Source organism: Alligator mississippiensis, chromosome 5 (genome assembly GCF_030867095.1).
Source record: "Alligator mississippiensis isolate rAllMis1 chromosome 5, rAllMis1, whole genome shotgun sequence".
NCBI classification, from domain to species: Eukaryota; Metazoa; Chordata; order Crocodylia; family Alligatoridae; genus Alligator; species Alligator mississippiensis.
The window spans coordinates 22,230,135-22,485,941 of NC_081828.1; the positions used below are offsets into that span (position 1 = coordinate 22,230,135).

General features: G+C 44.1%; 1 protein-coding gene across 6 annotated transcripts; it reads right to left on the bottom strand.

The window, feature by feature from the left end:
- Nucleotides 1-8,048: 8,048 nt before the first annotated feature.
- Nucleotides 8,049-228,603, bottom strand: SLC44A5 (solute carrier family 44 member 5). Of its 6 annotated transcripts, XM_019489100.2 has the most exons (23): nt 228,427-228,603; nt 198,550-198,636; nt 106,211-106,259; nt 78,697-78,770; nt 67,462-67,546; nt 58,224-58,308; nt 54,525-54,653; nt 53,457-53,517; nt 48,690-48,813; nt 47,577-47,660; nt 44,075-44,187; nt 43,535-43,666; nt 40,136-40,235; nt 34,413-34,505; nt 33,417-33,504; nt 31,606-31,868; nt 30,307-30,401; nt 29,531-29,634; nt 27,759-27,832; nt 23,590-23,660; nt 21,091-21,179; nt 19,927-20,011; nt 10,519-13,928 (listed from the first exon to the last, which is right to left on the bottom strand). In XM_019489100.2, the coding sequence occupies exons 2-23, from the start codon at nt 198,560-198,562 to the stop codon at nt 13,816-13,818; spliced, it is 2,124 nt and encodes a 707-aa protein (XP_019344645.1). In that variant the 5' UTR covers nt 198,563-198,636; nt 228,427-228,603; the 3' UTR covers nt 10,519-13,815. The 6 variants fall into 6 exon arrangements, with proteins under 6 accessions (XP_006269016.1, XP_019344645.1, XP_006269015.1 ...); XM_006268954.4 differs by lacking the exons at nt 10,519-13,928; nt 198,550-198,636 and adding an exon at nt 8,049-9,757 and having other exon boundaries at nt 228,427-228,598; XM_006268953.4 differs by lacking the exon at nt 198,550-198,636.
- Nucleotides 228,604-255,807: the final 27,204 nt, after the last annotated feature.

The following is a 255,807-nucleotide window of genomic DNA, read 5'->3' on the forward strand; positions in this document are numbered from 1 at the left end:
GGGGTCGCTGAGTTAACTTTTTCTTCAGTGAAGAATTAAAATTGACTTCGTTATCAAATAATTCTGTGGGGGAGAACAAAAGGAAAAATATGCTTAGTATTCTAAACTAAGTTTGAGTCAGAAACATCATTCCATGTGCAATGGAGCATTTTAAAAAATTAATGTAAAAATTGACCGTCTCCAAAGAAGAAACACTTAGAGGTCTCCTTTATCCTCCTTCCCAATTTGTTGCTGCTAGAAGATGATGACAGACGGAGGTAAGCATTCACAGCTATCAGCACTCCAATCACTGGAGCCTTAATCCAGTTTGCACTAACATCCTGAATCAAAGGTGTAACCTTCTGTTATTCCCTTACAAATTATGAGTCACTCTAGTCCATTTATGTATCTCAGGACTGCTTTGGAAATTGTCCCTTTCTCTACTAAAGAACGTGCTTTCACCAATGGTTACTGCGATCAGCAGATCCTACAACAGGGCTTATTCTCGTGAGGCTCTAAGCGCCTCAAACTCCTCTGTGGGTGCTGAATGCAGCACTGAGACACCTCTGAGAAAGACTTGAGCGAGGCAAGCACAGTGTTTTTTATTTCCATTATGAATTACATACTTAGCTCAAGTACAGAACAAAAAATCCCCTTTGTAGTCTTTTACTTTGTTTCCATAAACATCAGGTTTTGTTTCAGTGAGGTTTCCACCAACAATGGCTTTGGTTAGTACATCTGTTCTTCTTCTTTATATCTTTGTTCCTGAAAATATTCTTTTCAAATGCTCAAGATATGACTTCACAGACATAACATGTTAGTATAAAAATTATGTACCCTTGTGCCTTTTATGGTGTTTAATTATGATTTGGAAGAAAACTTGGAGCTTTCAGTATCAAAGTTACTGTAAAATACTGCAGCATTATTAATAAACTCAGTTGTGTTGCAAGATGAGATTCCCATAGATTTACAACACATCTTGCTTTTGACTTGTTGAGCAGGAGTCTGTGTAGGTAATCTTTGTATGACATGGGAATGCCCAAAACTACAGTTTACCAAATGAATCTTTGTTTACCCATGAATTTATCAGAGCTGATCTAGGTCACAAAAAGCAACTGAAGAATGCAGTCTGTACTCGATAGTACTATGACATTAAGGCTTGCAAAAAATGACATCTACCTTATAAACTCAAGTGCCGAAAGAACCATTATAATAGTAGCATACTAGTTCAGACGTTGCGGCTACCATGGAAAAGGGTTTTCAGAAAACAGAGCAGTTGTAAGTGCAATCATCACAATTCTGTACAGTGTTAGCATGTTTACACAAAAGTGTTCTTGGGAGCTGTATAAAATAAATGAATACAATCAACAAGCAAAAAGGGGGGTAGAAGCATTTTTGATGTTTTAATGTGGAGCAAATTAAACATGTGACCTTCTCCTGAGACTGCTTAGATTCTTTTCCAAATGGCAAAAGCTTGGGCTCTTTCAGACAGCAAAATTAAAATAGATCACTCACAAGCCCAGCCAAAGCAGCAGAAATAAGAACTTGGGATTCGATTAAATGAAAATTGATTCAAGGCAGGAAATTGACTTGGTCAGATGTGTAGAAAATGATGGCAACCAGAAACTGCATTATGAAGCTCTGCATAAAACAATCCCTTCCCCTCTCTCCCCAAGCCATCTGCAGATACTTTCTGTGAGAAGCAGCATGCCAATTTTGGGAGCAAAAGGCACCTACAGCAATGTGTATCTGTAAAACCAAGCTGGGAGGAAAGCACAGGTGCTGCACACAGAAGACCAAGTCAAAACAAAGGCAGATGCTGTGCAGAGACCCTTCAAACCCAAATATAAGACTCACTTCCGCCACCCTTAATTTACCAGGAATCTCTCAACAGGACTGCTTCCAAAGTGAAGGGCCTGCTCATCAGGGACAACTATCAGAATCAAGATCTTCCACAATTTTTTTTCTAGTAAGTGGACGTAGTATCCACCTCCACAATTAGTAAAGAGAACCAAGCAAAAGCCCTTAGAAAGGCTCAAAGTGCTTAGCTCCAACATGGCCAGGCAGGGCAGCAAGGATTTTTCCCCTCCTTCAACAACCCGCTTGAGAACTAGCCTGATCCAGATGCTTGGGGAGCACCAGGCTTGTGTACAGCAGGTAGGAAGTAAACAGAAACATACCCATGCCCTTGCTACCGACCACCAGCGAGAACAGTCTTGCCACGTAGAGTGAAAGATGCTGCATCCCATAAAGCAATGCCACAATTTACTGACTTTCCCCACCTTTCCTAGAACTATGAGGCAACCTCAGGAGGCTTGATGCTCCTCCTGGGCAGACAGTAAGAGAGAACTTGTTCGGCTGCAGAAATATGATCTCCAGACTTTCCTTGGTGATCAGATCATTGGTAATCTAGAGAAAATGAGACTCGGTTTTGAAATTCATCTGGACGTGGATTAAAGTTTCTATGGCTTGCAGCCAACGAAAGATTTAAATGCAATATGAATGGTAAGAAAACTATGCAAAACATAAAACTCATCGGCCCAAGAGTCTGTTTATAAGTGTGCTTTAAAAGGAAGAATGGCAGTTTTGCAGTAAGATTGAAGGTTTCTGAAGAAGAAATAAAATAGCCATAGTTGTTTCTGACAGACCATACGTGGTAAAGAGAGGTAGGGATGTAATTAAAAATAAATACATAAAAAAAATCAGATTTAATTAAAAATAATTTTGTATGTACAAGCACATAAGGACGTAGCAAGGGTCTGGTATTCCCTGAAATCCCCTCATGATAACTTCCCTGTTACAAATGCACTCTTTTAATGCCCGAGTCACTGATGATTGATTATACAGGGCTATACTTCACCATCTGAACTCAGAGATGATGGATTACACTGTTTTAAGTGTACATAATGCTTTATTATTAATTAGTATTATTGTAGTGCTCATAATAGTCTAGATGTCTTGCACTGAAAACTAAGATGGGGTCCCTGTTGCCTCAAAACTGACTCTAATTACAAATCAGACAATGCCTTCAAAAGGAACTGTTATGTACTATTTGTCTCTGCTGGGTATCAGGGAGCCCCCAGTCCATCCCCTCAATCCTCAAAAGGCACCCGATGTCCAGCTCTCCTCCCTCCATATGAAAGGATGTGGCAGAAGCCACCATAGCAATGGTCCTGCTGCCCTTCTAGGACTCCATGTAAGAGTGAGCAAAGCAACAACTTCTAGTCTTCATGGGGGAGATCTCTGGGGCAAGAAAAGCCTTGGTTGAGCAACTTGAAGGCAGAACTGCCCTCGCCCTACACGGACAGGGGAGGACAAGCCTGCAATGCTTTCTCTTGGGCTGTGTAACACACGCATCCATCCTTTATTGCACTTTTCTAGTTTAACAGTTTCAAACTTCCTTTCCACCAATGTCTGTGCACTTTGCTATGTTGCCTCTGCTGGATTCTTTGCCCACGTCTCTACTTACACGCTGACCTATACATGTGCTTGGGGTGGGGGGGGGGGTGGGGGGACAGGAAGGCTTTAATTAGAGTAGTTCCCAGAGAGCTGCTCCAATGAAAAGGCCTCACTGCCATGTGTATTAAGCCCCTGCACATTTAGATAAAGCAACCTGTGGCTATTTTTAAACCTTATTACAAGAGGTTTAGATAAAGCGACCTCATTTTTAAACACACAGGGACTTATACGTGTGACGGTGAGGCGACACTGGAGCGTTCCAGTTAGAACAGGGGGCAGACTAGACATCTAGCCTGATGCCTTCCCATTACAACATGAACCAGCCTCTGCCTATACTTTAGCATTTAAACTGTGCAAAGCTCAGAAACATGCCTCTCATGGTAAAGATCATGAAAGCCAGAAGAGAGGGAATTTTTTCCACTCTAAGATTTAATTTAGTTATAAAAACGTGTTGGATGCACAGCACCAGAGACCAAGAGTCGGAAGTTCAGCTGGCATAAATCAATGCAACTCCATTGCCTCCAGTGGAGAGATGCTGATTTACACTAGCTAGAGTTCAGCCTGCATATTCCTGTTAGGTCAGAAAAACATAGCACAGGCAGTGGTATGGCTTTGTTCTTCCTACTAGTATCAAGGACTTAAAGCAACTAATACCAGTGTGAAACCAGTAAAATGGTTAGTCTCCTTGCCTATTTAGTCCTTTGCCTCCCAGTTGAGATGGCTAGGAAATATGTGCTAATAAGTTTTTGTTGTGCTCATGGATGGTATAGGGTGGAATAATGATACCCAAGCATGAAAGCCTAACTGCTAACTACTCCTATCCATTAATGACTCTTCTCAAGCCAAAAAGAGCTTTCTAGTTACTTATTAGTGAAAAGGGCTGGTTAATAGCTACTCCTTATCCATTACCAATTCTCTTCCCTATACATGCATTTGAGAGGCAATAATCACAAGTAGCCAGAAGACCCATTTCCAAACTTAAAAAAAAAAAAAAAAATTGTGATTCATGCTAAGTCACATTAACAAGTCTAATTTTTCTGAAAAAGTTATTACAGCACTGAGTAATCTGTGATTATAACTGTTTGCATCTCCAGCCAACAAACTCTGATTTATAAAGACTGGCCTCAGCTTCAAAACCAAATAGCTTGTAATATTAACTCTTCCTGCTTACAGTTTTAAAAGCAATTTCCTGAGAGAGCTGTAAAAGAACATACATGGCAACTAATACCCTTCCAGGCCCCACTCCTGCAAATTCTCACTAGCAGATATAGTAATTACCACCAGGGACCACCAGTGTCATGAGGACTACTCAGCTGCAAGCACTACACCTGGTAGGCAGCATTTGTGAGATCCAGCTCCAAAGGCAACACATAAGAGATAACAGTTTACTATAAACCCACCAGTTATACTTAGCAATTTGATACCACCATCATTACACCACCTTTTCTCCCCGCAATCCATAGTTTCTCCTAGGTAAAACCATTCATCTTAACAACACAGGGCCTTTCCAAACTGCTTTGCTATAATTCCTACTAGTTTATCTCTTCTCCTGACACCAGAAAGTGGTGCTCCCTACCTACATCCCCCCAGACCCCACATCCCCTTTCATCTTCCCTCACCATTGCACTATCATATCTCTTCCTTTCCCCACAGCCAAAGGCTCCTACCTCTGAGATCCAGCACTCCCTTTCGCTCAGCCTCCACTGTCCCTTCCTTGGGGTCCTGGGGTGGAAGAGCCACTCTGCACTGAGACTGCTCAGACTGAAGGAAGTCTTCATCCCAGAGGAGTCCAAAGGCAGCCTGGGAGGATGTGCAGCTGTCAGCTCAGCTCTATTTCCAGTGGTGGGAGGTGCTCTCTTAGGGGCTAGGGGATTGGAAGGAGCCAGACAAACTTGAAGGATATTTATAAAATAGCTCTAAAGCAGTAAATTAGACTTAAAAGGAAGCATCTTTGTCATTAGAAATGAGCTTGCTAATTGCAACCTATACAAAAGGCAAATTCAAACAGCAAGTTTTTAGAAGTGTCTGGTTGCTGCCACTGAAGGAGTGATTTTGTTTTTTATTGTAAGCTACCCTGAGGCTTTTTTGGGAGGGGCAGCACATAGATCTAATAATTAAAAACATTTGTAAACACGCAAAGTGTACTTTATAGTTACACCCTATGGCAAATCTGCTTACTTGCTTCCCTCTCCCTTTCTTTGTTTTAATTACTAATTGATAGGGTCCACATCCCATCTGTGGTGAGAGAGTGTGTGAAGGAGAGGGAGAAACGTAACTCCCAGAGTAGGGAGTACAGAGCAGAGACAAGAACTAGAATAGAGACTCCCTGATCTGGAGAGACACGTGCACCTGGTGAGGGCTAGAGCTGGAGACAGACTGACTTGGGGATATTCACAGAGCCTGAACATGGCTGGGATATTTGAGGTGACTGAGAAGAATTGTCTGGGGAAGAAAAGAGAAAGTGTGTTGGTGGCAAGGAAATGAATTAGAGCATCTCTTTACTATGGTGGTCCCAAGGCTTCATTTTGTCTCCCTTGAGGTAAGTGGGTTACCCGATAGTAGTAGCTCCTGGGAAGCCTCCTCAGTACAGAGCCAGGGACTACAGTCGCCAAGGACTCACTTGAGCCAAAAAGGAGTACAGTCAGATTCACAGCACAGTGTGATGATGATCCTTCTTATCCATTTTAAACTCAACATACCTGGTCTCAGGAGTGTGCCAAGGACAACATTTCAGGACTGTTCAATTTGCATTAAATTTGATTGGATAAATGGGCTTACGTAATAAGACTGTCCCTGGAACAAGTAAGGGGCTTTAACACCCTGGGAGGTCAGAAGTGCCTGGAGAGGGGACTACATGTAAACAGCTGGCCAGAGACATCCATTGTATATTCAGCATGTCACTGTTGAAACCTGGCCATTCCTCCATATCACACTTTTCATACCAAGACAAAATATTCTTTTGATTTTAAATTCAATGAGGGATTGTCTAAATAAGGAGTTCAGATGGAATCTGAATCATGAAATGTAATGCATCATTATACCAGTATTATAGTTCAGAAATTGCACCCTCTGCTAGTCCTAGACCAAACAGTGCAAGCTCAAAGTAGCACTAAATATTACCTTTGCACTCCCTTGATCCCAGGACTATCAGGTCAGCACTGCAGCATAAGTTAGAGCAGCCTTTAGGGGAGTTATCAGGGCTCCAGGGGAGTTGATACCACAGCTCAGAGTAGTAAAGCCTTTTTGCTCCAGCTGTGCCTCATGCTTCTGATGGAGTCTGTATATTGACCGTCAGCCCGTGGAGCATCTCATTTGTATTCATGTAGAGAATCTCCTTCAGGGCCAGTGTGTACATTCACAAATAATGCAATGCAAAGTGGCTTCATCTCTAAAAGGATCTGCCCAGATGTTTTTAAATGTTCTCCGATGGACTCTTCACTGGCCATTCGAACCAGTTTCTTAAAAATGAACAGCAAAATTTTAAACAGATGTGTAAGAACATACAGGAAATGATACTGGTATCTCCTGCCTTAGTCTCAGTAAAGCTTCAATATACCTGCAATTAGCATTGGTGTTTTCATACTAGCAATCATACTGTCTACTAGCTAAGTACTGAAATAGTCCCTTAGATTAGCATGCTCAATACTAGACTTCATAGTGGATTCTTTTTCTTGTGCCTACCAGATTCCAGGAACTCTTCAAGTAGTCTCCTGTGATAACAGCAAAGCCTCAGTGTGGGTGGGTCTTGCTGCCTGGAGATGTTACTTTCTCCTTGCCTGTAGCTCATTCTAAAGCCAGAAGCCCTTATAAGTAAAGATGCTTTCTTCTGATCTCCAAGCAGGTGTAGGGATACACTCATGTCAAAGCATGGAAATACTAGGGCTTATATCCACAACTCAGAAGTATTTATTTTTTCAAAAAAATTTCTCACATTTCCCCCCATGTCTACCTTCATTAAAGGAAAGAACCATTTTCGGAAACAGCTTTTTAAGGTCTTCAGTTAGATGGGAAGGTCTGTAGGGTAGGGACCACCTTTTTGTTATATATCTATACAGCACTCAACAGAACAGGGCTTAATCCCCTGACTGAAAGCCCTATGCACTAGTGCAATCTAACAATAATAAGAAATATCCCTATCACCTCTGGGTTTTTAGTGCAACGCTCCTTTTACTTTAGTGTCAAATTTAATGTTATGAATATTGGTCCCTTTAAGTGTGTATATTTTTTAAGTTATACAAAGTGCTAAAAGGCTTCCAGAAGTACATTCTAAACCAAACGTTACCATATTAAATAGAGATATTAAGAATCAGTCCTGAGCAGAATATTCCTCGTCACCGTGTTGTAGAGATGCATCACTCCTGGAATGATTCTGTTGGTGAGGTTTATTATACTCATGTTCCTGCTAAGGTTGTGTTATTTGAAGGTAATTGCTGGAGTCGGTTTCTTTAATGGGATGTATTAACAGTATCAGTTGTGCTCAGAGCTGGAGACAGATGCTCTTTTGTGTAGCATGGTATACATTTGAATAAAAAACATATTTTTACAGTGAGTTTTCATGAAGGTATTTATTTACAGTTCCCCACCAAAATAAATGTAACAACACAAATATATTCTTCTTTTATATCTAAATCTTTATTAGAACAGACCCCAAGAGCTGTAAAACAATAAGTAACAACAAAGTTCATTAAATAGTAAACATTTTAGTTATCAAAGATATTTAAACAATACGTTACTAATATTTCTGCACAGCAGAAGCAAACATATTTTAGAGCTCAGACTGTCATGTGCTCATGTTAATTTGGTTTTGCATGAAAATAATAGTCTCCAAAATTAAATTAAATCAAATTAAGGACATAAATGAAATTGACAGGAACTTATATTTTTATTTGTCAAATTTTGAGTTGTCTTTTTGTGATTTAACAAATAACTATTTGGGACAAATACTTATGGACCCTTTCTGTAACATAAAGTAACAGAGTGAATTAGTTTTTATATTAGTAGCACTAGTAGTATTACTTAAAGATGAAGAAGCAGTTATATTCCTAGTTTCACCATAGTGCAGTACAAATTACCAATATATTACAAGGAAACTGATCATCTGTATCAAAAGTTAGAAAATTAAAGGTCATTTATAAAACACTTCCAGAAGAGTAAATAATCTGTCTTAAAATGAAGTATCTACTTTACATTTATGAACATACAAATATATATTACACTAGTGTAATATATACCTATTGGATTCCCTTTTCATTCTTCTATTTTAAATCACAAGAGCCCAAATTCTACTCTCCTTTCCACCTGTACAAGGAGAGTTATCTTTGTAGCTGAAGACAGAATAGGGCTCCCATTAAAGAGTTCAGTATGTCAAAAATTAGATTTATAAAAAGTGTACTACAGGAACCAAACATTCTTACATGATTTTCTTGTAACAGAACCACTGTCTTATGCTTTCTCTTGAAGCATAGGGTGCACTTTCAATAATCTGATGACAGCAACCAGAGACACGTGCGTGATGCAGTAATTAGTAAAAATGTCAAATTTATTTAAATTGCAGCTTATTTTGTACCAATTCATTTCAAGTAAACTGAAAGAGTCTTGTACTTCCTATTGAGCAATTTCTGTGTTGTGGTTGAAAAGATGTGTGTAAACTTCAAAATATGAACTGGGTAATAATAATAGCCAGTAAGGCACTTTGTCATAGAGGACACAGTAGTACAGGCTGGGTGACTGGAAACTGTTTAAAGAGAGACTTCTACACTACAACAGCAATACAATCTGTCATACCACATTTTTCTGTAACCATTGACTTTAGTAGCATGTTGAAAGTGAGTCTCTTTCTTGACTGAACATTGTGGCAGCTGAAATCTTTTTACTGTTTTATAGTAAAATATATAACAGTAAAACATTTCAAAACTTTAAATGCTATTAATTAAAACTCTAATCAGCTTCTTCAAAACACCCATACTGCTAGAATCAAAAGCTAAATACAACTCAGATTAGAAAAGAAAAAAATCTCAGTATAAAAATGTTCCCATCTTGTTTGTTTCTTTGTTTTGTTTAACAATTCGGCTACAAATGCTGATGGCTTCACATATAAACTTTGGTATAAAACATGCAAATAAAAACCAACAATGAATATCTTGCTGGGGAAAGAATGACTCAAACCAGGACTAAATCAAACATGATTGTATGGTTATGGCAGTGGGTATATTTTACTGTCTCTTGGTTTCTACATTCTGCTTGTTCAAAATCTTCAAGAGGGATTTATTCATGTAATAGCGTCTTTCTGGAGAGCCATCATGTCTTTCTAAATCTTCCACTAGGAGGAAGAACGGCACAGAGTAAATGATCAAATCAGTACAATAAGAAAAGTAATAACGCCACCTGCTGAACTTTTAAAGCACGACAGCACTCTAAGGTTTCTCAAAATATTTCTATACAGGACATTTTGGCATTTAAATATACTGTAAACAAAGTTGGGATAATAATCACCCCTTTGTCACTATAAGGGCTTGCCTCTGCTTCACTAGAATCAATGGGAATTTTGCCATTAACTTCAGTAGGTAAAGAAACAAAACCTCTATTATATTTGATCTTACTGAATCATACTTAGGCCATTATTTCACTTCCCTGATGTGAGGAAGTATGGAAGTTTTATCTTTTTATTAAAGCAAATACCAAAGTAAAGGGCCAAATCCAATGACTTAACTGGGATTGCTTGGAGTATAAATCAGCAGGATCCAGTCCAAAGTTAGCAGTCATTTGCATCAAATTAGTCTTTGATGTTATAACAAATAAATAAATATGATTTATTCTGTTTTGAATACCTGTAGTAATTTCTGCTTAATTCATTCCAAAATATTCAGTTTCCTCATTTACCAATTTTCATCTTAAACCATTTAAAACAGCGTGCAGCTGACTTATTAACTGTAGAATTTAGGTGATATTGCTTTGTAGTGTCACAGTTCTCTTAACTATTTCACTAAGAAAATGGCTTTTAAATTTTCTTCTCAGGAACACTGATCCCTTATAGTCTAAATAATTCTCACAAAATAGTAATGAATGGAGGAAAATTACGTATATATTTATATATAATTTACTGTATATAAACACTGAATAATACAGTTTAAAACTTTTGCCCTTAGAAATTTTTCTAGCAAATGCATAGTTCATTACAAAAGTCTTCCAGTCAAATGACTGTATTACTGCTACTTTTACTATGTCACATTCCTATTAAGTTCTATGGTTACATTCATAGGATGAAAAGTATACTGCACTCAGAAATATGCTCGTTAACTTGAGCACCCGGTAAAACTCTCCCAACCATTGCAGAACTATACCTCTCTTAATTCAGGTTCTCTATGTGCAAAATAATAAACTCATTACAATGATATTCCACGTTACAGAAGGGCTTGATCCTTCTTAAGCCTTTTAAGTCATGGAAGGGTCATGGTTGTACAAAGGCCAAACAGTTCACTGAGCCCTACATTTTCAAAAAAGAGTAGCATGTTTGGTGTTTCAGCTTTTCTTTCTCAACATGAGACTCCTGCCTTATGCACCTGATAGCATGGGAAGAACAACAGGGATGATCAGAAGCTTGAGACCTGTTGTAAAAAAGGCTGGATCTTTAGGAGGTGGGTACTCAGCCTTTTAAGTACCCATTTAAGGTGTCCCAGGATGGGCTCTCAAAAATGAAAGCCTCCCCAAATTGCTAATTACTTTTGAAAATGTAGACCAGGAGTATTAAAGACATGGCTCACGGACTGGATCCAGCCAGCAGAGCCCCATGATCCAGTCCAAGGTACTGCCTGTGGGTCTTCAACCAGCCATGTGTGCCACGTTCAGCCCTGGCCCCACACGCTGCGAGTGGCACTCAGGAGTCTGTTTGGTGCACACTGCATGTAGGCTGGATCTGGTATGCACGCTATGCAGAGTGTATAGGGCTGGTCCGGGGCACACCCCACGTGGTACCTGCGTCAGATGGCTTTGCCTGCTGGCTCTAGTGTGTGGGGCTGGTCTGTGGGCCTGATCCTGCCCATGAATTGGCCTCACCTCCCTCAACTGGCCTGCAGGGCTGAGTCTGATACTCTGATGTAGGCCTTTAATTCTTTTAAGTTCTAAATTTCACTCCTCACCTTGTTCCATAGCAAAGAACTGATGTAGGTACCACTGTAAAGTGAGCTGGGGGAATGAGAGCACCTGCCAACAACACCTCTGATGCTCCTGCCCTTCCACAGGAGTTTTATTTCAAATAAATAACTCACTGATCATCAATTGGTTCCTGGATTCAGGCTCTGGGCTAAAATCAATAACCAAACTTTCCTCTACATTCACAAGTGTAGCCTGTCAGTGTATTCCCCTTCCACCTGTTGTGTTCCTCTCACCTAGAGCTGTTCATATGGCAGCCATACCGCATGTCCTGCAAGTGGCCCACAGGGATTGTTGCCATGGCTGTCAGAGCTGCTGAGTTGGCGCGGCTGCAGAACCCAGGGGGTGAACGCCATTGCTGCATACTTCCCACTTTGACTGCTGCCAAATTTGGGGTCTTCGGTCATCCTTGGCAACTACAGTCAGCAGCTGGGGAAAAGTGGGTGCAAGGGGCACCCCTTGGGTTCTGGAGCCACACCAATGCAGCAGCCATAGCAGCTGCACTGAACAGCCACCACCCTGATTCTGTCCAGCCTGCAAGAAGTACCATGGTTTGGATCCAGCCTGTGGAGCCAAATGAGCTGGATGCCCCTGCTCTAACTTTTGATTCCTGGTTTACTTTGGGAGTGGAGCGAAAAATAACTTTGGGGCATGGACTCCTAGAAAGCCTTCCTCAGGCACTACTATGAACTGTTCAACTGAAATAGAACATTTTTTCTAGTTTAGCATTTGAATAGGTTGAAGTATTTTTGGCCCAGTAACACAGCCTTTAAAATCATCTTTCCCCATGCCTGTATTAATAATATAGTCTTTGTACTACTCTTCATGTGTAATGATGTAATGAAAGGGTTCATCCTGGGAGCCCTGAATAGATGGAGCTATTGTTGACCTCAGTGGTAGTTCCATGCAAGAAAGCTTTGTAGAGCTGGGGTCTTAGTGTAACGATAACATGTATGACACCAGTACTGCAGAGCTACCTCTAGTCCTTGCATTAATAATTATGCAATTTGGATGATTTTCCCCACACACAAAACTTCACGTGTCTGGCTCCTTGCTTTAAATCCTGAGTGCTCTTTACCATGTAGGAGGATCAGGTTTGATTTTTAGTCCTGGCCTATTACTCTGTGGCTAGCCGGAGCTGACCACAGTGCAGAGATAGTGTACACAGCCCTTGGGGGCAAGGTGAACCTTGCATTATTCAAGAGAAAGCCCTTCTGGGGTAGACACGGGAAATGGGAAGTCCTTGAAGCTTATTCAGGACTGTGAAGATCTGCCTCTAAGGAATACAACTGCATTGAGCTTTTCCTTTCTGTACTTCAGCTGGAGCTTAGCCTCAAAAGCAGAGAGCCATTATGAGAAGGGGACACACCAAGACAAGGACCTGTCCCATCCACATCAGCTGACAATACATTTTTCATCTTGCTTTAGCTAGAAAGTTTGCATCAATCACAAACTATGTTCTTCAAGTACAGTGGAACCCTCTGTCAATGAGGTCATTTTTTAAACATAACTTCCATTTCTAAAGGAGTTTCTTTATAGCAGATCTCACTATAAGCAGCTGCAAGTGTTGCCAACTTTGGCTACCCTCAATGAGACTGAACCTGTATGGTACCTCCCTTTTCTTAATATATGCAGTTTGTAATGGAAGTGATAAAAATATCAATGTGTTTTTCTATGCAGGGAATCACTAATGCATGTAGAATCACAGTTTAAACAGCTGTGAACCAGCTTGTACAGTAAAAATACAACCATAGCACCATATTTACAAATTTAGTCCCATCTGCTGGTTAGCTCTCAGATCTCAATCTATCTTTTTATGGCTGATTAGATTACACTGTAGTGCTTTCAAAAATTGCCTGAATATCCTTTACAAATATACAGTTATAAAAAGAAATGTTATCAAAACTGTTGTCATTTGAGACAGCAACCTGTGTTATAAAAGTTAATAAAACACTATTGAGCTACAGATAAAAAATGCTTCAAATTTACACTTTCCTTTTTCATAGGCACTCTATAAACTAGAATGTGGCCTTGTTTCACAGCTATTAGTTTAAGCATTTCCTTATCTAGTTGGATGTTAGCAAATTGCAGATATTTTTAAGATACAAGCAAAAAAGAAAAAGAATTTCCCATTGACCAGAAGCATCATTTACAGTTTTCACTTTTGCCTACTTTATACACATTCTGTTTAAAAGTCATATTGTTCTGATATCAGGAATTTTTTTAACGTTATCCCAGTGCCTTCTTGGGGCTTAGCTCCTTCTTCCCCAGAATTCGGTGCAGGCTAGCTGACATGAAGTAGGGTTTTGCTGTGGATCCATCATTTCTTTCCAGATCTTCACCTGAATTTGCATGAGCAATAGCAGCCAAAGCAGCAAGCAGCAACACAATCAAACACGCACACACAAATAAAATTAAAACAAAAAAGAAAGATGGACAATTGAACAGGAGAGAAAGCAGAAGAACCAGTATTAGAAAATCTGATACAAGACGATTTAGCTGCATTGTTAAGTGGCTGGGGAACATTAAGAAAGTCCCATTTTCTCCAAGTCAGAAGAGGTTTTACACAAAACAGACAAAAACCAACGAAAGGCTATGCTGACATTTTGAAATCATGCCTGTTTATTGCCAGTTCTCTTCTTAGGCCAGAAGTCTGCAATTTTTAGAAAGGTCCAAGCACTCACAACGATGGCCAGATTTTGGGTGCTTTGCTCTAGAACAGGGGTGTCAAACTCACTTAGAGACCTGGGCTGGATCCAGACTGCAGGGTTCTTCACAGGCCGGATCTAGTCTGGGGCACAGTGGTGGTCACAGTGGCTGCTGCAGCTGGTTAGCCTATGGTATATCCAGCTGTAGCACGGGGTCTGGAGATGGGGGTCTGGCAGTGTGGACAGCATTGCCAGCAGGGCCAAAGGGTCCTACATTCTGCATCAGCCCATGCTCCCCCAACTTCCAGTAGTCTGCTCTCAGCCTTTAGATAGAGAGGCTCCATGGGCCAGATCTGGGCCATGGGTGGCAAGTCTGACACCCCTGCTCTAGAAAATCTAGCTAGGAAGGGTCACAAAGGAAACTGTTGGTTTTTGAACACTTGAAAATCTAGCTCTTATTTAGGTCCCTAAATAGAAGCAAGGCTCTTTCAAAAGTACAGTCCTGGAGGTGATCAAGGTTTTACTATAATATACCATGTTATGATGTCCTGTAGTATGCAGTTGTACACTGGATGAAAGGTAAAGTGGGAATATATGTTTTGGCAACATGCAAACATAGTCCAGAGAACAAGAGCCACACTGATGGTAAGAGCACTTAGAGAAAGGATAGAGTGGGGACTGGCCACTTCAGCTCTGCTCCATTGAGGGGATGACAGCTAAGTCAGCAAAGCTAAAAAATGAGTAGCAATGACAGAGGGGAAATGGCCCCAGCTACTGATGCATCCTTCTGATAGAAGGATATGGAGGGAGCTCCAAAGAGGTTGCATGGCCTGTTACAGAGTAAATGTCCTCTCAAAGGCTAGAGGGTATGAACAAGGTATGGGACATATGCTATGGCAAACTTCCACAAAGGAAAAACCTCAAAACCTCTTCTCTTGTTTGGATCCAGTTCTCAGGTTGTAGTAGGAAAGCCAAATTATGGCTATAATGGGTTTTACATGAAGATGACAGCGCAGGGAAGAAGTCACATGCCACCACCCCTTCCATTATACAACCAGTTTCCCCATAAGGGTCATGCATGTTACTGAAAATTACACACTTTGGTTAAATGTCTCCTCTTACTTCAAAGGAAATTAAACCCACTGATATCAAGAAACAGGACTGGACTCTGGCAGCTACACTGACCTTTAGGTTCTACTGTGTGTAAGGGGTGGCACAGATACATGTCACCCCAAAGGAGTGCCATGATCCTGAGGGCTTGTCTTCACAAGGAGTTGGTCCAGCTGAAATGTAAAGGCTCCCCTTGTGCTACTTTCTGTTGTATATTCAATAGCTAGTGTAGCTGAGCATAGCCTTTTCCCACTTCAGTTCATTTCTTGCAATACTATTAGTCTTCTGTCTGGCAGTGCTTTATCTTTCTTAAATAGTACAAGTTAAGATAAATCAGATGCAGCCTTACTCGAGACTTGAATTTTCATTTCTAATATATCATGCATGTTGACATAATTCTTACCAAGAAAAAGCAGGACCTTTTACTTTTGATTATGTATTAATTCCTCCTTTAAAAATACCATAGATTCAAATTTTAAAATATCCTCTCAAGCTGGCTCCCATAGCAATCTATGTATGCAAAAACCAACCCAATGTCAAGGTCAAAATAGGAGAGTCAAAGAAGATGAAGGACAACATAAAATCACCACCAATTTTGAAACAAGGAAATCTACTGGGCAAATAATTAAAATTCTTCAGCTGAACTGAACAGGTGTCCATACGATGTTTTAAATAACAGCCATATTGCCTTACCTCAGTCTTGCAGAATCCCACTCATCCAGCAAGAGCGGGGAGATTTACTGGGTGAGCTTAACCAGTGCCAACAGCTACTACATAACACAATCTTGCCTTTAAAAAGGGTTCTTAGCCTTCTTAGCCTTTATGCCTGTGTAAAAACCCTGTCAAACAAACTGATGCTATAGCTGCTGAGTTGTATGACAGGAGTAGCTCATCTTATATTGTCAGATCGTATAGGGGGTCCTGCACTAACTGTCTCTAAAATAAGCCCCAGAGCAAGTAGAGGGGAAAAACACTGACTTTGGTAGAAGCAAAGAATTGGTGAGTGTAAGGCAGATGATGACTGAATGGTGGGATAGTTGTGGGGCAGTGAGTTTCTGGCAAGGTTAGGCTAATAATAGATATTTTTTATTGGGACTGGGAACTCTCTTCAGAATTTTTCATGGTTGCTTCAAGTAAATTCTGATTTCTCTATCCTAATACTTCAGAATTCATCTGCTTCCACTGCTTACTCCTACCTGAAGTCATCATAAGCCTCCACTTGTGACACACAAGCATTTCCACTATGTCCAGCTGCAGTGCCATAAATAGGATTAGGCCTTCAGGTAAAGAATCAGGAGATAAGCCAAGGGAATGTTAAAACTACAAACATGTTTTTTATGTAACTATGTTACTGTCTTAGTTATAAAGGATAAGGGAAGTTAAATAAAGAAACCAGAGCACTTCACTGTAATATAGGCAAAATCATTTCAAAATGCAGGCTTATAATAAAGCATAAGGGAAAGGAAATGCATTGAGTATGCTGGGTGTGTTTTCCAAAAGTGCAGTTATTAGCTTTGCTCTGCTCCTACTGGTGTTGCCTTCAGTACAGTGAAAACTGGATTTCAATGGGAAGAGTCAGCTCAACCCTGGGTGTTTCTGAAAAACCCACTCTCCAAGTTTTGCTTCCTTTATTCCCAACTACTAGGAACCAACCTGTTCCTATCCGTGGCATAGTGATGAATAAAAGCTGAGGGCCTAAATTTCAAAGATGCTCAGAACCTCAGAAAAATCAGGTTCTTTGAGTGTATGGCCACTAACAAGAATCCCATAGCTTTGTGAAGAGTCAAGGGAAAATAAATCCCAGTTTTTAGATGCGACCTAAGCTGGCCTATAACTTGACTAACTTGACAGAGGAGATGTTCAGAAAAAGTTTGATATTTATTTGATGTCCCTCCTTGGCATCCCACTGTGATTGTACAGAGCCACTGGTGTTCTGGCCTCTTCCAAGGGACAGGGGGCACCAGGGATAGGGACAGAAGTTATGCATAAACTGGTTTAAGTAATCAGAAACTGGTTTAAACCTATAACAGAACAGAAGCTCAGTACACACAAACCATTTTCAAAATGGCTGAAATGAGTTTAAGATAAACTTGGTTGAATGTAGTATTAGACTTAACTGATTTGGGTCAAACCAGTTTATGAAACTTCAGTCCCAGACCCCTACCAGGTAAAGTTATTCAAGTTAAATCAGTCCCCCAGCATCCCAGCATGTTTTGTACCCCGGGGTTAGGCTGTGCTGTCTGCTCCAACAGACAAGGAGTGGGGGTGGGGGGGAGGAGAGGCAGGGCCACCCTTCCCCCCACCAGGCAAACTATGGCTGTGGTCTGAGACCAGGGAGGAGGGTTAAACCCACCTTCTCCCAAGCACAGAGCTGCCCTCCTGCTAGATGTACTGAAACTTACTGCTGGTTGTGACTGTAGACTACAAATCCCAGAGGTACGTGGAAGCAGGAAAAGGAAGTGATGAGCAGCACTGCAGAGTCCTGCTGCTGTGATTCTGGACTGCAGATACCTTGAGATACCTTGTGGGGAGCAGGAAGAGGAAGCAAACACACAGCCCATGCTGGCTATGTGCCAGACAGGCATGCTTTAACATGCCCAGTTGTTTCCAAGTTTAATCTCTGCAGCTTAAACTAACCTGCAAAGACTGAATTAATTCAGCCTTGGGCTTTCTGACTGTCTGTACTTAGCCCAGGAGACATAGTCTGCACATGGGACCTGATTTGCTTTCTAAAAATGGGAGGACTCCAATAACTTTAGAGTAGTTACAGAAAATGTTCCTAGTGCCAGGGGGAATCAGGCTCAGACTGCTCAGCTGGCCTTAGCCTAGCCTGTATATTTCAGCGCACTGTGCAGCCTTTACTAATAGGACTAGTAGTTTAATTAGCATAGTCAGATGATGCAGCCAGATGCACTGATGACCAAGTGTTGCAGGGCACTAAGGTGCCTGCTCCTTTAAGGGCAGAAATTGCCTAGAGAGGGTCCTGGGAACCAGGCAGAACCCCCATAAGTACAGACTGCTGTGGCAGCAAGCTAATGAGGGAATTAGCCTGCACTTGCACCTGGTTAGCTGAGCAGAAGGCAGCAGGGCTCTGGGTACATATAAGCCACAAGGCTGGGACTGGAGGTACATAGTGCTCTGGCAGCAGCCAGGGGGGAAGGAGTTTGTGCAGAAAAGCTCTGCGGAGTTGATGGGTTGCCTATTCTGCTGCTCAAGTAAGACTAATGGGCTCTAGGAGCAACTAAAGTGCCTGGGGATAGAAGACACACATTGCTGAGGTAGAAACTGGCCCTCTTAAAGGCCCAGAGTGTGGCCTCCAGTGTCGTTGTTATTGTTATTATTAGGTTGTAGCCCAGGGGCTCATATTTATGTTTGTTTAATCTGGTGGACCGGACTAAGGTTATTGGGGAGGAGGAAGCCTCATTGGGGCACACAGCAGTGCGGAGAGAGCTCAGTGCCAGAGGGGGGTATGCAGACGGGCCAAGGGCCCAGTGATGGCAGGAGGCCAAGCTAACCTAAGGCCTCAGAGACACAAAATTTGAATACCATCTGCAAGGCATGGGGCATGGTAAAGGCGCAGTTTGGGAGCCACGTATATAGCCCATAAGGTTTGGGGTGTCCCGCGAGGCACTTACTTAGAGCGGGACCCAGCAAGGGGTCTAAGAACCCACAGCATTTAGTGGGGTCCACCAGGACTATGACTACATAGCAACTTGAGGGCAGCCTCCCTATCTACTATTTATTATCTTGACCACCAAGATGTGGCAGGTGAGACATGAAGGCACCCGCAGGGTGAACCTGGCATGGTCACAGGGCTTTAGGGAGATCACAGCTGTCTCTAGGGACCCCACCCCATCATACCAAGGTCATATCCATCTGCCTTGACCTGCCAGGACCACTTTCATTACAGTAGAATCAAACCTTCACTTTTTAAATTTCATTAAGGCTGGCGAATGGAATGAGTTCCCTGCAACAAGCATGTCTTGTTATAATCAGAGTCTCAATTGAGACCAGTTGATTTCTCTTGTGATTTGAGCATTCTCTGAATGGAAAAACATCAAATATGCCCTTTAGTCCCAATTTATTATTGGCAGTGACAGCTTGTTATGGGGTGCAAGGGATCGATCATTTTTTAAATGGTGTTTAAATTAACATGAAGTCAGCATGAAGCTTTTGTCTTGGTTTTTAGTATGAAACCAGAAGGACAGCAAAATTATCAGTAACATAAAGCATCTGCTAGAGAACACCTGAGTACAAAGCCTGTTGTTATTAGTAAGATGTCTGTCTGAATGGTCACTGGAAAGGTCTTGTTAAAAAGGATCCAGAAGCAACCAGTTAGTATGAATTAGGACATATTTTGAAAACAAAAAGCCAGATATCTTGATGAACCACAGTCAGTAGCTGGGCTAAGGAAAGCATCTCTCTTTAAGGAACTTTGCTCTCTTCTCTATGAAGAGCAACAACAATATTTTATTCACACCATATGCTATCACATCATCTCAGTTCTGGAAGAAACTGGCAAAGTTATTCTTTACCTGCAGATCATCAAAAAAGGAACAAAGAAAGAGGACTCAATACTTACAAAAGCAGAGGAAAAGTGTATCAACACACATTGCATAGACGCTGAAGAACCCATGCGCAACTAGGTAAGAACCAATAATGACAGTCTGAAAGAAAAAAAAAGAAAAAAATCAAACACATTCACTTCATGCCATAGTGGCCGTAACCTGTTCAACATATGGGAACAATTTTACTTGCAGTTCTATGAGTAAAGAGGTAGTTAGCCATGTTAGACTTCATAGTTTGAAGTCAGGCAGAAGGTAGGGCAGGACACATAAGGGCACGTATACCTGAGTATAGCGGCTACTCCAACGTGCTGGAATTCCAGCAATTATTGTGCTCCAGCAACCTCCTGTGTATCAGCATCCCCATGCTTCAAAGTGGTGGTGGGGCACTTGAACTAAAGCTCATTGAACTTCAGTTCAAGTGCCCCTGCTGCTATTTTGAAGTTCAGGGACGTTTATACATGAGACACAGTGGTGCTTTAATTAGAGCGGCTCTTGAAGCCACTCTAATTAATGTGCTGCCCTCCCAGAGCATGTGTAAAAGTGCCCTAAGAGACTATTTAGTCTCCTGTTCCCCTCTAAGGTAGTGTCCTACTTTCTGTTTGACTTGAAATTGTATAATTCTATAGCAGTCTTTCTTCTATGAAAAAGCATCACAAGTTCAAGTTATTGCATGCTGACATATAGCTGACACTAGTTTTTAAGCTGGTCATATTGACCTCAATGTTTGAAAAACCACAGATGGACTAGGAAATTTAGTTTCAGTTCATTGAGTTCTTTCACTTTGTCCCTTCAGGAAAGATGGCCCACTAAGCTTCAAGATATCCAAGAAACTATGAGGGGGAGCATTTATGCAAAATCCAGCTGCTCTCTTATTACTCCATAGGGCTCTTCCATAAGGAGATATGCTATCACTGGCTGCCTACCCCAGATGCTGGCTATGGAGGCTTATGAAGATCTGACATAGAAGCTAACTTTTTTTGTGGTATCCCTCCAGACACACTGTACCATTTCAGTACAAACTTCCTGAAAGGATGGAGCATAGCCAATCTGTCCCGTCATAGGAATGGATACCATTCCCAAGAAAACAGTGGTGGAGCTACTGCTCCTCAGGAACTCTACCTGTCTCAGATGTACCCCTCATTTCCTGAGTGTTCAAAGAATAAAAACATTATCCTTACCAACAAGGGAACCCAGTAGTAATTTAAAGTTGGTGCTTCTTGTGTGAATACTTGTATTCTGTGTGTGAAGAAAAAGAAGGCTAGAACACCTGCAAGAAATAAAGAAATAGTTATTCACAAAGTAGTTAGTCACAACTCATAAAGAGCTGATAGCACACGTAAGTTTAGTTTATGGAGAAGTTTCTGAGCAATAAATCTCTAGATACTAATTATTTCCCATATCTGTATTCTGACAAGAACAGAAATGCAAATTAATTATTATAAAGATATCCATGAGGCCAGAAAGACATGAATTAATTGCTTTGTTTCATGATTTAGACTGGGCTTTATATTAAACCTAATAAACAAGACTATACAAGACAATAAACTGTGAAGTAATAAAAAAATTGCTGGATTGATCATTCAAAAAAGCTAAGCTAGCAAAAGTCTGCTGCTTTAGTTTTCATCTCTTGGAGAAATATTCAACCATTGTGGATTAAAAATAGAAATGGCATGGTTAGTGATAAACACACTTAATGATAAATCTAGAGCTAGAGATATTAATTCATGATTATATCTATGCTAAGCAGAACAGGAAAGGCATGTTAATGAATTGGCCTAAAGAATTTATCCTTAAGGAGGAAGACATGAATCAATTTCAGTATTTCATGCTTCGCATTTCAGAGACAGCTTCCAATCACATCTGCCTTCCCAGCTTGAAAGTCATTCTATAGTAATAATAAAATATTAAAGATTTGGTCTCAGTTCTAATTTCTATCTTATAGCAAAACTTACAATAAGAATACATATATAATTTTTTTTAATACAAAAAGTATAAAAGATGGGGATCAGCGAAATGATGTTTTGAAACTACTGTGACAGTTTTAAAAAAGCCTTCAGGGGACACTGTTGGCTTGAATTTTTTAAAAGGACTTCCTTTAAAAAAATTCAATTTTCTGCTGTAACAAAATATAAATAGGACATCCTGACTTTAATTGTAAAGGAAAAGAATTTTTAGAAAAGTTAGAAATGTTTTGTCTTCTCCTGCAATTGTGGATAGCAGGGTCTTTGGGACAGGCTTGAGTGTAACATCACAAAAGTGACTCATGCCGCCTTTCCTCTCTCCCTATTTCCCCTTGTCTCGGTGCACACACCTACAGTTCAGTCTCAGTTATAGATCTGCTGCTGTTGCCATTGACGTACACCACCTTACAGGGCCTGGGAAATGTTGGCATAAAGTTGGCATTTAAAGGTTTGGGTTTTTTGGGAATTGGCTTGTAGGTATAGATATATGTATTATAAGGGGTCAAGAGGGACAGCAGAGGTAAAATGATCTCTAAATAGCTTGTGTCTCAAAGTCACACAGGGTTCCCAGCCTCCAGAAGCAGACAGAGTGTTTAACCCAGGCACGAAAACAGCAAGCCACACATCCTGGGTAACTGGAAACATCCAAACTTTATTTTCATAATAGATAGGCCTGGCTTCAGGGCAGTAGTGCCTGCTTGCAAAAAGCTTTAAGCTTTCCAGTTTTGGTGGAAGAAACCAAATTAGGAGAACACTGGTAAAGCTCCAATTTAGGAGGTGGGCATGTGATAGGTTTGTGAAAATGGGGTTTTGGCTGACAACATGGGAGGTGTCGCTGTGTGACCAACCAGTGACAACCACAGATCAAGAGTCATCAGAAGTCACCAGGAGAAGAAAGAATACAAAAGAAGAAGTTTTAGAAACAGAAGGAGAAGCAGTTCGCATCAGGCCCCAACCTCCAAGGCTGCTGACAGTGGACACTTAAGCAAAGGACCTCAAGGTGGCATTTACGTACCGGACGGACAGACCACTCACTACAAATTCCCTTGTGTATATTCTGGGACTGGGGAATTTGGGTAATGTATACTGTAATTGCTTTGCCTACATTGCTTTCATTTCCTATAACTATATATCAATAAACTCGCTTATTATCAACTGCCAAGTGTTATGGTCGATCTGAGGGTTGCACTTGCCCAGAACAAAAGGTATAGGGGCTGGGTCAAGGAAAAGGAAAGCACCTGTAGCCTAGTAAGTGATGCAGATTCTCTTTCTGTGTTCAACCATCAAAGACAGTCAGTTGCAGACTGAGAGCTTTATTTCATGCTTTAGGAACTCATCCTTTTTTTGGTGGAAATCCCTGTTTCAAGCCTTGTGTGCCATCAGAACAGATGGTTGCCATCAGAAGATGGTACCACCAACAAGATGGTGGCCATCAGAAGAGATGGTTGTTATCACGCACTCCATACAGGACAGTGAAAGTGACCCTACCGATAGTGCTGTCAAATGCACAAAGAACCATGTAAAAGGAGGGGAAATATGTCCCTTGGACCAAATCCAGCAATTCGTTACTCATGTATGTAGGTCCTGTAAGTAAGTAATAGCAAAGTGTGTGAGATCAGGATGTTGTAGTGCTGTCTGGACATACACAAGTTTGGCACGTATTAGGATACCTGAGAACAAGAACCAACACGACACTGAAATAACCAAGTGGCTTACCTACACCACCAGCAACGAGAATTTTCCCCAGGAACAATAAGAAGTCTGTAACTTTGTCCAGCACGGCAACTCTGTTTAAAAGAGGACAAATGGCATTTAAGCACCTCAAAATGGAATAGTTCCGTTCTATTGTATGAAATCCACTGAATGTTGGGAAACTGGCTCGGGAAGTTCATTGTCTTGCACTGCTTCTTTGACCAACAAAAAGAACAGTCAACATGGAGACGATACATGCAGGAGGGTCACTAGTAGAATGTTATTACTAAGCGATCAACCAGGACAAGGAATACAATAGAAGGCAAAGGTATTCAGCACCTTGCTGAAATAAGTCCCACTCTGACAAAGCTGCTGACAACCTGTGAAAGCTTCTTATTAGATGCAACTCCTGCTGCTAATGAAACCTTCCTGTATTTATTTATTTAAGCCTTTTCTTCATATCATGGGAAGATCCAGGCCAGCTCTAGCTGGAGGTAAACTGGAACCCAAAATTCAGAATACCCATTAGTTGCAGAATATTAGGAGACTGTCTTTCTCCTTCACTAACCATATTCTCTGTGGTCCCAGAGTGCACTGAAACTACAAAGATACATTGAGCTGTCTCAGCACAGCTGAGGGGGAACAGATGGGGGAACCTCAAAGCAGAGAGATAGCCCCAGAAGAATAAATGCAACTGAACAGAAAAAACTGACAGTTAAGGCTCTGTTTCCACTACAGAGATGCTCCTGCAATAGCTGTGCCAGCATTGCTCTGTCAGCAGAGTCTGCTAGTGAAGACACAATGTAAGACACAGCTGGTGCATCTATACATGCTATTAATATGTAGCAATAAACTCCAGCGCATGCTGCACCAGAGTTTATTGTTGCTGGGCACCACATTTGAACTTGTACCTGGGACTTCAGCATGTTGAGCCAGGTTGGAGCAGCCCCAGCTGGCAGGGGCCCCGGAGGTGCTGTGGAGCGGCTGGCTGGGGCATGAAGGTGCTACGGTGTAGGGCTAGCCAGCAGGCAGCCCCCATACTGAAGCACCCTCATGACCCAGCCTGCCCCTTCAGTATCTACATGTGAGGTGCATGTCAAAAAATCTGCTGCAAAATAGTACTTGTATTTACAAGTACTAACTTGCAGCAGACTTAATTAGTTTCCTGAGGCCTAATAGCACTGCATGTGTAGACACTGAGACATTTACCGTGGAACTAATTAGTCAGCTCATCAGTGAACATGTCATGTAGATGTGCCCAGTGCCTATGGCTGGCATAGTCTGGGAACAGATCTGACCTTTCTGCCACCATAAAAATATTTAAGCAGCACAAAGGCCAAGCGAACAGTTTGTCCATGGCATTTGTTGTGCCACAAATGGTCAAAATTGGGGCCATGACAAGGGTGGTGCCCCCTTTTTGCAGCAGACATCTATTTACTTTATGGCAGGAGAGTGTGGGTAGCCCAGAGCTGCCCATGCTGTCCAGCTGCCCCAGGAGTCATTCCAGGGGCTTTAGAGGCCTGATCCCCAATTTGCAGAGGTGTGCCCCAACCCGGGACATGGCAGCACAAAATGTGTGCCTAGGGAATCCCCCACCTTGGGATTCCTGGAGTACACATCTGGAAGCAGGGAACACAGCGTTCCCCCATCTGCAGTTGTCTTGCAGGATTGGGTCCCTGAAGCTGCAGGAACAGCAGGGCCCAACCCTGCAGGACAACAGACACATTCTAGCACAGCTGATGCTGCAAACATTGTCTGTTTTTACCCAGTAGTGGGGGTGAAGCCAGCAAAATCTTGTAATGTCAGCCTGACTTTAACTGGTCCTTGCTCCACAGATGGCTGTCCTGCCCCTAGAGCACCCTTTAGTCCTCGGCTTCACCACCTCTCAGGTAAAACTCCCCTTCCCTTACCTGCCACACCTTGTTAGTAATAATCTCTAGAAAATGGGAGGCTGCCCCAGGGCTTCCCAAGCTTGATCCTGCCTTAAGGGTTAATTGTGTGTCTCTGTCCACCCCTACACCCCACCATATTGCTTGCAGATGTTATCGCTTCCTGATGTTCACTCTCCTGGGCTATTGGCTCCCAGCCTCAGTCCATGCCCCTCTTGGGATACAGGCTCCTTGGCCCTCTCATGTCTCTGGCTGTGCCCCCAAGACTTTGACCTCTCTCTGGGCCCTGGCCCCACTCCTAAGCCAGATAAGATTCCTGGGCTCTCCTGGCTCTGTTCACACTTACCCCTCCTGGGCTACAGACCTCTAGGCTCCCTGGCTCTGCAAATGCTAACCCCCTTGGAGCTATAAACCTCTGGTCCCTCTAGCATCCTGGCCCCTCTCTTCCTTCTGGGCCAACTGGAACCTTCTGGTCCCATCTCAGCCCCTCTCTAGGCTCCCAGACCCCTTACTGGGCCCCTAGGGACCTCTTCCACCACATTGTCCCTTTCCAAACCTCCAGACTGCTGCAGGCTGTCCTCTGCACGCTGGCACTCAGGAGCTGCGGCCATTCTGCTTAGGAGACGTTCCTTCAGCAGCCTCCAGGTCCTTACTGTCTGCCTCAGCTCAGGGCCTGGGCTTGTGTCCTTCCTAGCCCCTCCTGAGCCCAGCCCCTCCTGAGTCATGTGGCTCCTGATTGCTTTCCTGCCATACCTGCATCCTGCCACAGCTATAGCCTGCCTGCTGTTAACATAGCAGGAGCACCAAGCTTTCTGCTACAGTGTCCTATATCTGCATTGCCTAGCCCTCAGTGTGATTAGACTGTAGCAACAGGAAGAAAAGCAAAGCAGGGCAGAGGCTTATTGCAGGCAGCCTCTGACTCCAACCTTGGCAGACTCTCTTCTCACAAATTGCCATAAATAATGGCATGGAAATGAGATTTGCCTGGTGAGAATCTTGGTGATGCCGGGGGCTCTGTATATGGTAACGTATTGTACCAACTACCATGAAAGAGAAATAGTCAACAACCAAATTAAAGAAAACAAACCATCATTAGCTGTCAGAGGTAGGGATAAGAGCTGAAAGTAGAAAATTCCAGTTTAAAACATTAAAGAGATTTTCCTGGCTCCTAGCTATTGCCCTTGGTGATTAAGAACCAGAGCAAGTAGAACAGAAAAGTGAAACTTCTTAAAGGAAACAAAGACCATTGTATCAAGGCTACAAGGTAGGGATGGCCCTGTCCTGTGTTTAATCCTTGATAACAGAAATGGATGCTCTTCCACTTTTGTCTGGGTGTTATTAGCAATGGGCATGGCTACTAACAGATTGGCTAAACCCAGCAGGACATCCTGAAGCCTTTATGTGACAGCTCAATCCTCCCATGCCATCTCTGTCTAGAACCCTTTGATCCTGCCTGCCCCATTCTCCAAGTCTCTCTGCTCTCTTTCACTGTTCCTCTCTCTTCCCCCTCTTCCCTGTCCATGGCCTTTTCTCCATCCTCCCTTCCCCAGAACTAAATAATTTAAACTCCTTAAGCTTCCTCAGTGTGCTTCTTGCTAGTAATTAGGCCACCTCCTATTGCTCCAGCACGGCCTGCTACTAAGGGCTTGTTCTAATCAGCACCCTGTTCCCATTCTTTTTGATCTTCCTGTATTACAGGAAAAGCCAGGAGCAATGAGAAGTGCTGATTGGAAAAAGAAGCTGAGCAGCAGCCCTGGCAATGGAGTAGGGAGCACGGGGGAGGCTTCCAGCATGAGAAGAGATGCCCTATTAAATATTAAAGACTTTGGTTTTAAAAGCAAAACCCTTCGTCCTCCCTGTCACCCTCTAAACCATATCAGGATTTTTAGGCTTAGGTCCAGCTGTTCTTCCTCTTAGAAAATATGAATAGACACACATTGGCGCCATCCATGCTGGGTCCAGATGCTATGCTGATGGACACCCTATAGATAGATACATGTGTAATAAATCACTACAGATTCTCTCAGTTGGCTCCACTGCTTTCTTGTTAGCCCTTTTACAAGGGCCAGGGATACCTAAGCTTCTACAGTGTCAATCATTTAACCCATACAAAATTGTGCGTCAGATTAAATCACTCTAGCTTGGACTACGGGATAGCACCAGCAAGCCATACAGCTAGGTAACAGGGACAACAGCGTGTAAGCATTGGACCAGTTGGAATTAATCTTCTAGGGGAAAAAGTAACTTTTCAAAACAGTAGCAGGGAAGGTGTCAGTCCCAAGGACAAGAGACATAGCTCCTTACCTCACCACATTGCGCATCAGCAGAAAGAATGCTTCCTTTGCCGAAGCACAGAAGTTCTTACCATATATTGCAATCTGCAAAACAGTAACAGTTGTCTGATAAGTTTTTAGCTAATCAAAGACCATTCTCATGGCTTCTGGGGCTCTATGCATGTACAGCCTTGTATAATACCCTTATATCTGTGATCAAACTCCCAACCAAGCCCCATGTTACTCTACTTCCCCTCAGTCTCCTGTAGGCAGTGTTATATCTCTCCCTGGGCATGTCTATACATGCTATTTGCACTGGAGTTTACTGCTCCCAGGCATGTCATTTGAACACGTGCCTGTGACTGCAGCATGTTAAACCAGAGCACCCTCATGCCCCAGCCAGCCTGTACGCCATCTACATGTACATGGTGTCGCTAATTAGTCTACTGCACAGTAAACATCTCATGTAGACATGCCCCCTTCTCTCCAGCTTCTCTCTTTGTGAGGCTCTGCAGCCCTGGGTGATCTTTTGGCAGGCAGGAGGTAGACACAAAACCTAACTTTCTAAGTGGAACAGTTCAGGAATCTAGTCTTTGCCCCACTTCACTGGTGCGTGACCCAGATGGGATCACAGATGGGGAAGTGATGATGACAGGTTAAGGGGAGTATAGCAGGAAGGGAGGGTCCTTTTCAGTTGCATGTATCAAATAGGTGTAAAGCCATTACTGTGATTTATGCAGGAAGTAGGCACAATAAACTCTAAAGGTTTCTTTAAACTAAGAATAAGGCTCAAGATGAGCCTGAACCACACCTAGCTCCAAACATGTCTGACCTTTGGAAAAAATTCAGTCCAGTACTAAACTCTGCAGCTCAGGCCTGTCCTTTCCTCTTTATCATTGTTGTTCTTACTGCACAGCTGGGATGCACTGGACCCAATTCTTATCTCATGTAGGGATAAATCAAGTACCAGAATACTAAGGTCACAGCAATTACATTCACATACAATTACTCCACAAGGCAAAGCTCTTAATCTGAAATAAAATCACATTTATTTTGGAAGGGATTGAGGGAGTATATATAAGAACAGTTACTCTGGAGTATTATTACTGTCAATTTTTTCAGTATAGACAAGGCCTAGAACAGGAAAATTCACTTCTTTCAAGATTGCAACTATTTCTGAAATTCCTTTCTTTAGTGAATGTGGTGTTAACAGCATCATTACATTCATTTCTTCTGAGATAACAGGTCTGTGATTGTAAGACACTTAAAACTGTTTCAGGTCAAAACAGCTTGGGCTAAATCCTGCTTGTTTCTAGAAGTGTAAATCTGGAAACTTTCTTCCAAGTCAGTTGGGGTTGTTGTGCAATCAGCTGCTGTAATTGAGAGAATTTGTCCTGACAGCTTTGAGGGTAAATACAGATACTAATTGTTTTCAAACGTCCTTCTTAGCAGAACGTTTTAACAAAAATACTACATCAGCAAGGCATGCAGCATGCCTTGGATGTGGTAAAATGGATGTTAAAATCTGTTTGAATTGCAGGTGTGAAGGGAAATTATTATGCCATTTCTAGAGGGGGACAGAGAAGAAATTACCACCTTTGAGGGGCAGGGGCATGTGAATTCCCATCATTAGTATCCAATTCTTTAACTTCTCAATTCAAACAATAAGTGATGATAGCCAAATTTTATCCTAGGGAAATGAAAATTAGTATTAAAGCACAGATGCAAGGGATTTTTATTTGAGGCCCCGAGTGCTGTGCTGCAGTGATGGGGCTATAACATGCAGAAAGGCAAGCTACGCACCATGATATAAGCATTTCTGTTGATGAACTTCAAGAATTTTTCCAAACACCAGAAGCAGCATTTGAGGCAGCAGAGCAGAAATCTTGTGAAGGAATTTTGTGTACCTGCAGAATGAGGAGAGACAGTTTAGGATTTGTCTTGAAAACATGGAAAACTGTGCCCCCAAGGTCCGTCAGAGGTGGAAAAACTCCCCATGTTCTCCCTCCGGCAAGTCCAACCCATCACTGGGGTGAGATGTGATGCTCTTTTTCCTTCCAGAATGAATCTAGCCCATCAGCTCTAAATACCATCAGATCCACGTTCTGCATGAGTATAGGCGACCCTCGCCATTCGCGGGGAAAACGTTCTTGTATCCCCCACGAATGGCGAAATCTGTTAACAGGGCACTGCCTTCATGAACACAGTGCCCCCGGAGGCTGGGGGGAGTAAGGGGGTGGGGCTTGGCTCCAGTGGCGGTGGCGGGAGCGCAGAGGCAGGAGCCCAGCAGCAGCAAGTGCAGCGCTCCCAAGGAGCTCCTGTTAAGTGTATAAAGTGTATTTAAAATGCGGATTTGGCATTCACAGATATTTGAAACTGTGGATGTTGAACCCGTGAATAGCAAGGGTTTCCTGTATTATTATTCAACTTTCCATGGCAAAGCAGCTTAGACTTTACTTGAAGCTACAAGAACAGCAGCCCAGGACCTGAGCCTTACATATTTCATATCTGAAGTCTGGGGGAAGGAAGCAAACATTTACCAGAGAACTTAATATTCTGGAGCAGACTATAAATCTCACCTTTCAGTTTGTGGTCCAGGTACTCCAAGATTATTCTAATCAGCTGGACTATTGCAAGAATTAAAGACCCAAATGCCAGTGAACCTGTGTGGTATCTAATACAAAACAATGTAAGGTTACACGGTGTTACAAGAGACAATAGCACTGATGTAACTAAGTCTACCTTATTCACAGATTTCACATTCACGAATCTTTTGAGAAAGATGAAACACAATGAAAAATTTGCTGAGGATTTGGATGCTGCTGAAAAACTGTAATGTGTTGCCTCTACTAATGCTATACAATAACCTCAGGCTAGCTGAACATTTTGCTGCTATATGCTGCTGCCCCTAACCTGAAACCTGTCTATACACAAAACCTCTTAACTGAAGTGTGGTAGTACTTTTCACATAAGTAGTTTGGATTATCAGGGGCTCTAGGTAAAAAATGACCCTCTGTAACTGGATACTTCTAATACAACCACTCTAGCCAATTTTGGCAGGGGAGCAATTATTATAGAAAGTAGTTATTTTGATTTTGGAATAATGTATCTACATGGGACAGTTATGCCAGCATAGCTATTCCTTCTAGGTAGCATCAGTTAATTGTCTCCTCTCTGCTGAAGAAGGAAATAAGAGATCAAATTATTATTAGAATTATAAAAGGTTATCCATATGTAAATGAATACAAAGTTTACGTATATACCTGTGCATCTAAGCACTCTGTACATGCACAGAACACACACACACACACACAGAGTACACAGTATAAGGGCATATACATTTTTGTGCATGGACCTGGGCCTTCAGTTTCATGAAAACCAGGATCATATCTACACTTATGTGAATATACACCTCTCATCTTCTATTTATGTATGTGTAGCTACATGTTTTTACATATAAATATAGTGTCAAACTTATGTTCAGTAATGTGAAAGCCAACATTTCTGCACAAAAATCTGTATTCCCATATGCCACTACTGGGCACAAAACAAAATAACTATTATTTCTTAGGTGCCCAATGGGTCATTTGTGAGTTGCAATAACAAACTTGCATGCACAGTTGCAGGACCTGCATGAGTAAATTAGGCAGATAATTTTCTAGGGCTTCTCTTCTTTTGAAATTCATACACCCAAGATAATTGGAAAATGCAGGTCCTTTAATGACTAGAAAAGCTGAGTCCTTAATAATACCACTCTTTTATACCATAATTCTCATTTGATACTTTAAGCATAATTATATTATTTCTCTATGAGTTATAAGATTTCTATGAGTTATGTATTTAGAAAATACATAAAGGGTACAAATTCTTAACTTTACCGTATTGCTCGTCCGAAGGAAGAAAAGAGTGGCCATGGGGGAATATCAGCAGGTTTTCTAAAAGCCCAGTAGTAGGAGGCAAAGGCACCAGCAAGGGTACACTGACCCAGTGCAATTGCAAAGTTCACCAGCCAAAGAAAGACAAAAGCATTGGCAAGTTGAAAGATGAAGATGTATCTGTGGTACAGGCTTTCTCCCCCATAGAAAGCAAAAGTACACTGAGCACCAGAACACAATTTGGTCACATTGGTTGTGTTAAAAGTCTGTAGAGAAAGAAAATAAATAAAATATTCATAAGTAGTGAACCTTAAATGGCTTAGCACAAATCTCATGTATTCTACCAGAGGTTTCAGTTCTACGTTCAGCATTGCTCACCAAGTGAAATCTGACTGCACTGAAATGTTTTAAATTAATTTACATAACTAAGAGGGCAATATTTTAAAAAGATAAAAACCCATGCAGGTGCTAAATCTCTGGGTTTGTCAATAGGGCAAACTATTTAAATATGTATATGTTTTTGTATGACTGGGGCCTAGGTAGTCTGAATTTGAATTTCAAAAGATACAGAAACTATTTTGTTTCCTTGCAGGAAAGCTGGCTAGGCCAAAAGACATTTTCTTAACACTTGGAGGCCAGACCTCAGTTTGCATAAATCTTCGTAGCTCTATGGAGATCAATGGAGCTACGACATTTTATACCAGCTAACCATCTGGTCACAGATTATTACCTGTCTCAGATTATTAAAACAGTAATAATGTTTAAAACTGAAATGGTTTTTCTTCATTTATGACATTCACTCACTTCTTTTGTTCAATCTGAACAATGAAGGCAAAATAATCATTTTCTAATCATTTTCTTTTTTGGGTTCTCAGACATCAGCAGAATGTTGTAGTGCTTGGGATATGTGCAATATATACATTATTTTAAAACAGGTTCCATTCAATATTAAAGACCTGGAAATTTTCCTCCTGAGGTTAGATTTTATTAGTACTGATTTTTATTAGAAAAATCAAAAGTTAGAGCCCAATTTCACTTGTCCTGTGTGTCCTTAGAAGCTGAAAAATGTTATGAGTATTTTTTAAATCATCATTGTTGCTAGCCCGTGTGATAGGAAACATGATACAGTAGTTAGAATATGTGACTGTAAATTGAGAGATTTGGTATCTATGATAATCAGGTCTTTTCCATTAACATGCTATGAATCTTGGGCAAGTCTCTAAGGCCCAAATTTTCAAAACTGGCCATTGATTTGCGGTGCCCATGGTATACAAAAACAGAACCACCAAGAATTACTGGATGGTTTTCAGAAGCTAAGTCCTTGGCTTTGTGTGTCACTTCCCCAACCTGTAAAACAGGGCTACTAATACTCATTTACTTCACAGTGGTGTTGCGGGGATTAATTAGCCTATATTTATAAATTGCTTTGAACACAGGGGCTGTACACGAGAGGCTGATTGCACAGTTGTTACTGCACACTCATTTAGTACTTGTATAAACAAGTTACTGTGCAGTAACATCACTAAACAGCTTTCAGGTCACACTGACTGCACAGTACCTTGTTACTAGAACACAATAACTTTGCATCATGCTTCGTGCCATGTGACATTACTGCTCAGTAGTAAAGACCTACTGTACAGTCAGTGTCTCGTGTAGACATGGCTAGGGACTGCTATCTGACAGCAAATATCCTGCAAGTTGAACACAAGCAATGAGTAAAAATAATTTAAAAAAATACCCGTTTCTTAACTAGTATTGCACATGAACTGAATGGTGATTAATACACGTAAGAGTACCCCCTTTATAACACTTACCTCTGGGTCGCAGGTCAGGTTTGCATACTTGCACAGTGTTTGATTAGCCATTACTTTATACACGGGTTCTCCTGATGTAGCCAGGAAACTGAATAAATTGCATTAAGGAGGAAACACAAGGCCTCTTCAGTAAAACAAACACACAGAAATAGGGGACCACTACCTTTAAAATTCACATGGACTGCAGAGAGATTTAGTTTTAATGCAGCATCCTATCTGATGCATGAGGCCACCATATAAGCCAGGGTTCCTAGGGCAAAGGTATATGCAAATCTACCCTCAACCTACAGACCACTGAAGAGACTTAAGGAGGGGAGTTGCTACCATTCTTCTCTTAACCCACACTACACACATAGCTCAGCAGAGTAGATTAGTTCAGTAGGGGCCAACTTTTTGGCAGGCCCTGCACCCTTCCCAAATGCCACTCTGATCCCCTTCCCCCGCCTGATCTGCTACTCTGCTTTCTGCTTCCAGTCCTGTGCTCCTTGCCTGATCTTCTCTACTTCCTTCCCTGTGCTTCCTGCTGGATCTGCTACTTTGCTTCTGCTCTCTGCCCTGTCCACTGCTGTGCTTCCTGCTCCCTCCTCAATCTGCTGCATGTCACACACAGAGGCTGCAATGCCACTTGTGCCGCACATTGGCCACCCCTGGATTAGTTCATAACTATACCTACAATGGCTTCTGGCCAGCTTCTCTGCTGGTGTTACCTGCAGGGGAGTGGACATAGAGTACAGGGAATGGGAAACATTGTTCTGAACAACAACAATTGAGTCTCTTTTTTGAACCAGTGAAAGTCCCACTTTAAGGGAAAATAAACAGCAGAGAGCAGCTATTTATTAGTCTTAGTGGAAACAATTATGTGAGGATTTTGTCTCCAGCTTGAATGTATGGGTCACTTCAAGAGAAGACTGATGTGATCATTTACATACAGTTTTTCATGGAGCTGTTCAGGTACCACACTGATACCATGGAGCAAATACTTATACAGAAGGATACACAGCTGTCACTGCCCAATAGGAAATGCAGATTGCAATTAGAATGAAGGTGATAATTGGGTAGAATAATGCAGATGTTATGTAGCCAACAGCCCTATAAAGAAAACAAAATAGGTTTGAAAACTAAAACAATAAAACAAAATCACGTTTTTATTAGCAATTGCTTGTTTACGTATCCCCCTACTGATATCTGTAGTTTTACCTTGGGCTGAAATCCCTGAATGCTGGCAACAGCACTTTCTTACTGCCTGCCTCCTTTCTCCTTCTCCATTTTTGCTTTCTTTTCATTGGCAGAAGCATAATATTATTTTTCCATCATTTAATTCCCTATCTCAATCCTACAGCTGTTGCTGCTCCTAGCCCTTAACTTCCCCCTGCTACTTCCCTCCTTCATCTTTCCTCTGTTCCTCCTGTTGCCCCAGGGGAGAACAAGAAATAATGGGCACAAACTGATTGAAGATCACTTCAGACTAGACATAAGGAAAAACTTCTTTACAAGTCGAGTACCGAGGGTTTGGTCAGGCTTCCAGCACAGGTGGTGTAAGGTCACTTCCAGCCCCTAGCATCTATGAAACTATGAACAAGGCTCTGGCAAATGGGCTAAGTTGTCATGTGACACAAAAAGGTAAATAGCAAACTTCCAATAGCTTTCTCACACTGCCAACTATAGGTAGGTCTAAAGACACAGTATGTGCACTATGGGACACACAGAAGTGCATGACCTTATGCTATTTATCAAATAATCATCACAAATCAATATTTTTCAATACTCTGTGATTAGCCTTCTAGCTAATACTGATGTCACAGATGCTTTACTTTAAGAAATGGATTGTTAATTGTCCCAAGAACGGATTCTAAGTAGATTATCATTATTATAAATTGCAATTTTATTGAAAGAATAGTTCAACTCTACTGAAAAATATCACTTGATTCCCTGTCATTAGCAACCTATTTTCCATCATCCTGCATACAGGGCATGGTCTGTTAAGTTTATAGTAATTACTTACACTGTTTCGCCTCATGCATTATGCATGAGTGTAAAAATATCACCCTCAAGTGACCTTTCAATGTAGCTGAAAACCTAGAAAATATTATTACCTCCCAGCAGGAAGTTTATGAAATTTCTGAAGTGTTTCTATCTGTCATTTTTTTTGAATAAAAGTGTTTTAGTGTATAAAGTGTTCCTGAATGATAATGAACAGGAACCAAAGGGCAGAGTCTAGTGCTTCCAGAATCAACTGCAATTTCCTGTGTGCTTTCCTGTATAGAAAGGAAGATGAGGACTTGCTTGATTATGAAACTTCAGTGTTTCTTAAATCCATTAAAAACATTCCTAATCCTGACACCTGGGCAGCTATGATGCCAAGGAAAGTAAAAGAAAAATGAGGGCAGGAAGGAAAGGCACAGACTCCCATTTGTGTGTGATGAATTTGGTAGCAACTATCTACTAACTCTCCATACTGAATTCTGTTCTTGGTTAATTCATCACATAGGGAAGATCAAAGAAAATCCCACACAGCAATCATGTGTTACTATTAGAGCAGGCATCAAACTATGCTAGGGTGCACACTGGTTCCCGCTCTGTGGGTGCATCTACACATGCAATTAGCATGTAGCAATAAACTCCAGTGTCGTTTGCACCAGAGTTTATTGTTCCCAGGTGCTGAATTTACATGTGCACCTGGGCACAGCATGTTGAGTCAGGGCAGTGCTACCCCAGCTAGCAGGAAGCCCAGGGGGTCAGCCTGCCAGCACGGAGCTTCTGTGGCCTGTGGAAAGGCTGGCTGGGGCACAAGGGTGCTACAGTGCAGGGCTAGCCAGCAGGCAGCTCCCACACTATAGCATCCTCATGCCCCAGCCAGGGTGTTCACCACACTGGTCACCATCTACACATGCATTTCAGCACACTAAATAACTCCGCTGTAGTTGTCCCAGACATGTTAATTTACTGTAGGGTGCATAGTAAATTTACTATGCCCTAATTAATTTACTGTGCCCTAATAGGGGTGCACATGTAGACAGTGATACTTTACTGTGGAGCTAATTAGTCGACTCGGTAGTAAAGCACACATGTAGATGCATCCTGTTCCTACCAAATGCTGAAAATGTGCCAGCTAGCTGTTTTATTGTGTTCCCCCATGGTGCTCCTTGCACTGTGTTAAGGTGACTAGATGATAGGTTTTTTTTTTTCCTTTTTTGATCTGCACAGAGTAGGAGCTAATGTGGGGTAAATTCAGAGCTGTGCTTGCTAGCAGGGTCTGACATAGTATAGACATGAGCAGGTAGAAGTTTTGATCTCTGTACTGCTGAACATAGAGTAACAGACCAAGGAGCTCTGCTCTTACTTTATCCACATAATAAATATAATCAATGGGGATTGCACACCTGGTATGAGGGTAAAATTTGATATTTTACTAGCTACTGAGTTTACCTGGGTCAGTCAGAGTGAATCTATGCCTCCCACATGAATCCTAGCAGTGCTATCTTGGCTCAAAGATGTGCTCAAACCTCACAGTAGCCATCCTCACTTTTAAAAGGAGCCATTTAAAAATGTTAACTACTATTTCCTTTGCATAATCAGATTTTCTAGAGTGGGGTTTTAAAAAATGCATAACTTAGATACTATTGAAACTTAGATACTATCCCTTTGGTAGCTGTCATTAAGAATGAATCCTTTTTATAATGGCCTTGATCATTCAAGTTCTTGTGCAGTATGTACATCAAATCTATTGTTCCCTTGGCAATTATGAAAGGAAGATAAAGGCTGGTACAAGCAAGGTTGAGGACTAAATTCAGCCTTCTGTGATCAATGAGAGTATGTTTCAAAACTCTCAAGCATCTTCTGCCTTATAGATAGAAAGCAGAAAACAGGACATGTGGATCCAAGTGCACTCCAAGTCATACAATAATGTTCCTCATTCTCCATTCCCTTGTTTAGCCCATACTCCTGCTGAAAGGAAGGATTGCTTGCCTGCCTCAAAGCCATGCTCACAGTTGTGGTGCATACTACACTGTTTTGCCAACAGAGAGAGCTTTTGTTTTCTCTTTTCACAGATGTCCATGTGTCCATTTACAAATTCTTTATCAGCCAGCAAAATCCAGCCCTTCTACTGCCTAAAGCTATTTCACCTACAAGGCATGCCCCCGTAACCCAGCAGTAGGCAAAATATGGCCTGGGGGTCAAATATGGCCCACCAGGACAGTCTATCCGGCTCGCAGAACCCCTAAAAATTGTAGAAAATTAATATTTATCTGCTCCTGGCTGCCTGTCAAAGATGACAGGAACCAGGAAGTAGGACCAAGGAGAAGCCGGCAGCAGGACCCAGCAGCAAGGCATGCCTGCCCCCACCCCCAGCCCCCACCAGTACCCCCCTCCCCCAACTGGAAGGCCCTGCCTAGCAGAGGCTTGTGGCCTGGGGCCATGGGACTGTTCCTGGCTCCCTGCTTATGAGAGGGAAATTCAAGTAAGAATGCAGGGGGCTGGGAGGGGGAAGGTAGGGGAGCACCATGGATGATTGCTCCAGTCCTTGGGGCTAGGCTGGCTCCTGCTGAGTCCTGCAGTTGTGGCCATGCAGCTGGGAACCATGTGGTGCTGGAGCACTGCAGCAACAGGTAGGAAAGTGGGAAAAGTGGTGGTGGGGGGAAGGGGAATGGGAGTGAGCGGGCATGTGGGAGCGCAGCAACAGCTGGGTGGGAGCATGGGGCTGCACTGGTGTCCTGGGCCCTGCACTGGCAGGGCCCAGAGTGGGGCAGCAGAATTGCAAGGCATGGGCTGGTAGGGGTCTATGGAGCCAGGCTGGGCTGTGCCAGCAGGGGAAGAGGGTATCCAGCCCAGCTCCACAGAGCCCCTGGCAGCTGGGACCCCACACTGCTTACACATCGCTCGCGGCCCCACTGGCGCTTACCCCGGGACACCGGCATGGACCCCGTGTTCCTGCCCAGCTATCACTGCTCTCCCACATGCCTGCTTGCTCCCACTCCCCCCCTGCATGCTGCCACTTTCAGCACTTCCCTGCCCGCCTGCCAGCAGCTCCTGCACCATGTGGCTCCTGGCTGCATGCACGCACACCCCCCTCACACTGCCATTTACACAGCCCCATACTCACACCCACACACCAGCCACCCTCCCCCCACACACAGCCCCATACCCACCCACACCCACATATCCACACACACTCCTACATACTCCCTCACCCCACACCTATCTACTGCCCCACAACCCCCCCAAACCTCATACCCACCCACACTTCACATATCCACACACACACCCACATGCTCCTTTACCCCATTCCCACACCTATTCACCTCCACAAACCCCCCCCACACACACACCCTCCCTCACACCCCCAAACACCCAGTCCCCCACAAACCTATACTCATCCCCCACAATATACAAGAGTAAGACTTCATTTTAAGCTATTGTGCAATCACCTCTATGTACACTACACATGTAAATCAGGGCAAAAATATTTTTTTAAATCAAATTAATGGATGTTGTAGATGTTTGATTTTTAGAATATAATTTGGTATTTTTCTGGTTCTGAGGTGGCAAAACCCCTTGCTGAAAGGAGTACTTCCGGGGGCAAGGGGAGGAGCTTCTGGTAGCAAAGGTTGGGGGCTAGGGGGCAAGAAAGGGTGGGGCACACAATGGCAACCAGGGGGCAGGGCACCTGTCAAGGAGTGGAGCTACCTATGCGGCCCTCAACAGCTTGCCAAAACTCGGTAAGCGGCCCTCTGCCCAAAAAATTGCCCATCCCTGCCCCTGCCCTAAGCTGACAGACAGCCATTTCTAAAGTGCTAGTGTGAATCAGCTCCAGCAATACAGCAATCTGGACAAGTGTAGGTTATGAGCTCTTACCATGGGGCATCATGTCCAGTCATTTTGCCAACACTACCTCCTCAGTGAGGAGGCACAGAACTAGCAAAATCATCTGACTGTACACACTCAAGACACAGCACTGTTGACAGCTGAGCAGCGTAGCTGGGGGGATGGGGGCAAGTGGGGTACCAGCCCTGGGCACTAACTATGGAGAGGGCTTCTGGAATCCCCTCCCAGGAGTTTTTACCATGGTAGAGGCATCCCTGTGCTGCCTAGCTATAGGAACCAGGCACCAGAGCTGTGCAGCCAGCAGTGCATCTGAGAGATGGGGAGATAAGTAGAAAGGGCTTCTCTCTCTCTTCTCTGGGGAGTTTTTTTTTCTCACAGCATGTGCAGCCCTGCACCCACTAATGTATCTGGTGTGGGGGATAGGAGGGGAAGCAAACAGGACCCCTGAGGTGGCTTCCAGGGAGTTGGTGCTACAGGGCTGCTGGACTCTCTGCCACTGCTACCCTGGCTCTCTGCACAAGGAACGTGGCTACTACTACTGCTGCTGCTGCTGTAGCAGTGTTGGCTGACCAGCAGCAACTTCCTTCTCTGTGCAGAGAGCCCAGGTAGGTAAGACTTCCCTCTTTGCCCCCCACACCTTCTTAACCACCCTGGGCACTGAATGAGCTTTCTGTGTCTCTGAACATCTGCAAGCAAAGAAAAGTTCTGGCAGTGACGATTTTTAACGTAGATATGGCCTCATTAATGGATGACTGGCTTCCCCTGTCCTTATCATCACTTTTTCTCTCATGCTTTTATCGTACCACTGTACCCCAGCTGTGCTCGAGTCAGCTCCAAAGTAGTGCATCAAGGTGGGTATTTATAATTTATTTTAAGAAAACATCCGTGAAACATACCGACTGCCTTCCTTCAAGAGCGCAATAGCAATCCGGATCCGATTTCTTAAGAAGATCAGCATCAGTATGATGATGACTTCCACAATGCAAAGTATTATCACTGCAAGCAAGAAAATTAAACTGATCAAAAATCAAATCAGCACTTTATTTCCACACTGTTGGTTTCAGCTTCCTGCTTTATAGTCCTTCTCATAAATCCCAAGGAACTCAGCAAGACCGCTCCGGCTCCTTCTCACTGCAAAATTCCAACCTTCAATCCCCATTATATAAGTGCTTGTGAAATCCCACACTCCAGCTGCCAGCCAGAATGTGTAGGGCCTTGGCAGATGACATTAGCATTTGTAATTTAAAAAGAAAATTGGAGCACTGCAAAGTAAAATATTTTGCAAAGAAAATCATTGATTAAAAACCATATGAATGGAACATTTGGCAAGAATATTATTTTCCTTAATATATTTAATGTAAAAACACTTCTCTTTAGTTATATACAGGCATTTTCAATGGTTATGTTGTACTGCTTATAATTTGTAGCATTTAAAATGGAAATAGAAATCAATTTTTTCACTAAGAAGGCTTGATTCTGGTTTTCATTACTCTGATTTCACATAGAGGTAATTCCATTGAAGTCAACAGGGTTACATGTGTATAACACTGGTATGAGAGTAGAATCCAGCCCTTATTTAACTGGAATGGAGAGAGTTGGAAGAGGACAGTCTGGAGGTGGCCGTATTCCACAGATGTTACACGCACATTCTAACTCTGCTCCTGAAGTCCCAGTCTCAGAATCCCAGTTCCACCAGTTTACCACATACCAGCTAATACCTGAGAATGGAAAGAGCTGCACTGCAGATCTTTCCCTCACAAGTAATAGTAGGATCTTCAAAAATCAAATCTGAGTGTCCAAATGGGCAAACAGACATTGTGGTACCTTGATCCAAAGCCCCCTTAAAAAGTATGATGCCTTACTGTATAGACTTAAGGATCCTCAGAGATGCTGAGTGCCCTCAGCTTTCCATGAAATAGCTCTGCCCCGCCAAGGATCAGGTCTTCTCACAGTTATTCTCAGTTTTCTTGTGGTGACAATACATTTCTTAAATTTATTCCAATTCAGTTTTGTTAAATTACGGAAATGTGTATAAAGCATCTAAGAGAGGCAGCACGACCTATAGGATGAGCTTTGGTAATTATTCTATTCCTGACTCTTCTGCTACCCAGCTGGGGGACCTTCATCTAGTCCCATACCTTGGTTTCTTCATCTGCAAAATGTGTATAGTGTGCCTCCTTTGTGAACTGTTCTGTGATAAAATAGTTCAACCCATATGAAATATGCTTACTGAATCAATGCCTGCTGAGTAAGCAGGAGGCTAGCATCTCAGGGTGTTACAGGCATGGAACGGGTGTGCAATAAAACTGGAATATTCTCTAGGTACAAAACTTTAGAGAAATTTGCCTTAGCAATATGTGGCAATATATGCCTTATTAGCATATTGGCCCAGGCTTCCAGGTAAATAAAGACCCAACAAAGAGAAGATGAGTTTTAGTAGAGGACTGCAGCTTTAATTATTAAACTAGGTAATGAAGGGGGTTCTAGCTAATCTAGGCAGCTCATAAATGCTGCGATGCTGGGGTGCATAGAGTGTCCCACAGAACTGCGGGGGGCTCCCCAACAGACCCAGAAGTGGACGAGAAGCACTTCCAGTCCGCTTCCAGGTCTGCCAGGGAGCATGCTAGGGGCCCCCCCCGCACCTCCCCAGCTTCCTGACTGGTGCCTCCTAGGTCTGGAGGGGCACCTGGAGTCCCCCCATGGCCAATTGCCGAGCCGGGTGGGGATACTGGGTGGAGGGGCCTGCGCACTCCCTGGCGGACCTGGAAGTGGACTGGAAGTACTTCCAGTCCACTTCTGGGCTCACTGCCTAACACATAGAGGGCCCCCCATGCTCTGGTGGAGCACTCCATTCACCCCAGAATCGCAGTGCTCACAAGCCATGCTGGTACCTCGAGGTATGTAGAAGAAACATTTAAAGCTGTGTCTATGTCCAAATCACTGATTCTCTGAATCAGCATTGAATCTTCAGATTCGGATTCAGCCGAATCGAATAAGGAACAGCGATCCAAATCAACAAATCAAATCATTGTCCCTGATTCAGGCTGAATCCGAATTGAATAGGGCCCCCTTTGCACACCCCTACTACGTACCTTCCAGTATTGCTTTAAGAAATATGTGTCACGTGATTGTTCTCCCATTTTCTTTCCAGTGGAAGATGTGCGTGCAGGGTAGTGTCTGGTTTGGGTAAGAATTTTTTTTTAATCTGTTGGGTTTTTGCATTGGAGAAGGCAGATGGTTGCACTTGGTGTGGAAGGTGGTGAGGTTTGTGATTGCTCTTAGTTCCTGGGGGACTTCATTCTTTAAACCCTGCCAAGAGGGACTTTAGTCTTGCTGCTAAAAACTCCCTTGTACAAGAACTCTCATTTAGGAGTTTCAGGCAACCTTTTGGATACTGGCTATGGAGAGCCTTGAAGATAAGAACTGAGGGCTTGAACTTGACTTGAACTTCTATGTGAAGCCAGTAGAGTGACTGCAGGTTAGGTTTAATGTGGCCTGAGTTGCTGAGATGTGTTGCAGTGTTCTCCACTAGTTAGTTTCCTGTGGTCTGAAAGTTTTATGCTCAGTGCTGTAAGTTCAGTAAGACATGAAAAGTCACTCAAGCTGGGTCATCAGAGGCCTTCCCTAAACCAGCGAGGCCAAACTTCAGCCAGCACCCTCTTAAGTTAGATTTACTCCCAGACTTTTCCCTTATTGGACACTGGTTGGAACACTGTAACAATACCTATACTGTACTTACCTCATGCAGGATGCTTCTTCTGCTACACTCGTGTCCCCAACACTCCCCCAAAGTGTTCCTGGGTCTCGTGGCAGGATCTAATCAATCATGGTCAGTGATCCTGCCCAAATGGGCCAACCATGTGGACAATGGTCCACTTAGTACCTCTTATCTCTCTTCTTCCTGTGCTGCACATAGTTCCCCCTCAGAAAGAACTGGATGGGGACAAAAAATGCACTTCTTATATGCAGCCTTGCCAGAGTCCCAGGAATTGTCTTGTTTTCTCCCTTACCATCCCCAATAACAAGAGGAGGGACACACAGTATGTGAAGTGTTCCCTAGATGGTGCATTTCTTCCATGTTTGTTATAAATATGATTAAAGTAGGTCAGATAAAATAGGAATCATGGAAAGTTTAAAAACTGCATAATATAATAAAACATCTCCACTGACTGCACATGTCACAGTGTGGTAACCAAAGGAGGAGTTTTGTCTGCAGGTGTAACAAGAATCACTTGATGTGTGATGATTCATTCCCCTGGTTATGCATAAATAGAGACTATTTTTAAAGCACTTACTAAATGCTAACCATGTTTGCCTCAGTTGCAGGTACACTCTGAAGTCAGTCTGGAACCCAATATCATAGATGGTGAGGTCAGATCCAGGTATTCCCCGAAGATGATCATACTCCCAGTAACAATGCCAGATGCCTTGGGGGGGGAAAAAAAATGAGTCAAAGCAGCCTGAGTGCTTCTGAAGAGTTGTAGACACAAACGAGCCTTTTGTAACATTTTACAAAGAAAGTGATTTGCCTTTAACGTGTCTTGCTGGGGGGAAGGACTGGAAGCTTATAAACCCACTTGATGAGAGAAGAAATACAAACGTACAAAACCTACTGCTTCACAAACTAACCACTGAGTGAGTAGTTCCATGGTACTGCAACTGATCCATAGTAAAAGCTTCATTAAAGAAAAACAAAAAAACCCTTCCGATCTGCAATATTATCCAGATTAAAAAACATTAAATTCATTGTAATTGCAGATTTTCCTAGTACAAATTTAAGCAATAAAAGAAATACATATCCTGCTCCACCTTGGCATCAAGGAGCTAACACCTACCATAGCCTATCATTCCAATCACACCAAAGATGAAAATCCAGAAGAGAACCCCCGCTGTGAACCTCAGCAGCACGAGGAAGAGCAGGCTCACAACCATTGCAATGAACAGGCCACTGAAGAGATGGAAGAAAGAAACATAAGGAAACAGGCACGAGCCCTCCTTGGCCCCTCACTCACTCCCAAAATAAGGGTCAGTCATTCTCACAACATATTTTTTCCACAAAACCTCTTTTACCAAAAATATCCTTTAATGTGCAGGATTAAAGTTTTGATATAAAAATATTGGAAAACTCTCTGTGATGTAATAAGGTTATGAATGTAACCAGAATGCCTATATGGCCTGGATTATCAGTTGGTATGAACTGGCATAGCTCAACTGAAATGACTATGATGTTTACACCAGTTGAAAATCTTGCTCTATGACTTGCTTGCTAATGGTATGGGGAGGAGCAGAGAAAATCAAACTGGAAGGATATGTACGTGCAAGTGCGTGGGGAAACCTACAGGCTTAAGTTGTGTTCCTACGTTAAGAACATGGAAAAAAATAATTAATGAGCTAACCTCTCCAAAGGCCTGGAAATAGACAGGGACTTTGAATTAGGGAATAAAAAAATTCTCCTTCAAAACATAGGTGTGCATGGTGCATTGCAGAGCATACACAGAAAGCGATAAGAACTGACCTTGGCAGTGACCTAGTAGCAAGGCAATTGGGAAAAGACAGCTATACAATGAAGTTTTTCTTTTAGCTTACTCAAATCAGTGATAAGGAAATGTTAATTCAGATTTTATTCCCATTAAACAAGTCACAAAGAAAAATATAATAGCTGTGTAAACTGTTTACTTCCACAATGGGATTTGGCTATAAAGCTGTATGAGATAAGAGCTATGCTCCTCTCATGTATAACCCCAGCAAATATTTAGGTTAGATGCTCAAGTAAAATATTACATTCCTTAATGGTTTTAGAAGACACCAAATCAAAACAAGCATGCTGCTATAGGTCCCCGACTTTGAAGATGAACCCACTAAACACACAATTTGTAGCCATTAATTGAAAGTTTGTTTAGTGATCACTCTCACATATTTCCCACACATCGAGCAGGTTAGAAATGATGCAAGATTGGTCAGGCTCTGGCCCACCACAGGCACTGAGATGGGTAAACCATTTCTTTGGCCCTGCAGACCTACCTAATTCACGGGAGCTGCCCCCTGATTTTGCGGGCAAAATGCGGGCCTGGGTAGGCATGTCACTGATTGGCTGAGAGGCCCATGTTGCCTCACCCTTTCACTACTGATTGGATGCAGGGGCTGCCTGTCATGTAGCCCCACCCCTCGTCTCCGATTGGCTGTGAGGACTGTCCATCATGTTGCCCTGCTCCTCGCTGCTGATTGGTGAAGTGGGGCAAGCTCTGGCAGTCAATCAGCAGCAAGGGGTGGGGGCAGCAGCCATCTTGCTGGCAGCCCTCCCCCCCCCAGGTAATTTTTTTCCCCCACGGATTTTGTGGATTCCAGGTCACTGCCAATATTTTTTGGGAAATGCCAGATTTTGTGGAATCCACAGAACTGCAAATTCAATAGGTCCCTACTTATAGGTGAACAGCAAGTTAAGAACAAGAGTAAACCTCAAGTTTTTTTGGAAGATTTCTTCACCCTAACATTCAAGAGATAGTCTTAAATCTCCTCACTATCCAGCTTGATCTCTTGCTCTGAGCTCTACAGCAGGGTAACTCCTTCCATTCACTGATTTGATCATAATTCAGAGGAATTTGGTCCCCAAAGATAGCTGCACTGTTTGAGAGCTGGGGAGATTCAGGAACCATTTACACACTTGCTTACAAGTCTCATTGCCATCAGTGGAGCCCACGCAGGCACCTACAGTTGAGGAGCTGTCCTCCATAGATCTACTTTCTTGAAAAGGGCCTGAGAACTTAAAGCTGCAGATCTTTCCAAGTACTCTGGAAAAGCAGGGGCCTAGTTGCTACCTACCTGCTTTTGTTATTAAGCTCAGAACTATTACCCCTTTCACTCCAGCTTGGAAATGATATTTGGCCTGAAAACTGACCAATTTACTCTGAAATCAGAATAAAGAGGAAAATTCTTCCAACAGTTTTTGAAGCATAGAGTATTTTTTTAAAATGGTAATATCTAAAACTTTGATATCCGTATATAATTTTTCTCTCTGGCTCAGAAGTTCCTAATCCTTTCCTGGCACATGATCTTGCTTCCAAGTGTGTGACCCCACTCGTGCTCCTTTTCAGCATCAGCTCATCTTTTCCAATAGAATTCCTGTAGACTTGTAACCTCACATGTCATGGGGGTGGGGGGGAGGTTATGACCCCTTGTTGAGAAGTACCACACATCTAGTTCAAAAGTGGCCAGTAACCTTTTCAAACAAGTCTCCCTGTGGACAATGCTGGACACAGTCCTGTTCTCATCTATTTTAACAGGAATTATGAAAACAACCTTCTTGCTGCTGAATGTCAGTCAAGGTTTTTTTTCCATTGACTTAATTGGAAGCAGAATTAAGCACCACTATGTGCTTGTGAGCAAGTTGCCTTGGAAAGTTGACAACTTACCAATAGATGTATCAAGTTACTGTAAAAAGTGTTAACTGCTATTTCTTAAGACTAATCTCATATATGTTATTATCCCAAGTGCATTTCACTATTGATTTATGAAAAGTCATATCTGTCTATGGATTTGCATTTGGACTGATCAATATGTAATGAATGTGTGCATTTTACAAGCACTAGTCTTGCAAAGCTTTATGCATGTGTTCAACTTTTCCCACACTGAGAAGTCCCTTTGACTTGTGTGTTAACTAGTTAAAAGCAAAATGTGTGCTTAAGTCTTTCCAGGTTCATGGCCAGGTCTTCACTGGTTAGTGCTGAATTTGTTCTCTGGGATTTATGAGATTGCTAGTGCAAAAACAGTATTCATTTCAGGACACATTTAAGGCTATTAAAAATGTGGGTTTTTTTTAACTGGCCAAGTGCATTGGTTGTCTCCAATTTATGATGGTCTTAACTATTCGTTGCCTGCCTGATGTTATAAATGACAGAGCAATTAAATTCTCAAATATCCCTTAGCAAACATAACCAGCTTTATATATATACAAAACAAACCGTGTGTGTGTGTGTGTGTGTGTGTGTGTGTGTGTGTGTGTGTGTGTATACATGCACGCACGCACGGTTTGTTTTGGAATAACAATACAAGTGGGTAATACAAAGAAGAAGCCTCATCATTTTTGTTGAAATAAAACTGCTTAAACCAGCTGTAGGGTTTTTTATGGAAGATACAATGGGATATTGGACTATTTTCACTATATGTGTACAGAAACATGAAAAGTGCCATGACACACATATTCAAAAAAAGGAGATTCCAGTCACTCTTGGAATTTAGGAGTAGGAGTTTGGAAAACCACACAAAATTATTAATTTTTCCAAACTGTGTACCCTCTGAGACCCAAATGGAGGAGGTAGGACTATTTGTGCATAAACTTACATTAAAATCCAATGCCACGAACTGGCATAGTCTTCAAATATTTTCATTCCAATTGATCTTGCATCAAGAACATTATTGATGCCACTTTGGGGAAAAAAAAAAAACATAAGAAGTTTGGTTTATTTGGGAGAGCATAGACCTGATTTAAACAGCAAATAGGCATTTTATGTAACAGAACATGAGCCGCGAAGTGATGTTCCATTTTAGAACATGTCTTTATTTCTAATATTTATTTCAGCAAAGGAGAATTTAAAATATCCCCATGAGTAATAAGATTATAGTAATATACTGTGGCTTTGGTTTTATACACAAACATTGGTTACTGTAACAGCAAGCAAGGGATGTTGAGCTGAAAGTCCTCAAAACCAGGGAATAGTTATACAGCACTTGAAAAAAAACTATTTTCAAAAACTCTCTGAGTGCTAATTAATATGATGATCACCAGACATAATTACTTATTATATCACAAAAATATAGTCAAATGATATTAGGTCTACTGTAAAGTTGAGCGAGCCATACACTTATGGCTCCAATGTCACCAGTACCAAAAATGGAAGAAACTGCTTGGGAAGCAGACAAGCAATAAGCTCTCAGTACTGGAAATAATTTCCTAACCCCGCAAAAATGACATTAAATATTTTCCTGGGACAACAGTAGGAAGAAATGTGGGCTCTGGTGACAACAGGATAGTGTGATAGGGGGTACCTAATGTTTGTGGTAGGGGTTTTACATGCTTCATAGTTTTGGTAAGGTAGTAGACGGAGGAATGGGCTGAAGAAGGTTCTCAGTTCTGTATTTACCAATGTACAGCCAAGTTTTGGAAGTGTGTATGTGTGTTTGGGGCATATACCATATATTATTTCTGTGTGTGTGTGTGTGTGTGTGTGTGTGTGTGTACGTACACATAAATCCTTTGGTGGTTTCCTGGCCTCATATTTTAAAAAGGCACTCAAGTAGAAATTTACTGCTTCAGTACAATGTTTCACTTGGTTAATTTCAGCTCTTTGCTACAACTTACTTTGATTTCTTTTCTATTTATACATTAATTCACAGACTTGAAACATGAGCAAAAGGGATCGCAAAATAAAAGGGCAGTAGGGAGGTGAAACCTACTTTGCAGCTTCCCTGAGATCAGTCACATTTCTTGTTTTTCCCCTTCCATCCTTGAATGTGGTCTGATTCGCTACAGTCAGAATGCCATTCTTTGTGGAGAAGTCAGGAAAGCATCTCTTCAGAACTGTCAGAAACAAGGACAATTTGTTACTGATCTATATTGATTTAATATTGCATTCCATTTTAGTCTTACATTCAAATTCTGGCTTAACTGTACAGATCTTATCAGAGAGATAGTGAGCTGCCTACCACTTGATCATTTACAGTCCTGATTCTGCATGACAATCTATTCAGGATGATACTGTGTAAGACGTCTGGGGCAGGAGCCTTGTTGATGTGTGCACATGCAATATGGAGCACAGTGGAGGTCTAGCCGATGACTGGGGCCCCAAGGTGCTATTGAAATACAAATGAATTATAATAACCATACTCCATCGTCATTCCACAGGTTTCAAATAATGCTACTACCTCTTCCTAAATCTGGCACTTAGGTGCTAGTGCCCAAAGCAGAACTTAGGGTCTGCAGGGTTAGATTTAGGAAGCATCGGTCATCAAGAACCAGTGAAGCTAAATCCCTGCCATGACATTCAGCTGCTAAGTCTCTACAATGATGTACAGGTTCACTGTGTAGCACACCAGTATTGCATGCCCTCCCCCACCCCTGGCTGCTGCTCTGCACTGCATTGCATGGGCACCCTCACTGCCCACTGCAGCACTACACCTTGTAGGCATCCCAGCCCTGGCACCACACCACGTGGCCACATGCCTTGCCTCCCCACTCACAGGCAGCCCCTCTAGCACTGTACTGTACCACATCACACTACCGCGTGCCCTGGGATGGTGCAAGAAGTGGAAGGTGGAGAGGCGGGGGGGGGGGGGAGGGGGGGGCAGGATGGAGAGCCCAGAGACCTCAACTGCTGCTGCTAACAGCCAGAGCAGTGTGGAGGGAGCAGTGGCTGGGTGAGGGCCACATGCTAAACCTTTGTGGGCTCCAGATGGCCTATGGGCTGCCAGCTGCACAGCCCTGGGTTTGTTCTTGAAGAGGATTTTTTGCCTTCCACCTCTCTCTTCCCTGGACACCCCATTTCTTCTGCTACACTCTAAATAAATGACTATTTACAAACCAAATTCTCTCACATGCAACAGTAAGCCAGCTGTAATCAAAATCAAATTTAAAAATAATATATATTTTTAAAAGTTCTCTGATCTGTTTTTCTGACAGGTCTCTGCTGTTTAGCAGCGTAGATATAACATGACTGATTTCTCTTCTTACCTGGAAACTGTGCCTCAGTGTTTCAACTCTAGCATAAGGCAGCACTGTCTTACTTTACCACTGCTCTCTGGACAGAGAACAGGATTCTAGAACTAGATTCCTGGAACCTAGAACCAGCATTTGGACCTCTGGGTCTGTATTAGAGGACATCTGACTTTAGTGACAAAAACATTTCTTGCCCCTTTTTGTGAGTCATGCAGGGCCAGCACAGCTATAGAAAACAGGTCAGATCCTAAGTGGCTTTAAGTATCATCTGAACCCCAAAGACATGCCCTTACCCATGGTTGCCAGCTGCCCATAAATTTATGGATGTTCCATAAACAAGGCAAAATGCCTGTCCATAAAGTTCATGCAAAAATGAGTTGTCCGAAAAAACATTAGGAGCCTTGTTTGAAGCTCCCTGTGATCCATGTGAAGCTTCATGAACAAAGCTGGATGTTGAAGCAACACTACCTAGTGTCTGAATGAAAGTGTAACATCCTGTATGAAGCTCTTTCAGGTCTTTGTTGCCAATGTGAGTCTCTGTAGCCCTCTCTTTCCCATCTGTAACAACCTGGAGCTTCCTAGTAACACCCTCCAAATCATCCCCCACTACAACATTTCATAGATTTCATAGACATTAGGGCTGGAAGGGACCTCAGAAGATCATCAAGTCCAGCCCCCTGTCCAAAGGGCAGGAAGTCAGCTGGGGTCATAGGATCCCAGCAAGATAAGCATCCAGTTTGCTCATGAAGGTGTTCAATGAAGGCACTTGAACCACCTCTGGTGGCAGGCTGTTCCAGACCTTGGGGGCTCGGACAGTAAAGAAATTCTTCCTTATGTCCAGCCTGAAACGGTCTTGTAGTAATTTATTACCATTCGACCTAGTCATCATCCCTTGGGGCGCTCTGGTGAACAAACGTTCTCCCAGGTACTGGTGGTCACCCCTGATAAACTTATAGGTGGCCATCAGATCACCCCTGAGCCTGCGCTTTTCCAGGCTAAAGAGCCCCAGGGCTCTCAGCCTGTCATCGTAGGGTCTGTTTCCCTGACCTCTGATCATGCGCGTGGGCTCTTCTCTGGACTCTCTCAAGCTTCTCCACATCCTTTTTGAATTGTGGAGCCCAAAACTGGACGCAGTACTCCAGCTGTGGCCTCACTAAGGTCGAGTACAAGGGGAGAATGACGTCCCGGGATTTGCTTGAGAAGCATCTATGGATGCAAGCCAGCGTTTTGGTCACTTTACTAGCCGCAGCATCACACTGCAGGCTCATGTTCATCTTGTGGTCGATGATGACCCCCAAGTCTCTTTCTTGCATAGTGTTGGCCAACATAGCACTGCCGAGCCTATAAGGATGCTGCGGGTTTTTCTTCCCAAGGTGGAGAACCCTGCATTTATCGGTGTTGAACACCATCAGATTCTCATCCGCCCACTTGGTGAGCCTGTCCAGGTCAGCCTGGATCACCGGCCTGTCTTCTGGTGTGGATGCTTTGCCCCAAAGTTTGGTGTCATCAGCGAACTTGGCCAGTCCGCTTCTGACTCCAGTGTCCACATCATTAATGAAGATGTTGAACAGTATGGGTCCAAGGACAGAGCCTTGGGGGACCCCACTGGTCACAGGACACCACAATGAGTGATTTCCATCAATTACTACCCTCTGGGTCCGACCACGGAGCCAATTTTCCAGCCAGTGGATCGTGGAGGACCCAAGACGACAATTGGCCAGTTTCTCCAAGAGGCGATCATGGGACACCAGATCGAAGGCTTTTTTGAAGTCAAGATATATGACGTCAATCTCTTCTCCCTTGTCCAGGTGATAGGTCACCTGGTCGTAGAAGGAAATGAGATTGGTCAAGCAAGACCTACCCGCAACAAACCCGTGCTGGCTATCCCTTAAGATGTTGGCGTCGGCCAGTCCATTAAGGATGGCCTCTTTAATAAACTTTTCTAAGATCTTCCCTGGGATAGAAGTCAGGCTGATGGGCCTATAGTTAGCCGGATCCACTTTCCTCCCTTTCTTGAAGATAGGTGCCACATTGGCCTTCTTCCAGTCTTCGGGCACTACACCAGAGCGCCAAGAGTTTTCAAAGATCCGCGCTAGAAGCTGGGCTATGATGCTCTCCAGCTCCTTGAGTACCCTGGGGTGAAGATTGTCAGGGCCGGCTGACTTGAAGGTATCCAGCTTCTCAAGATGTTCCTTCACAAAGTCAGCATTAATGGAGGGCAGGGGATCACCCTCACCCGGACTTCCCTGTCCCGTAGCAGGCATGGGCGTCCCATGGGACTGATGAAAGACCGACGCAAAGTACCTATTTAATAGGTTGGCTTTTTCCTGGGCGCCAGTTGTCAGTTGCCCCATCTGGTTCAGCAGGGGTCCAATGTTACCCCTGCTTTTCCTCCGGCTCCCCACATATCTGAAAAAGGACTTTTTATTGTCCTTGATGCTTGAAGCTAGTTGGAGTTCAGTTGCAGCCTTGTCTTTCCTGGTATGCTCCCTACAGGACCGGACCAGTGCAGAATAATCCTCCTTGGAGGTGACTCCCATCCTCCATCCTTTGTAGGTCTTTCTTTTTAGCCTCATGAGGTCTGCTAGGTCCCTGGAGAGCCAGGGGGGCTGCTGCACCCTCTTGCTGCCCTTCCTCTGAGATGGAATAGACTTAGTTTGTTCTAACCTGCAGAGAACCTGAAGGTTGTTACACCATGCTACATCTGGTCCCTGCTTGTAATACTGCTGGGTTGCAGGTAGGTAGGGGTGCATTGTCCAGGCAGGATGGGGAGGGGTTATGCAGCTCAGACATCCTGTGGGGTGGTGGGTGGGGGTTCATGCCGGGATGGGGAGAGTAGGCTGGCAGGGCTAAGTCTAGGGGGGAGGGGAACCATGGTGCAGGGTGCACCTGGGAGTATCAGGATGTAGGAGTGAGTAAAAAGCCCCTGGGGTAGAGACAGCATTGTGTAAAATCTGCAATCTGCAAACTTTTTACTGACAACCAAACATTTTTCTATGGTTGGTGTTAAACCCATAAATTTGAATCTGGCCCTTGTACAGGGCCTGGCAAAAGGGTTACACTTACATTAGGAAAAATGTATATCAGTACAAATATGTCAGTAAAAAAGTTTGGTTATCAGTAGAAAGATTGCAGATTGTCAATAAAAAACAACTGAGAGGCTGGCAATCCTAGTATGGCCTTACCACCCTCCTGCCAGTCAATGAAGATAAGGGGGTTGCTTAGTCACTTGTTTCAGAAGGCATGATTTGGTCTGCAGAGTCCGCATTATTGGCAATGATTAATAAACCAGGAACAGCTGGTTTGACCTGATCCCAGGCTGAATGTTCATGGCTGGCAGCTAGAAACCATCTATATGCATTTAGACAGTCAAAAAATGATCTAGAAGTCTCTGACAGACAACACAGGGTCCTGTTCATGATACCATCAGAGTCACTTCCAGAGCAGAACTGTGCTTGCATGTGAATGCCAACACTGCTGAAATGAACTTGAGAAGTATAACCACTCACAAGGTCTGCTTGGAATGATCATCGAAGGACAGTCTTCATCACGTATAACTTGGACAACAGACTAGACAAAGGGAAAAACAGAAAGGGGTTGATGAAAACACTAAATGCTACTCAGTCTTGGGACTATTAAAGACTAAAAGCTTTGGGACTATTAAAATCAAGAAAATATCCCAAATTGCTTCTTGACCTCTTGGCATGATTTGATTAGCACATCTGCCAGACACCCACATGATGACAGCAAAGTCCCAGGCATCCCTGCAGGATTGTAAATTAGGAATAGACTATTCTCCTGCCTTTTCTAATGACACTAACAGAAAAAAACCCTATAGCATCAAACCTACATCTGAACCAGGGGTGTTTGGGCAGGTGTTTTTGCCCGTTTCTTTCTCAAAGAAGAAAATTATCTTTAGACCAATTAACTTGAGGCTTATGTCAGACTTGCAAGGTGTTCTTAATGTGGGAAGAACATTAACATATGTTTGAATGCAAAACAGCCACTTTACCCAACAGATGCAGTCATGTTCCTGGATAAAATATTAAATAAGCTGCAAAAGACTTACTCATATGCCTGCTGATTTAGAGAGAAATGCTCCCTCCCCAGGTAAAAAAAAAAGCTAATTAGTAGAACTCTAAGGTCTCCTGATCTCATGTGCACCGCTGCAAATTAAACCTACCTAATGGATAAACTCGGCTTCCATATCACCAACATCCATAGTATGGGAAGCTGCAGATATTTCTCATTAATCTGAGCCTTTTGCAAACACTGAAAGATTTGACAATGTTATGTGTTTGACTGCTGACAAATCCCTGAGCCACATAGAGAACCATTCCCAACTGGTGAAAATTGGCCTATTTCACTGATTTGATGGAGCAATGCTGACACCTACTAAGGATAATTCCTATTATATATATTGAAAAGGTATGGATAGCTATTTGTTTGGGATGGTTTAGGATTAGCATACTCTTCTGCTGTGCAAGAAGTTGGTCCTTTAGGTCCCTTTTGATCCTGTGATTCTACAATCCTGTGATTCAAAGAAGAATCCATCCTGTTTATATTTATATACATACCTTCCAAGGATTATTAAAACCAGGTTTGCAGAACTGTCTGTAGTAATTCCACTGATCTGGTTTATATCTGTAGGAAGCCTGCATGTCTATGTAGGTTGCAAACCTATCTGGGCACTTTGAGACACAAAGCTGTAAGGGAAGAAAAAAAAATGCCCTGTGATACATTGGAAGAAAAAGAAGATTCATGCAATCAAAACAGAAAGACAAAAAATGCCCATCTATAAAAGTGCTCCATTTGATCAGACTGCTTGGAGAAATGCTTACTGTAGCATTTAGAAAGGGACATGGTCATTTTTTTTTCTTTAGAAACTCTAGATAAATACTTTTTAAACCTTTTGATAAAAGACAATTTCAAATGACTCCCCATGTACTGTATCTCTCAACTGCTCCATATGTCTTGTTAGGTTCCACACATTCTAGTGGACATATAAAATTTAAAGAAGTTTTTTGTTTGCTTGGTTTTTGGCTTCATTTTTCTTTTTAACTTTAAGTGAAAATATGTGAAAAAATATCGTCTGCTTTAGATTCACTCTGCACAAGCAACCCTGTATGGGATCACATTGGGGCAGTAGCTGGTTTCACAAAACGTGGCATTTTTCTCTACTGCAATTGTATAACTCTGATCAATAAAATCTGATGCAGCTAAAACTACTTCACTCTCCTCCTATAAAATATCTTCAATCAAGTCCGCTTTCCACGATGCTGTCCAGGTCAAGTTAGGCTTATATCACTCTATAGTTAGGTGAACCAGATTAAGGTCATTATATTGCCATTTATCCATTACAGAACTCCCACTGGTTTCAAAGTAAACTGGGTGGGTGTACATGTCAGCAGTAAAATTCACACCTCCCCAGATCAAACCAGAATAAGCAAGATCAGCATAAGAAACTAAGTGAGGATTGGGAATGACTGAATATATCCACAAGTAGGCTGCCTTTGAAAACACTTAGTACAAGGTCTTGTTCACTGAATCAATATAACCATTAATCCCCTCCACCACCTCTGTACTCCTGAGTTCTGGCCTGGTCTGATTCAGCTTGAAGCGCAACTCTTTGGCACCAAAAAAGCTGAGAAACTCTGTATGCCATGCCAAGCTATACAATCCAGACCCCTCCTTTTAGAGGGATGCTATACAAATGAGTGAAACGTTACCTCCAAGGTAGGCTGCACAAGAGTTCTCAGTAATTCTTTCACATTATTAACACTTGAAGGAATGTCCAGACTGGGATATCATGCTAATCTACAAGAGAGGCTGAATGCCACAGAATAATTTACTGGTGTCAGTGCCACTCTCTGGTGGATTAGCCATTAGGCTGGGACTCAAGACAATTTAATTTTACCCTAGTTCAGAAAAATCAGCTACTCTGAGCACATTTGTCATTGTAACCACCAGCATCTTCAACTGTAAATTGGGCAGTGAAATGTGCTACACCTGTTTATAAAGCCATAGTTTTATTAATGTAGACTAGATCTTTGGCTCTTCTAACTCACAACCCTCTGCAGAGACCATGGAAAGGGAAAGGAGCGTAAAGAAAAAACAGCTTCCTCTTTCATTTAAAGAGCAAGCCATAAAAGAACAGATGGTTCCTTATCATTATCCTATACAGCCAGAGAGTTAACAACCTGCAGGACAAGACAGCGTCCAAATCAATCCTGTCAAATTTTTGAATGGAGAGAAGATGTTCCTCCAGGTTGAGGGAGATATTTTATACCTAAAAATATATATCACTAAGAACAACCTACTGTTTGTGCCTATTTCACTTTGCTTGATTTACAGTGGGCACATCTACACAAGATGCTTTACTCTGCAGTAGACTAATCTACTGCATAGTAAAGTGTCACTGTCTACACGTGCACAGCATTTACTACGAAGTAGATTAATTGGTCCCAGTCAGCTCAGGAAGCAGGGGGTGGGGGAACTGGCCCTCAAGGGCCAAGCAAGCCCTGAGCTGTGGGGAGCCCCTCCCTCTGCAGCAGCAGTGCCCCCTGGGGCCACCCAGGCAGGCTGCTAGAGGGCTGGGTCCTGCCCCAGCTAGGAGGCAGCACCCAGCCCAACCCAACTCTTCTCTGACCCCAAGCTGGGGCAGGACCTGGCCCGCTAGCAGCCTGCCCAGGGGGACCTGCTGCCATGGAGGGAAGGACCAGAGACCCCTGCAGCTCAGGAGCTGCAGACCCCGCCGACAGCTCACTCCCTGGCCATGGGAGAGGTGGGCAGGATCTGCCAAAAAAAAAAAAGGATCCAGCTCCTCACTGCTTCTGCTTTCAGAGTTCCAGGAGCACCAGCTGTTTCCCAGCCCCAAACAGCCATTTCCCAGCCATACACTCCAATCAGTAGATCAGGGAGCAGGGCTGAGAAACTGTCCTCTAGCAGAACAGCTGGGAAAACAGCTGGGAAACAGCTGCTGCGGGCAAGTACAGTTTCCCAGTTCTGTGCCCCAATCTGCTGATTGGTGCAGGGGCTGGGAAACAATTGCTCAGGAAGGGGACAGTTTCCCAGCCTGCACCCCAATCCCGATCACATCTGGTAGGTAGAAGGGGAGGTACATCTCAACTCAACTGCAAGGAGAAACCAAGAAAAACTGGTCTGTAATAGAGGATGGAGATTCAGCATTTGATTCAGACTGCAGCAGCAAAGGAGAAGAGAAAGAGAACTGTCCTCTTCCATATCCCCTGCTGGAAATGTCATTGTTTCTCAGGTCTGCGCCCCTGATCAGCCTAAGTTTTCCATGTAGATGTGGCCATAGAGCATAATTTAAGACACCAGCAAATTCAAAGTCAGTACTGTATTATTCTCTATCTGGATAGCACAACACAACCTCCACACTAAAGTGGAGACTGATTATCCAACAATCAACAAGTGATTAGCCAATCTAAAAGGTCACCCAAAATTAAGCAACTCTATTGATGACTTGCAGCCCCTCAGAACAGAATGCACGTGATGTGCCTGGACCAACAAGTATTACTGCTGGTTGAAAGCAAGGGAATGTGTTCTGGTTAAAAAGGGATGAGTTTAGAAAAATCCAGTTGCTTGTCAAAACTGTTTTCTACAAAAACTATATGGCTGCACAGTTCTTTGTACAGTAAAAGCTCTGTTATCCGGCATCGCCCGGGAATGGGGGATGCTGAATAACAAAATATGGCAGTTAATTGAGTGGCCCCAGCCACTGCTTCTCCCACTGCATCTGGGGCGTCCCTCCGCCCCTCCCACGGCATTGCTGCCCCTCCTGCGGGCCGTGCGGGACAGGGAGGCAGGCCCCACACAGCCTGTTATGCCCCCGGGCCATGGGGGCTCGGCAGCACAGGCTGCTTTGCCCCGAGCCATGGGGCCTCAGAGAAACCAGAAGTGCCATGGTGGGCACTTCTGGTTTCACTTTATCTTACAAGCCGGCATGCCGGTTAGTGGAGCACGCCGGCTTGTAAGAAGCCAGATAACAGAACTTTTACTGTACTAGATTATGACTGATAATTAGGTAGACCTGACCTAGCTTATCTTGGGAATTTCTTCCACTCTACATCCAAAACACACAATCCTATTCCTTCCTGTATTTTCTCCTGGTCATCGTGAATTGTGTACACTGTGATATACCTAGACTATAGGATTATTTTACATTCTACAAAATGCAAATAGTAAATCAACACATTTCTACAAACTATCCATACCAAATGGCAGGGAGAACATTTTCTCTGTACGTCACTTACCTGTGTTGTAGGGCACTGTAGGTTAATTAGAACTATTGGGCTGGCACATTTCAGAATATTAAAGTAAAACAAAATGGTCCTGTTCCTAGAGAGAAGTAGATATAAAATAATTATGTTAATATCTCCAGATGTTTGTACACTATATTTATAACAAAAACACCCACATGACATGCAGACTTACAATATACACTAACAATTAGTTGACACTTTTACTGTAATTCTTTCTAAAAAGACCTCTGCCAAATTCAGATAAGTGAAAACCAAACAAAAACTGGAGTTTCTTACTATATTATGTCAAAATGATGTGCTTGAAGTATAGGTATTTTGTGGAGCATTTCCCTCAGCAGTATCATAAGATGAAACCCGTTACTTTACTGTTAGTGAAGTCTCAATCCTAGACATCTCCTAAAAGTGGATGGCTAGTGGTTTAGGTGGCAGACCATCTCTTCATACACTCTAGTTTTTCAGTACATCTTTCTCTGCTGAACGTGCCCAGTACATATTGCATATGAACTTACAATCAGCACACACTACCCAGTATTCCCTGATTATTTTGTTAATCAGGAGGTGGCACTAAAATCAATCCAGAGTTGTTTGTTGCTAGAAAACCAAAGCTGCTGCCTGGGAAAACAGGATCATGTAGTAACTGATGAGGAATTTCACATAAGCTGAGTACTTATTGCTCCTAAGTAAGGGCTAAGCCAGGCTGTGGCTGGTCCTTGTAGGAATGTGTGAGGGAAGTAGAAGAAACCACACACTGCACCCTGGCACCAAAGCGGGCGCATATACACAAGATGCTTAGCAGTGAATTAGCATAGTTTACTGAGTAAACATGTGGGTCTACATGTGCACATGCTTACTTCACAGTAAATCTCTCTAATCGTAAATAAATTTGCTACCTGCAAATGCAAGTAGCAAATTTACTTGGCATTAGTGCTCATGTAGATGCCTGGCTGGGAGCCAAATCTGCTCCCAGTCACCTGTCCACCAGGGGACGGGAGATAGCTCCCTGCCCCTAGGAGCCGCCTGCTGGTGGGGCAGGCTCTGCTATAGGAGCCTGGGTGGGGACTATGTGCCCCTTCCCCAGCAGTAGGGAGCTCCTACAGGGGCTGGGAAATCCTTATACTCCAGTCCCCACTCTGCCATCATGATTGGGGGGGGGGGAGGGGGTGTTACCTGTCAGCTCTGTCTTCCTGAGGGAGGCCTGGCACCCAGCTTGCTGGACTTGCAACGGACTTTTTCTATTTCTCCCCCCCACGCACACACACCTCATCTAGCCAGAACTAAGCAGAAGAAAAGTTTACTAGGGATCTCGGGCCATACATTCCCCGGTCCCACTATGGGAGGCCTATTTAAACTTGACTGACTAAAACTCGGTTTTAGGGAATGCTGAGGCAAGAAACCGAGTCAGAGGGGGTATGGGCAACATTTGAACAATGGTTAAGAGTTCATCACAGCATCCAGCCTGTTGGAGCCCTGACCACAAATACTATCATACTTTTCCTGGGATGACTGGTGGAAGTCCTCCCCACAAAGTTTATGAACACTCATGCTAAACTGCGAGTTATTCACAACAGGTAAAATACAAAACCCTGACGCTGCAAGCCATCTGAGAAGAAACAATGAGGTATCCCATCCAGTATATCTGCTATCCATAAGAATTTCAAGTTGGCTCCTAGGTGTCTGGTTACTCCTTAAAAACTTATGTTTTCCCTGGTTGTTAATCAGTTTCTTGAGATGTACCAAACCAGATAACCCCTTGTCAATAGAAAAGATAATTATTTATACAATTAAAAGAGTGCTTTGAAGAAGCTGAACTGAGGGTATAAAAATCTGTAAAAGCAGCAAACAGCGTGCTTCAAGAGGAAGAAATCTCTCTGACATCATCCACTGTTGTTCTCGAGAAGCTGGGAGGAACAGATCATCTCCCTTCAAGGATCATGCTGAGAACTTTGCTTGTCAACAAATCACCCGAGTGCCTTGGAGCAGTGAGATCCCAGCTCTCACTCTCTCTCTCTTTCTTTTTCTCTCTAGGCATAGCTTTCTGAACCTGAATTGTATTAGTTAACAGTGATCGGCCAGTGCTTGCTCCCAGAAGCAATCACAGCCACTCCTGGAGGGGCTGCAGTGAGCCCAGTGATTGGCTGCAGTAATTGGCCATCGCGGGACCCTCCCCCCCGGAACTGAAGGATTGCCTGTGCGGGGACCTCAGGTCCTGCTGTGCAGGACTGCAGGATCACCCATGGGGGGACCTCCCCACTAGAATTGCAGGATCTCTCACAGGGGACCCCCCCACTCTGCTCAGTGGGATTGGTCACAGGGGGGGCACGTGCCCACCCTGACTAAGGTGGAACCAGTCACCCATGGTCCCCAGCCAGCTCCAGGCTGCACACGCAGACTTCTCTGTGCAGCTTGGGGCTGGCTGGAAAATGTCACAATCAGGGGCAGGTCCCAACCCTGTGCCCTGATTGGGTGATTGATGCACAAGGCTTAGAACAGAGCTGCAGGGGTGGGGCAGGTTGCAGCCCCCTGCCCTGATCCACCAGTGGGGCAGCAAGTTAGCTGCTAGCTGCCCCACTGGCAGATCAGGACAGGAGGCTGGGACCTGCCCCTCCCTGCAGCTTTTTCCAAGCTCTGTGTGCCTGATCAGGGAGCCAAGGCCAGCAGCTCCCTGCTGCCAAGACAGGGGGACATTGTCCCTGCCCCAGCAGCAGGCAGCCTCCCAGAGCCAGAAGACAGTTATCTCCTGGCCCGGTGCTCTCTGCCAGACTCTGGGCTAGCACCCAGGGCAGGGGTGGGCAATTATTTCAGGCAGAGGGCCGCTTACTGATTTTGGCAAGCCATTGAGGGCTGCATGACAGGCAGTCAGGGGCAGATAAATATAAATTTTCTAAGTCTTGTAGGGGCCCCACAGGCTGGATAGAATGGCCTAGCAGCCTGCATCTAGCTCCCGGGCTGCATTTTGCTCACCCCTGACCCAGGGGAACCCTGGACCTCCTTTCAGTGTCCACAGGGGTGCATTGCAGGGCTGAAGGGAATTGGGAGCAAATCTGCTCCCTAATCCCCACATGTGTTGACATATCCAAAATCCCTTACTGTGCAGTATTTTACTGCACAGTAAATCTAGGCTGGAGTAAATGCATGCGTAGATGCAGCCAATGAGTCATAATGTGGCTCAGCAGTCCAGCTATTCCATCAACAGCAACAGCAGTGGATGCTGCTTCTGGCTGCTGGAAATGTCATTGTTCTTAAAATGTGTTTAGTCTGAATTGGACTAAAACCAATTATTGTTTAAACTATCTGGTGAACTGGCAGTTCAAGCCCCTGCAGAAACTCTGTGACACTGATGTTCTTGTCAATCGTGAAACAGCAACAACAGGCATTGGAATTAGGGTTGAGGACACTAAAAGCTGCAAGGGTCACAGCTCCAGGGCAGATGCATCTGGTGGGTCTGTCCTAGGGATGGAGAAAATGGAAGCTATGGGCCCTTGACTGGAGAAGACCTAGTGGATCTGTCTTACAGCAAGGTACCTTGCACTTCTAGGGTGCTTGTACACGTGATGAGGGTTTAATCTCCAAGGTTTTATTCTGTGCCCCCTAAATTGAAACAGTGGGGCATAGAATAAAATCCTGAGAACTAAACCATTTCAATTTTTCCATCTCATTATGGCTAGGGGCCTAATCCTTTTCTTTTTTTGTCCAGTGGAATCTGCCTGCCTTGCCCATGGCTGGGAGGTGACCTGCCAGCAGGCCAAGCAACCCCTGAGCTGTGTGGGGGTCCCTTCCTCTGCAGTGGCAGTGCCCCCCAGGGCAGCTCGCTTCCTGGCCATGGGAGAGGTGGGCAGGCTCCACCAAAGAAAAAAGGATCAGGCCCGTCACTGCCTCTGCCTTCAGAGTTCTGACTGCAAGACAGGCCCTCCTACCCCTCTGCATGGCTGTGCCTTAGAGTCCCACTCTGCCCCATGACACTGTGAACTCCAGCTCCCTATGGAATTAGGATTAGATCATCGGGCCTGACATTTTAGAAGGTCAGGATGTTTTCACTCACTTAGACATATTCCATCGTGCACCAGTAAACCAACATGAACAAACTCCTGGCAAATGTAACCTCCCATCATTCGCTGTTATTTCTTCAAATCAATAGAGTCAAATTTTGGACTGAAATGTCATCTCTCTGCAACAGTTTCTTGCGAATATTTATAAATTGTGAGCTACCTGGTGCAGCCGTATCATTAACACATTGTTTTACTCTTCTTCTGCTGTATTTGACTGGCTGGTGACATTAATAGGAAAGAACAAAGATTAAACATGAGTATAAAAGAAGAAAATAGTTGCAGAGGACTGGCTTTCCATCTTTAATATAAAATTGTATTTTATGATTGCATTGTGCTTGGCAGAAGACAAAACAAATTTTGAGATTCTGTGGAGATTACTGGACAGATTACAGGGAGGCGCAAAGATGTATAATTCCCCTAGAGGCACTCTGATGGCAAAAATAAGGCATAGTTAATTCAGCTCACTGTAGCTCACTTGTTTTTTTGTGTGATCTTGGCTTGTTTCTATGTTTAATTTTTTTCTGAACTACAACTCAGTGCAATCATTGTTGGGAAGCAATTAGTACAGGTACAAGAATCATAAAAGATTGGCATCACCACTTGAGACTCACAAACCTCAGAGTCCTAGTTTAGCCTTATATCTTTCAAACACTATGGGCTATAAGGACCTGTCAATAATACCCATGAAGGCATTGTAAGTCCCTTGTTTTTTTCATAGCTTGTCACTAAGCCTTAGAGGTTGCCAGTGGGGGCAGTTGTACAAGCCATGAGTTATTTTGTGCTACAGCTGCACAGGCACTGCAAGCTGCACAGGCACTGCAGCTACCCTGAGTGGCCTTTCATTCTGGAGAATGTACAGCCATGCCTTCATTTTGGGTTTTTCTGGCTTATTTATCTGGAAATAAATGCCACAGATGCCATAAACTCTCATCTGCCTCCAAGCTGAATTTTCCCATGTACATTTTGGCTTATCTATTTATAGAAGCTCTTCAACCAATGAAAAAGTACCACAGTCCTCTCCCCTGGGTATTGGCAACACATAGGGGTGCACATGGGTGAACGTGCACCCCCTGTGTTTGGCGGTGCAGCCCCTGCCAAAAGTGCTGTTGACACTGCTGGCAGCACCTGTGGGCGGTCACCACTCACCACCCCCCCTTGCTGCCAACACCACTAGTGGCATCTGTAGGTGGTCAGTGCTTGCCCCTCCCCCCCTCCCCCCCACTGCCAATACTGCCTGTGGGTGGTGCCCGCCCCAATCCGGGGGCACACGGCATTCATGCCCCCAGGAACTAGAGGAAAGAACAAAAGAGAGGGGGCAGGTACATCTGTGTGTATGAAACAAGGAAAGGACAAAATAGAGAGTGTAGGGGAGAAAGTGTAAGCACACAAAGGAATGCAACAACGGCAAATGAGGCAAATGCAAAAGAGGAAGAAAGGCTCAAGCCACTAATGTCATCACTTATTTCTTCTCAAGGTCCTGCAGGTGGTTCCTATACATCTGTGAAACCCTACTGCTTTCCATAGGGCTTCCTTGCTCCCCCTGCTGCTTTCCATAGGGCTATGGAGGGGAAGGGAGAGCCACCTGGCCCAGGTGCTTCTCCTGGTCTTGTGTAAGAATTGAAGGGCAGAACAGTGATGATTGACTATTCCCGCTCCTCTGCTTGAGTAGGTGAAACTCTTTTGGTCACTTCTCGAGATTCCTCCATTCAGGAGTATGAGAGGATGAACTGTCTCTCTCCCAGAACATATTTTCCTTTCTAGTAGCACAAAGGCAGAAGGCAGCTAGTAGAAGACAAAGAGAACTCTCCCTTGTTACTAAAGATTGGCTTCCCTTTAGTGACTGCTACACAGGGAAAGCCTGGTTCATGTAAAATGGGAAGCAGCCTGTAATATTTTCAAGTCATTCTTTCCCAGTGATGGACACAAGGGGCATGTCCAGATGAGTGTGCACATGCCTGTTGCAGTGTCTCAACAAAGTCTGAGACACTGCAAGAGGCATGCTGGGAACAAAAAATATTACCTGCGCTGCATAATTGCAGTGCAGGCTCTAAATTTGATACCTGGAAATCCAGGAATCAAAAAAAAAAAACTCGCAGAAAAATAGTGGGGCAGGGCACATTCCTGGAGTGTGTGGTCCTCCAGGCAGACACTCTGGCAGGTGCCCAGACCATTTCTATGGCTGCCGCTTACCCCGGTGCTCCAGCACACTGCCATAGCATGCAGGGCAAACAAGAGCAGGGCAAGGCATGACCTGGACCTGCATTCTGTTCCAGGCAAATAGGGACTGCGGTGGGGGGGAACTGGAGGTGGGGGGCTGTCAGGGTGTAGGGGACCGTGTGTGAGTGGTGAGCTGCTCAGGAGGGGTGAGTCCTCTGTCTGCCGCCCACACAATGCACAGCCCCATGCAGCAGCAGTGAATGTCAGAGCACTCAGGGCCCTCCTGGCAGAGCCCTCTTGTGGCATGGTGCAGTGCAGCGCAGCTGCAGCCACCTGGCACCCAGCACTGTCTGTGCCATATCATGCAGGCCTGGTCCAGCTAGGGGCTGTGTGCCTTTGGGCAGGACTGGGCTGCTCTGGCAGTCACCCAGGGTCCCAGCCCTGCTTGCAGGGACCGCACATCAGGCCAGGCTGGGTCCTGCCTCCAAGTGGCCTGCATGCCATTGAGCTAGGCCAGTTCCACGGGGGCAGGACCCAGCCTGGCCCCAAGCACAGCCCCTGTGAGTGATGCCAGGACCCTGGGTGACAGCCAGAGTGGCCCAGTGCTGCCCAAAGGTGCATAGCTCCAGACCAGGACAGGCCACCCCCATGCGATGTGGTACAGGCTGTGCCGGGTGCCAGGTGGCTAGAGCTCCATCATGCTGCCATACGCCATGGGGAGGGCTCTGCCAGGAGGGCCCTGGGTGCCCCAACAGCCATTGCTGCTGCAGGGAGGCTGTGCACCATGTGGGTGGCAGGCAAGAGACCCGCCTCTCCGAAGCAGCTCACCACCCACATACAGTCCCTGTGGCCTCAAACCACCCCCACAAGGCCCCACCCATATACCCAACCACAAACCTCACACCGCCCAAACCTCCACACAAGCCCCATACCCCTCCACAAACCTCACCTGCATAAATCTCCACATCCCCCCAACAAATCACATCCTGTGTGCCCAACCGCCAAACAGGATGGGACAGAACCTGCTGGCAGGAGCCGCAGATGCAGGGGCAACTGCCACATTGCAGCCCTGCCCCATGCACACACCGGTGCTGGGACATGCAGCCCCAGCTTGGGGGTGTTCCTGGTCCCAGACACACTTAGGGGGTGATGGGCTAGAGTAGAGGCAGTAGCAAGGGTGGGTGAGAGAAATGTGGGGGTTGCAGGTGGGGGAGTGCTCCAGGTAGGAGAGATCTCCAAAGCCAGGCTTGGAGCTTCCCTGCCACCCTAGAGCAGCCTATGTAGGGGGAGGCCAGGCTGGGAGGAAAGGGACCTGGAAGGCTTCCCAGGAACAACATGAGGCAGGGTGCAGAACAGCAAGAGCTGGCACTCCTCAGAGCAGTGGGTGTGACAGTTGCAGCTGGATTCATGGCCTGGTGCTGGGACGAAGCTGTGGCTGGGAGGGAGCTAGTGAGGGCAGGAAGGGGCTGTGGGTCAGGAGTGAGAGGACTGGGATGAGTGTGGGTTGAGAGTGAGGGGCAGGGGCAGGGGATTGGCATATCAGTGCTGCTCAGTGTCACACATCCTGGTGAGCAAATGTGGTAGGGGCAGCTCTGATTTTTCTATGACAAAAAAACCAAAAGTAAATGCCAAAGTGTATAGATATTTACAATCCATTTTATTAGGATGATAGAGGCACTGACAGGCTTCCAAATTGCTTTAAACTTGTAAATATATCAATAAAACATTGCCTAACTGATCTCTCTATATATAGGGGTTTCATTTTAATAGCAGAAGAACGTGGATTTTGAGTATTTTAATGAGAGAATTTGGGTTTCTTATCAAAGAATTTGCAATTTTTAAGCAAGGAACACCAGGATCTCTGCTGGTGAGGCAAGTGGCGAGACCCTGGTGGAGGAGCCTGTCCAGGGCCAGCACTGGAGAGCAAACAAGGTGGCTGACCTCTTAGCCATTTGGACAGCACCCACCAGTCCTCAAAGGCATCCAAGGAGCCAGTGGACACCTCCCACTGGTACTCTGCCTGGAAATGTGCACAGACAAGTGGCCCTGCAGTCTCCGGGCACCTTCCCAGCCAGAGCCTCTTTCCTGGTCAAATATAGGGCCCACTTGACCAGGGCCAGGAGGTGGCTAACCAGGAGGTCCTAGGACTTGGTGGGGTTGTGGATGGGGTGACCAAAAACAAAAAGGTGGTGGGTGAAATTCAACCAGAACTTCAGGAGGAGGTTCTGGAGATGGAGGTGGAGAGGCTGCAGTCTGGCACACTCGAGGGTCATGTGCGCCAGGGTCTCCCTCTGCCCACAGAAGGGGCAGGAGACCAGGATGTCTGTGAAGCTCGCCATATACATGCCCGTGGCAATGGCTCCATGGTGAAGCCGCCAGCTGAGGTCCCCATTGGATTGTGGGATGAGATTGGAGTACAGACTCTGCTACTGGGGTGACCCAGCCATGCCCTCACTGAGCAGGTCCAGGCACCTGGTGTCTGAGCAGGACACAAGGGGGGCATGATGAACTGTGCAGCACATGAGCGTGTAGATCTGGCGACGATGGATGGTGGAAAAGTGAACCGGCCTGGTGTCCTCCATCTGGCTTAGGTGGTGGAGCAGGAAGTGCCACTAGGCCAGGCCGCATGTGTCATGGGTAGACCCATGTGCCAGGATAGTGCAGTGGGGTCCACCCACTCCTGCCTATCGTAGTCCAGGAGATCTCCAATATGGGTGACACCTCTGTTGCAACCAGGGCGCCTCTGCTGTCAGCACCTCCAGCTGGAGGTTCTAGAGGAGGGGCTCGATGAGCAGGTCGATGCCCTGGGCAAATGTTGCAGGGGACCTGGAGGTGGAGACCAGCCTCCAGGCCCAGAGGAGGTCGTGGTAGAAATCTGGCAGCCTTTGCACGTCCTGCAGGCTGAGAAGCTGCCAGCCATATCATAGATTTAATAGATTTTAGGGTCAGGAGAGGGATGATCAAGTTCCCCATTTATTATACACGATGAATGACTAATGAAGCCACAGACTGTATTTAGTACTCACTCATTGGGGGTATCCTTCTGGCCGCAGAACTGCCCATGGCTGTCAGTCGGATAGACCACTTTCCTGGGGTCACCATGCACCCAAGCTGCAAATATATATACACACCTTTTAACACAATATGTTCAGTGTTCAACATCAGCCTGCTAATAGTTTGAGTTCACTATCAATTAAAATGGGTGTCATACACCATTTTAACCTTTCTCAATAGCTGCTGAAGAATATTGATTTTCTTTAAACAGTAGATTTATTAATGAAAAAAATATGGATGAATCAGTCGGAAAGTAAAACATTTCTTTTTTCCTTTAGGACACACATGTCTGGATTGTGGCCAACAGATGAGGTAATGCACTTAGACAATAATGGTTATTAAAAGGAGAAAGCAGCATTACAAAAGCTTTGCTGGCTTAAAGCCATATAGTGCTATGGAGCTATATCATGCAGATCCAACTGAGCTTTCACATAGGCTCATGACTCCCATTGAAATGAATGGGATTATACAGGGTATATGACAGAAGGCCAAAATTGATGCTGACTGATCCTAAAGGACACTGGGTTACACTAATAATGGATGCAAACTTTTGCATGTGCTCTTTTTTTTTTGGTAATTTCCCCCACTTGTGTCTATGGTTGATTACGATGGTTTGCTAAGAACAAGATAACATAGCCTACCACCATCTGGGAAATGAAACTCAGTCTGAACTAGAGAATTCCTGTGCTTTTCATTCCTTTACTTCAGATAACAATTGCTTGCTCAATAGCTATTTCCATCCATACAATCTTTTGTCTGTCAGATTCATATTCACCACCATGAAAATCACCTTTGGTACCATTCTTTGATGCATTACAGAGGCTAATTCACCACTTCCCAATACTCAAACACAACAATATTTTGACTGCAATTTGTTGCAGCTATTCCTTCTGTATCTTTCCTAGAGTAAAAATGAAATCTTCTCCTGAAATTCTAAATGTTATCTTCTACAGATAGTACGGTGCCAGAATATTATCCCACACTCAAACATCTCTGTAACCAAGATCTGGTTTGCAAATGTGACTGTGGCAATTCATGATTGACTTTAGCTTATTAATTGTGATCTTCCCCCATCTGTTTCCTTGTTCTGTATTTTATACAGGAGATTATAACATTGCAATTATTTTTAGTTCCTAGATTCCTACTTTTGCTCTGCACACTGAATGTCAGGAGCCACTTAGCATATACTTTAGGCCTTGATCTATGCAAATCACTTTGAACTTGTTCCTCTGTAATTGCCCCAATTTTCTCTCGATTTTGTAGTGTTAAATTTAGCCACACTTGAAATTAAATTTTCTTCAAGGTCATTGCAGCAACAGAAGAGACAACCCTCAAATGCTACACTAATGGGTGTGGTCAAGAGACAGCCTCATAGTCACAGAGCAGTAGATATAATATTCATGCCTGCAGACAAGGTCCAAAATATATTTAATTGGTTTTCATGTAGCTATATCATTTTACACAACTTTAAAACAAATGATGGTATCTCTCACCCCATATAGTTTTATTTTCTTCTCACTCTATGTTTCTAGATCTTAAGTCAGTTTGTAATTCATTTCAATACATGTCAAATATACCATGTTTTTGAGTTGGTAAATTAATCTGTTGCTTGGCATGAAATATCTTAGGGATGTTCAGATTAATTTTGTCTATTTTCTCCCTTCTCTACTAAGGCCTCAATTCTGCAAGATATACAACTACATGCTTGTATGAAGCTCCTATTGACTTGGCTCAATAATATAACCTAACAAAAATATTTATGAGATACAATCTTCTTTCAAGGAAGGCATATGACCAGTTATTGATTACGTTATTCATATGTACAGTGGAGTTTTGAAAGGCTTTGGAGCTCTTGGCAAGTAGACTGGTTGTTTGTTATAACGTGTGGATTTCTTCCCCATGGGTTTCAGACAAAAGAAAGTTTCCTTGCTCTTTAATATTTCCCTGTATCTCATGCAGTTGGAAAACTAGACTCAAATTGATCAGTCTTTTGTCCTGCAATGAGAGGTCTTTAAGCTTATTTGTATACTCTAGGTGAGTTTTCTGTATCAATCTTTCCCTTTCCTTCCAAAAAAATAGCTTTTTAAATTAGTTCAGTTAAAGAAACTATTTGTTCTCCTTTTGACAGTTTTTCCTCACAACAGCATGGCAGGAGGCAGTAGGAATAAAACCTGTTACGTCCAATTCAAAACCAGGCTGAGATTTCAATAGCAATACCTATACCTGTATTGTATAGATAAGTTGGAATTAGCTGCTATTGCAAACATTTTTGCAAACCCCTTCCCCTGGTAAGCATTTTTGTCTCAAATTATTTTTGACATCTACAAAATTTGAGAAAAAGATGAACATTGCAATAATATTTTGCCAACCATCTTAGCCCATCATGTACACACATAAGAAGCAGCACTCTCTCCCAATTGCTCAGTAAAAAGCAGAGGGCTGTAAGAATAAGCAAAACTTCTTTCCTTATATCTGCTTTCTACACTGGAGCCTTGTCAGACAAAACTGCGTGCAGCCTGCCGACTAACCAGATACGGTTTGTTTTTATTATCTTTATTGTTTTGTTGTTTCTGCCCGTTGGGCCTGATCCACTGTCCACTCAAGTCATAGGAAAAACTCATTGGATCTGCATCAGGCTCTGAACTCATTATTTTTCAAAACACAAGCCTTTGCAAAGGGCTTCCCAGTCAGTAGTGAAAACCAGAGAAATAAAAATGCTGGAAAATTTTGCTCGTTCTTTTCTTTGTTTTTTCTGATTTTTCTGAACAGCATTTCTAGCCTTGGGAAACAATCCCTACCTCTTATCAAGTTGAACTCATCAAATTGCCCATTACAGTCCTTACTTGGCCTTGGCTTTTCCATATCCCTGAATCCTTGTTGGACCTGGGGTACTAACCCAGTGTTAAATAAACCTGTTTTAAGAAATAAGTTAAACACACTTTTCTTTGTCAATATTTACTCCTGCCAACCTCACTGAGATCAGACTGTGACCAATATCTAGAAAACAGCTTTATCAACATTTGCTGTAAAGTGAGCTCCTTTATTTTTAAATCAATTCTGGTGGGTAGAAGCAGGGGAGGTACATCTCAACTCAACTGCAAAGAGAAATCAAGAAGAATTGGTCTGTAATAGAGGATGGAGATTCAGCATTTGATTGAAACTGCAGCAGCAAAGCAAAAGATACTGTTCCTTTCATTGCCACTGCTATGAGCCATGGCTAAGATGCTGTGCTAATAAACTTCTTCTACACTATCTTTGTGTAGTTAGAACAATGATGGGAAAAGAACCTCCTGTGATAAATGTTCCATTTCCTTTCCTTTGCAGTGAAGAAGAGGACCTAATTCACCAGCTTCACCGAAGTGCAAGATTATCATCATAATTAGCCTCAAACAGCAGTGCAGAGCTGTTTGTTGCGCTGCACTACTGGTGACCCAATATCAAGTACTAAATGAAATGGAATCCAAGTGTACAGAACTTTTTATGCCAGCCAAAGGTCGTGCGCAGCTGGATACTTGTAAGACTGCCGCTCGATTGCTATCACAGACAGCTGAGCCGAAAAAAAAAAAGGCCAGATTCAACCATCTTGCACAACTGAGTCAGCCTTCAGTGTAGCAATAGACAGCATATGACACAAGCATAGCAGTTGACACTGACAGGGCTTCACTTTCAGGAAGCCTAAGGTTATGTCATTGTCCTTTCACGTCTGTGGAGCAAGTACACAAGAAATGGCTAATGTCTGTCATTTTAAATGTTTGTCAGATACGTTCCTCTTTTTTTTTTTTTTTGCTCTAGGGTTGAGTAAGTGGTTACAAATGCTGGAAAGTTCCCTCACAAAGAGAAAATGTGACTAGAACAACTGCTTCCTCTGGCACTTAAAAATTAACTGCAAATCTGTTTAGACTGAGTCATTCCATCAACTGTATTTTTTGGGAATGCAGGCATTCATGTCCTTATTTTGCTTCCCTTAAAGGTATATTTGAATGTTTTAATATGTGAAAGAACAAGCTTGCCAAATTGTACTTATGGCTTTTTAACACAAGCAATTTACAAATGCAGTGAAGCAGATAATAGGACACACGATGCAGAATTTGTAAATCCACATTGGTGACACTGCTGCATATAAACTTTCTTAGAAGCAGGACTACATCAAGTTTTGTATATAAGAAATGTTCACGGATTTCACAGGTATCCTATCAACCCAGTGTTTACTTCCATTATATGTCCCTGCCCACAAATAAGCTGCTAGAAGTCAAGCTTGTATAACTACAGCTATAAAAACACAGCAAAAATGACATGAAGAGCAAGGTTTGCTTTGGCTGAAGAATTAGTAAGATCTTGGGCTATCATTTAGAATCTGAATCCATCACGCAGTTGCTATCTAACTAAATAATGCCAAAATGGAAGGAGAGTCTCTGATCTTCTTGAAGATGAATGGGCCCTTGAGGATGAGATTTTACAAGCTAAGGAGATGGTTTACTTTGATATGTGATCATACATCTTTGGCTTGGTTAAGTACAATGAAGTATAAAAACAACATTTTTCCTTTAATATACAAGAGAGCGCTTGAGAATTTTGCTACTGCAAATACTAATGTTGCATTAGGAAGACCTGAACTATACATGTTGAAGCTATTGATTTCAACCTCTATGTTGGGGTAAATGGTTTCTCTTTGTATCAAAAGTCCTTTAGGAGGCATAATCTGATTGGTATGAACCACAGTTCAAGAATGAACTTAAGTCACAATAAATTTTGCTCCTTTAGAATTACTCCATTTTTTGAAGCCTAGGGCTCTATATATGATAATTTACTGGCTGTCTTTTACATGCATTTTGCTGAATGAGAACAACCTCAGATTTTAGGCTTTCTAGTAGATTAAAAAGTCTCCCCTGATATACCCAGTCTCCAAATAAATATGAAGAATGAAATTGGTTCCAGAAGAAATAAAACTTCATTGAATGTTAAATTGGCACTATTAGTTCACCTGTAAAGTTACCACAATGATAGCAAAAAAATAATTCATGGAATAAATACTTCTATTCAATATAATCATTCAGCAGCAACCACTGCTGAAGCAGGATGGAGAAAGGCTATTATCATAAATCATCAAGTTTGGTCTTTCAAGGGGATTTGATTACTTTTTAGCCAGACTCCAATTCAGCCCTCCTGAAACTGACAGTGAACCGAATTCTACCCATGATTACATAGGTGCACACACAGCTGAAGCCAGTGGGAGTTGTACATGCACATGACACCAGAATTTGACTCAGAGATTTTCTATCAATAGCAGATCCATGTGATGAGCCTGTTCTTCCCCCTTCTTTATTCAGCCAAATTACACATGGATTGCAAAGGCTATTGTTACATATTCAAGAAAATGGGGATGTCTACTTTCTATTATTTCTATAATAAGGCAAAGGACAAGAGATATGTAAGGCATGATTCACAACTAAGAAATGATTTATAATCTATTTTCTCTTTATGTGAACTTTATTGACTCTCATGCATTTTGAACAGGGCTGGGCCTTGGAGTCAGACCAAGGCTGATCTCATCTTTCATTTAAAATTAAAATGAAGTAATAGGAAGGGTGAACTACAATACAAGGACAGATGAAAAACGGGATTTGGATCTGACTTCTATAGGTGTAGGTTGTAGCTGTGTTGGTATAAGGCAGGGCTTGTCAACCAGGGGTTCGCATACCCCCAGGGGTACGTGAGAAGGCCCTAAGGGGTACGCACAGGTGGGCAGGGATGGAGCATCACCACGTAGAATCCTGCATTGCCATACAGGCGCTGCCCGCCCAGCCAGATGCAGGAGGAGGGGGAAGCTCACATTTAGCGGCTGCGTACCACCCTCCCCACCTTCCTGGCCTGCCCCAGCCACCGGGCGAACACTGCTTCACGTCCGGCCGCTGGGGGTACATTGATCCAAAAAGGTTGAAAACCCCTGGTCTAAGGACATGGGCAGACAAGGTTCTTTGGGTAAATCCAATATCTTTTATTAATCTTTTATTTTAGTTGGCCTAATAAAAGATATTGGATTTGCCCAAAGAACCTTGTCTGATCTGACGTCTCAGGATTTAGAACTGAAAATTTAGATGTACCTATCCCAGAAGTAGAAACAATGGTTAGCCACAAAAGGTTGACTAGAACCCAGTATTGGCTTCTAGACCCCTAGGACATTTGGTAGTATTTACATCTAAAGGTTTGGTTAGAAGGTTTTTTTCTAACAGGATTCCACTTTGTAGGCAAAACAGGGGAGATGGACAAATTCATCATCTCAGGGTACATTGGTCACGTTATGAGATCACGGAGCCAGGGCAGAGAGGATTCTGGCCACCTATGCATCCTTTGCCACCTTCAGTCTTCACAACATATTTCATGCAGTTCCTCATTTGGGGGAACAGGCCATGTAATTCTGCCCTGAAGCTCTAGCTAAAGCATTAAGGAAGATTTGTACAGTGCTGGAGGGAGATTGAGGATCTAACAGAGCCAGAATGCTGCACAGCTCTAAATAGCCAGTGCTTCTAGGTTTCTATGTGCTCAGCAGTGCCACAGTACCTTGCTCAATGCAATGTCCAGAACAGAGGAATATTCACGTTAAAGAGAACAAAGGATGCCCTCTTTACTAAGCCCAGTTCCCTCACTCTGACCATGGGTCTGAAGAGTGAAGGAAGGAGCACGTGAGACCTGCAAGGCAGAATCAGCTGTGCAGACAGTGGGGAGAGAAGGATTAGATCCAGCATTGGAAAGAAAACAGAGACATAAAATGTTCTAAGTGGACTCCTGCTTCTTGTGGGAGGGTTATCAGATACGTAAATGCAGAATGTAAGCTAGGTTTAAGCCCCTTCTTTCTCCTGTTTCCTACCCCAAAAATGTCTTTGCTTTAGTATTGTGTCAGGTATCAACTTCCAAACCTATAATCCACTGTCTGGTATTATTACTCAACATGCAGATTCCATCTACCCCATCTGAGCAGTTGCAAAAATCGAAGCTTTCAATGAAGTGCTGTGCTGTTTGTTGGATGCCACATTCACACAGGGGGCTGTCCAAGATGTTCACCTTGTACAGTGCTGTTTTGAAGTGCCCGTATCCAGATCTCAGTCTGTTCAGTTTGACCCAACTTCTCGGTCAAGGTTGTGTCCAAGGGGGGTCTTGTTTGGTGTTGGTATAAAATGCTGTAGGAAAAGAACTGACTTTTTCAGCAGTCAGCCCACTCCATTGCTGCCCATAGGTCTAGCTCAGCATCCCCAATCTCTTCCAGGAGCTTGTGGGCTTCATATACAAGCAATTTATGACTTTTAAACTTCTTAAGTCTCCATCTGTTCAAGTCGTCATTTAATAGTTGATGGAGCAGGTGATTTCCATCATCTTTTGTTTCTGTTGCCAGTAATGATGTTAGGGTCTGTCTTCTTACAGCACTTGATCTAATGCCCAAGAGTACAGGGAATACATCTGAGTGTGTGTAAGTTGTGCAGCCTGTTATGAGTCTTGGTGCACTGTTAAGTATGATGTACAGTGTTGAGCTTTTTTAGTGCAACTACTTCTGGACAATATAGGAGCACAATATTCTGCTGGGACATACACCATTGCAAGGGTGCACTGAGCACTTTGAAGTTGGCATGCCATGTTGTGCTGGCTAAACATTTTAAGGCTTTGCAGAGACTTTGCTGTTGACCTTCTGAATGTGATGTTTATAGGTGAGGGAATGGTCTAATGTGACTCCTAAGTAGACTGGAGTATGCTCATGAGGAAGGATGTGGTTGTTTACTCTTATATTCAGCACATTCATGGCTCTATAATTGTCCAGGTGGAATAGTGAAGATACTGATTTATTGATGCTCAACTTAAAGTGTCATTTGTGGAATAGCCAGTGAGGAGTTCCATGTTAATACTCAGTGCATTTCTCAAAAGCTAACCGGTAGGCACGACCCACATAGCATCTCTGCTCTGACATGTCTTCCTTGTCTCTGCTCAGGTCAAGTCAGTGAGTGCTGACATTACTTGGAATTAACCAAGTGGCTCACTAGGTAGGTGAGATGTAATTAGGCCATGAAGACAGGCAGGATACAAATCAGCAGCTTTGCTCACAGCAAATGGTAGAAGCAGCAGGATCAAGAGAGCACACAGAGCTGTGATTAGAGAACACGTGCATAATTTCACATACACAAACTTTAATAACAGCAGCAGCAGCAGACAGAGACGAAACAATTCCACAACCATGTCCTCAAGCAGGAAGCCATTAAGCATGTGAGTGTGACATATGCAAGAAAGCCAAAGGACTGCATACAAGCTGGCCTGACTGGCTAAATAATGATGTACAGCACAACTAGAGAAACTCTGTCCCTCATGCTCTTCCCTGCATGGTCACCAAGAAGAACCCAGAGCTATGGTAACCATTGATTGTGAGTATGAAACAGTCATCAGCTATTAAATAATTCTTTGCCCTTATACAATTCTTCCCATTCACAGATCTCAAGTTATCAACTCCATTCTATAGGTAGAGAAACCAAGGCAGGGAGAGGTTAACTGGCTTGCTCAGTAGCTCACAGCAAACTAATGACAGTTTGAATTGGAGAGCAGGTCTTCTGCCTGCAAGCATTATGCTCCTTTCATTAGACTGCAGCAGTCTCCTGTCACAACCCAAAGTTGTGGTTTTCGTTTGTGTGTGCTTCGGCAATGCTAAATTATGTTCCCGCCTAAATTACAGTTTCTTTGCATGGTGGAGTTCTCTGCTGTGGAGGAGAACCCCGGGTGCAAAAGGCTTTCCCGCCATTTTGTAGCTTCTTTGCAGGGTGCATTTCTTTGCTGCATACTAGTGATGCACGTTGCAAAGGAGTTCCCGCCATTTGTATTTAGATTCACGCCACATTATTGGCCCGTTCTAAATGTAGGCACACGTGGCAGCTAGCTATTGGCTTGCTAGCCGTACAAAAGGCTTGAGTGGTTTCCGCCCAAGTTGGAGGACTCCACGAACACCAGGAGGAGGAGACTTCACGCTGCGTAAAGATCTCTAAGCGCTGCGGATCCTCACGGACCCAACATATTTCAAGCAGGCAACAGAGGTCTGATCAGCCTCTAGCCTCTCCCCGTCACCGAGCGCAATCCCGACGTATCCTTCTTCCCTGCGCGCAAAAAGGATCCACGGAGCCTAGAAAACTTCGTGTGAGTGAGTCTATTCAGAGCTCTTTACTGTACGTACTTTCTCCGGTTGGTCCGACGGGCTCGCGGTTTAGAGCCTCCAACCGGATGGGCTAGAAGAGTGTTCACGGTAAGGAACTCTAGTCCGCCTCTCTTCTTTTCTATCTGCAACTGTAACTCAAGCAAGTTTTCTGCCTGCACCGTGACCATCTTCGGTGTAAGTAAATAATCTTTCAATCAACCACTACGCGTTTGTGACTAATTCTAGCTCGCCACCAGTTTTCTCCGACCCCGCGTGCCTGGGCTGCTGACCACAGCCCGTGTGCGCAAAGACAGACCGCGGATCGCCCCTCCCAACTCGCACTTGGCGGCGGGATCGGGGCCCGGCCCGCACATCTCCCACAGGGTGCTGACAGAGGGAACATTTGTTGCATGATGGGCCCCTTGAAAGCACTCTAAAGCCATGCCCTCACAGAAGTGTATGGCTGCAGACCGCTTTAAAAGTACCTGATTGCACAACAAACTAACCCTCATTATATAAGTGTTCAGATGAAGGCACTCTAAAACAGAGCCTTCATTAATTTCTGTCTCTCCCTGCTATGATTGGGGCTGGGCTAGTGCAGCCCAGCCCTATTCTCAGTGCTGTCTGAAGGATGAGAGGGGGAGAAGGGAAGAAAGGGAGCTCTGGGCTGGGGTTTGCTCAGCCTGAGCTGGAGGGGGGTGGCAGTACTGGAGCCTCTCCACTTGCCCCTCCTCCAGCTCAGGCTTAGCAAACCCCAGCTCCGAGCTCCCTCCCCTCCCTTCTCCCCCTTCCATCCTGCAGACAGCACTGGAGCTGGAAGGGGGTGGGGCAGAGCTAGGGGAGATAGGCTGCAGACAGGCAGCCTCTCTCCAAAATGGGACTCAATACCCCCTTCCCCCCGACCAAACAGTGAATGCCTATCGAGTTTGGGGGAGGGGGTCACTGTAACTCATGGCACTTTCTGTAAAGTGCCATGAGTTACACTGGGGAGCTGCACATCTGTCAGTGCCCACAGAGCCCAGCATAATGCTTGTTTTCATTGTGATGGCCCCCAAAGCTGCCTTTACTTGCATGCATACTCTCTTCCTTCCCCAGTTTCCCAGTTTGCTGAAGATATAAACCTCCATGTGAATAAAGGAATGGATAAAAAGCATACGAAGAAGTCCAGGTGTCTAAGAGAAGCAGAATTGTCACTGTCTGTTCAGTGCCCAGACACAGAACACGCTCCAGAGTTGTGGCCTTTGAGATACTATGTGAATTGTACGATGAGGCGACGGTGTACATTTCTTGATAATTATGTTGTGTACTGCTGAAGTTAAATCAGTCTTGCTTATTGTCATCTTCTGACACTATGTAAAGCAGTTTACTTCTGTGCAGCACAGAAAATGCTAATACAGAATTAAAAAGAAAAAAAACCCCACCCTAATGGCTTTTATTGTATTTAAGGCCATTATTAGGAAGTTAAGTTTGCCCAAATGTGCAAACACACAGGAGCTGCACTTTCATGGTAGTATGGCTGACATTTGCCCTCCCCACTTAGACTCTGTCAGCAAAGTTCTCTTAGGCAAACACATTCAAATGATTATTAAGGAGCAACCTAATAAGTAAAGGGCTTTTTGTCCCCCCATTACTGCTCCTTTCATTCCTCACACAGATTCTCTCATTAATATTTTAAAGAATGCAGACACTTAAAAAATAAATGTTTAACTCTAGCTTTTGTTTTTTGATTAGTGACAACTGAGTGGATTTTTCTGCTACAGTTACAGTTTGTGAGAGCAAAATTATTGAACCATGACACTTTTACATGCATATATTTTATTCTGGGTTTTTCATCAATAAACACGTCATTTTGAATTTCTCCCTAATTACAACAGGCCTTGAACGTTAGCAGATAATTCATGGTTTGCTTTGAGGAAAGATAATGGCCTTTGACTGGAAAGCTTAATGTTGATATAAGTCAAATGGACATTTCAATTAAAAATAATGGCATTCACTTAGTTACTCCCCCTGTATATGAGAAGCCATTACTGTACCTGTGTTTACTTACCCACAATTCCCAATGCAATGTAACCCAAAATGACGACTATGAAGATTACACAGCATAGGACATCTGTACAATGCCTAAAGACAAAAAAATAATAATCAGAAAGGTATCCAATATGACTCCTCCATTGTAAACACTGAGATCCAGAGTAAATTAAACTTTTGAACATACTTCCAGCACAGCCTGCACATTGCATACCTTTTGCTGCTATTACACCACTAAAGTCCATGAGTCATTGGTAGTACCACGTTTTTCACAGAGCATCAGAATCTGCTGCTAAGAGTTGCATAAGCAATTTACAAATTGGAGGTGAAAATAAACCCCTGCTGCTTGTATGAGATATAACCATGGAAGGATTCCAGATTTGGAAAAGGGAGTGTGCAACAGATGCCCCAGGTGCTGCCCCTTAGCCCATGAGGATATAGGGACCAGGCATGGCTGCAACTCTCAGACCAGTGAAGGACACCAGAAGGAGGGGAGGCTGGGTAGGGAGTAGGGACTGGAAGGACAGACCTGCCCACCCTGGCTGTGGCTGCTGCTGTCTCCAAAGGAGTCTGGCATCCACACAACCTGCAGCTGGCATGGTGCAGAAGCAGCTCAAGGGCTTCTCTGTTCAGTAGGGTATAGTGGAGGGCGAGTCCCTCCTTCCTTGCACCTGCTCCCTGATTGACCCCTCAGCGTCTCTCCTATAATCTGAGGGCACCAGCTGTGGCAAGTGGCTGCATTGGGTGCTGGGCTCAGCTGAGAACAGCCTCAAGCTCCAGTATCCCCTGCCAGGTGGGAGCAGAGGAAAGAAGAGCAAACCCACCCACCACTGCTGCTGCCCCAACTGAGCTGTGCATCTGCCTAACTACTTCCCAAAGCATCCAGTTGGAGCAGGGCAGGAATGGCCCTGGAGTCCCACCCCCCATATCTCCATATCAGTCAGGGACAGAGGCGGGGCAGATGGGTTTGCCCTTCCCGCACCTGCTCCCTGCCCTTCCCTCCTATGTGTGCCTGCCAGCCTGGGGGCTCTAGCAGCATCTCCAGGGTCCACCTCAGCAGGGCAGTGTTGGCTGACATGGCTTGAGCTTCCTGCATGCCAGCTGCTGCTGCTGTGGAGTGGTTGTGGGCTCTAGCTCCTGCCACTGGGGCACAGGCACTCTGTACCCTGCTTGCAGGACCCCTACCCACTACAGGATCTTAGAGATCCCAGTCCCAGTGGTTCATTTCTTCTGGAGATCTGAAAACATTTTACAGCAGTGCACTACCACCAGTAAAGAAGGATGGCTCTTGGCTCCCAGTCCCAAGTCCTATTTATGGAATGACGATCTAAAAATCAGGATGCCGCCTGATAGCCTTCCAAAACAGGTTACCTTCTTCTAATATATTTGATACACTATACTACCTGGAATCTATCAAACACCATGATCATGTAAACAGCTTTTATCCCTACAGAAATCTTACATTCTTGACTGTCTGCCCAGCAGATAAATGACAGTGTATTGCAGTTATTAGGAAAGCTTTAGTCTGAAGAGTTACACCTTATATTGTGTCGCAAAATTCCATTAATAAGTAATGGATGGAAATGAGGTCACTTGCTTCCTTTGCTTAGCACCAACAAACCATTAAGCCTTTTAAACATAAGGATAACATCTGTTTCTCACTAATTCTGACATGTTTTACTCAGGATGAGTTTCTCTTCCCATCACAGAAGTTAAGTGGTGCAATGTTTAATAAAAGACGCCTCAGGTAAAGAGACTAAAGGAAGAAGCACTAGAACACAGCAGTACTTTAACTGGAAGTCTTGTATTCGTTAATCCCTTTCTACGCAGACACCTAATGCTCTCATTTTATGATGATCATGTAAGATTACATGCATGTAAATGCCACGTGCATTTAGGTTAGTTCATCCTTTAGAGTTCTGTACAACCACAACGTATGTGAGTACCCATAAAACACCATCCCAGGTTCTGTTCTGTATAAGGCATACAACTTTGTACTGTACTTAGAGTACTGTACTTGTACTGTGTTTGTGTGTGCTGCTGTGATAAACATACCAAATAATTATAACAATTGAAACTAACAATTATTTGATGCGTGTTTTAGAGCTTTTTAAGCCAATTTCTTGCACCATTCTATATATACAATCTTAGTTACCGGGGTGAAATCCATTAAGTCGACAGCAAAACTCTGGATGATATCAATTGGGGCCCCAAATACAAGGCTCAACATGAAGAAAAAATTTAAAAATCAGCTCAACAGATGGTCTAAGGTAACTTTTTATTAACAATATAAGGTCACTGGGAGTTTCCAAACCTACAGTAATAGTGGTAGTAATCACTAGTTTCCAAAAGGATGAAATTCCCAAATAGAGCCCCGATGAGTCATGACAGGCTGGGAGTTTACATTCTTTGTTGAAACCAGAGCTAAACATTGCTGAACAGATGAAAATGTCCTGGTGACAAATTGATTTTACTGCTACAGCGGTTTTCAAGACAAGAAGATTGTGTGAAACCACAAAAGGGTCTGGGACATTAGAATACATCCTAAAGGAGATGGATTAGTAGGCACAGTTTGAGTGAAATAGTTAACAATAAATGTAATTTATCATATAGCAGCTGCAATATTTCACCTGGATATCACTGCTACATGTTTATATAATATTTATGTACATGCCCACACATGACAAAGAGACTCACCATCTTTATGGTATACTTGATGTAAATAGTGCAAAAGAAGAAACAAATATTTTTCTTACAAAAAAAAATCAAATTTAATTTTTTTCTCAATGACAATGACTGCATGGACAGCAGTGTACAGTAACACAGGATGAAAATACACCTAGACAATGCTTAAAATGACCTTGTATCAGGCATTAAAATGCAACAGGCAGCACGTATCTAGCTGAAAGCTCACTGGAATTTGAAATTTGCAATGTTCTTTTGCTTTTTTTCACAGACTAGCTGCAACTCAGGATCTGGCCCAAATGCTGTCATCCTAACTATTCTATTTCAACATTGCTGTTTCCATAGAGATAAATCATGGATAAGACCATCAGATTTGTCTTTTCCAGGTGAAGTCATAAAGGACCTTCATTTGATAAGTGCACATTTCAGGCTCCCATGCCAGATTTTATTGCCTACTGCTGTCATTCTGCTTAGTTTATGGGAACTGTTTTGCTTTCTACCACCTTTCAAAAATGGATTAGCTTATTGGTGTTCTTGCTTCACTACATATGGCAATGTAACAAGAAAATAGTTTGTTCCTGAGCCTTCACAGAAGTTAGTAAAGCATCTAGCACATTTGGGGTGCTAAGGGAACACAATTAATAATGATAAAAATTAAAGTATTGAGTATCAAAAAGTACTGATTCATTAACAAACTGTGCACTTTTGAGTTAATGCCTGTTTGGGAACTACCTGCTTCTGCTGGCTGCACACTCCAATTCTAGTGTTTACCTGATTTCACATGTGCATTTCTGTCCAAGATGCTGCACTAGGAAGAAACCATTATTCATATTACCAACAGTAGTAGGAGTTTTACACCTAGAAGCTAAAACCTTTCTGTGCTACACACTGTATACACACATAACAAAGACGCAGGGCTAAATCCTATTTTCCCTTTATGTCCCTAAGCGGCACTCATAGCCATGTAACTGCAGTATTTGGTACTTCTGAACAGTTTGGATTCTATTTGCACTAGTATAGCTATGCTTGCCCTACATTTCCAGGCTAAACACACACAGAAGACTGCAGTCTGGCAGCGAAGGCTCCCAGATGAAATAGAACTGCTCAAGTATACATATTACCCCAGGTATGTTCCCAAACTCTAATTGCAGAAAAATGGGGAGGGAGTCCTCTCCACACTTTTATCCCAGGTACCTAGTGATAAAGGGCACTTGCCCAAGGAATAGGAAATCTCCTGCTTTCCAGCTAAGTGATACCCCCTTCCAAGCCATGAGCTGAGCACTTACCCAGGGAACTCTCTAACCCTCCTCCTGAAGTTGGTCAGCCAGGAGGGAAAGATCTGGAGGGCCAGAAGCAGGAAGAGAACAACCTAAAAGAAGGGGGCTCAGTGAGCTAGACACTGCTCTAGAAAGAGGAGACTGTGGTCACTGCCCTCTATGGGGCAAACTACTGCACCACTATTTATCTATTTTATCCAATGAATTTTAAATAAAAGGTACAGTGAAAAGACAAAGTGGGGAGAGGGAGGAGTAGCAGAGGCCAGAACCTAGACCCGTCTCCATTCCAAGGCAGCTGCCGTCTCGCTGAGCCGAGCCATCTTTAGTCTCCTCCTCCTAGCCCCACATATCTCTCCTGACTGCCAAGTGTGCCAGCTTCAATAGGAGGGCTGGAAGGTACTTTGAGTAATGATAAACCCATGGCTTGGTGGCTCCCAGCCTTTTGCTGGGAAGCAAAAGATGTGAATTCAGACCCTGTCTGAGTGAGGGGAGTCTAGAACTTACACCCTCATCTCCAAGACAAGTGTCCTCTGCACTAGGCCACTGGTCTAAATGGTGGGAACTCTGCCACCCCCTGGTTTCACTTTCAGCAGATATGTCCATACCTGCGTGATCCTACTTCATACAAGCAAAATCCAAACTGTGTGCAAGTACCAAGAATTGTAGTTAACCAGCTACGCAAATGCAACATAGGCATAAAGAGTGAAATAGGGTTTAGCCCACAATTTTGACCTCAAAGAGCACACTATCCTAGTGTGAGAGTATAAACAACTGAAGGCACCAGCCTCTACCTGAAGGACACCACTGAAGCCCCCAGTCCTGCTTTGAGCCCAGCATGGGCTGGTGTATACATGTCCAGCTGTAATCAATGAAGTTCTGCCTTCCTACAGGGGCTGCCCACTAGAGCTCGTGGGATCAGAGCCTATGGTTAGGAACTTCTCTAGGAAACCATGTTGTAGGCAAGAAGAATAGCTCTGAAGACATCCTTCTTCAGTGTGGCCTGAATTGACCACTTATCTCTGCTAGGGAATAGACTAAATAGATTGGAATTTTTATCTGGCAGACAATATGGGCAGCCAAGGAGCACCCTTCTCTACAGCTGGCTAAATATTCAAGGTGGTGGCAAGTGTGAGGCAGAGATATTTCTTTTCAAATTCCTTTTGACCATGCCACTACTGCTACAGAGACCAAAAACTCCATTGGGAAAGTTAGTAATAAGATTCTAACCACTGTGCTTTGTCAATATAAATCCTGGATTTTCTTAGGTTTCCTTGGGAGACTCTTTAATGAGAGAGACTGAATAGAGCTGGCCTGTCTTGGCTCACTGAACTGATATTTTTCCTCTGGTGGCAGCATCTTGTGCTCCAAAGAATGTGCTTTAATCTTCAAAGAAATCTCTTGCCTTTATATTTACAAAGGAAAGCTGCAAAATGTGAACCAGATGTAAACAATGCTATGTCTGCCGGAGTCTGCAGAGTGTCTGAAACAAAAGCTGTAACAAAAGAATGAAGTACTCTATTAATGAGTGCACAAGACACAACATGGACAGAGTCCAGGGTGCTGTTAAAGATGCATGTACCAAATAAAATCTCACTACAATGAGAAAAATTTGATTCCTTGCCAGCCCTCCTCTATTTCACACTCTTAATGCTGTTTACACTTTAGGCTAAGTACAGACAGTCAAAAAGCCAGAGGCCGAATTGATTCAGTCTTCACAGATTAGTTTAAACTGTGTAGACTGAATTGGTAAACAAGTGAACTTTTGATTCCCTTTTGATTCCAGAAACGCAGCTGCATGCCTGCAGTGGCCCAAGCCAGAAGCTGGTGCGGGGGGGGCCGGGGAGGAAGGAGGGTGCTAGAGCATGCCTTCCTGCCCGACTGGATGCTGGGGGACTGTGAGTTAAACTTGAAACTGGATGGGATCTGGGACAGAAGTTTAATAAACCAATTTAACCTAAATCACTTAAGACTGATACTTTATCCATTCAGGTTTATCTTAAACCAGTTTTGGCCATTTTAAATGCAGTGTATGTGCACTGAACTTCTGTTGTGTTACAGATTTGAACTGGGGGGACGGGGGGGAGGGGGTGTTGGTTGTAGCCGTGGTGGTCTAAGGACATAGGCAGACAAGGTCCTTTGGGTAAATGTGATATCTTTTATTAGACCAACTAAGTAGTTGGAAAAATTGTTCTTTGCAAGCTTTCAGGCAGAAACACCCTTCTTTAGGCATAGGGAGAGTCTGCTGGTGTTTTGTGTTCTCTATGGTGGACTAGAAGTCATTATACAAAATGCAGGCCGGTGAAAATGCAAATGCATGGCAGTGAGGACCAGAGGGAATGGGAGACAATAGGTAAGAGACAGGTAGCTTGTGGGGGAAGGGGGGGGGGCAGCAGGGAAGGAGGAATATTGACCCGGTGATAAAATGAAGCTGGGAAAATGCAGACAAGTTGCCTGGGGTTATCAGATGGCAGATAGGTTATAATATGCCATAAATCCAATGTCTATATTTCGTCCATGATTTTTTGTATCCAGTAGATTTATGAAGTGACTAGCCAATTGCCCATCAAGAATGAGGGGTGGGGGGTGCGGGCAGGGACAGAGGCCTGTGTCTGGCTCCCCCCCACCTTCAGGGCCAGGCCCGCTCCCCCTATCCCCCACTCTGCCATAGGGCCAGGCCTGGCCTCCCCACCGCCATTGTAGGGCCAGGCTCACCCCTCCCCACACCATTTCAGGACCAGGCCCGCCCCTCCCCACTACTGTTTCTGGGCCGGTCTGGGCCCGGTGTGCCCCACCCATGCCCTCCGTTTCACAGCCAAGCTGGGTCCAGTGTGCCCTCCTGACCTTCCCTGCCACCATTTCAGGGCTGGGCCAAGCTGTTCCCTGCCACCCTCCATTTCAGGGCTGGGATGGGCCAGGCCTGGCACACCCTCCCCCACTCTCTCTGCCACCATTTCGGGGCTGGGCCCACTCCTCCCATCGCCCCCACCCCTCTGCATTGGCCCGGGTCTGCTACTCCCCACCCCCCGCTGCTGCAGTGGGCTGGCTTCTCCCTCCCTGTGGACCTGTGCCTCCCCTCCCCCCTCATCGGCCCAGGCTCACTGCCCCGCCCCCCCTGCCCCGCATTGGGTGGTAGTAGCATGGGGGGGGGGCAAGGCCAGCAGTGCTGGCCTCAGCCCCCCCACCCTTCTGTATTTACCACCTGCAGGAAGCAGAGGGAGGGGGCGAGGCCAGGGGAGCTGGCCTGGACACCCCCCCACAGCATCCCGACTCCTCCCCCACGTTGCCATTGGTGTTACCTCCAAGGAGCAAAGGAGGGGGGCGAGGCCAGCACACACCCCACTGCTCTGTCCTCTGTGTTTTACATTTCTTGTCCCAGCACAGTCTGGATCTATTTGGTGTGCTTTGGGTCATAGGTTTGAAATGGTTTCTGATCACTTATACTGATTTGTGTGTCGGGATCCATTCATTAAAAACAGTTTAATCACCTTGTTTTAGAGTTATGATAGGACAGACCAAGATGTGTAAGTTGATGGAGAAAGTACATTAAGAAGAGCGAGGCGCATATGTATGTCTTTGGGGTAAACCTGTAAACCTGGTTATTGTAGTGTGTGAGTGCACAAGCTCATCTAGAGAAGGAGAACAAACCAGGAGAGGGACCAAGGCAGAACTTCTCCATAAGACAGTGGAGAAGGAAGGGGACTGGAAGTGTTCCAAAAGTAGAGTCAGAGGCAACCATCACCTTGGATCACCTCCACTGATGTAATCTGTGTTTTACAGTTTTGCCTGTCTGCGATTCCCATCATATCCTTAGGAGTGACAGAGTCACAAGACAAAAGAGCTCTGGCTTAAAGCATTGCATCATTTTTTGACAATCTTTAAATCTTTTTATGCTAAATGCACTCTACTGTGATTTTTCCCAGATAGGCCACTTCCTTCATTGGTATATATTCTTCCAAGAGTAAAAATACTTCAGTCAGATGCTTTTTATGAAAATGCTAAAACTTTCTGTATGGCTTTCACCTTATTTTACCCTGATATTTGCCTGAAATCCCTAACAATAATCACTGGGCTAGTTCCTCAACTTGTATAAATCAATATAGCTCCTCTGAAGTCAATAGAGCAATGCTAATTTATACAAACTTTGGATATGGCCTGAAGTACTTTTTGGAAAGAAAGACTGGAATCAATACCCTACCCTTTCAATCAAAAGCTACCCGTATTAATCAATAAGAGTGCATGTTGTCCTGGGGACAGATAGATTTTAGCTGTTTTCAATTAGTTTTTTAATTTGGGCACATCAGAAATTTCTGCCCAAGAGATATAGCTATATAAAATATTCAAATTAAAGAGAGGCTAATAAAAAGAAAGTAGTACTATTTAATAGGAACAAGTCCACCCAGCTGTTTGGGAGATATGATTTTCCATGTCATTTTCAACTCTTCGTATGTATATGTACAACTGGTCTGCAAAGAAAAAAAGGTACAGCTATATACAGAATTAGAAAAGGCAAACTACCTTTTCATATCCTGCTACAAATTTGCTGCAGCCGTTATAAAGAATTTATTTTACGTTAGGACTGAAATATAATCCCTAGTAGTTCTGAATTCCATGCATGGGCTGCAAACTATGGACAAGGTTTTTCTCAGTCTCTTACTACATGTAAAATTTTAATGCTGATGAAAATGGATGTGTGACCACCCCCGGCTAGAGCCAAGCATAGCATAGTTAGGCTCCGTACTAGCTCCCTCATAAAGCTCTGCTAATGTATCTCTATTTGACCTGCCACACCCACTACTGCAGTAAAAGGTTTCTTTGAGCAGAGTCTGTCCACTGTGTTGAAGTGAGCCAATAGCATGGTATTTTAGAAAATGTGGATATGTGTTCATGAAAATTAAACAGTTTGAGACCTTGGTATTCATTTGACCTAATTTCAGGACTGGAATCTAAATTTCCAGAAGTAGAGAGGAGGGCAGTGACATGCTAGCCAATTTATTCTTCCATTGCTAACATTTTATTTGATGTTTTCTGAGTAGTTTAAAAAATTGGAGGAGATTCTATTAAAATATTGTAATCATCAGAAGTATAATGTATTATTATTTCTTCCTCTAGTTTATGTTCGCTTCCCTGCTAATCTATTTCAGTCCTCTGATGAGTATGTCAAAGAACTCTGTTTTCTCAGCAACAACTAGTATTAAATATTCAACATATTCCTTAAGATTTACAGAGGGAGGCTGAATGCCATATCAAGTTTGTCCAATTCAAGAGCACCAAACTAAGATTAATTTCCCGACAGAATTTGAGCCAAGCTAATATAAATTCCAAAAAATAATAGCAAGTTGTTAGATCTTATCAAGGGGTAATTAGTTTACATATCTCAGATTCTGATAGTTAAATGATTCTTAACATTCTAGTTTATCTGAAAGGCGAACTGTTGGTGACTGCTAGCTCAGCTCTGATAAGTATATCATTGTAGTAGAACTGTACCATAAGTTTCACTAGTTTAGAAACGGACTTTCTGAACCTAAGGGGGAAATGCCATTAACAAAACTGTCTGTAAGTGTAATTATGATGTAGGCCTTACATTCTGTTTAAAAGTCTCTTGCTACTGCATTTAGCTGGCTGGAACCCAGGAAGATTGGAGGCCTGATGTATAACCCTGGCTTCACTGAGGTTAATGGGAATCTTGCCATTGACTTGAACAGGACCAGGATTGAGCTGCAGACGTTAGTCAGAACTTCCAGCATACTGAGAAAGAACTAATCCAGAATAACACCCCTTGAGGTTTTTATTTGTCTGTTATGAAAAATGGTCATGGCATTTTAATAGGATATGTTCCCAGGCCCAGCCAGCTGTCCACTTTGTAAGAGAAAAAGACAGGAAAGCAGAAAAGAGAAACAGCTTTAATGAGACCATTAGTAAGGCACTGTGTCCAGTGCTGCTTTCTACACGTCAAAAAGAATACTGATATATTGGAAAGGGTTGGGCAAAGAGCTAAAAGAATGATTCCAAGTCCTTATAGTGAAAGAATTAAGAAATTAATTTTGTTTAGTCTATCCCAAAAAGGGTTAAAGGTAAGTCACTGCTGGCCTTAAAATCTGTGAAGCAACCACTTCTAGAGAGAAGTGGACAGAAGGGAGAGAAGAAATCAGCCAACAGGCTTTGAATGCAAGGACTGTTCTGATAAGGGATCCAGTAGCATAACATGTTTCCAAAAAAGATGATGCCTGTTGAGGGGACACCTCACTCCCCACCCACAGCCACCTGGCCCTGCCAGTGCCCCTCACTCCCAACCTACAACCCCTGGCCCTGCTGGTGCCCCTCACCCCCCAGGTTATGTTGATGCCCCTCAGTCCCAACCTCCAGCCCCCCAATTCCTGCTGCTGACCCTCACTCCCAACCTGCAGCTCCCTGTCCCTGCCAGTACCCCTCACTCCCGATCCGCAGGCCCCTACTCCCCCCAGCCCTGCCAGAGGGAGCCCCTAGCTACCCCTGTCCCAACTGGGTTGCAGCATGGCGACTCTGATTCATGCGGGCAGTGGCAGAGGGAGTCTGGCCCTAGTGCTGGCAAAAGGGAAGAGGGGAGGCCTGTGGCACCCCTGATCCTGAGCTGTGGCTCCAGCACCACATCAGATGGCCTGGCCATCTGTGTCCCCCACCCCACCCCACCCCACCCCAGGCAGCGTCTCCCAGTCCCCCTGGCCATAGAGCTCCCCACTGCCCTCAAAGGACCCCCCCACACACACACTTTCTTCCTCTGCTGGAGGGGTCAGGTGCCTGCCCTCCACACACACACACACACACACACACACAGCCCCTGGACCATCCCCAAGCCCTGGCCCTCCAACCCCTGCCCCTCACAGACTTACTTGCATGCAGCTGCTGAGGCTGCTCCCACAACCCTGCCTGGCTGCATGCTGGCTACGTGTGCGCGCACATGCAGAGCACACAATGCCCCCTGCCTCTAACTGCCCTCCCCGGCTCCCGCTAGCTGAGCAGAGCAAAATCCCAGACATTGGTTTAGATTTCAAAAAACTGCCCGGATGGAGATTAGAGGATCCAAAAAGAGGACCTGTCCAAAAAAACCCAGATGTACGGTAACCCTAGTCAGGTGAGTGAGACACAAGCTCCAGGCACTGCCTAGAGGCACTGGAACGGAGCTGAGGGATGGGGCCCTGACGCTCTGGTTCCCCCCTTTGCCCCTCCCATCTTGCACCTTCTCTGCAGTGGCTCTGGCTCCAGCAGTGGGAAGGGCAGAGCAGCAGGTGCAGCCTAAGTGGTGACAGGAGCAGGAGCAGTGGTTGGAGAGTCACTGCTGTGAGGGGAAGGAGATGTCATTTTCTTTTGTGCCACCAAAAACTGATGTTTACATGGCTACTTGACACACATATTAGTGGCAAAAAAGGAGATGACATCTCCTCCCACAGCAGCAACCTTTGGTCACGTCCCCTGCACTGTGGGCCACCATCATCTGCTCTATACAGAAGTAGCAGTTATGCCCCTGATGAAATCTGTCTGTTAGCATAGCACACTACTGCTTTAATGACAGTTTACAAACCCTCATTGAATTAGAAGCAAAGAAGTAAAGAAATAAGACTTGTATGAATGTGTCTCTATGTGGCCAGATGTAACAAACATTTATGAATTTCCCCTTATCTTGCCTGTTATAGTCTCCGCTTTCTCTAATTACTCTGCATAAGCTGCTAGAGATTTGGCTTTTGGAAGCTGACAAACACCAACAATCACATGCACTTTTTTGTTTTCACTCTCAGAATGAGTTCCTCCAGTATATGCTATGCGTTACAAGAGCAGATTGTTCTCTAGAATTCGCCACGCACGTAGGCATGGGTGACTCAGTGCAGGGTGGCTTGTGAGACCCATTCTAATCAGAAAGCCAGTATGCTGCCAACCACAAGCAGGCCCCTGCCTCACAATCATAAGACTGGCTTAAAAATAATGACTTCTTTAATAATACATTTTCAGTTCTTTTTATATATCTAATGTTGTTCACTTTCCAAGTGCATTCAGGCCAGGCTTTTTCTGTACCCAGAAGGGCTAGAAATTGCTTTGTATTTATATGAAAGATGGGACGCTCACTTTTTCACCTGTTTCCAGAAGCTGGGTCAATAGTAAATACACCAATAGCATGAAAGACATGCTGTCGTGAGTTGATTATACAAGCTACAGTTGCTTCTTATGGTTTAGCAATGTTCTACCTCCTCTCCATTTCCTAAAGAATTTGGTCTGAGCTGGGAATACAATGACTCCTCTGTTATTTTCCCCTCAATGGTACCTTCAGAGGCAACTTGCTTCATATCAAAGAAGGATTGTATGTGCCAGAATAAGTGAGGCTACTAGTCCTTGCAGAAGCAAGCACAGGTAAAATTCTCCTCCCTAGGGACTGCATGCCATGGTCACTGAATGATCAAATTTTGCCTTTCTGTTGCAAATATCAATTAGTTTAGTCCTGTGATGCCTTTACAAGGTTAGGAAATGTTCTACTGTACCCACTTTACAAAGGAAAAAATTGAGCCAGAGCCAATATTAGAAACAAGGTCTTTCAGTTCCTAGTCCAGGGCTTTATCAGCAAAACCTCCCTCCTTTAGTGCACACAAGATAAGTGAAGGAAGAACTTCAACAATTATAAAGCAAATGAGATTGTTGTTTTCCTATGGTTTCAGAAAGGGAAAGAGGAGCCCAAGAACTGTTGAGGAAAAAGGTTAAAAAAATCATAACTAATGGAATTTACTAGAGGATACACAGGAAGAACAGAAATTTAAAGAAAATCCACATCAAAACTGTTCTTATAGACCCTTCCCCTTTGCTGTAGTTATAACATGACAAAGCTCTGTTCCTGCACTCCAAGTTGGGAATAGCCTTTTCACCTGAGCTCAGCTCTTTTTGAAGTGCCGTGGCCCTCATCAGAGTGTACAGCCAAGAGACATTCATTTATGCACAGAGGAAAATAGGTTCATGAATTGAAAACACATTACCAAGTTAAATATGCTGAGCAGCCAAGTAGCTGGGGCAGGCAATCTTCAATCAGCTGGGAAGTGGGGGTTTTTTAATTTTAAGTTGCTTTAAAGGACAGTGGGAGCTAGCAACTACCTCAAAGAGAATGTGGTGTCCTTGAAGAGATAACAGCAAACAGTATGAAGCAATGTCTTACCAGTAAGAGGAATGCACAAGAAAAATCAAAAAACCACATAAAAGGGGAAGAAAACATAACAAAGGGAAAGGAGGAAGAGTTCAGACAAATGCTGAAACCAGAGATGATTTTATCAATCAATTTTTCCAGAGCAGTTTTAAAAAACTGCTGTAACTTCAGAACTATTTTTTGCAATAATGTACAGAAAATCTGGAGGGAACAAGACTTCCTTTCATACATAAAAATGGTATCATTATGGGGGGGGAACTGGAGAGTGGGAGAATTTTTTTTTGCCCAGAATATCTCCTGGTAGTAACCTATTCATATATCCCCAAAAGATTGTTGTGGGGTAAAGGTAACCTATTCCTAAATATGCATGACACAAGTTATCAGAATTTCTTCTTGTGCGGGCCAGGGGCGATCCGGGCCCTTTTGTGCACGCGGGCCGTGGCCAGCAGCCCGGGCACGCGGGGTCAGAGAAGACTGGAGGCGAGCTAGAATTAGTCACGGACGCGTAGTGGTTGATTTAAAGATTGTTTACTTACACCAAAGGTGGTCGTGATGTAGGCTAGACAGTTTTCCAGGTACAGCTCCGCTTAAATCCTCGTTAGAGGACTACGACAAATTTGTTCTTTTCCTGCGGAGTTGTTGAAGCTCCGTGGGTTCGGTAGTTTCTCGTGCAGGAAGGGATACGTCTAGGAATTTATCGGCGACGGGGAGAGGCTAGAGGCTGTTCAGGCCTCTTTTGCCTTTTAAGAAATGCGTTGGGTCCGTAAGGATCTGCAGCGCTTAGAGATCTTCACGCAAGGCGAAGGTTTCTCTCTCACTCCGATTTCTCTCCCTCTCGAACTCCAATTTCTCTCTCTCCCACTTGGGCGGAAACCACCCAAGCTCTTTATACGGCTAGCTAGCCAATCGCTAGCCGCCACGTGTGCATATTTTAGAACTGGCCAATAATGTGGCACGAATTCTCATACAAATGGTGGGAACTCCTTGCACCGTGCATTTCTTAGATGCAAAAGAAATGCACCATGCAAAGAAAGCTTCAAATTGGCGGGAAATTCTCCGTTGCACCGGGGTTCTCTTCTGCAGCAGAAAACTCCACCGTGCAAAGAAGCTGCAATTTAGCGGGAAAATAATTTAGCAGTGCCGAAGCGCACACGAACAAAAAATCACAACTTTGGGTTGTGACACTTCTGACTATTTAGCTTCAAAAGTTTTCCCCATATGATCCTCTCCAGTCTCAGCTACTGATATGGAGCCTCCCACAAAACCCTGGAAACTTCACAAGAGGATCTGTTTTAGTGTCTTTTGGAGAAAACTAATGGTCTTTATGATTGTGAAAGCATGCACTGGCTACTGTTGCTAGATGCATTAAAGTCCACTCCCAAGAGGTGCTGGGTAGCTATTGTCAAATGCTGGTTTCTGAATTTAAGGATGCCGACAAAGACAGTCTGGCCTTTTCTTAACTAGAGAAACATTCTGTAATGGTGTGTCCCGCACAATATTTGCTTTTGGGTGCCTGTGAATTTTAAGACTTTTCTTTGCCTCCAATTATAGACTTTGCTGTTCATATACTCTGGCAGACTTAATTGATTAATCCCCTAGGGATTCATGAGTGGTGGTGTGCAGGGGAGAGCCAGCTCAGTGCAACATTAGTAAGCTGATGTTACTTAAAATTATGAATGTGTGCTCCAGGAAAATGCTGCTGGGTTTTTGGTTGTAGCTGTGTTGGTCTAAGGACACAGGCAGGCAAGCTTCTTTGAGTAGATGTGATATCGTTTATTAGACCAACTGAGTAATTGGAAAAAAGTTCTAGGCAAGCTTTGGGGTGGACTCACCCTTCTTCAGGCCTAGGGAATCTCTGCTGGACTGAGACCCCACGGGAAATGTTTGCATTTCATTAGGCTCATGGAACTAGATACAGAGTAGTTAACCATGTTAGCCTGAAGTCTTAAATACTAACCCTGTCCTGCCATTTGCCTGGAATGAGATACAATGGTATAATGGAAGTAGGACCCAATAATTTCAAACAAGAATGCACTGTAAAAGCAACTGGTACATGTCATGCCTAAGACAGAACTGTCACTGAATGGCAGTTTAAGTCGGATTAAAAAGGTTTCCAACAAGTAACAAATCTCACACTGTCAGAATAAATTTAAGCTACCTCTTCACTATATCTGTAATTTATAAAAAAATAGGAATGACACCTTGGAATGTGCTAATTAACTGGTATTATTTATCCTTCGCTGTCGCATCCTTTTCCCTCGGTGGCTTCTCATTTGGGCTAGGTACAGACATTCAAAAAGCCTGAGGCAGAATTGATCTAAGTTGCATGGTTTTCTGTAAGTGGAGTAGTCTAGCTTGGTAGTGAACAAAACATATATTTACCCTTGGTGGGAGGGGAAGGGGGTCAAATCTTGACCATTCCCCATTATAAACCAGTTTGTGTGTGACAAACTTCTGTTGTGCTATGGGTATAGACTGGTTTTGTGTGCTGAACTTCTGTTCTGTTACAGGTACAGATCGGTCTCTGATCACTTATGCTGCCGGTAAAAGTGTAATGCCTGTACCTGGCCTTAAAGTTCCAGTTGTAAACTCCTGATACTAAGAGTGTGGGAAGAAGCATGTGTATTTTTTTCAGTCCCAGCATGGCAAATGGCTGGGCTCTGCCCTTTGATGTGGGCCCAGATAATGCCCAATAAGAGAACTTGGCCATAAGCCTTTACTTCTATTCCATCAAACACTGAGTCGCCCCTACCCATTTGGTTACTAGGGTTGCTCTAATTTCTAAGACATTCTACAAAGGTACAAAGAAAAAATACTGATAGTGTTTATACTACACAAAGAGCTCTTTTCTAACAAGTCATTTAATATTAAGAGAAAATTTTATGAGCATTTATTAAATACCAATTGTCAATTGGTTTGCATTCATTAAAAATATACATTATTTGTTCATCTAAAGTTAAGCAGTTTAGATGTTTCCTTACTGGTATTAAAAAAAAATGCAGAAGTACATATAAAATACTGAACAAATCTGCCTGTGAAAACAGTTTCAGAGGGAAAAGGGGGCATGGAAGCATTAGTTTCATTTTTAAAGCACAGAACCTTCACTTACTGTTATACGTAACTCTGAGTTTATAGGAAACCTTTGCAAACTTTGTTATGTTGAAACTGTAGAGTCCAGGTTATACAGGAGCTCAGATGACTGGTAGGTTCTGTACTTTAAAACAAATAACCTGTGAAGTAGTATTTCAGTAGTGCCCAGCGCCAGCAGTGTTGGTGGCAAGGGGGAGGGTGGCGAGTGGCAACTGCCCACAGGTGCTGCCAACAGTGTCGGCAGCGCCTTTTCGCAGGGGCTGCACCTCCACGCTCAAGGGGTGCATGTGCATCTGTATGCACCACCTACACTTCACCAAGGGTGCCCAAAGACTCCAGTCAAAAAAGGCACCACTGCACAAAGCACCGAACCCAGCTAGATACAAGGCATTCTATAATGATGACAGTGCAGATGTGCCTAAGTAAGCTGTAAATGAGCGAACAGCAGTCTAGATAGACAGCATGGAGTTCAATGCAGGCTAACTGCCCAAGTATTTTCCCTGCTTCTTGGTCCAGATTTTAACTCAGCAATGAGCTCTGGTTGTTGTGGCTACACCACTAGCAGTAAACCAGCTGGCTAGTTAAAAGCTAGCATGAGTTTGTCTACAGGACACCGCAGTGACAGCAGTACAGACTTACACATGGCTCCTGCCCTGAAAAGCTTATAATCTAATTATTAGATTGTTTATGTTGATATTTGTCACTTATTTCTTACTTAATTGAATAAGCTGATGCATGTTTTAAATTACCTCTCTAATACTTCACAATGATATTTGACATTATAACTTACAAAGATTCATATTCATATTAATTAAGGGCAGAATTCCAGAAAAAACAGAGGTACAAACATTGCCTCAGTAGTTTAAATACCAATGCAGAAGCATTCCTTTGTAACCACTAACTCTTTCTTTGCATGTCACCAATCATGCCATCACAACCTAGCTTTTATCTTAATTCTATGTACATATCCTAAAACTGATCTGCACCATACCGCCTTTGAACAATATCAGGGAAGGCTTAAACCAGCTTAAACCGGTGATTGTCAACCCTGGGGTGCCTTAGAGAGCCTTTCAGGGATACCACAGGATTAAAAACATTCTGACATGTTGTGGTCTGAGTTCTTTGCAACAGAAAAAATGCTCTATTATTTTTCCATAGTCAAAATAATTAGTAAAAATTAAAAGCTGGAATTTCCTGAGAGGTGCCTTAAGCCTTGGCTAGGGACAGACATCCAAAAAGCCAGAGACTGACTTGATTCACTCTTTGCAGGTTAGTCTAACCAGCCTAGATTGAACCAATTTGCAAGTGGACAGGCATTCCCTCTGGACAGAGGAAATGCAGGCAAATGCCAGCAGCTGCTCAGGCCAGAAGCCAGGGGGCACTAGAGTGCACCCTTGGCTGCAGGGAAGCTGTGCTGGGGAGGCAGGGGACATGGCCAGCTGCTCTGGCAGTAACCTGAAGTGAACTGGCCAGGAAGGGGATTTAATTCCCCCCTTCCTGTCCCATGGACCCAGGTTGGAGTCTGCCTGGTGCTCCTCCCTTCCTGTTGGTGAGGCATGGTGGGGGTGTGGCCAGATGCCAGCCAGCATGGCTTCCTGATGCAGAGGGGGCAGGGAGGGGATTTATTCCTCCCTCCACCCCCAGGGGTCTGCAACCAGAGTCTCCCAGCCCTGGCCACTGCCGCCAATTGCTCCATGCATGGGGCCAATGGCAGAATAAGCTACTTCCCACCCCCTCCGCCAGATGTCAGAAGGAGGGAGGGAATAACCCCCTCCGTGCCCCCATTGCCTAAGGGGCCATGCCGGCCAGCCTCTGGCTGTGCTCCATCCCCTGCTGCTAGAGCAGTGATGGGAGAGTGACCGTGACAGGGTTACCAGGAGCACAAGCCTCTTTCTGGCAGGGGGGCTGCACTACGGGTGGGATGGTCAGAGCTGCTACAGACTGCATGGGGCAAGCAGAGGCTCAGGGGCTTGGAAGGATGGCCATAGACTCCCAAATGCTCATAGTGCCACCACCGCTCACCCCGCACAGTCTGCAGCAGCTCTGACCACCCTGCCTGCAGCGCAGCCCCCCAGCCGGGAAGGGGTTTGCGCTCCAGGAAGCCATGAGAGGGACTGCTGCCCCCATCACAGTCACTCCAGAAGGAGGGGCAAGGGCATGGCCAGAGGCCTCCTTAGGTGAGGGGGCAGGAAGGAGGGTTATTTTCCCCTCCCTCTGGTGTCTGATGGAAGGGGCAGGGAGGGGGCTTATTCTGCTACTCACCCCACGCAGGGAGTGATCAGCAGCAGCAGCCAGGACTGGCAGCCCCTGGCAGAAGGGACAGAGGAGGGCAATAAACCCTCTCCCTGCTCCCTTTGCCTCAGGGGGCCACACTAGCTGGCATCTGGCTGCATCCCTACCCCTGTAACAGTGATGGGGGAGTGCCAGGTGGACCCCAGCTTGGGTCCGTAAGACAGGGAGCGGGGAAATTAAACCGCCTCCCTGGCCAGCTCACTTCAGGCTAGTGCCAGAGCCATGCCCCACCACTGGAGCAGCAAGCAATGCCTGGCAAGTCTGTGATGGTGGGACAGGGGAGCGAGCGAGGGGAATAAACTTCTTCCCTGCCCACTTTACCTTAGGGGGGCCAGTGTCTGGCCACACTTATGTCCCTGCGCCCCCTCCCCCACTCTGGCTAGGGAGCAGAGGGGCGGGGCCAGTCCTGAAGCAGACAGCCCAGCCCAGCGCTGAAGAGCATGCTAGGATGCTTGGGGACTCTGGTTTAACTTAAATCAGGAAGGGAGGGGTGGCTTGAATCTAAAAAGGGTGAGAGCCACTGGGTTAAACAATGACTTAAAAATCACTTTGTACTCCACTAATTCTGCTGCTTTTGACACAACAATTACCTTTTGTGCTGAATTTCAGAAACTTAAGACCTTCTCCTAATTTATACTGGTTTAAGATAGTCCCAGGGATGAAACTTGGCAGTAAAAAGAGGGGGGAGTTTAGTATCTTCTGTGACAGCTCTCTGTCACATAAGGCTAACTCCAAGGCTGGGTTACATAGCTTTGGGTGCAGACTGCACCCGAGGTGCAATGCTAGGCAGGCACGCTTTCATGTCAGGTTCAGTCAAACTCACTCAGCATCCTAGTGTTTAAAAAAACACCACATGAGCCTAAATATGCACAATGCCAATAGTAATTTTCTCATTTGTCATACATTATAACTCTTAGGAAAAGTAAATTTTCTGCTAGTTACCTTCAGCCAAGTGTTCCTGCTGGGCAAACTGTGCAGTTAAATAGAACATTAGAGAAGCACTTCCCCATTTCATTTTATCCAAAAGGAATCTAGTCAGGATCGTGACAAAGAGTAATATACATATTTAAAGAATGTATAGGGCAGCCAGTGTCCCTGAAATCTGGAAATGTCCCTATTTTCAAATCCTGTCTCTGCATATTTTATTTTGAACCGTGGGAGACCTCATCTGCTGAGCTGGTGAACCAGATGCTGGACTGCACTCTAAGATTCACTGAACCATCAAGGTTGGCACATGCTCCACTCTGCCCTCTATGAAGTGTCACATCGGACAGACAGACAAGCAGACTCAGATTCAGAAGCTAGAAAAGGCTGCAAATGGAGGGTCTTAATGCAGCTCACATGTACTAACAGCACCACATGTGTTGGTACCTGTGCTCATGCTCACTTCTCAAACACAGAGTCAGCAACAGGCTGTGGTAGAGCTTGAAAGGATACATAGGACTGAGAGTCAGTGCTGAAGGGGAAAATGAATATGCGGCAGCAGGCATGAAGAGGAATGAGGAGGAAAGAAAAAGGGGAGAATATTGAAAGACTGTGGATCAGAGAAAGGAGGAGTAGGCAGAGGGAAACTCGGAAAATGAATAAAAAGGCAAAAGCAAGAAAATGTAAAATAGAGGAGCAGGCAGCTTCTACTCTCTTCCCTCCCTCCAGAGACCAAGTTCTTCCTGGGCACAGTTCCCTGTCCCCTGACCCAAATCATTATCTGTAAAAGCTGCAAAGCTAACATTTAAATTACCCATATACCCCTCCTGTAACTGCATATTTGCATATGACTACTCTTCTTATGAGTGCTGGAGTCCCTGACAATACTAACGATAAAGCAGAATCCAAGAAATGGAGAGCAAAGGCTAGCATTGACCTCAGCTCATGTCCTTGAATGAAAATACAGAGGAGTTATTTTGCTCTAGACTCTGTGACTGTGGGAATACAATATTTAATCCTTATCCTGATATATTTGGGTAATTATATATACAGCACATCCCACTATAACATTCCAAAAGCTACCATTTAAATTCATCTGCATATAAACAAGTTACACACAGCATGTGCACACACACACTATCTCATTGCCAAATTTATGAAAAGGATTGTTAAATTAACATTCATCTCCTAAATCTGCATTCATGATTTTCCATCTATTTTCAAACAATCAACTTTTGGAAGGGAAAGGAAAAGAAGAAATACATTTTGGGGTGAAAAAGAAATGTGTGTGTTTAAGGGAGGCCACGAAACATAGCTATGCTGTAATTTTCATCTTTGTCATCATTTTTCTGCTGAGAAAAAATAAAACTGATAAATAATTGATGGTACTCTGTCATTTATTCTGGTCTCCAAGAGAAAGGCAAATGGTAGTTTAAAACAAACTCTCCTTGTTACATTTGCATTCAGAAAATATTCAATTCCGCCTAATCTTGTAGCTATATTCTGCCCAGTTTTACTTTCCCAGCAACCTACTGAACCCACGTAAAGTGTTAACAGATATAATTTTCCCTGCAGCATTGACTATTAAATGCACTGAAGTAAGGTAGTACTGACAGGAGGTTTTGTAATAAAGAGAGGAAATGTTTCATAACTAATATTTTTTTTCTGCTTTTAGAATGGATAGGAACCTCTTCTTTCTTCTGATGTTTCCATATTATGCACATTTCTACAGAGGACAGAGTCATACAGTCTCAGAAGGAGCAGAATGAGAACTGAATAAATTGAAAGAACTGCACTGTGTTATCACAGCAATTAAAGATGTCTTCTTGATAACATCATCTTGGAATTAGCATGAGTTGCTGGGCTAAGAGTTAGTCAGTGCAACCATTACATTTTAATCCCTCTTAAATTCAAATAGCTTTTTATTAAATACCATCAAAACCCTATCCAGGATCCTTGAAATTTCCATGCTAGTTTAACATTCCATTCACCCACCACGTTTTATCACTTCAGCCAGGCACAATTTCTCTCTCCTTTTCAAGCAACAACAAAAAAATTGAAGTCCCAAGGATCATCCCTAACACCTGACTAAAATAGTGAGAGTCACACTCCTGAACTGGCATTAAGAGAGACCATTATATAGATGTAGCTGGTCACTTGCTTCTCTACCGCAGTGGTTCTCAACCTTTTCAGAGACAGGGTGCCCCTCCACCACTTTTTTGAATGTTGCAGTTCCCCTGGTTGAGAATAACAGTTGGTGTTGCCTCAGCTTATCCCACAGTTTCTCAACCGGGTGATTCTGCCTCTAAGTAATATTGCCAGCAGTGCCTACTGCACAGTCAGCCCAACGAGCGCTGCAACACATAAGCATGTGCCTCCTCCATGCCTGTTTCCAGCAGGAATGGGGCAGGGGAGCTCGAGCAGGAAGGGCTAAAGCCTGAGCCAACTCTCCTGTTCTTTAGGGTTATCAGAGATCTCTAATGTAGCAGAAGTGCATGCATGCCACAGCCCTACACATGGGGTAGTATTACCTGGCTGCTGCTGTTGCTGCAGCAGCAGTGCCTACATTGCAGGACCCTTGACGGGGTCTCACATCACCTTGGTTGAGAACCACTTCCCTACACTATACACTTAAGTAATTATGAGGCTAAAACAGCAGCTTGAAACACCCCATAATAGATGTAATATGCAGCCCATTCTATCTGAGAGGCATTGGATTCTGCAACAGGCACCATGAGCTTGGGACTTTCCAACAATTCTCTGCACCTCCACCTTCAGAGAGAGACCGATACAACTTGCCAGCTACAAGGTTTGGTTCCTAGGAAATGGTATCACTCATGCATGAAAACAACATAAACTTAGTCCCTGATCAATAAGCCTACAGAGTGAACAAGAGGTCAGACCACACAGAAGAGAGTAAAAGTACGTGCACACATACCAATTTATATGTTCTGTGTACAAAGAGGGAGAAGATCTGCTCCACCCTTATACTTGTTACTGGATCTCTGGTCTTGGCAAAAGGTCTGTTGGCTTCTTTTTTTGTTACTTTCCCCCTCTTAGAGGAAGTGGGACCCTCCCAAATCTCCCGGGGTCACCACCAAATGAAACACAGAGGGTCCCTCTTCTTTCTGTGGATTCTGTAGAGGATCCTTCTGAGGATGGAGATTGTTCAAGTAACCACTAGCTGGACCTTATTTTCTACAAACATTGTTTCACATTCATTTTTTCTCTATAGTTGAAAGAAACTTTATTGCCTGTTATGGTTTGTTGTAATTTAATAAATGTCAAACTCTTTTTTAAAGAGAGAGAGGTATTGCATGTGCCTTTTATGTAACATAATTTTTTTACTGTTTTCTATAATGCATATTTAGGCTTTGCAGGATTCAATCTTTATTGTATGATAAATGTCGATTTCACCTCACACTCACAGACCGACAAAAAAATATTGCTGTTGCTAATAACTGAAATTTATAGAAAAGGGACATAAGAAAAATGATGGCTGATGGAGCGTGTGACAACAGGGGGGGAGGCAGTTCTACAGAATTGGCAATGCACAGTAATTACATTTGTTGAGGTGGGCAGTTAAACTGCACTATAACAATAGTATACAACATTAATAAATTGTCTTCCTCCCACACCTCTAACTTTGCACAATCCTGAAAAGGTAAATCAATAAAAATTGAAATAAATGCTTAAAAATAAACAGTGATATCCATCAAAACTATTAAAAATAAAAATAGATTTCTGCCAAGGCTTTACATATTGTAGACCTCTTAGTGCTTAGTTTAAAGCTAGCAATATACTTGTTCTCACACCACCTTCACAGGATGAGGAAGTACTATGGGAAACTGAGGCACAGAGATTGAGTATTAAGCCCAAGGTCATAAAGAAGCCTGTGACAGAGGACAGTATTGAACCCAAGTCTCTGTAGCCACTGGACCATCCTTGAGATATGCATGAACATTTAAGATAAGAGAACCCTCCATTAGTTATTAGAAGAATTGGGCTATGATACAGTCAAGCTATTCTGACTCCACCCAATATTTAACAGTGGCACACATGAACACTAGTCACAGCATCACAAGGAGATGCTAATGGCAAGGAACAATCTTTGTAAATGAGAAAATAATGGTGGCCATTGAAAAATAGAGTTTCTGTGACAACTCAAAATCTAAAAAATGTGCCCAGCCCTGGAAGGATAGTGATGTTTCCTTGATATCGTGGTTAAGTACAGACATTCAAAAAGCTCAAGCCTGAATTGATTCAATCTTTGCAGGTTAGTCTAACCTGTGTAGATTGAACTGGCAAGCAAGTGAACAGACATTCACTTCTGATTCAGAAAATGCAGGCACACGCCTGCAGTGGCTCAAGCTAGAAGCCGTGGGGCACTAGAGTGAGCCTCCCCTTCTCTTCCTCAGTGGTCAAGGGAAGCTGATGGAAGGGGTGTGGCCAGGCCCTGACAGGCCTGAGTATGACTGGGGAGTGGTTTAAGTCCCCACCCTACCCTGAAAGGAGCCCAGCCAGGGTGTGCCTGGACAGGGAGGGGGGACGCAGCCCTTGCCAGGCTTTTTGGGTGGGAGGGTGCATGACTAGATCCTGGCTGCATCATTGCCCCCTAAGGCAAAGGGGGCAGGCATGGGGTTTATTCCCCCCTCCATCCCTTCTCCCACTGGAGGACCGCAGCTGGGGTCTGCCAGCCTTGGCCACCACCTCCACTGCTTGCTCCTGGCTAGGCTGGGGTTCCCTGTGAGGAGAAAGGAAAGAAGAGGGAATAAACCCCCTCCCTGCTCCCTTCGCCTCAGGAAGCCATGCTGGCCAGGGTCTGGCCAAGCCCCTGCCCCTACCACTGGACTGTCGAGGGGGGAGGGACCCTGAGGGGGCAGTAGTTCCTGTCATGGTGTCCTCATGGAGCACAAACCTCTTCCGGGGGGGGGGGAGGGGGGGGCGCTACACTGCGGGCAAAAGTGGGGTGGGCAGAGCTGCCACAGCCTGTGTGGGGCAAGCAGTGGTGGCAGGGGGGTTGTGATGGAGACGGGACTTGGGAGGCTATGGCCACTCCAAAATTTGGCTTAACCCCAACAGCCACCAGCTTCTCTGCTGCTGCCCCAACTGCTGTCAGGCAGCCCCACTCTGGCCATACTGGTAGGTGCTGCCTGCACTGCTGAACTGTGATTGGCTGCCAGGTGAGCAGATGGCGGCAGCAGCAACAGGAAAATCATAGGGGTAGCACCCCGCATCTGATACTTGGGGCCATGCTTTGCCACTGCTGTTACCATCTGCCTGCCCGGCAGCTGACCACAGTTTGGTGGCACAGTGGCACCTATCAGTGGCAAGGGCAGGCCCCTCCGACAGCGGGGCAGGGAAGCCATAGGGGTAGAATCCTGCACCTGGAACCTGGGGCTGTGCTGTGCCACCGCTGCCAGGCAGAGGAAGAGCCAGCAGGCGTGCCCAGCTCGGTGCCCAGCAGCCGCAGGTAATAGTGCTTGGGGCTGCGGCAGTGAGCCTACACTGTGTGCACTACTACAGGGGCCAGGGCTGGCCCAGGTGCTGCTCTCCAAGTGTGCCGGTCAGGAGCTGCTCCCCAAGCTGCACACTTGGCTTGGCTCAGCTCAGGTCTGCCCCAGGCTAATGCCAATACACTCGAGCCCCTTCTCTGCCCCCAACCAGCCTGCATCCCTCTGCTTGGTGGGGCTTATATCCAGGTTGGATCCACTGCTATCACAATCCCACTGTGCCTGTCTCCACCTGGGCTTGGGGCCATTTTGCTCCCTTCCATCCCACTGATCTGGCCTTTGCTCCTGAGCTGCCTCAAGCGAAATCCTGGTCCTGGCAGCTGGGAAGGTGCAGCAGGATTGCCCCCTGGCTGGGAGGGGGGCTCTGGGGGTTCCAGGCTATGCTGAGCCACGAACAGGGGGGAAAAGCTGGGCAGACTCTGGCCGGGGTCTGTGGTGGTGGGACATGGAAGGGAAGAGGGGATAAACCCTGCTATGTCCCCCACTCTCTTGAGGCTGCCAGGGCTGGCCACACGCCCCCCTCCACTGCTCCAGCAGCAAGGACAGGGAGGAATGCCTGATAGGTGCTGCTGTACTGGGTCAGGCAAACCCTAGCTGAGGTCCCCCAGGGGGAGAAGGGAGGTGGGGAATAAACCCCTTCCCTGCCCTCTTCACTTCAGGGGGCCACGCTGGGCAGGTGTCTGGCCACACCCCTGCCCCTGCTCTAGCTAGAGAGCAGAGGAGCAGAGACAGCTCTGCTCTCTGGAGCAGACATCCCAGTCCAGCCTAGGACTGAAAGGCATGCTGGGATGCTGGGGGACTCTGGTTTAACTTGAACCAGGAAGGGGTCTAAGACAGAAGTTCCATAAACCAGTTTGACCTCAGTCAGTTAAATCTGATACTACATTCAACCAGGTTTATCCAAACCAGGTTCAGCCATTTTGAAACTAGGTTATGTGCACTGTACTTTTGTTCTCTTACAGGTTTAAACCAGTTTCTGATCACTTAAACTAGTTTGTGTGTAACTTCTGTCCCTAGCCCATAGGACACAGTTGTCAAAAGATAATCAGGCACAGAAAAATGCCAAAGAATTCTCCTGCCAATTGCTTCTCGCTACTCTGAAAAAGAATAAGCAGGCAGGAGAAGAAAGTAGGACTCCAGGACTGACAAGAATACCAAAGGAAAAAAGGGCTATAAGACCTGAGGACAAATATCAACTCCAAGATTGCCTTTCTCCCCAGAGCATTATAAAATACACTGACCTTTCATGATATAGCAATGATATAGCGGGGTTAGCTGTTGCTGTTTAGTTTTTTGCTGTGGAACATACAACATGAATAGCATATGCACACACTGTTGCAGAGACTGCCTTGGTAACTACCCATTAGTAATAAGAAACCATAGAGTAAACATGTGAATTTAACCAAGCAGTGTAACATAACTTGTTAGGCTGCTCAACAACTGCTGCAAAGCAGTTAGAGCCTGACCCTGAACACTTATTATCTCTAATGGAAATTTTGCTGTAGTCAGGATCAAGGATCAAGTTCAATGCTTGCAACACTTGTTTCTCCCTAGCTTATCAACTTCAGTGCTTCACAACTCCTCAGGCACATGGAAGCATGTCACAGTAATAGGCTGCTTAGAAATATGATTAGATTGCAACATATAAAGTGTGATTCTGCAGTCTCTATGTTCACAGGCAGCCTCAGGAGCAAGATTATTCATGTAAGTAAAGATTATTTATTTGAGTAACAGCTTCAGCAGTAACAGCTCAGCCCCCGGAGCAGTCCAATTACTCTGTGACTGGGTGCATCTACACGTGCAATTAATGTGACACGATAAACTCTGCAGCAACCTGGATACCCAATAAACTCTGCAGCACTTTGTGTTGGGGAGCCTGGTACAGCAGTGGGAGCACACGTGTGCTAGTGACAGCAACAATCTGAGCCACAGCAGAGCAGGCCCTCAGCTAGCTAGGCTAACCAGGTGCAACTTATGCCCTTGGTCACCATCTACATGTTCATTTCAGCGCAGTAAAGTACTCTGCCATAAGACAGTGCTATCCCAACAATACTATCCAATGACGGAGTTAATTAATTTACTGCACCCTAATATTGGCAAATATGTAGATTCGCATTAATTAGCTAATTAGCATTAGCAGCAAGTCTGCTCCTGCTTCCCTCCATGTGTAGACGTCTGCTTGGGAGTGTTTACTGCTCCCTCATCAAAGCATTTACTGCTCTGGTGAGTAAACTGCTCCCGCATCAAATGCATGTGTAGACACACCCACTGAGTCATAATGAGTAAAATCTTACAGCAGGGTCTATCCAATATAAATCAGTCAGAGAGTAATTAGAAAACAATACAATGAAGTACGGAAAATATTCTACGATGCAGGGAAGGTAGAATAGGGCCTAAATATATGTCTGAAATCACAAGATCATGAGCTCTCATCCTGGTTTTCCCTAGAGATTGAAAGTTGTAAGTTACGGCAAGGATGACCTTCTAACCATCTGCAAGGTAAAAATAAGATGTAAAATAAAACTAATAATTTCTTAATTAACAGCATTCTTAATTCTCAGTTCACAGTAAAACTAATAAACTAAATAAGATATTTACCTGTTATGAATAGGTCCTCTGAACTTTGGGTCAAATTTCCTTGGTTCACCTGCATTTAAAACAAGATAATTATAAAAAAAAAATCTTGGTAAAAGTGCAAACCACATTTACTTTTAGCTGCTGTCCTTAAGAAACACCTTCCCTCTATGCCCAGATTCACCAGTCCTGTTAAATTAATTCTTCTAAGCAAAAAAGCAGCAGTTCATCAGCATAATTGACTCTATGGACTGTAGTACAGATCAAACCTTAAATACTTTAGGGGCCTCATGACCATAAAAGTAACCTTCTTTAAGGTAGGCATCTTCATAACACTCCAAGTAGGGAAGTACTGTCATTTCCATTACACAGAGAGTCACTGTGGCCCATGGTCACAAAGAAAGTCTGTGGCAGAGCAGGAAATTAAGTCTATATCTGTTGAGTCTTAGCCTAAAGCGAAAAGAATGGCAATGATTTGGTGCCTTCCCTGTAGATCACATTACTCTCACATTGTGCTGGACCTTTACAAGCATCTGTGGTACACTGAGGCAAAATACAGGGAGCCATATCAATATCTATAGCTATAGCAATAGTGATAGCAATATATGTATATAGAGATAGAGATGGTTATTAGCCCACTAGAAGTTAATTGTAGCTCAGACTTGCCATCCCCTGGCACAAGCGCTCACAGCATATGAGAAGACACATCTAGAGACTAGGAAGAAAACTCATTTGTTGACCTGCTATTGCTCTGAACCTTGTATGGTCACTGGCACCAATGCAGAGTGATTCTAACATCCTCTACTGTTACTCTGATTCAGTAACAAGTGAACAGACATTCACTTTAGATTCCAGAAATAAAGCCACATGATAGAATAAAGTCACATGCCAGCAAGGGCTTCCCTTTTCTTCCACCCCAGTGGGGAGGCAGGAGCATGGCAGGGGCTGTCCGCCACCCACCCCGCTCCAGGGCAAACCCCAGCTGGAGTCTGGAACCAGGGAAGGGAGTTTAAACTCCCCTCCACACACCCTCTGCATGGAACCCCAGCTGGGGAGGGGAGAAGCAGCCCTTGCCTGCATGGGACCCCAGCCTGCAGGGGAGAAGCAGCCCTTGCCTGGCTTTTCCCTTGCTCCCCCCTCAAGTGGAAAGGAGGAGGGGGCATAGCTAGATGCCAACCAGGTTGGCTTACTGAGGTGAAGGTGAGGAGGGAGGCAGCCCTGCCAGGTCCCCACTCCTTGCTTGAGTGGGGAATAGGTGAAAAGCCAGGGGGCTGCTTCACCCCTGCCAGGCAGACCCCAGCTGGGCTCCCTTCACGGGAAGTGGGGAGGTTAAGTGTCCTCCCCCTCACCTCAGCATGCCAGCCTGGCCAATGTCTGGCCACAGCCCCTGCCCCTCTGCCTGAGTGGGGAGCAGGGAAAAAGCCAGGCAGGGGCTGATTGCACCTGCCAGGCAGACCCTGGCTGGGGTCCCATGGGGGTGGGGGGTTGGGGTTTGCCCTGAAGTGGGGGAGAGGGCAGCCTTTGCCAAGGTTTTCTCCCTTACTCAAGCAGAGAATGGGGGGGGGGTGCAATGCCCCAGCCCTGGGCTGGCACGCTGAGGTGGGGAGGCAGGGCATTTAAAATCCCCTCCCTTCTCACCTGAGTGTATGAACCCTGGGCAAAGGTGTGGCCACATCCCCCGCTCCACTAGAGCAAGTAGCAAGAGAGTGGCAAAAGCCTGGCATGGGCTGCCCTCCAAGGCAAACCCCAGCCATTTACACCCCTCCCTCCCCACCTGAGCCTGCGAGCCCCTGGCTTGGGCATGGCCGTGCCCCGGCTTTCTGCTTGAGCAGGGGGCTGGGGCTTGACAGGGCTGCCCCCTTCTCCCCCGCCTCAACATGCTGGCCTGGCTGGCATCTAGCTATGTCCCCGGCCCCTCCACTCAAGCAGAGAGCAGGAGAAAAGCCAGGCAGATTCCAGCTGGGGTCCCTTGCAGGTGATGGAGGGGGTTTAAACCCCTTCCCACCCCTCTGCCTCAGTCTGTTGGCCTACCTGGCATCTGGTTATGCCCCCCACCCCTCTGCTTGAGCATGGAGCAAGGGAAAAGACTGAGAGGCAGATGCTGGCTGGGGTTTAGAGCCAGGTTTCCTACCCCCACCCCCTTCTCAGCCAGCTGGAGCCATGATAGTGCTCCCAAAAGGGGTGGGGCCAAGTCTGCTCCACTGGAGCAGAAAGCACAGCCCAGGGTTGCAAAGTATCCAGGGATGCTGAGGCACGGAGATTCAACTTGAATCAGGACAGGGTCTGGGACAGAAATTCCATAAACTTGTTTGACCTAAATCAGTTAAGTCTGTAGTACACTGAACCAGATTTATCTCATATCAGTTTTGCTCATTTTGTAAGTGGTTTAACTGCACTGAACTTCTGTTATGTTACAGGTTTAAACTGGTTTTGGATCACTTAAACCTATGTTTAACTTCTGTCCCTAGCCTCAGTGACTTCCCTGGAAAAAAAGCATTGAACGAGTTGTTTTAGTTATTTGTTAAACTTCTCTCTCTGAGCTTCCCTGTTGAATACAAGCCTGAAAGAAAAGCTATAGGCAGGTTTTTTTCTAAAGTACAATTGACCAATTGCACTGTTCTTCTCCCTATGCAATTTTGTGCTGACCATATACCCTTTACTCGAAAAACAAAACTCCCCATTTTCAAAGGGAATATACAAGAGAAAAAGTGTGGGACTGGGGTAACTCTCTCTACTGCCAGTGTCAGCAATAAGTCCCAACCTTAAGAATGGCAAGATTGCCATATGTGCTAGCAAAAGATTAATTGTATCTGAGCTGATACACAGGTTTGGTGAAGTATAGTAATAAAATAAATATCAGATATTTTATAAAGCTTGCCAGTAAATAAAACAGACATTCTTTGCTACAAGGAAGCTTTATGAAGCCTCATCATCCATACAATAATTCATCTTCCTTGTTATTTCACAAAGTAAAATAGTTCTGCCCTGTTAACAGGTGTATATATTTGTTAACTAATTATCAAAGATGAGCTCTGTTTTCCAATACAGTGAAAGTGACTAAAAAAAAGGAAGGTAGTGATCATTTGCAGAAGTAATAAATAGTGCTATCCTGCAATTATTTTAAAATAATCACTCTTCCAAGAGTGTTTCTTTCACTTTCATACTTCATGGGAGAAAATACTTAATATTCCATAATTTTTTTTAGAATTGTGACTATCTATTACTAAAACCTCTCTTTGAGAATCTAATTATAGGTGTTAAGTTTGAAATGAAATGCTTTCTTCAAAACCTCTACTTTCCTTCACCTCCAAAGATCATTTTACATCACTTTGCAGATTAATTCAGGTTTCAAATGAAGCTCAAATGTGCTTTTGCTGAAGCACTGTTTGTTCATTTAATGTATAATAAGTCCCAGAAGGTTTGTAAAATGGAGTGAGTCATTAAAAAGAACCCAAGAATGAATATTTTTCAAGAGAGAAGAAAAAGCCAAGAACAACTTAAATTTAACATTTCTCTGAAAGTTTAACCATCTTTCTTGTACTCTGCAGAATGAAACTGGTTTACTATGAATCCATCAAGAACCAGAGGAAATGAACCATTTTTTTGTGGTTTTTGCCTTCCCTTCTCATACACATGCACATGGGAAAATCCCATATAATTTTACAAGGATTAAATCAACAAATTTCTAAAGATACTAAAAGGGCTTTTATAAAATTCATTCTAAAATCTATAGAATGTAATACACAATGAGTCTCCAAGGCCAGGTACATACATTATACTCTTACATGTATTAGAGATCAAAAACTGGTCTATACCCATAACAGAAGTTCAGAACTCATGGTAGAGGTGATATTTTTTATTAGGCCCAAGAGATATTTGAAAAAAATATATATTTATTTGAAAGCTTTTGGGCGCACACACCCTCTCTCAGGCATAAGAGAAAGCAAAGATTGTAAAATTCCTCCTAGATGGAAATGAAAATTCCTATTTCATAGGAGAGCTTAAGGTATTGTAATATCTTCTGGTTGGAATAGTTCATTTTGTGCAAATTAGGCTCAGATAAAATTTAGAACAGTCTACTTACCTCAAAGTTGTCTGATGTCAAGCAGGAAGTTAAAATGTTTCCTTCTAGTTATGATGTTTAATATTTCACAGGAGGTAGGGTAATGGATGCTCTCCTAGGCAAGGAATTTCTCTTGTGTTGAGACAGCTTTGAGCTCTGTGAACATGTATATTTAGCTCAAACGAAAAGCAGGACCCAAGGTGTCAACTTTCAGGTTCTAAGGTGGTAAATTTTGCTTCCTACTTGTAAAATTATTAAGTTTTCATTTCAAACCAGGAGATCTTATAACACCTTCAATTGTCCTGTGAAATAGGAATTTTCATTTCCAGTTAGGAGAAATTTTGCAATCTTTATATTCTCCAATGCCTGAGGAAGGGTGTGCGTGTCCGAAAGCTTTGCAAATAAAGAATTTATTTGCGAATATCTAGTTTGTCTAATAAAAAACATCATCTCTACCATGAGTTCTGATGTCTTTTTCCTGTAGACCAATATGGGTACCACCTGTATCCCTAGAACAGAAGTTCGGCACACACAGACTGGTTTAAAAATGGAGGAACCCAGCCTAAGATCTGTGCACCCTTCCCCCCCACCACCAAAGGGCAAATGCTGGTTTTGTTTTCTACTAATCTAAACTATGCTTACAGAAAATCACAAGCACATCTACACAAGATTTTTACTGCACAGCAGACTAATTAGCTGCACAGTAAATTAGCGTCTGTGTGCCCTATTAGGCTGGAGTAAACTAATCTTCTCTGCAGTAGGACAATACTTGTATTCACCAAAAAACTCTTCAGCAGTGTACCTGTAGACACTGGAGGGGCTGGTTGGGGCACAAGGGTGCTTCAGTGAGTGTGGGGGCTGCTTGCCAGCTAGCCCTGCACTTAAGCACGCTTATGCCCCAACCAGCCCCTCTGCAGTACGTTGATCTGGGGAGAGCAGCCGTGGGCTGGCAGGCTGACCCCTGCCCCCCGCCCCAGGCACCATACCAGCTGGTGCTTCTCCATGCAGGTGCCTGCCCGGCATCAATAAGCTCTGGAGTGACAAGCCTGCTGGCTAGCAAGAGAGCTTATTGCTGCACATTAATAAGCACGTGTAGATGTGTCCTTTATAACTTAGATTGATTCTGCCTCAGGCTTTTTGAATGTCTATACCTAGCCCATAGGATTAGCATACCAAACTATAAATTTTAATAGAAAATCAGATTCCTGCCATAGATTTCCATGGGACAGTTTAAAAATTCCAGAAGAGGGATATTTCCATTAAGGTCAACTGAGCTTTCCCACAAGGGCTCTTCTGTCAGGTATAGTCTTTTGGCCATACCACTGCAAACTACCCAAAAAATCCTTAAGCAGCCTGACCTTGCTATGACCTATTTCTCTCTAATACTAGAGATAGTACTTTTTACTCGCTTTAAAATACACTCTTATCATTATTTTTTTTGAAGCGCAAAGAAGAAATAGTACTACCTTTAAATATTTTACAACAGTATTAATTCACATACCTACCTAATCTGTTCCAATCTAGGATTGTTTCTGTGCCAAAAATCTGCTTCATGCACGTAAAAACAAAAATGAATACATAAAAAGTATAATGCACATATTAGAGTTCTGTCTGTCTTCTCAGCTTTCCTTTGCTAAATACACTGCACATGACACTTTTGGCTGTGCTTACTTGTTGCTCCGAACGTGTCATGCAATAAACCTGTAGCTGTAGAACAGCTCATCTAATTCCAAAGTTTATGTGGTCCTTCACAGAACCATAAGAGACAAGCATCTGTTTGTTTTCCAGTGTCTTAATTTAATAGCTAAAAATTATCAATGCTTTTATAAACCAATATTCTATTTAATCTAGCATTCACCTGATGCGTTAGCTTATTTAAGAGAAACTAAAGAAGTTTTATAACAGTCTTATTTCCCATTACTAATACTTATGTTGGCATAAGCCACTGAAGCATTGATAACAACTTAAATTAATGCTATTGTCAAATTCACCTAACAACTTTAAATCCAAAACTCCTTTGACTCTGTAAACACTTGTGCAAACAAGGAACTTTATGTATTAGAGCCACTGGATTTGGCTCCCGTGTTTAAGCACTGGCTTAGTTTTAGGGTTGCAGGATTGGGGTCTTATTTGCATTCCAAACACTAATCACAGTAAAAAGATTATGGGCCAAATTGTTCCAGGTGAAACTCCAGTCCTTCACTACATCATGAATAAATCTATGCTGTGGATTTTTGCTATTTTCTTATAATGCTGACAGCTGGAAAATTGTTTTTGTCCCTTTATGTCAGACTGCTTATTACAGGAGACAATACAGTGTAAGCCAAGAGTCTCTGACTTCCTGTGGATCAATCCAGGGCATTGCTCTCCCTAGCGCACTAACACATTCCAGTTCCATTATGAATAGAATATTTATGCTGAGTAACTACACAGGTGCCAAAGATTAGCCTGTTTTGTGTGAAATGACTGTCTTACATACAGATACTGTAATAGTCTACTTCCACTAACACAAATAAAGAGAAGTGTAACAGTGAAAAACCTTCAGTCCTACATTTGCAGAACTAGCCATTGAATCCAAGAGGTCAATTGAAGAGGACTCATAGTAGCCTGATTTTCAAAACAGATGTGTTCAGTAGGTGTCTCAAGTTGGGCAACCAAAAGCTGAGGTACTCAAAAAAACCCCACAAATCATTGCAGACTTTCTATAAAGCCAACAGTTCATTTACAAAGGTATAGCAGGGATAGCATTCTCCATATAAAAAATACTACTCAATATACAGGCAGCCCCTCTGTGCCAAATGAGGAAGACTCAGCATGCTTTAGGTAGAGATGCAATGTACAGCCATTTCCTTTGCCTAGCAGACAGGCAGCTCAGCCATAGGGCACTAGGGCATCAGGGCAGCAAGGATGGAAGCAAGAGAGCTGCCTTCACCTGGTGCAAAGAATGAGCCATTTAGCTCTGTATCTTAACTTAGCTAATTAGCCTGCTCACCTGCACTGCTTCTGATTGAGCAAATATCATTATGCAGAGTATACATGAACTGTCTAAAACATGGTGTTTCCTCAAAGTGCACCCTGGACCTTTGCTAATTAGCTCAATCAACTGCACTTTCTATACTCTGCTGACTCCACTAGGGGTGTGAAAAGCAGGCCTTATTCGATTCAGATTTGGCCCGAATCAGGGACAGTGATTTGATTCATTGATTCAGATCACTGTCCCTGATTCGATTCAGTCGAATCCAAATCTGAAGATTTGATGCTGATTTGGAGACTCAGAGGTTCAGACACAGACACAGCTTCAAAAGTTTTACCTCAAGGTACCAGCGCGGCTTGGGAATGCTGCGATGGGGGGCAGATGAAATGTCCCATAGGAGTGTGGGGAGGCCCTCCATGTGTTCAGTGGCGAACCTGAAAGTGGACCGGAAGTAGTTCCAGTCCACTTCTGGGTCTGCCAGGGTGCACGCTGGGCCCCCCCCCACCCCCGAACCCCCTTCGCAGCTCAGGGATCAGCTGCAGGGGGACCCTGGGTGCTCCCCAGATCCAGGAGGCACCAGTCACCAAGCCAAGAGGGTGCAGGGGAGCCCCCAGTGTGCTCCCTGGCTGACCTGGAAGTGGACGGGTCATGTTTCTGGTCTATTTCCGGGTCTGCTGCTGAGCACACCGGGGAGCCCCCCACACTTCTGTGGGACGCTCCATGCCCCCCAGCATTGCAGCATTCACAGGCTGCCTGCTACCTAGAGGTATGTAGAAAAAAACATTTAAAGCTGTGTCTATGTCCAAATCTCTGAATCTTTCCAAATCTCTCCAAATTGATTCAGAGGGTCCTCTGATTCAATTCGGATTTGGAGATTTGGCCACCCAATCAGGCCAAATCTCCACTGAATCGAATCAGGGACCAAAGCTTTGCACAGCCCTAGACTCCACTTCTCTCTCTTCCCCAGTGGTTTTCTCTACATGTTGAACAGAAAGAGAGGCAGGACAGACTCCTGCAGTGCCCCATATAAGAAGCTACATCCTCTACAAAAGAAAGGAATGGTAACCATCTATTGCAACTTCTGTCTTTGGAAGGGTCTTCAGCTACACTGGCAGCAAATGAAATCAGCAGTATCAAAGGTAGTGGGCACAGCTAAGACAACAACCATCATGGACACCAAAGACTTGTCAGAAGGTCACCTTTTAATGAAATTAGCAACTTTCTTACCTAAAATTATAACCTACATTTCCAGATTCAAATAAGTCTAAGGATTCTAGATACTGCCAGTACTACCTTTCTTTATCACAGCCAATTTGCAGTATATTGTCCCATTCACAATACTTAGAACAAATTGCCCGAACAATCATTGAAGCCAGCATATGTTTCTGACTGGAAAGCTCAGTGGAGACTTAAGAGGAGGAAACAATAATCAATACCATGGACAGGCAAGAATCAGATTGAACAAACATAATTAAGGACAGGGAGGGATAGAAGAGGCAGTTGTGAAATTAACTGCAGTTGTCTTCCAAAAGCGATCTGTTTACCAGATACCTAGACAGCACAACCACTCCATCTTGGATGCTGTAACAAAAGGTATTAGAATACTCCATCCAGATTGTTACATTCTGCCTTCAGTTCATTTAGAGCTATTCACAGACCTTGAAAGTGCTGTCAAATAACCATGAATAGGCAATGCAGATATGAATAAGCTGGTATCAGTAAGCATATTTATAACTAGGAAGAGTATGCATTGCTTGGTATTGCGGAACAAGAACCATTCCAGTTTCAAATAGGCAGGTTAAAGGATCAGATCAAGGAAGCTCTATGCTTTGTTAATGCTGAAGTACTGCATTTTCTCACCTCCTTCCAGCTTCTCTCATTCTGAAGAGACTCATCTCAAACTTTAAAAAAATGGGAATCTGCGGATTGAGGCCACACAGACAGTTTCAGGTTCAATCCTCCTCCCCCTGCCCCTGCTCCCCGCCCCCCAAAAATGAATATGGATAAATATGGAGGGTTACAATGGAACCTCAGAAGGTAACTTGAATTGAAGTATTTCCTATTGCAATTGCTAAAAAACAGGAAAGATATTTGGTACCTTCTGGATGATGGATGCTATGTCAATGTACAATAGTAGTCTCGTAATAGCAACTCGCCTTTCTTCTTGAAGAACTACACTTCCATAATGCTACCACTGCTCTGAAATCACTGGGGCCTATTCTTCTCTTGATCTTATATGTAAAGTGAGCATGCATCATTTCTCTTGCCCTAACTATGTAACAGACTGTACCATCTATTATATCATTTGGTCCAGTCCCAAAAGCCCTTTTAATTGGGGTTCATGCTTACTGCTGTGACAGACCCACTGATGTTATCCCAGTTTGCTGAGCATGAAAGAAAAACAAAGCTTGCTCTTTTGAGCTAGAAGTAGCTACTTGGTAAAAGTAAAATTTTGTAAAGTTTAGGAAAATTTCCAAAGGAGATGGTATGAATTGTTTGCATACTTTAAAGCATTATATGTACAGGTCTGTAAAATGTAAGAGTCATCCTAGATTCTTCCATCTACACTGGCCACTACTACACAGGATGCTGACTTTGCAGTAGCTCGAGACTACTGAGCTGTCACATGGCAGAACCCAGGACATGATGCTACAGTGCAGTATTCTTGGGGCTACTGCACAGTAGCATCATAAAAAAGCTGTCCGTCAGCGCTACGACCAGTAACATGCATTACTGCACAGCCATTTAGTACTTGTATAAGTAGCTGCTCCTTTCATCTTTCACGAATGCTCAGCTAAGCAATGAAGAAAGATGTCATAGGCTAGGGACAGACATTACACAAACTGGTTTAAGTGATCAGAAATTGGTTTAAACCTGTAACAGAACAGATGCTTACTGCACAAAAACCAGTTTGAGAATTGCTGAAACCAGTCTGAGATAAACCTGGTTGAATGTAGTATCAGACTTAACTGATTTGGGTCAAACCAGTTTATGCAATGTCTGTCCCAGACCCCTTCCTGTTTTAAGATAAACCAGACACCCCCAGCATCACAACATGCTCTCTGGGCTGGGCTGGGCTGGGCTGGGCTCTTTGTTCCACAGCAGGGCTGGCCCTCTGTTCTGTTTCCCTCCTCCCCTCACCACTGCCTGCTAAGCAGAAATTCCTCCCTCCTCTCTGCCTTGCTGAGTAGTGTCTGTGTATTAGCTAACAGACCACATGCTGGCTATGGTCAGTGCTGAATCAACAGGTAGAATTAACAGGCAGAATCAAGAAGTAGCTGGTAATGCCTCTCTGTTGTTTTCTTAATTGTGTGATAAGCACTGTTATCAATTCCCTGCTGGGCTAATCACAGCATCCTGCCACACCCACCTCAGCTCCATGCTGTGGAAGGAAGGGAGGGCTGCTCTAGTGCCCCCCAGCTTCTAGCCTGAACCACTGCAGGCATGTGCCTACATTTCTGCCATGCCTGTCTAGCTACAAAACTGATTCAGCCTAGCCAGGTTAGACTAACCTGCAAAGATTGAATCAATTCAAGCTCAGGCTTTTTGAATGTCTGTCCCTAGCCATAGTAGCCAGGTCTACATGACATGCTGACTGTGCAGTCATTACTGTGCAGTTGTTTAGTACTATTTATACAGTTTATGCAGTAGCTTCACCAAAAAGTTGTTCATCAGTGCTACTGCACAGTAACATGAGTTAATGGCAGTAGCACTGATGAACAGCTTTTTTATGATGCTACTGTGCAGTAGCACCAAGACTACTGCTCTGTAGCATCACAGCACTTGTTTATAGAAGTACTACATAACTGTGCAGTAACCCAAGTTACTGGACAGTAGCACTGATGAACAACTTTTTTGTTATACTACTGCACAAACTGTATAAACAAATACTAAGCAATTGTACAGTAATGACTGCACAGTCAGCATCTCATGTAGACCCAGCCACTATGACATCTTTCTTCATTTCTCAGCTGAGCATTCATCAAAGATGAAAGGAGCAGCTACTGTTAACAATGGAATAACAATACATATTTCAGTTCATGTTACTAGAAACAGGGATATATTTGATTGTCAATATTTTGTTTTGTTAAATGTAGGAAGCCTTACAATAAAAATAAAAGAGAACTCCTCTATTACACAAGGGGACAAGCTTGTGAAACAGGCAATTTATACTCTTTCTAAACAAGCAAAGTTGATTCATTGCTGATCTGTAAGAGAAACATATGTGAAAAATGGAGATAGTGTGTGTGGGTTTAGAGGTGAGAAATTTTACACCCTTTCCAAAAGGACATTATACATAGTATTACTAGGTGTTTCATATGATCTAAGTTTAGAGATGTCTGTCATAACTTTGGGCCAAACTCCATCTGGGGATAAACATATATAACTCCTGATGCAACCAATAGACTCTGTACCTGCTTTTCAGAGGGCAGTTTTTAATAAACGTAGTGTTATAAAAAGTAAAACACAGTGATCAATATTTTTTTCTACCAACAAAAGTTCATATGATTCACTCTCAAAGCTCATTTTACAGGTTACTTTTTTATCGTTAACCATATTTTGTAAACTGGAGAACAGGGGAAATGTTGTATCATTAGTTCAAACCACCTAGTAACCAGGACATTGTAGTCATCCTGGACAAGTGTTTTTGCTATGGATTATGAATTTATTCATGGGAAAATATGTGATGGAAATTAATAGGTTGTTTGCCCAAGATTGCACTTAAAATAACTATGTTGAAATAAATTTTATTTGTACCAATACACAAAAAAGACACAAAAATGTTTAGGATCAGTAAATTTATTACAAATTCCAAAAAAAAAGTTCTGTGGCCAATGATAACATCTTTCAAGCAACCTCCTGTCTTCTCCAGGTTATTGATGAGAGATAAATTAATCTGGCTTATCAGTTCTACCTCTCACTACACTTCAGAAAAGATGCAAGAGAAAGACCTCTGAAAATGTCACTGTTTCTGCTTTAGGTATTATAGAAAGGAAATGGAGCATGGTGCATATTTCTGGTACTGCAACCTTCCAATGGCTGCCAATTTCAAGAGGTCTTTACTTTATCCTTTCTGATATTTAGTCTGACAGAGCTTCCTTTGAGGACCGCTCTGAGCCTGGAAGTTCCATCATAAAGTCACTGTCAGAAGGATTCTGCTGCAGTGAATTAAGATAATACCAAAGATAATAAAGGCAAGTCTGAAAGTTAGACCCTACCTGCAATGCACAACAGTTAAAGTAAGTGAAACTTGCAGTGACAGTCATCAAAGTGTGAGAGACCCAAGTTTTGTCTTATTGTAAAAAAACTAAGCACACTCATGCCCAAACAATGCTTAAAACCACAACCTTTATGCCTACATAATTGTAGCTACTGTCTAAATGTAATTAATTATTTACATGCCCACTTGTATACAAAATATATATCTAATACTCTAGTCACATGCGCTATACCATTTTACACTAGTTGAAGAGTTACCCCTACACATAAGTATGCGTATAGATATATGTTCCTTTTTCATCCAGTCCCTAAAATTAAGTAAGCAACAAGACTGTGGATTTATATATTCCTCAGTTCCTTAGACCCAGGTACAGCAAATCTACTACCACTATGCTTTTCTTTGAAAGCTGTCTGGGTCTGTCTTGGACGTGTCAATCACTCTACAGCACTGTGCTGCAACCCACAGTTCCCACAAGCGGCTCAGAGCATTTTCCATAAACAAGAACTCCAAACCTTAAAAACTGAACTGCATTTGCATTTTAAAAGTGAGACTGCAAATTAGATATTTCCAGCTTGATTTATTGAAGATAATGAAGAAACTGTCACGAAGTAGCAGTTATGTATCTATTGTAGGGAGCAATTAAATGCTCATTTTGGCTTCCTTAGTAACATTTACAGCTGATGCCAATGGATCTATGATTCCATCAGTTTTTCCCTTTGAGCCCTTGCATGTTGTCTGCATTTACAAAGTATAAAAAAATCCAATCAAATTACAAATGGTCAAAAATACATTTTCTGTGACGCGCGTTATCTTCTTTTCTCATTAGGAAGAAAGGTTTGGTCAAATCCTGGGACCATCAGTCTGTAAAGTAATAATGCTATGTCAAAAGCTGCTAATGGCTTGCATTGATATATAAGTATTAGTCCCTGATATACCTAGGATGAAACCATGCACAAAAAGAGTTAAGGATTCCATGGCAAAACTGCCTTTAACTGTTTTTTACAGCTGTATTGTATAAAATAGAGCATTCTTCTTGGCATAGTCCATTATGGCCACCTCCACAACAGAAATTTGGCTGTCAGTTAGCAATGTCAGTTAGGAGTATGATTTTAAATGACTTTTCTATACCAGCAAAAGTCCTAGTCTAAATACAGTTATATTGCATAAAAGTGATTGTCAGTAGAATTTACTTTGTTCAAAGAGTCATAGGAAACACTTTTCTGACAGCATAAACTTAATTTGCACGAAGAGGGCTTGCTGTTATAATGGCAAAACTTTGTTAGTGTAATTATAGCATAGGCTTTGTTCAAGTTGCAGCAGCAACCTGGGGTGCCATGAGATCCTGTTAAGGGTGCAATGCAGTAGTAGCAGTGTTAGATATGCAAATACCTACACGATTCCAGAGATTTCAAATAGGAATCCATAATGTCAAAAGCATTCTGCTCTGTTGTGGTTTTTCTGAGTTTTCTTCAACAGAATTACTCCATTAGTTTCCATTATCAAGAAACTAGTGAAAGCTGGCATTCTCCAAAGGGTGCCTTGAGTTTAATGAACATGCCCTGAGTCTAATGAGGGCTGCCTTAAGTCTAAAATGTTGATAAACACCGGCATAGAAAGAGGAGTAGAGGCCAGGTCATGTGATTCAAAACATGAGTTTCAAAGCTTGCAGGTTCCCCGGACTAAAGGTCTCCTCACTGTGAAGTGCAGCGCAAGGGCAGAGGGAGGAGAAGAGCACAAGGTTTGGTTTTTACATGAAGATGGAAGAGAGACAGAGGTTAAGGCAATTGTTGATTGGGACTGGGCAGTGGTGCCTAGCATGATGATTTCACAAAAGGGTATTGCCAATGTACAGTTTGCCAGCACAGCTGCTAGAGTTATCCCAACTGATGCATATTTTGTAGATAATCAAATTACATTAAGAAAACATCACGTCACCAACTTCTCCCCCAAATATGTCCTGACCAGCAAAATTTGCTTCTGTTTGGAAAATGGATCACAATAATATATTGACTAATTGAAGATATTTTTCTTTTCCAAGACCTAGTTTTGGGCTGAATGTTAAGCCCACCAGTCTGCAAGGGTGTGCAAAATGGGCCATATTCTATTTGTATCGGTCCATTTCTGGGTAGCTCCGGTCCATTTCCGGGTCCACCGAGAAGCACGTGGGGGGACCGCCTCCCCCCACCCCGCACCTTCCTGCCTCAGCGATCAGCTGCAGGGCAACCCCAGGTGCCCCCCCCAGACCCAGGAGGCACCAGTCGTCAAGCCGGGGGGTAGGGAGGGGGTCCTCCGCATGCTCCCTGATGGACCTGGAAGTGGACCAAAAGTGCTTCTGGTCCACTTCTAGTTCTGCTGCCGAGTGAGCGGGGACCTCCCCGCGCTCCTATGGGACACTCCATCTGTCCCAGCATCTCAGCATTCACGAGCTGCCTGGTACCTTGAGGTATGTAAACATTTAAAGCTGCATCTATGTCCAAACAGTCGAATATCTCTGAATCAAATCAGAGGGGTCTGACTTGATTTGGAGAGATTAAAAGGTCTCCTGATTCAATTTGGATTCGGAGATTTGGCCACCGAATCGGGCCAAATCTCCATCAAATCGAATCAGCGACTGAGGCTTTGCACAGCCCTACTAGTCAATTTTCTCCACTTTCCAAACCTTGTGGAGGAAAACTGACCTAGTGTGTAATAATACCAGCTGTTAATTTATTTTTTAATAACTTGAAATGTTCATTTTTTTTTTTTAAATGTGTTGCACTTGGGCAAGAGCCCTTGTTCATCAGGACACTGTTGCCAACCTTGACCATTTTCAAGGGGCTTAGGTCAAGCTGCAGAAGTTTGGCTAAGTAGAAGACCCAAAAGCCTATTTCTGAGTGACCACAGAATGAACTTTGGAGAGGTGACAACCAACTTGGTCAGCAAAGTAATGGAAGCAATCAACATGCCCAGCTAAACTAGTAATGAGATCCAATTACACAGAGCACAAGGCCTGAAAGGGGACATTCTAAAATAAGCCATTAAATTAAACAAACCAAATATACTATACTATAGCTTATCTTTATCTTAAAACATTAGTAGTAAGCAGATGTTGTTTTTGCTATAATAGATATGATTTTGTTAAGATTCTTAGATAAGCTGTAAACACAAAACAGCCTGGTCAGGGACGACCAGACACTAAGGTAAGGAGAACAAGGCAGTGGCAAGCAGCATTTCATGATGGTGAAGAAAGGAGATAAGAAATTCTCTCTTCTACTTTCCCAGAGACATAAATCCCAACTAATTCACACCTTGCAAATCCACAAATGATGTGGTTCAGATCTAGTCTCAAAAGTTTCAGTGAAACAATGACATTTAAATAAAACCAATCCAAGAATACTTGTTAGAGTATTAGAACCAGCCATCTTTAAATAGGGTATAAACTGGAAGGAAATCTAGAGAACTCAGCAAATTCAAGAAGGCCTGCTGCCAATCTGCATGCTACCCTCATGTCTCCCCAGCCAATACAGGTCAGAATCTGTGCTGTGTTCTCAGGGGTAGCCAGACAGACTTTCAAAGAACCATTTCTTTTTGTGTTTTGGGATGTAACCAATAAAAGGTCAGGCTGTAGACCTGTCTCTTGCCTTTCATCAGCAGCCAACCTGCAAGTTGACTTATAATCCAGGTAACAACATGTGTTTACTACTAGGCACACCATAAACTACTGTCACAAATCCACTGTTATTATATAAAATCTAAAATATCTGCAGATTCAGCACTGTCCATCCGAGTATGTCTACCAACTACAAAGAGCATTGTGCTACAGGCTGCCACTATGGTACAAATGTCCCAAGCACTACTCATGGAGCATCTCAGTCCTGTGCAGCAAAAGCTATATTAGAACCACCCCCTTCATGTGAATCCCAAAGTTATCATCCACTTGGCTTGGAATTTATTTAGTCTGCTTCTGTTACATTGCTCCAGTTTCTGCACTCTCCCTAGCTACTGCTCTTTTGTTCCTGTAGCACCTACCTGATGCTGTCTGTCTGCTGTTTCCCTGGTCTCTCCCTCAAAGCTATTCCCTTGATTACACTCTTTCCTATTTGTTCCCATGTGCACTCTTCTCTAAAAAAATCACACCTACCCTCATCCTTGTCACCAGTCTTTCTCCTACTGGCTTGTCCAACCAATTTCATGGACACAAAGAGACAGTTCTACTGCATGCATCTCCTCACAATGGCAAAAAGAGCATTACTTTGGGATTAAGCACTTTTTTTCCCCTAAGTGGCAGATCCTAGCCTTCAGCTAAGATTTCTCAGTGAAACCTGGCCAGGCCTCAGTAGGAAAACAAACACAACAAAGTTCCTTAGGTGCTGTCCTTGGCATTTAAAATTTAAATTACTACCAGCCAGAATAAAACAAAAAAGGTATCAGAAAGACAGTCTTGTCTTTTAAAGATGTTTTGTCATTATTAGGGTGACGTGCCTTAGTCACATATATCTCCTATAGTTTATAAATATATTCTGGGCTATGGCAAGAAATTAGAAGACTCCCCCATGCCAGTACAAGACTGTGCAATCAACTAGGGGACTTTTGCCCGCATCTCCCTGATAGAGCATAGGGGAGTCTTAGAAGCAAGGTTCTGAACTTGATGAAACACTTATTCAATCTGGTACAGCAAACATCATGGTTTGCACAATCCTATTGAATTAGGCACTTGGAACTATAAAAAAAAAGTGAGCATCAGTTTCTAATGTCTGTTGCAACCACAGCAACCAAAGCTGCTTCATTAGATGGGCTAGGATTTGGATTTTTGATTTACATCTGAAGTCATCTAGTTTATTAGGACATCTTGAAGCTCAGTAAATACAGTGATTTATTGAACTAGTTCTCATGCAATGAAAGATTATTTCTTCACTTGATGTGCTAATACTACAATACAAATGACTGCTTGAGAGCTCTGTCTTATTGAATACTTAAGGATCTATTCTTCCAAAGATACATGGACATTAATGGGAATTACCATCATAAATCCTCCCTGACAGAACAAACCTATGGTGCCCGTTTTGGTGCAGTTCTGTTATAAGTGTGGTAAACTATCCCTGGAAGTGGTGCATTCTAGTTAGGGTGACCATAAGAAAATCCAGGACATCTGGGACACTGCCTCATTGCTTCTCCCCCCGCCTCACCAAATCAGCGGTGCTGGTGCAGGCAGTGGCAGAGGCTAGTGGACATGGGTGCAGGGGGAGCTGCCTGGCACAATGTGCCACACTGCCTCCCCACTGAACTGCGCCATGCACCCCTGAGATTCCAGGATGCTCATTTTAATTTTCACCAACTGGCCAGGACTGACCTTCGAAATCTGGGACTGTCCTGGGCAAGCTAGGATGTATGGTCACCCTAATTCTAGCACACTGTGCTTTATGCCAGGTGAGCTGCCTCCTAAATCAGAAATGGTGTAGCCACATCCATGCAGTGCTTCAGGTAGGCGAATGAGCACTGCTGAGTGACAGAACCAATTAGCCTGCCCCATGTGCCATACAGAAGTGGCTGTGCTGCTTCTGTTTAAGAGATAGCACACCCAGAGCAGCATGGGAGGCCAGTCTTGCCAGGCATGGGATGTTTACCATGTAGGCATGACCTCTGGGAGGAATTCAGCAGAATATGTTTTCTTTCACTGTACTGATTAACTAATATCAGACTTTGTTCTCATGCTTTATATCAAAAAACCCTTATCAAAATAAATACACAAAGGATTGGTAAAATGAAAACAGTAGAGTCCACAACTTCCTGTCCTACAGCTCAGATTTTCACACTCACCCCAACAGGCATCCTAAAAATATTTTTACCATGGAAAAGACCTCTGATGGGTTTAATCTATGGCAGAGAGGTGTGTAACACTGCTCCTGGAGTATGTGTAATACTGCTCGTGCCATCAGACAGAAGCCATTTAAATAAGCAGCAAACCCAGAAGGTGAAAGCACCTTAAACAGAGGAACAGTCTGGTATCTCATGTTGTGCCAAGGCCTGTATTCTGTATAGCCTCTGTTCAGCAAAAGGCTTGCAACTGTTTAAATATGCAAAAAATAACTTAATGGTATTCTTTTTTAAACCCTGTAAAATGACTCTCTGCCAGTATACTGTGGCTTACTACCTGAAGGATGTCAAGCTAAACCATTACTCTGAATAAGGAGCAATCTCTAGTTTCCATTACCCAGCAGCTTCCTAGCAGAGGAATTAAACTTGGGGAAGGAGGGTGAAATAATCTTCACCCTCTAGATGCAGTGGGCCTCTGCAACCCAGAAGCAGATAGCCTCTGCCACAGAAGCCAGCATATTCATCTATGTGTGGGCATGGGTCGTCTTCTGCCTGGAGGCACCCCAGTGGTCTTTGCTTGCTTCTTACTGCAAGAGGAGGCCGTCCCTGATAACGCTAACTCACAGAGCGGGTGGGCATGCTACCTGGGGCATGAGTTCAGGGAAGAGTAACTCTTCCCTGTAATGTTAGGCAATGGCTAATGGTGTACCTCACTGCTCACTCCAACCACTGTGCACAGTCCAACTGGGACGCTATAAGAGGTACAATCAATTTGTGTCTAGCTTAACACTCAGTCAATAAAACACAAAGGCTGCAGACAGACAGCTGCTGCACTACTGAAAATGCACAGCTCGAGAATGCAAAGGGAACAAGCATCCACCTCACCACCCGCTCCTGCCTGGGAGGCTGGCAGACTGCTGCTGTGAAAAAATTACAACAGTGCTGAGGGATTATGGCAGAGGGGCCTGAAAACCTTTTAGAGATGGAGAGTCTGCCACTACCTTCTCCCCTCCTCTCCACCCAGCATGGATTTAGGGCCCCAGCCCACCCCATGACCTGTCCTCTCCTGTAGTTTAATAGCACTGGACTGCACAAACTTGGACTAAGTATAATGTTCCAGAAGCCTGAGGTGGAAGTGCTTTAAGTATCATGCTTTACTCAAAGTGCCCTAGATTAGTGTGGGAACAAACAGAACTGATATTCACCCTGGGGGTGGGGGGCATGGAAGCAGCCAGCAGGCTGGGAGTGCTCCCTCACGCCTCCCAGGAGGTTGATGGAGAGGCCCCTGTCTTCAGCCCTACCCCTCCTCCTACTAGTTGGTGGCTGTCAACAGGAGCTGGGGTAGGGAGAGGAGAAACAGCCCCCCTGCCATATGGCCCCCTCAGCTTGCTGGCTTTGGTCTTGGGGGGTGCGGGGGCAGGCTGGGTCCACATGGCAGAGGCCACACTGGGAACTTGGGATATGTGTGTGTGTGGGGGGGGGGGGAAGGGATGGAGCACTCTGCCACATGGACCTGTCCCGTCCCCCCCCCCCCCCCGAAGCAACCCACCAAGCTGGAGTGTGGGGGCACGTGGCAGGGGGGCTCCATTAACCCCATCCCCTGCCTGGCCACACAGAGAGGAGACAGAGCTGTCTCCTTTGACAGCCTGAAGGCAGGGATGGGTTGGTGCTCACCCAGAGCAGATGAGCACTGGCTTAGGTTAGCAAGATGCCCAGAAAGGAGCCCCTGGGATACCGACAGAATGTGACCTATCTTGACTTGCAATGGGATGAGTACAGAGGTTCAGTAAAGCACTCTAACCAAAACTGCTTTAGTCCAGGGTTATGTTAGATTGGGATCTGCCATTTTTAAAGCACTCTACGTGCTGTGAACATCCGTTCAGTTGCAGCTGTCAAGTGCTTTCTGTGCACTTATCACACAATAAGGGTAACGTCTGTACCTAGCCTGAGTTCATTGGGATAGGCAACCAGAGGGACTGACTTTCAGGGCTGCCATCAACATCTAGAAAATCTGGAACAGTACAGTCAACACTGCGCAACCTGAACTGCTACAGTGGTCTGCACCACTGACCAAGCAGCAGACCTAATGATTTAAAAGCTGCTTGTGTTCCCCCTTCCTTGCAAAGCACTGCTTGTAATAAAGTTTGTAATGATCTGTATGCATGAGAAAGAAGACTATTGTTGCTCTTTTCTCAGGGCAGGAGTCAAGGCAAAGAGGTAAAGGGGCTGGCAAAGGGGGATGATGCCTTCTGGTGGTACTTTACTACCCTAACATCTGGGCATGAAGATAGGATTAATGCTTTATCTTGAGCTCTGTGTCTGGGGCCCTGCAGAAGGGAAGATTTCTATTTTCGTGCACTACCTCTTGTGGCCTTGGTAAGAGGATGGATGAGATGTTAATTGGGCAGTTAACTTAAAAGGCATCAATCACTGCCTGACTGGAGTGGGACACACAACACAAAGATGGTTAGGTTACTGTTAAGGACGCCCTTCAAAAAAACAAGGCCAGTTCAATTAATCACCTACTTTGCACCACACACAAAAGGAATGGAGGGAAACTGGACATGGCAGGGAAGTCCACGCTGCTCCAGCACAGCCCAAGCTGCAGGTCTTCAGAGGGGGTGGGGAAAGGGACAGGGAGCCATCGTTCAACTCCTGTAGGGGACTCAGTGAGCCATTTTGTTCCAGAGCACTCAGGCTCATTGCCCCTCTCCTAACCCAAAAGTAACAGTGGCCTGCCACTTCCCATACCTGGGATTTGTCCCATCAGTCTGGGTCTTCTGGGGCAATGAGTCGGTGTTGCAAGGCAGCTAGTTCAGGTGCTAGATATGGGAGAATGTGAGGAAGTTCCAGGCCCTCATTGACTGAGCTCAGGTCCACTTCAGAGTCCATGTGGCTCTGGCAGATGGGCAGTAGGCCTGCATGGCTCAGCAGGATGGCCAGCAAGTCCATACAGCACAGCAGGATGGCCTGGTAGCCTGGGAGTTCATGATCTGGCTCATCACCTGGGTCACCATGCTGACCTGCAAGGGCTGTATATCTTTGGCCATGGTTACATCAGAGTCCTTGTCACTCTCCTGGGTGGCGTAGGCCACCATATCCACCACATCTACAGACCACAAAGCCGTGGGGGAGTTCCTTGTAGTAGGCATACATGACCTTGCATGTGCCTGACATGCAATTGTTATACCATGTCCTGGTGAACTTCTGCCTCAGTACCGTGCATTTGAACCAGCACTGGGCATGTCCAGGCTGCCATTTCCTTTCCCATCCATTCACAGACTGCCTTGTTTTGGTGACCTGACTGCAACAACTGTTGATCCTCAATGTCACCTCAGATAGCAATGAGATCCACTGCCTTCTCCTTGGACCCACTGCTACCACATTTGTTCATAGCACTGCCCTCACTGGATTAAGGTGCCAGAGTGGAGGGAAAATTGATGGGTGTGTGGAGGTATGGAGGTCTGAACTTGTCTTGGTGAGTGATGGATGGGTCCAATGACTTCCTAAAAGTTGGATGGTGGTCCTCAGGGGTTGGTAGTGTTTACAGTCTCTGATGTTGATCTTGGGTAGGTGGCAAGCACAAAATGGCTGGATACTCACTGTCCAGAGCAATTAATAGACGGGCATGGCCACTGAGGGCCTGATGCCTCTGGACAAGTAGAATTCTGAGACAAGGGCCAGAGCAGCCAGCCAGAGTTTAAGGCAGTCAGGGCTGGGGCTAAAGAACTGCATTGTGGGAAGCCAGGAAGTCTGACTAGTTGGCTTGTCCCATAATGATGTCAAAGGACAACCAGTCACACATCCATCACAACTGTGCAGGACAAATTGTTAGTCCCTCTTAATGCACAAACATTTTAGGGGCTTTGTCCCTCAGAAAGTAAAAAGGCTATTTGAACACTCACGCTTTGTCCCACAAGAAAACAGTTTCTTCTGCAAGAAGGACAATATCTGTTTGTAGCCCTAGAAAGGGCTCTAAAGAGAAAGGCTAAAGAAAACATACACAACCAAAGGCCCATTATTTAATAGGGAAAGAGAGAAAATAATAGTTGATGAAGAGAAAGCTGAATGCCTTCTTTCCTTCAGTATTCACAAAAAGGTTGACTGTAACGAGATACTTAATCAGTTTTAAAAGGATAGGAGCAGAGGCAGCTTTAGGAAAGAATAGATTAAAGAATATTTAGAGAAATTAGGTGCATTCAAGTTGGAAGGACATTATGAAAGTCGCTTCACAATACTTAGTAAAATAGTCAAAACAATCTCTGAATGATTAGTGATGTTTTTTTCAGATCTTGTGGAGAACAGGTGAGGTGCCAGAAGACTAAAGGAGAGCAGACAAAGTACCTGTTGTTAACAAGGAGAAAAGTAGCAGATTGATGTTGCTCCCTTTGCAGTTCAGAAAGATGCTAGAATGTGTTATTAATCAATCAATTTACAAACACCTACAGGATAATTATGAATTAAAAACAGCCAACGTGCATTTATGAACAAAGACACGTTAAACTTCCTCTTTGACAGGTTAACTGGCCTATTAGATAAAAGGGGTGATGAGGCTGTGATACAGTGTGTCTTTAGTAAGTCTTCTGAAATTATCCTATAACACATTCTTATAAGCAAGCTAAGGAAATATGTTCTAGATTAGGGGTCAGCAACCCCCGCCAAGTGTGCCAAGCATGGCACGCAAGGCCATTTTGCTCAGCACACCACCGCCAGCCCGGGATCTAAGCAGCTGCTGCCAGCCACAGAGCCCAGGCTGCTCCCAGCAGGTGGCTGGGGTCTGCAAGCCCTGCTGCAAGCAGACCGGGCTCCGTTGGCCAGCTGCAGCCAGGAGGCTGCAAACAGCTGTTCCAGGCTCCAACATGTCAGCACTCTGGCACCTTCCAAGGTAGACATTGTGGTTTTTTTGGCACTCCAGCCAAAAAACATTCCCTACCCCTGCTCTAGATGAAATGATTAGATATGTACAACTGGGATTCATTGGCAAATTCAAAGTATATATGAAGTGGTTCTGCAGGGGGGCTGTCCTAGAACTAGTACTACTTAATATTTTCATTAATTATTTGAATGATTGTAACAGGTCAGTCTGGCCCTTTAATAGGCAGCAGAAAGCCCTGGTAAGGGCCCGGCTGCCAGCGATTAGCCACTCAAGGAGCATCGGCAGGCAGAACCCCAGAGAGAGAGAGAAGAGAGCTGTATCTAGGTGGAAGGAGCAGTCCATAAGCAGGAGAGGGACTGAAACCCAGATAAGCTCCATGCCAGGAAAAGTAAGGGGGAAAGTCCCTTCTACTACCCAGAGAAGGGCTATCAGCTTTGGTTTGTTTGTGCAAGCAGGGGCTGTGTTTGCATTTAAAGGTGAACCCCTTGGGGCAAAGCCAACCTGCCAGAGACTGCAGCAGGCTTACCAGGCCAGTTGCATTTGAAAGGCGCACTGAAGAGCCCCTCACACCAAACCAGCTTGCAAGAGACAGCAGGCTCACAAACCCGGTTACAATGATGTATAGTAATAGGGAAGAAGTTCATAAAATTTACAGATGATACTATGGAAGGACTAATTACAAGCATGCTGGGAGGCAGGCTCAGAGTTCAAAATGACCATAGGAAACTAGAGGAAGGTCCAAAAGCACAAGCACAAAATTCAACAAAGAAAAGCACAAAAACACTTTATGAAGGAAAATTCAAAAGAACAAAAATGAAAGAAGGAACTACTAACAAGGCTCCGGACTACTGAAAAGGGCCTTAAGTTTTTGTGGATCACAAACTAAATACGAGTCAACGTGATGGTGCTCCAAGAGACAAATTTCATTCCAGGATGGTTTATAACAGGAATGTGGTATCCAATGCTCAAGATATTACATCCACAGCATTTTGGGTACCACACTTTAAGAAAGATGTAGACAACTAGAATCATTCAGAAGAGAAAACGAAAATGATAAAATGTTTAGAAAGCACGAGGAACAGATGAAGAATTTGGGTTTAGCTTCATAATCAAAAGAATGCTGAAGCAGTGATTTAGTAATAGGGTGACTACATGACCCAGATTGGCCAAGACAAGTCTCAGCTTTCAGAGGCTGTCTCAGCATCCCGGTTGTTAGAGAAAATTGAAGCAAAAGTCCCAGATTGGCGAGAATCCACCTCCACATGTGGCTTCTGAGTCAGGAGCCAGGCACATTCAGGTGGGTTCATGCCAGTCTGGGACACTCTTGCTTCAATTTTCTCCACAGAGCCCAGCCAATGGGATGCTCCCTGGTCCGGATCCCATTGGACTGTGAGCAGAGTCACTTGCACAATAGAGTCAGGATCAGGGGAGGAGTGCACACAGGGAGCCCCCAGGGTCGTGTGTATTTGTATGCGTGTGTGCACATGCACATGCCCTCTAACATCCCCCATCCTAGATTTCCTTACCCCATCCTGGATTTCCTTCAAATTATTATAGTCACCCTACTTAGCAACAATCTTTCAATATGTATAAGATAGTTTATAAAAAAAGACAGTGAATAATTGTTCTCCGTGTCTGTCCATTAGGAGTAAGACAAGCAGTAATCAGCTTAAATTGCAGTAAAGAAGATTTAGGTTGTACATTAGGAAATTCAGGCATCCTTCACAGCTTGTGGACTCTCTGGGTGTTTTTACATGTGCTCTGGGGGAGCACATGTAAATAGACTTTACACAGAAAGTCTACTTTAAATAGAGCAAGTCCAAGAGCCACTTTACTTAAAGCACCTGGACCATCTTGTATATCAGCATCCCTGCGCTTCAAAATGGTGGTGAGGTCGCATAATCTAAAGCTCATCAAACAAGCTTTAGTTAAAGTGCCCCTGCTGCCATTCTGAAGTGTGGGGACACGTACATGAGACACAGAGGCCAACTGGAGTGTGGTAATTACTATACTCCAGCAGACTTGATTGAGTCTGCTCCAATGTGCTATAATTCAAGCATGTCAGAGCAGCCTCTTGGCTCATGTACTGGCACCCTCTGGAACTAGAGGTTTCTAAGAACAGGTTTGACAAGATGATCAAACCTGTTAGCCATCCCAGTTAGGGATGGCCTAAACACATGAAGTTTCTGTGCAAAGGAATGGACTAGATTACCTCCGGAGGTCCCTTCCAGGCCTATATCTCTGATTCTGGAGTTAGAACGAGCCAAGATCTCGTCTTTCTTAAATATATTTAGTAGGCTTGTTCATAAGCTTTTTTTTCCATATATTACATACAATTTACTTGTCAGACCTGCAGGATTTTTGACCCCTGAAAAATAGAAATCATCACAGTTTTCAAAGGCACGGTGAGTTTCCAATAGGGATTTATTTTGCTAATAGACATTTCTCCAGTTGGCTTACATTGTACTGATGAAGCCTGTTTAAAGGACAATTTCCAGTACTCTCAGGATAGCTACATTAAACAGAAACTTTAATAACATAGCAAGATAACAAGCTATAATGTGTTTGTAGAAAGTGTCCCACTTACCGTCAAAAGATCATTCTATTAACAAAATACCTATCAGAGTAACTGGCTTCAGCTGGGTGATTTACAGTGCACCTGCATAGATTTGATTTGGCACAATGCATTTTGGAATATATACACATTTGTGACTCAGACCTGAGTGCAAGAGAGCTAGTCAGTACTGCTACAATGAAAATCCATGCCAGCTAATTTATACGCGAGAGGATAAAAATAGACAAAGTGCTCCTGAGAATGAGCTCTAATTTAAATGGAGATTTTCTTCTCTAGCAAGCAAACAAACTAGGAAATGCTGTAAGACAGTGACATTCATTAACAAAAAGTAAAACCACTGCATTACTGCAAATTCCTTCCAGGAACTGCTCCTCAGACCAAAAGCCACTTTGCTTATAGAGGCATAGGGCAAGAGAACAGTGCTCAGGTTGTTTTCTTTCTTTCTTTTCTAAACTGCCACAAGCCCGTTACGGACTATGACAGTTTACATAAAGAGCACTAAATATATTCAAGCCAAATACACATTAAAGTTCATTGACAAAAGCCACAGTGCTACTGGAAATTTCCTCACTGAAACATACAAATAACAGTGATTACAGTTTCATGGAATGACTAAACATGGGCAAATACTGCTTGTTCTTATTCTCCTTTTCTAAATTATACATCAAATCCTCTACCAATTGTAACAGTTGTCTTTAAGAAAGCTAGAGGTGGAATAGATTTAGGAGGGGGGAGGGGATTTAATGTCCTTAGCACCTACATAACCCTCTGGTAAAAACAAATCACTTTCAAAGTGTCACGAAAAAACATTTAATTTTGAAAGCTGATTCAAATCTTCAGGAGCTTGGAAGGCACGGGGGAAGTAGCCAGTGGTGTGGAATAATTACTAAATCGTTTTCTTACTAGGATTAAAACTGAGACGGTAATCACTCTTCACAGACTAAACAAATCTATTCACAAGCTATTTTACAATAGAGATTTTTGAGCCCGAATGTTACACCAGTACAATAAATAATTCAAATGTGATTTAAGTCAGCCCTTCCAACGCTAAACAACAAACAGAATTAGTTCCATTGTACTTTATTATTCTGCCGGGGAGGAGGGAGGTGTTAATTTAAATCATTTGTCTAAAATAAAGTCCATAATATTGACACAAATTCTACTTTTTATCTGCAGTTAAATATAATTGTAAGCTCTATGCTGGAAAGAATGTATCATTTTGAAGATAACTGAGTAAATTACCTAGAGCATATGGGGCCATAGCTAAAGCCCACTGAGGTCAATGGAACGACTTCAGTTGAATTCAATAGGCTTTGGATCCGGCCAGTACCAAGCAGTTCTTCTTCTTTTTCCTTTTTTTAAGAGGAACAAAAAAGTAGACAAATTACCATGTTTCCCATAGTAGATTTCTTCTCTATCCATGTTATTGCTTCCCGCTCTAAGTGAAGTATTAACTGCAGACTTCTGTGCTGCCAGCACAGTTTCCCCAGCAGGCTTAGATAAACAAAAATACTATTTAACCAGGTTTAAAAATAAAGCTGCTCGAGTGACACGGGTTCCTCCACAAGGAGGTGGGGCTTCCTGCTAATAGAAAAATGATATTACCCGACGCCCTGCCCACTCACTCCAGCTGAGTCCAGTACTATAAATGTCACAGAGGAGTGCTACCATCCTCATCCTAACTGTTCTGTATCTGTTGAGAGAGGGGGGAATTTTCTTTACCATAAAGTAACACATTAAATTTCAGATTGAAGAAAGTTAATTTGAGAGAGTGGGTACCAAAGTCTGCTTTACTGCATGAAGAGTAACAGATGAAACAACTATTATGATGGAGCTAAAATAGAATAAGAGGAATCAAAGAAAGAATAAGGGGGTCTCTACTAGTGCACATTCTGCTGTTCTTGAGAAAAGATTGCAGCCCTCTTGTTGATAAACACACACACACATTCTGCAAAAATACATGTAACTTGACGCACAGAATTTTTTAAAACTCCATATAACTGCTTCAGTTCCTTTTTTTCACCTTTTTTTTGTTGCTATGAGATGTTAGAGTGAGTCAAGGTGAGATCATTAATTTAACATGGTCAATATCTTTGCCTGAAAAAATTCTGTAATAAAAGCCAATTTTAGATGATTGTGGATTTCAAAAGATTTTCTATTCTATCAATTCCAGGCGAGTAGCTTACCTGGAGTAATTAATTCCACTCACTACAGCCATCTCACTCTAACATAGCAAAAATTGCAACTGTGTAAAAAGAAAAACTGCAATTAATGGCTTCTAAGTATGGAAGGTGTTGTGAGTTTTGTGGTTCTCTTATATCTGGATAAAAGCAACTGAGTGGCATTTTGAACCACATTTGTAAAATTATAATCTCTATTCTCTTATTGCTAATTATTAACTGATAAAATGGTGGACTCAAATTGGATTAAGTAAGTTCCAAACAGAGAAGACCACAGGTACTGAGATCTTATATTTACTGAGATCTTCTCTACAAAAGGAAGATGGACAGGCACTATCATTATGCTCTGTGTTTGCATAGAACAGGGGTGGGCAATTATTTTGGCTGGAGGACCACTTAATATTTGGGGTTCTCTCGAGGGCCATACTTCTCTCTCTCTCTTCCCCCGCTCTCCTCCTTCTATCTCCATCCCACCCCACCCAGAGCTACAGCACACCCCAATTCCCACCCTGCCCAGAACTTGCCAGTCACATCTACAGCCTACACCAGCACCTGCCTGGCACGGCAGAAACAGTGCTGGGCAAGCACCAGGATCAGCTGTGGAAGCAACTGATGGGTTTCTGGGTGGGGATCGAGGTGTCCGCCCAGGTCCACAGCTGGCTCCATGGAGCTGTCGCCATGGGCATGTATGTGGTGAGCTTCACAGACACCCTGGTCTCCTGTCCGTTCTGTGGGCACAGGGAGACCCTGGCGCACACGATGCTCGAGTGTGCCAGGCTGCATCCCCTCCACCTCGAACTCCGGGACCTCCTCCTGAGGTTTTGGATTAACTTCACCTCCTTTTTATTTTTGGACACCCCATCCATGGCCCCCAAGTCCCGGGACCTCCTGGTCAACCTCCTCCTGGCCCTGGCTAAGTGGGCCCTCTACATGACTAGGAAGGAGGCTCTGGCCGGGAACTGGTGCCCAGGAACTGCAGGGCTGCTTTCCTCTCGCTGGTCCACACATGCCTCCAAGCGGAGCACCACTGGACAGCATCCACCAGCTCCTTGGATGCCTTTGGGAACCCGTGGGCATGGCCCGGGGGGCTCTGCTCAGTGTCCCCCTCAGGAGCACTCATTTTCACATTTTGATCCTTTTACCATCATGTCACTCCTATCCTGTTTTTGCCTTTGTTGTCTCAAGACAACAAGTTATTCCATTCATCCATCATCCCTGTGAAAACGGGCTAGTAGTTAGCTGGGTGGGCCTTAGAGCCCACGGTAATGGAACGGACAAATAGACAGGAGCTTCTGGGGTCCACTTCTCCACCACCCATCATTGCCACCTCTACATACTCACATGCCACATGATCCACCATGCCACCCTTGCATCCTACCCAGACACCAAGTGACAGGACCTGCTCAGTGAGGGCGTAGTTGGGGTGCCCCAGTGGCTGAGCCTGTACTTCACTTTCATCCCACAAGCTACTGGTGACCTCAGCTGGTAGCTCCTCCGTGGAGCTGTCAGCATGGGCATGTATATGATGAGCTTTATAGACACCCTGGTCTCCTGCCCTTTTGAGGGCAGAAGGAGACCCTGACGCATATGACACTGAAGTGTGCCTGGATGCAGCCTTCAGGGCTGTGTTCCTCTCACTGGTCCATAGACGTCTCTGAGCATAGCACCACTGGGCAGCATCCACTGGCTCCATTAATGCCTTTAAGGACCAGTGGGTGTGGCCCGGGGGGCTCTGCTCAATGTTCCCCACAGGAGCATTCATTCTCATGTTTTGACCCTTTGACCCACAAGACACTCCCAAGCTGCTTTTTGCCTTTGTTGTCCCAAGAAATTTTGTTACATCTTTCACCCATTGGCCCCACACAGTAGAAGCTATTAGTTAGCCATGTGATCCTTAGGGCCCACAGTACCTGAGGAATACAAATAGACAAGAGCTTCTGGGACCCAGCCAATTGGTACTTGGTGACACTAGTCCTTTGTGCCAGCTAGACTGTTGAAGCAGCCCTAACCTAGAGTTCCCTGCACCTTCTACTCACTGCAGTAGTCTGGCAGTGGGGGCTGCTGCCTGGATATGACCTGCTGCCACCTGCAACAGCAGGCGGCCCCAAGGCTGTGCACCTGCCAGACCTGGATGGGGACCTCATGGCTGCAGCAGAGGCATCTGCACCTCTGGGCCAGCTGCCAGTGGGCCGTGGCTGCACAGTTGGCCTTTGTGTGGCACTGCTGCCATGTGTGCCCCCACCCTGACATCTGGGTAGGTATTGACTGGAAGATGTTCTCAGTGTGCTGGCCTGACTTGAACTGGTCCCTAATAGCCAGGAGGGCAGCCATCTCATTTGTCCTCCAGCTGAGTCCTAGGTGCCAACCCTGAGCAGTCTCCTCTGCCTGGGTCCTGCCACTTGGTTCACTAGCAGGAATCCTGGTGTTCCCTTTTTAAAAATTGCAAATTCTCTGGTAAAAAAATCCCAAATTCACTCTTTAAAATACCCCCAAATCCATGTTCTTCCACAATTAAAACAAAAGACCACTCTCTCTATATCTTTATCAATAGATATAGATATAGATATAGATATGAGAGAGAAAGAGAGAGAGAGAGAGAGAGAGATTGGTTGGGCAATGTTTTATTGATATATTTACAATGTTAAAGCAATGTAGAAGCCCACCAGTGTCTTTATCATCATAATACAATGAATTCTAAATGCCTATATGTTTTGCTATTTGCCTTTGGTTTTCTTATCATAGAGCAGTTAGAGCGCCCCTTGACCCCATCACTGACCAGGACGTGGGCACAGCTGCCCCTGCAGGCACAGCTCCTGCCAGCAGGTCTCATCCTGTCTAGCAGTTGGGCACACTGGGTGTGTGATGGGGGAAATATAAGGTTTGTAGGAGAGGGGTGGGAAGAGGTGTGCAGGTCCTGGGGGTAGTGTGGAGTGTGTGGATGGGTGTGGAGGGATGTGGGGTTGTTTGGAGGGATGTGTGGAGGGGTAGGGGTGGTAGGGTATGTGGGGAGTGTCGGGGAAGGTGGGGGTAGTGTGGGGGGGGATGTAGGGTTTGAGGGGGGCCTCAAACCCCACATCCCCCCTATTGCCTGACTCATGATCTATGTGGGGAGAATGGGCCCAGCCTGACCTGACCCAGCCCAGCACAGCCTGCTAGTGTGCTTTTGGACAGGTCCAAGATCCACGGCTCCTGTCCGAAGGCACGCGCTAGCTGGGTGGGCCAGGCCAGGCCCGTTCTCCATGAGGATCAGGTGACAATGTGCAGCCATGGGGTTGTGCCTGCCATTGGTGCCTGCTATGGCCATGGGGCTGACAACACTGCAGTGGGCATGGCTCAGATGGCGCTGCGGGGGGGTGGGGGCAGGTGTGGTGGCCCCTTCTGAAATCTCCCCATGAACCCCACACCCCCCCTCCACAAACCCCCCACTATTCCCCACACATCCACCCACATACCCTACATCCACAATCCCCTCTAGAAATCCCCCAACCCCAGTCCCTGCTTATCTGGGGCAGCTCCTGGGTCCTGCCACAGCCTTGCTTCACTTCTGTTTCCCCTGCACACAAAGGGTAAGTGCTGGGGCAACACAAGCACCATAGAGATGCTCTGACCAGACACCAGAGCATCTCTGGAAGACCCACCACCAGGCTGCCTCAGGGCAGTCCTGGACTATGCCTTGCCTTGCTTTTTTTCTGTTTGTTTTTTTTTTTTCTTTTTTTTTTCTTTTTGGATACCTGGATTTCCAGGTATCAAATTTAGTCGGCACTGCAAATATGCAGTGTGGGGAAGGTTTTTTCATTCCCAGCATGCCTCTTGCAGTGTCTCAACCTGCTTTGAGATGCTGCAAGAGGCACATGCATGCTTGTCTGAAAATACCCAAAGTGTGCAGAGGACAAATCTGACCTTCATACATGATAGTGGACTAAGTAAGAACTGTGAGATCATGTGTGAACAACTGGACATGTGTCAGGTGGTAACTGTTACAAAAAGTTAGAAATCGTTATTTATTACTAAAAGGATAAATGGATGAGAAAACAGTTAAGAACATGAAGAGACTGATCTGTGGATACTCTAATTAAGAATACTGAAATGAAGCACTGATTAACTGAATCGATGTCCCAGAAAAGCAGCTGAGATTAAGATAGGCTGATCTGGTAATGGTCCTGAGGATATGGATACATTTGTACTCACAGGTTCATTTACTACCCTCACTTCATATGTGTAATTCCTGCCGATGTCAATGGGCCGTGTCGTTTTCTTCCCACAGGACAGCAGGCCAAATGCTGACAATGACTTTGAGCAGCAAAGATCTGAAAACCCTCTTAACAACCATTCCAGTTTCAGGTCTTTGGTACTGAAAGGAAGGACTCTTGGAAGAATTACACCTACTGTAACTAGTTTTGTTGTATACAGCTTTGGCAAGTGGGAGTATTAGAAATGAAATAATATACCTGTGAAAAGGTACAGTCAAGACAATACAAATTGCTTTTCCTTCATTAATATAAATGCTAATCAACTTTTCTCCTGCTTTCTCTTTGTTATGGAATGGACTGTCCTATGAAACCTAAGCCTAGGCCTGTGAACCCAAAACAGGCAAGACAAATATTGCCTGGGAGTCGCTCCACAGCAACCAAAAAGAGATCTGTGAAAGGAACCTGGAAAAACTGGGACTGAAGTCAAGACACGGTGTATAAAGTATCACTAGTGGCTTGCTGTTGTGAACAATAATTCCTGTGGAGAGGAATCTAGGGAAGGATCCCAGCAATGTGCTAGTAGATTGCTTTGCACATAGCATAGTATAAGCACAATTATGCTAGCTGTCCTAGCAAAATGTTGGGAACAAAATTAGGTGTTTCATTCCAATGCCTGCAAAGTGGTCCTACGTTTCACTCTTCCATAGTGACAGTAGTGTTTATGATCTGGACAGAGACTCAAATGTCTGGGCATACCTGTACGTGTACCACGCTCTGCCCTCTGTGAAATGGACTGATTTTTTACTAACTGAAAACCTCGTATTACATTCCCAATAATGACTGTGTTTTAGAAGGCGGCTTTATCATAACAGAAAATAGTCTTTACTACCCATGGCTGGCCAAATCCTCCTCTCCTTATACATGTCACTAGTTCCACCCAAGTCAGTGACACACAAGTAGATAAAACAGGGCAGCCTGGCATGTCAAAGTTGAAGGAACATAAGGGTGTCACCACTTGAAAGTATATCAAGAAAAACATGATCAGGCTAGAGCACATTGCATGCTTTCTTTCCAGAAACTATCCAGACTTTTGGGGGATTATTTTTCTTTCCAGAAAAAAGAATGTGCTTTATGCAAACACTAAAAATCACTCGTTTTTGTTGATTTGTCCACATCTTCCCCAGTAACTGAAAGAAGGTTCAGAGCAATTTGGGAGGAAATGTACCCATAATATACTCTAGCAAGCATGCAGTCACAGAATTGGGGGCATTCCCTGTTCCCAGAAGTTATGACTTTGAGATGTCCTCTCTAATAGATTGATTGGTTTTTGAGTCTATGTGTCTATATATAAACCTATATGTAGGGTTTTGCTCATGTATCTATAAGCTGAAGGGATTTTTTTACTTGATATGGGCATTTCATGTTTCCTCATAACACTTAAGAAATAAACAAATGAGCCTCAAGTTCATACTATATCTTACTGTGGGCTACAAAATATAATGCCAAATGCACTGCAAACTTCAGCTGCCGTTCCTGCTTACTGCCCACTGCCACCTCCAGAGCCAGAGCTCTGCAGAAAGGTGTGGAGGAGGACTGGGAACTGCCCCAGGTGCGGTCCTGGCCAGTTACACCTCTGAAAGACACTGCATCTGTTATGTTAAATCTAAATGCTTTAAGTTTTCCCTGTAGCTATGTCCTGTACTTGTCAGTAAAATCCTTGTGTACAATGCTGGCCAGTCTCTGGTACATAATACATAATATAATTAACACACCAATTCTGGAGTTTTAGTTTGAAACTGTGCACACATGCATATGCGTGTTTTTTTACGCAATTGCATTCTGCCAAATCTTAGATTGCTTAGTAAGGTCAACCTCATTGTATGAATCTGTAGCAAACAGCACTGCAAAAATTCTCAAACTGTAGTTCACTGTCACTAGCAGAATGAAGTTAAACACAATGCGACTGCAGTATGAAACCAGGGCCCGCTCTGCTAGCAACAACAGTCAAAACACTGTTGTAATATTTACTAATTAAAGTAGTGAATATATGCAGCATCTCTAAACTATTAGAGAATGCTGTGAGTTCCCAGAAGATAAAAATTCTAAAATATTTCCTATTTGGAAATATTAACTATTCATTGCCTGCCTGTCAGTTTCCCTGCGAGTGAGCTCTCTAAATTATATAAACAGAAAGGGCATAGCAAAGCAGCTGGGTAATTTTGCAGGAAACCAATCCTATTAGTGAGATTAATGTAACTTGGTAGCAGATACGTAGAGTCCAGTTTAAGAATTTATATAGAACAACTTTAAGTGGTACTGTAAATAATACACAATATTGCTCATGTGGAATGTCACAGACTCTAGTAAATATAAAATAAATCAGTTCATACACACCAAAAAATATATTAGCAACCAATTAAGAAAAAGTGCTGCTGTTATCCCAACAAGGTATACTATCAGGCTTGGAGATGTTTTACAAAATATTAAGTACATCTTTCTTTTAAATCTTTAGATATAGTTTATTTTATTTGAGAGAATAGGATAGATTAAACTAATTTAGACTATGATGAACAGCATAAACATGATTTGCTCCTTGGGCACTAAGTCACAGTGAAGGTTGGCTTTGTTTGAAAGTACAGTTTCTTTGATTGATCATAGCTTGCTTCTTAAGAGACAGACCAGGACAGTAAGTCACACCTTGAATTCAATTTCAGTTCTTGAATGGTTATTTCTTTTTTTTTAAATCAGCCTCTGATTCAGGAGCACATCCTTATTCAGGATATCATTTGGTATGTGTTTACCTTTTTATCACTAGGTTTAAATTGGTTAACAGTATTTCTGTAAATAAGCAGTTGTTCTGGACCTTCAAAGGCTTCATATTCTGCTCCTGCATTGTTTAACAAGTTGTACCATATATTCTCTGGCACAGAATGTGTCATTGAACTATCACTGTAGAAGGTGGCTGAAAAATGTTTGTAGGAATACTACAGTGACTAATCATGTACCTCAGTAGTGTCCTGATACTCCCACATGTACATGTGCTGTACTTGGTTTAAGCATTATGAACGAATAAACTGAGGATTTAAAAATAATGATCTAAAGTAACCTACTTGCTTTTATATCATTTCACTGAATGAAACATGAACAAATGGTACATGTACAATTTACGGAGCTGTGGCAAAAGGGAGAAAAATAAACGTTTCAAGATCATCAATGGTCAGGCCCAGATTCACAAGGGGGCTTAGACTGGTGATGCTCAGTGTCATAAAACTGTACTCTTAGCTGCCTGGTCCTAGTGTGCAATCCATAGCCCAATGCTTGGCACCTAGGCTGTCCTTCCAAGCCAGGTTGAGAACAAGACATCTCAGATTTAACCACAGCCAACAGGCTAATTGGAAAGCTGCCAAAACCCACCAAAAGGAATTGCTGAACAATGGTCTGTTGTTTAAGTCCTATCCTTTCCAGGAACTTGTCGTATCTGGGCTGCAGAGAGGAGTCTGTTTCTATTTGGGATCTGTAGCCCTGAAACCTCTTCTGGAGTTTCTATCAGAAAATGAGGAAGGGGGCAGGCACTCCATTCCTTTAATACAGTGATTTCCAAACTTTTTTGGCCATGTATTCCTTTACCTGCAAAATATTGCTGCTCATATCCACAATACCTGACATATCTCCACATGTTCATTCTTTAGGAAGAGAGTTGACCAATGTCAATGTGTGGCAACACCATTACTCACCACGTGTTGACCAGTCAGAAACTCCACTACCATTACTGTAATTTAGACAAAAGCCCATTTGTGAAGCACCACATACCACTGAGAATGCGTGCATCTCAGTTTGAAAACCGCTATTTAAAAACAAAGCTGCTGATAAATGCACACAGTTGTATACAATTACCAAGGATGAGTTTGGTCCCTGAGGGGGTTCAAACCCTCACCTCTGGGAAGAGTCCTAGCCACTAGGCTACAGAATATTAAGGGGAGGAGAGAGGACACTCTCTACCACTCTGTTGTAGCTTATGAGAAACTTATTGGACAAGAGGGAACAAAAAAAAAAGAAAGAAAGAATTCTGAACTCCAGAGCATTCACCCGGGCAGGAGAAGATCTACTTTCTAATGCTTGCTCCCAGGACTGCTTATGCATTTTATCTAATGACTGTACCAATTAATACATACATAAACAAACCCCAGAGTCAAATAAGCTTACTCAATCCCTTAATGAAAACTATATTTTCTCTCCTCTGACATAAGCAAATGATTTACATAATACAGCCCATCAATGTTAGTTTTCACAAATTTGGTAAGAAGCTCTTTTGCCAGCAATGCAATGCTTTTAAATAATCTAACTCGCTGCTACTGCACTTGTAATAGCAATGTATAAGGGCAAACAGTTAACAACAATGGAAATCATTCGCCCTACCATATAACATTGCTGTTTCATCTGGTTTCCTAAGAAAGACAGTTTGCAAGAGTGAATTGTGCAACTCACATAGCATCAAGTAGGCATGCCAGAAAGGTGCTTTACCACAAACTGGTTTTCATTTCTGCACCATAACTATGCGCAATACCTTTCTCAATACCTATTGTACCTAACTTTGCACACAGAAAGCCTAATCCTTAGTGGTGAGGTGCAATGGCTACTTCAGTGACTCTGTTGTGAGTTCACTCTCTGTTACTGATATTTTTAGGATGCCCATCACATCAACAGCAGCAGGTACTCAGCTCTTCTCAGGTGCAGGCTGCCATTATTTTCCAAATGTTTATCAAAATTTCCAAATATGTAGGCCCTGTCTGATTTTTGAAAATGCTAATACCCAGCTACTCCCACTCACTCCAGTGGTAGTTGAGGAAATGGTATGTGGAGGGTAGAAAAAACAGGGGAAGTTCCAGTATCTGGAGGGATTTTCAGGAGATCACAGCTATCCTGTGCTTCAGAGCCAGCCATATGCATGAGGCAGCCTCTTATGACTGCTGGTATACAGAAAACTCCTGCCTACTGATGCCCTGAGCCCTTACCTTGTCAAATATCAACCCTGAAAGCCATCTAAGCATATTTGGAAGGCAGAGATATTCCCATGAAGGATGTTAACCCTCTTCCATCTGTACCAGAGAAACAAAATTTGCCTTAGGCTCAAGTACTTAGGTTCAGATCCTCCCCTATTATCATCTAGGCCTTCAGTCTCATTATTTTGTATTGTGCTACTTTAACTATATGAAAAAGGAGGAGAGAATGACAGCATATCATGCACCCATGACTACTGTGTGTTTCAGTAAAGGGCAAGCAACACCTGAGTGGCTCTTGTGCACTTAATGCTGCATCCATTTACATTTAGCAAAAACCAGTCCCACCCTATTTCTATTTGGCCAGAATGAGGTGCCAAAATTCCCAAAACTTCACATACTGAAGATCTTCTGAAATTCAAGATGTCATAGGATACCAAACAGAAGTGTAATCATGCCAACTTTTTCATAGCCACCACCTGGAGCACAGAACTGAACATAAAAGGAGTCTGTACACTGGTTTTATCTGGTAATTCTACAGGGCCTCCAAGAATGTCATGGGGTGCAGCAAATTTTCCAAAAAATCTCTTTTAAATTATAATGTTTGCAGTAACAAATGGCAGCCAGAGACATCTACAGAATGTCATCATAATCCCCTTTGAATTTATTTAAAGGACGTTCCCCCAAATTCTTCTTTAGTGGTAAAATTTTCCAAGGTACTATGTCTCTTTTGTCTATCCACTCACACAATAAAATTCCGCCTGCTACAAATTAAAAATAAAGGTGATGATAATTATTTATCATCAAAGTACACATCTCTGCTGGAAAGCAATTGGCTAATCATCTCTACTGATGACTACTAATTAATTACAAACATTCCTACTAGAAGACAGAAAGTCAATCTGTTTTCAGGTCCTTTCAAGTTTGCACAATGCCATATTGTATCACAAGTCAAGTTGTGCAATTCATAGCTGAGAAAACAATTAAGAAAAATACACTGGTGTCATTAGGTTGACGTGATCTGCCTTAGCATACATCCCTCATTTCTCCATAATTTGTGTTTCTGATACAGAAAACAGAAACTACTATCTTCACATTTAAGTATAGATACTAGGGATTCTTTGGGTAATTATATAACCTGAATTTGATAGTGCATGAAATCATGTGTTTTAACTTCCTGTTGCTGTGCAGTTTGTTAATTAGCTACTTCACCCTAGAATTTGCTGCACCCTAGAACATGTATACTGGTAAGTGAAGTTACTCTTTTAATAGGGATAGGTTTTTAGGGTCCCGTGGAATGAAAGGTACTAAATGCAATATATATTACCAAATTACTAAACATAACAAAAAATGAACAATCCCTAGATGTATCTGCTATCAACATAGAAACAGAAATCATGGTTAGCAAATGCTGGCTGATTATTTGCTAAGTGTATTTAAATTATTGCTTGTGATCTAGTACCCTGAACCTAAATTAGAAAAGATACAACACTGCTCAGAAAAATCTTATTCTCTGAAAGAATCTTTAAAAAAAGAGGACTAAAGAAAGGTGCCTGAATCATAATACTTGGTAAAAAGGCTACTGAACATTTTCATTTGCAAGCCTGCTCCATAACACAAGTGCCTATCGTTGCTAGTGACTCACTGACAAAAGATAGACAAGAAAATGAACTAACCTGCTGTTCTTATGCAGTGTATTAACTACATTTATATTTGACCTTGATTTAAAATGACATTAGTAAAAGGAGCAGCCATTTCTGAAAAACGTTTGGTTATAATTTAAAGCAATGCCTTTTTAAATTAATACAAAAAAAAAAATTGTAAAAAATATTTTAACACCAAGCAAAAGAAAACTGCCAAATAATATCACTTGTGTAACCAATACTCACTTTGTTTCCATGAAATGTCTTCTCTTTCCCTCTGAAAAAGGATGTGAAATGCAATGCCCTTTTGGTCTCAAAAGCAAATGTTCCCATTTTTCATTGATGATGTAGCAATTTGAACTATTTGCAAAGCTTTGCACGACTATCAACATGCAACTCACCAACTAGTACCAGTCTGCATTAGGTATTTGATGGAAGGCCCTCAGGAATAATAAACTCACAGATTATCTCAACATTTTTCCAGCACTCTCTTTGGATTCTGCATTACAATTTTTAGTTGAACAAAACTCATTGAAATCAGAATGTAATTGACTATCAATGGAATACGAATGAGAACTTCACAGGAGTTTAGCAAAAATCAGATTAAGGAAAAGCACCTACAATTGTGTTTGCAGTTGATTGTTTAAGGGTTTTTTTTCTTGTTCTAAAAGATACTTCTTATTTCACCATACTTATCCTGTTCTGCTGGATTAACAGTTACATTGTATCACAGGCACTTGCTCTTCCAATAAATTGGAATCCCTGTTGACTCATGAATTAAAGCAGATGACATTTTGGAACAAGACATGGGACATAGTTGCTGGTAAAGTTGCAAGTGGTTTAAGACCAAAAAATGGGCAAGATTTCTAGTTTGAGACCGCTTTCTTCTGGTTAATCTAGTTGAACTAAAGATCAACTATTGCTTTTCCATTTCAACTGAATCTCTTGCCTTTTTGGTGGGCTTTAATGTCTATCAAATAAAGATCATTTTCTCATTGTCTGTAGTTTTTTCTTGGTTATTTTATGCTGTAATTTGCTGGATCTAATTTATATCTGGAAAGAAGCCCTTTCTTCCGATTATTAAAAATAACATTTTATTGTTACACAGTACCTTCCATAAGAGAAGTTCAAAGCATGTTACAAACATGAATTAAGATTGTGCCTCTGTCAAATGAAGAATTATAACTGTAATCATTTCAGATAGGTAATGTTAGTGTAACTGCATTTGGATCTTGGGGAGCAATGGATTTGCAGCTGAAACAAGCCTTTAATTTGTGGCCCAGCAAAAGCTGCTGACAAGGCAAAATGATACATTAAAAGTAACACTGAGAGATGCTTAGGCAAGTAGGTTTTAATCATATAGTAGTGTTATAAAATATATAAATAGTTATATAAAAGAAACAGGATGTAAACCACCGGCTATTGTTAGATTTTGCTTATGAATGCTTATGCTAAGTAGCCATCTTAATTGTGTCAAACATTTTCTGGAAAAAGTAGCAAGTAAGTCTGTGTGCTGTGAACCAGCTACTGTAAGGAACAAGATAAGATACAGGGGCCTAAGGACTGTGGAGATGGTACAATAAGGGACAGAAAAACAGATTGGAATATGAAAGATAAGATGTAACTGGTGACAGAATCCAAAATAAACATATGCAAAAAGGTGAATGGTGATTGGTAAAATGCCTCCAACATCTGCCCAGTGACTGAAAGAAGTAGGTTCATGGCCTTAGACATACGCTCATAGCAAAAAGACATGTAAATGAATGAAATGCACAGGAAATTCCATACTAATGAAGCAAACAGTAACCAGAGGCAGAGCTTGAAAGGGGAGGAAACATGGGTGGAAAAGAAGGAGGGACAGGGGTGGAACAAATGTTAATGAGCATAAACCAAGGTGTATAAATGTGGAAAGAACAATTGCTCGGGGCAGGTCTCCAGTTTGTTGGTTTTTTGGGGACCTGGCCTGAAGCTGTCTCCATTCTGAATAAAGCTGTTACGAGCAATGTATGCTGGTGTTTGCTCCCTGCTTGCTCTGGCTAATGAGTAACAGGATCCATGAACAATTGGACTGTCATCTCCCTAGTCATTGGGCACCGCATGGAGTTGGGGTCTAACAGGTACTATGAGTCTTGGAAAAAATATGAGAGCCAGATTTCAAGATCTTGTGTGCACAATGAAATGTACGAAAATGCATGCACCATTACTGCTTTGCAAGCTTTCATACACGTGTGTATATACACAAACACACTGAGTAACTGAACCAGCAAATCACCAGTCAAATCCATAACTAATTTTCTGGATATACAATTACCTGGTTCACAAATGCAGCCTTACTAACTCCATTCCAAAAGCCTAATGCACAAATGGGAAAGCAGTTTTGAAAATTTACCATCATTCCCATTGCTTGTTCAACATCATACAATGAAGAGCTGGCAGAACTGTGAACGAATTCCTAATGTCCTGATATCTCTTCACTCCTTTGCCTTGCTATTTTAAGATTACCATAGATTCATAGATTGTAAGGCTGGAAGGGACCTCTGAAGATCATTGAGTCCAGCCCCCTGCACCAAGCAGGAAAGACAACTGGGGTCAGGTGACCCCAGCAAGGTGACAGTCTAGCCTCCTCTTGAAGATTTCCAGGGTAGGTGATTGCACCACCTCTGGAGGGAGCTGCTTCCACAGTCTGGACGCCCTAACTGCGGGCATTTGGAGGCCCTGTACCTACTCAAATACCAACTGGCCAAGACCAAATCCTCTGCCAAGAGCCTGCAGGTCACCACTGGAGAAGCATTTAAGCGGCTGCACCGGCTGTTGTGTGAGCACCAGAAGGCCATGCTGGAGGAGCTGGAGCCTGATGTGGCACAGATGCTGACTGACATAGAGCAGAAGATCCAGCATTCCAGCCAGCAGCTGTACAACATGCAGGAGGGCAGCCAGATCCTGCAGGAGTGGCTGGCTGAGGTGGACGAGCATACCTTTTTGGCAGGCATCAGCTCGCTGTCTCAGAGCAAAGCCCCCAGTGCAGTAGAAGCAGAAGTCCCGTGCCAAAAATCCTACCCAGTCTCCAGCTTGGGTTTTTCAGCTTCTGCTTCCTTACTAGAGAACACACAGATGTCTTTCTCTTCTAGGTCTCTGCAAGAACTATTTGCAGGTAGCTTAATACATGGCTTTTATAACCACCTACTGTTTTAGCCTCCACCCCTGTATTTGAAAGTACATTGTTCAGAAACCATGCATCTGATCATCTGTTGCTGCTTGCAGCAGAAAAGGAACCTCAGCATGGCCTTTTTGCAGGGCTAGGAAAATAAGTAAAATTAATCTCCTGCACAAATCTCTGGGTACAGTGATTGCATTAATGAATTCCTGACCCAATACAAAATATTTCTTGACTGTTCCCCTTAGTATCTGGGATAAAGGCAATACTCGTCTCAATAGGAAATAACAAATAGAACAAACCAAATTCTGCTCTGACTTAAAGTTACACATACCTGGTTCTGCCTAAGCATGACTAAAAGCAGTGAAAAATAACTATATAAAGAATGATTAATTAATCCTCCACAAAGAACTATACAGTGAACACACGAGTATATTCAAATTAAAATTGATGCCATTATATCCACTTAAAAGAGCACCCTTCGCAACAATCTGAACAGTTCCATTGCTTGGACATTGTTGAAATACTAACAGATTTTGCATGAAGAGCATGTCTGGTCAATTCCCCCATCTGAGTCTGGACAGCCTTCACGTCACACAAGTCTCTAGACCAGTGTTGGCTTCAGGAGTTTTTTAAAAGATCTCAAATGTTTATTTTCCCTTTATTGTTCATAGGAAACCTAATTTTTCAAATCTGTATACATACAGTTTCATTTGTAAGCTTATGGCTAAGTATAGACATTCAAAAAGTCAAACCTACATGGGTTCCTGTAAGCACCCTAGTTTAGGTTGGGAGCACACAGAACAGAAGTTTGACATTCAGGAGTGGGGAGAGGCCAGTACTAAGATTACCTGCACTAGCCAAGGCCGGCAGGGTGAGGGCATTTGAGCATGCCTACCAGGGATTGGCAAGTATTGTCAAGTCAGTAACAGGCATTTCCAGCCCAATTTGCTCCCTGTCTCTGCTGTCTTCTCACAGGCTCCCACACTCCCAAGAGCAGGCATAGTGACAGGGCACAGGCCTGGGCACGGCTGATCCCCACTTCCCTCCCCAACCCTGTCAGCAGGCAGTGTGGCAGGCTTCTGCAGCCTATGAACCTCTGTGTAAGGCATGGCTACTGGGGAAGCCACAAAGGCAACTGTGATGCTGGCCGACAGTGATCTACCTTAATTCTAGAGTGGACCTGGTTCAATTCACCCAAACCTCCCTAACCTAGATCAATTAAGTCTAATACCACATTGATCCAGGTCTATCTTAGACCAGGATCCACCATTTTTAAAGCAGTCTATGTGTTCCAAACTTCTGTCCTGTTATCGAGATAGATCAATTTCCAATCACCAAAGCCAGAAAAAAATGTAGTAGCTGTACCTGGCTGTGACGAGTGGCAACTCTCGGGGCCGGGTCTCATGTTGACCTGCCCACCTGTCTCTACAGGGCAATCTGCCCGATCCTGCCTGCCATGACTTTGTTGTTCCCATGTATGGATGGTACATGTGAGAAACTGCCCATTACTGCCCTGATGCCAGGGGGCGCTATCTGCAGCTCCAACCTTCCCTATGCTGCAGCCCAGGCCTCGCAGATGGCATCCAGATTAATTTTAGTATATGCGCTGCTGAAGTCTACTCCCAGTCTGAAACCAGAGCAAACTGAGTCCAAAGTTGGGCTCCACACACACATTCATACCACCTCTCCTCTCACAGGAGGCCTCTTCCACTCCGTCCCTCTCTCACTGGGACCTCTGGCATACTGCCCATTACTGGGCCACACTCCACTGCCCTGCTCCTCCTTGAGCGGCCCCTCTTGAGCCATCAGGCTTCTGTACTCTCACACTGGCCTCGCCACGCAGAACCTTTGGTTCCCGTGAGTTCCCCTACTCTATGTGGGTTGGCCTTACACCAAACCCTGGGCTAATTCTACTCCATGCCTCTCATGGGGCACAACGTCTCACGGGGCTGGCCCTTGTGCTGTCCTTCAAGTTTACTCTCATTCGACCCTACCCAGTGTACCCCTTGTGCTGTCCTTCAGGCCTACTCGCACTTCAGCCCTACTCTGTGCGGGGCCTCCCAAAACTCAACATACTACCCCCTCTGGGGTCTCTGAGACCTCGTATCCCTGCTGGGCTCAAGTGCCTACACATGGACATACCTGGCCCCCACTACTTCCCCAGCTGCCTCCAAAGCCCACCCAAAGAAGAGGGATGGAGTTAAGGTGCCCCTCCTCACCTTTCACCAGGAAGGTAACTGGCCTGGCATTTCCTGGGGACTCCTGCACCACCAGGAGTCCCACCAGGCCACCCATCCTGGGCATGGTACAGTTTTAGGTCATGCCCAGGACCAGGAGCATCTAAACCATCCCCATAAGCTCCTGCCCTTACCTCCAAGGTTGTTCCTGCTGCAGCTCAGCTAGGTGATGTTTCCGCCTTCCCTGGCCGCAGCAAACTGCAGCCTTTATATGCCTTGCTCAAAATAGCTGGCTGCCTCTGCCCTTAAAGTGGCAGGCACCCAAAGGTGCCCCGCCACAGTGGCCTATACATATAACTGTATGCCTGGATATTCATCTGGAAAAGAAAACACGGGGGGGGGGGGGGGGAAGGGGAGTGGAATTTGAAACAGTCCTCAGATACCTTCATGGTGATTATACGTAAGATGGAGTAGACTTTTTCTCTGTGGCTGTAGGAGGCAGGGCCAGGAACAATGGCTTTGAACTGCAGCAGAAGAAATTTAGGTGAGAGACTAAGAAGAATTTTCTGGCTATGCGCATGGTCAAGCTACCTAGAGATGTTGTGGAGTCTCCATCCTTGGAAATTTTCAAGAGCAGGTTAGACAGACACTTGGCTAGGACTGGTCCTGCCTTGCTACCCTCCGACCCTACTTTCTTATGATCCTATGTTTATAATTATTACTATTTGACACACTATTCAAATTATATATTTTCATCTGAAGTTGTATATTTTATTAGCTGTATACATACATAAACAACACGTGCTCACAGTGATTTTACATGCAAATTAGATCCGCAACTACATATCTTATCCACTCAGTGGAGCACAAGTTTTCAGACCCAGACCCAGGAAAGACATACCACAAGGTCAAAAAATACACTATCATTAGACAATTACCATTTCACTATATTCTACAAGCAGGCTGTGTTCTTGAAAAATACAGAGCTATCCTTGAAAAAAAGAAAGACATAAGGGCTCCCTAGAGATTTATGCTCTTATAACTCTATTGTTCTTTTAACAGATGTTCTTAAAAAGGAGAGCAACTGTATTAAAATTAATGTCTACATAACACAGTACATAAACTGCATGAATATAGCCTTTCTAAATACAGCACGGGTATAGCACATTGTCTATTATTATGAACAGTGCACCGGTTCTGAATAGTCATTCTTGAACATTAGGCATGTAGTAACAAGTGGAGTTTGTAGCATTATGTCAATTAGAGCTAGTATTTTAGTAGACAGTCATATCGGAGCACACTTGCTTTACATTTATTTTGCCTTCCTCTTTGAGACCATTCCCATTCAGTGTAATACGTGCTTTCAGTCTTACTGACACTAACAGTGACTCTGTGTGACTAAGACAGTGAATATATTCACAAAACAACAACTCAGGCTGATCTGAATTTAAACATCTGTTTGATTAGATAAAACCCTTACAGTTACTTGGTAGTGATCAGCACTGATCCTGTATTCCAAGTTTTACCATTTTCTGACAAAAAAAATCTTCAATCTAGTTTTTTTTTGTACTTAAAAAAATTCCTGCAGAACGAAAGCCCGAATGTAAACAAAGACTAATGTGTTTTTAGAAATGAAATATGGATTGTGAACGCTCCTGTTCTGTAGCTCTGCAGCCCCTCAGGGCATAAAGCTGTGTGGTAAGTTAGCACTGCATCCATTGAGCCAAGCTTTATTCCTGAGGCATACGACTATTAAAAATTAAATAATCCAACACTGCTTTAGTCTTCTTACAAACAGGGACATTTTAACATTTTATGACAGGAACATAATTACTAAGATAGAAGGATCTTGACATTTAGGAAATAATGTCATTATACATATAGTTCCTGGTTTCCAGGTTAAAAACGAATTATTTGGCTGTTTCTGTGGTTACTCAGGAATTAATATAATATCAAGAACATTTAAGAAAGCTCAGCTGTAATGAATTTACTAAGTACCTACCAATGGAGGCTGTCTTGGAAGGCTGAATTGCACACATCCCCAAAGGCACAGTTCCACATGAATTTATACCAAGTTCATGATGTGAGCTAAACCATGGAGCTAGGGACAAAAGTTACACATAAACCAGCTTAAGTGATCAAAAACTAGTTTAAACCTGTAACAGAACATAAGTTCATAAACCAGTTTCAAAATAGCCAAAACCATTTGAGATAAACCTGGTTGAATGTAGTATCAGACTTAACCAATTGAGGTCAAACCAGTTTAAGAAACTTGTGTCCCAGATCCCTTCCTGGTTTAAGTTAAATCAGAGTTTTCCAGCATCCCAGCATGCTCTGCAGCCCTGGGCTGGGCTGTCTGTTCTAGCCAAGTGGGGCTGGCTCTGCCCTTCTCCCTAGCCTGAGCACTATCACTGCTCTGGCTGGCTGAAAAAAGGGTGAGGATGGCTATTCTGGAGTGCTGCCAGGTCTGCCTGGCAAGGGGGCAGCAGCTCTTGCCAGATGTCCCCAGTCCCCCACCCCACCTCCTTTGCTGCTCCAGTGACAGGAGCGGGAGCTGGGCCAGACCCCAGGAGCCTGAGGGGACTCGGTGGTTTAACCCCCCAATTATGGGGGGGGGGCACCAATAGACTCTATTTGTGCACCTGGGGCCATACACCTGGGGCTGCAGCAGCCAGATGCCAGTAGCCTGAGTGAAGGGGGGTGTTTAAACTTCCCATTACAGGCAGCAGTGGCAGGGGGCCCCCGACATGGCATCCTGAGTCTAGTCCCTCCAAGGAGCAGCCAGCTGGCTGTGGGAAGGGGACAGGAAAGTGGGATGTGACCTGGCTCCAGGAAGGGAGAGGAGCTGGGGCTACTTATGGAGCCAGTCTTATTGCTGCCTCCCACTGTGGCTGTGCAGCCTGGGCTTAGGCAGCCCCAGAAGGTGAGGGTCAGCATCTGCTGCCTCCTGCCTCCAGCCCCATGTCGGGGCCCTGGTTTGCACATGGGCTGCAGCACAGCTCCCCACCCTGCTTACTCTCCCAGTGGTGGTGGTGGCAGAGCAAACTATCATGGGGGGGGTGCAGGTGAAGCACCTGTTACCTGCCACCTGCTTGGGTAGGTGCTGGGTGCTCGAGCCAGGCTGCTGAAGGGCCAGGGGTATGGGCCTCAGCAGAGGGAGGCAATGGACGGCCACAGCCCAGTCCAATCCAGCCCCATGGCCCAGGAGTGCAGCCCACTCCAGTCCAGTTGGGTCCCGCAGCCCAGGGGCTTAGGCAGTGAGTGGCCCATGACAGCCCACCCCGAGCACCCCATGCCACTGTGAGCAGGCAGCGGGTGACAGCTGCCCCACCGCTGGCTGATGTGATGGTTCCCTCCACCACCACCACCGGGATAAGGAGGGTCAGCCTGCCACGGGCCAGTCACTGTCAACACCCCTGGGCCTTGGGTGCCAACACCCCTGAGCCGGACTGAGCTGCAGCCGTCCATTGCTTCCTCCGCTGCTGCCTATGCCCCTGGTCTGCAGAAGCCCACCCTGACCATCCAGCGCCACTGCAAACAGGCAGTGGGTGACAGGTGCTTCACCTGCACCCACAATGATAGTTCACTCCACCACCACTGGGAGAGGGATGGAAGCAGGGAGCTGCGTGGCAGCCTGCCTACAAACCACAGCCCGTGTGGGGCTGAAGGTGGGAGGTGGCTGTTCCAAACCCCACCCCCTGGCTGCTGCAGTGGGAAGCAGTGGTGAATCAGGCTCTGTAACTAGCCCCAGCTCCCCCCCACACACCCTGCAGCCAGGTCACATCCCCCCACCCTGCCCCCTCCCTATAGTCAACTGGCTGCTCCTCAGGGGGACTCTGGCTAGAGTGCCGTGCCAGTACACCCCCCCACCCCACCACTGCTGCCTGCAATATGGGAATTAACCCCCCACCTTCCCTCAGGCTACTGGTGTCTGGCTCCCAGGGTCCCAGGTGTGCAGCCCCAGGTGCACAAGCAGAGCCTATCAGTGCCCACGCCACCCCCCTGCAGTGGGGGGGATTCAATCCTTGATTCTCCTCAGCCTACCAGGGTCGGTCCCCACCCCCACTCCTGCTGCCAGCTAGTGAGTGAGTGGGGCAGGGGGGCTGGGGACCCCGACAGGGGCTGCTTTCTCCCTCTCCCTCCAGGCAGACCCAGGCTGGGGTCCCTGCAGGCTAGGGTGGAGATTTAAATCCCCCCCCGGCATACTCATGCTTGCCCGAGCCTGGCCACACTGCCCCTCACTTTCCCTCCAGCTGAGAGCTCGCTCTAGCACCCCCTAGCTTCTGGTCTGAGCCACTGCAGGCATGTGCCCGCATTTCCGGAGTCAAAAGTGAACGTCTCAGTTCACTTGCAAATTGGTTCAATCTATGCAGATTAAACTAACCTGCAAATATTAAATCAATTCAGGCTCCAGCTTTTTTAATGTCTATCCCTAGCCTGTATGTCAGGGCACTGACAGTGCCCTTGTCCCCCCTACTTCTGCAACTGTAAGGCCTTTCTGGTTTTGTGTCTTGTGTTTGAAGGGTTTCTGGGGGGATTCATTGAGTGAATGGTTACTTGTGAATGCAGGGGATAGGTCTCAATGACCCAAGAGGCCAGTCCTAATTTCCTACGTGAAATCAGCTGGTCACTGAACAATAGGTATTATTAACTTACTTTATATATATGTTTTCTGTTTAACATCAGAATAGATGTGTTTCATGTACTCTACAATATCCAGATCTTTATGGAAACAAAATAGTTTGCAGAACAAAACAGACATATTATACACAATTTGTGGCTCCTTTGCACTGAAGTCTTGGAATATAACTATACAAAATTAGAAATCCAAAGAGTTAAAGAAATCCTGTTGAAATGCAAGGCTGACATAACCATCCTGGTCTGTTACCAATGTAGGAATTCTGGCGTTGTAAAAGCAGGATCAGACACTAACAAAAGACGGGTTCAGCATGCAGGACTAAGAACCATATTCTGAGAGCCCCTAATTTTAGGAGTTTGTCATACTGGGGTTCTGATTTATTGATACTGTCTAGGAAGGGACAAATTTACACAAAAACTTTACACAATAAGAAAGGCCCAAACCTGATCCTCTGAAATCCACTGGAAAACGCTCAGTGTGGATGAATGGATGAGACTATGAACTGGCTTTAGTAAAGACGTACCTCTCTATAACCAGGCATGTTAATGGAAGAAACTTCCAGAGAAGACATCAAACTGGAAGTTGGACACAGAGGGGAAAGCCAACACTGAGTAGTGATGCTTTTAAACAGCATGTAAAAAAACATTTAAATTCATTCCATGAAGATTGAAAGAAATATAAACCATAAAGAGACCTTGTTTTCTCCTATTTGTGGCTCAGATAATTCCTTCCCATCTGCAGAGATGAAATATGCTTCACGAGCTTGAAACGCTCCTAACAAAAAAGTCACAGCACATAAGCATTTTATAGCCCGAGTATTAATTGTATGCCTTGTATATATTCGGTATGCCTGAATAACAATGATAAGTAATAAAATCATAATAGATATGAGAATCTGTTGACTGGAACTGCTGTACTGCTTTATTAGTTTAAAAGGTTAAATATCTGCATAGGATGCCTAAGGACCAGGGTTTAGTTTAACCTCCAACTTCTCCCAACAAATTGATATATTATATTGGGGGAGTGTTAAAAAATCAGAAATTCAAGGCAGAATAGAATAGGACCAGAGTTCCTCTCTCTTATCAACAGCTGACAAAGCCAAAAGTTTAGCTAGGCTTGTAGGATTCACATTTTCTAGGAATCAGTAGAAGAAATAAATAAATAGGGTTCAGTTTTTAAGCTTTTAGTTGAATCTATTGCAGTGCTGTTCTCCATTAGATTTCTCCTGCTTTGAAAGGTAAGGCAGGATTTTAAGAAACAACCTTTTTAATAGCATGTACATTCATATCTCAAATAGCAATTGTATTTAAAATGGACATGCCAGCACCCAAAAGTTTTAAACCTTTGTTTGCAAAGCCATCTGGTCTGATGTACTGTTTACATTTGCTTTGACATACCCTTCATGTGCAAATCTCACCATTTCTCATTCCTACTGAAGAGCCACATTCAGGAATGAAGCCTGCCTGTGGCTCCAACCAAAAGAAGCATAACACTTAAGCAGATGCATGCCTTTTGTACTTAAGTACTATGCTGAATCAGAATTTATGACAGTAAGACAGGTTTTCATTGATGGTTTACATACACGTTTACAGCCAGGTTGGGTTCTAAATGTTCCTAAAATACCTCTATTAGATACTTAAGGAGTATAAAATAACGCCATTTAAATATTTAAATGAAACTAGTGCTAATAAAATCCAATTATGAATACCTGAGTACTGACAGCCTTGCAGGACTCGTTGGTAAAGCCAAGGTTCACAAAAAGACTTAGGCACAGCAACCTTAACTTTTAGACAGGGTTGGAGTGTTGTTAAAGTCATGACAATCTGGGAAATCTATGAGAATCAAGGATTTTTAGTGGTATTTTTTATTGGATCAACTATATAGTTGGGAGAACTGATGGAGAACTTTCTAGGACCTGAGGAAGGGCACCCGATGCCCAAAAACTTCTCCAGCAGCTTTCCCAACTATACAGTTGGTTCAATAAAAGGTATCACAAAAAATCCTTGCCTCTCATAACTTTTAGATGTCCAGATACAGTAGTATCTGATGAAGACCTGATTAAGAATGCTTTGCATTCTTGTCTAACTTTATCCCAACCATAGATTTGGTCCAATAACAGATATTATCCCACAAATATCCTTACCTCTCACATAATCTCTGGATTATCATGGCTACAACATCACTCCAACACTACTAGACACAGTAGTGGAATTCATAAACTCTAAATTCCCTACACAGTGCATCAGAATGGGCTGAACAAGGAGGGCACACCTAAACCTTTTTACACATTACACTGTGAGCTGCACAAATGTTGATCGGTGTTAGTGCTAATTTGAGTTTCGAGCAATTACACATTCATCAGGCCAGCTGGGGCCCGTAGGTACGAATGCCCCCTCCTCCCATTCTGGGCCTCCTGGCTGCCCCCTGCTCTCCAGGGCTCCCCTCGTTCCCCCCCTGCCCCAGGGCCCCCCACCTTGCCCCTCAGGCCCCGCCCCCCTGCCCTCCTCCACTCTACCCCTTCTTACTTGTGGTAGTCCACGCTGTCTGTCCCAGGGGAGCAGGCAAGGCAGGGTTAAGCTGCCTGCCCAGCTAGTGGCAGCAACCAGGCAGACAGGTTAACACTTCACTGCCTGCTCTGGGGAAAAGACAGTGCAGATAGCCACAAGTGAGTGGGAAGGGCAAGTGAGGCAGTGAACAAGGATCTGGGGTGCTGGGGAGGGCAGTGGGCCCAGTGCAGGCCAGCAGAGACTGGGGCAGCGGGGAGGCAAATGGGGTGTTTACACCTAGGTGTAACCTAGAGCAGCTACACTTTAGTGTAACAGGAGTTGGGTAGCACGGATCAGAAATAATACTGCCCTGGAGTGGCATCATTTTGAGCCACATAATGAGCGCTTAAAACTAGTTTCAGGTGTAAATATGTGGACAGTTCAGGTGTTAAGAGCTCCAAGAGCTGCACAAAATTACCATGTAACGAGGCCCTAAACCATCTAAGAGGAAGTGCTGAACAAAAGCATGCCTCAAACTGTGCTCTTTTCAAGTTGTGCTTTTTATTAAGCTGAATTTTACAGCCCAAAATTCCTTTGTGCACTTAAGCCCCCCGGCCAGCATTTTGACTTAGGATGAGCGGTTTGCTCCTTTCTTCTAAACTAGCATTGGTGGGGCTGCCCATCTTTTTAAAAGAGCTTTGTGTTTAGAGCAATTGCTCAGGAAATAAAAAGCCTGTTTTCTAGGCTTTTTCGTCTTGAGGAGATTTTAACCTACATTTCCTCTCACCTCCTAGGAAAGTGCCCTAACCATCAGGGTGTAGAATATGCTGGGGTAGGTGCACTCTCTGCCCTTCCTGTTGATGCGGTATCTCTCTGCATCCAAGAATGCAAAATTCACCTGGATGCAGAGAAATCCTAGTTCTGAGTCTGCTCTAGGGACTGTTTAGGCATGCTGTATTAAAAAAAAAGCATACATAAATAATATGCAACAGTTTCTCTAGTAGAGCTAAAGGGTGCCTCCAGCCTGGGGATGTGGTAGGGCATCACTCTAGAAATTAGGCTCCCAAATTCTACTTAAATTGCTCTTTAAGCTGCTGACTACTTTTTTGGTTCTGCCCAAAGTAACTGGTCATGCAGCCCTGAACCACATAACTTGTCTGGTCCAAGTCTTCCATCAGTTGAAGGACTGAGGCCCACATGCAGTACTTAACCAAAGGAGAAAGCTATATAGTGCAGTAGCTTAGAACCTTTATCTTGAGATCTTGAGGCTGAACATAATTTTGATTGCCTTGTGTCCCAAAAAAACACCACAGTGTACTCTTCAATTTGAAGAACCCAGGATAACAGAGCACACTACCTGTCTGGAATGACAGTGTGGTGTGGAGAAGCCAGGTCTTCTTTACTGAGCATTACATGAATACGCTGACCTCTTTAAAAGGGAAAGCTAAAAACAAACAAAAAAAGAGCTAATGTGTCTAGAAATGTGAAATATGTAAAATTAAATATTCATCCTGAACACACATTTAATATTCCAAAGCATTCAATAATCTCTACAAAGCTTAAAGGAAAATCACCTTTCACTAACAATTTTACAGTGTTCATATTTTACCTACATAATTGGTTTCTGTATTTAAAAAATAAAACCTATAATTAACAAGCACAACTTTCTTGGCAGGCAAGCTGGGAAGTGAGATATTAATGCCCCAGGGTGACATGTGTCCATGTGTTAGTGCATGATAACACTTGTATCAAGTATGTCTTAGCTAACAGATGCACACAATTCCCTTCAAACTTTGCTAAAATGACTGTTCTGATAAGATAGAATTCCCTTGCTAATAGGCAAATCTCTATGGAGTACCTCCGATTAGTATAAACAGAAAATGTGCAAGGTTTTACAATTTATGTTCCAGTAATCTGTGTCCTCCAACATCACATGTGCCATAATCCTGTTCCTTCAGTATCATATGTCCTGTAATCCTCCTCATTTTCCTAGGTCACATGCCCTCAAATCTTCCTCCATCCTGAACCTCAAACTCTTCTTTTCCTCTCCCCACCACACTGCACAGGATTACAGTAGGGCTGCTTCACGATAGATTTTCATTGTGTCAAACCTTAAAGAGAATGTCAGTAAAAGTGCTTGATGTATCTAAAAGTCCAAGTCCTCATGTAGATAATACAAGCTGTCATTTAACACCTGTGTTGTCCTATTCATGAACCATTCAAACTGTATTCTTCAACTTCAGAATGCCACTATATTGAATTACTATTTATATTTAATTTGGTGTCCTTTATTCCACGTAAGCATTTTTCAATAGATTCAAGATAACCTGTCACTTGCAGGAAGATAGTACTTGACAGAACCTATATTAAAAGTCTTCTTGTTAGAAGAGTAGTATCTAGAAGCACAACTTTTGGAAAACTTTCTAGAAAGAGTATTGAAACTAAGTGCTTTATTGCCAATGTACAGTCGTTAATGGGGATGCTACCCCATTGTCTCCGTTCTCTGCCACTAAGTGACTACCAAGTCTAGAACCTTGACTTGACTCACTCATACTGGAGTGGTAATTCCTGTAGTGGGAACAGATACTAATGATGATTCAGTTTACTTTCAGAGGTCCCCCAGACTATATTTTAGTATTGTTCTATATGTTTAGGCCAAACCTGCCTTTGAAAGATTTTCATTTTTTCCTCTTTACCGTTTCTCTGTTTTGGAAATAATATAGTGCAGTAACAATAAGATATAATATATCAGTTGTGACAGTAACTGGTTTAATTTGATCATGCAACAACCACTAGACTAAGGTACTCATAAATGGGATTTGCAGTTCTGCTATTTCTATCATCTAAGCACACACTACTGTCAGAAATGTTCTCTGTACCTGTAGATTTTACTCCTCAAAAGGTAAAATAACACTTTAAAGTTAAAACTTCATTGTTAAGAATAACAGTCATTACAAATGGTTCCATTGGTAATAAATTAAACAAGCCATTCATAGCAGCTGAATCAGGAGTATGAACTTTAATGGCTTCCATCACAGTAATCCATTAGGAGGATAAAGGCGTAAGAACAGCAGATTATATAGATTGTTAAACACTATATTCCCTTCAGGGCATTCAGTTTCCATTGACATTAAATCTACAACATATTGGAACCACAGTCACATTTGAAATGTGTAAAAAAACTACATTATAACAAGTTCAATAGCTAAAGAAGCATATTATTATACTCTAGTATATTAAGGCAATAATACAATAGATAGTGCTTTAAAATATTTACACTTTTAAGTGGAAAAGACAGAAAGGTAATTATCTATGGCTATAAAAATACAGTTCAGACTGGATATACTCCTGCTCTCACTGAAGACAAGAATTTTGATACTGATTTCAATAGGGATAGGACACGGCCAATTTAATTTTGATATTACTCTTTTTCAAAGCAGTGAAAAATGAACTATGCACCAAGAAGCCAAGCAACTAGTATTAGATTAATGTGTTGTAAGAGTAATTACTTCCCTAAACATCAAAGAACTCCAAATTAGTATGTGTTTGTGTATTTTATAAACTATTTTGCCAATGAATAGGAGAGCTTTGGGAGTTCCAATCATCTTAAATTAAATTACTTCTCAAAAAGGCATAGGTAGACGAATCACACAGATGTAATCAATGAGTCAAATATTAGGTCTTGACTTTTCTTGCCACCTTGCCGCAAAGGTCATTGCTTTTACTCATTTTAAAAATGAGTAAAATATGGGTTTTAAACATTTTGAAAAATGTTCATAGCTTGGTCCCAAGTCTTAATATTTCTGTGTTCTGTTGAACCCACTGCTTTCTTGTGAAAATGTACTTTCACTTTTGAAACTCCATTTGTTAAATTCAGAAAATATCTGGAAAGATTAGAAGCACATATTTTTAAACCAGGAAAAGGCTATATACAAGTGCACTCTACTAATCCTAAACTAGTAGAGTGGATGAACCAATGTGCTAAAAGAGGCCACTAATGAAAATGTGGTTTATGTTCCTTCTGCTGCATAGAAATGGACATTCTCAATTTAAACTGAAAATATTAAGGCCAAATTTTCCAAACAGTATTGTATTTCCATGGTTTGGTTATCAAAAATTTTCAGTATCAACCTGTTCTGCTGCCAGTAATATCAGATGTATAATATCATTAAGAATTAAACCAATGCTTAGTGCTTTGCCAAGTTCTAACTCAATTTTTTTAGGATTTTTAGATTTTCCCAGGAAAGTTGAAAGGAAATTTGATAGTTTTGTTTTAAAATAATTTAACTAAATCTGGTTTTAGCAGTATTCAAGTCTAAAAACTTGAGGAAAACTATTCAGACATCTTAACCACTGCTTCTCTTATTTTTCCTACTCCAATATGACCACATCATGTTTTCAGGACAGTCTCAGTATTTTGCAAGACCTTTCATAATGAAAGAAAAAAGTATGAACACAACCAGGTCAAATGAAAAACTTAAATTCTTTGGATAAAAACAGATGTCAAGTTTATCTTGGATCTGATTGTCCCAGGTTTGCATCACAACAGGCACATCAAAACAGGCACAGTACAGCCTTCAGCTATATACAGATGTTAAATTTCTATTGTTCACTGTTTCTGGTAGAAACCAAAGCTTATAGACATTAAGGCTTTTTGTCTTTGAGCAAAAATGGCTGCTCCGATAGAAAAATAACCAGGGTGACTGAATGTCTATACACTTTCCCCCAGGTTAACACTTCCTGCGGACCTGGAGGAGTAGAGCCAGAGGAAATGCTGCCAGAGAGCCAGCCTTATGGAAAATGGCACCCAGGGCAAACTTAAATTTTGGTACCTTCCTCCTCACCCCAAGTCAGTGGTGCTGCTGCAATGCTGCAAGCAGAGGCAGGTGGACAGGGGCACAGTCTAGCTGGGATGCAAAATGGAATGAGCAGGTATAGATGTTGCTGTGAGGGAACAAGGCAGGAGGACTGGAGCAGATGCCATCCTGCCCACACATGCCGGGCCCAGCTCCTCCTGAGCAGAGGTTGGAGGTGGGGTCCAAGCTAGGATGGGCACTGCTCCCTCCTGCCTGGGGAGGGGATCGGTCAGGGTGGGACAGGGGGAGAGTGCTGCTGTGAGTGCTGGCTGCTCACACGTGTGTGCATTAGAGGTGCACCAATACATCAGTCCATATCATATCGGCACCAATAAAAGGAAAGTTAACATTATTGGCAATTGGCTTTTTTTGGGTGATGTGGCCAATAACGTCATCAATAAATGCCATGCACATGCGTGAAGATGCAGCATGCACACGATCAATCTGGCAGTGTGGAGAGCAACATCCAGATCGTAAATCTCTTGGAGGAAGAGGCAGAGGGGTGGGGCATGGGGGGGTGCAGATTGAAGCCCCCATGGTGAGGGAGGGTGTGGGGCAAGGGCAGGCCCTGCCCAGCCAAGGTGGGTGCAGGATGGAGCCACAAGTGTTTGGGGGGCATGGGAAGAGGGGGCAGCTCCCACCACTGTACACACCCCCAAGGGAGGCATGGAGGGCATGTGCCCCCTGGATCTGTGCGTAGGGCAAGGGAAGGTTGCTGCTGTGGGCTGGGGGTCGTGCCAGGCTCTTCCCGGCAGGGGGGCTAGGCTGCAGCTGTGCTCAGAGTGGACAGTGGCAGCACTAGGAGGGAGGCTACAGGGGTCTACAGCAAATTTTGGGGTGGCTGTAGCTCTCCCCCCTTCCCCCGTACCCTACTCCCAGCACCACCACCTTCCCCAAGTGTAGCCCCAGCACAACCTCCTGCCGGGAAGAGCCTGGCACAGCTTCCGCCCCATGCACAGATCCGGGGGGGGGCACATGCCCCCCATGCCTGCCCCAGGGGTATGCACAGAGGTGGGAGGTGCCCCCCCTATTACCCCCAAATGAGCTTCTCACAGTTCTATCCCACACCCTGCCCTTGTCCCTGCCTCAGCCCAACTCCCTCCCTCACTGTGGAGGGCCTCAATCTGCTCTCCCCATGGCTCTTGTCTCCCCCAACACAGAATTACATCCAACCACTGCTCTCCAAGCTGCCAGGCTGCATATTGGCAATCAGATCAGTACTGGCTGATATGGCTCGTTAATAATCAGCCACCAGTATTGGCCAAAAAAATCTTTATTGGTGGACCCCTAGTGTGCATGTGTGCGTGTGTAGCACCCCCCTGACCATGGCACCCCAGGCGGTTGCCCACATCACCCACCCATAAGGCCGACTCTGGGTTCCTCAGTTCTCAAAACCACCCGGATCTGGAGAGGTGCAGGGCAGATGCTCCCATCCCTTCCATAAACCAGGAGGGTGGGGATGAGCAGTGTCAGCTGCCCCCTGCCCTTCTCACACTGGAATTACCTATGTGAGAAGCTCTGCCACACCACTCCCTCCATTCAGCTGCCAGGCACCAGAAGCCAAGCGTCAGGGAGCTGGCCAGGGGGAACCAGGTTCAGGGAAGCTTTCCTAGGGTGATGAGGCATAGTCCCACCTGTTCCTGACACTGGAGTCTCAGGTGTGTGGAAACAGGCAGGGGCTTTGCCCCATCACTCCATCCCCTTAGCCCCAGACACAATCTGCTGAGCAGAGGGAGCAGCACTGTTTCACAATGGAGTCCCCAGAACGAGAAGCAGATAGGGGGTTGCCCTTCTGCTCCCTCCCCTCTGCTCCCTGAGATCAAAAGCTGAGGGGATCAGCAGCTGGAGCAGTTGAGGGATTCACTGATCCTCTTCCCTGGCTTGGAAAGGGAAGGGAGTGCTGGGGCACAGTCCCCAGCCCCTTCCCCAAGCCAGGGAAGTGCCAGACTTGGGGAAGGGGCTGGAGACTATACTGTGCCACTCCCTCCCCTCTTGGGCTGGTCCAGGAGAGGAGAGGAGCAGCCAGTTCTGCTCCCTGTTTTTCCTCATTACAAGCACAGCACCACTTCAGGTTGGGGCTTGGGGCTGTGCCCCAGTGCTCCCTCCTGTCAGCTCTCAGAGATCAGGAGCAGAGTGGAGGTGGTTACTCCCCCACCATGTTCTCCAGAGCCCAGTCTGGGACAGGTGCAAAGAGCCTTTCCCTGCTGCTCCACTCCCCCTGGGGACAACTCCAGTTTTGGGAGGGCATAGAGAACAGGGGAAAGAGGGTGGCTGCAGGCTGAAAATCTGAACTTCTCCCTTTCCCAGAAGGATTTCTGCCAGTGCAAATGTCTCAAATGGGCTTGTACACTTGTATTATTCAGGAATAAAAGGCTATGTCCTGTTTTTAGCCTATGGTTTTAGCACAGGCTAAAAGCAGGCCCTGCTATGTTATACAAAGTGGGACCTCTCAAGCTCTGATTAGGAGATAAGGACAAAAGACCTGATGGTAGCAGAAGGAATTGTGCCACCATTTCCTAGTTTATATACCCAGTGTGGCTGCCGAGGAAATTGGTGTTGGGCTTACCTTTTCAGAGCCACAAATTGAAAAATAGTTTTCTCTGAAGTGGGGGAGGGGGGTGGAAAAGCTGAAGGATTGGAAGACTAGTCCAATTCTTTAGAGTGTTTTCAAGATCAAATTAACTTTTAACTGAAATGGACTAGATGGGCTTGTACATCTGTAAGATCCCAAGAAAGGTCTTTGTGGAAGTGGGGTTACCAATGTCAGGCTCCGTCATTTTGGGTGGTCCATGTGCATGCTGTTTTGGGATGGTGTCTGTGCTGGAGCTACAGATAGTGTACATCCTCTGAAAACCTTGTTTTTATGGAAAGAACAACCCCAGACTGGTTCAAATGTCAAAAACTCAGCCAGGTTTAGTTTCCATAAAACTCCTAAACACTAACATGCATTACCAGCTGATGTTAGCCAAGATACTTGCAGTAAGGTACAGGCATAATTCACTGATGCACCCTGCAAACTTAGTACAAAATAATAAGGGTTCCCAGACTCATTTTTATACACTGATCAAAACAATTTCATGTTTATAGCATGCACATCCTTGTTTTTACCAAAACTAAAGCTTCCTTCAGGCTAGGGACAGACATTCAAAAAAACAGAGCCTGAATTGATTCAATCTTTGCAGGCTAGTCTAACCTGGCTAGGCTAAATCAGTTTTCTAACCAGACAGACAACCCAGAAAAGCAGGCACATGCCTGCAGTGGCTCAGGCCAGAACCTGGGGCACACTAGAGCAGCCCTCCCATCCCTTGCACAGTACTGAGCTGGGGTGGGGGGGCATGGCCAAGCCCTGGCAGGATGCTTTGATTAGCCCAGAAGGGAACTAATAAAAGTGTTTATCACCCAATTAAGAAAACAAGAGGGATATTACCAGCTACCTGTTGATTCTGCCTGTTGATTCAGCCAGCATGTGGTCTGCTAGCTAATACACAGACACCTCCTCAGCAAAGCAGAGGGGAGGGGGAAATTCCTGCTTAACAGGGAGTGGTGAGGGAGAGGGGGAAACACCCTGCAGTCTGTGCTGGAGCTCCAGTCAGGGAGCAGAGGGGAGGGGCCAGCCCTGCTGTGAAGCAGAGGGCCCCGCCCAGTCCAGAGAACATACTAGGATGCTAGGGGAGTCTGATTTAGCTTTAACCAGCAAAGGGCCTTGGAGAGACATTGCATAAACCCATTTGAGCCAACTCAGTTAAGTCTGATACTACATTCAACCAGGTTTATCTCAAACCGGTTTCAGCCATTTTCAAACATGTTTATGTGCACTGAACATCTGTTCCATTACTGGTTTAAACCAGTTTCTGATCACTTAAACTGGTTTATGTGCAAAGTCTGTCCCTAGCCTCAGTGACATCATACATATCCAAGTTCTCATCAATTATATCAACCTTCCCACTAAATAGGAAAACATATTTACCATGTCATCCTTATCCTTATTTTGGTGTTATGTCCAGTTTTACCAAACACTCTTTATCCACGGACCTTGTGAGGAGTCCACATAGCCTAGCAGCCTAACTTTTCCAGTGCTTTCTAATCTATCGCTGTATAATCAACATGGATCCTGGTTTTCTCTGTTTACAAAATCACAGATTCTCTGATTAAAAACCTCAAAAATGAAACACCACTTAATATATGTGTGTGTGCATGTGTACCAACTGAACACAATGTTTTATGGATCTATTTACATTTTTAAACCAATTTGGAAGCCTGCCAGTACCTTAATCACTATCATAAAATAAATTCTAAGAACCTATAAATGGAAAAATCAGGGCTCCCCCTGCACCCTTAGCGCACTAGGACAAAGTCCAGGCCCCTCACTCCCCACCCACAGTCCCACCCCCACCTCTGCTGGTGTCCCTCATTCCCCACTCACAGTTCCCCACCCCACAGTCCTGACAGAGTGGACCCCCAGCTGCCAAGGCTATGTGACCAGGGACCTGGGTTCTCAGCCCCTTGCCCCCCCCCCCCCCCCCAGCAATGCCCAAGCCATGGCTGCCACCTGCAAGGAGGCAGAGATTGCTGCGGTGGAGTAAAGCATGGAGACTGGATCCTCCTCCCCCAAGGGCAGCACAGCTAGAGCGAAGCCCATGGGGGATGGGGGCAGGTGCACACTGCCCACTGTGGGCTTGGGGCTCCCCACCCTGCTGCCCTCCCTGCAAGAGCTCTGCAGTCCAGTGGGTGAGACCCAGCATGGCAGGGCAGAGTGGGGCTGGGCAGGGAAGCTCCTTGATGCTGCAAGCCCCAGGTCACCCTGGCGAGGCACCAGTCTGGGAGCAGCGAGGGGCACAACTCCGCAGTACCACCCTCCCCACTGTTGCCGGGTAGACAGGAGTACAATGTGTGCTTCTTTATATTTGGAATAGAACTAATGCCTACGACTTTTCTTTTCTCTAGCACAACCTTCATACAAGACACGCATCTGTGGGAATTTTACTATACAGAATGATTTTAATGGTGTGAAAGACCAAGGGCTTGATTATATTTCACCTATTAGTTATCTAAGTGGACTTAGGAACCTAAGTGTAATTCTATTTCACTCTGTTAAGTCCTAAAAATCCATTAATGCATTCACTTATGTAGTACACCATCATCTTACCCTTATTAAGATAAAAAAAATCAGTGGGGAGGAAGACTCATCCACCTCTTGCATGAACTGTTTTAAGAGACCGGAGACGGGTAGAATAGAATTGCTCTCGGGTGTTTAAGTCTACTTGCATCCCTATTAGGCAGAATAGAATCTGAATAGTGACTAGCTGACCATCAGTCCTACACAAATGTTGCTTATCTAACTTCAGAGGCATCCTGTTTTGATGTAGCTTGGAATCTGAAGCTGATAACAAACCTTTATCTGAAAGTAACCCCAAAGCTGGCCTGTCAGTACCCCAATATGGGTTTATCTACTTAAGGACAAGCAAGCTTTAGAATTTTGTTCAATTCCAATCCTCTACTGTTCCTTCAATTTGCAACCCATCTACTTTTATCACTAGGAATATTAATGTGTTTTTTTATAACTAGTTATGGGCTTAAAGCCACCAGCTTTTGGAATCAAACCAGAAGTAGTGGGGGTCTTGAGATACAAGAGGGTTTTGTTCAAGCCCCTATCTTATGACACAAAGAGCCAGTTTCTGTTCTAAGTAAAGCAATGTAAATCTCAAACTCCACTGACTTCAAATGACTTGATTTGATTTAAACCTGTTTAGCCAGGAGCAAAATTTGGCCCTAACTTGCTTAATTTGCTCATGTTAACTCCCACTAGATTTAATTAGATTTCTGTAGTATCACACAAACAGGCTGCAGATTGTTATCTCTAAAGAATACCAATCAACATTTGTTCACTTAAAAAAATACTATTATGAAGCAGAACTGAATTCACTGCTGCTTTATGTGATTAAGATCAAACTGTAGTTGTGTTGTTACTTTACAGTCTGTTTGTTGGTTCTGTGCAGTGCACAAAGCAAAACATACAGATTATCAAACCCCAAGCACCACATTGTTACAACAATCTAAAGCCAGTTTGGCAGCTGTAACTAAAGTCTTAATGAAATGATAATATGATAGCCATTCTTTTTCCTCCTTGGACAATCTTTCTGGCCCACCCAGCTATTGTGTTTCTTCTCATAATATTATGGAAGTGCCTTAAAGCCCAAACTTAAACTGGAGGCCCCAGTGTGTGAGGCACTGCACAAAGACTAACAAACAATTCCTTTCTCAGAGACCTGGGTGTAAAATTTTGCAACAGTACACTGAAAATAACCTCAAATATCATTTATTTTATTTTGCATACATTATCACCCAGAATCTTTTCAAATATCTCTTCCAACTAAGCCCTTCTCAAATCACATTATATGTTTAGTTAAATGAATGTATAGAGTCATGATGGGCTGTAGCCCTATATTATTCTTTGGAAATAGCAATGAAAGTCCTTAGTATTTCAAACAACAGAAAAGCCACTTTACATTAAGAACAGGCTGGCAAACTAAGGAACATCTACTGCTGTTACAAAGGCCAGCTAGACTACAAAGTAAATATTATACTCTTTTGAATATTTTTTCTCCCCCTTTCCTTTTAAAAGTAATGTTTTTGAAAGGTGATGGGGTGCCAGCTTTATAGACCAAAGTCTTCTTGTAGCCAATTGATAGGTGCAACAAAACAGCTACAACCCAAATTATCCCACTCTATTCAAACAACACACTCACTCCATGATTTGGAATAACCCCTCTAAACTCAAAGTCTACTTAGTCTTTAGAATTAGATTATAAAATGGTGTAAATCAGTATAATTCCATTTATTCAATACCTTTCACCAACTTATATTGGCTTGACAACAAAGAAATAAGTTAGCCCCACCATCATTATGGCCACTTATTTAATATGCTTTTACTTTCAAAAACTCTGGTTGAACTGCTTACATGGCGGCATACAAACTATTCTGGAAAAATGATCCCTTTTCTTCTGCAACCAAGAGTGTTTTAATGTAACCTTCTCTCATTAAAGGATTGGCTTGTATTTCAATTTCAAAATACAAAAGAATGAGCCCACATTTGTTCCTATTGGGCAGGTACAGACATTACACTTTTATAGGTTTAAGTGATCAGAAACTGGGCCACACGTGTAACAGAATGGAAGTTCAACACAATAGACTGATTTAAAAATATCAGAACCCAGTCTAAGATTTGCCCTCCCTTCCTTTCCCCTCACCCCCACCAAAGGGCAAACATGTGTTCTGTTTGCTACCAATGTAAACTATGCCACTGACAGAAAACCTCAGGCTTTTTGAATGTCTGTACCTAGCCCTGGGGTAAATGGCAATTGCATTAGTGACTTAGATGGAATCTGGATTAGACCCAAAGTGATGGTTGAAAACTTCAGTTGTTGCCAGTATTTCCAAATTCTATCCTCTGCTTTTAAGGAAAAAGAGGGAGAGTTATCAGAGAGCAACTTTGTCTTGTGTACTGTGGAACAAAGGCAGTCAATCTAAAGAAAGATGCAGAAAAAAATATTCTGAACACAGCTACAAATAGCACTAGATTTTGCTCCTGAAGAAAAGACGCAGAAAGTGTGAACCACAAGCTCCTCACCTCATCTTTCTTGTTGGTTTCCCAGAGCTTTGCTCTGTTGCTCTCAGCTTTCAGGGGGAGTTGAGAGCATTCATTATCTTGCAGGATTTGGCCTTCTGTGCGGGTCATATAGGTAAGACACAAAGCAGGACTAGTACTTAAAAAGGAACCTATACACATGCCCAACACCTGCTCCAATGTGTTCTAATTAGAACATGCAGGACCAGACTAGATTAACTGAGTCTGCCGGAGCGTGCTAATTAACACACTTCAACAGCTTCAGTGTCATGTGTATTCAGTGTCTTGGTGCTTCAAAATGGTGGCAGGGTCAGTTTAACTAAAGCTTATCAAACTGCCTTCATTTTGAAGTGTGGGACACTGAATACATGAAATGTTGTTGGCACTTTAATTAGAGCGACTCCCAAGAGACCTGCTAATTAAAGTGCCCCTCCCCCACCCCAGAGCATGTGTAGGCAACCCAAGAGATCACGATTTTGTCCTCTGGGTTTCCCCTGTGTGAATCAGCCCCTCTTTCACTCTCTGTAAAATGGGGATAATTTCTTCCTCACAAGAATTATTAGTAGTGCCTATAACTCTAATACTGCCAAGGCAATGAGCGTAAGAAATATAGTGGATTGTACTTTCTGAGTCTTTGGTAAATAGTTTTGGCAGTTATGCTACAGTAATTTAATTGGACAGTTATGTTTTTTCTTTGGTTAAGATCATTAAAAGTTACAGAGATCATTACATTTAGTCCTTCACACTAACATCACCATTGTAGGAACCTCTTCAGAATAAGTTCCCAACTTATCTGAAACTCACCTAAGATAAGCAAAGATTCTATGGCAGAAAAGAAGAAGTGACTTTCTTTTCAACTGAAACTTGATCTTATATTTTGTAAAGTACCAAATTTAATTTACAAATATTACAGGCATCTGCAGCGAGTTTATCTAGCCTTTAGCTGTTTTGTTAAATACTTCATCCAAACTCCTAAGGCCCAGAATGCTTTTTACTAACTTGACCTCATAGGTCATAGAGATTGCCTCAATTGAAGCATGCCGGAGTTGACAGTACAGCATAGCCTCCCTAGGATGTTCTTATTTCTTTCAGAGGACAAACTAGTCTGGCTGCAGCATGCTAATTATAACTGCATTCAGAGAGTGTATCCATGGAAACAAGGAGTGACAGAACAATCACTGAGATGTTCTATTTTATAGCAGAAATGAGGGGTTAAGAGAGTCACTGCAAGTATTATCAAAAATCAGGGTGAAAAAAAGGCTAGGTATAAATGTTACACTAAATGCGCTTTAAGCATGCCGAAAGCACTTTGCAGCCATAACAGAACAGATAAAGCTCTTTAAAAATGGCAGATCCCACTCTTAAGTTAACCCTGGATGGATGTGTACCAGCCTAATGTGCTTTCCCTGTTAGAGTGCTTCAGCTAATGTCTGTGCCAGATCCTATTGAGGGTTAAATTGGAGTGCAATTGCCACTATCCCAGGTGGCATTTTGCAGGGCTATACTTTAGCCTTGGGCAGAACTCATTTGCTCTGCCCAAGCAACAGACATACCCCTGCCCCCCCACCCCGACTGTCACTGATCCGAGTCAGTGGCAGCCTTTGATCCCAGCCCCACACACAACCTACCGGGGGGGGGGGGGTGAAGTTGAGGTGGGTAGGGGAAGAATGGTTTCTGTTCCCTTGCCTGCCCCAGCCCCAGGCCCAGGCCCATGGTGCACCACAGCCCAGCTGGGGTGGGGGAGGGGAGAGGGGGGAGCTGCAGGGGAAGGATTCTGGGATCTCTATCCTGGCAGCTGCCCCAGCTGGGATGTGGTACACCACTGCTTGCCCAGAGGAGGGCTGCAGGAGAAGGGCTTATGGGTCTGTGTCCCCTCAGCAGCCCTAACTGGGCAGCACCGCCTGGCCAGGGCTGCTTTGTGGGGAGGGCTCCAGGGCCTGTGTCCCTGCAGCAGCCCTGGCCAGGTAGCACTGTGGCAGCCCCTCATCTGCCCAAGTCTCCAGTGGGGCTGCTGCAGGGACATAGACTCTGGAGACCTTCCCCTACAGCAGCCCTGATTGGGCTGTGCCACAAAGCAGCTGCAGCTGTGAAGAGGCTGGGAGGAGAAGAGAGAGGCGGGAGCCTCCCCATGCAAACCAGGCCTGCCCCCCCACCCCAAGACCAAGTTGTGGGAGACCCTTGTATCAGGGGGTCCATTCTCCCCTCCCCCCCACCTGTTGTTGGCAGCTGCCAGCTGGTGGTGGGGGCAGCAGGGTTGGGGAGAGGGGCTGCTCTGGCAGCCACCTGGGAGCGGTGATCAGTGTGGGCAGGCTGTGGGCTGAACCTCTGTTCAGTTGGCTCCCACTCTAACTTAGTGCACTTTAAGTAAAGTGCAATAAGTTCATAGATTCATAGATGCTAGGGTTGGAAGCAATGTTCCCTCTAAGGAGTAGCGATTCACGAGCACGCCGCTTCTGTCTGTGAGCATGCTGCTTTGGTGCAGTGTGGGATACTTATCGAAGGTAAGCTCCTCACTCCTCACCTGGGGCAGGCAGTGGGGGCTGGGGCCTGGCACAGGCTCCGCTCCCCTGCTTTGCCTCGGGAAGCAAGGAGGCACATGGCATCAGGGCTGGGGAGTGGAGCAGTTCCCCAGAGCCAGTGGAACCTCACTCGGCACAGGCGGTGGCTCCTCCCTGAATGCTTCACTCCCCGGCCCTGACGCCACATGCCTCCTCGCTCCCCGAGGTGATGCAGAGCTGGCGGAGCAGTTTCCTGGAGCCAGCGGAGCCTGTGCCAGCCCCCAGTCCCAGCCTCCATCCCTGCCTTGCCTCACCTTAGGGAGGAGCTGCTGCCTGCTCCAAGTGAGACTCTGCCAGCTCCGGGGAACTGCTCCGCAGGCTCCACTAGCACCAGGGATCTGCTCCATTCCCTGGCCCTGATGCCATGTGCCTCCTCACTCCCCGAGGTGAAGTGGAGGAGCAAAGCACTTCCCTGGAGCTGGTGGAGCCCGCACCAGGCTACCACCTCCACCCCACCTCGGGGAAGAACTTACTTTCTGTCAGTATCCCACGCTGCAGCCAGCTCCTATCCCAGCAGGTACACGGCCTAAAAAAGTTTGTGCGCAGCCGACTTTTACTTGTGCGCAACTGTGCACACATGCACCTTAGAGGGATCCTTGGTTGGAAAGGACCTCAACAGAGCATTGAGTCTGACCCCCTGCCTAGGCAGGAAAGAGTGCTGGGGTCAGATGATCCCAGTAGATGTCTATCCAGCCTTCTTTTAAAGACCCCCAGAGTAGGGGAGAGCACCACCTCCCTTGGAAGCCCATTCCAAATTCTGTCCACCCTTACTGTGCAGTTTTTCCTGATACCTAGCCTAAATCTGCTCTCTGTTAGTTTGTGAGCATTGTTCCTTGTTACCCCAAGAGATGCCCTGGTGAACAGAGCATCTCCCATCCCTTGCCACATCCCCCTAACAAATTTGTAGGCAGCCACAAGATCACCTCTCAGCCTTCTCTTGCAGAGGCTGAAGAGGTCCAGGTCCCTCAGTCTCTCCTCATAGGGCTTGTCCTGTAAGCCCCTAACCACATGAGTGCCTCTCCTCTGGACCCTCTTGAGTCTGTCAACATCCTTCTTGAAGTACGGCACCCAAAACTTGATGCAGTACTCCAACTGTAGTCTGACCAATGCCGCATAGAGGGGAAGTATCACCTCCCTGGTTCTATTTGTCATGCATCAGCAGATGCATGATAAAGTGTGGTTAGCTTTCCTGATGATTTCATCACACTGATGACTCACGTTCATCTTGCAGTACATTATGACTCCAGGATCCCTTTCTGCTTCTGTGCTGCTGAGAGGGTCACTTCCCAGCCAGTAGATGTGCTGGATATTTTTGCACCCTAGGTGCAGCACTCTGCACTTGTCCTTGTTGTACTGCATCCTATTGTGTACTGCCCACTTTTCTAACCTCTCCAGGCCTGCTTGCAATCTTTCCGTACCCTCCAGAGTATGCACTTCACCCCACAATTTAGTATCATCCACAAACTTGGACAGAGTACCATCACACCCACATCCAAGTCACTGATGAAGATATTGAAGAGTGCAGGTCCAAGGACTGAACCCTGCTGGACCCCACTACCCGCATCCTTCCAGGTCATTACCGACCCATCTACTACCACTCTCTGGGTGTGGCCGCTAAGCCAATTTGCCACCCACCTATAAACATCTATATCACAGCCTCTTAATTTATTTATGAGAATTGGATGAGAAACCGTATCGAAGGCCTTGCTAAAATCCAAGAAAATGACATCCACCTCTACTCCTGCGTCTAAGCATTTTGTGATCCTGTCGTAAAATGAAACCAGATTGGTCAGGCATGATCTACCTGCTCTGAATCCATGCTCGTTTCCCTGCTGCATTATTTTTCCTGCTGGACTCCCATAAATAGGATCCTTCATAAACTTTTCAAAGACCTTTCCAAGGATGGAGGCAAGACTGAATAGCCTATAATTACTTGGATCCTCTTTCCTTCCCTTCTTGAAAATAGGGACCACATTGGCCCTTTTCAAGTCCTCTGGGACCTTGCCCAAGCACCACAAGTGCTCAAATAGCCGTGCCAGTTGTTCTGCTATGACACCGGCCAATTCCTTCAGTACTCTCGGATGAAGCTCATCAGAGCCCATTGACTTGAACACATCCAGTCCATCCATGTGACTCTGCACCACATCAGTGTCAACAGTTGGTAGGCTGGTGTCCCTCTGATGCCAGTCTAAGAGCCCATTAGAAGACTTATCTTGACCCCTGCTCAGGAACACTGAGGCAAAAAAACTCATTGAATAGCTCAGCCTTGTCCCTCCTGTCTGTCATTAATTGCTCTTTGTTGTTTGTAGGGGTCCTATGCCTTCCTTTTACTCCCTACATACCTAAAAAAAGACTTTTGTTGTCTTTAGTTTGTGTTGCCAGCCTCAGCTCTGTAGTTGCTTTGGCCTTTCTAACTGCCTCCCTGCAAGTACAGGCCAAGTAGGTATACTCCTTGGTAGCTTCCCCCTGCTTCCACTGCCTATATATGCCTTCTTTTTTGCCCTTAGGCTGGCTCCCCTGGATTTCCCTGTTTAGCCAAGGAAGTTTTTTGGCCCCTTTCCCCCTTTTCCCTTGTACTGAGATCATCTCCTTCTATGCCTGAAGGGCTGAACAAGTTAGAGCACTTGCACCAGGGGCTTTTGAACATTTGTACTTAGCCAAAGATGTTTGTGTTCCTAAAGTATTAAAATAAAAAAAGAATCAACAACAATAGTATTCAACATAAGTTCTACTAACTTGACTGAATATAACCTGTACATTTGAAGACCATCCCATGTAACTTCTTACCAAACATATTACAATCCAGGAAAAAACCAAAGACCAGTCTTTTTTATTTAACTACTGTTTGTCTCTTCCTATAAGAGATGTGAGAAGGATATAACTTTGCATATTGATATGTAATATCAATATTTATTTTTTAATCTTTTGCTGTCCTCAACATTTCATTTCATTTTCACCATAAACTGTGGCTCCACTAAGTAAAAAAGGCACCAGCCTAATCAAAAGACCTGTCCCCTATACATCATTCAGCAAAGCACTTAAACACATGTTTAAGTGGGTTATTCTTGCACTTAAGAGTCATATTTATTGACTCCAGTTAGAAAAATAAGTAAGTTTGTTCTTGTCAGCACTAAAGAGTAGAAAGCAGCCTGGATACTAGTCTTCCTTGGCCAAGCAGAATGGCTTACTAAGTGCCTCCTTGTTTATGCCTGGGGACCTAGCAGGAAGAAAACAGATTTGTAAAAGTGGAAGTGGAGGCTGAAGTTGGTCCCCTCTCCTGCTGGGATTATGTTCAAGATGTTATGTTATGTTCTCAGCCTTGGTCTTCCCTGATGTCAAGTCCCAGGTTGCATTTTCAGGACTGGTAGTATTATATAGACACACAGCTTCGTTTTTACATGGCGTAGATGTGCTTCAGAGATCACCAAGGGTGTCTGCCATCACCTCCACAGCAATCCTGAGAGCACCACTAACCTGCCCCCACTTGCTCCCAATCTGCACATGCAACTTGCTGACAAAAACGTGTTGTAGTTCCCATTAGTGCAGTGCAGGGAAGGGTGTGCCTAACACTGTTCTGGAACACAATCCAGGCAGACATCCTGAAAGCATCCTGGGCATGTGTCAAGTAGGAACTGCACAACATTTTTCAGCAAGTGACAGGTGCAGCTTGAGAACAAGTGGGATGGACTACTTTCTCAACAGCAGCCCCAAGTTCACAGCAGAGGCAGTACAGATATATTTTGAAATACAGAGAGACAGGTCACACTACAAAGCCACATTTAGGAAACTGATGAATATTTGGGGCCTCAAGATAACAGCCATTTAAGCAGAAGAGTAGCATTACATATAAGAACCCTCCAATTACATTGCTGTAAGGTAACTCCTTTTCATGTTTTCCTTGGCTTTCCTGTGTGTGATGACTGACGTTAGAGGTTTGCTGCCAGATTTGCAATACAGGTATGAATGCTGGTTTGTTTATTCAACTTCCAATTTAAGAATTCCCACAGAATTAAAAAAAAAAATCCCCAAGATGTACCACTGAAAATATATTTTCCTCTGTATCTGGCCAAATCTATGCTAAAATCTGATTTCCATTTCTGATATGTGCAAAGTTGTAGCATCCTGATATGAATATGAGAAAAATGGTCCATTGTTGTTGTTATTCTATGCACAAGCTCAAAGACAACACTTTTACTTATGGTAAAAATAGCCCATTTTGATGGCCTGTCCCCACTTAATATTTTCTCCTTAACTGTTTCAATTTATTTATAAATATTTATGGTAATTGTACTTGAATATTAAAATATTCCAGCAACTGCCCCTTGTACGTAAAGGGAAATTCAAGTAAAAACACATTTTAGTTGTTATCGAGAATCTCAGTCTTCAAGTCCAAATGTTACAGGTCTCTCCTGGAATCTGACTTGCCTTGGTCCAGCAGACAAAAGCAAAGGGCATTAAATCCCTTATAGATAGATCACTGTTACTATCCCTGGCTATAACATACTTTGGCCCTACCCCACAGCTGTAATAGTGTGTGTTAGGATAAAGTACCTGACATTCAGGGGATTTACTGGAGTAGAGGTTCCTAAATGTCATGCAAGCCCTATCACATTCCTGATAGTACCTAGAGAATGATATGCAACAGCACTTCAAACCACAGCACTCCGTACCTTGTGCTGTAAAGAGCCTGATAAATAATTCTCCTGTCTGATCAATTGTTATCTCAATCAGATGACTCAAGCTCCAAGAATGACAGGAGGCAATTAATCAATCATGCTTCTGGTATCTGAAGGAACACTTAATAAAATCAGAATTACTAAGAAAAAAACCCATCAATTGACTTGTTTATACTTGTTAAAGTTTATACACATATAGACGGAGTGTACGTGCATGTGTGTCCACATCCCTGTGTGCATCTATCCCATTGTACTCCCCAATTTTATGTTGCTAAGGCTAAAAAAAAAAAAAAAGAAATCAAGCACTCAAAACTGTGAAAATGTCAGAATTAAAATTGCCATGCAAACTTTTAGAGCCTCTTGTGGATATGCATTACAATATAGCCTTTAATTACATAATAACATTACCATAATATTAATTACATAGTAACTTAACGTTTCTCGCACCAAACTCCTGCCTCATTCAGTGGAGGTGAATGGTGCTTAATGAATGAGACAGCTGTTGCACTATTTATTCTGTCCTTATCAATTATGACCTGGTTCAGGAAAGCACTTAAGCACATGCTTACTTTTAAGTATTTACTTAAAGTTAAATATCTTCTTAACTATGATTCCTGATGCCTTTATGCACTGACCCAAGCCTTATTTTCTCCATGGTGTCCTGTCCCTGCACTGAATTCCTAATTTCCTCCTGGGCTTATAGTACCCAACCCTGTGCTATCTATGCCTCACAAACACTTGTGAATTCCTGTTAAGGTAGAGACAGTGGGGTACTATCCTTGTTTTATGGACAGAAAAGGGAGATTAGGGCAAAACATGAAAAAGTGTCTACTCATTTTCAGGCATCTCAATGACTAGGCATCCTACTTGAAACGCAAGGTGCTGATTTTTCAGAAGCTGTGCTTTTTCCCAGAATGAGAAAAACTTCTCTCACCCACTGAAAAATATCTTAAATCCTATTCTCATTAATAAGGAAGTACAGAGAGGACTGAGGAATGGATCCACAGATATCCATAAGATTTTTGTATCACACCCTTAGCAGGACTGAGAACCTGGATCCTAGTAGTGGCCATTGAGATTTGAGAGTCAAGAGAATTAAAACAATTTGAATGCAAAAATCTCATCTGGGGAATGAATATTGAAAGAAAAAAAGGAAGGCAACAAAGTCTGGCATAGGGGACCTAAAAACAGAGGAACCATAGCATAACTGGGTGTGTTTACACATGCAATTCATGTGACACAATAAAATCCAGCACATATTGCTTCAGAGTTTATTGTACCTGGACCGACGCCCAGGCGCTGCACACGTGCCCAGGACGGCAGCACATTGGGCTGGGGCAGAGCAGCCCCTGCTGGCAGGAGGCCAGCCTACTACCCCAAGGCTGCTCCATACCACCTCAACGTGCTGTGGAGAGGCTAGCTGGGGTACAAGGGTGTCCTAGTGTGGGACAAATTGGGAGGCAGCCCCCGCACTGAAGCATCCTCATGCCTCAGCCAGCCCTGCCAGCATCTACATGTGCATTACTGCACACTAAATAACACCACCGCAGGCTAGTACTTCTGTTTACAAGTAGTAATCTACAGCAGAGTTAATCAATTTCCTGCAGCCAAATAGGGGCCACATGTGTTGACACTGAGACTTTACTGTGGAGCTAGTTAGGCAGCTCCGCAGTAAACATCTCATACAGATACACCCACTGAGACTGAAACTAAATCTGAAAAAGCATTCAGCAAGCTGGGAAGAGAATCAAGGAAGACAAGCATCTCGAAAACCCAAGCTGGAATAAAGCAATAACCAGTGACTGCTCAGAGCATTTGCAGTAGGGCATTCCAGACACCTTAATCTGTGAGGACTAACATATAAACATTTATATTTAATACATTTTAATAGCTGGAAGAACGATTATTTATTTGTATGATAGCAGCATTCACCCTGCACCAGGTGTTTTTCAAACACAGAAAGGCAGAGACCATTTTCTGAAGAGCTTGCAAGCTAAAAGATTTCACAATTCTATATGCCAGTTATATAAGAATCACATTTTTTTAACACATGGAACAGTGTGAACCCTGTGTATAACTATTTATCATATTCTCTGATATGAGTTTAAGGAGCTCATAACAATAAAACAACATTAGCAGCTTCGTAACAGCATCTAAGAGGAGACATTAAAAAGATGAAGCACACATTACAACCAAAGTACAGTACATTAAAGGGGCAATTTTGCCCTTAGATGCAGACCAGATTTCAATGGGAATTATGCCTGAGCATCTGAGTGCACAATGTTTTCTGGAAAAGTCTGGGAGCAAACAGACAATATGCAGTCCTATGTAGAAAACAACTGGCATCCGCCAAAAAAAAGTATCTGCAAGGATTTTGGCTCATATTCTCTATCACAGTACAACCATTTTTTCTGCATTACCAGCAGAAAGTGGCTCTAAGGCTAACATAGCAAATGCCAAGAAAGTAACCTTACCATAGAAGGACTCTGAAATGGTATGATGGCAATATAGTAGCTCTTATACCAGCATCTCTCCCTGCAAACGTGTTGGGAGACACAACCTGAGAAAAGGAGGCACAACTGAGATTTCCCTAACCTCCAGTAGTCCCCTGCTATTGTATATGTCCCTTGGGAACATGCGCAGGCAGCACAAATTAGAGTAGCATGGAGGTCAGGCTTGCATAAAGCTTTCACAGGACTGGGAAGGCACAAAGGTGTTTTAAGGCTATTTTTGTAGCTTTGTACCTCTCTTGAGTTGTGCTGTATACCTGTTTGCTGCAGCCAAAGATCCGGGCCATTAGATACTAACTTTGTAAGGAATTAATTGTTTGAAATTGGTGGCCAACAGAAAAATTTTCTACATCCAAGAAACGTATGATTTGCTGCAAACTATTAAAAGTTAAAGCCTTTCCATTTCCTGTTAAAAATAAAAACACTTTGAAGCCATGAGCATAACGATAAGCAGAATCATGACCAGCCATTCCCTGAATGAGGTTGTGAGGCTGGGGAATTAATTGAAACTGGAGAGTAATTCTTTTTTCCAGCTCTGTACATGCTGTGGCCAAGGCAATCTACAATCTCAGTGTAAACAATTGGCTCAATGCTGGCTGAGTGTAATTGGGACTGGAACATTAGCATAGCTGCAAAATGTTGCTGAACAGTTTTACAGTTGGCAGAGAAATCTAGACAGCAGTGGAGTAGTATATTTTAGCATATTCACTTTTTCTAAAGCATTTTATCAACTTGCATGGTCGTATTCAAATCTGAATAACAATTGAAGCTGGTTAAGGAGTACAAAGTGTTTAGCAAAGTGTTTTCCAAGAAACCATGGTAAATTCTCCCCCACTGTTATCCTTGAAATCACATTATTCATTGTTCCTGGGGGTTCAGATGATAACCATTAAAATGTTCACTGCAGTGACAATTTGTCTGCCTGGGACTTGTCTATGAGACTTGCCTGTGTGATTTTTTTCTGGGCATCAGGCCCCCTGGATTTGTGACCATAATGGCAGGTCATTCTGGGCAGATATGAAGTAAGTTGAAAGTCTCATTTCATCTTGCTTGTATGAGAGAAATGAAATGGCTTCTCAGATAACAGCTTTTAAATTAATGTAATTAAATTGTGTGGACACTCACTCTTATTCTGGTTTAAGAGTGGATTGTTATTGTATAATAAAACTGGATATACATTCAATGGAAATGAATGTGGCTTTAACCAAAATAAAAGCATCCACACAGAGGCACATCCACACAGAAGAATATGGGGCAGGGTTATCAAGTCTAGTACCCTGCATTCACAGGGAATTGTTAAATGAAAGAACCCCCATATTCACCACTTCTTACCCTCACTGACAATTGCAAGGAACAGTACCCAAAATATCAACAACACACCATAACAACATCAACAACATGCCAATGATAAAATCTGGGTGATGAAGGCACTGCCAGCACCTTGCTACTGCAGTAGTGAAGTAGTGGTTAATGTATGCTCGCAAGAGCTAACAAAAGGACCATGCCCTGTGCTATAAAGGAAAGTAAAAAAATACAACTTGTGTTAAATTTACCTAAAGGAAAAAAATCTTGAGTCTCTTTCCCCATTGACAGCATTTATAATTTCACACCTTTCACAATGTGAAAGGCCACAAACTGATTAAAGATCACTTCAAATTGGACATAAGGAAAACTTCTTTACGAGTCGAGTGCCAAGGGTCTGGTACAGACTCCCCCCAGAGATGGTACAGTTACCCACCCTGGCGATCATCAAAAAGCATCCCAATGCCCACCTTGCTGGGGTCCTCTGACCCTGGTAGTCTTTCCTGCCCAAGTGCAGGGGGGCTGGAGCTGATGATCTTGTAAGGTCCCTTCCAGCCCCTAACATCTATGAATGTTTAGCCCTTCAAGGAAGAGTCTGGTTAATAACAGAATTGTCTACTACACTTTACCAGTAAGCACAAAACACTGTGGTAGGTGTTCTTCTGCCATTAAATGGACGAGAAAAAGTCCCAGGCGCTAAATAACGACATTCAAAAAGCCCAAGCCTGAATTGATTCAGTTTTTGCAGATTAATCTAAGCTGCAAAGATTGAACCAATAAGCAAATGAGCAGACATTCATTCACTTTTGATTCAGGAAATGCAGTCATATGCCTGTAGTGGCTCAAGCCAGAAGCCAGGGAGCACTACAGCAGGGCTCTCTGGCACACAGGCAGCATGGGTTGTGTGTTTATTTCATCTTCCTGCTGCCCCCGAGGTCTCTGAGATTTGCAGTCCAGACTCACAGAAGCAGGACCCTGCAGGGTTACTCATCACTTCCTCTTCCTGCTTCCAGATGCCTCTGAGATTTGTAGTCCATAGTCACAGCCAGCACTAAGTAAGCCAGCAGAGTGGGGCAGGGCAGGACAGCTCTGTACTTGGGGAAAGGTGAGTTTAAGCCCCCTCCCTGGCCACAGATCCCAGGTGGGCTTTGCCAGGAGGGATAGTGAGCCAGCCCTTACTGCTCCAGCTAGGGAGCAGAGGGGTGGGGCCAGCACTGCTCTTCGTAGCAGACAACACAGCCCACCCAGGGCTGAAAAGCATGTTGGGATGCTAGGGGACTATGATTTAACTTGAACCAGGAAGGGGTCTGGGACAGAATTTTCATAAACCGGTTTGACCTAAATCAGGTAAATCTGATACTACATTCAACCAGGTTTATCTTAAGCCAGTTTCAGCCATTTTAAAACGGGTTTATGTTCACTGAACTTCTGCTATGTTACAGGTTTAAACTAGCTTCTGATCATTTAAACCAGTTTATGTGTAATTTCTTTCCCTAGCTAGGATGGGAAAATTACTACCTTTCCCATCAAATTCACTGTTGCCTTTTACAGTGAAATTATTACTTTCAATTTTAAATCTATAAAGAAGGATCCCTTGTGTCTTCTGAAGGCCAATTTTTTTTAATGTAAACCTCAACCAAAATTATTATTAACAATTTGTGCTTATGTACTCCATTTTATCTGTCTCACATGCCTTTAATACATAGAACATGCAGGAGAACCATCATTATTGTTTTGCAAGGAAGTTAAGATACAGAATGGTTAAATTTACTCAAGGTCAGATGCTTCAACTGCAGCCCAGCATGTGCACATAAGTAGCCCTACTGAATGTAAATTGTAAATGTAAAAGCATTTACATAGGATGGTTTTGTGTTTTGCTGGATCAAAGCCAAAATCAGAAACAGAAGCCAGGTCTCTGAAGCACAGTATCTCTCTCTAACTACTTCTCCCACTCCCCCACCCCTCCAATATTAGAAAATCAGTTCTAACAATCTTGCAGGAACTTGTATATTCTCTCTAGTAGTGTCTTATTTTCCTCTTCCTCAATAGGTTTAAAAGTTTACAGCTGGAATTCTTGAAAAGTCAAGATAGTTGACTGATATTGCCTACAGGCTGGACTCCACGTACTTTGGGGGCAGGATCAGCTCTTTGTATCTTTGTTCCCCAACAACAGACACCTATCATACCAATATTTTGAGGACTGCAGCAATCTGTGAATGCTTCTAGATGAGTCAATGCAGCTGGTATGTGAAGAACTAAGATCGCTGATCACATGACAAAGAACATGTTTAGTCTGTAAAGCAGCATTTAGAAATATGGCAAACTCCCTCTCCCTCTTTTCATCTTACAGCCCCTCTGTGATGCAAGATAATCATGTTAATCTCTTTCCTCTACTAAACAGAAGCCTGATTTGGAGTTGGATTATTTTTATAGTACCTAATTAGGTAATTCATATTTGCAAATGCTTACACACCAATGCAAAAACAGTCTGATTGTAATAACTAAGCAGTTCACTTCACTATGTATTTGACAGAAACAACAACAGACTTTTGATTTAACTATCTGATTATGAATAAAAGTTGATTGGTCTTAATATATAATATAAATATACTGAACCAAACCGCAGAGAGCCCTAAAGTGCATATACTGTATAAATCACAGATATTACACATCAAATGTAGCAGAAAACAAAAACCAAAAAAGGTTTAGGTACAGTCTGATAGATGGAACTAAAGTTACAGTCTGTATTACCTACAAAATTGTTTTTAAATGACAAATAAAACTTGTGATCTAATACTCTATCACGTTCATCTTTATTTTGTCTTCTGCCCAAATTCATACTAACAGAGCTAACTACCTTGCTATGGCTAGGTACAGACATTCAAACAGCCCAAGGCAGAATCAATCTAAGTTACATGGTTTTTTGTAAGTGGCATAGTTCATATCAATAGTGATATGAATTTGCCTTTGGGGCTAGGGAAAGAAGTTACATATAAACTGGTTTAAGTGATCAGAAGCTGGTTTAAACCTGTAACACAGCAGAAGTTCAGTGCAAATAAACCAGTTTTTAAATGGCTGAAACTGGCTTAAGATAAACCTGGTTGAATGTAGTATCAGATTTACCTGATTTAGGTCAAACCGGTTTATGAAAATTCTGTCCCAGACCCCTTCCTGGTTCAAGTTAAATCATAGTCCCCTAGCATCCCAACATGCTTTTCAGCCCTGGGTGGGCTGTGTTGTCTGCTACGAAGAGCAGGACTGGCCCCACCCCTCTGCTCCCTAGCTGGAGCAGTAAGGGCTGGCTCACTACCCCTGAACTCTGGCTCCCGGTGGAAGAAATAACAAATCTATCCACTGTCAGTAACCAAAAGAGGTTGAGAAGGATTTTAAGAACTTTTCTCTCAACCAGAGAAGTGTGAGTCCTGCTCCGAGCACCTGCTAGGAAAAAGAAATAAGTAGGTTGGATCCAGCCAGAGGCTCCAGAGAAGGTGGGTTCAATCTGTGCTGAGAGTAGCTCTCAGAGATTTAAATAACCCCAGGAAGAGGGCAGTGGATCCCGCATAAGCTGGAGTTTCGGACATGAATGTCACAAATTGAGCATTAAGACCTGAAACACAGTAAAGATGTTGAGGAGCTGCTTTTTTTCATTTCTGTTTCCTTTCTATGGACTCAGAATATAAGTTCTCACAGACAATGCAACTGATTTCCAGTTGATTTGCACAATATAATGTGTATATATTGTGATTTTTAATTTTTTATTTATACTGTTTTCATTCATTGTTTGTTTTGCATTTGTGGTAGTACAATTTTGGATATTTTTTCTGTTTTATTCTGATTCATTATTACAAGCCAACTTTAATGACAATTATTCTGCACTAGGTGCTGCTGGTATATACATATAGTAAACCTAGAGGAGTTGTGTAAAAATATTGCAAAATCCTTACAATAGAACATATTCAAACCCTTGAACTTTTTTTCCTGGCTCAACATTCTTATTAGTTAAGATGCCCCAGGCATGGGTTTTTTTGCACAAGGACTTTTTTTTTTTTTTTTTCTTTTCGGAGTCCCTGCCCAGCCATCCTCCTGACTACAGTTACCTTCTCTTTGCCGTTGATCCATCAGTAGCTGCCTATCCCTTCTTTCCTTCTGCAGCTGTCCTGTGTCACTTCACTATGCATACGCTGCTGGCTGTGCACTGAAGCTTATTGCCTCATGGAGCTATGCACAGAGAAGGAGGGGGAAGGGCATGACAGATAACTAGAGAAGGGAAGTTGAAAAGCAGGAGAGCAACCAGAGAAAAACCTACATGAGAAAGAGAGGGAGAGAAGGAGACAAGCAATGAAAGAATAAAAGAATGAGACAGGCAGAAAAGGGGGGAAAGGTGTGAAGGTGAAAAGAGAGGTGATCAGACACCAGAGTGGTGTAGTTGGCCTGTGAGACACAGGGATGGACAAATTAATGAGAACAGAATAATCATAAGAAAGGAGAAATGGGTCCAGAAAGAAAAAGGAAAACAAAGGGGAAAAACTGGTACAAAAACCTTCTAAATGCCTGAATTTCAACATACACATTGCCTGTTACATCTTTGTGTCATGTCCTTGGAAGACATCCCACTGTTCTGCTAATTTAGGCTGGTGTCTGGTACTTTTGTTGATTAGCCTTGGCTTAACGCCTCTCCCATTAGGAATCTAAAGTCAATAGGGCAAACAGTGTATTGCTATTATAGAACATTTTTCATTGAATTTCAAGGGTTTTTTTTAATTCCACACAGAATATGATTAGTACTAAAATGTTTCAACAAAAACAACCCAATTCCTTTATTTAGTTCAATTGTGACTTAACCTAGCCATAGCTCTCAGGCTTCAATGCCTAAACATGAGACACTGGTTTTCAATATAAGTAAAAAATGCTTTGGTTCAAAAATATTCCCAGAGAGGAAGAAAAGACAACAAGGAAAAAAATGAAATGATGTCAGAATTTATTTGTGTGTACATTTAAAGCACCCACAGTTTCAGAATCAGTATTTATGACCATCCCTATGGTGGAAACTATAAGTTTTGTTGACAAAAACTTTATTAGGGCTTCAAAGGAAGAAAGAGTTGAGAGAAGGGATTAAATACAAACCCCTGTCCTTCAATGCAGGCAGAAAAAATTTTCTCCCCCCACAGTTTTGGAGCAGTGATTGGAGAGAGCTCTTCTTTCATTTCAATCTGATTTAGCAACTGAGTTTGATAGAGCACCCTCTTTCCCTCTAGTTTTTCAACTGCAGAGTATGGTTAGGAAAGAGGTCAATCTAGTTCCACAGCTGTAATTAACTTGTGATACGTTTAGAAATGCAAGTCCAAATCCTCTGGTGACATCAATCATCTTAGCTTCATCAACTTGAGTGCATCTGCACTAGTATATACCGCTTCAGGATCTGACCCTTACTAATTAATATCCACAATACTCATATGAGATAAATATTAAGAGTCCCATTTTACAACAGGATATTTGGGGCAACTGAGGTGGTGATTAAGTGACTGACTCAGTACCAACAGTCAGTGGCTAGGGACAGACATTACATATAAACCGGTGTAACTGATCAGAAACTGGTTTAAACCTGTAAAAGACCATAAATTCAGTGCACATAAAACAGTTTCAAAATGGCTGAAACTGGTTTAAGATAAACCTGGTTGAATGTAGTATCAGACTTAACTGATTTGGGTCAAACCGGTTTATGCAATGTCTGTCCCAGACCCCTTCCTGGTTTAAGTTAAACGAGACTCCCCCAGCATCCCAGATGCTTAGCAGCTCTGGGCTGGGCTGGGCTGGAATGTCTGCTCCAGAGAGCAGGGCTGGCCCCACCCCTCTGCTCCCTAGCCAGAGCTCCAGCAGAGACTGCAGGCACAGCAGGGTCTGCCTGGCTTCTCCCTGCCTCACTCCCTCCTTGCCACTCACTGCTGAAGCAGGGATCCCTCCTTTCCTTCCTTGGATCTCCCACAGCACAGACCCCAGCCAGCATTTAGTATGCTAGCTAGTGCTGAGAGGTGTCTGTGTGTGTGTGTCTCCAATTTCACTGGGACAGGACAAAAGTAGACAGGACAGTGTCTGCTAATCAACAGGTCAGCTGGTAATGTCCCTCTGTTCCTTCCTTGGAAAAAGCTGTTTAAGAAGAGGCCGAACGAATGAGAGAGGGCTTTTGTTTTTCTGATGAGCTGTTAAATGCTGTTATCAGCTCCCTGCTGGCTCCCTTGCCTGTCAGGCTTGCTGCAGACAATATGGAGAAGCAGGGAGAGGGATATTGAAAAGCTCAGTATCATCAACAGATGCATGCACTGAACACAAGCAGTCCTCCCTCCCTCCCTCACCCCCTCCCCACTTTGCTAGCTGGTGACTGGGGGCTGGCAACACTCCTGCCCCTTGAGCAGCAAGTGGGGAAAAGCCTAGGACTGTGCAGGCAGGGTGGGGGTATAATTCCCTCCCTAAATCACAGTGTCCTGCTGGGCCTGGCCACACCCCCCAGCTCAGCACTATGGAAGGGAAAGGAGCACTCTAGCACCCCCCATCTTCTAGCCTGAGTCACTGTAGGTATGTGCCTGCATTTTTTCAGTCCAGAGGGAATGTCTGTGCACTTGCAAATCAGTTTTACCTAGGCAGGTTAGACTAACCTGCAAAGATTGAATCAATTCAGGCTCAGGCTCTTTCAATATCTGTCCCTAGCGTGGTAGAACCTACATGAGTACTCCACACTCCCTCCTTCCCAGGAGATCCCACTGGACCAAACTGCCTCTCATGCTTAGACACAAATAAGTGTTTAAAAGTCCTCTAACCTGCCTCTAATTGAGAGAGAAAAAAATATACTATATTATTGGAATCCATAACAAATGTTGAGGTTCAAACATACACCATAGATTTTGTAATTAATCAGAGTAGCAGGATATAAATCCTTTCCATTTTTAGCATTAATTAACAGGCTTTCAAACATCTATAATTAAAAAATGTTTACTTTCAAAACCATACTGCTGCAAGTCCAAAATTGCTTTAAAGTGAGCCTCCCTGCATGAAAAAAATCTATCAGGGCGTCAGTTCTGCAAACCGTGACTCAGCAAAATTTCCCAAGTTGATTTGTCAGTGCAGAAGAGAATCTGAAAACACAGTTCATAGAGTTCAGAGGGGAAGCTGTAAACATGGTGTTGGAGACAAAGGGCCTGATTTCCAGATGTGTGATCAGAATCTGCAGCTTCCACCAAGCACTAGGGACTTGCAGCACCTCTGGAAATCACACTATGAAAACAAGGCATTTGAGGATGATAGTACACAACCTTTACAAAACGGGCCTGATAAACAGAAAAATGGAAACGCTACAAAAAAATATTAAAAATAATGAGCAGGGAATGATTCTGCCTTGCTGTGTCTGTCTTTTCTTCAACAATAAAACAAATCTAATACAAAAACTGGTTGCATTCCCCACTTGCTTTTCAGTCTAAATATTTAGCATCTTCAGTTTTCCCTGTAGCCTTACAGACCATGTTACTGTCCTGCAGATTCTCCTCCCCTCCCATATTCAATTGTCCATATTTTGAAGCTCCACAAACAAATTGAAACCTTGCATTATAGTCATTATTCTGGCCAAAGATAATTTGAAGCTCATTCGCATCTCTCCTAAGTGGCTAGTTGCATAGTACCATCCAGTATTAGTACTGATATTTATACAAACACCTATGCATGATTCACAAGAAAAACCCAGGTGTTTCAAATAGAAATCCATACATCAAAAGCATTCCAAGCTGCTGTGATCTTTCTGAATTCTTAGCAACAGAAGAATTGCTCTAGTTTCTTTCCGTAGCCAAAAAATGAGTAAAAGCTAAGTGCTGACATTTTCCAAGGACTGCTCTGAGTCTACTGAGAGGTATCTTGAGTGTAAAAATGTAGAAAATCACTGAGGTAGAGGGTCATTCAGTTTTTCAGGTTTAAACCACTGCTGTTCTGTAAAATGACTGCAAGAATGGCATTGCTGGGTTCCAACTCTTACTGTCTTTTATTGACTCCTCACGTAAACTTGTTCAGTTTACAAGTAAAAAAAGATATTTCTTCTAAAATCCCATAGTATAAACTTCTCTTGGCATCTGAAAAAATCAAGCTGGGTTGACCATTTTACAAACCAAGTTCTGCCCACCGCTATAACAATTTGGGGAAATTGGCCCAGCAACTCTGTGAGGCCTTGAACAAAATCCAGCTCACTCCCCTATAGCTGTTTTAGTGCCATGGGATTTGCAGGAGTAGAGGATTTTTGTATTGTAATTTTTGTATTCTAAAAGTAATGGATTTTTATTGTATCACTGAGGAGATGACTATGAATAAGGGTGAATAAAGGAGGTGCCATTTTTATAGGGTCTTATTTCAAAAGAATGCTGTTTAAGCAATACACCTCATATACTATCCTTAGCAACCCCGTAGAGCAATCTTTTATGGCTTTTTTGGAAGGCATGTAAATCACATCTGCACCATCATTTTCCCTAATGCACAAAGGTCTACTATATAACAGATATTTCTGGAATACCATTCTGACAATCCCTGGACTAGGTCTTAGATCTACAGGCCTGGATAGATCTAAGATTTTGAAAAAGAGAGTGCAGGTAGTGTGGCACACCTCCTATTTTTCCTCCATTAAAGAGAAACTAGATGTTTCACTAATATGCTAGGGGGATAATGCTATACAGATATAACTAATGGAACGTGCACTAACTTGCTAGACTGTACATAATGTTTTAAAAAACCACAACTAGGCAAAAATAGTCAAAAGATATTGTTTCATTAGTCCTGTAGCCTTTATAGTTAAATGTGCATCTCTTATTCAGATTCATAAAATAAAATCTAGGCTTCTTGAGTGTCTTGACTGCCTCCAGTTCTTCACTGTCAGTCATTTCTATACCTGAGTTAATATTACCACACTGAAGTTAAGGTTTTTAGCTAGATCTAAAAAACAATTTGCAGGGCTGTGAAATAAAAAAGAGGCATTACTAGGAATGGCTAACAGACAGACAAATTGCAAAAGAAAGGATACTTTGAATAGTGGAACATCAAAACCATTAAAAAAAATAGCAGGTCATTAACAGCTGTGGAGTGGAGAGAGATTGACAGGAACCAGGGAGGTAACAATGAACCATGAAGTTAGTTGTCTCTCTCAGCACTGCCTGAATAGAAATGTGGCTGCCCTTCCCACCCGATTAGTTTTAAAGTTTGGGTAGAGTAAGAATCCAAGGGGTGGTTCAACTGCACCCCACCTGGAACCAACTCTGTCTACAGGTATTTTCCTATATTGTCCTTGATTATTCCCCCTGGTGTCATGTCTGAATCTGAACAGCAATCTGATGCGGAGGTTTACAGGTCAGCAATTCTAATCCCAGTTTCAACACTATTTGGCCTTGAGTTAATAAAAACATCACTGCTCTCAGTTCTCATGCTTAAATTATGGGTACTGATACCACCACCTCAAGGTGTTGTATTAGAAAACTGCTTTAGTAATAAAAAGTGCTAAATACTGTTAATTTCCCAATGCTAAGTCAACATGGGAGTTTTCTGGATCTTCTTTAGACTCTCCCTCAAATATAGAAGTTTTTCTTCGCAGCCCCTTCTTATCTCCTTGGCTTCACATCACAGTCTCAATATCTTCCCTTTTTTTCATTCTTTTCTTCAGAGTTTCAAATGGATCCTACTTTGCTGCAAAATTTTGTAAGTCTGCAAACATTTTGATTTCTTAATGGTCTATTCTGTCATAACCCTGACTGCTAAAGGCATTTTTCCTTCCTGCTTTCCCTCCCTGGTGTGAGCACTGAGGCAAAAGATTCATTTTACATTATTTTCCAAATCAATGTCTACAATATCCATTCGGCCAATAAATTACCCAGGTTATCCATTACAGGCCTCTCTCCTATGTTCGCTGACCTCTCTTGCCTCATGTACTTGTAATATTAAAGGCATTTTTTATTAATTTTATCTGTATTTCTTTACCTTCCCTCTTTACCTTTGCTTTTCTTTTTCCTCTCATCCATTCATTGGCAGTCTCTTAAACTATTTGGTAATTTCCTAGCCTTCATTATTTTTGCACTTTTTGGTTCATCATGCATACATACCTTATATGTTCCTGATGTACTGATTATTGCACACTGTACCTTTCCACTGGGGACACTGATTTGTTTTTTAATAATTTTCCTTCTTTTCCCTTCAGTGTCCTTTCTCTGTCCTAGCTAATTTGTTTGTGCTCATTTTTTCCCTGAAAGTCTTTAGCTGCTCATTTCTGTGACAACCCAGAGCTTCCCCTATGAAAGTTACTATTTCAAGGGTGACATCTCCATTCAGAACAAACTGGAGAATGATTCAGAGAAGGGCAAGGATAAAAGGCTAATGCAATGCCCACTCCAGAAGCACTTGTTGGTGTACTTTATTGGTAAACTATTCTTGGTGTTGACATAGTTATGCTAGGAAAGCTGTGCTTTGCACTAATGTAGTTAAAAGCAATCCCCACAAGCAAAATAATACCAATAAAGGGCATTTTTACCAATATAATGGTGTTTGTACTATGGTCTTCTGGCAGCTCAGACACGTGTCAGAAATCATACCTGTTCACACACATTCCTGATCAACATAACTTTTCTGGCAGAAAATCCATATTGCAGACCTGACCTTCCTTGCTATGGACAGACATTCAAAAAGCCGGAGTCTGAATTGATTCCATCTTTCCAGGTTAGTCAAACCTGCCTAGGTTGAACCGATTTGCAACAGTACAGACATGCCTTGTGGACTGAGGAAATGTGGGCACATCCCTGCAGTTGCTCAGGTTAGGGGCCAGGGGGCGCTAGAGCGTGCCCGCAGCTGCAGGGAAGCTGTGCTGGGAGGGCATGGCTACCCAGGCACTAGACTGGGCTGAACTGGCCAGAGAGGGGTTTAATTCCCCCCTCCCTGTCCCACTGGCAGAGACCTGAGCCGAGTTTGCCGGATGCTCCCCCCTCACTGCTGCAGCAGTGGGCCGGCATGGCCCCTGAGGCAGAGGGGGTAGGGAGGAGGGTTATTCCCCCCTTACCCACACTTCCCCCAGGGGACTACAGCTGGGACTGCCTGCCCCAGCCACCGCCGCCACTGCCACTCGCTCTGTGGCAGAGGCAAGCGTTGGAATAAGCCCCTCTGCCAGATGCTGGAGGAAGGGGGGCAGGAGGGGGCATATTCTGCTGCTTGCCCTGGGCACACAGTGAGTGGCAGTGGTGGCTGGAGCAGGCAGACCCCACTGTGGTGCCCTGGGGGCAGAGGAGGGAATAACCCTGCCCCCTGCCTTGCTGGCCAGTGTCTGGCCCCATCCCCGCCTGGCCACTGAAGCCAGAGGCAGGGGGGAGTGATCATGACATGGGCAGCAGCTTCTGTCGTGGTTTCCCCAAGTGCGAGTGATGGCTGTGCTGGCACTGGGTCCCCCCTGAGCCCCTGTGCTGCTGTGCACAGTCTGCCACAGCTCTGCCCATCCCTCAGCAAGGCCTTCCACTGGGAAATGGGCTTACGCTCCCCGACACTATGACAGGGGCTGCTGCACCCATCAAGGGCCCTGCCCCCTTGCCGCTGTAGTGGCAGGGTGGGGGCGCGGGCAGACACCGACTGACAGGGATCCTGGGGGTGGGCAGGGATAGGGGTTATTCCCCCTCCCTCTGGCATCTGGTAGAGGTGGCTTATTCTGCCACTTGCCCCAAGCAGGGAGCCAGCAGTGGTGGTGACGGTTAGGGTGGGCAGACCCAGCCTCGGGGACAGTGGGGTAGAGAAGGGAATACCCCCCTTCCTGCCACCTCTGTCTCAGAGGCCATGCCTGCCTCATCATGGTCAAGGGGGAGCACCCGGCAGACCCAGCTCAGGTCTCTGCCACTGGGACAAGGAGTGGGGGAATTAAACCCCTCTCTGGCCAGTTCAGCCAAGGCTACTGCTGAGCCTGGCCATGCCACCACTGCTGGAGCAGCCACCACAGAGTAGTGCAGGTCTGTGCTGGTGGGGCAGGGGAGGAAGGGTAAACATTTTCCCTGCTCCCTTCTGAGGCCAGTGTCTGGCCCAAACCACACCGCTTCCTGTCCCTGATCAGCTGGGGAGCAGAGGTGGGGGGCAATCCTGCTCTGCTGGAACAAAGAGCCCAGCTCAGAGAGCATGCCGGGATCCTGGTGGAGTCTGGTTTAAGTTAAACCAAAAAGGGGTCTGGGACAGACATTTCATAAACTGTTTGAGGCAAATCAGTTAAGTATGATGCTACATTCAACCAGGTTTATCTCAAACCAGTTTTGGCCCATTAGTCATTTGAGACTTCATTTTCTTTTCTGAGGCTATAGACTTCTGCTAGTATAGCTACATTGCTGGAGGTATAAGGAGGTAAAATGGCTGCAGAAGCCTCATGCAAACAAAATTACTGTATTTACTCAAATCCAAAATAAGGTTTTTTGCCCCCCACCATGTACCATGGATGGAAAAGCCTCATCTAAGATTCAAGTACTAGCATGGGGTAGGCAGCAACTCCAGCTTCAGCCCTGGGCCCTGGCTTTGACCCTGGGCTCAGGGCTCAAACCAGAGCTGAACCCCTCTACCTGCCCCAGGCTTGAGGGGGGTGGGGGGGAAGTCATGCAGTAGGGGAGGGGGATCGTGGCAGAGGGAGCCTGGGAAAAACAGTATGGTTAGTGGGGCACATGGAGGAAATACAAAGTGTGCAGTTTGGGGGAAGCATGAGGGAGACCATGCAGCCTGATCCCCTCACTGCCTGCTCCAGGCACTTGCTCCCCACACCCTCTCAATGCTTACCTTCAATTCTTACCCTGGCCCTGACCTGGCCAGGCCCAGAGCTGCTGCCACCACTCCCCCCTCCCCGCCCAGGCCCAGAGCTGCCAGCCAAAAGCTAAGTGGTAAGGGAGTAGCAGGAGGGGGGGGAAGGTGCAGGGGGGTGTCAAGAGGCAGGGCTCAGCCACAAGCATGCTGGGGCAAGGGAGCCAGGCAGCAGGGAGGGAGGCACCAGGAACAGACAGCATAGGGGCAGGCAAAGGCACAGAGGAGATAGACAAGGGGGGCAGGTGGCTGGGGGTGGAGGGCAAGCACCTAGGGGCAACTAACAGGAGCAAGAGATAGGAAGGGTGCAGGCACAAGGAGGGCAGGTGGGCAGAGGGCAGGCTCCTGGGAGGCAATTGGCAGGAGAGAAAGACAGCAAGGGGGCAGGCACAGGCACTGGGATCAAGGGACAGGCAAGTGGCAGGGGTCTGGTCTCTTGCCCCCTGCTGCTTCTTTAGGGGGATGAATTCAAGATGATCCCCCAGTAATCAGACTGCATATATGGAAAATTATAACAAATTTATCTTTTTACATGAATGTTGCAGCAAGATATTTAAACTTTAAAAAAAAAAACATGTTTCCTTCTTTTTCTTTATTCAAAGCTGTATTTTTTCTATTTTATCTATTATTTATCAGGAACTACGATCTTAAACTTGTAACAGAAGGCAATATGCTAAAGAAAGATGCTAATCAGTATCAACAGTTCATAATGTTTTGTCTAGAAATGCAAATCTCAAAAAACATCTTGAGGGAAGAAATATCCGTCTTCCAGTTTTATACAACAATTAGACCTGTTCAGATGAATGTGTATCAAATGAATATTAAGCTAGAGTTAAAGATCGCAAAAATCTAATGAAGAATTTGTAGGACCAACATCAGCACCAATGGGATTTTAACCTGGGAAGGTAAAAGATACTTCTTCATCTAGCTACTAGTGCTATTTGCAAATAAGTAACTTCATTTAAGAAAAGGATATTTATGACAATTTATCATTCCAAGAGTTACAGTCCTTAAGTAAGTTTCTTGCGGAGTCATTATGATATGCAAAAGTCTGAGGGGGGGAAGTAGATGAGGTATTATTGGACTGCTTCTTTATGCTTCTTGAATATTTGCAGCCTCTTTATTTTTATCTTTTTATGAAAAAACTGAAGTTTATTTGTTCTGTGACGCTCCTAACTAAATATACTGCATTACTAGCCATTAGGATAGAATGGATGACTGCAGTTTTAAAAAAAAATCACAATCCTGAACATAATAGAAAAACACCCGTATATAAAGAGAGATCTATTTCTTCATGCTTTTAATCAATTAGTTCCCTGCAACCATTAAGCGAACCTTGGCTGCCAATCCTGGAGTTGGTAACAAGGCACTTGTGTCCTTCACTCTAACAGCTCTGCATCTCTGCTGGTGCTGGGTGTTACCCAACAAGCTTTTATTAGGCACAAGACAGGGTAGAGATGCAGATTGGTCACGTCTACATGCGATGCTGACTACTCAGTCATTACTGTGCAGTCATTTAGTACTTGTATACTTCTGTGTACTGCACAGAAACCCGCGTTACTGCACAGTAGTGCCAATGAAAGTCTTTCATGACACTGCTGTGTAGTAGCCTAATACTCCTAGGCAGTAGCATCACATCACAGTTGTTGCCACACGACGCTACTGCGTAGTAGTATTCCACTAGCGCACAGTCAGCAATTTGTGTAGACAAGGCAATTATAGACTAAATCAGAGATGCATAAGCTTTTGAGTGCCCAAGCTCATGCCTTCCCTCAACAATTAGGACCATGCACTCAGGCAGGGCCATCCCTGCAGGGGGGGGGGAGGGGGGGGAGGGGAGGGGCACGCTTTGAGAGGCCCCACAGAGCCAGGCGGAGCATCCACAGCAACTCAGCACTGCCGCCAGCTTCACATCCAGCCGCTCAACACCTCCCTGCCACTAGATCTGCCACCGGCTTCCTTGCATCTGGGGGCGGGGCCCCACATAAGCTGATTTGCCCTAGGGCCCACACCCTGCTTGAATCGTCTCTGCACTCAGGTTTCAAACACTGAGATGAAACCAATGTGTTTCTGGCAAGGGAATTCCCTTGCCATGTAAGGATAGCAAAAACAGCTGTTTGCAACACCTCTCCCTTTCTGTAGAAGGTGTTCTAGGGTACAGACAAGTGAGCATCTTATGGGACCCCTGTTGCTGCTCTGTGTTATACCAGATGTTGGTTTTGTATTCAGCTAGCCTCAGGAACAGGAGAGTTATATATTTATATGGTTTGGGACCATCTCCGTCCCATCTGGCCTGTGTCTAGCCTCACTATTATAGATGCCTGAAACAATTTGATTGGGAGGAGATATTTTGATTGTTCATCTCACCTGACATTTGTTCAAGGACACTGTGAGTATTTTTGGTAAAGAAGTTTGGATCAGAGGGGGAGGCAACAAAGGGAGTGAAGAAACTGGCTAGATATCCAACCACCAATGATCTCTGTTACAGTAACTTTCAGGACCTCTGGCCAGCCAGGCTCAGCTGGACTGAACTCTTGAGATTTCATGCCTGACTTTGATCCATGACTAATGTGGCTGCCCCGCAGGCCATTCAACCTTTTGGTTGCTTGCAGATGTTAAAAAAAAAAAAAAAAAAAAAACACCCAAAAAACCTCACACTTTACCGAAAGAAGCAGCTTGTTACTTCATCCTGGCTCTGCAGTGCCTGTATAGATTGGGGGCTTCAATGGGGCTTCATGGTGCTTTTATCTAAATCTGATTCAATCAACTATTAGATAAAGGTACCAAAAATGCTCCACTAAAATGACTGGATCTATACAGGTGGTGGTTGAGCTGGGTCCAACTAATGTGATGCCTCTTCTGAGCATGTGTGGGGCTTGGTGTGGGAGTGTGCCTAGTTTAAAGTAAAGCACCAGGGTTTTTTGGCAGGGTTTAACATCTGCAAGCCTTTAAGCACACTGTAGCCTCAGGCTTTAGGTAGGCATGCCTTGATAACAGACTCAGTCTACCCTGGGAAGCCTTCTGTTCACTGTTGTCTCTGTTTCTCCTGATTTAGCTTCAGCTGTCCTTGACCCTGCTCCTGGATCTCCCTGGAACCAAGCACCTGGCTCTTGATTCTCTTGGCTTCTGACCTTGGCTTGCACCCCAGACTACATCTCTTGGATATCTGCTCTGTGAACCCAGACCCCGACCTGATGCCCCTGTAACCTTCACCCCTTCCCCCTCCAATATCCTGGCTGAAGCCTCACAGCAAATATTCCACAGAAAATGGATTATGTTCAAAGGGGAGACTGTCTTATCAGGTATAGTCACATTTGAGCAGAGTCCATTAGAATCTTGTTTTTACTGCAAAAACAGGTTAAACTAAATTATTAGAGAGCAATAATATTACATTTATATCAATAATTCTAATGAATCCTCTTCCAGTCAAGTGAGGAACAAAAGCAAGCAATTCACTTGAAAGTTATGGGCCTCAAAACCAATACATAAATGTTCAACTGATTAATGTTCCAATGGAGTTGCAAACAAGCTAACCAAATTGTCAACTGGCTAATGGAATTTCTCAACAGAGCAATTTATTAATTAACAGCTAAAATCAGTATATAGGCTCACTGCAGGAATTTCCATGACCAATTAAAGGCGCCTTCAAGATATAAAAGACTTTCTTTGGCTGGCTGTCTGAAATTACCCCTAGTAAAAAATTGCCATTCAGTGCTTTCTACTGGATATTCAAGTGCACACTGCAAAATAAATATGTTCTAAGAGTTGTTTTAAAACTTCACACTCTACTGAATCAGTGTTTTATCTGCTCCAAGGATCTTGTATAGTGGTTTTTAAACCATAGGTCTCTAAATGCTATATAAAGATGGGAAGCATCACTTTCTCCATAGCTGAAAATCTAGTCCCAGCACACTACCCTCGGCACCAGGATTAGAACCCGTATTTCCTGTATCCCAGGCCCACACTCTATCCACCAGACAACTCTGCTATGAAAAGAAACCAGAGTAAGTTTATACAAGTTCAAAGTGTGACATTTCCTGATATTGCTGTTCCACGTATACAATGGCTGTATTCTATAATGGTGTTAAATGACCACCAATGGGAGAGGACTTGGCCCACACAGTCTCAAATGGAAAATTAGATGGTCTGTGGACAATGCCTCTACCTCTCTGGCACTTCGGGGTGCTTTGTCCATTAGTTCCTGGAACAGCATTTTCTTTGTTTTCTTCCTGTTGGCAGCCAGTGCTAGTAACATCAACTCTCAGGCTACTTATTATACGGACATACCAGAGGGCAGTCTGTCAGTTACTGGACTCCCCTGGCTGGAGGGCTTACCTGTGAAGCTCTCTAGCCATAGCGTTGGAAGAACATCTATACCGGTGACTCTCAACATTTTGTTGGTGTGGCTTGGATGAGTGGTTCTAATCTAGTCTACAGGCTAGATCAGGACCTGTGAGCCACTATTGGGCCTTACACTACTTCTTGGTGCTTTGTGATACTTCTCTCAGCCCTGTACCACCACCCTGAGGCCAAGCCACCTCCACATTGCCTCCAACTGGCTTCTGTGTGGCCAGATGAGGCTCCAGGTCACCTGTGTGTGGATCCAGCATGCATCTGGCCTATGGGACTCCCTGTAGGTCCAGAAATTTGGCAGCTTGGGAGCTGCTGTCAAATTTTCAGACTCCTGAGGATCTCTGGGGGCTGGATGGCATGGCTCTGCAGACCAAATCGAGCCCACAGGCCAGAGGTTGAGTACCTTTGGTGTATACAGCCTGCAGGCTATCTTTCTACCAGAAAAAATTTATTCCAGGAGAAATGAAAGATTGTACATAACCTAAATTCAAACAAGATGGAGTATTTTCTCCCCTTTTAGACACAACATTTTCGGTCTATAAAGGAGCTAGTCCTATCCATAAAGAAAGAGAAACTTGCTCATATGAGAAACCTTTACTTGTTTTCAGACTCTGGAAGTCCAGATTCAACAAACTATTTATGCTCTGAAATGCTTTTAATTAATATATAACAGACTGAGAAATACGGTCTTTACCTTCAACAGCCATTCTGTAGGGCTTTTCAAACTTTTTATGCTACAGCTGATCAGCTCCAGAAACACACTGGTGAGATGTTCTTGTGCCTGCCATGACAATATCCAGAAACAGATTTCAGCCCACAGTGCTGTTCACATGGATCCCTCTCAAGAGCTCTACATTCACTTATACAAGAAGCCCAGAAAAACATTGGATCATTATTGTATTAGGACTTACATTTCAAAGACACATAGGGTAGAATCAAAATTATTGAATGTTTCCCTAGATTATTTTCAATGGTGGGGAGAAATTAAGTTTGGTTAGGGAGTAAACAATCATAGTTTAGACAGGTTAGATGCTGGCTAAGGAAAGAAAATACAGTGTGCATGAGCTGAATTTTAATATTATGAAGCAACATCCATTCTGATTATTCAATCAGCCAAACAAGCCTGACACATTTTCTAATGAGATATTGTCTGCACAATGATAGTGCTTCTGTTCTTCCTGGTCTGTTGATTCTAAAATATTAGAGACTGGACTTTTTTTCTTCTATTTTAAAAAATTACTTTAATATTTTTCCCTTAACTTATATAAACATGTATATGTTCATTCCTTTCTTGCAGTCTTTATTTTTATCAGGTAGCAATGTTTCAGTACATGTCCCCAGTCTCCCTCTCTCCTAATGAAGCTTCAGTAGCAGTACTTACCCTCTGGCTGGATAGATGCAATGCCAGGCCTCTCTTTAAACTGCAATTAATGCAGGATGATTAATTGGAATAGAGATTATTCTCACAAAGAGCTTTGGATGCATCTCATCCCAACTGGAAACCAAGACATCTATTCATGCAGCCAAATGGGGGTGGACTGGTGCAGTAAGGGGCATACTGGAGGACACATTTCAAAGTAAGTGTGGGAGATTTGACAGGAGCAATTTTGTGGCCAAGAATAACAGCAGGCTTGTCCATATGTCCATTATAAAAATGAGTTGCCCACCAGTTATACTCAGTAGGTGTCCATGTGGCATTAAGCTAAAAAGGGATTTTGGTCTTTCTGCCAGCAAACAAAGCGGATGCTTAGAAAAAGAATGAACTGTTCTAAAATCCATTTCTGCATTAACATTTTGTATATAGAAAATTTTGGCATTCTGCATACAGATGGTAGGAATTACAATGTAGGAGAGCATATCAGATTCAAGATGACTTGAAGATGTGTTTCCTGACGAGCTATTATTTGATCTTAACCATAACTCTAATAATCTTTCCTAAGAGGAACATAGCTGTACACAAACACCTTATTATACCTAAAGATTAAGTTTCTATCAAGTAAATTCAAATACATCATAGCAAAAATTCAGAAAATGTAGTATGTATAAGAAGATATAAATAGTTTGACAGAATGCATAACTGCTTGCATGTGGCTTCTGAAAAAGAATGCTAATGAAATGATTTCTAATGTTTTTGAAAAGGAAGACAGCTCTCTAGATGGAACTCTAACAGAACCTTATTAACATTTATTGTCACTGCACAAGGTTAAGGGGTTAACAGGAATAGGTCTTTGATGGTTTGTGAAGCTTGCTTTAATTGCTGAAAAAGAGAACTGAGCAGGTCGTTTTAATTTTTTTAAACTAACAATAGGAAGAGCTCACTAATACTTGGGTTAATAATAAAAATACCCTGCTCTTAAACAGCATCATCCATACAAGGCTCTCAACCACAAAATTTAGCTTTAATATCCTCCCAAGATAGGGAAATTATTATATGCTCAGTGAATATTAAGAAATAAATGACCAACTTCCCTGGGATCACACAGGAACTCGGTTACAATCAAGTATAGAAAAACAGCATCCCTCACAAGACCAGTCATAAGGCTCTCTCCTGGTTTAAATGGTATACAAAAAAGTACACTAAAAGAATGTTAAAGCTGCACATCATGGGTGCATTTACATGTGCTATTAAATTGAACTAGGCTTACTGAACAATAAAAAAACTGCACAGCAAGCCTACCCGGGAGCATGTCTACACATGCTCCCTCTTAAGAGCAAATTTGCTTCCAATGGGAGCAGCTCAGTACAGAGCTGCTCCCACCTTGCTCTGCCCCCCTACAGTAGCCAGAAGGAGCACAATGCTTCCCCTGGGTGGTAGTCTGGAAGGTTTTATGCAGGGTATCTTGTGGCAGGGAGCACAGGGCCAGTGACGGGGCCAGAAGAGCTCTGCTGGCTGCAGTGGCAGCTGTTTCCTGGTCTGGTACACATCAAGAAAGGTCCTGATGGGAGACAGAGCTGGCTGGGGACAAGTCCTGTGCCTTCCAGGGCTTCCCAGCACAGCCCAGGGCTGGCCAGGAACTGTCCCATTCTGTAGTGCTTATATGTCAGGAAATGTCAAGGCTACTTTGCTCTGTAGTCTTACGCCTCTAGTGAAATATATTTAGCTAAATGTTCACTGAGTATTCCTCCCCATACCCTCCACACACACTAACCCTGACTCATCCACCATACAAGCCTCTCTCTCTACACTTTTTACCCCAGCTTCCTTCACTACAGAACCCTGCCTCATTCATCATCTAGTCAATTTTAAAAGCAGTGAAAATTTCCATTTTCAAAATAATCGGTAAATATAAAAAACCAAGAAACAAAATTAGATTGATTTTTGAAGCTTTAGGCCTGGATTTTGTTCTATTTAAGTATTTTCCACTCATCAGAAAATTCAAGCAAAATTTTGTCCCATACTTCACACTCCCTCCCACTCATTTTTTTTTCCAGTGTCAAAACTGCTTCTGTTGCTTTCTGTACTTCTTTGCCAGGAGTTAGCATAGTATAGCAAAGCAAATGGTACTGTGATCAACAAATACTGGATATACCCAGTGTCCATCTTATTTGTCATAGTTGGCCCTATTCCTATACTTAAGTTTACAATAGCTTTGAGTGTGTTATCTGCTCAGTAAAGTGAGTTTAAAAAGTAGGCCTGTTCTACTTTCTTTAAATGACCTTCCCTCCATACAGTCTGCAAATCTGTCGTACTGATGAGCAGATACGTCATTAAAATCCAACATGATCCAAGTGAGTAGCTTCCCTTATCTAGGAGAACATTTCCAAATCTCTTTCTATAACCTACATCAAGGTCTACGATGACATTTGTCATATGTCTACTTTTCTAGTGATTTTTTTTCTCCCAACTGCCTCAGCCAAAATATTTATTTCTCTGCAGATTCCGCGTTACAACTCACCATAAAACCCTGAAGGAGTTTGAGAGAAATAATTTTCAGCTGTAAAGAAAACTTGCTACAGTGAGGCTTTTGGCCAGTTTTATGAGAGCTACAATAGAAAAAAAAATCATCCAAACAGCAGAGAAAGAGAGAGAGAGAGAGACTGGTTAGCATTCAGCAGTAGAACTTGCAATAAAACCCAGGTGCTAGGACTCCTACATTTGTTCCAATCACCAATTAATAATAATGACATTTTCAGTTGTCCAACTAATTGTTTATCAACAGATTTTATAAAGCTAAATTGTTTGCATAATTTAAGTCATTTGCCAAAAGTAGGAACATTTTCACAATGCGTCCTTAATATTTTGTTGCCATCATTTTGCTAAACAAACTCCAGAAGCTTTGCTTCAGTTCTTATTTCCATTCCTTCTTCCTATATATGTCACATTGCCTTCGAAAACTCCACTTCTTTAAATTTCACATTGCTATTCATCTTCCTTTTTCAATTATCTCCCTATTATTTTTATATCCTGCTTCTTGAAAATGAACAACTCCAAATCAGCAGTGTTTAAACTGTGCTCCTAATTTTTTCACGATGTATATTTTCCATTTGCATTTTAGCTTCATGTTAATGAATTGCTGTCAGCACTAACTAAAGATTTTTTTTTTTAATTGAGGCTGTAATTTGGGAATGGTGCATCTGTTTTCATAAAATCCTGCCACTGCTCCTCTCCCATTGAGTTAGCTGCTCTGATCTTTGAGTTATGTTTTGCATTCAGGCCAGAATCAAAGTAAAATTCACTAAACTTCCATTTTGCTGTGTACTAGAAGTGCACACACCTCTGTGGTCCCCAGCCAACACATATTTCAGATTCTTAGCTGACACATGGGTATCCCACTGAGCCACGCTGCTCATGAGTCGAAATGTTTGGAAGGTCAGGATCTACAGCTTTTATGTCATAGCTTTGTGAAACAACCACATCCTGTGAGATGCTACACATGCATTTAACATCCCACATAAATGGCAGTTATTCAAACTATGAATTTTTGACAGTAAGACTCTGCCCGTAAACCAAAGGCATTACATAGTCTTATAGTTTTCCTCAACTAAATCCCTCTTTCATATCCCTACCATCCAGAGAACAACTGTATTTATCCATAGATACGCAGATGCTGAGGCCTCAAATTCTGCAGAAAAATACAAAGTGAAGCTTTTACCCCTTTAGTGAGAAAAAAGAAAAAAAAACCTCCCTGGGTTTTTTGAAGAGTACAATATACATGTACCTCTGATGTACCCCTCTTGAATTCCTTGCTTTCAAGAAGAAGATACCCTCTAATCTTGACAATAATACTGCATAATGAAGGAAAGATTTCATTACTTTCTGCAACTGTATGATCTCAAGTAGTTTGTTTTCTTTTATTATGGATTTCCATCTCTTTTAAAGCTTATTAATCCACTCTGATAAATTTCTCCGATAACTGTTTCTTTTCATTCATTTCATACTGAGAAATCAAAAGGATTAACAACCTGTTAGTTCATTCTATGTCATGTGTTTTTGCAAAATCAAGAGACCACCTTGAAAATGTAAACACATCCAATTAAGAAAAGATGATTAAAATCTCATTGTAAAATCAAGTGCATGATGTTAATTTGTTAAATTATATCTCATCTCCCATCTAAAGTATATTTCTTAGGTCAGGGAATTTCAGCAGATAGCTTTCAAAGAAAGAAAATGCTTAGAAAAAAAATATTAAAAGCGCTCTCTCAGTTTCATGCCACATACCCTTTGCATGAAACTGGCCCTAAAGTATGTTTCCATTCTACACCAGGATCGTCTACCATATAATTTCCTGTTTGTTTTCCCAAACCCTGAAGTTTATAGTCAGTTTCAAGCTATAGTTCCTTATTTTGTTGAGTGTGGTGGGTCCACAGATCTCAATGGGATTTATAAAGAATCTATAAAATCCCTTTCCCAGACATTGGGCATGCTCCCCATAAAGTACAGATCCCACAGATGTTTTAAGTCTATAAAACCTTTCAGTGCCTGTAGACATGCGGGATGCCTGCTTGGACAAGCTGTAATTACAGTGCATTGGAGCAGACTCAATAATTAGCACACTGCAGCAGCCTCAATGTCTTGTACATTCAGCATCCCTGTGCTTCAAAATGGCAGCAGGGGCACATTAATTAAAGCTTGTTGAACGCTAACTAAAGCACCCCTGCCACCATTTTTAAGTGTGTGATACTGAATACATGAGATGCTGTGGACACTTTAATTACAGCAGCTCCAGAGAGCCACTCTAGTTAAAGCATGCGTCCCCCCCCAAGCCCCTAGAGCACATATAAAGATGTCCTTTTTTTTTTCCACCCTCCCTTCACCTTCTGTGATTCCCAGAGGACTGGGCTGGCCTAAACAGACAAGTAGCACAGGCAGCAAATTGAAGGGGGCAGCAAAAAGGATGCGTGCATGCAACTTATACGTGCTCATTGGGGGCTGCCTCAGGAGTTTGGCCATGTGCAGAAGTGAGCAGGGCAACTCTGAGCCGCTGCCCTGGGGCTGACTGATGCCTGCCCTCGTGAGGTCCCCGGTGCAAGGGAAGACGACAAAATTCCATTTCTCTAGGATGGCAAGCAGTCTTGTGCTGCTCCTGCTGGAAGACGGGATTTTTTAGCATTTCACTTCCTCTCCTTGTACACTGCCTTGTCTCCTTTATCACTTGCACCCATCTTGGCAGGGGGTGGACCATGCCGAGCAGACAGTGCTGAAACAGACCTCCATGGCAGGATTTCTGAATGCAGGATAAGCTGGTTCTAACTGGTCAGAGACCTCCTGCACAACAAACAACAGGACTGAGTGTCTCTCCAAGTTTGTTCAATATATGGAGTTATCTACCCTTCCTGTCCTCTAACATGTGTGTTTAGTCTCTACCTTCAGCGACTTCTAGCATACCATTTGAGCTGGCCCATTAAGATTTAGTCAGTTCTCCTCAAAACTGTGCCTCAGAAACAACTGAACACAATCATCGTCCATGCCATGTATTTCCTCGCCTTCGTGTCCAACTACTATGGTAAGTTCTGAGTCATTCTATGTCTATTGGCATGCAGGCCAATATTTATTCTACCTTGATACGCATTATGTACAGAACTTGGCAACTCTGGGATAGAATAATAGAAAATTAGCGTTGGAAGAGACCTCGGGAGGTCATTTGGGGCCATCCCCAACTATATCATCCCAGCCAGGTCTTTGTCTAACCAGATTTTAAAAACCTCCAAGGATGGAGATTCCACAATCTCTCTGATTGTTTCTTTGCTACAATTTGAGACCACTGCTCCTTCTTCTGTCATCTGCCACCATTGAAAACAATGAAGTCTAGCTTCATCTTCTTTGTAACCACCCTTCAAGTACTGGAAGGCTGCTATTTAATCCCCCCTCAGTCTTCTCTTATGCAGACTAAATAAACCCAGTTCCCTCAGCCTCTCCTCCTACATCATGTACTCCAGCCCCCTAACCATTTTCGTTGCCATCTGTTGGACTCTCAATTTGTCCACATCCTTCCTGTAGTGAGGGACCCAAAACTGGACACAGTACTCCAGATGTGGCATCACTAATGCCAAATAGAGGGGAATAATCACTTCCCTTAATCTGTTGGGAACGCTCCAGCATACAGCCCAGTATGCCATTAGCCTGCTTGGCAACAAAGCACACTGTTGACATATACCCAGCTTATTGTTCACTGTAACCCCAAGGGGCAGGGCAGAGCAGAGCTGCTGTCTAGCCAGTCAGTCCCCAGTCTGTATTACTGCATAGGATTGTTGTATCTTAGGTGTAGGACTTTGCATTTGCCTCTATTGAACCTTGTGGGATTCCTTTTGGTCCAACCATCCAATTTGTCTAGGTCTCTCTGAAACCTAGCCCTATCCTCCAGTGTATCTATTCCACCTTCCCAGTTTGGTGTCATCCACAAACTTGCTGGGGGTGCACCTCATCCCCTCTCCCACTGATAAAAATATTGAACAAAACTGGCCCCAGGACTAACCCAGGGGGCATTCCACTTGATACCAGCTGCCAACTAGACATTGAGCCATTGATTACTACCCTTTCAGCCTGACAATCCAGACAATTTATTCACCTTACAGTCTAAACATCCAACCCGTACTTTCTGAGCTTGCTCACAAAAATATTGTGGGAGATCATATCAAAAGTCTTACTAAAGTTGATGTATAAAGTCAAATTCACTTCTGTCCCTGCATCCACAGAACCAGTCATCTCATCATAGAAGGTAATCAAGGGTGGTCAGGCATGGCTTGCCCCTGGTGAATCCATGCTGACTGTTCCTATTCATCTTCTCCTCCAAGTGTTGAGAAACGGATTCCTTGAGGAATGGAGCTACAAGAATGGATGCGTTGAGGCCGTGGTTTAACGAGTTCCCCAATAATGGCCTTTTTTCTGTGGAGAGAGGGAGACCCACCTCTACTGTTCTATTTTGCTGTCCTTTTTCCATGTCCTCCAGAAATCCTTACCTCTGTAACAAATCAAGCTGCAATTTTCCTCAGACATTTTGTTTATTTGTAATGTATCTGTAGACTTGCTATGCCGAGAAACTTCCTCAGCAGCCTTCTTCTGGCACAGAAAAGGAGGCTGAAATAAAGTAGAGTTATCTGACTCTGGGTCTTTTGAACTGTGTTCATTGACTGCCCTGACACTTTACTGGACTAGTGGACACTGTCCAGAATTCTCTTTTTGGTATCCCTATTTTGGTATTCTCTTTTTGACTGCCCTTATTTTGATCCATTCCCCTTTCTGCTTTGCTTTTCATTACTGCCCCAAAGACAGTTACTTGCCTACTGTGTGACTTTTCCCCATCCATCTGTTGAAAGGGAGGTTGTGCCATTTTTGATGCAAGGGAATCAGAGGCTCTAGAGCGTTTCATTGGCAACAGGTTCACTTTGGGTTTTTTCAATTTGCTTTTGAAATTGCAAAATAAGCTCTAAGACACCTGTATGGAGGGATATTTTTGTCATGGTGCTGGCCACAAGCTGGTGTGGTGAGCTTCTCAAAATACTTTATGTTCTATATTGTCACAACATTCAGAAATGCTCCAAGGGTCATCCAACTTCATGATTTAGCAAGGACAAAAACATAGATGCATATGTGCATGCTGTGTATCAGTTGTTTCCACTCAAAACTACTTTTTCTTGATCGTAGTAGCTCTTTTCTATATTACGTCCAGGCACAACTTCGTTTCTAGAATTAAAGGGAGCTGGGCACATGCCAGGAAGAAAACATGTTCCTAAGAAATATCATCATCAACTATCTAAAAACCATAATACTTCACAAATCCCCCTCATGCCTTCAAATTACTTACTGGGATAAATGCCACACGAGTTCAAGTGTGTTGGCCACAGGGACATAACATTTATTATCTTCATACTATATGTAGCTGCTGTCTAGATACTAGCACAGATATTGCATTGTATTGAAGCCAACAGAAGGGGGCATTCAGAGATATAGTTCATTGCCCTTTGTCAGCTAGCAGCAAAGCAACAGTACAACAACTATTTATCATTCTGCTGGAAAAATCTAAAAATAAATACTGTATTATTGCTACATTATTTGTTAGTCAGCTGCTTTTTAACAATCTGGTCACGTCCAAGAATCCTAACTGTCACAGAGAACTACAAGTGATAAAAAACCTGTTAGTTTTTCTGTACTACCCAATATAAATAATCTTAAATAATATGAAATAGAACCATTATTAAATGTATTCCATTACTTTAAAAATATGTTGATTATGAAGGACTGTAATTCAGTTAAAATAGGCTTCATGGCACAAAGATTTGGACCGGGCCACAGAATCTGAATGCAACTGGTGCACCAAGAAACTCTCAGCCCAGAAAAGATCTCATCTTCCTTTTACATGTAATTAAGCTAGACGATTAGATAGAAAATTTGGAGGCTCAAAAAGTGCTCCCCTTCCCATAGACACTTAGAACTTATACTCAATCCAAGGCATTCATGATTGCATTGGAAGCAGGTGTGTGAACAAAGAAACTCTGAAAAACTACAAGCACTTTATTTAAAAACCTAACAAAACTTCTTGGCATCCTGCAAGCAGAGAATGCTCCAATCCTTGAAGAGTTGAGGTATTTGGTCTTCTTTGTTAGTCCTATCGTAAGTTTTCTGATTTTACAGTTAATTGAGGCACATTCTAAGATTTTCAGTTTACCTTCATGAAGAGGACCATGGTATAAACACTTGGCAGAATAAGCTCAAGGAAACTGATTCACTGTCATATCAGCAAAGGGTACCAAGAATGGGGAAAAAGTGACTTTATGCCCGCTTTGCACTTCCATGTTCCAGAGCTCCTGTGGCTGCCTTGGCTTCAGAGCAAGTTAGAGCAGTATTAGTTTCATCTGGGTGTCTCTGTCCCAAGGATTTATTGTTCAGAAGTTCAGAATCACTGAGGGCATTTCAGCACTCCAAGCATTCCTCTAAACTCCCAGGCTAAGAACAGACATTCAAAAAGCCCGAACCTGAATTGATTCGATCTTTGCAGGCTAGTTTAACCTGCATAGACTGAACCGATTTACAAGTAAACAGACATTCACTTTCGATTCCAGAAATGCGGTAGCTCAGACTACAAGTCAGGGGGCATTAGAGCAGCTGCACTCGTCAGCAGCAGCAGCAAGGCTGGAGGGAAGCTGATGGAGGGGTGTTGCCAGGCCCTGGCAGGCCACTGAGTATGACTGGGGAGGGATTTAAATGCCCACCCTTGCTAGGTTTGTCCCCAAGGTGGGGGCATGGCCAGACACCAGCCAGGGCAGCGGGCAGCAGGTGAAGTGGGGAGGGAGAAGGATTAAGCTCCCCTGCCTCCCCTCTCTCCCACGGGCATGGGGACCCCAGCCAATGTCTCCCCCGCTTTCCCCCTGCTGCCTGCTTGCACGACAGAGGGCATGACCAAAGCCAGCCCGGGCAGCAACTCAGGTGAAAGCGGGGCAGGAAGGAGGATTAAATTCCCCTGTCTCCCCTCTTTAATCCCCCTCTCTGCCCCACCTTCACCTGAGGGACTGCCCGGGCCAACTCTGGCCACAGCCCCTGCCAGTAGAGCAGCAACCAGAGGGGAAAGCCAGGCAGACCTGGCCTATGGTCCTGTGTGGGTGGGAGAGGGGAGCCAGGGGGTTTACTCCCCATCCCTCCCCATGAGTCTGCTGGCCCCCACCCCAGCCCCCTCCACTCCAGCAGGGAAAAATCTGGCAGGGGCTGCTCTGCCCCCACCAGGCAGACCAGGCTGCACCAGCAGCCATACCACCCCCACCCCCTTGTCAGCCAGCCCTCACTGCTTGGGCTAGGAAGCAGAGTGGCAGGACCAACCCTGCCCTGTTCAAGCAGACAGCACAGCCCAGAGCTGCAAAGCGTGCTGGGGAACTGATTTAACTTGAACCAGGAAGGGGTCTGGGACAGAAGTTCCATAAATCAGTTTGACCTAAATCAGTTAAGTCAGGTACTACAATCAACCAGGTTAATCTTAAACCAGTTTTGGCCATTTTGAAATTGTTTTTTGTGCACTGAACTTTTGTTCTGTTACAGGTTTAAACCAGTTTCTGATCACTTAAACCAGTTTGTGTGCAACTTCTGGGCATTTATACACCTACTTTTTTCCCCACAATGTGCCAGAGATCTGCTGCTTTGGAGCAGACTCGATTAATCAAGTCTGCTTCAGATGCAAGCAAACTGCACTGCACCACGTGCAGTTGTATAAGCAGCGAAATGCATGTCAGTGCACAGGAAATGGCGTCAGTGCACTTTTGAACTTAAGCACCTCTGAGGTGTTTTAGTTCAAAACCAAGCTGCTGCCATTTTCTCAGTGCTGATGCATGTTTTGCCACTTATACAGCTGTAAGCATCACAGTGCCAGGTGCTTACATGTGTAAAAATGCCCTCTGTCCCTAGCCCCAGTGACAGAAGCTGCTGGGGTGCAGACACCTGGAGGGATTATGTCACTGTGAGAGGGGAGGCGGAAGCCCCCTTAAAGAGGCCCAGAACCCTGACCAACACGTCCCAGCACTTACATTAGGAGCCAGGACAAGCAGCAGCCGGGAGGAAATACAAGCATAGGCTTGGCAGTTCCACAGCTGCCTGAGCCTGCATATCAGTGAAGGTTGGGGGTGTGGCTTCCAAGCAGCGCAGGCTGCTCAAAAGGCAGCTGGGGAAACAGCTGATGCTGGACTGGGAAGCTGGGAGCGGAACGTCGGCTGTGGGACACCGGCTGCAGAGCCAGAGGGCTCCAACTCCAGCTGCCTCAGCAAGGAGCTGGATGCCTGCCAGAGGACCCTGACCAGGGAGGAAGAAGGCGGCTTTGGGGATTAACAGGGGCAAGGGAGCCCCACAGAGGGGCAACCACTACGTGGGATGCTGCCAGAGAGCCACAAGGCTCCAATCAGGGACTTGGGCACCGTGGCTAGGGACACCTTTTCCCTGTGACTAGGCATCCACAAACAGCCCCACAGCAGGCAGAGCACAGGGGATCATGAGCCCCCAGAAGGAGGGGACGCTGACCAGAAGGACCAGGGCAACTGCACCACAGGTCAGCCGGGCCCTAAGGAGGTGACATCAGGTAGGGGCTGGGCGCAGGACAACTGCCTGTACCCACGTGTACTAGGAGGAAAGGGGGCGGATGAGTATCCCCAGAGGATCAAGGGCCCTGAGAAAGGGAATCTTGGCAGCCCCACCGGCACAGGTTGGACATTCAGTTTAAGTTACAGTTGGCCCCAGATGGGGCAGGTTTAGTTCTCCAGAAAAGGGGAAGCTGAACTGGAGACGAGAGGCAGACCACTGAAGATTGACGGCCAGGAAGGCCTGTCCTTTTCAAGGCGGGCAGCGTGGGAGACCTCCAGGGAGCAGCGTCTACCCAGGCTGAGGACGTGGTAAGGGTGGGTAAAGGGGAGGTTTGGAGCCCCACAAAGACACCCCAGGGGTGAGACCCCTCCCCCGCCCAAGTCACCAACAGGGAACTGCCTCCCAAACAACAACATCAAAGACATGGCAGGCGAGAAGGAGCAGCGCCTGGACCATATAGGCAGCACTGAGACTGGATCTCACCCTGACATCCCTGGGAGGCAAGGTACCCACAAAGAGGGCACCAAAGCCCTACAACATCTACCAGCAACAGTCACCTATATACCAGGCTGGCTTTCCAGGTGCAATTCAAGGTGATGGTTTTGATCTATAAAGCCCATAATGGCCTAGGGTCACAATGTCTAAGATAAGGCAAATTCTAGAGGCTTTCCTTACAGCAGATAAACAATCTACAGAAGAACCATAATCCAAACTGAATAACTACAGGGAAAAACATGGACAAACAAAAAAATTAAAGACATTTAGGTTAAATATGTAGTGTAATTTCTGCTCCCCATGATAATAGGTATTTGGAATCTATTATTCCTGTACATGAGGCCAAGTCCTTCTTGCTGGATGGATAGGAAGGAAGGAAAGCAGGCAGTTGTTTGGATACTCATGGTATCTTGAGGTGGGTATGTGACTATGTATTTAAAAAGGTAATTCTCTTTACAAAGTTAAATTGTTCACTAAATCTAAACTTGGGACACAACACCTCTGTGTGGTACTTGGACAAAGATTTTCTAGCACTTTCATTTATAGATCAGGAAGCATTTACCACTTTTATCTGATTCTAAGACAAAGGCCCAGTTTGGGAGCTGCAAATAAACCGTATCGCCCAATCACCTGTTATACTTTGTTTAGCCTTTGATGCAACATAAATAAATACAGTTCAGAAACTGGGGTACGAGGCTGGTCTTCACTACTAGAAACACAGGAATAATCATGTTTCCTAAAGCACAGCCTGCTGATAGCATCACAGTCAGATTAACTACCCAGCTCCCATGCTGATGTGTTTTAATAGTTCTAAACCCATTCAATTTACATTGTCATTATCAATGTTTCTGTTTTATTGTAACAGACAGTCTTCATCAATGTACTCACTCTTTGTCAGTTCAACATAATATTCAGATGGCGGGTAGGGACCCAATTCACACACTCTCCAGGAAACTGCTTTTTATAAGTGTCACAGCCTCTGGGATAAATATTGGAGCACCCGGAAGAAGCATACACCCAGAGTTAAGCAGCTGTGGTTGCTATGTGCATTTGCACTTCAGGAGTGAGTGCACAGCAAACGAAGTGCTTCCACATCCAAGTGAAGATTGATTACTGAGTATGGACTAATTACAAGACCAAGCAGCTTAATCAGCCCAGATTCAGCTGTAAGAGTTTTGTATTTGCTATTGTACATGCAGGGTTTACTGAGATGTTTTTACTGACATATATTTTATGAAATGTAGATGTAACCCTTCTGGACAAGGCCAGTTTTAAATTTAGTTTAATAGCAACCAGAGTAAAAAAATTTGGTCACGAGTAAAAACTTTGCAGATTAGCAGTGAAAAAGGGTCTTGGGTTAGCAATCCTGCTTGACTGCAGAAATGGTTTTACATCATTCTGCCCCTACCCTAGGAGTTCCCTACTCACCTCCATACCTTGACACCGAATGTACCCCACACAGTGCTGTCCCCTAAACTGCCCCCCACCAGCCTCACCCCTATACCAGCAGAAATCCCCAAAGAAGGACTACTGTATACCAACTTGTGACTGCCAGCAGTGTTACAGACAGGTGACAGGATGCAACAGCAACATCATATGGCTGGGGGCAGAGTGGGTTACAAAGCCCGGAAAGAATGCTCCTTGTAGGGTGCTTAGCAGATACCAGGTAGCTGTGCTCTGCTCTGTCCATCCTTCAATGCTTGCCTTCAGCCTTTCTGATGAGGTATCTTCAATCAAGCTCCTGGTTGCTTGGTTATTGTTTTGTTTTTTTACAGGAGACTCAATTAGTTTAAACAGACTTTACAGACAGACATTTTTAGCCTTGTTTTTATGGACAGTCTGTAAATTAATAGTGTTAGAAAGCATGTACACAGGGTTTCCACTAAAGCAGAAGGGCATATAATCGTCTTACATAGAAGGAAGTAGACTAATTAAATAATGTGAGGAGAAAAGCTACAAAATACCAGGAACTGGACCAACAAAAACACAGTGACAAACAAGCAAGTGGAACTCCCACATCTTCTGGGATCAGCAACATTATTAGGCTGGTAATTTAGCATGTGTTTAAGGTTTAAAGCTAATTTTAGATTTCACATTTTTGTTTGTGTCCAGGGGCATCTAATTTTATCCATCTCTGAAAAAAGTGTCCATTCCAGATTGACATTACTTATCTTTCTAATAGTGTAAGTGTAAACAGTACTGAAAGAGTCTCAGTTCCCAAGAGCTTCTGATAAAATCATGTGGGAAACAACAAATATCAAAACAGAATGTCACATGGCCTTTACAGCTGGAATGTTTTATGGAACAAGTGGCTTATTTATAGGGCATGCTTACTGGTTTGGGGGTTTTTTTGCTACCATGTAGCTTTGCATTTTGATATTTGATGTACGCAATTCTAGTTGCAGTTGTTCTTAGTCAAAACACAAAACATTCTCACAAAAGGACAATCTAGTAAAGAGACTTTCTTGAGGCTTAATTCCTTTTGAATCTGTCCTTAGGACATTATGGATTTATAACAAGTTAGGCCTATAGCTAAATGCCACAATCTAGCCTGAGATGCCTATTCAAAACAAAGTCTTTTGGAATCTACATCACTATCATTTTAGTAATTCAGTATGCGCTTATTGCTGAAAAATTAAGATTTTACATTTCTTGTTTGTTTCCAGTAGCATCTACAAAAGGGTGGGCAAAATATGCCTCACAGGCCACATTTAACCCACCAATTGATCCTATCCAGCCAACTGGCTGCTGCTGGGAACCTGAAGAGGGAGGGCCAGGCAGCACGCAGACTCCTCTGCCCCCCTTCCCCCCCAAATCCATATCTCCCTTGCCTGGCTTCCTGTTGGTGCTGCAGCTGCACAGTCCTGATACCACAGCCACTGGGCCTGCATGACTGTGATGCAGTGCACTGCACAGCTGTCCCACACACAGCAATGAGTTGCTGCTACCAAGACACTGCTAGTCTGTGCTGGCCGCAGGTTGGGCTCTGCCTGGGGAAACCGACCCCGACGTTCCTGGGGGCATGGCAGCATGCTGCATGACAGCAGCGGCTCATTGCTGTGGGTATGACAGCTACTTGTCATGCTGCACCGTGGTCTGTCCTGTGTCGGCCTAGTGACTGAGGGCCACGGTGCCAGGACTGTACAACACCAACAGGAAGCCGGGTGGGTGGGGAGGATGGATGAAGCGGGGGCAGAGAAGTCTGCGCACTGTGCTGCCCGGCGTGGCCTTGGCTGTGGTAGAGTAGAGCAGTACAGGATGCAGCCTTTCCTCCTCAGGCTCCTGGCAGTGGCTGGCGGGCCAGACAGGATCAATTTTGCTCTCCCTCACCCCACCCCCCGGCCCTCAACAGCTCAGCAAAACTCCTTAACCGGCCCTCCATCCCAAATAATTGCCTGCCCCAATCTACAATGTAATTTGAAGCTTACAAATAAAAGAGGAGCCACATCTGACCTTAGGAATTGCAGCAGAACACAAGGGAGGAGGTAGCCCCTCAGGTATGTAGGACCCAGGCCATTATGGGCTCTATAGGTCAAAACCAGCACCTTGAACTGCACCTAGAAATCTACTGGAACCCACTGCAGACTCTGGAGTACTGGAGTAATGTATTCCTAGTGACCCACCCCTGTCAGAAGGAGAGCCCTATTTCACTTACCAGTGGTAATAACACAACAAGATAAAAGTACAGGAAAAGATGTTCAGTCCACAAACTAAATACTAAAATATTAATACAAAATTTTAAAAGAGCTATAATTATCCAACTTCCATAAAAGATCTGAATTATTTTATCTCTAAACATATCTTAAATAGCATACTTTCGCTGTAAGCATTTATGAACAGTGAGCTGGTTTGGAAAAAACTAATTAATACCCTATATTCCAAACAACAGCTCTCGCATGAAAATTCATTTTGAAACCATCTCTTTGCTATCTATGTCAGATAAACATGTTACAAAATATTTTGATTATGCATTAGCTATTATTACTGTTCAAATATATTTGTTACAATTGTAACAACATTAGTAATAGGCCATACTCCAAAGGAGGGTGTTGGTACGTAGCAGTTCCACTGATGATGATTCAACAGTGGATTTTTAAGGTCATGCAATTGATTTTATAGATGACAAAAATACTGCAAACTCTGGTCTCCCATTTTAGGAAGGTAAACAAACCCTGAGTTAGAATTACATTTAAAAACCAATATTACTGAATGTTTGCTAGAAAAAATAAAACAGCTTTTTTTTCCTCACTCCTGTGCCCTTGAGCTGTGTATTGCATTAGGGTTACAATGACAGGGTTTGTTCATCTGGAACAAGCTGTGTGAATAAGAACATACCAATAACAGATAAAGGCTAAGCTGTATATCAGTATATCTAATATATATGAAGGAATGGCAGGTTTCATATGAGATCTATATATTAAACATGATATTCAGAAGCACTCTATTAGACAAGTCAATGGGAGCTTTACAATTAAACTTGCTGGGAACAAGCCTTGTGTGTTCCTGAGTGGGTCCCAGAACTGTGTCTCAGTTTCCTTTTTCCAGTACTGAGAAATGAATACTTATCTGCCTTTGAAAATCAGTGGTTTACCCATGGATGAAAAGTGTCATAGGCAATAATTGAACAATGCTACACAATGTTTCAGTTACTGCCTATAACACTTTTCATCCATGGATAAACCAGTGGTTTTAAAAGGCAGGTAAGTATTCATTTCTCAGTACTGGAAAAAGAAAACTGAGACACAGTTCAGGGATACACTTAGGAATACATAAGGCTTGTTTGCATAGAATAGCTTATTCATAAGAAGATAGGGTGGGGGTTTTTAATAAATTAGACATTCCTTCCAAAGAGACCATCAGGAACAGGTATTCCTAAATAACTTCCCATGTTGACAAGCCTTCAAAATCCAATGCTACTGAAAGAAACAGGACCTGGTCTCCTATATTCTAATCCCCTGCTATCATCTCAGTTTAACAAAATAATTAGCCAGATTGTGATCACAGTGGCATTAGTATAAATTAAGAAAAATTCTATTAAAAGCAGTGGTGTTTCCTCTAAAAGTTGAGAAATGGAACCCAGATTAGCCTCTGGTCCAGTATTTAAACATGGAAATCCTAGATGCAGGTATACACTTGATCTGAGCCTTCAAGAGGCCAAGAAGCGATTCTATTCTATTTTACTGCTTAAAACAGAATAGAATAGAATAGAATAGAACCCAGAACACAAACAAATAAAAGATAAATAATAAGACAACTTGAAAAGTAGTCATTGTTAAAATTTACCTAGGGATTCAAAGAGGAATATCTTCAAGAAAGCATTAAAAAAAAAAAAGCCTTTATGACATCTTGCTGGGAAGACGCTTCACATCTGCACATCTGTAATGAGGCTGATAAGAAATAAACATTCCATGTGTCTACAAATATCTGCTTTTTTCATTTCTCAAATAGAATAATGCATTCTCCCATTCTAAAATTATTAAAAACTAGCCAATTGCCCATCAAGAATGACAGGAGGGCGAGCGGGGGAGGGGGTTGGGATGGAGTGCTGCCACCTAATGCCCCATGCTGCCGCTGTTCTGCCTCTTGCAGGGACTGGGGTGGGAGAGCCGAGGTCCCAGCTTCCCCACCCTAGATCTGGTCTTCGGAGCAGCTTTGGAATCATGCTCGTCAAGAATGACGGGGTAGGGAGGGGGCTAGGATGGAGCCCTAGGATGCTGCCACCTAATGACCCATGCTGCCACTGTTCTGCCTCTTGCAGGAAGCTTTGCTGGCCCTGGCTCCCCCCGGTCCGGTCCTTGGCGCAGACGTCATGGCAGTACTCCCCCACGCTTGGAGCACTCTGATTGGCTGTTTCTGTCAGCCAATCAGAATGTAAATAAAACATTACAGACAGACAGACTTAGGCTTTTATATTATTAGATTCTACATGTGCGAAAGCAGGCAATGGTCCAGGCATCACACAGGACTTGAACATGATGCAAATCCAGGTAAGGCTTAAAAAGCGTTGGCTTTCTCAAACTTACTACTGCATGAGTTAGCTGTCACCTATGAAAGCTTATGCCTCTTTGAACCACTTAGTATCTGCAGCTTTACTTTTAGATTGCCCTAACAAGGTTAGGGTGATGTAAATGCACTGGTGTACAAGTGTTGACAAGACTTAGGTTGCCCTAAAAATGGTATGCCCAATCTGAAGTTAGTTTGTGTCAGAGGTGAACTAACTTTAGCTTGCCAAAGCGTTAACTCAATTAAACCAGGATTAATCCAGACTAGTGAATGCCTGCATGCATTCACAGCACAGCCCCAGTGATGGGAAACTCCAGCCACTTGTCACAGCCCTGTGATGCCACTTGTCCCAACCCTGACCAGGCTATTTTTACTTCCTGACTAACACCCCTGGCCTGGGCTGGGCTATCCCCTACCCGCTTTGAGTACCTACCAACCCCAACTGCAGGCCTTTCAACCCCTCCCCAGACCCACCAACTTTCCATGGACCCGAAGCCCTTCCAATCCCACCAGCCTGTCCCCCATCTTACTTGCCTCTGCTGCCCACAACCAGCAAATACTTGCACGTGTATCTCCTGACTCAGGTTTAAGTGGCTTAAATAAAGTCGCCTAAACCTGAGCCAGGTCCTGCAAACACTTGTTACATCCTAACCTGCCCTGCCTTCTCCCTGGTTCAGACTAACACAGCTAACTAACTACCTCTCAAAATCCCTGAGCACTGCCTTCCATGCATTTAACTCAGTCTGACAGCAGAAGATTTATGAGACAAATCTATCATTATTACTGAAGATACCTTATGGCATCCATCAATACAATGATTTAAGGCCCACCCTCTTTTTATCCTTCCTAGTGCTGTTGTTTTTAAAGCAGTAAGCCAGCCCAGTGGTCCACCACAGTGGTGATGTGTTTTGTAGTTATAACAAAACACATCACCACTGAAGTAATCAGAATTCATCTCTAAAAGTGGTCCCTTGTTTTCATCCTGCCAGGAGCTGGGAGGCGGGTGGTGTGTGCATGTTTGTGTGCGTGCAGACATGCACAGAAGCACACAAATTGTTTATTTGCTGAATAATGAAATTTTAGGACAATAAACATTATTTTGATAAAGGCTAACAACACAAGCTAAATTCAGCACATAGTATTGGAAAAAAATGAAACTTTTTTCTAAGGTCAGAATGTTTCACTTAAACATTTCCACAGGGAAACTTTTTTACTTTTCAAAACAACATTTCATTTAGGTAAAAATAAAGTTTCTTCAACCCAAAATAAATTTGCATGGTTGGGATTTTTTGTTTGGTTGTTTTCTTTAGGTTGTTTTTGGGGTTTGCTCCTTTTTTTGTGCGGGAGGGGGGAAAATCATTAGCTTGCGTTTGGTTTGGTGTTTTTTTTCAAATCAGAACACAGTATTTTTGGTTCCAGTCTACCAGAGTAAATTTAGAATTTGTCTTTCTGTATTTTTCTGTTTCTCTGTTTGAGCACCAGACCCCCCCCCCAAAATCTGTTATTCATACATTTCTAACTGGGACAATTATCAGAGTTAGGCTGGACAGGCTTTTCTGAAGACCAAGCTTCATTCTTATGATTTTCCTACCTGCAATGACCACACAAACAGAAGACTTGATGGACTTTAAAGAGGTCACTGTTTAGCATTCTTCTGCTTAAGAGAGTATGGTTGTTCAGTGCAGGCTTACGAGGGGGAGTGGAAAGAAATATTAAAAAGGAAAGGAACAGGGTCCAGGAAATGAAAATAAAATCTGACAGCTCCTTACTTCTCCCCAAAGAAATTGATTTTGAAAAAAAATGGTTTTTTTTATGAAAAAATTAATAAAAATAATACATCGGGCACTGTTAATTTCACTGTGTACTTTGTACAGATGAGGCTTTTCCCCTGACTTAACATTTCCATGAGGTTTCTAAAAACATAAAAAGAAGTACATTGCTTCTATGTGTGTGGGAAAAGGCGAGAAGCTGGGCTATTTTTTGTTTTACCTTTTAATACATGCATCTAATTTTAAAAACAGGAGTTGGAGAAAGATATTTATGGAAGATCTATGAGTGGACACAGCTGCCTGCATCTGACATAACAACAGATATTAAAGACAGTCTAAATCCCATTGTTGTATCATCAGCGTCTCTATGATTCCTTGTCCTGATCTGAATAGTAAAAGCAATCATATTGTTGCAAACATACAAAGTCCTTATTAATTCATCACGAGTTGATCTTTCAAATGTTTAACAGGCATGTTGAAAAATCTCAGTGGGAGGTTAAGAAAAAAAGAGTATGGAAAACAAGCAAGCTATTGCTAACTGTTAGATAGCAAGCCTGATAGAACTGCCATTAATCCACAGTTATTAAAGAAGAGTTAACTACAGCTATGTTACAGTTATGTCTCTGTTGACATCTCTGTATAATCCTTTATTTTCAGAGGGTAAAGTTCAGAGAAAGGTAGCCACTGTGGGATAAAATGTGTCATACAAAGGGCCAATTCCTGCTAATGCTAATCACGTGACAGGTTTCATCAACTGCAGCAGGCATGAGCTTGCTCCATTTAGATTGTTTGTTTCCTCCAATAAGGTGACAATTTTCAGACACACACTTGCTCTGGAGAGTGTGGGAAGAGAACTCATCCAATAAACCTTGGAGAAATGATGTCTTAGACTGTTGTGTCATCTTACTACTGTTAAATTGCATTTTAGAAGGGAGTACTCCATTTCTTCAACATGCATTAATATTTGCATGTTAATATAAAGAGTTCTGACACAGAAACCTGTTCAATCATACCCTGATCTAGCTCATTAACCTCCTTTCTGGTTGGTTAACTTTCAGTAGCCTTGTACTCACTTCTGATGAGACAAACCACTTAGTGATAAACAGCCAAGGGCAAGAGCACATGAACAAATTGCTGCAGGGTAAATGAGGATGGGGATTTACAGACCACCAGCTACTCTGCAGTACATTTTATGCACTTCCATGAGTTAACTTTCATTTACTGAGAGGTAGGAGTGTGCATGGGGCAGTTACCATGGAACAGTTGACCTTTCTTTACACGGTGATTTGTTTGTATGCCCACTAAAGGGAGGAAGGACTCAGGAAACTATAGGCCCGTTAGTCTTACCTTGGTCCTGGGGAAGTTCTTTGAGAAAATTATCCAGGAGCACATCTGCAAGGGACCAGCAGGGGAGATCATGCTTAGGGACAGCCAACATGGATTCATTAGAGGCAGGTCCCGTCAGACCAACCTGGTGGCCTTCTATGACCAAGTCACAAAATCCTTGGACGCAGTTGTCGCGGTAGACGTAGCCTTTCTGGACTTTTGGAAGGCCTTCGACACTGTCTCTTACCCCATTCTCATTAAGAAATTAGGTGACTGTGGTGTTGATGCCTACACAGTCAGATGGGTCGCAAATTGGCTAGAGGGCCGCACCCAGAGAGTGGTGGTGGATGGGTCTTTTTTGACCTGGAGGGATGTGGACAGTGGGGTCCCCCAGGGCTCAGTCCTTGGGCCCGCACTGTTCAACGTCTTCATCAGCAACTTGGACGAGGGGGTGAAAATCACCTTGTTCAAATTCACGGATGACACTAAATTGTGGGGAGAAGTGGGCATGCTGGAGGAGAGGGACAGGCTGCAACTAGATCTAGACAGGTTACAGGGGTGGGCAGATGAGAACAGGATGGGATTCAATACTGACAAGTACAGGGTACTGCACCTGGGGAGGAATAACCAGCAGCATACCTACAGGCTGGGGAACTCCCTTCTTCTCAGCACGGAAGTAGAAAAGGATCTTGGAGTCACTATTGATTCCAAAATGAACATGGGCCGCCAATGTGGGGACGCGGTCAGGAAGACTAACCACACCTTGTCATGCATCCACAGATGCATCACGAGCAGGTCCAAGGAGGTGATCTTCCCCTCTATGTAACATTGGTCATGTCACAGTTGGAGTACTGTGTCCAGTTCTGGGTGCTGCACTTCAGGAGGGATGTGGACAGCATTGAGAGGGTCCAGAGGAAGGCCACTTGCATGATCAGGGGGCAGCAGGGCAGGCCCTACGAGGAGAGGCTAAGGGACCTGAACCTGTTCAACCTCCACAAGAGAAGGCTGAGAGGGGATCTGGTGGCTGTCTACAAACTGGCCAAGGGGGACCAGCAGTCTATGGGAGAGTCCCTGTTCCGCTAAGCACTACTGAGAGTAACGAGGAATAACGGCCATAAGTTCACCAAGAGTAGATTCAGGCTAGATATCAGGAGGCACTACTTCACAGTCAGGGCGGCTAGGATCTGAAACCAACTTCAAAGGGAAGTGGTGCTCACTTCTCCTCTGGGGGCTTTCAAAAGAAGGCTAGATAATCACTTAGCCGGGGTCATTTGACCCCAGTACTCTTTCCTGCCCATGACAGGGGGTCGGACTTAATGATCTGCTCAGGTCCCTTCCGACCCTACCTACTATGAAACTACTTTTGTACAGAGTCAAATATATTATAGCCAAGTTTCTTTTCTGTAGCAAATACACTGCCAAGAATTCTGAGGATGCTTCCCTTAATCATGTGGATTATTTTTGCAAATAGCCACACTGAGCTCACTGCTTGTAGAGTAAGGTATTATTCACCCCCCCTGCACAGGTGCTGAATCAAGCTCAGGTAGTTTTAACATGGGAGTTAAAATTTCTGTCTGGGTTGAAATGTGGCCCAAGAAATGTGGCTCACAAAACAGCATAAATAGAACTATTTGGGCTAATTTTAAGTTCTGCAATATAAACCAATAACCTGCTTGCCCTACTTACAGGGATCAAAGCTACATACATGGTACCTTTTAGGATTAGGCCCATCAGAAGGTCTCCTGACTTCAACTAGGCTACAAGTTAGCAGAAAGGCTACAAAATCTGACTTCTAATGTTCAAACGGAGAAAAGGTATTCAAAGGAGATGCTACCTTATACAACAAATCAGTTATTTTGAACTATTATTTCTAACATATCAAGATTGACCCCTCATCTCACAAACACTTAGACATCCATGGGATACTTTGCACATATTTAAAACTATGCACATAAAACTATGTGCATATTTAAGTCATTGCAATGTCAGATCCATGATAGATGTCCAAAAAGATCATGAAGACACTGCCCACAGGAAATCCTAAAATAATGTAATCATATGGTAAGCTAAAGATTCCAGTTAGCTGAGTAATCTTGGTTTTTAAATGGATCCCACTATATAAGTACATGATGACTAATATCACTTTTAAAAAGATAAAAGTGTATTACTGTTTTTACCACACTGTTTTGGGTAAATAATGTACGCTTTTTAAATAGCCCTTTATACATATATGTAGAATAGGTAAGAACAATGTACAATAATACATCTTTAATTCTCCCTAGATAAATATTTATATATCCTATTATAGCAGGCCCTATCAATACTATGTATTTTAAATCTCGAAATACACATTTACATAATCCATACTTTACACAGTTCAGAGACACATATTTACACAATAGACTGTAATCTCTCTGAAAAGCAACTCCAGCCCATTGTGTCTATTCTCACACAGTTCTGTGAGGAATTTGTCTCTTTACTTTGTCTTTTCTTAATACTGTTCTTTAATTTAATTCAAAGAAGAAAATAATTAAGAACTTCATGGGCCCCTGTCCTACTCAAGCTGAAGTCTTTGACACAACTCTAAAAAGATTTCAATAGGTACCACAAGGCAGTGATACAAAACAAAAGAAAGCAAAGCAAAAAAAAGCTGATGTTTCATTCTGCACTCATTCTAGATATGCAACAAAGGATGCTTGATAAATTATACTTGATAATTTATAAACACAAGAAAAACTCATGATAGAGTGTCAATCAATGCAAGGGGCACTCTTAGGGTGATATCTTTTATTGGACCAACTGTTTAGTTGGGATCAAGTTAGACAAGCTTTTGAATGCAAGACATTCTTCATCAGGTCTCCAAGTAATATAATCTCCAGATACCTCATAGTACAATTAAACAACCATGGCACAAGAAGATGATTAGGTACTCTCACAATTTCCCATGAACTACTAGTTAATTGCAGCTTTGTTCACCTAATCTATGGCTCAGACCTACACTGGGAGCAGGTGTTTCCCAGTTTGATCATTTAACAGTTAAGAAGCTGAAAGAGTAGCAACCTGTACATGGGTGGATCCAGGATTTTGTAAAGTGGGGTGTGGAAGCAGTGATCTGTGGAAGCAGTGATCTGCACTGAAGGAATGGCTTCACCCCAGCACCCAGCCATCTGCACACACACCAGGGCAGGCAGAACTCAGCACAGGAGCAGAAAAGCAGACTTTTTTTCCTAAGTCCCTCAAGCAAATAAGCATCTTCCTTCTCGGCTCCCTTCTTCATGCTCATCGGCGTGTCCCTTCCTCTTTCCTTCCCTCCCCTCCCAGCCCATTTCCCCTGCCACCATTGCTGCTGCTGCTGCCCCTAGATGACATGGAGGAGAAGTGGGGAGGGGAAGGTGCATCACAGCCACTCCAGCTGGGCTGCATATGGAGCCAGGTTTGGCTATAGATAGTAGGGGTGGCAGTGGCAGCTGGCAGGTTCCTCTGCCTGCCCCAACCTGCTCCGAGGCTATCAGGGAATACCCTGGCAACAGACAGAGAGGAAGGACCTGCCCACTGCTGCCACTGTCCCTGGCTGATACTGGAAATAACTCTGGAGCTCCTCCCACCACCTCTTCCCCAATGCCCTCACCCCAGGGCAAGCCAGAAACTGTGGCAGTAGTAGGCAGGGGAGGAGAGTGAAGGTGCTGATGAGCAGAGAGGAGGAAAGGGAGAGATTCTCACTTGATCCGGGGATTTAAAAAAAGCTCCTGGCTGCTGCTCCCGTGGCATGGTTGACTGAATGGGGGGCAAGTCTGCACCACTGTACCCCCCTGGATCAGCCCCTGAACTTGTACCTAGAATCACACATAATGTTGGTAGATGCTGAGTAAACTTCCTAACATAGTTCACTCACAAGGACCTCGTGTATGATATACACTGCCACACTTCCTGAACTGGTATCGCTGAGCCATTCCTGAGCAGGTATCACAACTAAGTTATGACAAAGCAAAGCTTTGCTTCTTTTTTTTTTTTTAAATGGGAAAAAATGGAACCAGAAGACTAAGCTCAGAATTCCGTCACAGAGCTGAAAGCCACCGCTGTGCCTATCCCTTCTAATTTATTTCTAGGAATTGCATCTACTATACAGAAAAGTTTCCTCATTTAATTCAGTTTATAGACTGCTCTAAATATTACTTTACAGTAATGCCATATCTGCTGAACAAGAAACCTAGAGGTATTTTTCCCCTAAGGTTGCTTTTTTCAACAACTTTTGTTTAAGAAAACAAAGTAGCTAGTCCATAGCATCTCCAGACATTCATTATTCACTAAATTTAAAGACCTGGAGAAATATCTTCATTTGATGTAAATTTGAGAAGGGCCATAGAATTCAGTGGAGCTGCACTGGTTTCAGTGTACTAGGGAACAACCATACGAATGTTTCAGAAGGTCTCTGCAAAGAATCATCAAAATAGTTCAGCCCAGTAGATGTAACAGCTTTGATACACTAGTTACTTCTTTATTTTTTCCTAAGATCTCAGAGAGAACTAGTTATGCAAAAATAAGAATCTGTGTTGCCTAACTTGCCTAAAACACAAGTTATAACTATGGAACTTAAATCCTGCAACTTATTTCCTAACCCTTGAATAATTCCTATATACATCTGATCTGATTATATCCTAGAAAACCTAATATTTATTTGAGTATTAAAAAGATTTGCAAAACATAGCCTTAAATGTTGCTTATAATGATCTCATGAGATGAAGAAAAGTTATAATAAGTATACAAAGAAATAATATTAAATAACAAATGACTGTGTTTCCATGCCCCTTCCTATAAACAGTTATGTAAAAATAACACTAATATTTTAAATATGGAATTTCAAATGGGAAAAAAATAAGTCTTAGGTCAATTTATCTTTCATATGTTTTAAGAAATATCTTTAGCTACTTTTATTAACAAAAAAAGAAATGACTATCTGAACACAGGTTGGTTCCCTCGAAATCCATGTACTCCTGGTTTGATCCTACAGTGAAGTTTAAGTGCCTAAGTTCATTTCCCCAGTAAGAGGCAGTGAAATGTCAACATATGCATGATTAAGACCTCACTGTTGAATCAAGGAGAAGATGAAGCAGAGTGCTAAGGAAGAACATATTTGTTCAAAAGGATACATCTGCAATAATGATTTAAACAACAGGAAGCACAAATTTAATTGCTATCTTTGAATTTTCTTTTCCCTGTTCCAAGTTTATTCCATGGTGAAAAAGTCTTTCTAAAAATCAATAATAGTTAGCAAATTGAGTCATTACTGAAACTTTTGTACCAAGGTATGACAGATGAGCCCAAAGAGTGGCTGACTTGTCTAACATGCCACATGCAAAACTTAGATAATATGCGTCCACTTTAGATAAGGTTAAGAAAATTTAACTCAGTAGCATTCCTCCCCTTCATACTGTATCTGAATCAGACCAAATCTGAATTAAGAGGTGGCTGGAGATGCAACCTTGAAGTTCTTCACACCTGACTGTCTGAAGTACAAATACCAAAAATTGGGAAGAATGATTTAGGGTGGCACCGTGCATAAGCAGGAGTAAAATTATGACATTAAGAAATGAAAAATGTAGCCTAAATCACAATAAAATAGTCTTGATAGTGAAGTTTGTTAGCCTGTGAAAAATTCTCACAAGGGAAATGGTGGAAGCTCTATTGCCTGGGAAACTGAAAACAAAGAGTCTAAAATAGGAGTAAATACATAATGAGGATCAATCTCACACAGACAGAGGAATAGACTAAATTATCTAAGAGGTCTAAAATACTACAGGCTCACATTTCCTGACCTGTATTTTTGGTACATATTTCAAAATAGAAGTCTCTTTTTTTGCATCTGTAGTTTTGCAATCACCTGCAGACACAAACAATTCCAGAACCAATCTGAAGGTGTAATTCAGCGTAATGATCTACAGGATCAAGCAGATATTTGCATGTCTAAATGACATCATCATCATAATCATCACCACCACCACATCATCTAAAAGTAACTAGGGACCCCAGGCAGAGATTGTGAACACACTTGAAGTAGTACAGACAAATGCCAAGGACAACAGTACCCGCCTTGCAGGACTTGCATCCTGTCATTTGCAAATGCAAAAATGGATTCGCTAAATTCCAGGAAAAACACTAATAAAATCTGGTACTTTGTATATTTATTCTCTGCACTGTGTGTTGATAAGAATTGTTTGAAATCAGCAGTCTTTAATATCAGTGTCATCTTCTCCCCTGACAATTATTTCTGGTGTTTTAATTCAATATTTGAACCACTATTCTTAAAACAACTACAGTGGTAAAAATGCATCTTTTTGGCATCACTAGAGGCCAGATCCTGTATTGCTGGAGTAAATGGAAGTTTGTTTCACTGATTTCAACAGACACTGGATCAAGTCAAGTGACACCCATGAGTATGTTGAATATATAAAATATTGTAATATTTTATTTTGTGGAAAACAAAACAAAAATGCTCAATAGTAGCTATCATAAGAAAGCAAGTGCTCAAGAATTCAGTTATGCTCTTCACTCCCAATGGAAAACTTCCCTTCTGGACAGATCTAACACTACACCAAGGTACAGGGCACCAAAGTACACTTTCATCCAGGGAACAAATGTTATCCATTTCACCTTGGTATTTTTCTGCTTAATGGATAGGAACTAAAGAACTCTGGCTGAGAAAGGAGGTCTATCTTTTTTACACTACAAATACTCTCCTGGAGAAAGAACCTTAATAAAGTCATTGCTCTTGACAAAACCTTTCTATTTGCCACATTTTTTGTGGCTAGGAAACCAAGCTACATTTGCAGTAGCCAATTTGCAGCTAGTCTAGCAAACCCCATTGCCTGAATTTGGGAAGCCAGTTTACAGCTTTTTTCCAAGGATCAGATTATGGCTCCTTCTCACCTGCATGCAGAGAAACAATGTGGCTAAAAACAAATGGAGCTTACAAAAGAGAACCCTCACCTCTGCCCCACCAAAAATACGTGCAGATTTGCTAAGGCCTTTTACCTAGCTAAGTTCAGTACAGCAGGCAGCCAGGCACTAACCTGTATCTTGGACTTCCACTAGGCAGTTTAAATCTAGTGACCAATCACCAAATAGAGAACTTGTTAGCTCCGAGAGAAAGCCAGACAGCTAACAAGCTGTCTAGGGAGCCTGCAGTCAGCTGCCAGCCATAGGTCTGCCTTGAGATAGCTCTTTCAAGGCATGCCACAAGTCAATGGACTGAAACTTTTGAGAAGGGTTTGCCTCTGTCACTTACAAAACACTGAAGCCACCAGTGGTCTGGTAAAACAGGCTTCCAAAAAGAGAGGGAGAGAGAGGCTAAGGGCACCTACTCTTCCAAGAAAATATCAATGGTTTATTAACAAAGTCTGAAGAATAACAAAATGGTGAGTGACTATTACAGTGATTTCACTTAAAAGGCATGAGGTGTCACAGGTTCTGAATTGAGAAAACTACTGCACTGCTCTTTCTTTTTAATCCCTTTTTCACATTATGAGACCTGTAAGTTAGACAACTGAATTCAAAATCTGCTTCATCACAAAACCGAAGCAATTTTCAAAGACTCCTTTGAAGGAGCATCGTACCTGCCAGAAGATACCCTCAGGAGAAAGAAGAGAAAAGAAAATGAAAATGCTGATGAACATGAAATTGTAAAAACAGCAGAAACCCGAGTCAGTACAATTCGTCAGAATCATACATTGAAATGAAACCTGAAATGCAAGAGATACATTTTTCCAAGCAGATCATTCTCCATGTAACTACAGACGATATACCTTGCTAAAGGACAGCAGCTTTATCAGAGTAACAGGTTTTAAAACTGAAGCTTGTAACACCCGAGCATGACAACACAACCACATTCTCCTGCCGCGTATTTCCGTAACAGCGCTCTCCTGCTGGTAGGTGGCGCGGGAGGGAATGGTAATGCTGCACATACACAAGCCCAAACTCCTTCTAAGAGCTCTTTTCCATTTTCTGAAGCCTGTGCCCCCTGGTTATCTTACACGTGGGTCCCTGTATCTGGCTGCCTGCGCAATTACTGTTTTGGGGCCCACTGACCGCAGAGCCGGGGCTGCCAGGCTGCGGGGATCAGCCCCTGCCGGGACTCGAGCAACTTCAAAGATTCAGCTGAATCTGCTGGAAGTACTCGGGGGTCCTCTCTGCAGCGCTATCATTCCTGGTGGCTCTTCCTCTTCCCCCCACATTTGCACCTTGTTTCCTGGGCACTGCAAATAACTCCCCGGTTCGGGGGCCGCAGACAGGCAGGTCGCAGGGAGGCGGCCCCCGGGCAGCACCCTGCGCGCCCGCAGCGGAGGCTCGTCAGCGCCGACCCCCAGGCCCGGCAGCGGGAGCCCGGCGCTCTGTGTCCCCCGCCCCGCGCTGCCGCAGACCCCGCTGCCCGCGCCGGCGAGGGAGGGAGGGAGGGAGGCAGCGGCGATGTAAACAGGCCGGCGGCGCTTACCGTAAGGGGAAGGGGCGGCGTCTCCCTTGCGAGCCATGGCCCCGCACCGCCCGCCCGCCCGCACCCGGCGCCTCTGGCCGCGGCCGCTCAGCAGCCCCGCGTGGGGCGCGGGCAGGCGCGCCGAGGCGAGGCGAGGCGGCAGCGGCCGGGCAGCCTGGGCTCGGCTCCGCTCCGCTCCGCCGCCCCGCGCTGACCCCGCCGGTCCCGGCCCCGCTCCAACCAGCGGCTGCGCCGAGCGGCGGAGGCGGCGTTTGGGCGGCGGGCGGGGAGCCGCGTGCTCTGAGCCGGCCCGGCCCCGCCGCTGCCGCTGCCGCCACCGCCGGGGGGGGGCACGTGGGCGCCGCCCGGAGCCGAGTCCCCCGCCGGGCCGCCGCCGCGGGAAAGTTTACTTCCAGCGTCGCCTGCCGGCGCGGAGCTGTCCCTCGCCCTCGTGCTGACGGGCCTGGAGGTGGCCCCGGCTCGCACCCCAAGCGCGGCCCTCCCCGCTGGCAGGGGCTGCCCGGCCCCGGAGTCCACCCGCGTTGTCGCTGGGAGGGTAGTAAAGCACGGGAGCGGTGGGGGAAGCTCCATGCTGGGAGGTTTCCAAACCCTGCTAGACAAAGCTTTGGCCGGGATGGAGGACTCACTGACAGAGTTCGCAGATGACACCTAGTTATGGGGGACACACTTGAAGATAGGCTACAGATACAGGCGGACCTAGATGAAGAGAAATGTAAAGTGCTCCATCTCGGGACGAGCAACCCCTAGCTACATCTAGACAGGTACAGAGGTGGGTCGATGAGAACAGGATGAAATTCAACGAGACAAATGCAGGGTACTGCATCTAGGGAGAAGGAACCTACAACACACCTATAGGCTGGGGAACACCCCCTCCACTATGCAGTGGCTGGAAGGGATCTTGGAGCCATTGCTAACTCCAGGACGGATGTGAGCCACCAATGCAAGGAAGCGGTCAGTAAGGCTAACCACACCTTGTCGTGCATCTACAGATGCATCACATGCAGGTCCAGGGAGGCGATTCTTCCCCTCTGTGCAGCGCTTGTGAGGCCGCAGTTGGAGTACTGCGTCCAGTTCTGGGTGCCACACTTCAAGAGGGATGTGGCTAGCTTTGAGAGGGTCCAGAGGAGGGCCACTCGCATGGTCAAGGGGCAGCAGGCCAGGCCTTATGAAGAGAGACTAAAGGGCCTGAATCTATTCAGCCACCCCAAGAGAAGACTGAGAGGGGATCTGGTGGCCATCTATAAACTCACCAGGGGAGACTAGCGGAAAATAGGTGAGGCTGTGTTCCCCCAGGCACCACCTGGGATAGCAAGGAATAATGGCTACAAGTTGATTGAGAGTGGATTCAGGTTTGATATCAGGAGGCATTACTTTACAGTTAGGGCTGCCAGGCTCTGGAATGGGCTCCCAGGGGAGGTGGTGCTCTCCCCTATCTCGGGGGTCTTCCAGAGGAGGTTGGATAGATATGTGGCTGGGGTATTATAATCTCAGCACTCGTTCCTGCCCAGGGCAAGGGGTTGGACTTGATGATCTGTTCAGGTCCCTGCCGACCCTATAAACTATGAAACTATGAACACACCTACAGGCCTGGCGGCACCAAACTGACCAGCACCACAAATGAAAGGGACCTGGGGGTAATGATAGACCGCAGTATGAATATGAGCCAGCAGTATGATACTGTAGTCAGCAGGGCAAATAACACTCTGGCTTCCATCAATTGATGCAGGAGGTAATTCTTCCACTCTATTTAGCACTGGTGAGACCGCAGCTGGAGTACTGCATCCAGTTCTGGGCACCACACTTTAATGAGGACCTGGACAAGCTTGAGAGAGTCCAAAGAAGAGCCACCTGTATGATCAAAGTCCTACAAAGCAAGCCATACGAGGAGAGGCTGAGGGATCCAGGACTCTTCAGCCTGAGAAAGAGAAGGCTGAGAGGGGACTTGGTAGCAGCTTACTGCTTGCTACACTAGGGGCTCGGTGAGCAACTGTTCACTAGGGCACCTGAGGGGAAAACTAGGAGTAATGGCCACAAACTCCTGGAAGATCGATTCAGGTTCAACTTCAGGAAAAACTCCTTCACAGTCAGGGTGTCCAGACTGTAAAATAAGCTCCCTGCAGTGGTGATGCAGTCACCTACACTGGAGATCTTCAAAAGGAGACTGGACAGTCACCTGGCTGGGGTCACCTGACCCCAGTTATCTTTCCTGCTTGGTGCAGGGGGCTGGACCTGATGAGCTTCCGAGGTCCCTTCCAACCTTGCAGTCTATGAATCTATGAACTAGTTGGGGATGGTCCTGCTCTGAGAAGGGGATTGGACTTGATGTGACCTCCTGAGGTCCCTTCCAACCCTCACTTTCTCTGATTCTAGAGAGAAAGGCCATTTGAATGGCATGAGTGGCTTGTCCTCCTCCCAGCACCCCTGAAAGAGGTGTGCTTGGGAGGCCGATATTTGTACCAGGAAGGTGTGAAATGGGACAAAGATATTTTCAAGGCCTCCAAGAAAGAGTGCCTGTATCAGGGTACCCTTGGGGGAAAGCCTCTTGAGATGCTCAGAGGTAGGAATGAGCACAAACTCCCTTTGCTTAAGATGAAGCTGATGTGCATATGCAGATAAACGATGGAAGCTTTCAGTATAGCGTCAGGTAAACAGAAAGATTAAAAGGTTTACAAAAGGCGAAACATCCTTCTCAGTAATTTTGCCTACAGGTTTGCAATAGCTGTAGCTGCTTATTCCAGTGAATTCATTCATGTATGTTCATAGCGAGTCACATTTCACCAGGTTATGGTAACATTTGTTTTCCCTCAGCAGTGATGATAAAGCCAGAAGGCATGTTAAAGGTGCCCTTTATGCCACAGATCTGATATCTTTATGTGGGCTGAATTCTAAAATCTTATATTACCATCAAAATGTTAAATTTGCAATACAATTTTAAGCACTTCAAAGCAACTATAGGTCACAAACAAGATTCTTCTTTGCCTCACTTTATCTCAGCCACATCTACTAATGAATGTTGCCCCAGTTACCCAAGTGGTGATGATGCATATGGACCAGAAAAAGAACATCATTTGATTTCCTGACTCTATATGGGATTTCCAGGCTGGCAATTACAGAAAGTAATCTTTTTTCCTATTCTGTGTATTGACAGCTGGGGATCTTGACTGAGCTTTAATCTTCACCCTCACTCCCAAAAATATGTCACAGGGATTGCATTAATAAATAAAGTAAACACCAAATTTGGAAAGTCATTTATCTCACTTTATTAAAAGTAGACACACTTAATTATGGTACAAATCAATTCATTAAAGTGTTATCTTTATATTATTGAGTATATGCCCCTAACAATACAAAAGTGTTGTCTGTAGCAGCGTTTCTCAACCCATGAGTCATGACCCAAAAGTGGGTCACAAGAATATATGAAAGGGTCATCAACACGCTTTAAAAATGGATCAACAAACTTTAATGGATTTTCCTTTAAAGGAGAAATCATGAGAAATGGTGTCTTTTCCCTTGCAGACTGCTGTCAGAATTCACGCCTGCAAGGGGCTGCCTGGGGCCGCCCTGCCCCGCACAAACCCCCTTGCCTCACACACCCACCCTCGGCCCTGGGGGGCTGGGGCCTGGGGGTGGGGGACAGTGGGGTGGGAGTGAGGAGCACTGGGTCAGAACTGGGCGTCGATGTTTACCAATGAGTCCTGGTACAAAAAGGTTGAGAACCACTGGTCTATATTTCCACTATGCTAAACTGAGCAAACTTGACCTGCAGATCACTAGTTACAACACTCAGTACAACAACTTCAGTACCTGTATATACAGTGTATCCAAGCTAGTTTTAAACTAGCCAGCTTGGGTACTGTTCACAGGGTGGCCAAGACAGCTAACCACTCAAGTATTTTCTCAGCTTCTCAGGCAGATTTTGATGCCCAAACTGAGCTCTCTGCATGGGCGAATCTAAAATTTTGAAAAGGGAAGTGCAGATGGTGAGGTGCATCCTCACATACGAAACAACACATATTTTTCTCCAGTTAAAAAAAATAAACTAGAAGCTTTACTAATATGCTAGGAGCCTAGGTGTATATTGAATCAAAAACCAATATAACTTCATTAGAATGAGTTAAAAACAGTCTGCAGTGCTGTGAAATAGCTTCATTACCAGAAGCAGCTAACAGACACCAGAACTGCAGAACAAAAGACAGCTTGATTGGTAGAACATCAAAACTATTAAAAAGAAGAGAGGGTCCTTAACACCCTGGAATGAAGAATTTAGGAGAGATCTGATAGATTATAATGAGCCATAAAGTCAATCGACTCCTTCAGCACTGCCTGAATAGAAATGCTGCTGCCACTATCAGGCAGTTGGTTTTAAACTTTGGGTGGAGCGGGAATCAAAGGGGAGGGGGCAGTGCAAGTGCATCAGTGAACCCCCCCCCCACCCCTGGCTCTATGCTGTGGTGACCACACTGAGAACAGCTATCTGATCAACATTAGCTGTAGTCAGTAGGACAAAATGAAGCTGTACCATACTCCTTATAAAGTCACTTTTCAGAATTTACCTTCACTTTAACTTAAGAAAATGGGTATGTTGAAGAAGGGAAGGGTTCCTGTTCTAAGAGATGCTTCCTTCACTTACTCCAATGATTATGTTTCTCTGGCATAGGAAAGAATCTTTCTTTTTAAAGGGTTTCTAAAAGTTCAGTTTGGGAGATGCATGTTTGGGGGCACTAAGGTTCTGCTCACTGGCTTAGTTTATAAGAATTCATACATTTAATATTTAAGTTGAGCATTCTCATTTCATAGATTTCATAGACATTAGGGCTGGAAGGGACCTCGGAAGATCATCGAGTCCAGCCCCCCACCCAAAGGGCAGGACATCAGCTGGGGTCATAGGATCCCAGCAAGATAAGCATCCAGTTTCATCTTGAAAAGCATCCAGTTTCATCAAACCACTTAAACACTTGCTTAGCTTTACACACATGCTTACTTGCTTGGTTAAGTCAGATGGTATGTTTTCAATACAAAGTTAACTTTGTTTCTTATTCAAGTGTTGCCCCTAATCCAAGTCCCATCAACATACATCCTACTTGAAAGAGGTTTTTGTATTTTATAAGCAAGTTGGCTGATCTTTCAGGGGATGATGCTGAGAGCCGCTAACAGGTCCATGTTGCAAAGCAGATGCAGTGGGATCTCATGTAGCAGGAATTTGCTAAATTGGCAAGGATGTGGCTACATTGATACTACATAGTGACCAAGTGATTTCCATTTTAAGATTATTGAAGGCCTGGTCAGCTACCATCATTTTCTCTTGCTCTAAAAGTTTGTCATTTTTATGTCATTTTTTATTTCTGAAGTAACTCATTCAGAAAGGCATACGTTTTGATAGATAACACTGTGCTTCATCTGATGCATCCATGAAGTAGTTATCTGGTACTCTAGTGAAGTCTAAAGTAGGCTGTCATCTACAAAAGCTTCTACATTTCTGAATGAATTAATCTTTAACATGCCACTGTGCCCTGACTTGTGCCTGACTTCAGACTAAAATGGTTAACTTTCTCTCTCTGACCTTACTATATACTGAATCAAACCCTACTATGAATTGACCTTCCTATGAATTGAGTAAAAGTAGAATGGACACACGACAAACAGCTGTACTACTTAATAAATTGCTTGAATCCAGGTAAAGTTACCCCCTGAAAAATGTGTAGTATAGTAAAGACGCAGGTTGTGTGTTTGCTCCTCTAGTCAATTTTATCCTCCAGTAGCTGCTGAATTAAAAACTGCTTTCTGGACCTTCTGCTGGCCAAGTGCTGTCATAGCATCTACTGTAGACAGGCAGATAGGGAGATCTGGTAGTGTGTCCATTCCTCACTACAGAATAAATTGATGACAGATTAAAATCTAGGATAAATCACTTTGTAGTAGTGTTGCATCCTAAGAGTTATACCCAAATCTTCTCACCCACATCAGTCTTTCTGAAAATGATGGGCAGGATATGGGATAGGCAGAAAGTGGGACAGCCCCATGTGACCAGGGTATAACTAAATGCTCTGGATTTTCCCAATTCTGCAGTGGGGAGCAGTAGAGCCATGAAAGGGTTCATTCATTCAACCATCTGAAGGAATCTCCATGGAATAGCTGCATTGCTAATCCACAGTCTAAAAGGGAAAAGTCCTTCCTCTGTTCCCCACATGCAAATACCTGGGTACAGTCCAAATGTCTATATAGGTTACAAGCCTAGAAAGTAGACTGGACTCTCAGAGAAGGGCACAGGTAATGGAATTTATAAAGCCAGATATGTAGAACAGTATCTGTGGGGGACAGCAGCCTGGGAGTGAGCCCTGAGCCAGGTCCAGGGAAGGAAAATGCTACAAAATACAGACACCATCAGTCACCCTCAGTCTAGATTAGACTAGATAATTACCAGAGCCATGCATTTTTCTCTGCAGGTGAATCTCTCAAGTCTACCCTTGCAAAGAATTCTAGTCATTTATCTTTTAATTAGGGATGATTGTCTAAATAAACTGGCAGTCTTCAACTGTTATGACTGGATTCATATGATTTATTCAAAAGCGTAAACCAGGAGCATCACAGGCAATATTAAAGCAAATTTAGCTGACCTGCGTATGACAATGGCCAATGGTTGTCAAAGAGGCCTAATGGGATTTGGTATCCAGCTACCATGCCACAACAATTGAAAATCCTAGGTCTCACATTTGTTGTGCCTCTGTTCCCTCCCCAACACCTTTGTTTCATTCATTTAGATTAAAAGCTTTTCTGGGGAAGTCTTGTTTTTCATTCTGTGTTTTTACAGTGCCTAACTCACTGGGGCACTGATCTCAGCTGGTGTCTCCAGGGCCTACTGTAATATGATTAAATAACAACAACTATAATCATCATCATTTAGTTCTGCCCCCAGTATATGGGCACAGTTCCTTCCAGCTGCTGGGGGAATTGCACCCATGTGTCACAACCCAAGGGTGTGATTTTTGTTTGTGTGCTTCGGCACTGCTAAATTATTTCCCGCCACTCGGAGCTTTCTTTGCAGAGTGCATTTCTGAGCTGCAGAAAGGAGATGCACGGTGCAAAGGAGTTCCCGCCACCCGCATGCAAATTTGTGTCCCACTATTGGCCAGTTCTAAATTATTCCCACGTAGCGGCTAGCGATTGGCTTGCTAGCCGTATAAGAGGCTTGAGTGGTTTCTGCCCAAGTTGGAGGACTCCACGACTATCAGGAGGAAGAGAACTTCACGTCTCGTGAAGATCTCTAAGCACTGCGGAGCCTATTGGACCCAGCGTGTATATCAAGAAGGCTATAGGGGTCTGATCAGCCTCTCGCCTCTCCCCGTCACCACCTAATCCCTCGACGTACCCTTCCCTGTGCGCAAGTTCCATGAAGCCTAGCAAACTTCGTGTGAGTGTATCCAGAGCTCTGTCCGAGTCGAGTGAAACTGCAACGTAAGCGAAGTTTTCCTGGAAGTTTTCCAGCCTGCACCATGACCATCTTCGGTGTAAGTAAACAATCTTAAATCAACCGCTAAGCTTCCGTGCCTAATTCTAGCGTGCCGCCTGCTTTCCCCGACCCGGCATGCCCAGGCTGCTGGCCACAGCCCGCCGCGCGAAAAAAGGGCCTTAGACCATTCCCGGCCCGCACATGGCGACGAGGATGGGATGAGGGGAAAGCACACTGGAGCTAGAATTAGTTAAGAACTGCCCTTGGCGCAGTGGAAAACGCCAAGTAGAAAACTTTATGGAACTGGAGGCGCATATCGCTTATCACCAGGCGGGCGGAATGGGTCAGAGATTTATCAGCGAACACATTTTGCTGAAGGGAGAAGAGGGAGCTTCCGAAGATGGAGCCCAGAAAGAGAGGGAAGTGTATCTGCACCCCGCGGCATTTGGGTGTATGATGAGCGATGAGCAGGTCCTGTTCAGGCCCCTCGACACTGTGTCCCTCGCCAGAGTCAACCCGGCGGGCGCAGTAAACCCGACCCTCACCCGGGAGTGTGCCCGTTGCCTAAGATATGCTCGGGAGAGTGAAGAACCGGTGCCGATCGACCGGTTCTCCCCCTTCATGGTGGCGTCTAGTTTAAGGGGTCGCGAGCTTCCATCCGAGCTCCACGAAGATCTGGAGACGGAGGAACGCACTGCGGATGAGAGGGTGGCCCCACAATATGACAAGGGGGGGAGTACTGACTGCAACTTTCTGTACGATAACTGATCTAATGAATAAGAATTTAAGTTTAAAGGCCCAGCTGCGTATGGCTGTTCGAGCGGTCAAAGAAGCGGCTGCGAAAGAGAATCCTGAAACGCCATGACAAGATGGCGCCGAGCAAGAGGGAGACCGCGTGGAAGAACCGGAAGAGAAGGGTGGAGCTTCGGAGAAACCCGCGAGAGTTCGGTCAGCAACTCCGCCCACCGACGCAGCGTCATTTCCGGCGATCCCGCCCACCGATGCAGCGTCGCTTTCGGCGACCACGCCTCCTTGCCGACAGAGGGGAGAATCGAGCGGAGGAGTGCATCCGCCCCTCCTGCCTGAAGCAATAACAGCAGCAGTGACTCCCGCAGCAGCAGTCCAGCCTACAACAACACTTTGATAATCAGCTATTCTCCACCCTGCTGCAGCTTATCTCAGCTGCCTTTATTTGGCCTAGTGAGCTTTGGTGTTCCTGCCCTGCACCCTCCCAGGGTCCTTAACAGGCCCCAACCTCAGGGTCTATTTTCTTGTTGGGGCTGCCTAGTGTCACTGGCTCCTGCAGGCTACAAAAGTCCTGTCCTCCCTCGGATTGTAGCTAATAGGGTTGGGTTCCCTGTTACAGCACTTCTTGGAAAATACCAATTTTTAGTTTTTATTTATCTTTTAACTGGAGAAAAATAGTGGAGTAATTTTTCTCTTGCAGTGAGCTCAGAAAGCGTAGAAATTTGCTTTAAACTCTGATAGCAAATATTACAGTTTAAAAGAAAATGATACCTTTACTTTGAAATAAGTTATTAGAAGTAACTGTGATATGTTGGGTTTAACTGCGTTTCAGTAAAAGTGCTTAGCCCTTGTTGTACAGCATATTACAGCTAAGCATGCCGAAGTTCTTTCAAAAACTAATTTAAATCCTGTGAGGCCTGTGTAGATGAGCATCCCCATTTTACATATGTGTAACCAAAGCAAGATGGTGATAAGGTCATGCCCTGCAAGACTGCCAGAGTCAAGTTCTGGTATCCACTGCGAGGTTTTGTTTAAGCTTTGTGTTGTTTTTCATTGATTGCAAAACAGATTGGCCTAATTGATGTTTAAATGAATGCTTTCACATAGCATTAGCCACGCGCATGATCAGAGGTCAGGAAAACAGACCTTATGATGAGAGGCTGAGAGCCATGGGACTCTTCATCCTGGAAAAGTGCAGGCTCAGGGGCGACTTGATGGCCCAGGACCTGGGGGAACGTTTGTTCACCAGAGCCCCGCAAGGGATGATGAGGTCGAATGGTTATAAACTCCTGCAAGACCATTTCAGGCTGGACATAAGGAAGAACTTCTTTACTGTCCGAGCCCCCAAGGTCTGGAATGGCCTGCTGCCGGAGGTGGTTCAAGCACCTACTTTGAACACCTTCAAGAGAAACCTGGTTGTTTTTCTTGCTGGGATCCTATGACCCCTTGGGCAGGGGGCTGGACTCAATGATCTTCTGAGGTCCCTTCCAGCCCTAATGTCTATGAAATCTATGAAATCTATTAAACTAACCGAGTTGCTACTGCCTACTATGCTCGCACCAGAACTGAACTACAGGATTTATGCGGAGAATCAAGAATCCAATCTGAAGAAACTCTAGCTGTATGTTTGGGACGTTTGGTCGTGGAACTTAGATCTGACCTGCTGAACCAGGAAGAAGCAAGCTTCTTGGTCAGACAAGCCTCGTGGAGTAGAGGACATGTCACTGATATCGACATGATAGCGGTCAACGTTCACTGGCCTATTCCACTGCCAGCGCTTGTTGCGGGACTGATTGGTCAGAAAGCCCACGTATGGCATGATGGACGGCCAGAACATACCGGCGCAGAACATCTCATGCTAGCAATCATCAGAGTCTCGTACTGTGCCTGGAACCCCAGAGCATGTGCGCTGGGACTGAGAACACTCCAGCGAATAAGACCATGGCCTCACCATCATCTACGAGATCCTGGAACTGTTCCAGTGACCGTTCACAGCATAGACAGTTGTCTTGACGAAAGAACATCGCTGTCCTCCGGATTCTGCTTAACCCAATGGTGAACTAACCTGTGAGTAACCTCCTTCGTCAGTTGTCCCAACTGCGTATCCTGATGGAGCCAAGATTGTCCGGTGATTGGGAACATCGACACCCGACCGAGATTCAAGGCACAAGACATCACGAATCCGATCTTCCATCATTGCCACAGAGAACACCAGAAGAGCAATATATGTTTGGATTTCTCCTACAGCGTTCTGGACTCAATAAGTGGCAACTTCAGATTTTAGGGGACGCAGGCCAATGGCAACTAGCCTATGAGTTAGGTTTCCATTATCTAGAAGAATTAGACGATGGCTCCTCGATGATTTCATCTAGTTGAGTGTGCAAGAGAGGGTAGTTTAAAGTAGCAAACACTTGTATTATATAGAAATAATAGTATAGTTCCATGGAAATTTAGTAAATATTTTGAGATACGTTAACTTATTTTTTGAGAGTTTTGTTTACAGATCTGGAATTCAGAGTGCGTGGTGAAGAGAAGCCCCAAGAAGGATAACATCATCGAAAGAAGTGAGGGCTTGACGCGCGACTTCGCCATGACGCCCACTGAAGCCCTGATCGTGCAGTTTTTTGTTATGAATCTGATTATGCGTATATGTATTTGTGCTGGTTATTATTTGATTCGATCCTTAGAGGACGAACTTTTTATGTAAGCGAATTTTGTGTTTACCCGTTTAGTTCAGCAACCCGTAATAAGAGCTCTTGATCACTCGAGTGATGAGCGTGCAGCATAATTCAGCTATGCCTTCAGCAAGGGGGGATGTCACAACCCAAGGGTGTGATTTTGTGTGTGCGCGCTTCGGCACTGCTAAATTATTTCCCGCCACTCGGAGCTTTCTTTGCAGAGTGCATTTCTGAGCTGCAGAAAGGAGATGCACGGTGCAAAGGAGTTCCCGCCACCCGCATGCAAATTTGTGTCCCACTATTGGCCAGTTCTAAATTATTCCCACATGGCAGCTAGCGATTGGCTTGCTAGCCGTATAAGAGGCTTGAGTGGTTTCCGCCCAAGTTGGAGGACTCCACGACTATCAGGAGAAAGAGAACTTCACGTCTCGTGAAGATCTCTAAGCACTGCGGAGCCTATTGGACCCAGCGTGTATATCAAGAAGGCTATAGGGGTCTGATCAGCCTCTCGCCTCTCCCCGTTGCCGCCTAATCCCTCGACGTACCCTTCCCTGCGCGCAAGTTCCACGAAGCCTAGCAAACTTCGTGTGAGTGTATCCAGAGCTCTGTCCGAGTCGAGTGAAACTGCAACGTAAGCGAAGTTTTCCTGGAAGTTTTCCAGCCTGCACTGCGACCATCTTCGGTGTAAGTAAACAATCTTATATCAACCGCTAAGCTTCCGTGCCTAATTCTAGCGTGCCGCTTGCCTTCCCCGACCCGGCGTGTCCGGGCTCCTGGCCACAGCCCGCCGCACCAAAAAAGGGCCTCGGACCGTTCCCGGCCCGCACACCATGAAGTTCAGGAAAGAATTTGCCTTAAAGTAAATTTTGTGCAGTTTTTTGCTGCTGCAGCTAAAAATAATTTATAATGCAGGTTCCACTATGTAATTATTGTTAAAACTGCATCTTAACTATGCTAATACTAAGTTACATTTTTATGGTTCAGTGTAGGCTTTTATATATTTCCAGATTACAATATTTTTCTTACCTTGCATATTTAAATTTGATGATTATGTCAATTCAAATGTTTGTGAAAAGTACAGTATGCTCCTACCATAGCACCTTCTACTGTTGCTTTGCAATGTAATTCTACATTAAGTGTATCAATAGTAACTCTATGTCAACATAGACTAACCACAAATTAGTCTTATATTCACTGTAAAATTAAAGGCAATTTTGTTTTTCTATTAAAAAATACATTATATCATATAGTGTTCTTTTCATTCTGAAGTGGATCTCTACTTTAAATACAATCCAGTTTATTTACAACCAGAAGTTATTATTCCATTATCACTTTGTCTCCCATATTAAATGACTTTGGTGACCTAAGTACACTTCCCAGTAGACATAGATCCATGTTGAGTAATCAACATTAACTGACAATATTCAATATTTCTCTTTAGATGTAAAAGGAGAATTGAACCCTTTTTTTTACCTGTAATGTCAGGATATTGAGCAGGGTTAAAGCGATAAAGAAGTTTGCTCCGCTGCAGTTTCCTGAACACTGACAACTTCAGGATCTGGAACTACAACTTCACACTTTTATGAACATTAGTTCAAACTATTTTAATTATACAGTATATTAAAGAAAATTACCTCCATATCAGATAATCCAAACACCTCCCTCCCCCTCCCCTTTACAAAAAAGCAACTGTTGGTTTTAGCATGGTTTTTCAGGTCATGAAATAAAAAGAAGTATTGCAGAACCCAGATTCTTCAGTGGGATAGAGAAGGCCTTAGCCCCTATAGCCATAACCAACAGCTGCATGGGACTGATGAGCACCAACTGAATGGAGAAATGGCAACTATTAATATAGCTGGGGGGCAGGGGAGGGAGTACAACTGGAGAAGCAGCCCCAGGGGCTGCTTTTGTGAAAGAGCACAAAAATAGCCACCATCTCAGAAGCAGCTGAACATACTGCCATGATCGGCACTGTGGCAGCCAGTGCTGCCCTGCATACCATGGCTGCTCCAGGTGCAGAGCTTCCCTGCTACACTTTTGAAGTAAAAGCCACAGCTGAACAGCTTATCCTTACTTTGATAACTCACTGAGAATTTAGTGGGTTGTGAACCATTCAGATGATGATTCAAGTTTGACTGATTAAACAATACTTTGGAAATAAATGAAGCCTTCCATAGCTTGTCGTAACATTTAGCAATATGTCTCATTTCTGCAGTCCAAGATATTGGCCACTGAAAACATACCATACATAAATACATCCTTTCTTTTACTGTATGCAATATTTCCCACATCACTCAAACATTTAAGTGGTAAAACCCAGGATGTTTTCAACAAAGAGTTCCTTTCAAAGGTACTTAGTGTTTCAGAATATTAGAGTTATAAGTAGTTTTTTCCTACCCACACAACAGCTCTAATCATGAAGTACTTTTTATGAAGTTACTGTTCCAGCTTCTGAACTACTCTAAATGTTAAATATTTTTGACAAGTAGATGCTTTCATTGCAGCTGGGCAACTCTGTTAAATATTTAAAATATGGCTTTCCCAAGCAGAAAGGGACTATAAGCAGCATATTTGAAAGTTTTTCCAGCTGCTAAAATGCTCAATGCAGCACATTTTTTAATATTATTATTTAAATTAGGTTAGTGCCCAAAATGTCATAGGTGCTTTCCAAACATGGAAAGGTAGTTTCCTAGCTCTAATGTACTAGTTTTTGTTTATTTAGGCGATTTTTAACTTGGTTATATTTCACCCACAGAACAAGTTAAAAATAATGTCCAAATAATGCACATTAAAAAAAATGTTCAGCAGCCAGATTTATATTTATCATTCATGTAGTATTTTAAAACAAATTAGGATGAAATGGTATAATTACTAAAACATAAGACATGATTCTTCCTCTGAGATATACTCTCAGCTTCCTATACTACCTTGGGCAAATCACTTAGGCCAGTGGTTGTCAACCAGGGGGACGTGTACCCCTAGGGGTACTTAAAAGGGTCATAGGGAGTATGCAGAACTCCACGTGTGTGCGCGTAGCTGCAGCACAGCACATGGGTGGCCAGGACACAGCCCGGCCATGTGGAGAACAGCCAGGTCCAGCAGATAAGTTTGTTCTGAGAGGAGGGAGTGGGGCAGTGACAAGGGCTGCCCAGCCGGGGCAGGGCATGGGACTAAGTCACATGAGGGGCAGCTCCGCTACACACACCCTGGGAGGGCATGAGGGATGTGTGCCCCCAGATCTGCATGTAGGGTGGAGCAGGCTGGGGCCACGGCAGGCTCTTCCCAGCAGGGAGGGGTGTTGGGGGACTACAGCAAATTTTGTGGTGGCTGCAGTCCCCCCATAGCTCCACTCCCGTAGGTCCCTGTGGTGAGGGAGGGGGTGGGGCTGGGGCTGGAGCAGGGGTAGGCACTGCCCAGCTGGGGTGGAGTGTGGGACAGAGCCGCAAGCAGCTTGTCGGGGGGGGGGGGGCCACAGGAAGTGGGGGAGCTCCCGCCACAGCGCGCATCCTGGGAGGGCATGGGGTGCCCTCAGATCTGCATGCGCGCTGTGGCGGGCTGTGGCCACTGCAGGCTGGGGCCGCGGCAGTGCTGGGCTGTTCTCGGTGGGGGTGTTGTGCCAGGCTGCACTGGGAGCAGGGGTTGGGCGGGAAGCTATGGCGAATTTTGAGGAGGCTGCAGCCCCCCTTCATAGCCCTCTTCCCAGAGCCACCACTGCCCACTCCAAGCACAGCCCAGCCCAGCCCAGCCCCCACCAGGAACAGCTCCCCCATGCCCCATGTGCAGATCTGGGGGCGTGCACTCCCCATGTGCCCAGAAAGGGTACACTTGTTAAAAAAGGTTGAAAACCCCTGACTTGAGCCAAAATTATTACTCACCTCACAGAGGTGATTATATTCCTTCAGGCTAGAAACATTTTTGAGATCTTCAGAAGACAACTACTATAGAATGCGAAGATACTATTACTTGTGTCACAAAAAGCCTGAGATCCTGAATTTTTGGATATCCAAAATTCCTGATGAAGTCAGTGGAAGTCATGAGTGTGCCAGGAATGTGGGTCAGCAGGAGTGGACCTAGAGAGATACAGTGGTGTGGCCACACCCCATTTTTGGATTGAAGTACGCCATGGGAATCTCCAAGGACTCAAAGTCCCTAAATCATCTCCTCTACTTTCCTTCTCCACCTGCTGCTGCTGCTTTCCCTGGCACTAGAGCCCTTCTGCCCATGCCAGCAATGCAGCAGGGGCCTGGGCTCAACCGAGGATGGGGACAGCACAAACAGCAAGGTGGGAAAATAGTTTCCCGTGTAATGGACAGTAACGTAGCTGCAGGAATGATCATTCTCAGCAGGCTGTTGGGGAAAAAGGAAGGAAGCAGAGGGGAAGCCAGGATCGTGTGCAAAGAAATGGCTTTGAGGGAAGAGTAGGAGAGAGAGAGAGAAGCAGGTGCCACTGAGGTGCATGCAGCAGTTGCAGCAGGCCTGACTCTGCAAGCCACAGCAGCAGGGCTCAGACAGGCAGCCTGGGTACACAGTAATTGTGTGTTCCATAAAACTAAAGACTGGTTTGAGAGCCCCCTGGAGTTAAGGGAAGGCTTAAGTTTTCTTCAGTTATTGCATCACATTTTTAATGTTCCCTATTTGTTACCTTGCTATCTGTCCCTGAAGGGTTTTATCACTGAGTCACTGTTATTGTCTATGTATATTATAACTGTATGTACCTTCAAGAGGGACACGGAGAATCTGGAGAGGGTTCAGAGGAGGGCCACTCGCATGATTAGTGGCCTCTGTGAAAGACCCGACATGGGGAGGTTGAGAGATCTGGATCTCTTCAAACTTCACAAGAGATGTCTGAGGGGAGATCTTGTAACTGCCTATAAGCTTATCGAGGGAGGACAACAGGGACTTGGAGATTCGCTATTTACCAGAGTACCCCAGGGAGTAACTAGGAATAGTGGGTACAAACTAGTGAAGAGTAGATTTAGGTTAGACATTAGGAAGAAATTCTTTACAGTAAGGGTGGCCAGAATCTGGAATGGGCTTCCAAGAGAGGTGGTGCCATCACCTAACTTGGAGGTCTTCAAGAGGAGGCTTGATAGTCACCTGGCTGGGGTCATCTAACCGTGGTCCTCTTTGATGATCCATTGCGGTCCCTTCCGACTCTACAATCTATGAATCTATATTTACTCACCCGTGTTTTTCCCAGTCTCCTTAGCCCATTGGCCTGTGACCCTATCCCTCCAGAATTCTTCTTATAAATTTGAGAACCCTTCTTTTAGCTTCTAGGGTTTGGTAAAACTGGTGGCTTGAGGTGGGATAGGCCATAAGGCATGGAGCAAACTGATGCAGAGTGTGTACACATTTTGTTACTGTACAAATATTGGTGTTGGGAAGATAAGCACACCACTCCCTCCCAGTGCCTCAAAGCCGATATTTAACCCACCACACTTTTGCGGAGAACACCAAGACTGGGATGACTAGCATGACCAATTCAAAATGGCAGCTGAATTAAATGGATGGAATGAGGCCACTAAACTAAAATCCCTGTGCCTCTCACTCACAGGAAAGGTTAGGGCATCCTATTATAAGCTCAGCAGCAAAGCTAAGTAGGATTACAAATGCCTGATTGGGGCCCTTGGGAAGGCTTTGGAACCAGAGACAGGTCCTGGCTGGGCCCGTGCCACTCTTTTTTATTGTAAGAAAACATCAGCTGAGTCAACACAATAGTTTGGCCTGGCTCTAAGATGATTAGCCATAAAAGCCTTCCCACAAGCTGGCCCCAAAGTACAGAGCATGCTGGCCTGTGATCATTTTTTCAACAATGTCTTCAGTGGGCACGGGCTCAACTTTGGTTGGGAAAGCCCCAGACTGTGGATAAAGCCATAGGATAAGGCCATGGAAATACAATTAGTAGCCAAGCTGCGGACTTTAAGTACCCAGGACACCAAGGCAAGTGTGGATATGCATGTCACACAGAAGACGTTGATACCACACATTTCAGACGCAAGCCCATCAGTCCTGCAAACAATGACTGAGACAATGCAAAAATTTGAGGGTGAACTGAACCGACTCAAACAGCATATCACCAGTCCCCCAAGGTAGATGTGCCAGTGGAGACCCCAATAGACCATGTCAGTTGGGGCCCTATTAAGACACTACAACTGAATGCTGCTACTGTGGCAGCCATGGTTGCTTCTGTAGGGAATGCCTGGAGAGCAGATGGCATTCCAGACAGGGAAACTGAGGCAGGCAGAGGAGGGGCCTATCCATAAGCCCAGAGGCCCTCAGGACCAAGTGTTAGTTGTTGGTGATGCAGAGTTAGAGCAGTGGTTCTCAACCTGGGTTGGAGACCGCAAGCAGGTTTCAGGGGATCCATCCAAACTGGTACAAAGAGGAGCTGCCTCAGCCCCCCCCAGGACTGAGGTGAGTCCCAAGGAGGGGGCAGAGGTGGGCCCACCCCACCCAGTCTCACAGCCTCCATCTTGCAGATAGCACTGTGGGCAGATGGGAGAGACTCCGTGCTGCTGCTGCTCAGGTGAAGGGCCTCAGTGCTCCCAGCTGCCGAATCCTGCCTGCTGCATCTGGGGCCATGCAGGTAGGGCTGGGGAGGTGGCAGTTATTGTGGCACAGGTGGGCTGTGGAGTTTTGACAGCATGCTAGGGGGGGCTCAGGAAGAAAAAGGTTGAGAACCCTTTGGTTAGAGTACTACCTGGGAGGGATCCTCGGAGGCTACCTAGAAGGGAGGCTTGATTCAGGTGCTCAGATTTCCATTGTCCATAGCTGGGTATGGGAGCAAGCTACAACAAAGACAGACAGGAATCTCCAATCTGGTTGACTTGTAGTCAAGGCAACCAATGGGGAAGTGCTCCCAATTCTGGGAGGGTGGACTGTACCTATTGATTTCCATGGTTTGCAGCTGCCATGTGCATTTCTCATAGCCAAGGATGCTACCCAATATGCCTTGTTAGGCACTGGATTTTTAAAGACATTCCAGGTTACTATGAACTTTGCTGATTGTACTTGATTCTTTCTGGGAAGGAGTTTCCTGCTGTATAACACAGATGGCAAAGTGGGGGTGCATGAAATCATGGTCGAAAAGGAGTTAACAATTTATCAATGAAGTGAGATGATCAAAGCAGAATGAAAAGATGGTTCCATGGAGATGAGAAGGGCTTATTTGAACCCAAACACAATGAGGGGTTGGGATTCCTAGTGGGGACTGCAATGGCAAGAGCCAGCAAGGTAAAATCTAGCGTATACTGCTAATTTATCAACAGAACCTCAGGTTGCATACCAAGGCACCATACTTGAGACATTCAAGACCAGGGTGGCTATTCTGTAGAAGGATCCCGAGCCACAGAGGCCAGTTTCTGTAAGGGTACTAAATTCAAATGAATACCAGCATCTTGGATACCAGGGTGATAACCCCCAATGAACGGCAAGAAAGTTGGACTGAGAGTTCAGATTAAGTCATTGTGGCCTGGAACCTGAACAAGTGAGGGTAGCCCAGGAAGTCCTACTGTGGCATGTCAACGTACGTAGGTTGGGGGACCACAACCTGGGCCATACAAGCCTGACAAAGCACCAGATAAACACTAATAGTGCCAGACTTATCAAGTGGGGCCCTAGATGGGTTCCTACCCATTTCCAGATGGAGTTTGACCAACATCAACAAGAGAGGCATCATCAGACCTTCTGCTAGCCCATGGGCTGCACCTGTGGTGCTGGTGCAGAAGAAGGCAAGAGACGTGTGCGTCTGTGTGGACTACTGTTGACTGAACAATGTCACTGTTAAGGATGCCTATCCTTTACCTCAGATCAATGACATGCTAGACCTCTTGGCCAAGCATCAGTGGTTTTCTCTTTATCTGGCTAGTGGATACAGGCAAGTGGAAATGCACCCAGAGGACCAAAACAAGACCACCTTCTGCACTAAGAAGATACTTTTTGAATTTAATATTATACCTTTTGGGCTATGCAATGCCTCCAGTACATTTCAGAGCCTGATGGATATTTCACTTACAAATCTACAAGGGATCTCCTGTCTGGTGTACTTGGATGATATCATTGTAATAGAACAAACTTTCCTGGAATACTTGCAGAAGTTGCAAGCAGCAGCCTTAAGAGGCTGAAAGAGACCAATTTAAAAATTAAACTTGGTAATGCCAGCTTTTCTGCAAAGAAATGAATTTCTTGGGACACATGTTCTCCACAGATGGGGTTGGCCTGGAACCAGAGATGGTGGAGGCTGTTAAAACAAGGACAGTACCTCATAGTGTAAAGGAACTGTGCAGCTTTTTGGGGCTAGCCTCCTATTATAGAAGATTTGTGGCAAGTTTTGCTACCGTCACAAGCCCCTTACATAAGTTCTCTGAGGCGAGATTCACCTGAACCAAGGAATATCAGGATGCCATCCTTGAGCTACAGCAGCAGTTAATGTCATCCTTCATTGTAGCATACCCTGATCCTCAGTTACCGTTGTGGGGCCACTGTGCTATATGGATTGGTGACTGAAGCCCAAGTATATTGGTCTGAAGAAATGTTGGAGTTGAGATTTCGACTAACTGGTGGAGGACAACTGACATAATAGACTTTGATTGTTAGAACCGGGTTGAGGACATCTGACTCTGGGTAAATCTGTCTGTGGGACCTAATCTGAAAATTCCTAAAGGGCTTTCCTAGGGCCATTGGGGAAAAAGAGAGAGGTACCAACTGGGGAGATCACATCTCAGTGGTTTATTGGGAATCATAACAGAAGGAGAAGATGTGAACCCCAGGTGGGCATGAAGCCAGGAGACCAAGACCTGCCTTGGACCAATCACTCGGGGCAGGGACGACAGGAAAGATCTTAAGAGTCACCATACAGGATGACGAGAATAGGGTATAGGGGAGGCAGAGCCCTGTGAAGAGGATCCATCTGTGAGAGGAGGCTGCAGTCCTTGTTATTTTAGTACCAATAATCAGTTTCCCTTTTCTTTTTCCATCAAGGCATGGTGGGTGAATATAAGGAAGAGAACTGTGATCCTGACCCAGAGGTGTGGGACAAGAGTGCTTGTCGATAGATGGTATAACAGGTGCAGGACACACCTGTTACCTTCAGGAAGAAAGCTCTGGAAAGATCTAAGTCAGCAGGCAGGGGACCACCTGACCAGAAGGAAGCAGGGCTTAACTAGAGGATAAGCCCAGGACCAGAGCTGGGGCAAGGAGTATCACCCAGGCTGCTGACATAGAAGGACCTCCTGAGCAGCATACAAACAGAGACTGCACTCCCAGGGGTCAAGAGAAGGCAGCCTTAGAGCTGAGGTATGGTCTGGTGGTTGAGGGATTGAGACAAAGGGCAGTGGTTGTTTCAACCAGCCCAGAAGCAGGGCCAGAGGCTTGGGAGTAAGACTAGAGCCCAGGAATAGAACCAGAGGCCAGGGACCAAACGCCAAGAAACAGGGCCAGAGAGCCCAAGACAGGCCTGAGGTACTGGGATCCTCAGGGGAGTCAAGTATAGTTAAGGAGCAAAGAACAGCTAAAGAACAGAGGCCTGAGGAACAGGGTGCCCAGGTGATGGATTTAACGGGTGTGACATAGGAACCTGGGGTGTTGGGATGCCCCTGGGAAGAGACAGTTACTGGATGGGACATAGAGCATGATTGGTAACATCTGCAAGGCATGGGTGTGGTATAAGGGGTGGTTGGAGCCACATTGTAACAGGGCACCTGATACAGTGCCTGTTATGGCAGATTGGCTTCTACAGGAAGAGCCAGAAGGTAAAAGGGATGCAGGGAGAGCAGACAGATTGCCCCTGGGGCAGGGGCAAACAGACAGAATGGAGCTGCGGTGAAAGACAAGACTGAATCGGCGAGCAGAGCAACCCCAGAGATGCAGGTACTTACCAGGGATTGAGGGGAGGAGAAGACATCTGGGAGTAATGAGTGAGCAGTGGTCTGGGGAAGTGCTGAGCTGGGGAAGGGCTTCACCTGTGTGAAAGAGGGTAGGAAAAACTGTAGTCAGGAGTGGCAGGGAGGAAGGTAAACTCCCTCCCTTTCCAAGGATCTAGTAACAACAATACATGGCTGGTGAGGTGAAGAGGAGCAAACCTGAGAAGTGAGGGAAGAGCAGGAGCCAAGTGGCCCCCAGCAGGCATTGTGGCAATCCCTGAGACCAGCATCTGTTACAGATGGCCTAACAGAGCAGTGTAGTCCTTTATGGGGTGTATACCATATATGATGCTGTTTGGATGGGAGATCTGTTCCCAATTGATGACATCTTTGGGATAAATGTGTCAGAGGAATTTAACAACCCCTTGGAATATGTCATGAATAGGGCCCTATGAAATTTATGGTGGAAGTGGGGTGCAACTCCTTTATTCCTGTAGGTTCCCCTTCACCAGAGGTGGGAGGCAAAAACAGTGCCATATATAAAACCACAGCTTTTGCCTCCCTGCCAATCAGGACTGAGCCTCAAGCAGGGGTCCTCCACCAATGGAAGGGGGGGGCACATGGGGGAAACCTGCAAAATTAAAGGAGCCACAGAACACCCCACTTCTGCCATGAATTTGGCCTGAGTCATGAAGGTGGCAGGATACCTCAGTTCAGTTAGCCAAGCTGTTCAGAAACATCAGGCTGCAACCACAAAAAGACAAACGGAGTACTATTACCTCAGGGTCACTGGATAGATTTACCAGGGGAACTGGTATGGCTACAAAGCCAGTCTAGGAGGTGGGGACAGTGCCAAAAACTATGTAAAAGGCTCAGTGGCCCCTGTACCATCATTAAGAAGTTATCTGAGGCACTATATGAGTTAGTGAGTGGGCCCAATGGACAGACATCAGTAGTGCACTATAACAGAATGAAGCCGTAAGTGTGCTCAGGAAACAGAGACCCTAGTTCAACATGGGAACTAGGAGGCCTGTCTGTCAACCAGCATGATGTCTCCAGGGCCTGCACAACAAAACTGTTGTTAACACAGTCCCAAATAGGCCCAACAAAGTGCTGCCAGAGGGTGCTTGTAAATCCAGGGGTGTAAAGTGGGACCCATGGCCTGATGTAAACGGAGCTAGTTGAGATGGATGAGTACAGGGGGTGAGAGCAGGGATCAGTATACCTGAGGGTACTCAACACCTACCCGAGCCAAGGGAGGTGCCTAATTCTGAGTCCACAGGTAGGCCAAAGAGGGAGCAGAAATTTCCCAGGTGGCTTAGTAATTACATGATGTGAAGCAGGCTGGATGCACAGATGCATCCAGTTAAAAGGTGGGGTGATGTAATGGAGTGTAACATCACAACAGGAATTACTGTTCCCAGCTGGCTCCTGAGGAAAGAGGAAGGAAGCAGAGGAAGAGCCAGGATTGTGCATGAAGAAACAGGTCTGTGGGAAAGAGCAGAGACAGAGAGAGAGAAGAAGCTGCTGGGAGAGAAGATGTATGCTGAGATCCAGGAGCTGCAGCAGGGCTTACTTCACAAACCACAGGAGCAGGGCTCAGATGGGAAGCCCAGGTACCCAGGAATTGAGTGGTCTATTGATGGCTAGAAAATGGCATTTAGAGGTTTGCTTTCGGGAACTGGCTTGCAAGCAAAGTAGATATGCATTAAAATAATGGTCCAGAACAATGGTCCAGGACAAGGGTTAATAGATTTCTAAAAAGCCTGTTTGTGACAAAGTTTCCTCAATGCCCATTGTGTCTGACAGACAAGCAGCAAGAAGACACATAGGCTGGGAAACTGAAGACATGTACCACACTGTTCCATTACAAGGATAAGGAACTCTGCAGCATTGGCACCAAGTCACAGTGCCCAAATGCAGAACCCTTGGGATTCCCGGTTTTGGGGAACAGATCAAATTAGGAGAAGACTGGTAAAGCTCAAATTAGGATGTGTGCGTGTGATGGGTTTGTAAAACAAAGGAATATGCTGACAGGACAGAATGTGGACAGTATGAGGACCACAGGGAGAACAAACAGTGATGCCCAAAGATGAAGAGTCATCAGAGGAGGCAAAGAATACCAAAAAGAGGGATTTCAGAGAAGCAAAGGACCAAGAGGGGAACCCGAGACCACTGTGGACATACCACCAGCCCGTCTCACCCACCCCACAAGGGAGTGGGGGCTCAGCTTCCAACCTTCAGGTTGTTGACATCTGACATTCAAGAGAGAACCTCAGAGTGAAGGTCATGTTGGCCAGATGTACCTTGTCTCTGTGAACCTTGGGACTGGTACATATAAAAGTGTTTGCATTATTCTTATCTGCTATCACTCTGTATCAATAAAATTCACCTATTATCAAATGGAGAGGTCATGGTCAGTTTGAGGGTTTGGGTCTGCCTGGAACAAGGTATCTGGGTTATAAATCCAGTGCCAACACTGTGAGACTAAAGACTGGTTTGAGAGTCCCCTTGGAGTTAAAGGAGGGCTTAAGTTTTCTTCAGTGTATTGTATCACATTGTTAATGTTCCCTATTTGTTATCTTACTATCTGTCCCTGAAGAGCTTTATCACTGAGCCATTGTTATTGTTTTCTATGTATATCCTAAGTGTATGTACCTTAATGTTTATTCATCCAAGTTTTCCCAATATCCTTAGCTCCCTGACCTCCGACCCTTTCACCCCAGACACCCCTGTATAAATTTGAGAACCCTTCTTTTGGCTCCTGTTCAGTTTCTAGCGTTCGATACACCTCTTCCCTACCTGGTTCCCCAGGCATGGAGATAGGGAACCACCCAGCCCATCCCTAGTCCCAGTGTCTGACCCTAACCTCAGCTGAGCCTGGCCCCCATGCAGCCTTGTTGGGACAGGCAGAACCAGCTCTGGAGCTTCCCTCTTTCCCCAGGACAGCAAGGAAAGCAGCAGGGCAGGTGGTGGGGGGGTGCAGCATTGAAGCATAGGAGACATGCTGCTGAATTCAACGGGGAAGGGAAGGGGTATTTTCACCTGCTTTAGGAATTTAATAAATGTCTGGAGGCTCCTGCACCAATGGGAGGGTAGAGGAGGCTGGGAGCAAGGGGGTGTAGCCACCTCTGCAGTGTGTGGTCCTGCTCCTTCACCCCTGTTTGGGAAATTCTGGATCCACCCCTGTGAGCCTCTTTAAATGTAGAGTTATATGTGTGTGTGTGTATATATATATATATATATATATATATATATATATATATATATATAAAAAGTGACAGCTGTAGTATATATATATCTATATATATATATGTATATATATATATATTTGGGGAGATATATATATATCTATATATAGATATAGATATATATATACTACAAATGTTATTCATTTGGTTTTAAGGTCACAATGTCACTCCCTTATTCTCTAATATTGTGTTTTAGATATTTCTTTTTCCAATGGTAAGGAGAACAATGAACTGCATGTGCATGATCAGTGTTCAACTTAAAAATCTCCAGACTCTGAACAAATGTGACTTTGTAATAACAGAAAAAAGCAATGTTTGAGTTATCCAACAAGCAAACCAAAAGAACCTGAAAACATTAAAACTGAACAGCATGCTCTTTTCACATTCTGATAATGTAAAAGCCACCAGGCACGCACTTATTTTCTGAAGATTTCCAAATATAAAAACCAAGTCAAAGAAAGTACATTTTAAAGAAGTTGCAAGACTTTGAAAATGGCAAAGTAGAACAAAGATATTCTCTGAATCTATTGAATACTATTGTGTTTGTACCTTCCATGATCTTTTTTTAATTCAATAATTTTCTAAAGTGAAACTAGCCTGGTTGTTAGGCTGCCCTGTGCTGAAAGCAGTCTTGCTCTGTAGGTCATGGCTTCAAGATAACAACATAAAATGTTCTTTTTTCATTATAGCCTCCTTAATTTCCCTACACTAATCTACCTAGAAAATTTGGGTTATTCTCTTTCTCCTGTAAAATTTACTAGAAGATACTGTAGTGAAGATCTCATATTAGTGCAACGTAATTTTTAAAAAGTACTGTAATACATTTACTACTACTACTAAGAAGATAAATACTTTGTGTTTTTGTATGCATTAACATACATAATTAAGCCTAGACTACAATTGTCAAAATAAATGAATTAAATATATTTTTAATGTGCTATCTTTATTTTTATTGTGTTTACTTGGTAATTTGCTTAATTTAGCAATAAGCAATGGGTCTCTTGGATGTCAGCATGAAATGGATGGTTCTACTGTATTAATGAAATGGACTAAGAAACATATAATCCACACTGAAGAAAAAAAATCTCAGGGGAGAAATAATAAGTAAACAGTACTGGAGGCGTATTAGCAAAGGGATAATCACAAAGCTCAGGCAGAAGAAAAAAAAAGGAGAGACCATCTTTCTTTCTCCTGTGAGGACCTACAGTTCCAGGTTAAAATACAACCCCCACACCCAAGAGCTAAACAGTTCAGTGGATATTTGTTTCCCATGCGAACAATACAAGTCAGTTCTTGGGGACCTCACAGCCTGAATGTCAACAAGTCCCAAGCCAAAATTCCTCATCAGCTATTTACTCGGGGGCCTGAAGAGAACTGGTAGTGGGAAAGTGAGTACAGGCAACCACCGCTTAGCGCTCTTAATTGGTTCCCAAAAACCCAAGCTTTAAGCAAAACCAAGCGTTAAGCCAAACCAACGTTCACTTTCACCTTTTGCTTTCTTAAGCCACCAAAATCACTGTTAGGACTTGCCCATGAGTGTTATAATGAAACTCGCTGAGCGCTAAGTGGAATCAGGTATAAATGTAAAACAAACGTTACATCAAAATAGTGCTAAGCAAAACAGCATTAAGTGGGGGTTGCAGAGGTCTAACTTCTCACCTCTGAGTTGCCTTCACCTAATTGACCCTTCAGTCCAGTCAGAGCCTTCTTTCTGGCCTCCCCACTGCTGCTGCCTCCTACTTTGGGGAGTTTCCTCGAGGCCATTACCCCTGGCTGTTAATGCTTTATAGTTTTCTTTTCTTTTTACTACTATTTCTAACTGGGGACTTCATCAAGAGCCATCCTCTGGACAACTTTTCTGTATCTTACAATTAGGGACCTACTCAAATCATGATTTTGGGGAAATAGTGAATTTGGTGATCTCTGCAAAATACACAGAAAAACCCAAATTGCTAAAAATAAAATGCTGGTTCCCCAGTGGCAGCCAGCAATCCTCCCAGCTGAGAGGCTGCCACCCCCACTCTTCACCAATGATTGACTGAGAGGGCTGCTTGGCACGTGGCTCTGCCCATCTCCACCAATCTGTGGTGAGGCATGGGGCCACAACAGTCACCCCTCTCAGCCAATCAGCAGCGAGGGCCGGGACTGGATGGACAACTCTCTCCACCAGTCACTGGCAGGGGTGGGGGGAGCCAGTGTCTGGACTGGGAGCCTCAAGGGTCCATATTATACCTTGACTTTAGCAAAGCCTTTGATATTGTCTCCCACAACATTCTGGCAAACAAGCTAAGGAACTATGGGTTGGATAAAAGGACTGTAAGGTGGATAGAAAGCTGGCTATATAGTCAGCTCAATGTCTAGTTGGCAGCTGGTTTCAAGTGGAATGCCCCAGGGGTTGGTCTTGGGGCCAGTTTGGTTCAATATCTTCATTAACAATCTGCAAGATGGGATGGAGTGCACCCTCAGCAACTTCAGGGATGACACCAAGTTTAGTGGAGTAGCAGATAGCCCGGAGGGTAGGACTAGGATTCAGTGACCTAGACAATTTGGAGGATAAGGTGAAAAGAAATTTCATGAGGTTCAGCAAGGACAAGTGCAAAGTCCTGCACTTAGGACGGAAGAATCCCATGCAGGCTGGGGACCAACTGGCTAAGCGGCAGCTCTGCAGAAAAGGACCTGGAGGTTACAATGGACAATAAGCTGGATATGTGTCAAAACTGTGCCCTTGTTGCCAGGAAAGCTAACAGCATACTGGGCTGCATTAGTAGGAGTGTTGCCAGCACATTGAGAGACGCAATTATTCCCCTTTATTCAGCACCAGTGAGGCCACATCTGGAGTACTGTGTTCAGTTTTTGGCCCCCCACTACAGAAAGGATGTGGACAAGTTGGAGAGAGTCCAGTGGAGGGCAACAAAAATGGCTAGGTGGCTGGGACACATGACTTCTGAGGATAGGCTGAAGAAACTGGGGTTATTTAGTCTGCAGAAAAGAAAAAGGGGGGTGGGGAGGGATTTGATAGCAGCCTTCAACATTACCTGAAGGGTAGTTCCAAAGAAGATAGAGCTAGACTTCTCAGTTGTGGCAGATGACAGAACAAGGAACAATGGTCTCAAGTTGCAGCAAGAAAAGTTTAGGTTAGATATTAGGAAAAACTCTCTCACCAGGAGAGCGGTGAAGCACAGGAATGGGTTACCTAGAGATGTGGTGGTATCTCCATCCTTGGAGATTTTTAAGGCCCAGCTTGACAAAGCCCTGGCTGAGATGATCTAGTTGGAGATGGCCCTGCTTTGAGCAGGGGGTTGGATTAGATGACCTCCTGAAGTCCTCCCAACCCTATTTTTCTATGATTTTGTGTGGCCCATGGTCCTCCAGCTAGACATCCCTGCTTTACAGAA

Coding starts and splice junctions, on each gene's coding strand:
- SLC44A5 (XM_006268953.4), bottom strand. CDS start 228,463: ATGGCTCGCAAGGGAGACGCCGCCCCTTCCCCTTACG. Junction 58,309..67,461: donor CAGAAGGATACCCCCAATGA/GTGAGTACTAAA, acceptor ACTTCTCTCTAG/GAACAGGACCATTTTGTTTT. Junction 29,635..30,306: donor CCTGGACCACAAACTGAAAG/GTGAGATTTATA, acceptor CTCATTCTGCAG/GTACACAAAATTCCTTCACA.